Raw genomic sequence first — 288,358 nt, forward strand, 5'->3', positions numbered from 1 at the left:
ACTAGTTAAGAAATTAGGGGCAAAATCTTTTTCGTGTTTCAGGACAATAACTTTTGATTCAGGTGAGGATCCGGGGGGGGGGGGGGGGGGGGGGGTCCAGGGGGTTGGAACACCCCCTTTTTTTGACAATCAATGCATTTGAATAGGGACATGTAGTTGGAACCCACCCCCTTTGTCCTGGGTTAGGAACCTCCTTTCTAAAATGGCTGGATCTGCCCCTGCTATGAGTCTATGGATCTCTATGAAATTGAACCATAAGGTGATTTAAGGGGTTATGGGATTTGCATGTCTATTTTTTAACATATTTCAAAGTATATAAAGTCAAAACTAATTTGCATTTAAAGCATTTATTACACAACAATCTATCATGTTAACTCTCACAACCAGACTGTTAACACATAATTAACAAAACAACTGGTCAGTCTGTTAACATTAACAATAATGGCACCTACAGTATGACAACAATAACTGGTATATATAATTTAAGCCATGGAAACAGTTCACATCCTTATTACAATAATTATAGTTAAGAAGAGTATTTTGAAGGAGATTATTTGTGTGCAAACTCTGCTCACTGATAATTTGAAGTCCAAAGGACTTTATTATGAATTTGTTGGTGAATGTCTTCATAATACTCTATATTTACAATTCCAATAACATGCACTGGAAATTATGTCTAGGTTAAATATTTAACCAACATATTGTGTTAACATTTAAGAGAAATTTATTGTATAAACCTGCAGAATGTCTATTAAACAATTTTTAAATTAAAGAAAATTTCCAAATTCTTCCTCGATATTCATTATTCAAGAGGTAAATGTGAATTTGTTGAATAAGTGGAACCGAATTTCTACTTATTTGACTCTCAGTCATAAACAAACAAAAGAAGAAAATAGTCCCAGTTATTCAAATGTTATGCAACAAATTTTCATGGAAACTTAAATAAAAAATGTTAAAAAAATATCAAAATTCTTATTCTTGTTTACATAGTATTCTGAATAAAATATTCTTTGATATAGATTCTTTCCACCATGCGTAATGAAAGTTCAACATATGGGGCCTTTTTATGACATAAGCAAATGTTTCAGGTCTTTTACAGTATCAGTAAATTCTACAATATTTTTTTTTTAATTTTCATTAATTTAGTTTTTGAGTTGCTTTTTATAATCCTTTCAAAGTTATTTGTAAATGAAGATTTAATTGGTACGGCATTACAAGTTTAACTATTTTTTTTGTGAACAATCATTTCACCTTGAATGCTTTTTTAGAGCTTTTTATAAGTACTGACTTCCATATATAGGAGAAACAGAAAATTCAAGCAATTAAACTAAGATTTTGCAGACTTCTATCAAACAGCTGCTATATATTGAGGTATCTGATGTAAACAAGATAATTTTCAAAACAGCTTTTGATAGGTTTATCATAGTATTGATCACATGGAATTTAATAAGGTAAACACAAGTATGATTTTGGTTGAAACAAGGATGGTATTTGCATTAAATAGTGACTAATATATAAAAAAAGAAGATGTGGTATGATTGTCAATGAGACAACTATCCACAAAAGACCAAAATGAAACAGACATTTTAAAACAACTACAGGTCACCGTACGGCCTTCAACAATAAGCAAAACCCATACCGTATAGTCAGCTATAAAAGGCCCCGATAAGACAATGTAAAACAATTCAAACAAGTTTTGAAAACATGTGTGAAATTAAAAGCAAAATTTTGATCTATACATATCACATTATACAACAAAAATATATCTTGTATTAACATAAATTACACAATGACTCTTAAAAACGTGCAAAGCTTAACAAATGGGTAAACAAATAAAATGATCTATGATTTTGATAACAAAATGTGCAAAGGACTTGAGTTAATTGAAGAGAGTAAAGGTCAATAGATTTAAACATAATTTCAGGATGTAAAAATGCAATTTAAAGGCTTCCATTATGCCTTATAAATGACATTATGTTTCCTTTAGTAATTTTCAGTATACAACATATAATACTAAACCTAACCAATAAAGCAATAAAGGGAAATAAAACTTGCCCCCAACTAAAATTTAATATTGTACCCAAGACATGATAATATTCATGGACAGTTCTGATTCAAACAATAAACATATCCAAGTCAAAAAGTTAAAATTGCAATAATTTTTTTTTTTTTTTTTCAAAGACGGCCATTCTTATACAATTTTGAAATATGAAAATTCTAAACATTTTTATTATAATTTGATTTGAAGGCTTTCTAAATGGACTTCAAAATGAGACAATAACAATAGAAATACACAAAGTATATCATGTTGAAATATACCTCAACAGTTGCTTGTTGAAAATGAAAAAATAATTTAAGTAAATTAAGACACAATACAAGTGTGATATTGAAAAAGCCCTATGACCCCTATCATATAAACTTTATGATATACCTCAAGTAGATGTTTTATACAGTGGATTGATAAAGCCTTTTGGATCATAATTGATATCAATGATATGACTGATTTGTTTCAGTAAATGAAAGTCACTAGGGTCTTTTATATTGAATTTGCATGATAATTTAAAAAAAAATCAAAGTGCATTCTTATATAAAAAAGCACCTAAAATTCAAACATAATCTACCGGTAAAATAAGAACATAGAAGTCTGTAATACTAAAATGAATATAGATCTAGTATACTAAAATGTACATATATAACAAATAAGTGTTCAAAAAAACATATCTTCAATGATAATACTCAGGCAATATCCCAAAACTTTGAAATCTTTGGAAAGATGACACTGCCCTTGGTTTATGTCAATTTTTTCATCCCTGTATACTAACCAATTCAGCTGATAATGTAGTAATAACCTTGAAGGCCGTACAGTGACCTATAGTTGTTAATTTCTGTGTCATTTTGGTCTCTTGTGGAAAGTTGTCTCATTGGCAATCATACCACATCTTCTTTTTTTATATTTACATCATGTTTTTTATTAATCTACTCACCCTCCTTGACATTCTTCAGCAAGGGTTATCTACCTTACTTATGACCTTTGACTTATTGCAGAAAGAACAACAGTATCTGGGGATGGAAAAAAACAGTTATAAAGGAGATTTTAATGCATCTTCCCCCCAAAACTGGACATTTCAATAATGATTTAGCATATTCCTGAAAAGCATTCAAAATTATCTATAATGAACAATAACAAGTGAAATAACTCACTTATAAACTCTAATGAAAACAAGAAATAGCATACTAGATATAAAGCAAGTCTAATTTTAAAGATAAAGGGAAACTAGATAAGTAGGGTTTTAAGGATATTGCCTGAATATTAAAAATTCCAAAAAAAAAAAGTCTACATTAAAACATGTAAAGATTCTAAAAATAACTTACACAAATACAAGTAATGAATACAACCTTAATGTACAATACAACATATATTTTTATATCAGATTTTCATTTTAAACCTGATCATTTACACTTCTCTGTACAAAACTTCCAACTGTGTTCAACAAACTTGAAAATCCTGTTCATACTGGTCATGTACAATTACTTCAACTAAAATACACTTTCTTTTTAGGGTGAATAAAAAATGCCCATAGATCAAAAAGATTTTTTAATTAAAACAGTTAATCAAAAGTCTGAAAACTACAATTGTACGGATGCAAGTCTTTATCAATTACTAAAATTATATTTTTTAATATGAAAATTTAGCATACAAAAGTTATCTTTAAACATGGAATGCACACAACCTTTTTTGTCTGGCAAGCAAACTGTAACTTTATGTTTCTTGATATGTGATAAGGGTGATATCATCTTAATAAATTTTGAATGAAAAGAAAAAAAATATTATAAATTGTTAAAAAAGTAAAAATGACTTATAAATTACGAGTTAACTCGACTGGTTTGATTTTGTTTAACAAAATTAAGAGTACAATTCAGAAAAAAGTCAGTAAAAAAGTATACTCATTTAGTGATAAAAAATTTCAATAAAATAAAAAAAAACATATAAATTTAATTTTATTATTATGACAGAGCATATTTCAGATGGTATATATTCATAAACAGATTTTAAAAAGGTTGATGACTAATGATAGGCATATAAAAATTGTGTTGTTGGTTATTAAACTAAACAGTCAAAGTATCCTTTTTATTACCAGCCAGTACCATTTAAAAAAAAAACTTTTTGAGATTCTTTTAAAAACAAATTAAACTTATATGAATATGATCTGTAAAAATGTAGGCAGCTAAAAGGTACACGACTTAAACATTCAGTAAAATAAAAAAGAAGAAATTTCATTAAAATATATTTGGCATTACCATATGCATAAAAACATCCATCCAATCAACATCAATGTTAACTTATACAATAATATCTTCATGTATAAAAAATCAAAACTAACAAACATTTTATGCATAAGGTTAAATTTGTCAGACATCCTGTTCATTTAAAAAAATATGTGATAATGCCAGGTTTGATTTTCTTGAGTAGATATGTTCATCTTAAGTATTTCACATATTTCATTTTATCCTGTATGTTGAAGGGTTTGTCCAAATCCAAATCCTTTTGGTCCAAAATATTTTGCATAACATGCTGAAAAAAAGAAAAAAAAAGTTCTTGATAATTTTTGATAATGCTCTTTAGAAATTAATGTGATGTTTTTTTTTGCTTTTTTAAAAATCAGACATAATGCACAACTGCAGCCATTATGTGATTGACACTATGTATACAGCAAAACAAAGTGAAAGAAAGATGGAAATGTTCAAAATTGAATATTGAAGATGAATATTTAGCTATCTTGGATGGAGAACTATTGTATTCAACTGGATGTTCATACATGTATTTTAATGTAAGGTTTCTTCTTACATAAATCAATTTTGGATGTAACACGTCTTCTGATTGGCTGAAAGTGTTTTGTCTTTCTGCTCATAGACATAATTTTGTCTTATGACCATGAGGTAACCAACATTTTCTCATGATTTACTCCTTAAAATAGGAGTTTGGATTAAATTTTAAGGACTGACTAATACATGTACTTTTGTTTGTTTTACAAATTAACATAAACAAGAATGTGTCCACAGTACACGGATGCCCCACTCGCACTATCATTTTCTATGTTTAAAGGACTGTGAAATTGGAATAAATTCTCTAATTTGGCATTAAAATTAGAATGATCTTATCAAAGGGAACATGTATACTAAGTTTCAAGTTGATTGGACTTCTACTTTATCAAAAACTACCTTGACCAAAAACTTTAACCTGAAATTTGCACTATCATTTTCTATATTCAGTGAACCGTAAAATTGGGGTCAAAACTCTAATTTGGCATTTAAATTAGAAAGATCATATCATAGGGCACATGTATACTAAGTTTCAAGTTGATTGGACTTCAACTTCATCAAAAACTACCTTGACCAAAAACTTTAACCTGAAGCCAAAAACTTTAACCTGAAATTTGCACTATCATTTTCTATGTTCAGTGAACCGTAAAATTGGGGTCAAAACTCTAATTTGGCATTTAAATTAGAAAGATCATATCATAGGGCACATGTATACTAAGTTTCAAGTTGATTGGACTTCAACTTCATCAAAAACTACCTTGACCAAAAACTTTAACCTGAAGCCAAAAACTTTAACCTGAAATTTGCACTATCATTTTCTATGTTCAGTGGACCGTGAAATTGGGGTAAAATCTCTAATTTGGCATTAAAATTAGAAAGATCATATCATAGGGAACATGTGTACCAAGTTTGAAGTCGATTGGACTTCAACTTCATCAAAAACTACCTCGACCAAAAACTTTAACCTGAAGCGGGACAGACGGACGAACGAACAGACGAACGAACGAACGAACAGACGGACGGACGAACGAACGAACGGACGCACAGACTAGAAAACATAATGCCCCTCTACTATCGTAGGTGGGGCATAAAAATGTAATGAACAATTTTAAATATCCTGCTATACTTAGATAGACATCGACAATCTTCATAGACAATCTTCATAGACAGCACAAATTATTAGTTATTCTAATATGACGTCCTTATTACGCTTTGTGAACAAAGCCGTGTTCTAATGAGCACAAAATATGTTTGACACATGCGCACGAATTTACTGTGTATATTAACGTTATTTCCATCGTTATCCTTTAAAATATATACATTTAAGCAGCTAACATAAACTTTTATTATATATTTTTTATAAAACAACATATATTTACCCTGCTTGTAATTTTTAAACTTATCAAATATGAAATGTAATGCACAGACTCCTCGGGGAGGAAATGGGAAAAGCCAAACATTTTTACGGTATTTTCGTACGCTTCAACCTATAAAAATACTGTATTTGTCCTATTAGAATCGAAATAATTCCTTCATGTCATGCTCTATGCTCATTTTAACATGAGTAGGCATTATATTTGACCACATTTTACACCTCGCTAACGCTCAGTGTAAAATATCGACAAATATAATGCCTACCCATGTTAAAATGAGCATAGAGCATGACATGAAGGAATTATTTCTTAATTTTTTTTTAAATATTTCTTATATTTTGTTACAGCTTACTGCAAATTCAGATATTATTGCAATGTTTTTATTATTGCGAAAAATGGGACGGGGTCATAATCACAACAATTTAAACTCTTAATTTGAAATTGTTTATATGAAAAGAATAGGATTTTTCTCAATATCAAAAACATAACAAGAATGTGTCCAAAGTACACGGATGCCCCACTCGCACTATCATTTTCCATGTTCAATGGACCATGAAATTGGATAAAAAATATAATTAGGCATTAAAATTAGAAAGATAATATCATAGGGAACATGTGTACTAAGTTTCAAGTTGATTGGACTTCAACTTCATCAAAAACTACCTTGACCAAAAACTTTAACCTGAAACATGCACTTTCATTTTCTATGTTCAGTGGACCGTGAAATTGGGGTCAAAAGTTTAATTTGGCTTTAAAATTAGAAAGATCATATCATAAGGAACATGTGTAATAAGTTTCAAGTTGATTGGACTTCAACTTCATCAAAAACTAACTTGACCAAAAACTTTAACCTGAAACATGCACTTTCATTTTCTATGTTCAGTGGACCATGAAATTGTGGTCAAAAGTTTAATTTGGCTTTAAAATTAGAAAGATCATATCATAAGGAACATGTGTACTAAGTTTCAAGTTGATTGGACTTCAACTTCATCAAAAACTATCTTGACCAAAAACTTTAACCTGAAGCAGGACAGACGGACGAACGGACGGACGGACGGACGAACAGACGAACGGACGCACAGACCAGAAAACATAATGCCCCTCTACTATCGTAGGTGGGGCATAAAAGTTACATTTAAGTCTTAAACGACAAAATCACAATAATAAATGCATGCAATAATTTCTGAATTTACAGTAACTACAACCATATATGTAACTTACATCTACAGAAAACTTCATCTTCTTTATGGGTGAGTGTAGTAGAATCAAGTCCTTTCCCACAGGCAGTACATTTAAAACAGCTCTTGTGATATGTCTGTGAAAAAACAAATTAAAAACTGTTACAAGACAATAAGATCCTATGATGACATCATTACACCACTTGTTACGATTTAAAACTTTACAGATTGTTAGAGGACCTGTCTAGAGTGGAAGCCTTGTCTTCTAGATGCTAATTTCTTATTTGTATTTTTTGGTTGGTCACATAGACATATTCAGCATTTTATTATTTCTGGGACTTTATTGGCAAAGTGCTGGCAGGTGCATTTAAAACCAATCTAAATTGACTAGGATTGTCAGTTTTCCTGCCAAAGGTTATCTCTGTGCACTCCTAATTCCTCCACCACAAAAAAAGCCAATAAAGTGGTGTTTAACAACAATCAATCCTTTCATTTCATATCTCATTGTCTGTAATGGCTATGTTACTGGTTCTACGTAATCTCAACAAATGATGATAGCAAACTTCAAATATCCTTAATAAATATAATAAAATCTCTGTTTGCCTTACATTGTATCTACAAGCATTTTAAATCAGTATGTTATAAATGAAAAAAATGAAATATATGACACAATTTTTTATTTCATGTAAGAAGTCCATTTTGTAAATAATTAAAAAATTTTATTCTAATTTTATTTAAACAAAAGCTAAGAATGAAACAACAGTAAAGAGATAACTTTCTCATGAAATTGGTATTCAGTGAGAGGAAAGACTATAGCAAAGTATATAAAGGATTAAATAGACAAAATACATCCAAAGGAATTAAATGCACTTGTTCAAAGCATAGAAAGCTGTCTCTTTGATGCATTTGAAAAGCTTAATTTTGATTTAATTTTGATATATATTATTTATTATCAATTACAATAATTGCACCAGGAATCTTTAATCAATAATGTTAATGAAAACTGCATGCACATAGATATCTCTCTCAAGTAAAAATAGAAATGATACATTTTCTAGGTTAAAATAGAATTGAAACTAATACTGTGGATTCACAAATTTTTGTGGATAACAATTTTCGAATATTGAAGGAAACCATACACCTGGGATATTTTATTTCATGGTTTTACCAATGTCGGCATTTATACCAATAGAAAATGTGTACTTGGTTGGAAATTTGAATTCGTGATTAACCTCCACCCATGAAATCTACAATATCAAACCATAATTAATGAATCCACAGTAAACAGATCTCATTTTCAGAAGAAAAATTTATAATAGAGTCTTTCTAGTACAAATGTATCAGCATTCATATATAAACCTAAAAAGAATGCAAGTTTTATATCTAAGTTTTTAGATTACAACAATAGATTTCAGGAGATACAAATAATTTGCAACAGTGTTAACCTGATGATGATCTGCAGATGGATTTTCATCCTAGCAAAGAAAGAAACTATCTTAATATAGGAAGTGAGGCATAGGATAACATAAAATTACAGAGTTTATCTTATTCAATACAACCAGAGAATATCACTAAAATGCGCTCAACTTTTAACAACTTACAACAAATGTAAAATAAAGATAACGAGGGTTTTTTAAGAACTGAATGCTTCTTTTTGTTATTTTATATCAGTGTACAAGCATTTACTGCAGGTTCTTTTGTAGTTTGAATATAAAAGTAATTTCCTATAAGGGTAAATTCGGTAAATAAATATACTTCATCAGGGATCGCTCATTTATGGGAGAGAGCTCTGTATAAAACTAAGGTCCTGTGCTCTTCTAATTGGTAAATTATGTTTATAATAGATAATATTTTATAAATGGATCAAAACAACAGTTAAAATATTTTTTTTAAAAGTGATGAAATTACATTCTCTTTACAACAGGGTTGAAAAGTAATGAAGGTCGTCGGTAAAGGAATTAAGTTTGAATCTACAGTGTTTGTAAACAAGGCCATGTGAATGCCCAAAAATGTCACATGACCCTATGTCTTTATTGTTGCAAAAGATAGGCCTACAATTGTACTTTCATAAATGATATATCAAAGCTTTCTAATTTTTAAAGGTAAATCAGGTATACATTTAATTCAAGACATAGAATAGCATTAAAGTCAATGGGAGATTTTTTTCTGAATTTACACCTATAAATTTCTGTATTTGTCTCCCCTTTTCCATGTCCCCATTAATTCTTATCATTTACTGTTGATTGAAGACCCAGCTTTGAATTATCTAAGGCTTACCTGTCCTCCTCCAAATACTTTCTCTGCAAAGTAGACAGCTTTGCCACACCTAGGACAAATGTCCCCACCCCCTATTACAGCATTTTGTTTTGTATCAGGAAGCAGTGGTGCAGCCTGGGCAATAGATAGGCTGGATACATTTCTGTAATAAATATAAATGTATTCTTCATAAAATCATGTATTCTATAAATATGAGTTTGAAGTTGCATATGTGGAGCCCTAAACATTACATGTATTTTTAAGTATTTTGATTAATAAAAAAATCATGTTTTGTTGTTCAGTAAGTGTGGTTTGTTGATGTGGTTCATAAGTGTTTCTCATCGCTTGTTTTTTTATATACATTAGACTGTTGGTTTTCCTGTTTGAGTTGTTTTACTCTAGTCATTTTGGGGCCCTTTATAGCTTGCTGTTAGGTGTGAACCAAGACTCTGTGTAGAAGTCTGTTTTATATACATTAGACTGTTGGTTTTCCTGTTTGAGTTGTTTTCCACTAGGATTTTTGGGGCCCTTTATAGCTTGCTGTAAAGTGTGAACCAAGACTCTGTATAGAAGGTCTGTACGTTGACTTACAATTATTTACATTTTACACATTGTGACTTTTAGTTAGTTCTGAAGCCTCTTTTTGATCAATGATTCTTTTTTAAATGTAAAACCAATAAACCATGCATTATGTTTTATGGAAAATATTCCCCATATCAAGCTTACTCTCTAGTAACTTCATCAGGATTTCCTGTATCCATGGACAGTCCAGAAGCTCCTCCTGCGAATCCATATCCTTTAGGTCCAAATAGCTTCCCGTAACAATTCTTACAGTAAACATCATTGCCATGATCTGTACAGGTAGTACTATCTAACATCTTGTTACAGTTACCTGGGAAAGTAGTATTAACATGAGTCAAGTTTATTCTAATATATAACACCCTAAATTTCGAAGCTTATGGTTATATCCAGGAATAAACCTTATAAAATAAATGTTCTTTTTCTTTTCTCTTCTTTTCTTTATTTTTACAATTGTAATCCTTGACACAAGTTTTTATGCTTTAAAACCAAGAAAATGCTGTTCCTTGAATTTTGACATTTATAATTTTTAGTAATTTGCATATTTCCAGTAAAAAACCATGATTAGATCCATCCAAAAAATCTGCTAATGAGTTTTTCTACATATTGTGTATAATTTAAAGTTTGTATTTCCAGCCCATGATATTGTATAATTACCACATCTTAGGCAAAGCTTGTAGCATTTCCTGCCAATTGCATTGAATTCTTACCACATCTTGAACAAAGCTTGTGGTGTTTCCTGTCGTTTGCATTGACTTATTATAATTACCACATCTAAGGCAAAGCTTGAGGTATTTCTTGGCCATGGCATTGCCTACATACCACATCTAAGGCAAAGCTTGAGGTATTTCTTGGCCTTGACATTGCCTACCTACCACATCTAAGGCAAAGCTTGAGGTATTTCTTGGCCATGGCATTGCCTACCTACCACATCTAAGGCAAAGTTTGAGGTATTTCTTGGCCTTGGCATTGCCTATCTACCACATCTAAGGCAAAGCTTGAGGTATTTCTTGGCCATGACATTGCCTACCTACCACATCTAAGGCAAAGCTTGAGGTATTTCTTGGCCTTGACATTGCCTACCTACCACATCTAAGGCAAAGCTTGAGGTATTTCTTGGCCATGGCATCAACTACTTACTACACCTAGGACAAAGCTTGTGGTATTTCTTGGCAATGGCATTGCATACCTACCACATCTAAGGCAAAGCTTGTGGTATTTCCTGTCAATGGCATCAACTACTTACCACACCTAAGGCAAAGCTTGTGGTATTTCTTGCCCATGGCATTGACTTCCTCAGCAAAGTAAACACTTTTTCCACATTTAGGACACATGTTTCCCCCTCCAAACTTTTCACTACCATTGATCAAGGGTGCAGCCTGAGCTTTCTGATAAGTAGATACATCCCTACAAATTAAATGAAATGTCCTTCAATTTTCTTACTCTTTTTTCCCGATCACTATATCTGTATATAAAATATCAGTAAATTTGTTCAAGTCTTTTTCTAAAAATCTATTGATTTATTGGGTACAATATTTGGATTGTAAATTTCAAAACTCAATAGCATATCTTTTTGTTTTAACCATTTTTGTACTTATATGAACTGCACTTATGTTTCAGTTAGTTTTTTATATTTATCAGCATGAAGGTATTTTAGACAACTTACAGAAAAATTAATTCAGAATTTCCTATAAAAATAAAAAAATTCTGTTTTATTTACCATTTCAATTCATGTTTCACATTTCAATTGGATTGTTAGTTTTATTTTGTTTAGTACCTCTAGGTTTTTTTTTGTTATTATGAGTTAATGCACTATATAAAATCTTTTAAATTATTCATGTATATAATTTCATTGATGTTAAGCCGAATAATAATATACCTTGTAGTAATCTCCCCTTTAACGCCAGTATCCATGTTTAATCCAGAGGCTCCACCTGCAAATCCGTAACCCTTAGGTCCAAAACTTTTACCGTAGCAGGCCTTACAATAAATCTCTCCGTCGTGATCGTTACATGTTGTACTGTCTAATAATTTCTTACAACTATCTGTTAATAAACATGAAAATAATCAAATTCATACCATCGATTGAAATTCCTGGAAAAATAATTCACTGAGATTAATCAAAATAGACTATAATTTAGGCACCTTACTTACATAAATAATTAGATATTTCCAAGCCAGCTTTGTCAAAAATCAATTATAACAAAGGTCAAGCAACATTAACATTATTTTTATTAAGTTTCTTTATAATCTAAAAGAAATAAAGCAATAAAACTCGGGAAGAAAGACATCTTGCTTTTGAAGTATTGTCTTTGGAATTTTGAAACATAATATCCTGGTCGGGATCAGGTGACATAAATATAGGATAAAACATGAAAAGAAATGTTATAAACAATTTATTTCCATACTTCTATATACAGACTTGTTTAATCATAACTTTTAATAATCCATTTCCCATTTTCAAATTCATCAAAGATAGCTTCTTTTCTGCGTAAAAAGATGTATCCTCATTATATATAGTCGTAAATATTGTGAACAATAGAATATAATCCTCTATTTATACCATATATGTAGTAGCAACAATTGTCTAATTAGAATTGAAGAGACAAGATTAAAATAAATCAATATATGATAAAACCGCGGAGATAATATGAGAACAATAGGTCTTTTGTGTTCGATACCTCATAACTGATGATTAGTGCTCTAATGTTAGGAAAACTGGTCAGAAACAGCTGATACTTAATTATCTTCATCATATCAATATAGAAAATGTTTCATTCTGCAGTATATCTTTTGAATATTTTCTAATTAGCACAGTTCTTGGATATGGGGAGAACTGCTGGTCAACAAACTTTCAACAGTTTTCAACGCCATGATACATGTAATGGCTAATATTTAAAATAAAGATGAACAAAATGAGCTACCCAACCAGGCAACAAAACCAGTCAAGTAGTCAACATTCAGTTGTCAACAATTTTGATACATGTGTCTATTTGGCCTTTTTAACTTGTTTTAATCAAGCGCTACTGATAAGTCTTTTGTAGAAGAAGCATGCGTCTTGCATACCGGTACATAATTTTATTTTAGGTATCTATCTATTTTCACTGAACTAGTAAACATTTTTTTAAGGGACCAGCTGAAGCCTGCTTCAGGGTGCAGGATTTTTTGGCAATAAGAAAGTTTGATAGCCTTTAGTCATTGGTCAATTGTTGTCTCTTTGACACATTCCCCATCTCCATTCATGTTGATGTATGTACAACAGATACTTACGACAACTTAGACAAATTTTGTGCCACTTTTTTCCTAGTGCTCTTTTTTCCTCAGCAAAGTAGACCTGTTTACCACATCGTGGACAACCATTAGCTGATCCGAACCTAGGCTTCTCTGTTCCGTTGTTTAACTTGGGTGCTATTTGGGCTGTCTGTATGTGTGACACATTACTGAAAATAAAAAAATACAATAACATATCATCTGAACTTTTAAAAAAAAGGTATTTACAAAACTGTATTAGATTATACAGTGACCTTCCGTTGTTAATTTCTGTGTCATTTGGTCTCTAGTGGAGAGTTAATCCCATTGGGCCAAATTATTTGGTAATCATACCACATCTTCTTTTTTATAAAGCTTTAGATGTAAAATAGTAATATATCTTTTATGGCGTTTTTTAACAGAGCCAAAATAGTCATAAACAGCGATAACATTAATTTAAAATATGTACCAGTTGGTAATGCAGAGTTATTTTTATTATTTATTAATATGTGAAACAACTTTTTTGTATTTGTTTCAAATTTATTTCAGTTAAAACATCACCTGTAAACTATTTTACAACTGTTGGCCTTAATATTAGTGTTTTGTACAATTGTGTTTGATAAAATGGCTCTGGACATAGCCGGAAAATATTTTACAATTACAGAGGCAAATTTATGGCAGTATACATTTGAATAAAATAGTTATATGTTTCATGTTTTTGAAACCTTGTATAATGTCTGTACCTGGTAACTCATATAGTGTTTATTTCCATTAATTCAAACCATAAACACATCAATGGAACATTCTAATGCAACAACGTTTGTAACGTTCATTTTGATTGGATAACGTCACTTTCTTACATGGCATCAATTGACAATTGATGCTATGGGACGTACGCGCAAGCGCAGACGGCATATGACAGATTTTAAATACATGTTTTAACGTTGTTTTCTGTCAGTTTCATTAGAATGGAGATAACAATATTGTATTTTAAGCTCCGACCGCATCAATTTGGGATTTGATGGTCGCAAATAATCGTTAACGGTCTCCGCTAACGCATCGCCAGTAAACTTAATTTGCGACCATCAAATCCCCAATTGATGCTGTCGGAGCTTAAAATACAAAACAGTTATCTCCTAAATGGATATCAACAAGATAATTGGTGACAAAAATACACAATAAAGCAAATATTGTACCTACTTACCAAAAACATTATTGCAACAGTGTATTAATCAGAAGAGAAAAATACATAATAAAGCAAAACATATCACTATTCAGTAATACTAAGAAATCAGAACAAACTGGTTTGTCATTTAATAATGGCTATCAAGTTTAACCTAACCATGGATTTTATATATATATCATAAAAAAGCTATATGCATTGATTTTGTATTATAAAGAAAGCTTTTTTTTTTTTTTATTAAATAACATTCTTCTATACTGTGGTTTAATTTTAATTTGTGGATAGTGGAAAAATGTAGTTTCATGCATGGATATATTTCATCAAGGTTTTGCCAACCTATTATAGTAAATTTGAACCTAAAATTGAATTTTAAATCATTACATAGTTACAAGCAAAGTTAAAAGGTCCTATACCAAAGCAATCTTAATTTACCATCATGAAACTGACTTGCTTTTTTGAGACATCATTCAAGAGGCATAACTCTGGAAAAGAAATTGTGGCAAACTTAACCTGTATTTTATGGTAATAAGCTCATAATTTTGGAACAATATGAAATCTTCTCACAATTACAATTTAGTTCTCATCAGGAAGACTTTTTCCATTTTGAAAATTCAAAAGCATAAATTTGGAAAAGCTATTGGGACAACAGTGATAAAATGTCACGTGTATGTAAATTTGTTAACTTATAAGGTTAGAGGTCTTAATCATTTGATATGGTACAAAGGGATAAAATTACTAAACTAAATAACACTTTTTTGAAGTATGAAATGAGGGCAAAGGTTAATGTTGTACCCCTCTTAAAAGAATTGCAGAGGTGATGAACCTTTATACACCGGCCATCATAGGTTTTAGAAATAGACTAAAATAACCATCTTGTACTGCCAGAAGGTGTTGGCTTACTTGACTTACTTATTTAAGCTTAACTTTCTTGATTCAAATTCTTAGATATTTTCTAAATTTCTAAGTTATGAACTTGCTTATCAACAACAAAATTACACCCAAGACACAATGATGATGGCTTAGGCATAAATTTTATATTCCTTAATTATAAGAAAACATTGAACTAGACGTAACCATCTAAAAATATGCCAAAAACAAGAATATTTCTATATGATTATATCTGGCCCTCATGCCCTTATTATCACAATTCTATTAATCTTTAAATCTGAGCGAAAACCCAAAATTGTCACAAATTTTAAAAGTTTAAATAATAATAAAACATGAGTACTATGGTTCTAGCTGTTTTGACCACAACTTCATGATAAACTACCATCTATAAAAATTTAACCTTTTTTTAAATCTGAACTTTTATCTATCTTTACCCACAGTTTAACCTCATAATTCTGATATGGGGACAGGTCAAAGGACATGAACAGTAAATGGACGGATGAAAAGATAGAATAACATAATAGCTTCATTGGAAGCTTCAGACCGTTTTCTGCTCTTTGATCAGCTTAAAATTGTTGTCTCTTTGACAGACTCCCAACTTCCATTCTCAATTCCTTAGAACTACTCTCTTAGGAAGGGCAAACACAATATCCAATCATTTTCAACAATACAATTACTCCCATAAACCTTATTCCAAATTCAACCCTTAAATAAATATAAAAATAAATCGTGGTATCCTCATTTAAAACTTACCTCCCCATTCATGTTTTTACACATGGTCTAAAGACCACTGGTCAAGTTTGTTAAAACAAAACAGTCAGATGACAGTTTAATCCTCAATGTGAATTAAAATTTATAAGTATAATCCAACACTATTTAAATTAGTCAATATTCTACACTTCAGTTAAATTTTCTATTTCTTTTAATATGTTCATCAGCAAATATTCTTCCATTTAAGCACTCTCATATGTATTTTTTTAATCTATGAATTTCTATTAAACTCGCATACAAGTTAACGCAAAAAAAAATGTTTCATTATTTTATAAATTATGTTTTTCTAGCTATTATGGCACTAGAAAATCAATTTTAAATTATATGCATAGATTATTATCCTTCAGAATGGTATAATCCCAAGTAAAAACCATCTGTCGAGTTTAAATAAAGTTAGTAACTGTTTGAAACTGTGGTATTTTTTCTGACGAAATGTACACAAATTATCCAAACCACATTGCTAGCCTATTGTTTACAATGTATTATCCCACTATAAATAAATTTCTGTGAGCAGAATCCAGATTTTTCTGACTTTCTCAACAATACAATAAACAAACGTTAGAACGTAATGACATCTCACAAGATTTATATCCGATTCATAAATATTTATTTTGAAAATGAACCTAGAAGTTTAAAGAATACCAGGGGAAGGCAAGAAATTGATAATATCCATACTTTTAATTATGTTTCTACGACTTGACAATTTCCAGGTGATAATGTAACAATGCTGTCCATGGATTCATTGATTAATTAATTCCACCATGGCACATAACTTTAATGAAATTGAAGTGATTATTTATGCTATGCAGGTCTCATCGTACTGATTTCACTAGAAACAATTCAACTTTGTTTTACAATTACTTGACAGTATATTAAATGCATGTTGAGTTATTGCACTTTGCATGCTCTAGTCTGTCTATTGCTGATTGAGATATGTCATGTACATCCCAAATTAACCTATATTTTAAAAGCCTAAAATAGGCAATAGAAAATCAGATGAAATGACTTTTGGTTACAATGAAACACTGGATTCATGAAATTATGAAAACAAAACTTGAACAATGGGATTAGTTAGAACCGAATATTTGTCAAAAATTTTAAATAAAGAAAGATATTATATTTTCTTAATTACTAAGGTTTTTATTATTGCGAAAAATGCGACAGAGTTGTAAACATGGTAAACGCAATAATTAAAACTCACATTTTGAAATATTTTATATGAATTACTTCCACATTGTGCATGAAGAGTTGAAAGGCTTTTTTTTTAAATGTGATAATCACTAGCTTTCATTTCATTTAAATTTTGAAAAATATTCTTATATTTTCATAGCAAATTTTCAAAATAAAAAAATTATATTCAAATTTTGATTCTGATACTAAAATTTTAATCATTAAAATTTTAAAAATTGTCTATAGAGATAAAAGAGTCTTTTTATATGCATTCAAATAACATGTGGATTCAGTTCAAATTTTGCTTTGATCTGATTTATAACTCAAGAGATGATTACCTCATGTACCTTGTGAAACCAAATAGTGCTGCCCAGACAACATTCATCATACTTTGTGCCAGATTTACGTAAATCAATCTAACATGCCTTAACTTTATACAATGTTTCTAAAATAAAAACCTATAATCTGGAGATACCTATTTTTGGAAAAAACTGATTAATGATCCTTCGTCTCATTTTCATTTCTGGAAGTCTTTACAATTAGTTCACCATGAATTATTATGAATTATTATATCAAGAAATAATTGTTTATTCCATCGTTCTATCATATGCAAGAATTTAGGTAGCATCTTTATCATTATGTCCATATGATTTCACTGATCAATATCACAAAGATTTTCATGTTCTATAATTACTGGTTACAAATGTACATAATCGTCTGTGACCAACTTTAATCATATTTATATATTACTATTTTTCAAGACATGTACTATTCTAAAATAATCTTATAGAAATGATCAGCTGCTGTCATGCAATTTCAATTGATTTTTGAAAAAGACACATTCTTTTAATCATATCAAACTCAATTAATATAACAGTTATAAATAAAAAATACCTGAAAATATGTGTCATTAATTTTAATTAATCTACAGTGTAACACTCATCAATATATATAGTTATCAAAGGTACCAGGATCATAATTTAGTACGCCAGATGCGCGTTTCGTCTACATAAGACTCATCAGTGACGCTCATATCAATATATTATAAAGCCAAACAAGTACAAATTTGAAGAGCATTGAGGATCCAAAATTCCAAAAAGTTGTGCCAAATACGGCTAAGGTTATCTATGCCTGGGATAAGAAAATCCTTAGTTTTTTTGAAAAATTAAAATTTTTGTAAACAGGAAATTTATCAAAATGACCACATTATATAAAAGACAGTGATTGGAATTACAAATGGATATAAATATAAATATATTTACATTGAACTGCACAAAATGGTTCAGTAATTGTGGCCACTTTACTGACAAGTTACAGTTTTACAAGTGCCACAGTGCCACTATCAGGTTGTTTTTTAGACTAATGTATTTGAATGTTCCTTTGTTATCTTTTGCTTCTATAGATGGAAGCAAGAAGAGACTAGAAAACAGAGTGACTGTGTGTGTGTTTTATTTTTTTTTTAGAGATAAATGTTTTACAATCTCTTCTTTTTAGGAAGTTTTAGTTATACATACTGTTATAAATGGGTATTGATAATAATCTCAAAGAAACAACACATTTTATATTTCTAAATTTTATTGGGATCAATATCTGAAAACCTGAAAAATAATGGTCTTAGATGATTTTCATACACTAAGACAACTTTGGCAAACTCAATTTGGGGAGATCAAATTGCATATGTTTATAATAAGTACCAATTTTATCAGATAACATAACATTTAACATAACGTCTATCAACTTATCAAGTTGACATAGCGGTAAAATTCAACTGTCAGTGAACAGGCACTTCGATCACGATTTTCACGGGTCTACATTAAATTCACACTTTCAGGGGATAATGGGTTTATAAAACATGTTTGTCGTTACCTATTCATTCAGTCTCAGTGTTATTTGACACATCTTTTGGGTAGTTTTCCCTTAAATTCCATCATGGCGAGTGCTTGTTTACGTATATTGGAAGTTGCCATTCCAACGAATGGTCACTTCCGGGTAACGGTACTTCTTTATAAAGTTATAATAATACATAAAAGTATTATTAAGATATGATTAAATTACTTGCTGGCCTTCCTTTTACTGTGTAGGATATTTAATAATAGGAAATAATTACGTTAAGTACGTTTTTGTGTAGCGCCGTTAAGGAACTATTTTGTGATTTCAATGACGTCATATAGTAACGTAGGTGATAAGGCTACGAGTATGGAATTTTAAGGTTTATATTTATTATGTCACTTATTTATTGGAATTAAAGGCAAACTTTCGCGATTTTATGGATTTATAACGACATTTTGGGACATGAGCCAGAGTTTTCCTTAGTATTTCAAAGTTATAGTAGATTTTCAGTTCTGTGAGTCGCGGATGTATTTCACCGTCAAGTATAAATACGGCGTCGCACTAGCACTTTGGCATATCGTATCTGGCTATCAAGCAGAGCAGTACAATAAACCAAACAAACCCTTAAAGTCAAGCAAGCTATTTAGGTACAGGATGCATTTCGATATACAGCTATTTCACCTTAAGCTATGCGATAGCATTTCAAGCCTTTATTTATCTTTTTACATCTTTTGGAATATTTAACTAAAAGCTCACATAAGGACGTCTAGGAACCAAATATCGCTTTTATAAATATTCCCGCTTAAGCAGGTCTTCAACAGGAAGTGGCTTCATATTAAAACAAGATGAGGAACCAGTTCAATGTTTACAATTTCTCATAGCAGTTTTTGGCAAATTACACAAATTATTAAAGATGTAAAGATACGATGTCCCACCACGTTCACAACTTTCTTATATCGTAGTTTAATGAAATACGTATATTTCATTCTCTCATTATTGTATTGATAGGATAAAGTCTTGTAAATCTGTATTTATAAGTTATATCTGGGGTTCGGAAGGCCAGCATCTTACTATTACAAATTATGGTTATACTATGTTATTGCTGATATTTGCATGCGTTATTTATTGAGATATACATGCCTACTGGATTTCAAGCCTTTATTTATCTTTTTACATCTTTTGGAATATTTAACTAAAAGCTCACATAAGGACGTCTAGGAACCAAATATCGCTTTTATAAATATTCCCGCTTAAGCAGGTCTTCAACAGGAAGTGGCTTCATATTAAAACAAGATGAGGAACCAGTTCAATGTTTACAATTTCTCATAGCAGTTTTTGGCAAATTACACAAATTATTAAAGATGTAAAGATACGATGTCCCACCACGTTCACAACTTTCTTATATCGTAGTTTAATGAAATACGTATATTTCATTCTCTCATTATTGTATTGATAGGATAAAGTCTTGTAAATCTGTATTTATAAGTTATATCTGGGGTTCGGAAGGCCAGCATCTTACTATTACAAATTATGGTTATACTATGTTATTGCTGATATTTGCATGCGTTATTTATTGAGATATACATGCCTACTGGACAAGAATAAAAGTCACTCTTTTACGCTGGATTCTTCATTTATATATGATTATGCTGGAGTCAACAAACTACACTCAAAACAAGACAAAGTAACGGAACACTATCAATAAGCAATCATACGGAATTAAAAGTACACTCGACCCCTACTCGCCCGCCTGTAACAAACTGGTGTCAGAAGTGGGATGTCACAGTCCAAAGTGGCATCCAGGATGCGAACCTCACATTTATTTTTAAATTCAACTATCTACTAGTATACCAATTTAATATGTCAACGTCTACGATAAAGATGGATCTTAACGTGGTGGAAATTTAATTTTATTACAATAATTATTGTACGTTATATATATATAGGTTAAAATCAGTCTAAGTCTCAACATGGCCGAGTCGCCAGATCTGGAAATCAGATTTAGATCGGAAGAGAGAGAAAAAGAAGTAAGGCATGAGAGAAATACCGAATTTGCGGACGCAAATGAAACTTTAGAAGAACACAGAGCAAATGTATACGCACATGGGGAGGGAGACGTAAATAGAGAATATGGCATGTCTGGACAAAGAGGACAAAGGGGGATAAATACTGACGGATTCCGATACAACAACCCACACACAGTCTCTATTAGACCAGAACCATATGATGGAGGAGAGGATTGGGAGGAATATATTTCACACTTTGAGGTGTGTGCCGAACTTGGGAGATGGCGGGACGCAGACAAAGTATTAGCGCTAGCGGCAGCATTAAGGGGACCAGCAAGGACATTTTACATTAGTTTAGAACAGACGGAAAAACGGGATTACGGTATTTTGACTCAGAGATTAGGATTACGATTTGGGAGTACAAGGCAACAAAACAGATGGCTTTCTCGTCTTGAAATGAGAAAAAGGAACCCAGGAGAAGCAATAGCGGCGTTGGCGGACGATCTACGCCAGATGGCTCAGAGAGCTTATATTGATCTTGATGCAAGGGCTCAGGAAGTATTGGCACTTAACCAGCTGTACAAAAGCGTTACACCTGAAGTAAAATACCAATGCACTAACCAGGGATGTAGAACTGTTGCAGGAGCTGTAGAGGTAATAGAAAGATATGAAGCTATAATAGGAGATGGCTCAGAAAAGAAGAAAGGCAGTGTCAGAATGACAACAGATACACATTTAGGAGAAGCATCTAATTTTCCACAGGAACCTTCGGAAAACCAATTTCACGATAGCATTGATGGACTAACAAGGAGGATTTCACAGCTTGAAGGTACAAAACAGAATTATAGCAACTCTTGGCAAAATAATAATAACAGAAGGCCTCAATGGGGAAATACTAATAACAGGCAAGCTAAATGCTTCATTTGTGAGAGCACAAGTCACTTATGTAGATATTGTCCATTTTATCTTCGATACAAGCAAGAAAATGCAAGACATGACAATACTGGAGGACAGCAAGGCTCCAAGGACCAGGATAACAGAAACTCACAAAGTCTCAACCAGGGAAACTTCAGTTCCCCATTGGCTCGATAGACCGGGAACCAGTGGGAAATTTACGGTCACAGGAATTAAGTCACAATATTAGGATAGGACAAATGGGAAATACATGTGGTATTTGGGATAACGGATTTTATACTAAAGGATACCTACAAAACTTACCTTTGACAATATTAATAGACAATGGATCAACCTCTTCTATATTAAATTATAAAATTTACAGACAGTTAGCTGATGTACTGAAAAACGCAATACTAGAACCAAGCACATATAAACTTTTTGATGTAAATGGCAATCCTTTATGCTCATACGGGACACTTAAACAAAAACTCACTTTAGGGACAGCAGATTTTAACACAGAATTTCTGGTCTGTGATATCAAACAAGATGCGATCTTGGGGCAGGATTTTCTATTGGATCATATAGACAAAATTGATTATAAGAGACAGATATTATCTACAAAGGATACAGATATACGTTGCTGGATAGGAGGAGAAGCAAATGCAATATGTAGAGTCATTGTAAAGGAGACAGTCACTTTGCCGGGAAAATCTAAAATGCTCATTCCAGTAATAATAGAAAATGCAGAACACTTAGGACCACTGGGATACGTTGATAAAACTCAGAAAAAGGAAACAGAACATAACATCACTAGGGGAATTTTAGATCCACACCAGGAAGACATTAGAGTACAATTAATTAACTTTCGGGAAGAACCAATTACTGTACATGCTAAGGAACAGATAGGTGTATGTGAGTCGTACTACGAAATGCCAGCGGTAGGAGTATGCAATTACATTGGAACAGAAGGGACCAGTTCAGACAAGCTACCATCACATATTGAGGACCTATTTAACAGAAGTATTGTACATTTACAGGAAAAAGAAAAGCAATACCTGAAGGAACTTCTTCAGGCATACTCAGACGTTTTTGCAAAATCAGCGGATGATTTAGGGAGGACTAATAGAGTACAACACAGGATAAATACAGGAACTGCACATCCGATAAGACAAGCACCTAGGAGGCTACCATTGGGGAAAAGGGAAATAGAAAAAAAGGAAATAGTCAAAATGTTGGACCGAGGAGTCATTGAACCATCAAACAGCCCTTGGAGTTTTAGGACCGTACTTATAGCCAAGAAGGACGGAAGTACAAGAGTATGTGTGGACTATAGAGCTTTAAATGAAGTGATCATTAACAAAGACGCCTATCCCTTGCCTCGTGTGGACGACTGCTTAGATTCGTTAGCAGGAGCCAAATGGTTCGGATGTCTAGACTTAAATCAAGGTTTTTATCAGGTGGAGCTCTATCCAGATGACAGAGAAAAGACCGCATTTTCGACCAGTCAAGGACTCTTTCAGTTTACAGTCACCCCATTTGGCTTAGCCACTAGCCCAGCAGTTTTCGAAAGATTAATGGAGGACGTACTTAGAGGACTTCAGTGGGAGGAATGTCTCTTGTACATGGATGACATAATCGTTCCAGGGGCAACGTTTGAAGAAGAACTACTTAGGCTAGAGCACGTATTTCAAAGAATGAGGGAAGCAAACTTAAAATTGAAACCATCAAAATGCATTTTGTTTCAGAAAAGCGTCAAATTTCTTGGGCATGTAGTCTCAGAGCAAGGAGTTCAAACCGATCCTGAGAAAATAGAAGCAGTTCAAAAATGGCCAGTTCCACGGAATGCAAAGGAAATAAAGAGCTTTTTAGGACTTTGCTCCTATTATCGGAAATTTGTTAAGGGTTTTGCTGATCTATCCAGACCTTTACATAAAGCATGTGACAAGGGGACGAAATTTATTTGGACAGAAAACTGCCAGCTTGCTTTCAACTCACTAAAAGAAGCACTAACTACACCACCAATATTGGTTTACCCAGTTACAGACAAAACCTTCATTTTGGACACCGACGCCAGTAATTACGCAGTAGGAGCCGTCCTCTCACAGGAACACGATGGTCGTGAGCATGTTATTGCATACATGAGCAAGGCACTCAATAAGCATGAAATTTCATACTGTACGACTAGAAAGGAGCTACTAGCTGTAATCATTGCCTTGAAGAATTTTCATCCATACGTCTATGGTAGACCAGTTTTACTCAGAACTGACAATGCAGCCGTCAGTTGGCTTCAAAGTCTGAAGGATCCTACAGGTCAGGTAGCAAGATGGCTTCAGACATTAGGAACATATAATTTCAAAGTTACTCATAGGGCAGGAAGGAAACATACAAATGCTGACGCAATGTCAAGGAATCCATGTAAGTCATGTAAACATCAAGAGGATTTAAATCAAGCTGAAAACGATAATGATACGGAGAAAAGTGAAAAACCTGTAGAATGCCATTCAAATTTAGAAAAACAAGAAGAAACAGTAAAACACTTTGCTACACCCCTCACGGAAGCAGATGAAACAGCAGGTATCACTGAAATTACAGGGCTAATTCCAGGAAATATCCGAGCTGTAACAAGGAGTGAACTCAAGGAACAACAGAATGAAATGAAAGTCAATGAGGCACTTTTAGGGGGTTGGGAACCATCGGAAATAAGACAACAGCAATTAGAAGATGACAATATTGGGAAAGTATTTGCAGCATTTGAAAGCGGATCTCAGAAACCACCATGGGAAAGTATTTCAAGTGGAACATCAGCATTGAAAACTCTTTGGGGACAATGGAACAGATTAGAATTGCATGGAGGAGTTTTATACAGAAGGTTTGAGACAAACAATGGCCAAACAGCCCGAAAACAAATGATTGTTCCTAAGAGTCGAACACAAGAGCTGTTACACTATTTTCATGACGTACCATCAGCTGCTCATTTAGGTGTGGACAAGACACTGGAAAAGCTCAAGAACGGATTCTATTGGCCTAACATGAAGGAATATGTTCAAGCATATTGCCGTTCATGCGACAGTTGCTTTGCAAGAAAACCAAAGAAAGAATCAACTAAAGCACCTTTGGGTACCTATGTCTCAGGAGAACCAATGGAAAGAGTAGCATTAGACATTTTTGGACCATTGCCATTAACAAAACGAAACAATAAGTACATCTTAGTCATTTCAGATCTTTTTACCAAATGGACAGAGGCTATAGCCCTACCAAATGAGGAAAGTTCAACGATTTGTACCGCATTTATAGACCATTTCGTAACAAAATTTGGAGCCCCTCTACAACTACACTCAGATCAAGGAAGAAACTTTCAAGCCGATATTTTCCAGAGAATGTGCAATCTACTAGGCATTCATAAAACCAGAACTACGAGTTTCAGACCACAATCCAACGGTGGTGTGGAACGTTTTAATAGAACACTTGCTTCTATGTTATCGATGTACTGTAAACAAAAACAAGATCAATGGGACCAGTATCTACAACAGGTGATGATGGCATACAGATCTTCCGTACATGCATCTACTTCCAAGACACCAAATTCTATGCTCTTTGGAAGGGAGGTAACTTTACCGCTGCAGGCTGTGATCCCAAAGCCAGATACTGAAATTCAAGAAAACCGGTCGCCAGATGAGTATGTGGCACACCTACAAAATAAATTAAAAGAAAATCATGCATTTGCAAGGAAAGCACTCAAAAAGGTCTCTATATATCAGAAAAAGAGATATGATCTTAACGCCAAGAAAAGAATCTTTAAAAGGGGGGAAGCTGTCTGGATCTACGACCCAATAAGGAAAAAGGGAGTATGCTCAAAACTCACACCTAAATGGAAAGGACCGTTTATAATTGAAAAGAGAATAGATGATGTTACTTACCGAGTAAAAAGAAGCTTGAGGCAGCCGTCGACTGTATATCATGTGGATCGTTTAGCACTGTATCAAGGGAGGAATGTACCATCGTGGGCAAGCAGATTTCGAAGAATGATGAATTTAGAGGAAGCAAATAACGACCAGCAATTGGATAAGCCAGTTGGCTAAATGTTGGAGGAATATTAAAGGTCCTCAGCATTCTGTACCTGTTCATACTTTTATTTTTGGATATACTGCAGTATATATTTTTATGACAGATCTGTCGGAGAGCGATTTGGGGGTGGTCTGATCAACCACTAGTCAAATCATTGAGATATAGGATAGGGAACCTGACTGACTAAGGAGGAGCCTAGTAGTCGAGTTTATTTTTGGATATGAACAGTTATAGATATTTTTGGAGTTGTTTCGTTGGTGTTATTTGCATGGTTTGAGTTGAGTTTACTTGCCTACGGATGCTGGCCTTCCATGAACACATTTATAGAATGGGACGGGGGGAGGATTTTAACTTATTATATAAACAATACAGGGAATTAATGGCAGTATTCCTTGTATTTCAGAATGAGTTCAGTGGTATCGACAAAATGCTGGTTATGCCCGGAAACCTATGAAAAGAAAAAGGACCTGAAGAGCCATGCCATCTCCGAGCATTCGGTGTGCAGAGTTGTTTGTCCATGGTGTGTAGATAGTGAGAGGACGTTTGGCAGGATGTCGGAGCTCACCAAGCACAGTAAGAGAAAACACAATGATCTAACCATAGACCTCCTGGAGGGTGATTTCTTTACAGAGCCTAATGGATTTTGGTTAGCCAAGCGGCCAGATGATTATGTTAGAATTATAAAGCCTTCAGAATGGACGAGCACCATTGCCATCAGGACCAGGGCAGCACTGTTGGGATGGGTGGAAGCCACCAAGAAGGAGGGATCAGACAAACATAAGAAGTCATGGGAAGAAGGATGGAAGAAAGCACTGGGTCATTCTGTTACAAGTGAGCAGCCCACCAGCTCTAGGAAACGGAAATACAGTCCATCCAGACCTCTAGTGGACCTTCCTGAACTAGCAGTAGCCAGGATTGACCTATCATCTAAGGGGAACATAGGCTTTCTTAGAATGAAGGAGTCGTCAGCAGAAATATGGTTCAAGGTAGAAATGGTGCATTGGGTCATGGAGGACTCCAGGGCAAAGGACAATTTGGTTAGGAGAATGAGCATTGCAAAGACAGACCATGAGCCACCACAAACTTGGGGAACAGAACTTAAGTTGTCTGAGTCAAAGCACACCTTGAATCAGGTAACTAAGGCGTTGGGAATTGGTGAGAGACATGTCAGGAAGCTGTTTAGGGGAAAGGTGACGTTTGAAACCAAGTCCAGGAAGAAGGCAGAGGAAACAACCAGGGAAGAAAGTAGTAAATCCGATATTGGAGAAGAGCCAGAGTACGAGATAATGGACTCTATTGGAGAAGTAGACAACCTAGAAGTTATATTAGAAGAAAAGGAACAACCAGAAACAGCTAAAACCATCTCAACAACACAGGAACCATCAGAAAAAGTTGCAGATGTCCTACCAACAGCAGAAAAGAAAAAACCAAGCAAGCCAGTACCAATTCAAGACAGCCCTCTTAAGAAACTAGACAACAAAGAGAATGATACATATTTACCAATGCTGAGTGAGGACGAGGAGGAAGAGGAGGAGGAAGACAAGGCAACATCAGAGAGGTCAGATAAACGAATCATAATGGTGAGCCATAAGGAAGTGTTTGATATTGACACTGACGAAGAAGAAACTACCAATATATCACTTAGGGAGAGGGCGGAAAAGCTATTAAAAGCAGGAGGGATGCCCCTATTTCCACCAGGGAGGAGACAATGGGCCGGAGAAAGGATGCAGGTGTCGAGTAAACCAACACCAATGTTCTGGCCGCCCAAGGAATGGAGGAAATTGACAGCGGATCAGAAGCTGACAGCCTGGAGGTTCGCTGCCATGACCTTGGCAAGGGAGCATGGAGTCGACACGGTCAAGGAAGAGAGAGACGTACTTGACAAGTATGCCATGCTTGCCTTGCCAGGTACTGCGTTACCTAATCAACCTGGAGAAGACTTGATTATAAAGGCTCGTTTGGCCAATTACCACTTGTTGAAGGATATCTGTCTTGGTAAACTGGAAGGAATTGAAGCTTTGGAATTAATAGATATGCTGGAAGCCGCAACCCGATCAAAACCACAAAATGACTTAGTTAAATTATTATGTAATGTACCTCTGAGATTGTCAGAAGATGTTAAGAAGGATAAATCGCATTAACTGTATACACTTTTTTTACTATCTAAGATGACAACGACCATCACCAAGAAGAACCGATCAAGAAAGACTTAGAACTGTCAAATTTTATTGTTACTGTTCTTTTGTGTTTTAATGCTTTTAGTTCATTGCATATATTTTATCATGTGTACAATACAAAAGAGAATTCGGGAGAATTCTTTTTTTATTGGGTGGGGAAAGTGTTATAAATGGGTATTGATAATAATCTCAAAGAAACAACACATTTTATATTTCTAAATTTTATTGGGATCAATATCTGAAAACCTGAAAAATAATGGTCTTAGATGATTTTCATACACTAAGACAACTTTGGCAAACTCAATTTGGGGAGATCAAATTGCATATGTTTATAATAAGTACCAATTTTATCAGATAACATAACATTTAACATAACGTCTATCAACTTATCAAGTTGACATAGCGGTAAAATTCAACTGTCAGTGAACAGGCACTTCGATCACGATTTTCACGGGTCTACATTAAATTCACACTTTCAGGGGATAATGGGTTTATAAAACATGTTTGTCGTTACCTATTCATTCAGTCTCAGTGTTATTTGACACATCTTTTGGGTAGTTTTCCCTTAAATTCCATCATGGCGAGTGCTTGTTTACGTATATTGGAAGTTGCCATTCCAACGAATGGTCACTTCCGGGTAACGGTACTTCTTTATAAAGTTATAATAATACATAAAAGTATTATTAAGATATGATTAAATTACTTGCTGGCCTTCCTTTTACTGTGTAGGATATTTAATAATAGGAAATAATTACGTTAAGTACGTTTTTGTGTAGCGCCGTTAAGGAACTATTTTGTGATTTCAATGACGTCATATAGTAACGTAGGTGATAAGGCTACGAGTATGGAATTTTAAGGTTTATATTTATTATGTCACTTATTTATTGGAATTAAAGGCAAACTTTCGCGATTTTATGGATTTATAACGACATTTTGGGACATGAGCCAGAGTTTTCCTTAGTATTTCAAAGTTATAGTAGATTTTCAGTTCTGTGAGTCGCGGATGTATTTCACCGTCAAGTATAAATACGGCGTCGCACTAGCACTTTGGCATATCGTATCTGGCTATCAAGCAGAGCAGTACAATAAACCAAACAAACCCTTAAAGTCAAGCAAGCTATTTAGGTACAGGATGCATTTCGATATACAGCTATTTCACCTTAAGCTATGCGATAGCATTTCAAGCCTTTATTTATCTTTTTACATCTTTTGGAATATTTAACTAAAAGCTCACATAAGGACGTCTAGGAACCAAATATCGCTTTTATAAATATTCCCGCTTAAGCAGGTCTTCAACAGGAAGTGGCTTCATATTAAAACAAGATGAGGAACCAGTTCAATGTTTACAATTTCTCATAGCAGTTTTTGGCAAATTACACAAATTATTAAAGATGTAAAGATACGATGTCCCACCACGTTCACAACTTTCTTATATCGTAGTTTAATGAAATACGTATATTTCATTCTCTCATTATTGTATTGATAGGATAAAGTCTTGTAAATCTGTATTTATAAGTTATATCTGGGGTTCGGAAGGCCAGCATCTTACTATTACAAATTATGGTTATACTATGTTATTGCTGATATTTGCATGCGTTATTTATTGAGATATACATGCCTACTGGACAAGAATAAAAGTCACTCTTTTACGCTGGATTCTTCATTTATATATGATTATGCTGGAGTCAACAAACTACACTCAAAACAAGACAAAGTAACGGAACACTATCAATAAGCAATCATACGGAATTAAAAGTACACTCGACCCCTACTCGCCCGCCTGTAACAATACTATAACCATATATAAAAAAGAAGATGTGGTATGACTGCTAATGAGACAACTATCTACAAAAGACCAAAATGGAACAGACGTTTACAACTGTAGGTCACCGTACAGCCTTCAACAATGAGCAAAACCATATGCATGACAGATGGGCTACATAAATACCAAGACAATTGTGAGTGAAATGGTTGATACATCCACTTCGGTTTAATGTTAGAATAGTAGTAATATTCATATGTAAAATGTAGATAACATAACATGGCACACTATTATATAACAAGTCAAAATGATTTTACTTCACATATATTTATGATTGAAGAAAGCTTTAGTTTTTGTGGATATTTGATTTAATTTGTGGTTTGTGAAAGTGTGCAAAAAAAAAGAAAATTTGAACCTGTACCCACAAAAATCCCACAACAATCATAATGAATCCCAGTGGCGGATCCAGAGGGAGGGTTCTGGGGGTTGGAACCCCCCCCCCTTTTTTTGGACGATCAATGCATTTGAAGGGGACATATAGTTGGAACCCCTCCTTTGTCCTGGGTTGGGAACCCTCCCTTTTTCAAATGGTTGGATCCGCCACTGAATCCACAGTATTCACATTAGTTGTTTCTTTAAAACATAATAAATTGCCAAACTTTACATTTTGATTCCAAACATGACTTACTCTCTTGTGACATGGTATGGTCTGCCTGTGTCCATAGATAGTCCACTGGCACCTGAAGCAAATCCATATCCTTTAGGTCCAAACAGCTTTCCATAGCAGGCTTTACAGAAAGCATCCCCATCATGTCCTGTACAAGTAGTACTGTCCAACAGTTTGTTACAATTACCTGTTCAAAATTGTCAATGAACAATACGTTATACAAGATACATAATTAAGTGAATAAGTCTGGAAAAAATTATCATAAAAGGCAGGTCAGACAGAAATCAACCTTAAGTAAATGCATGTATAAATGTACATGTATAAATAAACTCATAATAGATACCAGGACTAAATTTAGTATATACGCCAGACACGCGTTTCGTCTACAAAAGACTCATCAGTGACGCTCGAATCCAAAAAAGTTAAAAAGGCCAAATAAAGTACGAAGTTGAAGAGCATTGAGGACCAAAATTCCTAAAAGTTTTACCAAATACAGCTAATAATATCGGTAATCTATGTCTGAGGTAGAAAAGCCTTAGTATTTAAAAAAAATCTAAATTTGTAAACAGTAAATTTATAAATGTATAAATGTACATGTATAAGACTGTGACTGATTTCAGAACATTTAAATACGAAATAGAAGTTGTATTTTGGTGAGTTTTGTAAGGCTCTTTTTAAAACGCAGTTTTTAAATATTTTAGACTTTTAATATAGATTTGTTGAACCCGAATTATGTTAACAGGTGTATTGATATTCTTTTGCATAAGGTCGGTTTCTATCCGATGCAACTCATATGAGTCTCATATAATAAATACATGTGCTTTACTGTTGATGTTCATGTACAACTGGAAAAACACAGAAGTGTAACTGTACCTTTGCTAACATGGAACAAAATGGCATGTAGAGATCTTTAAGCAAGGCTTAATCGTATGTGTGTTGATTTACGATCAAAATAATGTTTTATTAAGTATTATCATACTATTATGGGAGGGAGAATGCAATAAAAAACAACTTTACAGTGTTGCACTGAGCAACATGACCAAATAGAACAATAATTTATATGAAGAAGCTCAGTTTATTTATGTATTTATTTGGGATTTATTTTACACTAAAGATGGCCAAAATTATTCTTTGAAGTTTGGGTATAAAAGGCATTTGAATTTGAACCTTCAGGATAGTAGCATGACTCCATGAGTTAAATATTTAGTATCAAGTTTGCTTCATGTTTTCCAAAAAATTCAGAAAAACAAGTTCCATGTGATCCATATATATATATTTCCATGTGATCGGATGTGGTCACACTGACATATTAAGACCTAAAGATTAATACTGTCTGCTTAGCTTTAATACATCATATAATGAAATACACAATCTTTAAAAAAAAATCTTATTATCTTAATGGAGAAACTGTGTAATATGCTTGCAATATATTTTGATTAAATCTTCAATATATGCTTTATATAACATGTAAACGGATGTGACTTTTACTCAAATTTAGCATTAACATGTTCTAGATACTAAAATACTTTGGAAATAATTAATATAGTTCAAAATTAAAACTTCACATTACGTAAAAATATGCACTTTAACTCATTCTAGAGCACAGAATTGATTGATCCTACCAATAAATGTGTGATCTATTCTTTTAATTAATAACTGTCCTTATTGAGAACTAGCTGACTGATGGCAGATTGTATCATATCCTTTAATCTTATTGATAGCAAGTAAAATATTGAAATATAATCATTCTAAAACAGATCAAGTTCAATAAATCTGATGACAAAGGCTCATATAATCACACATTCTCTTCGGTGTAGCCAATACAATATGGACTCTCTGCATCAGATTCACTTTCTAACAGTATATACACAACATATAAAAGCAAGTTTTTATCAATGCTGACAAGCACAGTCTGATATGTGAGATATGTCAATGAGAAAACAAACCCACTAAAAACAACAACAAAACACAATAAACATTAAGAGATCATCTTATGATACCAGGTATTAAAAATCATAATGGGTTTATAAAATGAGTTGTGATGGATAGAATGTGACTTGGGACATGTTAAATGGCACTCAAACCACATCTTAGTTAAAGAAAATACTGTCCAGGAAATCAGTCTCTCAAGGATGGCACTGTTACCCCCCCCCCCCTGATAATAGTATATAGGGTATATTGATATCTACCATCATATACTGTGGTTTCATTAATATTCGTTTGATACCAATTTTCGTAGATTTTGTGGTTGTCAGCGAACCACGAATTTAAATGTTCAGCGAGTAACAAATTTCGTAAAGCCAAATAAAAATATATATGTGGTTCCAGTAACCCTACCATCCCTACTTTTTCGTCTTAAAAATAGCCTACCCTAAAGATTTTATTGTCATTTTTCATTAAGCACTGTTAAAGTCAGAATGTTGCTTCCATAGACTCAAAGTAAAAAAAAAATTAAAAAAAATTAAAAAACAAGAATGTGTCCTCAGTACACGAATGCCCCACTCGCACTATCATTTTCCATGTTCAGTGGACCGTGAAATTGGGGTAAAAACTCTAATTTGGCATTAAAATTAGAAAGATCATATCATAGGGAACATGTGTACTAAGTTTGAAGTCGATTGGACTTCAACTTCATCAAAAACTACCTTGACCAAAAACTTTAACCTGGAGCGGGACAGACGGACGAACGGACAGACAGACAGACGGACGGACAAACGGACGCACAGACCAGAAAACATAATGCCCCTCTACTATCGTAGGTGGGGCATAAAAATCCCTACCTATCTACCCTTACTTTTTTTCAGATGTAACTGGAACCACACATACTTTTTTATTTGGCCTAAGGAATATATCAGCAGACTTCGCAAATACAACAGAATCAAATATCAACGAAAGTTTTCCTCATTCCACGAAAATTGGTACCCACGAAAATAAATGAATCCACAGTACATAATATACATGTACTTGTAAAGTACACACAAATGAATATCATCTAAAATCCTTGAAAATAAATTCCTTCATCATTTAGATACTTTTGATTAATTAACATGTTTAAGGGTCTTTTACATACCTCTCTCAATTTTATTTGTTCTCTATATAAAATTGACATACAAGCACAATGTACATACAAATGTACATACAAAGACAAGTTTTAAATACAGTTTTATATAATATAACTTACCACATTTAAAACACAATTTATGCCATTTTTGGCTCAGAGCTAAAATTTCTTCAGCAAAGTAAACAGGTCTATCACATCTTGGGCAGTACTCAGGCATGGTTATCTGTATATATTGTAGCAAGTTCTGAAAATAAAAGTGTACATTTGAAAATGTCAACCAATGAATGAATAGCCATTTTAAAAGAAAAACAGACTACTTTCACATTTGTGCAGTTTCCATTATATTTCCCCTATCACAATCATATTATTACCTCACAGTAAAGGGTTGATTGTTCATTAAGGTCATTTACTCTGATTGATCTAAGGTCAACAACCCTTACTCAATCGTAAAAAAAAGAATTTGAAATTGTTCTATAATCATACAAAATGCTGTTAAAAAGAGTTACAATTCAATTGATGTCATTTACTTGCTTTGTCTAAGCTTTAAGGTGAATCATCCAAACTCAATCATGAAATATAATTTGAAATTGGTCTACCAGTATATACAACGTGATAATTAAAAAGCTGTCAAAAAATGTTCTAAAACATATATAGATAACCTAAATGCTATAGTCAATGCCCACTGAGGCAATCCTCTCTGCTAAATATCTAAGATAAGATCATTGCTTATCTATTTCTTACCCTCAATTATTTTCATTGTTGGAACAAGAAAAAAATACAAATGGATAGGAAACCAGTGTGACCTATGATGTCTATGGTTAATAAAATTGAGAATGGAAATGGGGAATGTGTCAAATAAACTCATCATAGATAACAGGACTAAATTTTATATATACGCCAGACGCGCGTTTCGTCTCTAAAAGACTCATCAGTGACGCTCGAATCCAAAAAAGGTAAAAAAGCCAAATAAAGTAAGAAGTTGAAGAGCATTGAGAACCAAAATTCCTAAAAGTGTTGCCAAATACAGCTAAGGTAATCTATGCCTGAGGTAGAAAAGCCTTAGTATTTCAAAAAATTCAAAATTTTGTAAACAGTTAATTTATAAATATAACAATATCAATGATAATTCATGTCAGCACAAAGAGACAACAACTCAACAAAGGAGCAGACAACAGCAGAAGGCCACCAATGGGTCTGATTACTAAGTTTACTAATAATTGAATTCCAAATCACATGTATCATAGTCAAATACAGTGAAACTTGTCTAATCTGACACACTGGGGACCAGAAAAAATGTCAAATTAAGCAGGGTGTCGGAATACTCAGTTTTTTTTCTGCAAGGATAGGCATATTTTGGGACCATGAAAATGTGTGGGTTAAAGCAGGATGTTGGAATACTCAGGAGTGGGATTAGGCAGGTTTAGTCTGGTTACACTGTACATGTATTTTCTTCTTTGAATTAAGTGCACATTAAAGTGCATGTCAATTCAGAATTAAAAGAAACTGGTACTATTTTACTTTTAATATATGTCAGTCCCAGATAAAATATACAAATATGTACTAAGTTGTTGCATCATAGCATGAAAAGTAATTTTCTTAACTTTTGTGTATTTATGTACTGTACTCAGTACTGCTACTTTTATACTTTATATACATATAGGGATCACCCATTTTAATGAACATTACAAGCACAACAGATGTTCCAGACCTGCTCCAGTCATTACAAACATCTTAACAGGTATAGGTATATGTATTGGAAATACTATATATCATTAAGGTCTTTCCTCTCCGCGAGGAAAGACCTTATTGTTTTTCTAATGTTTTTAAGGTCTTTCCTCTCCGCGAGGAAAGACCTTATTGTTTTTCTCCTGTTTTTTTTTTTTTTTTTTTTTCATCCAGCATTTGTTTGACATGGCCTCCCCTCGTTTCTATTGGAGTTATCAAGACCAAATATGGACCACCGATAGACCTCATCATGAAGTATTACCACATGAGGCTGTGCAGGATTTCATCATCCCCTTTAGAAGTTATCTCCCTTTTATTGTTTTTTTTCGACATGGCCCCCCCTCGTTGTTTTTGAAGATATCATGACCTTATTTGGACAATAGTTAGATCTCATCATGATGTGTTACCATATGAGGCTGCTAAGGATTTCATCATTCCCTATGAGAGTTATGTCCCCTTGAAGCAATTTCTTTCTTTTACATTTTTCTCAAAAAGTATTCAAGATAGAATCGATTTAAAAACGGCAACATGTACAGGACCAGATGGCAATGTTAATTAACATATACAATCATTTTGTTGTTAACCCTTATAAGGAGTTATTTCCCTTGAAAAAATATAAACAATTTTTGAAAAATTGTATCTCAAGAACCGGAAGTCGTAAAGACTTGGGACCTACACCAATAATCTTAAGTTCATGTGACCTTTAATTTGCACCCAAGGTCAAAGGTCACCGAGTGCAAAAAAAAATTACGCTGCAATTTCAAGCTTTCATATTAAGAAAACGATAAGAGTTTCCTGCATACTTACAGCGTATAAAATGTTCCTCTCGACGAGCTCTCTATTTTATACACTGACCTCAAAAGAGTCCGACTGTCTGTTCAAAAGTTACGACGGGATGATTCTTAAAAGTATAGTATTGTGTGTATATCTTTTTAAAGGTAACAGATATCAACCTACTATAAACTGCAAAGATGATCAGTAGTTCAAGACCTTCAATTTGAGGTCAATGTCAGGTCATGATGAAATTTCACCTTGACCTTCACATTTTACTATGACCTTGACATATTTGAAAGGTCAAGTGGTCCTGAGTTGAATGGTGATAGTCCCATGTCTATACGACTTCCGGTTCTCAAGTTTTGTATTGCATCATATATTTGATGATTAATTGTGACCTTGGTGAACTTTGAAATTGTCCCAATTCTTTTTCTATAATGTTGTCCTTCAACTGTAGATCATTTATCATTTAACAGATTTGAGATATCTATTGTCGTTTTAGAGATAATGCAGTTTGAAGTTTTTCGAGCGGAGGCATGTATTTCTGAATCATCAAGAGGTTACCACTTCAAATGTTTTAGAAATTGAAGAAGTTGACATAGTTATATGTTTGACCAAATACCAAAAACATTCCATGAAAAAAAAACACCAAAAAATCAATTTGAAATTTTCAAGTTTTGCATTGACTTTGTAAGTTTCATAACTTCTATTTATATAATTGATATTGCATCATTATTTGCACTTTGTCAAATGGGGTCATCTGATATATCAAATTGAAGGTCTTAATAAACTCTACTTAAAAATGAAAATTTTAAACCCCCTTTACATCCCAGGGGGACGGGTGGGGTCATTTAGTGCAAACATTCAAATTTCTCAGATGGTAAGGTTGTCGCATATCAAATGAAAGAACATAAAGCGTACATTTCAAATTTCAAATTGACGTCTCCCAAAAATGGGTTGGATGGGGTCATTGAGTGCAAAAAATAAATTTTCTTTTACTATAGGGTTGTTGTATATCAAATGAAAGGTCATGATGTGTACATTAGAAATATAAAATTCCCAACCTCCAAAAATTCGTTGGATGGGGTCATTTAGTGCAAAAATCAATCTTTTTAAAACATGGCGTTGTCGCATATCAAATGAAAGCTCATCTACCCTGTGTTACATATATCATACTTCCGATCTCAAAAATGTAGGCGGATGAGGTCATTAAGTGTAAAAAGCGAAAAGTTACAGAAGGTATGCTTGTCGTATATCAAACGAAAGGTCGTACAAAGAACATTACGAAAACATCACTTTTACAGGAAAGACCTTTCAATTGTTTTACAAACAATTGAGATACTAGTTAAGGTCTTTCCTCTACGCGAGGAAAGACCTTATTGTTTTTCTCCTGTTTTTTTTTTTTTTTTTTTTTTTTTCATCCAGCATTTGTTTGACATGGCCTCCCCTCGTTTCTATTGGAGTTATCAAGACCAAATATGGACCATCGGTAGACCTCATCATGAAGTATTACCAGATGAGGCTGTGTAGGATTTCATCATCTTCTTTAGAAGTTATCTCCCTTTTATTGAGTTTTTTCGACATGGCCCCCCCCTCGTTGTTTTTAAAGATATCATGACCTTATTTGGACAATAGTTAGATCTCATCATGATGTGTTACCATATGAGGCTGCTAAGGATTTCATCATTTTCTATGAGAGTTATGTCCCCTTGAAGCAATTTCTTTCTTTTACATTTTTCTCAAAAAGTATTCAAGATAGAATCCATTTGAAAACGGCAACATGTACAAGACCAGATGGCAATGTTAATTAACATATACAATCATTTTGTTGTTAACCCTTATAAGGAGTTATTTCCCTTGAAAAAATATACACAATTTTTGAAAAATTGTATCTCGAGAACCGGAAGTCGTAAAGACTTGGGACCTACACCAATAATCTTAAGTTCATGTGACCTTTAATTTGCACCCAAGTTCAAAGGTCACCGAGTGCCAAAAAAATTTACGCTGCAATTTCAAGTGTTCATATTAAGAAAACGATAAGAGTTTGCTGCATACTTACAGCGTATAAAATGTTCCTCTCGACAAGCTCTACATTTTATACACTGAGCTCAAAAGAGTTCAACTGTCTGTTCAAAAGTTACGACGGGATGATTCTTAAAAGTATAGTATTATGTGTATATCTTTTTAAAGGTAACAGATATCAACCTACTATAAACTGCAAAGATGATCAGTACTTCAAGACCTTCAATTTGAGGTCAATGTCAGGTCATGATGAAATTTCACCTTGACCTTCACATTACACTATGACCTTGACCTTGTGATATTTGAAAGGTCAAGTGGTCCTGAGTTGAATGGTGATAGTGCCATGTCTTTACGACTTCCGGTTCTCAAGTTTTGTATTGCATCATATATTTGATGATTAATTGTGACCTGGGTGAACTTTGAAATTGTCCCAATTCTTTTTCTATAATGTTGTCCTTCAACTGTAGGTCATTTATCATTTAACAGATTTGAGATATCTATTGTCGTTTTAGAGATAATGCAGTTTGAAGTTTTGCGAGGGGAGGCATGCATTTCTGAATCATCAAGAGCTTACCACTTAAAATGTTTTAGAAATTGAAGAGGTTGACATAGTTATATGTTTGACCAAATACCAAACACATTCCATGGAAAAAAACACCAAAAAATCAATTTCAAGTTTTCAAGTTTTGCATTGACTTTGTAAGTTTCATAACTTCTATTTATATAGTTGATATTGCATCATTATTTGCACTTTGTCAAATGGGGTCATCTGATATATCAAATTGAAGGTCTTAATAAACTCTACTTAAAAATGAAAAATTTAAACCTCTTTTTCATCCCAGGGGGACGGGTGGGGTCATTTAGTGCAAACATTCAAATTTCTCAGATGGTAAGGTTGTCGCATATCAAATGAAAGAACATAAAGCGTACATTTCAAATTTCAAATTGACGTCCCCCCAAAATCGGTTGGATGGGGTCATTGAGTGCAAAAATAAATGTTCTTTTACGATAGGGTTGTTGTATATCAAATGAAAGGTTGTGATGTGTACATTTGAAATATCAAATTCCCGACCTCCAAAAATTAGTTGGATGGGGTTATTAAGTGCAAAAATCAAACTTTTTAGAACATGGCGTTGTCGCATATCAAATGAAAGCTCATCTACCCTGTGTTGCATATATCATACTTCCGATCTAAAAAATGTAGGCGGATGAGGTCATTAAGTGTAAAAAAGCAAAAAGTTTCAGAAGGTATGCTTGTCGTATATCAAACGAGAGCTCATACAAAGTACATTACGAAAACATCACTTTTACAGGAAAGACCTTTCAATTGTTTTACAAACAATTGAGATACTAGTTTTTTCTTTTTTTTCTTCCAGCATTTTTTTGCCACGCCCTCCTACCGCCTTTATTTGACTTATCAATACCAAAATTGGACCATAGATAGACCGCAACATGAACTTTTACCAGATGAACTTTTGTAGGATTTCACCATCCCTTTTAGAAGTTATCTCCCTTTTATTGATTTTTTTCAACATGGTCCCCCCCAAAATAAGTTAAAAGATATCATGACTTTATTTGGACAAAAGGTAGATTTCATCATGATGTATTACCATATGAGGCTGCATAAAATTTCATCATCTCCTTTGAGAGTTATATCCCCTTGAAGCAATTTCTTTTATTTGCATTTTTCTCAAAAAGTATTAGAGATAGAATTTAATTGAAAATGACAGCATGTATAAGAACAGATGGCAATGTTTATAAACATAAACAATTAATTTGTTACTAACCATTATAAGGAGTTATTTCCCTTTGAAAATTAAAAATAATTTTTTAAAAATTCTATTTCGAGAACCGGAAGTCATAGAGACTTGAGACCTACACCAATGATCTTAAGTTCATGTGACCTTTAATTTGCACCCAAGGTCAAAGGTCACCGAGTGCAAAGAAAAATTACGCTGCAATTTCAAGCTTGCATATTAAGAAAACGATAAGAGTTTGCTGCATACTTACAGCGTATAAAATGTTCCTCTCGACGAGCTCTACATTTTATACACTGAGCTCAAAAGAGTCCAACTGTCTGTTCAAAAGTTACGACGGGATGATTCTCAAAAGTATAGTATTTTGTGTATATCTTTTTAAAGGTAACAGATATCAACCTACTATAAACTGCAAAGATGATCAGTAGTTCAATACCTTCAATTTGAGGTCAATATCAGGTCATGATGAAATTTCATCTTGACCTTCACATTATACTATGACCTTGACCTTGTGATATTTGAAAGGTCAAGTGGTCCTGAGTTGAATGATGTTAGTCCCATGTCTCTACGACTTCCGGTTCTCAAGTTTGGTATTGCATCATATATTTGATGATTAATTGTGACCTTGGTAAACTTTGAAATTGTCCCAATTCTTTTTCTATAATGTTGTCCTTCAAATGCAGATCATTTATCATTTAACAGATTTGAGATATCTATTGTCGTTTAAGAGATAATGCAGTTTGAAGTTTTGCAAGCGGAGGCATGTATTTCTGAATCAACAAGAGCTTACCATTTAAAATGTTTTAGAAATTGAAGAGGTTGACATAGTTATATGTTTGACCAAATACCAAAAACATTCCATGGAAAAAAACACCAAAAAATCAATTTGAAATTTTCAAGTTTTGCATTGACTTTGTAAGTTTCATAACTTCTATTTATATAGTTGATATTGAATCATTATTTGCACTTTGTCAAATGGGGTCATTTGATATATCAAATTGAAGGTCTTAATAAACTCTACTGAAAAATGAAAATTTTAAACCCCCTTTTCATCCCAGGGGGACGGGTGGGGTCATTTAGTGCAAACATTCAAATTTCTCAGATGGTAAGGTTGTCGCATATCAAATGAAAGAACATAAAGCGTACATTTCAAATTTCAAATTGACGTCCCGCAAAAATTGGTTGGATGGGGTCATTGAGTGCAAAAAATAAATTTTCTTTTACGATAGGATTGTTGTATATCAAATGAAAGGTCATGATGTGTACATTTGAAATATCAAATTCCCAACCTCCAAAAATTGGTTGGATGGGGTTATTAAGTGCAAAAATCAAACTTTTTAGAACATGGCGTTGTCGCATATCAAATGAAAGCTCATTTACCCTGTGTTACATATATCATACTTCCGATCTCAAAAATGTAGGTGGATGAGGTCATTAAGTGTAAAAAGCGAAAAGTTTCAAAAGGTATGCTTGTCGTATATCAAATTAAACGAAAGGTCATACAAAGAACATTACGAAAACATCACTTTTACAGGAAAGACCTTTCAATTGTTTTACAAACAATTGAGATACTAGTTGTATTAATCATTATTAAATTGTATGAAAATAATTTACACAACAACAGATGAGACACAAAATTTAATTATATATTTACCGAGCCACAAATTTATAGAAGCTGTCATTATACATTTACAAATAAATAAATGATAAACAGAAATCTGGCTTAAGATACATGTCTTTACCATAGTATCTCTTACAAAAACAATGATTTAAAGGGTATATACACACATATTGAGTCCAGAGGTAGTTATTTCAATATTTTTATACAACAAACCGATTAAAAATCTAATAATTGACAAATAAAAGAAATGTTGATTGATTGTCGGTTCTTAATGCCACTTTCAGCTCCTTTGACTACCGTACATGTATATATATAGTGTCTGTGGGGTCAGTTTTTTTGGTGGAGGAAGCACCTGCCATGTGCAGGGTTCAAATGCTTGACCTCGTGTTGACAGGCTAGTGATGGCTGATACAATAGATGATCTCTTTTTTTTTCAGCTTTTTCTTCGGGAATGAGGAAAATATTTAATCAACTATTATTCCCTGTTATTTACTGTGATATGACTGTGATATGACCTTTCTCCAGCTCTTTGTTTTAACCAGTGACATTATATGAATTCATGACTTGATGAATACTTCAGTAGCTCTTGAAACTAGTTGTGTCTTTAGCCTTACAATGTACATTATCTCATGTTTTTTTTTATTCTGTATTTTTTCTCAATAACACTTGACAGACTTGGGTCACTGCTTTCTGTCTTCTTGCTTTTATTGTTTTGTAATTAATAAAAGTCATTGTAAGTTGATGTGCCTTTTGACTACATTTTCATTTTGTAAACTGCTTATCATGTGTCAATTAAATTGATGACTACTCGTATATGATGACTTTATCTTGTCAGATATTGTTAAGCTAAATTTTTGGTAGCATGATGCATATGAAAGAAATAAGTTACACAATTAAATGCATGTACATGTACTTATGTAAAAGGTCTATGCATATATTAATGGGGTAAAAAACAACAACACATAACAGTTAAATAAGTGACAAATAACATGAAATGTATCAAGTGCATATACATGTACATGCAGAATACTTCCATTATTTCAGAGTGTATGCAAAATAAAAACAATCTATTCTATTATTTATGAAATAGAAACTAAGAAAGTATTTTGTTGAAGTACATGTCTCTCAGAATGTCCTTACATTAGTACTGTACATGCATACTTAACAACTCAAATATTGCACCACATCTTACCATATATATCCGAAAAGTCGAAAAGAAATTGTGAAATTAGTCAATTTCAACTTGGTCATTAGACAATAACTCTATTTAAGACACTGAAAATCAAAGTTGTTTTAGGTGTTAAAAACATGTACACACCACTCAAGTTTTCAAAAATTTGACATTTTGGTAACATTCTTTTTTATCTGATATATCTGAAAATTCACATGTTCACCAAATTTGATATTTATGACATCAGAAATATTGTGTCAAAAATGTACACTTATCTCATTTTTTTATTCAAAAGCATTTTTTTTCAAATGTTATGTGCAACTGAAATGTTTACTCCCAAAGAAATTAAAGGTGGTGTGTTGCCTTTGTTATTCAGTATAGTTTAATTTCAATTCCTCTTCTTTGTGAACTCATGAAATACTTAACTAACAATTATCAATGATTATGTCATTATGAAAGATTTATGTAAGTTGAAGCAAAGTGAAAAAAAATAAATAATATGAAACATGCCAGCTATAACATTTAAAACTTACTAAAAATAAATTTAATTAGTCCTAAGTCTGAATCACAGATAGTTCTTTATCACTTTATTCCTATTTTCTCCTGTTTAGAGCTGACTCATTGGTAAATTTTAAAGAGTTCTAACAGATGCAATATCTTAAGCACACACTAAATTAATTACAACGCTTCATTGATAAGACATGGATTCTTTAGTTCAGAAATAGTTAAGATATACATTTAAATTATAAGATTATGTTAGTGTTACAATCTTATCATCTGTGTTCTGATTAAAGAAGAATGCCCGTTTGAAAAGGAAAAATCAAAAAGGATTTTGTATCTAACAGCTGATCATTAATTCTAATCAATACAAAGTCAATGGATAAACATTTTAGATTTTTCACATATATCATGTACATGTAAACATTTTGCAACTTTGTAATTCTCAGCATTAAGAACATATTTCTTAACATCTGATAATTCTCACAAATATATATATCAATTACGTAATTTATTTTCTATCTGATTATCAGTTAAAGGGAAATGACATTCCCTAAATTTCAAAATATTAAAGCGAAAAAAGTTTATATTTTTTAACATCTGATAATTCTCATCAATATATCAATTACGTAATTTACTTTTCTATCTGATTGTCTGTAACATTAGGAAATGACTTTCCTCAAATTCAAATATTAAAGTGGAAAAAAAATTATAAACCGAAAACATTCAATACAAATTTATAAAGACGTTACCTTCTAGAACATGTAGAAGTTGATGATCCGATTAATGAACCCTTATCACCTTCACAAATTCAATACACATATCATACTCATTTTCTCAGGCTATTATGAGCTATTATGAACTATTTGTCAACACATTTATACAACTACTAATCAGTAATATAGTAAATATTTATCCATTTTAAGTATGTGATCTCACCTTAAACGAACTACCTATAAAGGTGGAATGCATGGAATTTTAAAAATCTTGATACCTAAGGTAATAGGATTAATAAATGCATTTATCTAATCAATATATATCAGATTAATGGGTGCATATATATTTATTACCTTAAATATCTTGACTCAAAAGGTATCAATACCTGAAATCTAAGTACATGTAAAATAAAATGTACTTATTTGACAAAAACAAGACATATATTATAGGCTTTTTTAATTTCATGTTTGTATATATATATATATATGAACCCCCAAAAAATATAAGAAAAAAACAAATTTAAAAAATCCAAACAAACAAATACATTTTACTGTCAAGTCAATTAACTGGGTCAATATTTATGGTACTTTTTCATTGGAGTCTTTATTGATTGGCCCAATTAATTTATTTTAAAAACAAACTTTTATTTATCAACAAGCACATGTATAGATTTTAAGTTGAAGAATCTTATCTCATGTTACCTTAAGCAATTACATCGACAGATAACATCTGTCAGACATAGCAGATTAAATGCAGATGAGATTTTTAACCTCAAGGGCTATGTTTACATTAAAGTTATATATACACTATAAAATATATGTACAAGAAATATGTCATGAAAAACATGAATGTATACAGTACATGAAGTCTGAAGGCAGTGTAAGCTAAATACAATCTACTTAAAAATTTGTAAATTGTACATGAACTTGTAGTTGTATTATACTGTAAAATGTACAACATTGTACAACAGGTTTTCTTGCTACTCAAAAAGCGGAAGAGCGTGGATTTAGCCAATACAAAAAAAGACTTGTTATTTCAGGAAGATTCCAAGGGAAAAGAGGAAAGACCATCTTTTGTCAGAGTAATTGAATTTGATATACATTACAACTTTGCTTTCTTCAATAGTTGACCATATTATATAGAAAGAAAGAAGTATAACTTTATAACTTTTATTTCTCTCAATTGCTGTGCACATGCATATACAATGCACATGTATGTGGTACTCATTTAGCTCAGTAATTGAAGAAAGATTACTGTCTGTCAGGTGTTTGAAACCTGTCTTCTACTAGATTTTTTTCATGAGATGGTCTGCTGTTACAAATTCATATATTTGAACATCATAAAACCAGAGACAATCACGTATAGAGTGTAAAATATATTACTATTCATATCTTCTCATATATGTCATATATATATCTATTGTGCTCTTTCCAATAATATTGAATTGAATATAAATGTGCATTCTTTTTCAATGGGAATTTTGAGGTCACAATGTTTTCTAAATAACAGAATAACATGAAAACCCATTGTATGAGGATATGTTCCAGCATAAAAAAACAATACTTTATATTTATATCCTCCAAAATTATGATAGAATGTTCAAACAAAATATTTTTTATTTTTTTTATCTTGTCATGTATACTTGCATTTTAATGTGTTTTTGTTTGCATTTTATAAATCATCCATTCACCTTGTGAATAACAACAGAGACATATGATATAATAAGTCTCTGGTGGCAATAGGTCATATCAACATTAATAGTTGGTTTAAAAACAAAAGAGAAGCATTTATATAGTCCATATTTTCCTACATGTACATTTTTTGTATCTTTCATCCGCGAAAGAAACCTCTATGACCACACCCAAATTCTATCAGAGTACTCTATTGATCTTGAAAAATTACGCAATTATAAAATCTGAGATGACAATTATAATTTTATTCAAAACATAATTTATCTTTATTATGCCATGCAATGTCAAACTGAAAGAAGCGCCAAAATATTTGTTTTTATTAATCTTTTTGTTTATTGCAGGCCTTTCTGAACAAACTCTATACAATGCACATTTTCGGAATTATGCCTATTTAAAGGTCCATTTAAACCACAAGGTTATTCACTAATTAATGTGTTTGTTAAAGTACCTATGTCTTACCTGTCAAAATTCACGCCGGTTGTTCTTGTGTTGTTTTCCTAATTTACACCGGAAGTACTCGGTACCTGTTTTAAATACACGCATCAGTAAGTTCGCGTAGCGGGAAATTTAAAAAGTGGCCTGTACAAATCTGAGACTACTATATATGTTTTATATTGAATGATTGACTTATAGGGTCTTTGCATCGGAACTAAACACATTTATTCAAAAACCAGTTGTTGGCATGACAAGGGTTATGTTATGATGGTATGATCACGGTATGATAGATCTAAACCCCTAACGGGAAGGATTGTGCCTGATATTCATATGAAGAAATCATAATCTTTCAATCAGTTTAATTGAAGTCTGGAGCTGGCATGTCAGTTAACTGCTAGTAGTCTGTTGTTATTTATGTATAATTGTCATTTTGTTTATTTTCTTTGGTTTCATCTTCTGACATTAGACTCGGACTTCTCTTGAATTGAATTTTAATTGTACGTATTGTTATACGTTTACTTTTCTACATTGGCTAGAAGTATAGGGGGAGGGTTGAGATCTCATAAACATGTTTAACCCCGCCGCATTTTTTGCGCCTGTCCCAAGTCAGGAACCTCTGTTCTTTGTTAGTCTTGTAGTATTTCAATTTTAGTTTCTTGTGTACAATTTGGAAATTAGTATGGCGTTCATTATCATGCACTGAACTAGTATATATTTGTTAAGGGGCCAGCTGAAGTACGCCTCCGGGTGCGGGAATTTCTCGCTACATTGAAGACCTGTTGGTGACCTTCTGCTGTTGTTTTTTCTATGGTCGGGTTGTTGTCTCTTTGGCACATTCCCCATTTCCATTCACAATTTTATTAATTCGTAAACATATCTAAATATTTGGTTTGTATGCATGTGTACTGTTTATTGGTCGTTAAGGTTACAGTTGAGTAGAATCTTAGTGTAGAAATGCATGGTTTACGCTAGAGAAAGAGTTAGGCAGATTTAGACGTTTGGCGGGAAAATTAGTGGCCGGGTCGAAAGTTATAGGGGTGATTGTAAGGGACTCTGAGTCTCTATGCTCCGTAAGGGTTGACATTTAGAGAACACCCCTGTCAAGTAAATAGTGGTAACGACCACGAGTATATAAGACAGTGAGAAACGGCACTTGAGGCTGTCGGTTGTCTGTCGATGAACTGTCATCCTTCAACCGAGCGTACGTCGAATATGTCAAGTGCTAGAAGAGCTTTGATATTCAGAGGACACTTTGTACTGGGTACAAAGTGAACGTACAGGTTGATTAGATTAATAACAAGGCAGACTGTCCCACTTGGAGGACAGGCTGTACCAGCCCGCACTATCTGGTAGTGACAGACTGTCCCACTCTGAGGACAAGTTGTACCAGTCCGCACTGTCTGTTAGTGACAGACTGTCCCACTCGGAGGACAAGTTGTACCAGGCTGCACTGTCTAGTAGTAACAAACTGTCCCATTCGGAGGACAAGCTGTACCAGCCACCTTGTCTTATAGTGAAATACGCCCCATTAGGAGGACAGGCTGTTATATTGTATAAACTTGTATATATAAGAGTTCATATTTACTTGGTATCGGCAAAGAGCCCGTGCATATATTTTGGTTCATTGTGCATAATTTAGATAGTTGTAGTTTTTAGCATTAACGTATTGTTTGTGGACAACTTGGATCTAAGTATTTACTGGAACGGACGTTTGAGATATAAACGCCTGGTTACACGTTACACATTTTTGGGTGACAGTGTACCGGTATATACCTTTCTACATGCAATCGGGATACCACATTCCAGGGACATTCTATACTAGTATAGACTGTCCCTGCACATTCTAATTGTTGTAGAGTAACCGTGTTGTTGTTAATAGAGTTGGATGGAGTGTTGTCTCATTGACACTCATACCACATCTTCTTATATCTATTGTAAATATAGATACAATCCATTTAACCCATTGTCATTTGATCTTACAATAACACCTATTCTTAAAGAGCCCCCCCCCCCTTCCTTAAAGGTAATCAATTCAACTCTGTCGAAAGATCTTAATTTGGTCATTGTCTTCAGCAGTGCTACCTAATAAAATTGAGAAAGGAAATGGGGAATGTGTAACAGCCGAAGGCCATCAATAGGTCTTCAATGTAGCGAGAATCCCCCGCACCCGTAGGCGTCCTTCAGCTGGTCCCTTAAAAACATGTATACTAGTACAGTGATAATGAAAATCAAACATATCGTGTAACAAAGCACAAACTACTGACCGTATGGGTTTTACTAACCCCCTAAGGATCCGCAGGGGGTCAACGGCAAACCATATAACTTATAAAATGATTCCCCACTTGTGAAGTGGTCTTGGTGTTTTGTTATGTACACACGTTTAAAGTGGTCGACTAGTAAGGTACTTGATCAAAGACGAGATTTATTATATATGTATGATAAGTTTCAAATAATAAAAGTCAACCAAACACGATATCCGTTGAAATCATTTGATTTGACAACCTTTTCTTCTTAATATACTGTACTTTTGCAACCGAAATTGTGTCAATATTGACCTCCTATTCTCGTGTTTTCATTATTGTTAAACGAACATTTTCGTAGAATTTAATTTTCACAGATTTGACTTTAAAAATCATAGTCTCCTATTAGATCCATTACATATTAAAACAGAATACAGTGGCGTAACTAGGTTATTTTCAAGTGTACGCCCAAACCTCAGCGAGTGTTTTGAGGGTCCCAATCGGATCCAGACTAAAGCATCCACTTTGGTTCTGGGTACGAAAAGGGGGGGGGGCAAAGCCCCTCAAGAAAACGAGTTATGGAGAAAGAGATACCATTTATGTCACTAAAAACTCCTTAAAATCAACATACTTTAGAGCCTAATTTGTTTATCTCTTATGTTTAATTTACTAGTAATAATATTGTGTTGATTTGGAATCTAATGGTCATTGGTTTAAGATAAAATGTCCAAACCAGTGACTTTAATGTGTGTATAAAAGGAGCCGCACTCAGACTCAGACTGCTAACACAAAGGTTCCTGGTTCGATTCCAGTTCCAGGATGAAAATTTCAGGAAATAAATTTTCGGCACTCCCTTGACACAATTTGCGACTATGTTCTTAAGGAAACGATGATAGTCGGTCGGAAGTGGACGATAAATGGCTGACCCGTGTTAAGAGAGAGCCATATCTCTTGCACGTAAAAGACACCCTTGTTGATTTCGAAAAAAGAGCAGGCTACATGTAATGCCGTTACAAGCCAGCATTCGCACCTGCAAGTGGGAAGGGATTAATATAAGTTACAATAACTTGTTTCCCCAATCCACTTTAACAAAATATGTTTCAACTAAAACCCCTAGTTTGTGTACATTTCATTAATGAAATGAAGTAAATAATTTTCATAGATGTTCAGGTCAATATGGCAATTCGTCAAGGGTTCCGTTAAAAACCTTGATTTTTGCCTGGGATTACTTACCGCGAAAAGAGAATTTATTTTTCGTTTCATTACAGGTTTTAAAAAAGATCAAACATTTTCTTAGAAAAAAAAGTCTTGATCTGGAATATTAACTTCTACCCAAGTTTTATGAAAATCTCTGAAGGTTTCAAATTGATCATGTAAAACTTGTAATCCCAGAACGACTGTTAATTGCTAAAAGTGCGTTGTCAACTGAAAAATGAAAAAAATAATACTTTCAAAATTTTTCTTAATAAAAAAAACCTTCTGCCATAGATTCATAAAATTCGATGAAGGTTTGACAAAGTTATTGATGTGCAACAAACTTTTACCCCAGACTGTATCTACATGTTTACTTCAAAAAGAAATTCCTTTTTATCAGTAAAATACGGGAACATTTGAAATATTATTTCATCATTATAAACTGGTACTATAAGTTTTTTTATCACAAAAAACTTCTGGTCAACTTTTTGCTTTGAAAATTTCATGAAGGTTTGACAAAGTCAACGATATTAAAACATCTTGAACCACATACTCAATCTATATGGTTACGACGCCAACGAAACCTATGATCTCTGTCACTCTTTCGCGAAATAATGTTGCAGGTTCGATAAAACTGCAAACACATATCGAATATCAGCAGTTAATGAAATAATTCAGTTAAACCAAAGGGAAGTAAGTAGAATTCACAGTAGATTCAGACTTTGACAAAAAAATGAATAAAAAAATAACACGGTACCATTTGATTGAAAAATAAATGTTGTCACTTTTATTCGCAATTAAAAGCTACTGTCTGAAAACAGATTTAGAAGGCTGATGTGCTTTGAACCAGTTCTTTTTAATTTATTTAGATAAAAATAATTTGTTTACTAAAATTCAAGTGTACGCCCGGGCGTTTTGACGTAAACGTAGCTACGCTCCTGGAATATCTAAATTGCAATTAGTCTAAAATAAACATTTTCGTAAATATGTTTTTTAAAGGTGCCCAAACTGAAATTAGAATACGAATCATTATTTACTTGAAACAAAATGATTCGTATTCTAATTTCAGTTTGGGCACCTTTAAAAAACATATTTACGAAAATATGTATAGGAAAAAGTTAACTTGACTTAGCAAAAAAAAAAAAAAAATAAATAAAAAAATCTGCCAAAAGAAAAAATTGTTGTGTCCAAAATTCAGCCAAAAATATAAACAAAAATGAAAAAATTGCAAAAGATAAAGAAAAATTAAAGCAGGTAATTTTTTGACAATGCGCAGAATTAATTGCTGTTTTTTCATGCAGAAGCAATTTCAATTTTACACCCGCTATGAAATCTGGGACTTTATACTGAATTATTTCCAGATAAAACTATTCACTTGTTAAAAATAATTATAATGTGATGCCGTCGTGTTTAATTTCCGGAACTTGTACATGACCACCCCATTTGGTCTTATATTTAGTTATAGATTATTACTTCCTGGTAAACTGTCTTTCGAAATGATGGAACCAGAAGTTGACCCCTCTTGTAATCCAATACAGCCCCTTTACCAACAGGTATAAACCAAATTCTAAAACAAACAGCCACATAAAGTTGTAAAAGTATACGTCAAAGAGGCATAGAAGCTTTACAATTGCACATTCCGTAGCGTAACCATGACGCCCCTTACTCCCCAGAGGCAATTTATATATGCCCTGACGTGATTCAGTATCCCGCTTCTATATTTTTCTCTTCATCTGATTCGTTTGTACCTATCAGACATTTATATATAGGTAAAATAGTCCAGTATACTATCTTCTAATTGAAATCAAATGGCCAGTTAACAATGGTAAGTCTATGTTCCACCTTTATAAATTTAGTAAATATAATTTTAGGGTTATTGATTAATTATGCAAGATCCAGTCATTTTTAAAAGGTTGAGTTCCAACCCCAGGTTAAAGGGGGGTTCCAACCAATTGTCCCCATTCATCCCCTGGAACCAATGATTACAGTGGAGTCCCCGACCGCCAGTGATGTCGCGCTTTAGCTGATTTCGATATATCCTCACAGTAACTAGTGGCGGATCCAGAACTTTGCCTAAGGGGGGGCTCCAGTCATGCTTCAGTGATTCCCTATATAATCAACCAAATTTTTCCCACAAAAGGGGGGGGGGGGGCCTGGGCCCCCCTTGATCTGCCTATGGTAACACAAATAAAATTGTTTAGACTTCTGAAGAGATAGCAAAGAATAAAATTGATAAGTTCAGGGGTTAATTTATAACTGCAATCCTGTGATTTACCATACATTTGTATTTAGCCTATTTCCATTAAAAAAATTACATTTATATATTAAAGAATGAAATAAAACTTGCTCTGCATCCTTGGCAGTGTATTTGGTTCAAATTCAACTAAATTTCGTTGTCAAAAATCTTATCCTTTTTCAAAATAAGATATTTTAGGAAGGCATGCTTGAAATCACCAGGCATTTGAGGAACTCTCAACACAACCACAGGGGTTTCCTTAATATTGGACATGCATTTCATTAAATCTTGAGGGTGAAACCATACAAACAAAAGATTTTAAGAAATAAAACTGTGTTATGAATGTCTTCACACTAAAATATCTAATTATTGGTTTTATCAGTTGATTGAAGTGAAGTCATAAGTCTTTATACATGTAGGTGTGTGGATACACCGAGCTGCACCCTACATGATAATTTTTGCTGTAATCGATTAAATAGCAATTACATGTAATAAAAAATATTGAGGATTACAGGATTACTGCCAATCGTTGTAATAATTGATCTTTCAGGTCTTGCCTAGGGTTAAGAATGTCAGTGGAAATTGTAAAAGTTGACTGAATGGTTTTACACTAGTAATTTTTTGGGGCCCTTTATAGCTTTCTGGTCGGTGTACGCCAAGGCTTCGTGTTGTAGACTGTACCTTGACCTATAATGGTTTACTTTTATAAATTGTAACTTAGATGAAGAGTTGTCTCATAGGCACTCATACCACATCTTCCTATTTATACTATTAAAAGAGAAGACCTCGTTTTGTGTGTCGCTTCTCCTCCTTCCACAATAAATTAATCATCATGCCTCTTTGTTCTATAGGTACAATATATAGTCGCATTTGTCATCCATTCTTATGATAATTCAGATTGAGTTATTTCGGGAGCAAAACGGGAAAAAATGCGGGCGGATATTGATTCCGTCATTGGGCAGAATGTTAAGTCATAGTAGACTTCTGGTTTGCGTTTTTCTCTTCACTTTGAACATACATATATACTATCAAAAAAGTGTATTTGCTATCTGCTATCATTTTCAAGTTTACTATAAACGGCAGTGACAAAGTTTTTTAAATAAAGAGGGTCTATATAATGTATCAATGACCGTCGTGGATCGATTAGTAAACTGAGAATTGATAGTAAAAAGCAAATACACTTCATTTATAGTTAATGAATGGCTATTATCTATTTTGAATTTATTGAACCATAAAACTAACTTTTGACTCTTCACATTGAATAATTCGCGAAGCAGATTATGTAAAATGTGAAGAGTCAAAAATTAGTTTTATGGTTCAAAAAATCAAAATAAATTATTACCATTCATTATAAATAAATTTTTATCAAAAATAAGGCTCAAAGAACTTTTTATATTACAATGTATGTATATTAACAATAACACGTACACACATGTTGGCGTATGAATACACAACGTCAGAGTGGGCGTGTCACCATCAAAATTGACAACATTGAAAATAAAACTAATAATTTTAACCAATCAGAAGGCAGAAAAAACACCAAATTTATTTATTAATAAATGTTTATAATATACAGATAGACGCTAATATTATTGAAATAAACAGAAAAGAAAAAAATGGGAATTTTGGAGAAAAAAAAAGGAGGAGGGGTAGAATACAATTGTCCTGTACCCAAGTACCTATGCCTTTTGATTCCTTTCCTGAAATTCTCCAGTCATTAAATCTTTTAGAAAATTTCTTCCTACAACACTACATACTTTCAACCACACTCTAAAGCCTGCGATTTTGCAGGTGTGTTCTGGTATCTAATTAATTCTGCATTTTTTGTAAAAGTAGCATTTATTCAACTTGTTTGTAAAAGTTAAAAGACTTGTGGTAGCAAAATATATTATCAGTATGTTTATAAGACTAAATGAAAAACGAAAACAGATATAATTTGAATTCTTTTCTTACATTTTTAACCTATTTGCAGTGAAAACTTGAAGTTTGCTTGAAATTAAAATGAATATGAATCCCTTTGCCAAGGTCATAACCTCATAGTAATTTTTTGATGGCCTGTCTAGATAATATATTGGACATTAAGTGTTGCCCTTGATCTTCTTTCCATCCTTTCTTCTTTCTGTCATTCTTTCATTCCCTCCTGTCTTTCTGAATTTCAAAGCTAGAGCAGGTGCATTCATGTCCTCAGGCATTATTAAAGTGTATTTATATATACATGTATTTATCATTCCTTGTAGGAGGGTGACAATGGTTTAAATAGAGTAGACTCTGCAGTGCCACTCCAGCCAGCAACAACAGACCAGCAAGGTCAGGGTCAAGAGGATGCCAGGAATTATGGGATTGTTAAAGCTGTACAGTATGGAGCATTTGGCAGAGTTCAGGAGTTGGTGGAAGGAGGGTATGATGTGAACGAGATGGATAAAGAAAATGTCAGTCTTTTACACTGGGCTTCTATCAATAATAGAATTGATATCATCAGGTATGTATAAATTCTTTTACTACAAACATGACAACTACACTTAATGTGTTACAAGTTATATATAGCACGCCTTTTACTCATTAACATATTTAATTCAGAAAAAGCGTAGCTTTGAGTGAATTAAATATGTTAATGAGTAAGGCGTGTCTATATATGATTTGTAACATTAATGGGCTATGACACATATCAAAAGTTAAACCCTGACCAATAAAGCTTAACTGCACTTTTCAATATGTCAATCAAATAGTGGCGTGATACGATATCTGATTTCCAGAAAATTAACACATGCAGCAGAGGTCAGTTAGATTTGGTTGTCAGATAAAGGTACGTTTAAAATTAAAAGAATTGTTGCCGTAGGATTCATACTTGATAGTCATTTATGTGTTATTGAATATTTTTTCTTCCCAAAAAAATCTTGAAAAGGTGGTGTGGTTGGGAGAGAAAAAAGGGGGGTGAGTGGGGTGGCGGGGTAATGCAAAATTTTATTCTCTGTTTATTTGCCCTCAAATCCAAAAAAAAAACGTGAAGTTTCTAAGGACGTTGTGTTTAAAAGGAAACATATCCCTAATAACAATTATAAAGTAAATCAAAATCTTCTTTAATTCCCTAAAACTGGGGAAAGATCTTTTAATTGATTGCAAAGGTTACATGTTGAATGTGTGCAAGGTTCAGGGACAAATGTTTGAAGCATTTTCAATACACGAAAATAGTTATTTATGAAATTAAGAAAATTACTGAACATCAAGTGCCATGTATTTTTTTAGACTATTCATTTCGACATGATAAAACATGTATCCAAGCAAAACAACTGTAGGAAAATGTATAGTCATTTCTGTTTTATTTTGTTTAAATCTTTCATTGAGGGAATGACGTTTTAACTATATAAAGAGGGAGGGTATGGTTTTTTTTCTAAAGAGATATTTTTATTTCAATTTGATGAGAAAGAAGAAATATTCTGGTCAAGCAGATTACAAAAAAAAATTTGGAATCCAGATTTTCCCCCTATCTTATAGTTTTATATATATTGAAAAAATAATTTGATTGTAAGCATTGGAAAACTAAACAAGATTGATAGCGCTTTGCGCGTAAAAGAAATTTCCGACTCGGACATTTAACCATAGCCTCCCTTGAAGTTAAATGGTTGCTCCCTAATTACTATCCAAAGGAGGCGGAGCTAGATTGTGCATTAACAACTTTTAAGATGGAAGTTAATGCACTGGATTAAGCTCCTCCCATTCTTTGATATTCAAACGAGTATTCTCAACGGCGGGATTGTAGAGTGAAATTACTAAAATATCAATCAGTTAACGCACACCTCTAAAAATAACCGAATTAACTCACTAAAAGATCAACGGAAAATTTATCATTCATGTTACAAATGATGTGATACAAAAGGGAAACTGAATGGACAAGAACTTGTGTAGGATATCTTCTTTGTATTGTTAATAATATGCAGAGAAAAAGTGATATAGACTTCTTTCTGCAGAACAGACTATAGTCTAAACCAGAAATATTGCCATTGGAACCACACACTTGTGATAATATATTATATATGTAATATGAACTTAACAACAAAAGTTTACACTGTTTCTCATATTTCATGGTAAAAACATATCAACACACAGACAAGTACATGACTTGTAATAAAGAGAACTGTGTTCAGGAGACAAGATCCATTGTACAAATTTTACGTTTTGAACTCAAAATAAACTCCACTCATAATTTGCTCATTTACAAATGTAAGGTACTGCATTACTCTAAAATTATTATTCAATATTTGAAGATTAACACATTAACAGCCTTCACCCTCAACAACAGGTTTCACAAGTCTAAGCTTGTAAAATTACTATTGGGCCTGTAAAAATTTCTAGTACTAGCTATAAATAGAATCAGTACAAAATTTTCCAAAAGGTAAGCATTGGGCCTGTTGATGCAAAAGTTTACTGTGAAAACTGTTAAGAACAAATGTTGAACCAAAATGTTTTAATGCCTTTTAGATAACAAAAACAGTTCTAATAGAATTTTTACTACAACATATGAGTAGCTGTTTTAAATATTTTTTGTTATTTCAGATATCTGATAGATAAAGGGGCTATAGTGGATAAGTTTGGTGGAGATCTTAATTCAACAGCACTACACTGGGCAACAAGGTATAGTAAATTTTACCCATAAGATAAAATCTCCAGAATATTTTCTTTTCAGAATCTTATGGATTATAAGATATTTCTTTGATTTATACCAAATGTGAAAACACAGTGCAACCTATAACAAAGGTTATCTGTATCAAATGGAAACCAAGAGAAGACAATTTATTACAACTTAGACACACATATGGTGCTACAAGAGGATAACAATTATACATTAACAATTGCATATATAATTATACATTTACAAGCTAGACACACAGTAAATAAATTAGTGATATCATACAGGAAATATACTTGTCTTGTCATATCAGGAAAACATTTTGTACATACATTTATAACTGCAGAATTGCCTTGGCCATATCATTATCCCAGACTAGTAACTAGTTATCAAGTTTTTGGGATACGATTGCTTTTAAGCAATCTGTAGACTTTTACCATTGACTCAGGGCTCATTCCCTCACGTCAACTGTTTTATTCTAAACATTCAGCAACATCTCAGATTCTTATAATTGTCTTGCTTTAAAAGGTAAAAACAAGCAAAAGGATTGAACATAAACAACTTTCCTGTAATGTTCTTCTCATAATCTTCATGTTTGATTTTTCCCTTGACTTATATGCGTGTTTTTAACAACACGGAAAATCAGAATTAAGCAGTATTTATATTTAGTGTTTTTATAAATTTAGAAACACGTCAGAGGGAATTCCCCAGTTTTGATAAATGCGAGAGTTCTTTGAATTCCGATAATTCTATTTCTGTCATATATAAGAACTGAAGTGGAGTTTTCTATATTTTACCGTTATGTAACTGATACTGTACTCTCATAAAGAAATTGAGACTCATTCATCATATAAATTAAATAAACGTTCTTGTTCCAAATCCCAAGTCGCGGGTTTGTTTATGTATTAATGCGCATATGCGTATAGTTTTCTAGATTTCAAGGGGTATCAGATTGAGTGGTTGTTCTGGATTCCCAGCTTATTAATTAATTTGAAACTCATTGGATTCTTTCTATGTCTGCCTGCTATTGAGGGTTTAATAATGTTGTTGCATAATTTAAAATCATATGCATCATTAGGGCCCCGCCGACGGCGGGTCGCCCTATAGTGATCAGTCTGTCCGTCCGTCCGTCTGTCCGTCCGTCCGTCCGTCCGTCTGTCCGTAACACTTTCGTGTCCGCTCCATATCTAGAGAACCGTTATGATTTCATACTTAATACTTAACATGATTATTAACCAACACCAGAGGGTGTGTCATGTTGTATGTACAACTTCCTAGGTCAAAGGTCAAGGTCAAAAACTTTGGTTTCAGTTGACAACCCCGTGTCCTGTGGTGAAGATCGTGTCCGCTCCATATCTAGATAACCATTATGATTTCAAAGTTTATACTTGACATCCATTTTAACAACCACCAGAGGGTGTGTCATGATGTATGTACAACTTCCTAGGTCAAAGGGCAAGGTCAAAAACTTTGGTTTCGAGTTGACAATCCTGTGTCCTGTGGTGAAGATCGTGTCCGATCCATATCTAGATAATCGTTATGATTTCAAAGTATATACTTGTCATACATTTTAACCACCACCAGAGGGCGTGTCATGATGTATGTACAACTTCCTAGGTCAAAGGTCAACGTCAAAAAAACTTTGGTTTCAGTTGACAACCCTGTGTCCTGTGGTGAAGATTGTGTCCGCTCTATATCTTGAAAACCGTTATGATTTCAAATATTATACTTGACATCTATTTTAACCAACACCAGAGGGTGTGTCATGATATATGTACCACTTCCTAGGTCATAGGTCTGTCTGTCTGTTGGTCTGTCCATCGCTAACAAATTTGATCCACATTATATTTTGAGAGGACAGCTGTTATTATTTCATACTTTATACCTGACAAACATTTTCAACTTAACATATATATTAACCAACACAAGAGAATGTGTCATAATGTATGCATCCTAGGTCTAAGATCAGTCTGTCGGTCTGTCCATCTGTTCGTTGTTCTTAACAAATTGTGTCCGCTCTACCTCTCGAGAACCATTAATATTTCATACTTTATACTTGGTGGGTCATAATATATTGAAGGCATAATTCTAAAAATATGTGACAAATATCAATTGGGCAGCACCTTTAAACATATTGTTCAAACATCAATCCATATATCCAGAAGTCACCTTAGAGTAGTAATCAATGAGTTCACATCATGCAGTCATATCACTATTATACTATGAAAGTAAGATGAGAATATTTATCAGTTTTAACTTAAAATCTTAGATCAAAATCACACATGAGACTATGTAATAACTTCAAATAATGCTTCATATCAGATTATCCATACAACTTATTTACCCCACGTTATTGACAGCGGGGCCCACAGAGATGGCTCCCATCTCAATGATATCTAGTTTAAATTAAAATCAATGAAGTTTTACCTATAACACCCCTTTAGCCGAAATGGAGTCTTCCATATTATCGTTTCGAGCTGTCTCCCTTTCCGAAGTATTTCCCGTCAAAATCGTCAAGAAAAAATTAACTCGTTATCGTATTATATTAAGAACGATCTCAATTTAAACAGAGGAGTGTGTACGGAAGGATTCATGCCCACTGACCCAAAGGAAATTAATAATTAAAGATTTAGAGATGGGGTTCCTCCTAGAATTAACGGTGATAAGATACGAAGTGAATAGTCCGAGATTACTGGGTACAAGTCAAATCGGCACCCATAGAAAAAGTCAAATCGGCACCTGGTTAAATCGGCATCTATATATTTAAAATTCAATTCGGCATCCAATAATACTTGATATAATATATGGGACTGGGACTATTTAAGTTTGTAATTTAAGTATACTAGCATAAAAGTCCCCCACGGGCCCAGCTTGTCTGGCAAATCAGCCGTCGGACATCAGAGTAATCTCTAACTATGAAGTGAAATACCTTCTGTCTCTCTCTCAGTGACTGCTGTGGAAAGTAAACTTGGAATTGATAGCACACAAATAAAACACAATAAGGACATTGCTCGTACACTTGTATCTGGGATTAGCTATTTTTAAAGTTGAGTGACTATTCAGATTTTATATTACCTTTGCAATATGCAGTTGAGTTAGTTTTGAAAATAATACTATCCAGCTGTACCAGGCCTTGCGGTCATAAAACTTTCGAGTCAGTTTTTTTGTACTCATACTCGAAAATCAACCAATGAAATTGCTTGATTTCTTGTTTCGAGCATGATTTTTGTGCTCCAAGCACTGAGCAAAGTTTTATGCCTTCAAGGCCAGGGCTGCCAAAAATGTGTGAGACTCACGCATGTTCATGCTTTTTTGCAGCAGTATTCTTGGATCAATTTTTTCCTCTTTGATCTTTTCTATTTTGTCCAAATCTCACGAATTTGCTTAATAAAAAGTTGGCAGAACTGCTATACATGTGTCAATGAAAACTATATGGCAATCGTATCCCTCAGAGCATTCTGCTCTTTGATTTGGTTTAAATTTCACAGTTACATTTACAATTTTGTATTAAAGGCATAAATATAGAAAACTGGGGTCAAGTAGGATAAACGATACTGTAGTTCCTTCGGAAGAACAGAGTAATGAATCGGTTTAACTTTAGAAGTAAATCGGTGTATATAAAATTGAGAATGGAAATGGGGAATGTGTCAAAGAGACAACAACCCGACCAAATAAAAAACAACAGCAGAGGGTCACCAACAGGTCTTCAATGTAGCGAGAAATTCCCGCACCCGGAGGCGTCCCTCAGCTGGCCCCTAAACAAAAATATACTAGTCCAGTGATAATGAACGCCATACTAATTTCCAAATTGTACACAAGAAACTAAAATTAAAATAATACAAGACTAACAAAGGCCAGAGGCTCCTGACTTGGGACAGGCGCAAAAATGCGGCGGGGTTAAACATGTTTGTGAGATCTCAACCCTCCCCCTATACCTCTAACCAATGTAGTAAAGTAAACGCATAACAATACGCACATTAAAATTCAGTTCAAGAGAAATCCGAGTCTGATGTCAGAAGATGTAACCAAAGAAAATAAACAAAATGACAATAATTCATAAATAACAACAGACTACTAGCAGTTAACTGACATGCCAGCTCCAGACTTCAATTAAACTGACTGAAAGATTATGATTTCATTATATGAACATCAGGCACAATCCTTCCCGTTAGGGGTTTAGTATCATACCATCATAACATATATGAGAAGAACATAACCCGTGTCATGCCAACAACTGTTTTTAGAATAAATATGTTTAGTTCCGATGCAAAGACCTTATCAGTGACTCAATATTAACGCCAAAATATGCAATCTTTAATGACTTGACAACAGTATCATAATTATATCCCTTCTTAATAAGTCTATTCAAAGGTTTTGTAAGTTTCTGAGGTGAATACTGACACCTTTGTGCTTTATAAAGAATATTACCATAAAAAATTGGATGTGAAATACCTGAACGTATTAGAAGTCTGCATGTTGAGCTATATTTACGAATGATGTCTTTATACCGATGATAAAATTTAGTAAATGTTTTGACTAGTTTGTGATATCGAAAACCCTGGTGTAATAATTTTTCAGTAATACATAAATTTCTCTCGTTAAAATCTAAAACATTGTTACATACACGAGCGAATCGTACAAGTTGAGATATATAAACACCGTAAGATGGTGACAAGGGAACGTCACCATCTAAAAACGGATAATTAACGATAGGAAATGAAAAATCATCCCTTTTATCATAAATTTTAGTATTCAGCTTTCCATTAGTGATATAGTGACATAAATTTACAGACTGACAGGTCGACAGGTTGACACTATATAGGTCGACAAGTTTAAAAGTTGACAGGTTGACAAGTGTTAAGGTTGACAGGTTGACAAGTGTTACGGTCGACAGGTTGACAGTTTGATAAGTGTTAAGGTCGACAGGTTGACAGGTTGACAAATGTTAAGGTCGACAAGTTGACAGGTTGACAAATGTTAAGGTTGACAGGTTGACAGGTTGAAGGGTTTAATTTTACAATTAAACAAGTAAATAAAAGTACATCATCCATTAAATAAAATAAAATTAACTTCAGATTTTAACCTTTTTTACAAGTATTGAGTTATAACTTTTATATTTTTTTTTTTAATCAGTCATTTTATCAACTTGTCAACCTGTCGACTTGTCAACCATAACTTAATTGTTATTATATTAAATTATCAACCTGTCAACCTGTCGACTTGTCAACCTGTCAACCACTTATTTCAACCATAACATTTTTAAAATTGTCAACCTGTCGACTTGTCAACTTGTCAACCACTTATTCCAACCATAACATTTTTAAAATTGTCAACCTGTCGACTTGTCAACCTGTAAATCACTCATTTATTTCAGTTTAATGTAAAATTTAAACAGTTTTAACTTTGTTACTCATGAATACATACACGTATGAATTTATTGCAAAAGCTGGAACTATAGTACCGTATATCCTACTTGAGCCGAAAACTGTTGGGTAATAATCATTCCTTTTTAAAGAATTTCATGTATATACATGTATAACTTTAACTTATGTTATTGAAATAAAGAAATTCTGTTTATTTCAGACAGGGTCATTTATCTACAGTGGTACTTCTCATGTCATATGGAGCTGATCCAACCATACTTGATGGAGAAGGTTTGTACATTTGTTTGAAATGAATTGCAATTAAAAATCATTACTATGGAAGCAGCTTTTTAGTGACATTTGTTGGTCAATGTCATTATGATAAAATGTAAATATCAAAATTTATGCTTTGGCTTGATTCAGAAATTATTCTTAAAAAGACACTTATCTACAACCAATATCAGCATAGGTTCTCACTTCAGCAAACCAATCCTATTTCATTGTATAGTTAATTGTTACAGCTGTGTATGCTTAATTTATAGGTTGTAGGTGTATCCACTTAGCGGCACAGTTTGGCCACACAGCCATTGTGGCATACTTAATTGCCAAGGGTAATGATGTGGACATGATAGATAAAAATGGAATGACACCTTTAATGTATGCCTGTCACAGAGTATTTGGGTATGTTATATTAGATTTGAATGGTAATCACAAAAAAACACTACCGCTCAAAAGAATTATTATATTTTGCATCTTGGTTTGATTTCTTATTGTTGAAAATTATTGTGTTGGTCAACCACAGATAATCTTCAAATTATAGCCATTGTGTATTGCAGAACATTTTCTGGCAAGTACAAATGTACAAATACACATGAGTATAAATGCAACAAAAATGAAAATACATATTCAACATTTTGGCAATTTGTCATAGTTATATACAGAAATGGCTCTTTGTTGTATTACATGAACATTTTATTTGATATTATCAAGAAATCCGACAGTATCTTAATTCAACTAACCGATGGTTTGTATTTGTTAGGAAGATAGCTGAACTATTTATCTGATTTCTTTTAAGTCCACTTATGTGATTTGTAATTCATTTTTATACGACCGCAAAAATTAAAAAAAAATTTGGTCGTATATTGGTATCACGTCGTAGTCTGAAGACGGATTGTTTCCGGATAATAACTTTTGAATAAGTAAAAAGAAATCAATAAAATTTTAACATAATGTTTATAACCACATAAGGATGTTTGGGATTGCTTTTGGGGGTTATGGTCTATAAGGTTTAGGAGTTAGGGGCCCAAAGGGGCCAAAAACAGCATTTATCTAGTTTCAGGACGAAAAATTGTGTATTAGTATTTCAATTGTTCTGAAATTGTACCACAATGTTTAATACCATTAGAAGAAGGTTGAATTTATTTTAAGGGGTTATTGGGCAAACAGTCTAGGAATTAAGGGCCAAAAAGGGTCCAAAAACAAACATTTTTCTAGTTTCAAGACAATATCTTGTGTGTCACTGTATGGATCTCTCTGACATTGTACCACAAGTTTCCATATAACATAGGGAAGTCTGGGATTCAGTTTGGGGTTAATTATCGAATATGTAGGAAAAAGGGGCCAAAAAAGGGCCAAAAAGAAGCATTTTTCTAGTTTACAGACATTAACTTGTGTTTAATTGTATGGATTTCTATAAATTTTTACAAGAAGGTTCAATACCACTAAAGGAATGGGATTGATTTTGGGGGTTATGGTCCCTATAGATTAGGAATTAGGGGCCAAAAAAGGGGCCAAAAATAATAATTTTTGTAGTTTTCAAACAATAACTTATACTTAAGTGTATGAATCTCTCTGAAATTAAACCACAATTTTCCATACCATGAAGGAATTGTTAGTATTGACTTTGGCGGGTTATGGCTCAAAATGTTTCGGAATTAGGGTCAAAAAAGGAAAAAAAATAGGTATTTCTGGTCAATGGACAATTAAGACAATTTATAAGCAGTGAAAGGGAGGTAATTCTAAAACATTTAATATACAATGTTGGGTATGTTCGGATTTACCTCCCTTCACTACTTGTATATTATGTATAAAGAAATGTCAGGTTTTGGACTAATTTCAAAAAAAGGGGAGAGGTAGTTGTTTTCAACTTATTTTTCTTCAAATTTCTCAAATTCCAAATTTTTGTAAGTTTAAAGAAGACATCTTTAATTGCACAATATTGCGCAATAGGTTTGTAAGATCTTGACATTTGTTTTGTGTCAGAAACTCATGTAATGCCAAAAATTTGATTGCAATCAAAATTCAGAGCTGTATCAAGCTTGAATATTGTGTCCATACTTGCCCCAACTGTTCAGGGTTCAACTTCTGCGGTCGTATAAAGAAAGTATAATCCAAAAAAATGCAATTATAATTTGTATAAAAACTACTTGGTGGCTGAGTGGTCAAGAAGTCAAACAACTGTGTCACTAGCCAGTCACCACAGGGGCTGTGTGTTCTGGTGCTGATGCACTTGAATCTAATCTTTAATTTAGTATGATTGTCTGTTTTGTTACCAAAGGTCTGTGGTTCTTTCTGATAAAAACTGACACAATAGTGCTAAAAGTGGTGTTTAACACCAATCAATCAAACAATATATAAAAACTGCCTTATATTTCAGGTATGACCCAACACGTATGCTGTTAACCTTTGGAGCAACTGTCAACAAGGCAGATAATGCCCTTGGTAACACACCATTACACTTCGCTTGTGTGACAGGAAACACATGTGCTGCCAAGCTGTTATTAGATGCCAAAGCTGAAATAAATGTATCAAATCACAAGGTTAGTCCATCAGCAAAAAATATTTATTTACTCTTAGACTATTTTTGAGTCTAATCATGTCATTTTCTTGGCTTTTACAAATAACGTCTGTTGAGAAATTTGAGGTCATAAGGGAGCAATTTGAATAGATCTCATAAAACTTTTCAAACATATTTGAAGAATCTTCTTTGATAAGAACAGAAAATCAAGAGGTCCATTGCAATGGAACGAAAATTAACAAAGCATGTTTTATCTGCATATTTTTTAACAAACGGAAATCAAATGGATTATTTTCAATAGAAAATGCATTCTTTAATTAGTTATTATTTTACAACAATGCTATTCTTGGGGTCTGTGTATAAATATTTGTTAAGAATGTCTACTTACAATATGAAATTTTGCTCCACATACCTGATGGAAAATGTTACCCTTTTTTTTACATGTATACAAATTGCTCATAGATATAGTTTTTTTTATACAGGGAGAAACTCCAATAGATATGGCAGTAGCAGCTAAATTACCAAATCTAGTGAAAAGATTAAGACAGATTAGTGAAATGAGAGGTTCAGGCAAATCTAACTGCCTTACAAGATATACTTCAGACAAGGTATGTAATGAACATGTCCAAACTTAACATAAATCAATTTAAGTCATGTAAACTTTATTGAAAATTGGCCAAATTTACAACTGAACTGTGTGTGTTAAACATTGAAGGGATGCCTACCCCTTAAAAAAAACCTGTTTTATCCGATTTCAATTTTCAAAGTTCGTAATTTAAACTCAAAATGAAAATTATACATGTGAAACATGACTATGAATTGCGTAAGTTGAGGTTAAATGCACACACCTAGAAATTAATGTTACAAAGTTGACCTCTAAAAGTATGGAGAGCCATTAGAGCAAAATAACGGTATTTTGGGTATGACTAATATTACAGGTCCTGCATGATAAGGGTTAATTATAATTAAAAACAGTTTAAGAAAGTCATTATATTTCCAACAACATTTATTACTAACTTGGTTAAAATTCATTTTGAAATCTGATTTTTTTTCAATAATGATAAGAATTTTGTTCATCTTTTACTTTTAGGCCTTTAGAAAGCGAGTGATGTGGACCTTCCCATTTGTAGCCTTGTTTGTGGTTGGTTACATTCCAGAAATGACAGCACCTATCTATATGAAGATACTTTTAGCTCTACTAGCCTTTGGTGGATTCCAGATCTGCAGACAGTTAGTCCCTTTCTACCTTTGTAATCAACTATTTTTTTCTAAATGTTTTGAATGCCTCAGAAGATTTATATGCTGTTTAAAACAATCAAGTGTTTCAAGTGTTTGACTATAACTATATTTATATAAGACATATTATAAAAAAAGGCATCAGCATGTGATTATTTATTGACTATTAATTACATTGTTCTGAACTTACTCTTGAAAACATTTGACAAATTTATAACTATTTAACAAAGACTTTTCTTCAACAAAATATCAACTGTTATCCACCTCTTTACACTAAGTGCAAACAATAATGTTAATTGTAGTGTCATGTTTGGTAGGAATGGTACTTTTTATGTGAAATCAACTCCAACATTGCATATCCCTTTTAGGATACAAACATGTTGAAGTTGGATTAAAGGTTAATTCACTAAAGTATAATCTATCTCTTTTGGCCTGCAGATATTAGAAATATATTAATGTTAGGTCAATAAAACCTTTTTCTTCCACATTGCTAAAATTGTATTGGATTCAACTAATTTCCTTTTAACTTGTCAACTACAATTTCATTTAATGAAAAACGAATTCAACATTTTTTTTTCAAAATCATTCACTTTAATTCTGGTTAATCTAAGGTACAGTAGCTTGAAGCACACTATTTAATATAGCAATGTTATTTTCAATATCAAACAGATACCATCTTTGAACTACTATAAATCATTGATATTTAACCAACTAGTTGCAAGAAAATTTATCAAACTTGTATAAATTTGTGTATAATGGTGATGTAGTAATTTGTTAAAGATATTTCAGAAATTCAAAGCATTGAGAAAATTTATTTGTTTTTTTCAGGTTTTTCTTTGATGAGAATATAATGAATGTGATACCTTTACCTCTGTATCTTGCCACAAAAGTTTGGATGTACTACACATGGATTGCCTATTGTTTGCCTTGTATCCTTATTTAAGGTCATTTAAAGGTCACACTGCTATAAATAGACTGATAAAACATTGGCAGTTTGTTTTTGAATTTATATGGTTTAATAATCAATGAGATTCAAAATTTTAAATGTACTGTATGCTTTGTCACAAAATTTTAATGTTTTTACTTGTCCATTGCAGTATGTTTGATAGTATTTAGATAAAATCACAAAAAGTATCCTCGTCACATTAAAGATAAGGTTCATGAAGGGCTGAAATTGAAATGATCATTCATAATTTTTTTATTTCATAATTCATATTCATAATAATGGGCCAGCAAAGGTTCTGCAATTATCCAAATTCCTTCAGTTTTCATTTGACATAAAAAAAAATATACCAAAATAGTCCTCATATTTTCAAAGTTTTGCTTTTGCTTAGGAATTATTTTACTTGACATATATACTATGTTCTGGTAATTTAATACTGTAATAAACTAATTACTTACTTACTTACTTTATTTCTGTCAAGGCCTGAAATAAGTTGACCTAAACCTTTTCATATATACATTTTTGAATTGAATGCTTCTTAAAAGCAATCAGTTTTGAAAAAACTTTGTTTATTTATGAAATGTATTAATAACAAAGTTAGTCCCTCCATGTAAATGAAAACGCATATAAGCATCATACTGATTTCTTTCTATTTAGTTAAATCTTTTATTATACATGTCACTAAAGGTGTACACCATCATAATTTTGTACATCATTTTTACTATATACTACTGCATTTGTTTACCTCAACTATTGTATTTGAATTCATATTGTATGTATCTCTGTAAACTTATATTTGGTTTTAAGGCGGTACCCAACACATTAACTAAAATTAATTTGGCTTGTTTAATTTTCTTAAAATTTTGACAAATTATTTACTTTGACCCTTCGACAAATATATAAAAATTTCGAAAAATTTGTACCAACCGTTTAATCATAAAAATTACACTGGTTATATAGCAGTTTGACAAACACTTATTTTGATCATTGAGAATCTTAATATTCCCTTAATAACACAAGGTAATTAAAACGTTTAGATGATTTTAAAGAGTTATCTCCCTGTAGTGTTAGGTACCACCTTATGAGAATAAAGTATCTATCTAACTTTCTATTAGTGAACCAAATGATCCATTGTTTCCTTAACTTGTATACAGATGTAGATAGCATGAAACTAAACATTTTATTTACCATAAATACAATTTTACTGACGTATAACTTTGTAAAAGCTTGGAAGTCAGACCCAGGATTTATTGACACAAACAGAGAACAGAAAATGAAGGTAACATTAGCATTGAATGAGGGACAATCTGTAACAATCTGATAATATTCTGAGACGTTTACAAAAAAAAACTACAATCACTGTGTTAATCCTCAGTCAAAATGTTAATTTATTTAGAATAAAATTTAAATAGTAGAAAGTTTTACTGTTTGCGCAAGTTTTTTTTTATACCTTCCAGTTTCCTTTGTACAACATTTATCATATTGAATCTTCAAGAAGAAAAAGTGAAAATTGTGATCAAGGGGGGATAACATCTGGATATTAAATAATAAATGCACATATAATAAATTTCTGTAGCAGTGTCCACATATATATGTTACACATTACTGAAGTTCCTTTGAGTACTGTTCCCATTTATGTAGCAGGAAAAATTTGAATTCATTTTGGAACGATTTTTTTTTAAATTAAGAGGTTTTTTTTGTATATGACAACCATGTACATTCACAGCATTGGGGTATTTATAAAACTGTTTTCTTTTATCATAAGTTTAAATTTTAATATTTTTCCTAGAAGAGTTAGAGCTTCTATATACTATATCTGATATATTTTGTAGACTGTATTAGATTTAGCAGAAACACAGACTCTAACATTACAAGAATTCTGTAGTACCTGTTTAGTACATAGACCATTAAGATCCAAACATTGTGGTATATGTAATAAATGTGTGGCTAAAATGGATCATCACTGTCCCTGGATAGATAATTGTGTTGGTAAGGTCATATATTTTTTTTTAAATGAAAGAAAATTATAAGATGTTGACATTAATGTGAACCACTGGTAAAATAAAGCTGATAACTAACTCGCAAACAGAGTAACTAGGACCAGGCACCAGTTGAGCTGGATTACAATTTCAAAAAAATTGAGTTTCGACTCCCTAGCCGGCAACAGGGCAGAGCAGGAGATTCAGGAAATTTAAGAAAACTATGGGGAGGCACATGACAAGATTATTGAGTTGCTAATACCAATTGAATCTGGACACACAGTGAACATTATTTAGTAATTCAACCTGTGTAAACAGAAAAAAAACCTCACAAGAATCAATTTTGATTGTTTTGTCACATATAAGAATTCAAAGAAGCATGTAACAATTTTAGAAGACTAATTTGGTTACATACATTTTGTTTGTTAATTCTAACTACGTATTTACTAATGTTTAAAGTAAGACAGGTATTTACATGATGAAACTGTATATTGAATGATTAAAACTACTGTTTTCAGGTGCAAATAACCATAAATACTTCATTGGATACTTATTTTTCCTGTTTGGTATGATATGTTGGTGTATGTATGGCTGTAAATTGTGTAAGTATGAAACTTAAACAATAACATATAACAAATTACAATGTCTCTTCGTATCTATTTTAGTTATTCATATAAATCTGGGGAAGCAGATAAATATGAATGAGACTTGTTCTGTGGCAAATTAAAATAAATATACACATGTATATAAATAAACTCATCATAGATACCAGGACTATTTTTTTATATAAGCCAGACGTGCGTTTCGTCTACAAAAGACTCATCAGTGACGCTCGAATCCAATAAAGTTAAAAAGGCCAAATAAAGTATGAAGTTGAAGAGCATTGAGGAACAAAATTCCTAAAAGTTTTGCCAAATCTAGCTAAGGTAATCTATGCCTGAGGTAGAAAACCCTTAGTATTTCAAAAATTCAAAAATTTGTAAACTGTTAATTTATAAATATAACCATATCAATGATAATTCATGTCAACACAAAAAGTGCTGACTACTGGGCTGGTATCCATATTTGCCACATGGAACATAATATAGTTTTGATGCTCTGAGCTTAATGTCTATTTTGAAGAAAAAGGAAAAGAATATAGGTATTTAAATGATAAGAAAGGCAACTGTATGGAATTATTGCATAATGTCACAGATAAAAAAGCAAGAGCCGAAAGGAAAAGAAGTGCAGTGTCTTAATCCATGTATATTTATTGTGTTTAAATACTATCTAGCCTTGTCTGTAAGGCTGATATATGGCCAGTTGTTGGATAAAGGTAATGATTAAATACGTCAAGATTATTTTTGTACAAAGAGACAGTATGAACTATACACCTAGCATAATGTTTTATATCTGCTGATATATATACTGTAAATAAAAACAAACTTTTCTGAAAATGACAGGGTGAATTGAAATCAATCTTGGTCTCAATTTAAACCAATAATAAAAAAACGTGTAGAACTATAATGCTGAGGATACTGGACAAGCAACTTTTATATTCAAATTTCTTTACAAGCATATTATGTATTGAAATTACAAATAAAAAATGTATTTTTGTTTTTCAGATTGGAATAACGTTGTGCCTTTTGATTTCTACGAAGAAGGAATTACAGGAGTATCTTACAAATTAGTGAAAAATTCTCCCTGGGTAACATGGATAGCTTTGAATGCAGCTTTCCATTTCTGTTGGGTTGGAATCTTACTAGTTTGTCAGCTTTACCAGGTATGTATAAGTAGACCCTAAGTCCCTGGGTAACATGGATAGCTTTGAATGCAGCTTTCCATTTCTGTTGGGTTGGAATCTTACTAGTTTGTCAGCTTTACCAGGTATGTATAAGTAGACCCTAGGTCCCTGGGTAACATGGATAGCTTTGAATACTGCTTTCCATTTCTGTTGGGTTAGAATCTTATTAGTTTGTCAGCCTTACCAGGTATGTATAAGTAGACCCTAGGTCCCTGGGTAACATGGATAGCTTTGAATACTGCTTTCCATTTCTGTTGGGTTGGAATCTTACTAGTTTGTCAGCTTTACCAGGTATGTATAAGTAGACCCTAAGTCCCTGGGTAACATGGATAGCTTTGAATGCTGCTTTCCATTTCTGTTGGGTTGGAATCTTATTAGTTTGTCAGCTTTACCAGGTAGTTATAGAATGTCCTAGGTCAAACTGTTTCCAGTAATTGCATCAGTTGTGTGACCTTGTGTCAGTTATCAATTCACTTAGGCAAGACTTTATCTGTAAACAGTTTTCATCATTATATGAATTTATGATATCACAGTACAGGAATCTCTAAATGCTGATGTGCAAATTATGACAATGTACATATATTGTATTTATCCTACAACTTACATCTGACACTTGAAGCTTTAGTTGTTTAATCTAAAAAGTTGTCTCAGATTTTTCAAAGAAATCAATATAGTTTATAAACACTGACTGTGAAGAGGACCCAAAAATTAACTGTTACGCAAAAAGAAAGATTCACACGACCGCTTGCTAAACACTTAAGCGAGGAACAGGAGACTTTTATGTACCTGCTATTTGTTCAATAGTAAGCTTTATATTGCATGATAAAATAATTTATAATTACCAAGTGAGATGACGTTAATGGCCAATATATTTTTCCCCAATTATATATTTCCCAAAGCTTACATGTATCCTATTTGATCATCACAAAAATTAAAAATTTAATGACAGGATTTTTTTTTTACAAATCTTCAAAACTAGCATGGTAACTAACCTTTGTTATATTTTGTAATCTTTATTTTCATAGGTTATGTGGTTGGCCATGACAACCAATGAAAGATTAAATGCTCACAGATATAAATATTTCCATTCTGAAGACCAGGACAAAGAGGTTGGCCACAGCCATGATGATGGAGAGAAATGTAAACACCAACCTAAAAGTCCTTTTAAGTGAGTATTTTGACTATTTAACCCTGATATGAGTATTTTGACTGTGTTTAACCTTAATTGGAGTATTCTGTCTGTGTTTAACTATGATGGAGTATAGTATTCTGACTAAGATTATCCCTAATGGGAGCATTTTGTCTGTGTATAACCCTAATGTGAGTGTTCTGACTGTGTTTAACCCTGATGGAGGATTCTGACTGTGTATAACCTTACTGGAATATTCTGTCTGTGTTTAACTTCTAAAATACTATTTTCAAAAATTACAAATGTAGATCACTTAGGATTATAATGTTCTGCATATTGAGCAGTTTTTAAATCAAAATTTGATATGTATATTTTCTTTTTCAGCCGAGGTCCCTTATCTAATCTGATAGATATACTTGGTATAAGTTTTTGTGGGTTGTTGCGACCTAACAAAGTAGACTGGAAGAATCTTTATGATGTACCAGGGAAACCAGAAAACTTGCTCAGAAGAATGAGACTCAATGTAGCTAGAGAAAACTATCAATTTGTTTAAAATTTTCATTAATTATTGATTTTAGCACTATTTAAATCATTTTCATTTTATTAATTAATTTCATTTATTGTGTATTTTTTTTATAGTGTTTTTGTTATTAATTATATTGACATAAAAGGAAATAAAATTATGTGAAAGCTTAATTTTGAGTAAATATGTACATACATTGAATTTTCCAAAATATATTTCAATGCAAGTTTGAGTAGACCTCCATAGACTTACTGTTAATAAGGGATAATTTTGTTATTTCAAAGCATAAACTTTTCACCTATTTATTTGAATTCAAAACTAAGTTTTCCTTTAGATGTTTGTATTGAATAAGATTTTTTCAGTAGTTTACCAACATTTATAGCTATGGCTTTAGCTGCCATATTTTCTAGTCAAATATCGGTTTTAAAGAAAAAAATTAAATCAAATTAGTAATTATTCCTCCGTATCTTATGTTTTCAAAGTTACTACTGTTTAAATTTTGCTTTAAAATTGTTTATACCTTTTCACACTTTTAGATTTTACTTATTCTTCTTAAACTGGAAATTCTGTTTTTATGAGATTTGTTTATCAAGAGCTGTTAACAAAATATCAGAATTCTCAGGTATATCTCAGGTATTTTTTTTAAATCAACTTAATCAAGCTGTTTCACTAAAACAATATTAATTTTCAAGACTTTAATTTTTTAGATTGCTCCATGCATATTATCTGAAATTGTATTGATTTGAAAGATTTAGCTAAAATTTGTATAAGTCTTGGTGTATTGACTCGTGAACCGAGTGCATCAAAAAGATGTGATGAATTAAAATGAAGTAAAATGAAGTACAACACTGTTTTTTTTAAATATTAACACATGCTTGAAAACTTTTTTGTTTTTGTTAGATACTAATTTTACAAATTAGTTAATTCAAGGAACTTAAAATAATTTATCCCATGAACAAAGATTTTTCTTTTTCACTGTACACATAGAACAAAAACATACAGTGGTCAATTGAAGGCGGATGAACAATTTTCACTTTTTCATATTTTGTTTTAAAACTTTTACTGAGACATTCATAACTCTTACAGTCCACTAATTTTTGTAATGGAACATGAATTTTTTTTTATGTATCATTTTCCCATGAATTTGTATCCTTAAATGCTTCATATAGATCCATAAATTTACATTCAAATAAAAGCTTTTAAATTTAGATCTACTTCATGGTCACAGTCTCTGTATTAGTTTGCCAATTTTGACATAATTCGAAATATTGAAACAAAATATATGAACAGGGAAAAGCACCTACTCAGGATATTTTGCTGTGAACACTATATATGATCTGTTGTTATTTCTTAGTCTATCTTAAACTACAACATGTATTTGAATTTAAAAATGAGCTTACAGTTTTATATTAAAATTTTTATAATCAGTTTGTTTTTTAATTTTCCTATTATACAGTCATGTATACCCAACTGTAATTATGTAGACTAAATATAGTAAAGCTATATCTCATAGCTAGTAAGTATAGTCATCAAGTCTGAATTTTGTTGGTTTCAAGATAAAACCTCTGCTAACAAATTTGTTAAATAGTGGAAAATATGTATTGTGACCTTGACTTTCTAACCCCAAAATCTAAAAGGGTCTTGTCCATTACAATGCTATTCTGTAGTTAAGTTTGGTGAATGGTTGATACAAAAAAAAGTAACATGGTTATAAAGATATTGGGTCGTGTCCTTTCCAATGACATTCTAAGGGTAAGTTTGGTTCTAACTATATAACCTGGAAACCAATATTTTGACCAAATTTATAGTCTTTCAACTGCTGTTGTGACCTTGAACTGGTGACCTCAAAATCAATAGAGATTTCCTTCATCCAATAGGGCAGTATCACATCATGTTTGAAAAATTGGACAATGGTCATAGAATAACATTAAGAACCAAAAATTTTCCAACATATCTGTCTATTAATATCTTGTTGTTACCTTGACCTTTGACACCAAAATTAATAGGTTTCTTTCTAATGCAATGGGGATTTCAAAAAGAGTTTGTTAAAATTTGGACATATTGTACACTACATAACATGTAAAAACAAAAGTTTTGTTCATATATCTGTCTTTCTATCACTGCTGTGACATAGACCTTTGACATATAGAGTAGACCCCAACATAAAACGGGTTATGTTCTTCTCATATATGTTATGATGGTATGATACTAAACCCCTAACGGGAGGGATTGTGCCTGATGTTCATATGATGAAATCATAATCTTTCAGTCAGTTTAATTGAAGTCTGGAGCTGGCATGTCAGTTAACTGCTAGTAGTCTGTTGTTATTTATGTATTATTGTCATTCTGTTTATTTTCTTTGGTTACATCTTCTGACATCAGACTCGGACTTCTCTTGAACTGAATTTTAATGTGCGTATTGTTATGCGTTTACTTTTCTACATTGGTTAGAGGTATAGGGGGAGGGTTGAGATCTCACAAACATGTTTAACCCCGCCGCATTTTTGCGCCTGTCCCAAGTCAGGAGCCTCTGGCCTTTGTTAGTCTTGTATTAATTTAATTTTAGTTTCTTGTGTACAATTTGGAAATTTGACACATTCCCCATTTCCATTCTCAATTTTATTTCCTCACTCCATTGAGCATTACTTGGTATTCAAATCAAGTTTGTTTAACAAATTGTTTATAGCTCAAAAGATTGTAACCAAAATTTTGATACAAGACTAGTACTGCATAACAAGATGTGTCAACATCTGGACAGCATTCATCTTATTATAACATGAGTATGATTCAGTCACAAGAACAATAGATTTTTGTGTTGAGTAAAATAGAGAATGTAGCCTACAGACAATGTAAGTTCTTGGACTACTGCAGCTAGTATGTTTACATTAAAACAAAAAAAAAATGCATGAATTTTTAATTCTTTTAGTTTATTTATAAAATTACTATAAACATAATAAATACATAAATTTTGTAAACTTATAAACAATATAGTATAATAATAAATCAGGATCCATATTAAGTAAAATGTGGGTGATAATGATATAAATATAACACTTGTATTCACACAACCTTTGGAACTGAGGTCTCTCAGCTCTATATTCTAAAATATCAATCATTTTGTCGAATAAGATTGAAAACAACCACACCAATCATCTTCCTTGACCAAATATCAAAATAAAGTTTATAATATAAAATTAAGAAGATGTGGTATGATTGTGAATGAGACAACTCACCACCAGAGAGCTTACCGCTTTATGGCACTGTAAGAACTTCAACAATGAGCAAAACCCATACTACATGGTAACCTATAAATAGCCTTGAAATTACTTGGTTATGTAAAACGATTCAAAAGAGAAAACTAATGTAGAGATTTCTGTACAAAACAATAAACAAAACAAAAAACAAATATAATATTCAGCAACAAATTACCACTGAATTAAAGGCTCCAAACGGGATAGGAATATACAGAATGTAGAGGGCTAAATATGTTTGCTGTTTCCATTTACAAATTCATAATATAAAACTTGTTATTATGAGACAATAGAAGGAATTGACTTCCATAGTTTAAACTAATTGAGAATTTAAATAGTTATCAAAGGTACCCGGATAATAATTTTGTACGCCAGACGCGCGTTTCGTCTACATAAGACTCATCAGTGACGCTCATATCAAAATATTTATAAAGCCAAACAAGTACAAAGTTGAAGAGCATTGAGGATCCAAAATTCTAAAAAGTTGTGCCAAATACGGCTAAGGTAATCTATGCCTTGGATAAAACAAGTCTTTTAGGACAAACAAACTGGCAGAATTTTGTATAAGCATACACTTTAGTGAGTCAAGTAGTTCCTAGACTTTCTTTCGCCATTGGCAACAAAATTAAACCAGTAATTGCACTTTTGTCCCATACAGAGTTCTCTATAGTCAGCGAAGCAGGTTGATAATCTTCTCACAGTTATCTCCCCTGCAGTCTTCCATAAATTTTAGAACATGTTGACATTTTTTACAATTCTTCATATCTTTTATCATCTCCCTATTTTTTTCATAGCCTGGTTTGTCAATATAATCTATAATATTGTTTAATTCATTTTCATCCTTTACCAAATCATACAGTTCTACAAAAGTCTGAAAAAAATAAAATAAATACAGTATGTAAGTTAAGAAATTATTGTGAGCATTTATTGTATTTTTTTAAATCAAAACTTAGAAATGCCACATTAATTTTGGTGATTTCAGGAAAAGCTTAATTGGTTGGTACATATCTTAATTTAGCAAACATCTTTATACAATACATTTTTATTTGAATAAACATTAAAAGAAAAGAAATTGCATCAAGCACTCTATTTTAATTGGTCTTTTTTTTGGAAAATTTTGACACATGTATACTAAATATCTTCACTTGTCATTACAGAAAATATGTGATGAGATATTTGTTCTCATTCTATTTACATTATAATATCATTCTATTAGCGCGTTCAATCCAGACCCTTGCAGCAAGGTGTAAAATAACATTTTTCTCATTATCCAACTAGCATTCATCAGTTTAATAAATCTCATTTCAAAGTAAAATTCTCTAACTAACTTACTGCATTGTCCTCCATCACATAACATAGTTTCTGTTTATCCACATTTGGTTCACCCCACGTCACCCAGCATCTAAATGTGTTGTTATGACTGTCTTCACATACACAGTGGTCATCACAATTCTGAAAAACAAATATTTACTAGTAAATCAAATGAAAAAGAAGAATGTTTGGTAAATTTCTTCTCATTTTAAAGTAATATCATCTTTATGCATATATCTGATAGCCTGAATTTTTCTGAAAAGTTTGATGCAAATTTGACTTAGAAAACCCAACACATTTTAGTTTAATTTCATGATAATATTGCCTCTCTAATTATCCATTAATAATGGGCTTCCAGATAAGATCACATTATAGTTCATCCTGTATGAAAATTGTTTGGTGAGGTTTTGTGTTGCTCAGTCTTTTGTTTTCTATATTGTGAACAGTTGTTTTTCTGTCTTTTACTTTTTTAGCCATAGCGTTGTTGGCTTATTTTTAAATTATGAGCTAGAATGTCCCTTCAGTTTTTGGCCTTTCTTTTTCAATAAATGTTGTTTGATTATACTATAACATCACAAAGATGAGGAACAGTATTACAAACGTATCAAAAAAAATTCTGATGAAAACCACATATTCAAATATTTTTTTCAAACTGAGAATGCCACCAATCTCATTATTACATCTACATTCATGTACATGTAACTACTTTTAGAACTCATTTCCAAATCTAAAATTCAACAATTAAATATTTGTTTCAAAGATGATGATCAACATGTTCCAATTGTACCAGAATCCCATCATTCTCAAATGTGACCTACCGAATGAAACCAACCACAGGATTTTTACTTATATGAGCAATACCACAGAAGTCATGTTTGTAGCACAATTTGCCTACCAATTCAAAGCACCTGTGATCACCCCTGGATATTGGTGTGGTTGCTGTTGCTCAGTTATTAGTTTTTATGTTGTACTTGGAATACTATTGTTTGTCCTGTTTGACTCTCTTTTGCAAAGAAAAGTATAATTTTTCTTATTCTAATAACTTACTGCCATGCCTTGATTTTTGTACTGAGGACAACCTTGGATTTCATCTTTATGTTCTCCATAATGTTCTAATAGTATAGGTGACGATCTGTTATAGTTCTGCGTGGTCAGTAACTTTAGTAATGATTCTCCCTGCATTGTTGTAGGTATGGTTGATTCTGCTATCTCCAGAAATGTTGGGGCTAAGTCAATAGATGATACTGGAGACTAAAATCAAATATTTTGTATAATAAACTCAAGTTGTGATATTTCTTTTATTCTAAACCTATTGATACTTTCCAGAGCAGTTGATCATATTTTTTTTAATAATCAATTTGAAGTTTGCTTGATCTATCTGGCTATGGACAATGCCACCATACCTAATGACATCACATATAGAGATAAAAAGGATTGTTTTACAGAGATGAAATGGTAAATTTGCATACACATTGATAAAAATTGTTAGAAAAACAGATTCCACTACAGCTATGATTGTGATATACCAGTATTTTTCTCTCAGACAGTTTGAAACTAAATTCAAATTGTGAGTCATTCAGTGGTTATCACTGCCTGTTAGAATATCTGAAACTGTATAGTCATTATAATACTTACATTATAGGTTGAACCAGGTTTTATGCCAGGTCCACGAACCATGAATGGGACTCTGTTATCAAATTCATACAACTGTCGCTTATCATTAGGCAATGAAAACTGACCTACAAGAACAAAAGTTGTTATACCTTAATAGTATTTAAAGTTACGCTATGATTTTTATACAAATTGATGTACATTTTTATTTCATCTTTGTTAGATTTGGCATGTCATTTGTTTCAAAGCTAGCTGGGCTACTCACAACTGTTCCGCTTTTGACTGGCTTCATCTACAAATTTCACAGAATTTAATGCTTTACCTCTTTTTGATATTTCTACCAATTTTACTTTGTCAAAACACAAAACATTCAGATGTTATTTGTAAAATCAATTTGGAGTACAGTATGTAATGTGATGCAATGCAAAAACCGATCTCTGTGAAGCAGCCTCTACATACTAGTTTTTGGTAAATTTGTATTGGATATAAAAAAGATGTGGTATGATTGCCAATGAGACAACTATCCACAAAAGACCAAATGACACAGACATTAACAACTATAGGTCACCGTACGGCCTTCAACAATGAACAAAGCCCATACCGCATAGTCAGCTATAATAGGCCCCGATAAGACAATGTAAAACAATTCAAACGAGAAAACTAACGGCCTTATTTATGTAAAAAAATGAACGAAAAACAAATATGTAACACATAAACAAACGACAACCACTGAATTACAGGCTCCTGGAGTTTTGTTGTTTCAATGATGCTGATCACACAGTTTTATACATAGTGTAACAAAGGCTTAAAATTCTAATGACACTTAATTCAAAACTAAAAATAATGAGGAATGTGTCCATGGAACACAGATGATGCCCCTGCTTGCATATAAGATTATAAAGGGACATAACTCAAGAACTGTAAAAGTGACACTACCCAAAATCATTCTTGAACTATGTTTTGAGGTAAAAGGCATTGAGTATAAGTTTCATAACATTTGGTTGAGGTATTTCAAGTAAGAGAACAAAAACTTACTTTTGGAATATACGGACAGACAAGGGTAAAACTTAATGCCCCCTCCACCGTGGTGGGGGCATTAAAATATGTTAACATTATGATGTTACCTAAATGATATCCATTATCCGATGTGAAGAATATAAATGTGTTGTTAATCAGATCTTTTTCTGTTAGAATATTGACTACATTTTCTACCATATCATCTACAGACAATAATGTTCTCCATCTGAAACAAAAATGGAAAACTTACCATCTGAAAACATTATTCTTTCACTTATGTCTTGTCTTGAAATGAAGACACATTTATTAAAAGTACAAATCAGGTAAACAATACACTGTTATCATATTATCTCTTTTCACGATTATCATGATTATCATTCTATGGAAAAAATGTTTAAATTGATACAAATGGAAAACTGACCAAAGTATGAGTTTCATAAAAGTTGAATGATGAAAACTCAATTCAGAGTGTGAAAATGAAAATAAAACAGACCAAAGGACAGTCAGATGGAAGAACTTCAAGGGTAAAACTTTATGCTCCCTTCACCTAGCCAAGGGCATGAAAGAAAACACATCAACTTGTATACATTTACCTGTTTCTGAAAATATCATCAATAGTTGTTACTGTATCATTGGGCATAGGGTTAAGTGCTTGTTCAATCAACCAGTGTTTGTCCTGAAATTATATTTTTAAAACTAGTTACATTGTGTGGTTTTTGTGTGAAAGTTGGAACTGAGAAGTCTCAAATTAAAGATTTAAAAGTTATATAGTCTATTTTCATCAGTAATGAATTTATAATGAAGAATATCTTAAACTGTTTTACTTACAATTTCATAAATCAAAGTGAGTTTCATTTTTTTTGGGTCTTAATTGTGGTTTTATCAGATTTGAATTCTATAATTGCTTATGTCCACTTTATTGAACTGTGGTGGATAGTTGTCTCATTGGCAATCATAACGGGTGACATTTCCCATTTCAGTTAAGATATTTAAGAATGATTTTTTTTTAAATTACTGGTTGTCAACAGACCTCGAAAAGTTACAAGGCAAAGTTTTTTGATCTTCTTGGTGAAAGTCTTACTACCATTTACACATACATAATAATTCATTTGAATGTAAAAGTAACATAACTAAAGGTTACACTGTAGAATCAATATTAAACCTTTCCATGAATGTTGTAACTAGGAGTTCTAGGAGCCTTTTTATCAGCAAAGTTATCTTTATACTTCGGTGCTGGTGTAAAGGGTGCATGTGATGCTGGAGTAGATAACATCATAAAAAATGGTCCAGATTCTGTAGACTGCTGGTCCAAAAACCCTGTAGCTCTTCTGTTCTAAAGAAGAAAGTTTTTCATTTATTTAACAATTCAAATGTTTATATACCTTTTCTCATTTGTTGCTGGTTCAAAAATGCTACAGATCTTCGGTTTTGAGAATATCTATGTTTTGTAAAGGAAAGCAATCCTCTCCCTAAGTGTCCTCATTGACAGTAAGTAACAATAGAACAATATTTCATATCTTGTGTACATAATTTCATCCAAATCCCAAATATTCCAAATTATGTATACTGAATGTTGCAAATTATGAAAAAAAAAAGAAATCTGTTGAAACGCTTTTACTTTTTAGACTCTAAAGTTTTGAACATTAAAAATTAATTATATGTCAAATAAACATCCAAATATCAATTTGGGTCTGCCGCCAGAACACAGAACAAAGATTAACAAACATCGATTAAGTAGAAATTGTAATTCAAATTGAAGTTTGCCAATTTTTCTATGGCCGGTTTCATCAAATTGTTTCAGAATATTTGGTCTGCTGACATTCTTATTGCAATGAACTTGGAGCATAGCAAGACGGCATAATATCTCGCCACTCATGCAACTCTTTCCTAAGTTGTCAGTCGTCTCAGGGCAGAAAAAGAACATACACAGCAGACGCTCATCACTGGGAGAGTTAATAAAAGCACAAGAACACGTCTGTAAAATCCTGATATATATATATATAAAGCTTCCTGAAGGGAATTGGGAACAGATTCCTTATTTGTGAACTTTGTTTTCCATCCGTCTAGATGTCCTGCAGTCAGTTTTAAAAATCCGATTGTATACGCTTCTTTTTAACTTTTATTTCATCTATGCATTCGTCTGTCATGTAGTCCCAAATATAATGACACGAAATTCCCTAGTCCCGAATTAGAAAAGACGAAATCCTGTTTTAAAGGTCCTACTGTTCCTCAATATTGTCAAATTGGACTACAGTATGTTATTTCAATTTTTAAGGTTAAAGAAACATGGATAAAAACTTGCAGGTTTCATATATTATTTATATTTTGTTTATCTGTATAGAAAGTGAATAAAGTTGGTGAAACGGGTTTCATATTATATATATTTTGTTTATCTGTAAAGAAAGTGAATAAAGTTGGTGAAACGGAGAAATGAATACACAGACAGGACTGCTCCTGTGCGATGCCCCCGTACTTGATTTTTCAGTCTATTTATATTTTTATGCCCCACCTACGATAGTAGAGGGGCATTATGTTTTCTGGTCTGTGGCTCCGTTCGTGCATCCGTCCGTTCGTCTGTGCGTCCATCAGTTCAGGTTAAAGTGAAGGTAGTTTTTGATGAAGCTGAAGTCCAATCAACTTGAAACTTAGTACACTTGTTGCTTATGATATGATCTTTCTAATTTTGAAGCCAAATAAGACTTTTGACCCCAATTTCATGAAAATGAAAGTTGGAGTTTCAGGTTAAAGTTTTTGGTCAAGGTAGTTTTTGATGAAATTGAAGTCCAATCAACTTGAAACTTAGTACATATGTTCCCTATAGTATAATCTTTCTAATCTTAATACCAAATTAGATTATTACCCAATTTTTACAGTCCATGGAACATGGAAAAGGATAGTGCAAGTGGGGCATCCGTGTACTTTGGACACATTCTTGTTTGGATTAGTTCCAATGAAGTTAGTTTCTTAGAATTATTCCTTCTTCACTTTCAGTATCTTTTTCCTTTTTGTGGAAGAGCCTGCTTTTAACCAGAGATCCATGATGGTTACCATTACTAGGTTAATGTAATTGAGAAACAACACCCGTTTAGATGCTGAGTTATATTCGGGAAAAATAATTTAAAAGGAATGATGAAAAGTTATAGAAATTAAGGTTGAGACAGAACAACATATGACTGTATGCCGTATTTAATTACCATAAATAAATTCACCATAAAAAAAAAATCATTGTCGAAATTTTAGTGAGGCAATTGCCTTACTTGCCTCAATGGTAGTTACGGCCGTGCAGAAGGGTAATCAGATACTGCTCCACATTTGGCTGCTGTCTTGTTGCTCATGTTATTATGAATCAAGTAAATACCGGTAGTCTAATTCTGTAGGTCACATTTTTGAAAAGGGAACATGATTTGTAGTTACGACATAAGGAACATATCCTATATCATCTATGAAACGAATATATCAAAACGGTCAACAGACTTTTTTTTGTGAGGGTGTCCATAAAATACAAAGGAATAACTTCAACTTCTGACCATTCAGAACTCTAGGTTTAACAATGTTTAATAGCTTGCTTGTGAGCAGCAACCCTCTATCCAGGAAATCACTACAGATGAAACACTGATTTACTGTTATTTGACACTTTGATTTCTTACATTGGTTCGAGAGGGAAATTTTTTCTTGTGTGTGCATTTTTTACTTGAAGAAAAATCTCAAAATATCAGATACTTCATTAAAAATTAGCAAGAGTGCACACGCTGATATGTCTCGCCTTCTTTACTAATCATTGATATTATGTTGATAGACTTAATATAAAGCTTTATTACAACGGTCACATATATAAGCTTAAGCAAGAAAACTAAACATTGACCAATGAACCATGAAAATGAGGTCAAGGTCAGATGAACCATGCCAGGCAGGCATGTAGAGCTAACAATTCTTCCATACAACAAATATAGTTGACCTATTGCATATAGTTTAAGAAAAGCAGACCAAAACACAAAATCTTAACACTGAGTAATGAACCATGAAAATGAGGTCAAGGTGAAATAAAACCGGCTCAACTGACAAATAGATCATAAAATATTTCCATACACCAAATATAGTTGACCTATTGCAATTAGTATCAGAAAAAAAGACCCCCTCAAAAACTTAACTTTGACCACTGAACCATGAAAATGAGGTCAAGGTCAGATGACACCTGCCAGCTAGACATGTACACCTTTCAATCATTCCATACAGTAAATATAGTAGACCTATTGCATACAGTTTAAGAAAAACAGATCAAAACACATAAACTTAACTATATATATATACCCACTGAACCATGAAAATGAGGTCAAGGTCAGATGACACCTGCCAGTTGGATATGTACACTCTATAGTCCTTCCATACACCGAATATACTAGGCCTATTGCTTTTAGTATCTGAGATATGGACTTGACCACCAAAACCTAACCTTGTTCACTGATCCATGAAATGAGGTAGAGGTCAAGTGAAAACTGTCTGACAGGCATGAGGACCTTGCAAGGTACGCACATACCAAATATAGTTATTCTATTACTTATAATAAGAGAGAATGTAGCATTACAAAAAATTTCTTAATTTTTTTTTCAAGTAGTCACTGAACCATGAAAATGAGGTCAAGGACATGTGACTGACGGAAACTTCGTAACATGAGGCATCCATATACAAAGTATGAAGCATCCAGGTCTTCAACCTTCTTAAATATAAAGCTTTTAAGAAGTTATCTAATACCGCCGTGGGATCACTATCCCATGTCAACTTTTCTGCAACAAAAGTTGCAGACTCGACAAAAATTCCTCCCAAAAAATATGTGCACCTTCAAAAGGTCAACCAATTTTTGCTTTAGTTTTAAATATGTCTCATCTAACCCTTTTTTGGACCATAATTATAGTATGTGTGAAATGTATAAATTCTGCTCCTTTTCTTTTTTAAAGATAAATATAATCAACAAAGAAGTTGGAATGATATGGCTACATTATTAAGCTTTTGCAAAGACAAGATGAACGTATAATTTTAAGTTACTGCCAAACCATTATTTTTTGCAAGCCTGTGCTTTACTGGTAGGCTATGAAAGCTACAATCCTCTAAAGTTGAATAGAGAGATCGTATGAAAAAAGAGCTTTGATATGTAGCAAATATTCTCCCCATGAACTCTTTGGTTACCATTGCAACTTATTCATTATAAAATGCAAAGAGAATACCCTAAGTGTCAAACTGTTGTTTGCTGTCTCATTTTACAATCATACTATAAAGTACATGCATAGTAATAGTTAACAGTTTAAACTTTTATATTGATTTTATATATGATATACTTTTATTTTGTATCATACCTTGGGCAGATTTTCTAAAGTACTTTAAAACAGTATTTATATTGGCTATTGCGCACGAAGACTGCATAACCAAGTGTTTTGTGCAAATATTACAACAACAATAAATTAAATCTTATCTTTCTAAAAAATCTTTAAATAATCCATTGTATTACATACTAAGGTTTTTCTTAAGAATTCCTGCATGTAATTGATATATTCATCCTTGATAAACATGATTTTTTAATGAAAGATTTCCTTGTATCACAAAACAGTCTCAAATTGCATATTTTGTATGCAACGAAGTGTTCAAGTTGAATAATTTCATTATATATGTAAACTTTTATATCACTGTATTGGATGATAAATGAGGAAAATTATAAAGTAGTTTTATTTTTCGTATAAAATGGCTGCCTCAAATTCAGTAAGACGTTCCCAAATTATAAAACAATGTGGAGTGTGTGAAACAGATGCAAAAGTAAAAGTGAAATGTATCGATTGTGACAAATTTATGTGTGAAACATGTAAAAGGAATCATTCAAAATATAAAGATGCAGAAATTCATAAAATTGTTAACATAAAGGATATCACCATAGATGATGAAGACACAAATGAGCAAGGAAAATTCAAGGCAGTCAGATGTAGCAGACACATAGACCAAATGTGTTATATGCACTGCAGCTCATGTAGTAAACTTGTGTGCCCAACATGCATTGAGTCTGATCACCAGACACATCAGTTAAAAACCATAGAAAGTGGCTGCACTGATTGGATGAACAAATTATTTGATTTTCACGATGAAATTTCTAATGAAACCAGTTTATATCTCAGGAAACTCGACACACTGGAAAAAGTTGATAATTTGCAGTATGATGAGATAATTCGTCAAATCGAACTGGATAAAAAAGAAACAATGGAAAAAGTAGAACAAAAGTACAATGCTGAAAAAGAAAACTTGGGAAGACAAAAGAAATTAATTTCTAGTCTTTTTTATACCTCTAGGAAAGACAAAATTAGCAAGCAGCAAGATAATATTGACAAAGAAAGGAAGATTCTTAAAGATATTGCGGCAAGTAAGGAAACAGCTAAATTTGTTGAAAAGGCAGATGAATTTAAAAGTAAACATTTGAAAGAGGCAACAGATTCCATTCATTCAAATCGATATAATTCGAAAATACTGCGTTATACACCAGGAATCGTGTTTGGAATGGAACCAAATACAAAAATCAATGAAATTATTGTTACAATTCTACAAGCATTTAACATGGACTTGAGCATTAAGGACTTGAAAATTGATAAAAGCAAGACAATATGGACATCTAGTATTGATAGTATCAACCAAGCTGACGTTAAGGAGGGTGTTGAAAATGTAAACATAACTAAAAGTACACAAAATTCCGCAGAAATAGGAGAATTTATTTAAATAGAAATAACAAACACAGATGATCTAGTGTTCATTACTTTAAAAGGTGTTTACATTTTGAATAAAAAAGATGAACCAAACAAGAAAATTGTTGATTTAACCGAAAATAAGCCAAGGTCAATACACGTTTCCAAGGAAAATCAAATATTCATTGGAATGAGCTTTGATAATGTTACAAAAAGCACTGACAATGCCATCATTAAAGTCTTCACCTTGGAAGGGAAGAAGATACCAGCAAAAACCATTTTCAATACAGAAAATAAATTTCTTATCAATGGTTCAGTTACCAGCTGTGCAACTTTTAACAATGAAAGTGAAACCTTTACAAGTAAAGATAACTCAAACAGAGGAACTATATGTTACATTGATTATAATGATGAATCTCACTGTGGAAGACTTATAAAGCTTAACTTGAATCGTGACATTCAATGGGAATACATAGGAAATGGAATTATGAATCGTGAAAAGAATTCATTCAATCCCTGTGCAATGGTGGTAACAGAGCAAGACAATATTGTTGTTGCAGACTATAAACAAAGTTCCCTACACATTATTCAACCTAATGGACTCTTACTGGCCTTAGTGGATTTGACCTTAGTGGGGTTACAGGGACCAGAGCTGCTGACCCTAGATGGAGATGGACACTTGTGGATTAAAACTCTTACAGACACAAAGTACGGAAAGTTATCTGAACTGACATTTTCTGGCTTTTAAATTTAACTGATTAGATATAAAGGACTTGAAAATAATCAAATGAAACTTCATGGTATGTTTAAGTACTTTTTAGAATTTTTGAAAAGAATAACATGTACCAGGTATGCTTTGCATGACAAATCAAAATTTGGAATATCCTAAAAAACACACAGTTGAGAGGGTGATAGAGCAGATTGTTACCCTGAGAAAACATTGTAAACTACAGCAACCTGCTCTATTACCCTTCCAGCTATGTGCTATTTATTTAATTGTACTGAATGTTCTTTTGTTGCTGTCTGCTCAATTTCAAATGCACTTAAGTAATAAAATATAACGTCTTGTACATAGCAATCATCCCTTTTTAGTAAAGCGCACAAATGATTAAGTGTCTTTGTGAAGGGTAATAGGGTCTTTGCCATGGGATAGTGTAAATTGTCTTCCTCATATTAATCCAGTGACGGATCCAGAACTTTTCATAAGGGGGTCCACTGACTGACCTAAGGGGGGCAAGCTCCAGTCATGTTTCAGTGCTTCTCTATATAATCAACAAAATTTTCCCCTGGATCTACCTATGTTAAGCAATCAGGATCCCCTATTTTAAAATCTTTTTATTTCTGAAAATGTATGCATTAGAAATACATGCTGTGTATTTTAAATTTGATACAAAACCATGCTTCATGCGAAATTGGTTGGTCACTTGCTTTCAATTCTTATGTATAAAGATATATAAAAAATAACATTCAATTTTTTAATTAAGCACCTCACTCAGCCTAGATCAAAACTTTAAACAGATATCAAATAATATTCCTTACTCTATGAGAGGTGCTACGCAAAGTAATTTGATAAGAAAGTTCCTAAGATAAATAGTTCTTTATGGAATAGTCTTAATCAACACCATACATTGAGTACAATGAGCAAAAGACTTTTACTTAATAAAAGTTTTTTTTCCAGCATGTATTATTTAGATTTGTATACAATTATATGAATATATTAATTATTTACGTACTATTTTAAGTTACTAATGTTATCAGTTTAATGAAGGTTTTTTATATTGAATTGTTTATCATTTTTTTTTCTTTTTCTCAGAGCTTTTTATAACTTACTATATACTGTATGGATTTTGTTTATTGTTGAAGCCTTTACAGTGACCTATAATTGTTAACATCCTGGTCCTTTGTTCTTAGTACATATTTTCCTTATTGACAATCACACCACATCTTATAATTGTATTTACATATTGTTTTAAGGAGGCTTGCAGGTACAAAAATTTCAGCAAAAATTTAAACATTTGTACAAATTTTATTTATTACATTATTAATATTGCTTTATGATATGGTACAAAAATCAACCAAAATAATCGATTTGGTTTGGCCCAGCATGACTTATTTAAATTTGAGTATATGTTTAAAACTATCATTTCGATAACCTTCAGAAGCACAAAGATACCATTTAAATAACGTTTTCTCTGTTTGTGTTCAGTATTCTTGGTCCTCGTATCTTTCTGTTTACATGCACCAAAACCCCGTGGAAATCTCACATGCGTAGGTGCGTTCTAAAAGTCATGTACGTTGGTACAACAAAGTTTACATTAAAAATTATATAATTGTCCCGAATAAACAGCTGTCACTGATGCAAAGAGCTATTGGACAATTATTTTAATAAAAATATAAATCTTTGTAAGATCTAGTTCAAAAATTTATAGTTTTTCACTTGCTTTCCATCACGATATAATTAACGAAACGCTTTTTCAAACACAACCAAATCACCCACCATGACAGCATTTTTTCCAATCACAGAAAGGATTTCCGAGCATGGGTATTCTGTTGCCATAGTTAAGCGTCCTTAAGGCCTCAGAACACAATTATTCTTCCCCTTGGCTACAATGCATTTTTTAGTTAAAGTCAAAGTGAATTAAAAAATTTGCACGGCCACAAACATGAAATAAATTTAACTGCTTATAGACCATTATTATTCTAATAAAATATGCTTGTCCCAGGACAATCCATCAGTGCTTTTTCTTTTGAGGGCCCTCTTAGCATACCAATGGTAGGATTTGAATCTTGAATAAATGACGAAGGCTAATTTCTACCCTACTTTCATTTTGGCCAAATCACTACTTTCACTTTCAATAATAATTTTTTTCCACATGTTTTACTTATTTCAATATATATGCAACTGATAGGACCACTTAAATAGTAAACATTTCAATGAAAATAGTAGACAGATTACTTGGGAAGAAATAACCTATATAATAATTGGGAACTATATTCCTAGACCACGAACAAAGGGGATTAATTGTGATCTGAGGCCTTAAGTTCAAAGAGCACAAACCGAAACTAATACCGACTACGTCGGAAAAAAGCTCCAAATTATCTCCCTTTGATGCAAAAATTCCATTTTTTGGCATTAAAATTGAAATATCGTTTTTAACTCATCAGTGACCTACATTTTTTATTGTTGTTTTAAAAAAAAACTGTACATAAACTAAATAATTGTAAAAATTAATCACTTTCTGTAATTTAATTCATTTTTTATTTCGATATTACCAATATTTCTCCAACAGAAAAAAAGGACATTAACAAAAATGTATGCTTCTTTCGGAGGCAGATTGTGAGCTTAAATGAACAGTGACCCCATTTTTTTATTTCATTTTTCTATTAAGTATATGATAAAGTTCATTTATAGAAAAATATACTGAAATCCTAACTTTAAAAAAAAATGATTTACACCTGAGAGCCTTAACCAGTTTTCTTGCATGTTGAAAATATTATCAAAATTTTATTTATGAGCTATAATATTAGGAGTTGTACCAAATATTGCAGAGGTGGAATTCAGTTATATTTATGTTTTAGTCATCTGAATGAAGCTTAGATCAATTCAAGTTTTAGAAAAAAATACTTGTGTATATATTTTGAACAAAAAGTTAGACCTTTCTCAAAACAGATAGAAATGTAGAAAAAAAACCCATGAAATATGGAGTAAATATCTCAAAAGAGTGGTCTAAGTAGTCTAACTACTCTAGTCTAGCTGTCAACACTGATGACTATCCTTGTCAGTTTCCCTATTTAAGGTCTGTTGTTCTCCCCAGCTTCATTGACCAATTAAATCTGACCCCATGCAATAGCACAATAATAATGAAAGTGGTGTTAAACATCAATCAAACAATCATTCAATCAATTAAATTGATCATGAAAAATATCTTGCATGCGGATTTTTTTAATTAAACCACTGTGGGTTAAAAACTGTATCATATGCCCTTATTTATAGAAACATTAAAGGAAAGCCCCATACAAGCAAGGCTATAGTAACTTAAAATATTAGTTTCCATTTTTGCTAAGTTAACCCTAAGGCTATCACATTTTTTCCATTATCATTATTATTGATATTTACCCAATATGGATTTTTTTTTTAATACAAATACATATATTATATAAACTTTAATATAAATGTTTATTGATATATATGTTGTGTACAAGTTATCATTTTGTACAAATTATAATTTGTACAAAAAAATTGTACAAATTATAATTTGTATTTTGACTTTGTACAAATTGTAATTTGTACAAAAAGTGCTTGTCCAAATTATAATTTGTACAAAATTTGACTTAAATTCACTTATAACTTGTACAATAATTTATGGTATGGACTTTGTTATATAAAAGCATTGATACACACCAAAGAAGTTGTATTCCATGACCACACAATCAACCTTATTAACAGAAATTCTGTACAGTATTATTTGTTTGAGTATGTGAGTGAATTATGGCAATGGGAATAACACAGAATCATTTGCTTTTCACATTCGTATATGCCCCCAAAATAAAAATAAATCCTTTCCTGCTTTTATAGCGAATATGGAAGTGCACAATAAAATTAACGTTACCAATTTTCTTGCACCAGATGCGCATTTCGACAATACATGTCTCTTCAGTATGGTCGTGGCCAAAATATTTGCAATCCAAAGCTCATATAAAAGATGAAGAGCTATAATCCAAAAGGTTCAAAAAGTATAGCCAAATCCGTGAAAGGAATCAGAGCTTTGCATGAGGGAGATACATTCCTTAATTTATAATAATTTCTAATATTTTGTAACAGCAAATTTTAATAACACAATAAATCCGTATTTTCATGCCACAAATGTTGCTGTGAAAAAAATACCTACAGCAGTTCAAATACTGTACCAAAATTCTCCAGATGCAATTATTAGACAAATATATCGAGGATTAGTTGTGGTACGATCATACTGACATTACACCCAATAGCAAGTTCTTATAATTTCTGTTTCGTTTTCATGATGATTCGTCTTGGATCTGTTAGTTAGACAGCGCACGGTTCCTGGCACATATGATTTGTTTTTCAACGTTGGTGTTATCCTAATTGCTTCAGTTCCTATGATACTATCAAAATTGTCACTGGGGCAAATATCAGAATTTTCACAGAGGCCAATTTCTATTATACTATTAGAATTTTCACTGGGGCCAATTTCTATTATACTATCAGAATTTTCTCTGTCAGAGGCCAATTTCAGAATTCTGAGTGGGGCCAATTTTTATTATACTATCTGAATTTTCAATGTGGCCAATTTCTATTATACCATCAGAGTTCTTAGCGAGGCCAATTTCTATTATATTATCAGAATTTTCTCTGAGGCCAATTTCAAAAATACTATCAGAATTCTGAGTGGGGACAATTTCTATTATACTATCAGAATTTTCAATGAGGCCATTTTCTATTATTCTATCAGAATTGTCACAGGGGCCAATTTCTATTCGGCTATAATAATTAACTGGCATGCATGTACCAATTACATTTGCTGTCTCTGGGTGTGTTTGCATTTTGTAAATAAGGTTTATAAGGTTCTATAGTGTGTATCAATTATTTTTTTATAACACAATCCATACTATAAATTATTGTACAAGTTATAAGTGAATTTTAGTCGATTTTTGTACAAATTGTAATTTGTACAGGCACTTTTTGTACAAATTACAATTTGTACAAAGTCAAAATACAAATTATAATTTGTACATTTGTTTTGTACAAATTATAATTTGTACAAAATGATAACTTGTACACAACATATATATATGTCTGTCATTATCTATTTTTAATAAATTTGATTGTTATAAATTAGGCTGTTAGTTTTCTTATTTGCATTGTTTCACATTTTGTCATGCTAAAACCTTTTTTTTTTGCATTATTGAAGACCATACAGTTGCTTATGATTGCTTACATCATAGGCATTTTAACACGGCAGATATTTGTCTCATTACCAATCATACCCTATCTCCTTATTTCATATCACCATGAACTTTTATGTGGATTTAGAAATAAATTGATATAAATACAGATATGTTTTTAACGTTCAATCATCAGGAATGGCACAAAATGACAACTCTTTTCTGATTTTGTATCATTGATGTCTCAACTGCTACAGTACACACAGAGAGGACCTAATCTCATACTCCAAACACTGTGTAAAAACGTGGTGTCACACCAGGAAACTCCAGTAACTCTCTCCAAATCTTGTACAACCTCAAAAACTAAGGTCCATTTACTGATCAAGAAAATTCTGTCTGGTTCACAGTTCATCATGTATATGTAATGAATTCAGTTGAAATATGATTAACCTTGATTCAATGATGTCTTATGTAAAAAAATAAAATTAACCAACATACCAAACTCTGAGGAAAATATAAAATGGAGAGTCCATTATAAATTGGCAAAATCAAAAACTCTAACACATCAAACAAATGGAAAACAACATATTCCTGAGTTGGTACAACAGACATTTCCTTATGTAGAAAACGGTGGGTTTGATAGCTAGCTAAACCTCTCACTTTTATGACAGTCACTTTAAATATATCTTTCATGAACTCAATCTACACACCAAATTGTTGTTTTATCAATATAAAGCTACTTTACAGACTTCACCAAGAAAACATGTACCAGACCACCAAAGCTTGAAATGTAGGACAACATGAATAGGATATAATCAAAGTAACATCATTTGACTTCACAAAACAAAGCTATAAAAAATATCACTAGTTGTATACACAATCTTCAACAGTAGACAAGTGTACATACAAAACATCCACCTCTAAACTGCCATAACAAAGAAGTGAACAAATATAGGAACCTGATGTTCAGTGGTTGTTGTTTGTTGATGTGGTTCATAAGTGATTCTCTTACCTCTATTTCTATATAGATTAGACTGTTGGTTTTCCTGTTTGAATGGTTTTACACTAGTCATTTTTGGGGCCCTTTGTAGCTTGCTGTTTGTTGTGAGGCATGGCTCCGTGGTGAAGACCGTACTTTGACCTATAATGGTTTACTTATAAAAATTGTGATTTGGATTGAGGGTTGTCTCATTGGCACTCATACCACATCTTCTTATATCTAAATAAAACAGAGATCATTATATCAAATTCCATAAAGGGATATAACCCATTAAAATTTGGATGAAGAGAACCAGTGACTATAGATATATGTATAATGACTGAATAAATAGTCAACGATCAATCTTACAGGGCGATGGATCATGTAGTATGATTCTGTACACTACAAAATATAATATATAACAAGACTTGTTATATATACTAGAACACACCCGTGATATCGCGGGTCCGTGACTGAATTAAAGTATATAGCTATGCGTAAACCTTATTTTAGTATTGGTATTGTCATCTGATAAAGTCGTGCCGATTATAAGATACACAGTTTTCTCTGCTTTCAAATCTTTATGTTTGAACCCGTCGACCTGGAACTTTTCAATTATTGGTAATATTCAGGTCCTGGAATTGAGTATTTTTTAATCAACAGCATTGTCCAATAAAGTTCAAATCTTTGATTCGCTGTTTTGCGTCATGCCCGCTAACAAATTGAAAACTGTACCTATACGCCTTAGTCCAAATTTTTAGTATTCGTATTGTTATCTTAGAAACTTTACTAATCAAAAAACTACAATAGGGAACAATTTGACAATGATTAAATTTAGTTGTGTCCACTTTGTGATTATGACCCGTGTATATAGTAAAAATCAAATACACCATTTGGTGGTGCGCCTGTTAGATGCGGAACGTACAGATAAGGTAATGGGTAACAGGTGAATATACTTTTGGTGTCGGTACCGGATTCGACCCGGAACTTGTTAATTATTGGCAATATTAATTATGTGGAAAACAAAAGGGTCTGGAGTGGTGTAATTTTTAATCTACACAATTGTCCTATATGAGCTATATATAAAGTTGAATTCTTTGATATGCCGTTTTTACCTGATGCCGGCTGATAAATTGGACCTCGTAATTTTAGTATTATAGCTATATCAAATTATGTCAACCTATCATACAATGTTTGTAAGGAAGGTCTTAATCCTGAAATTTAACCTGACCATTAAATTGAAAATGAGGTTGTGGTCATATGACATATAAGACGCACATTTACTACCATAACATCAAAATACCAAATATTGTGACCCAATATGCATAGTTACTGAGGTAAAACTTGGTCTTGCTGTCATAAAATCATCATCCTCATCCTCAGAGTTCAACCCTATCAAAATGCTGATTTTATTGGTTCAAGCAGAAATTTGGTCTTTGAGTACTGAGTAAAGTTTTAAAACAGAAGGCCCTTATCTAAAAAGTTGACTTACGCAGACTGGAGTATATCATTTCAATGGAAAACCTTCAGTATTTTTTATATATCAATCACTCAATTAAACAGTAGTTTAATTACTTTCCAGTTAAAGTACAATTATTAAAACTCTAAGAGACCTAAGATGATGTGGCATCTTTACTGATAATGATTCAATGTATGTTAAAAGTATTTGAGATTAAGGTCTGATGAACTCTGCCAGATAGATATGTGTACCATTATATAGTTCCATACACAAAATATAATTGACTTATTGCTTAAAGTATCTGAGGAACAAGGGCAACCACAAATCCTTGTTATGATCAATTAACCATGAAATTCACTCAAGGACAAACTTTCTTCCAATTGCAACATGAATAAAAAAAATCTGTAAGAAAAAGGCTTTGCTTGAATGTTTATCAATAGGGCACCTACACTTCACTACCAAATTAATCATGATATTTTTTAACAGATTAACTGTCATTTTAATTTTCTACATTTTATGCAACATATGAAAACCTCATTCTTTTGTCAGATTTTTCAGAGTAATTCAATATTGATACTTATTGACAGAAATTTAGTAAGTATGAAACTTAAATAATATTTTGATAGTGTAAACATCAATAGCCTCTCAATATTACATTGCATATCATACAAATGATTGTTTTCCTTTATAGGTTTATTCTGGTTGAAATAGGATATAAAACCCAATAAAAATACAGTGACAGGTTTCATATTGTGAAAATAATTATCATGTGACATCTGTGTGATCAAAACTACATCAAGTTACACACTTACTACTTTCAGCATATTGTTTAAATTGAATAATTTACCGGTAGCCATTTCTGAAACATTTGAATGTTTTAGAAGACGATTGACAAAATATGTAAAGTGTTTTATTTATCATTTTGTATGGCTTCCTCAAGTACAGTTAGACGTTCTCAAAGTATAAAACAATGTGAAGTATGCGAAACAAATGCTAAAATAAAAGTGAAATGTATCGATTGTGACAGATTTATGTGTGAAACATGTAAAAGGAATCATTCAAAATATAAAGATGCAGAAGTTCATAAGCTTGTAGATATAAAAGATATCACTGTAAAAGATGAAGAAACAAATGAACAAGGAAAATTCAAGGCGGTCAGATGTACCAGACACAGAGATGGACTATGTAATATGTACTGCAGCTCATGTAATAAAATTGTGTGTCCAGAATGCATCGAGTCTGACCACCAGAAACATGAATTAAAAACCTTAGAAAGTGGCTGCACTGAATGGTTGGATAAATTATCTAAAGTTCATGATGAAGTTTCTACGGTAACCAATTTGTATCTTCGGAAACTTGACAACCTGGAAAAGGTTGACCTTTTACAGTATGAAGAGATATTACAACAAATTAAACAGGACCAAATACAAGCTATGGAAAAAATCGAACAAACATACGATGACAAAAGAGACAAGTTGGTAAGGGAAAGGTTATTAATTTCTAATAGTATTACTTCTAGGAAGGACACAGTTGAAAAGAAGCAGGAAAATATTGAGAAACAAAAGAAACATCTTCATGACATTGCTCAAAGTAGGGACACTGCATCTTTTTTTGAAAAAGCAGAAGAATTTGAGAGACAGCTTGAAGAAGTAACAGACTCCATTAATTCAAACCACTATAATTCAAAAATATTGCAGTATACAAAAGGATCAGTGTTTGGACTAGAACCAAAAGCAACTACCAATGAAATTGATGTTACAATTCAACATGATTATAATGTAGATTTTAACATAAATGACTTGAAAATAGATAAAAGCAAAACAATATGGACATCAAACTTTGATAGTATCAACCAAGTTGAGGTTAAGAAATGTGATGAAAATTTGACCCTCACAAAAAAAACATCATGTCCAGATGACATAGGACAAATTGGGCAAATAGGATTAACAAACCTGAATAATCTGGTTTTTATAAGTTCTTCAGGAATTCATATTTTGAAAAAAGTAGATGAAAAGATCATGAAAATAGCTGGTTTCACTCAATATAAACCACAGTCAATACACATTTCCAAAGAAAATCAATTATTTATTGGAATGAGTTTTAATAATGTTAAAAACAGCACAGACAAAGCAATCATAAAAGTCTTCAGCTTGGAAGGGAAAAGGATATCAGCAAAAACCATTTTCAATACAGGAAATAAATTTCTCATCAATGGTTCTGTTACTGGTTGTGCAACTTTTAACACTGAAACCATTGAAGGCAAGGAAACTTCAAACAAAGGAACAATTTGTTACATTGATAATGACTGTATTGAGAATGAATCTCATTGTGGCCGACTTATCAAGCTTAACTTAAATCGAGACATTCAATGGGTATATAGAGGAAGTATTATTATTAATAGTGAAAAGAGTCCATTCAATCCATGTTCAATGGTGGTAACAGAGCAGGACAATATTGTCCTGCTGGACTTTAATCAAAGTTCACTGCATATTATTCAACCAAATGGACTTTTACTGACCTTAGTGGATTTGACCTTGGTAGGCATACAAGGCCCAAGACTGATGACCCTAGATGGAGATGGGCACCTGTGGATTAATACTCTAAGTCACACAAAGAAAGGAAAATTATATAAACTGAAAATTTCTGGCTTTTGATTTTTAATATTGGGTTATAAGATTTTGAAGCTAAAAATCAGCAGATGTTATTTCATGGTATGCTTTACTACTATCAAAATTTTAAATAGAACTTTGTATCTTTGATATTACAACTTATAAAGTAACAGTCCAGTAGTCTAAATATCTTTCAAAAACTGGTTCAAATGTGTATAGTTTATACGGCCAATACTCTAAAAAAAATAACCAACAACAACAACAAAAAACAACAAAGCAAATCACATTATAAAATAAAAGAATGAACTGTAACATCATTATCTATAAAACCCTCCTTGTATTTTTTAGGATAAAAATAAGTGTTTTTAAATTTATTTTATAAGAATAACATATCTATCCAACTTTTAAATCATATTTTCAGACCAATTTTATCACTGTGCTTAAACGGCTGTGGGTAACTTAAGTTACCCACAGCCCAAGATGGCGGACTCTAAACTGGTTGATATTTAATTCATACAAAATGTACCTTTTGCGACGTTTTTCATGCAGAATGTAAATATTTATAGGATTATTGAATAAAGAAATGACTAACAATTACCATAAATTTGTTAATATAGAGTTCACTAAAGCGCAATGTCAACTTTAAAAAATGCATAAGATGTCCGTAACTTTTTGATCAAAACTAAGAAGACTGTCCGTAACTTTATTTTTAGATGTGGGTAACTTTTGATTTAAAATTTTAAGAATTATAATTTCAACAATTAGAAGACAATTAACATCATATTTGTAACCTTCGCGGCCGTGTATACTACTCATTCACCACCAAATGTGATTTTATTAACGCATCATACTTACACCACAGACGTTTTATGTGGGGTTTGTGGTACTCCATCCTGGTTATTGTTTTGAACTTTTATTTACTGATGTGCGTCTTATCGACGTTTTTCGCTTGTCAGACCAAGGCTTTTCCATACTCTTTAATGTTTTGAGTTTAATTATATGTTTGCGGTTTACCTTCACCTCTGTTTCTTTCTATGTGTATTTTGATGAATACTCTTTGACGCGGCTCGGTATTTATACATCCCACCAGTTAGTTATAGTGTTATGATTTTTTGAATATGTTTCCTAGTATGTTTTTTTTGCATGAACCCCCTGAGGGGTTCATGCTTATATATTGGCGAGTTTTGGATGTGTCTATGGGCCACTCGATATCTCTCAGCCGGAAGTCAGAATAAAATTCTCGGAACGTCTCTAAAGTTTTCGGTCATTTATACAGGTCTTAACAGGTTGTTATCTACGTCTTTGATATGGTCCCTTGATTGCCCTTGACGACGCAATTATATTTGTTTTAAAACGACCACTGTGCACTGTGTATATCTGGGTCAATTATAACGTGGTATTGTCTGTTGTCTCGATAACATGTAAACTAATTATGTTTGAAGATTTAACCACGGGATACTGTGTATTTCATCATACTAGACTTGCGGGAGATAACATTCTGGTTAAAATATTTATATTAGATCGGAAAACAGAAAGATAATATTAGATCGGAAAACAGAAAGATAATATTAGATCAGAAAACAGAAAGATAATATTCTTATCAAAAGTATTTAATTCAATCGGAATCAAACAAATATATACAAAATAAATACCGTATTTATGTTTCTGGAGAAACTAACAATGATTGAAATCAGAATATTTTCAGAGTTGCAATTAAAGTATTTTATATGACAAGATACTCTGCTTTGGTATTTTTAAATATTCATTTGTAAAGGAAACATAAAAATAAAATCTAAATAAATTCTTGCATCCTACAAAAAAAAATATCTGTATAAACAATTATAATCATTATATTTCTACATTAATTATTTCATACCATTTTAGTTTTTATGTTTTATGAGTAATTATTATTTATTTTTTTGCATTGTAATATATCCATAAAACAGAAAGTAAGATCAATTTATTAAATGTTTAAATTTTAAACGGTCGTGAATAAAAACACTTGTGTGTTTTCAATTCATAAAGCGTGATTTTAAATCCTTGCAGCTCACAACAACCGTACATATAATTTACAATAAATACCACAGAATTTAATTACAACTATCAGTTTGCGTTTTCAAATATTCCGGATAAAATGTCAATGAATCCGGAGTCAAAATATTTAATGTAGGCCGTTTGACATTCGATTTCAACTATTAGATTAAGAAATGCGTCCTGAGTATCAGTGAGATGCTTACTATTTCGTGCGCTAAAATACTACTTACATGCAATACTATTGAATTCACTCGTGGAAGCTTATTTTCGTTCTTGTTATCTAAATTCAGGACACGGCAGAAAGAGCTTTACATGTGACTTTCAAGCACGGTCATCATTACTAACGGTATTCTGACCTCGAGTTGTTTCTTTTTTGTTTCTTGTTTGAGTCACTGTCCTATTATAAACTTTGACATTTTCAAAAAGCTGAGGACTGCTACCCAAGGAATAGATTCCTTAACTTTGTAATGTATTTAGCCTTTTAAATGTTTTCATTCGAGCGTCACTGATGCTTTTTTTGTAGACTTAACTCGTGTCTGGCGTTTTTTTTATATTTACATACCTTTTTATATAAATTGGTTATTTTGAAAGTGTGTACATGTATTCATAAACTTCTGAATTAAGAAATTCTTTGGCAAAACTAAGTTTCTCTGTATAATGTTTGAATTGATTTAAGTAAAATCAGGAAATCCTTAAAATTTGAGATGTTTTATGAGACCAAAATAAGTCTCTTCATAAGAGGTCCCAATCAATTGCATGCCACAGGTTTAACCGCATACAACATCTACCATGAGTAAAGACAGCTTCAAATACGAGTTGAGAATATAAAGGCATTCATTTAGGAAACAAAATATAAAGATATGATAGCTAAAATAAATGCATCCAGAATTCCAGATTATAAAGCAAATTGAGTGCATAAATTTATATTGCGATAGGTTTGTGCAATTTGCATAAGTAGAAATTAAGATTTGCCAAAGGGTTATAATCGGAAAAAATATGTACATTCACAAGTAATATATAAAATAGTCGAGCTTTAGAATAACTATTCAAACAGAAGCTGTTAATATATACGTTCAACTGGCTTCTTCTATTCACAATCAATTATTCCAATTCAAAAGTAAACACAAATTCAGCAATAATCTTTTGGTGACCCGGCATTTAGCGGTCTTAGGTTCATGTATTGCTTTTCTTTTTTTAAAGAAAGCAACTTGTTTCTCTCTTTGTATGTTAGCAGGGGTTGTTAGACTATTAAATTACCCTGTTGTCCTACGTAGTTATTTATATTTTTATATACTATGTCGAATTGTTACACTATGTTGACTGGTCTTTTCCTTTTATTGTCACTGACCTATTGTGTCTTTTAGTTTTATTCAGTTTAATGAGATTTAATGCAACTTGCATACAAATGAAATATGCAGCTAGCTGTGAAACTAGGTTTATTCATTTATACAAAATGTCCTTTTTTTAGTTTTCCCATTTTCTGTAAATCTTGGCCAGGGTGCCGCAATATCACCGTGCGCAGCGTCCCAGTGTGTCCAGATTGACACCCCTTTTATTTTACTGTCAATGCTGATGGGATTTGTTTTTGTGGGGATGAGAGAAAAGTGTTTTTGGCTTTTTCAAAAAGACGGAAAAAGTTTGTGCACTTAAGTCTCGTATAGTCTATCCACTGCATGCCTGGGCAATTTGGGTTCCCCTCCAAAATCCTGGATTCACGCTACCCTTGTCGTTGCTGGCAGAAAATCAGTAAGTGTATACATGCTACATATGTATGTGTAAAAAATACTTGTGTAGTCTACTTGTTCAAAAATAAAAACGAACAATGATGTTTCAACAGTTTATCTGCTATGATCGGAAACAACCTTCCGAACTAGGCGATCCGGGTACCCCGACGTTATACAAAATGATACCCGAGTTTTTGCGGATTTATCGTGATTTTTTTCATATTTTTCCCAATTTTGTCTTCCATCGATACAATGAATTATATCATACTAGACATCTACTTCGTTTTGTGAATATGCATTCGATACTATCTTCATCATCAGTTTAAACATTACATCCGCGTATGTCGATTCTTTGAAAGTTACGGACATCTCTATTGGTATGATGAAAAAAGTTACGGACAGCCTAAGTGTTTTTTAAAATCGTGCTTTGATCGTTTATTTTGTAGAATTTAATCACCTTTCCAGTTTAGGGGGTTTCCCTAAACGATTAATACAACTTTTAAATTCAGTTGTTTAAGGTGGCTCATGGGTACAACAATTTAAGCAAAAAATTAAACCTTTATTTTTTCATTACAAATTTTATTTATTACACTATTAGTTGTTACTTTATGATATGGTACAAAAAACAACCCAAAAAAATTATTTGGTTTGGCCCCAGATGACTTTAAAAATTGAAAAAGCTCCAAATTATCTCCCTTTGGTGCAAAAATGCCATTTTTTGGCCTTAAATTTGAAATATCTTTTTTAACTCATCGGTGACCTATATTTTTTATTATTGTTTTCAAATAAGCTGTACATAAACTAAATAATTGTAAAATTTAAGCGATTTCTTATATTAGGTTATTTTTTTATTTCGATATTTCCTCTTTTTCTCCTATTAGTTCAACAGAAAAAAAGGACATTAACAAAAATGTATGCTTCTTCTAGAGGCAGATTTTAGCTTAAATGAACGGTGACCCCATTTTTTTATTTCATTTTTCTTTTAAGTATATGATAAAGTTCATTTATGAAAAAATATAGCGAAATCCTATATTAGAAAAAAAAATTCATTTATACCCAGGAGCCCCCTTAATTGATGCATTCGTGGTATTGTTATTCTATAGAAGAAAAGTATCTAACCGACGCAAGGCGGCTCCATCTTGGGCTGTGGGTAACTTAAGTTACCCACAGCCGTTTAAGCATAGTGTTTATACAGAATAGTTACTTTGTTTATACTTGTTAAAAATGGATTTATAAAATGGAGTTAAAAATAAAATAAATGCATCACTGTGTCAGTTTGAGATGAAAAACAACAATTAAAACACTGTTCCTTTGCTTTTGTTTCAATCTTATCAAACTGCAGAGAAGATCATGTGTCCATGCTTTGCCTATAATACGCCATCCTACTTTCTGATCTGATAAATTTTAATGAAATTTCTGCTTCCAAATTTTTGAAGATATGTATAATTACAAAGAAACATGCATAAGGATCCTGAAAGGTCTTTAAAACAGAAATTGAAATAGAGCATTTTCACATCCTTGTAAGCAAAGCTTTCGTTTTTTTCATGAGTGTATATAGCAATTTTGTGTAATTAATCGTTTGTTTCTATAATATCATATATTTGTCTGGCACAGTGAAGTAAATCTTTTTTCTGTTTCTTTTTCAAGAAGGCTTATACATTGTGATTAAAATGTCTTCTTTTTTTTTTTTAAATAAGTCAACCTCTCTGTGATGTATGCAATCCACAATTTTGCCTATTTTACCTTAAAATATCCCCTCCCTGAAAAATCTTAATATTATGGATTGCCCTATAAAATAAAAAGATGTGCTCTGGTTGACAATGAGAGAACTCTCCTCTACAAATAAATAATGTAGATTTTTAAAACTACAGGTAACTTACAGCTTTCAGCAATGAGCAACACCCATACAGAAGAGCAAACTATAAAAGGCCCCAAAAAAGACAAATGTAAAACATTTCAATTAGAAAACTAACCTACAAACTAATGTAGAAAAAAACCCAACCCCAAAACAAACAAATACAATATACAGCAGCAAATAACAACCAATGAATTACAGGCTCCTGGTATGGGACAGACACACACAGAATATAGCCGCAGTTAAACCTGTTATAAGATGTGCAACCATCTCCCTAACCTGGTATATTGTTTTAGTTTGTTTAAATCTTTTAATTATATAAATTACTATCTGTTTTTAATATAATATCTTACTATCAAGTCTGTGAGATAGTCTTTATCTGGGTCACTACCATGAGCCTCTTTAGTACCGTTCACTGATAAATGGTAATTATAGTATCTGGAATTTCCAACCTAAAAAAAGAAATGACTATTTTTACAGTATGAATACATATAGCAGATCAATACCTTCTCCTGTGATGTTTGTAAGCAGTTGGATCATACGCCTATTCAGAGTCTCAATGTGAGGAACACAATTATGAATGTAAACAAAAATAAAGGGCTGCGCTTTAGCGCATGATACGCCCGTTGTTTGAAAGACGACGGGCGTATAAAAATGGCAAAAAAGACTACAATGACAATGAGGAGCAGCAAGAAGATAACAGGGAAAGTGAAGATGGTGAAAGTGACTCTACTGAAAGTTATGATCTAAATGAGGAAGTAGGTGATGAAAGTAAGGATTTCATTGACGACGGGCGTATAAAAATGGCAAAAAAGACTACAATGACAATGAGGAGCAGCAAGAAGATAACAGGGAAAGTGAAGATGGTGAAAGTGACTCTACTGAAAGTTATGATCTAAATGAGGAAGTAGGTGATGAAAGTAAGGGTTTCATTGATGATGAAGATAAAGATTTCATTGATGATGAGGAGGCCTCTTCTGAGAATGAAAATGAGGATTTTTCTGATGATGAGGACAGTGATTACAGTGAAGAAGACACTGATGATTAAACCTAGTTCAGCTTTTCAATATTTAGCATAAAAAACAAATATCATTAACATTGGCATATAACATAGAAGTCTTCAATGCAATATAAGGAAAGTGATATATGATTATGGGTTTTAGTAATTCTATGGCTGATTTCCAAATTTTATAGTAGTTTGAAAGAAGGTAATTTTCTTGGGGTATATTGCTCATAGTTAGATTCTGTTGAACACAGTAAGGAATCCATACTAAATTATACAAAGATGTATGCAAAAGTTGTTCAAATGGTGCTTAATATGGTGGATAATGATTATTACCTTTTTATTGTTTAGAATATTCACAAGATGATCATATTGATAAATGTTTAGGAGACTTGATTTCCTTATTTTTTTCATAAAATGACACCCTTTAACATTTAAGGAATATTTAGTCACATGTTAGGATTTTCATGTTGTCACTTGTTCACTTATTATGTGCTATTGTAGACTAGTTATGTTTTATAACATTTTTTATTGCGCTCAACCCTTCCACCGAAACCGAACTCTATAAAAAAGCTGCAATGCTAAGGTATCATTTGTGATTTCAATTGCAACCAATTTTAACAAGAGTAAAACATACTATATGCAAAAACAGTATTTGATTTTTATCCATAGCTTAGATAGTAAAAATGTTATCATAAAATGATATATGCCTCAGGGAACAGTTAGTATCTCAGGGACTGCTAATGTGCTTTCATCCTTGCAACCATTCAATAATAGTACAAACGTATGACATTCATGGAACCTATTTTTTACAAGAAATTTAATGTTTTAAATTAAACTAAAGATTTTACAAATTTTATGTTTTCATCAGATTTTATTAAGTATTATTTGTTACATCAATAGATATAAACAATTCACCAAAGTTTCATGGACATTGGTGAAAGCCTTTTTGAGTTATTGTCCGAAGTGTTAAAAATCCCCCTTTTTTTTATGAATAAAGCCCCATAAATACAAAACTTAAAATCTGAAATTTATAAAAATTGAAAGGGAGCTTACATCAATAGATATAAACAATTCACCAAAGTTTCATGGACATTGGTGAAAGCCTTTTTGAGTTATTGTCCGAAGTGTTGAAAATCCCCCCTTTTTTATGAACTATTTGCTCTATTTTCCAGTGCAGGGGAACATAGAACAAAGATGTTAAAACTAAAGGAATTGTTAAATATCTACAAAGAATTGAATTTTCAGAGATAAGCTCATTCAATTAAGGCTCTGCAGGATTCATTACATTGTGGGAAGATTTACTTCATAATAGTAAACTGCAAATTGAACCACATAATTTTTGAGAAAATCTCAACCTTAGAATTTAATTTCAACATCACTGTCTAGTAAAAGGGATACATGCATGTATGGGGTAATATAACTGCTATGCCATAGTGAAATATCTCCCACCTTTGTATACTGTGGACACCAGTCACACAATGTGAGTATGCTGCAACAGGACAAAAATAGTCAAAGTCACATAACTCCAGCAGAAAATGTTAATAAAAATCCAATAAAGAATTGTCAACTACACATGATATGATGATAACAAACAAGTCTATGCTATTTTAAAGATTCCTTTTTAAAAATAGTCTCAGGAGTCATTGTGATACAATATTTGCAGTCGTATAAAAATAATGAATCATGCCAAATATACTATCAGACATTTTTGTACAAACATTTTCTAGTTGTCAGTTATAGTTTGGATGAAATTAAGATAACTTTTAAAGGCATTGTGGAAGGAACCAATAAGCAGGATGGAATGACCACTTCTCAATATAGCTAATGTATGCCAAACAGCCAGTTATGATCAGTTATAATCCCCTAAAGGAAGTATATCAAACCAAAATATAAGTTATGACATTTCAGCATTGAGGAACTTTATTGAACATGATGATGCACAAGCAATATTTATAATTATGATAATTGTCTTCAAATAGTGGAAAGATTGACATACTGACAGTCAGGATAAAACATTTTGATGCAGCAATATTAAAAGGCTTTTGGTTCTATCCTAGAGATCCTTATTTATTTAATTTTTCATAAAAAAATGAAACCCTCAAGTATCCATAAAATAATCAATTACAACATGCCATAATAATATATTATTCATGCAGTCAATGTACAATTTATGTATGAAATTGTTTTGTTTAAAATGAAACTATGACTATCTGCAACATTACACAAGTACATGTTTGCCTCCATTACTTACAAGTCCATTCCACCAGTCCCATCCAGGAGGTATATGTTGAACTCCACCCGTTGCTGGAAAACCATACTGTATAAGAAAAAACAAATCCAAATAGTATCTTCATTCCATAATATCTGGCATAAATGAAATTTAGCATATATTAAGGAATGATCTAGAATTTTACAAATAACTAATAAATTCCATGTTGATTCTGAACTTTAATGTTCTGTGCTGCACACAACACAGTCTATTACAAAGTCGATAGTACAATTTCAATAGAATGTACTGTGCCGCGCACAACACTATCTATACAAAATACATTGTATGGAAAGTGTTATGAACCGCTCAAAACAAAATAAACATGGAACTTATTAAAAATTTCAAGCACAAGAAATTTTGCAAATTCCATAATTAATAATAATTCCAAGTTCAAATAATAGCCTGTTAAATATAAAGCCATGTGATTTGAAGAAATAAATGACAAGTAGTCATTTGTAAACATGTTCAATCATTTATATCTATATCTATATCATTTCTAAAACATTGCCTTTTCTTTATTGTTAAAAAAAAATTGTGCTTGTGTAGAAAGTGCATATTTTAGACCAAATTTCAACTATTAAAGAAGGATAGCACACAAGTATGAATTAAGCAATATGCAAGCTTTAACATTTTGCCCTGTTGATCCGAAAAATTCTAACACTTAAAAGTACATGTGATATGTATATCTAGTTTATACATTTATTTAGAAATACCTGGTTTAAATATTTTCCAGCAAAGAATGTGGTGTAGGACTGGTTTTTCATGTACACTGGAAAGGCATCAATTTCCTGTGTTTTCTGCCATTCAGGACTACTACATCCTCCAACAATTGAGTTGTTGTAAGCCTTGTGGCTACTAACATATTTTCCTGTCAGAATACTCGATCGGCTTGGGCAACATAGCGGTGAGGCTACATACTGAAGTATAAATAAACTAAGTATTAATGTTCATTGAAAGGCTTCAAATGATGCTTGTCGTGCTGAGCTTGGTAGAATTCCACTCAAAAATAAAATTGTTTTTTCAAGCATAAATTTTCTAGAGCATATACTTTCATCAGAAAATACACTTGTAAATCAAATTTTCTGTGCAACAAGATTTTCAAACCCCTGGATCCTAAAAACTCAGTGCATTTTACAAAAATTAGGATATTCATATCTTGTTGAAAAAAGTTGTCTAACAAAGCAGCACTTGGGGCAAGTAAAACAGAGAATTTATGATCAGTGCTTGCAAAATCAAAATGCAAACATACAGGAGTCTTCTAAGCTCAGTTTCTTTCGTCAAGTCTACAAAATGGGTCAAAGACCATCATATGTTGATTCACTAAAAAATTTAAATGATAGAGCAGCAATATGCAAAATACGCATAAGTGCATATCCTTTAATGATTGAAAGGGGAAGACATCTTAATATTCCTAGAGAGGAAAGATACTGTCCTGTCTGTAAAAATGGGGAAATTGAGGATGAACAACATTTCTTATTAAAATGTAATAGATATACCTCAAAGCGAGAAATATTAGAAAATAAAATAAATGTTATATTTCATTTACAGCGTAACATTACCCTTGATGAAAAAATATCTCTATTGGTCAATAATAGCTCAGCATTATTACTTATACTGTCTTCCTCTTTCATATCAGAGTGTCTAAATATAAGAAATAGTGAACTTATATGATACATCATTTTGTAACTTTTCATAATTTAGCATGATATGTTATCATGGAACCTTTCATTCTACCATGTCAATTATTATAGTTGTATGTAATGCCATAGGTCTTAACCATTTATTGTTAATGAGTTTGTGCCAATAAAAATATTTGTATTTGTATGTGTATCAAACAGGCTATTATTTATACTTGGAATTATTTTTAATTATGGAATTTTCATAATTTCTTGTGCTTGAAATTTTAATAAATACCATGTTTATTCTGTATTATAATGTTTTGATTGGTGAATAACACTTTCCATACAATGTATTTTGTATAGACAGTGTTGTGCACCACACAGTTCATTCTATTGAAAATATGCTATCTTCTTTGTAATAGAAAGTGTTGTGCACCGCAAAGTTATTAAAATACAGAATAAACATGGATTTTATTAAAAATTTCAAGCAAAACAAAAAATGTAAATTCCATAATTAAAAATAATTCCATGTTGAAATACTAACCTGTTATCAGAACAATGGCATTGAATGTCAATTTTCACACACCCCTTTGTTCTCCAAAATTACTAAACCTCACTCACAAGGAAATGCATGCTGCACATGTTGCAGTTTGAGGAATCCTTGATAACATACACATTATGCAAGATGATATTTTGCATCCATGATCTATGTTGTTAAAAAGATCCAATTAAATTAATGAGGAACTCTTGCACACATTTTTTAACCAGAATTATCTCCCATTATAACATTTAAATTTCAATATTTTTTTTTTTGAAGATGTTAAAATACAGTGAAACCTGAGTAAACCGAACCCTGATAAAACCGAATTTCACTTTAAACCGAACAATTTTCAATGTCCCACAAAATTTCCCTATCAATTAACGTTAATCTGACCTGAAAAAACCGAACCCTGTCAACACCGAATTCAGAACGCTTTTTGGAGGCTCATTAGTACATGTGTATTTAAAAATTACCTGTCAAAATCGATCGATAGCAATCAAAACAAAAGAGTATTTTTAATTATTTGCATGATTTAATTAAACAAACACAGGATGACAGAGTATCCCCTAGGATAATTGCGATTTAATGAACTAATTAGCATCTTTGTGTCTATGTTTGATATTTTTTTGTAAAGAAACGTTAAACTGGTCCGCTGCCCCTTTCCCCGAAGGACAAGAATTGAACTTTCCCTTAGATCAATTAAATGCTTGTTACTCAAATATTTACGGCCACAAATTCGTAACTGCCATTCAGTAGCTAAACTCTTTAATTAAATAATAGTTTTAAAGCGTTTCACTGGATTAAGAAGTCGTGCAACACAACAAGGTCAATGACTTTCAAATTATATTTACGGTTTGTCGGATTCCCTTTAGAGGCCCTATATATATAATTCAGATGCTCCTGCAGACTTCCATTAGCTATTTATCAACGATAAAGTTAACCCGAATAATTCAGTCGTTATATCCCGCTGATCTACGAAGACTACATCGTGTGGGAGAAAATCGGACACGGAAAGGGCTTGAATTATTCAAGTTATGACAAAGTTCTAGAATAAACTGGACCCCTGCTGTTGTTTCGCTCTTATCTTGTGGCAAAGTATCAATCTGCGGGTGACCAGTTTAGTCCGAGAACTCTGTATACAGATAATTTAAAATGACGATATCTCGATCAAACTACGGAATCTTCATTTGACGGTGACTGAAGATCTGAATTGGTCAGTGAATTAACGGTTGAGAAAATAATCATAAAAAGCAAAATTGCTCCACGTCTGACATCATTGAACGATTAATCCCTTTACACAACGAGGATCGTGTTTGACGGAGTGGCGTTTGATTCATATATGAAAAAAAATATGTCTATCTTCGTCTACCTAAATTTTTATATTTACATCTAAATCATCATGAAAATAAATTATCTTCTGTTGTGTCGTCTATCGTCCCTTGTCAGTAAGTGCAAACATTATTTTGGTGTCGACTTCCGTTTACCTCTTCAATCCGAACACCTGTGAAAACCGAACAAAACGCAAAGTCCCGTGGGTGTTCGGTTTGGACAGGTTTCACTGTATATGCAAATGACACAATAAAACCTAAACATATCTACTGGTCTAGAACTTAGAAGTCAACATATAGTCCTCAACAATGGACAAATTACAAGCTCTTAATTTCTTGAAGTATAAAAAAACTTTACCACCTGGTACATCAGAGCTCATCATTCTCAACTTAAGGACAACTGTATACCTAATCTATTACTCTTTTCTAGTAAAAAAATATTCATAGGAGAAATGTTACTCGCTCTATAAATATTAAATTATAAATATATAAATTGTCAGAGTGTCTATGTGTTCGACAAACAAATTGTATTTATTTATACTTACTAGTAAACTATGTCAGCATCCTATTTGCTACAAAAAGTGGACGGAAGTTTTTGAGATTGAAGAGAATGATCTAATTTTTATTGGAAACTATCTATATTAATGGATCTAGATTTCAAAATAGCACATTATTGTATTTTCACTAATTCTAAACTTATGACTATGAAACTTATAAATTACAATGTATGTGATGTATGTGAAAAGAAAAAAAAATGTTTATCAGTTTTTTGGTATTAGGTTGCTTTATCTGATATTTCCCACAAATATTCTTTTATACAGACTTACCATGGAATTAAATAGCATCCCATGATCTCCAATTAACTTGTTTGTCTTCACAATTGGAATCTATAAAAAAAAAAAATGTTTGAATTAGCCTATTTTTAACAATTTAAATTTTTATAGAAACCAGAAATTATAGGAAAAGATGTTATCAACTTTTTAATGTACAACTTGACCACATAAAAACTTTGAGTTTGGTAATTCCAAAAGCATGTGTCATATTGGCAGTGAAATTGTTATCATGTTTTCATTGACATTAAGTCTTCGCATAACATTTTAAATGTATGTACAAAAATGTATTATTTCAAACATTAGTTTTAGTTTCATAACAAATCTTTTGTCTATAGCCTCACTGGACACAATTAAGAATGATTTTTGAACTTCAATTATTTTTTTTCTTTAGGGAATACTTTTCTTGAATTGTGTGTACCATAGAATTAAAGATGTATGAAGGCTTTTCATTTTGAATCATAACACACATAATTTTCTATTTACGTTGGGATACTTAAGTAAGATTTTCATAACCTGGTTTTATGGGTCTAGCAAGCCCAATATGGACGCAATTACGAACGGCATTATATTTATATATCTGGCAGAAGAAATCAATGACAACGATCTAAATTTATGAAACATTATTCTTATCTTAAACCCATTTCCTAAGAAAATAAGAAGCGTAATATGGTATTTTACTTCAAATTCTTCAGCAGTAGTTGCAGACGAAATTAGTGACAAAAATTTTCTTTGAAAAGGAAATATTTCCGATTTTTTTTGTTTTTATGCAAGTTCTTTCGTCTAAGAAGCACTGAATTCTCCTTTTAGTTAGTGAACCTATGATTTTAATATATATTTAACCTTTACTTTCAGAGTTCTTGGGACTTTTCAATAAATATACTATTTTCTTCTGACAATGCTCAGGGTCACCAGAGTCTGAGAAAACGTTTATTTTTGAATTATTTTGGCAAGATAAAGGGCATCACGCATATGAACATATTCAGGAGATATTTTTCTATCTATATAATGACAAAAGAAGGCAATTTGCACTAGCTTGTGTGCTTTATTCATGTAATTTCCAAGAGAGGGAGTCATTATTTTGACATTTACGAAATTGAATTTTTCATCGTCTGCAACATTAACCATGTTAACCAACTGCGCATGAACTTTTTTTTCATGAAAACACAAGTAATGTAGTGGGTTTTTAAGTAATAGAAACATTTATTAATTATCATGCATAAATATTATATCAGAGGGCAAACATTAAAAATCGTTCGTAATTGCGTCCAGTCGTAATTGCGTCCGGTAAGGCTAGGGTTTAACTAAATACTATTTTCTTTAATATCAACTGAATTAATAAACAGGCTATCAACCAGTTAGCATGGAGAGACATTTTTCCTGCTTGCCCTGACATCATCTTAAAAAAAGTCATTGTTATCTCTCTATCTGTACATGTATGCATAACATTTGACAGGATGGAACTACATTTACTAGTCTTTTTCCCATGCCATACATGTACATGTATATAGTTGCCCATTCTGGTTAGAAAAAAAGTCTGCTCAACTTTTACGTATAAAACTAGGAATTTTAATGCATGATCAACATGTAGTCAGGGACATAACAGTAACACAGTGCACTGTGGAACAAGTATAAGTAATGTAACTAGCATTGTGTAAGAGGAACAGTTAATGTCAATGAGTTATAACTTTTTGTTTTAACATCCTGTTAAAATAGTACCTGTCCTCCGAGGATTAAATCTTGATCATCTGTTAGAACAAACACAATGTTTGACTTCCCTGACATCGTTTCTCGAATTGAAAAACCAGTCATTAACGCAAATATTAGTATTAGTACAAGCATCCTATCCGCCTCACAACTTCTGCAATCTGAAAATATGTCACATGACAGTCACGTGATTGAAAGGAGTTGTTCCCCCTTCATTGGGTTCAATCAAAAAACTGAATCATGTGACTGCAATGTTGGGTTAATTTCCTGTAAAAAGACGATTGAAAGAACTAAACGTGGGCGTAAATACGTAGTAAGTTAAACAAAGAATTGACACAGCACATCATTTAATTTCATATTTCTGTCCAAATTACCAAGAAAATATATATGCCCACCTACTTGCATTTTATCTGTTAGAGACAAACTGAAAGTAAAAAAGTGAACATGAGAATACACACATGGAGACTCATGTATCTTTTATCTATATTCTGATGTCTTTTGCATTCATTTTGACGTTTTTTTTTAAACATAACTCCCTTGAAAATTCCTTTTCAAACGGTATTCATGAAGGTAGCTGTTGAAAGAAAAGGTTTATCATAACAGAGGGTTTGGATGGGGTTAAATGATTAAAGAATAATGAAAATAAAAAGAAAATGAAGATTAGAGAATAACGGGCAAAAAAAATGAAGATTAGAGAAATGCGTGGTCTAATTTTTTGATGATTAGAGAAAAAAGGGGTTATTTTTTTTGAAGATTAGAGAAAAAAGGGTGAAAATTAAATGTTTACAGAATAACAGACCCCCCTCCAGACCCTCATAACAAAATGTCTTTTACCAAAATTATCTAAAATTATTGTATTTACACCATACAATTTATTCAGTGTACAGGCAATGAAAGACAAACCAGTACATTTTTTTTATCATTGTTTATTGTTGCAATTAATAGGATGTTAAGATTAACACATATATATATACATAAAGTCTATAGTACTTCAGTTGACAATCAGTCTCTCAAGACTCTCATTAGACTCTCAATGTCAGACTTGAATTTTATTTTTTCTTGAAACAATAACTGGACAGAAAATCCAACAGAGTTACCTTACATGCATGCAAATAGTGTAAAAAATCATAAAAAACTAAAAAAAATGGATAGAAGACTACAAGATTGAACATTGAATTTCATCATGTTGCAGATCTCATATAAAACTAGCTATATATTTTATATATATAGCTATATGTCTTATAGAATTTGAATGTTGTTTAAATTCCAATATTGTATGTTTGTAATGATTGTCATGTTTGTCTTGATAACAATCCAATATTTGGATTTTAAACCAATAAAATGATTTGATTTGACACCAACAACTATTGATATATTAAATGACAACAATTTAACACAGACCTGTCATAAACAAGAACACCAGAAACGACACAACCCTAGACCTTTTGTGTATGACCAATCCATCATTTGTTAATAGAGTCGAAACATTACCACCAATCAGAGCAAGTGATCATGACATAATTTGTCTACAGTGAAATAAATGTAACTCTGCCGCACAATAAACAACTGGCTCATAAAGTACTTCACTACAAAAAGGCAAATTGGGAGCAAATAGAAAAAGATCTCACTGAAACATACCAACAACTAAAACAAGATCAAGATAAATTAAATCTCAATGAACTTTGGAACACGTTCAAAACCAACATCCAAAAATCTATTACCAAGAATATTCCAACAAAAAGCATTGGTAACAAATCGAAACTACTGTGGGTAAATAACCAACTGAAAAAGCTCATCAACAAGAAAAACAAACTATATAAAAAAAAAGAAGAATCCCAAGTATAAAAAACAATACCAAGAAATTAAAACCAAGCTCCTGAAAAAAATGAGAAACTCGTATTGGCAATACATAGAAAATATGATTTTCGATATTGAAATAAAGGAGCCAGACCAACCATGCTTCAAAAATGCTCCTAAAAAACTGCACACCTACATGTACATTAAAAGCCAGAAAAACGAAAACACTGGCATAGCTCCTCTGCGAAGTGAAGGTACACTGCACTTGAGTCCATCTGAGAAAGCATATATACTAAATAAACAATTTTAAGTCTGCTTTTACATCTGAAGTAAACACTAACATTCCAGACAAAGGTCCTAGTAAATAACCTATAATGGAACCCATCAGAATATCTAGGGATGGTGTTTACAAACTAATCAAAAACATAAACCCGAATAAAGCTGCTGGTCCTGACACCATCGCAGGCAAAGTATCAAAACAAAACATAGAAATATGTACAGATATCCTCACTTTAATATTTAAAAGATCACTACAAACAGGCAAAGTACCATCTGACTAGAACCACGCAAACTTCACACAGGTCTGTATTCCAAAAAGGGGATAAACACAACCCAGGCAACTATAGGCCTATATCCTTAACATGCATAGCTTCAAATTACTTGAACATATCTTTGCAAGCAGCATGATGAATCACCTAGAAACAAACAACACTCTATGAATTACAACATGGATTTAGGGCAAAACTACATGTATCATGTGAAGTCATCTCACTGATACACGAATTATTCCAAAACAACAACAAGGACATACAAACAGATCTTATAACCATGAATTTTGCTAAAGCTTTTGACAAGGTACCTCACAAAAGATTACTATACAAATGAAATACTTTGGCATATCAGATCAAATCATGAACTGGGTAGAATCCTTTCTTTCAAACAGAACTCAAACAGTACTTTTAGAAAACATGTCATCTTCAAAAATACCAGTCTCATCAGGTGTCCCAAAGGGTACAGTGCTAGGACCAATACTATTCTTAATCTACATAAATGACCTCCCAGATTACATCCAACATAGCAAAATCAGACTCTTTGCAGATGACAGTTTAATCTACTGACAAATTAAAACTCAAAACGACTGCCTCAATCTTCAATAAGACCTAGAAGCTGCCATAAAATGGGAAAAAGATTAGCTTATGTCTTTCCATCCAGACAAGTAACATCATGAATATAACAACAAAAAGAAATCCCATCCACTTTTATTATAACATGCATGGACACATCTTAGAATCTGTAAAACATGCAAAATACTTAGGTATCACCATCTCAGCAGACCTAAAATGGAACACCCACATCCAACAAACCGCTGCAAAAGCAAATAAATCCTTAGGTTTCATCAGACGAAACCTTAAAGTCCAATCACAATCAATTAAAGAAAGATCGTACCAAACACTTGTAAGACCAAAGTTGGAATACTGTTGTACTGTATGGGATCCATTTACAAACGAAAATAAAAAATCGTTAGAAAAAGTACAGAGAAGAGCGGCAAGGTACATGTGCAATAGACATCACAACACCAGCAGTGTGTCTGAGATGCTAGACACCATGCCATTCCATCGCATAATGTATTACAACAGAGTCAGTCTACTACGAGATCCACCAATAAAGAATTCTACAGACAAATTCAATGCAATAAAGACAGCTATAAATTATTTTTTTCTGTCAAACCATCAAAGACTGGAAAAAACTATCCTCTGAAATTACTAAAAACACTACTACAGAAAACTTCAAGGGTGCACTCAGGCACGATGTGCTCCTTGATACTTACCCTCATCTGAAATAAACAGATACTCTTGTTTTTATCTTATACCAAAAAATAAAAATAAAAAATGTAAAATTTAAAACCAAATAAAAATTGTATAAATTAGAAACAATTTTTTTTTATAAAAATTGAAAATATGAAAATATATGACCAAAAACAACTTTGAACAAGAAATATTTTGTTAATCTATGTTTTGACAAAAAAATTATCCACATAAATTTATTTTGAAACATTTTCCAGGCATGCGCCAGAAAGTAAACATCAGTACGTTGATGGTTTTCTGTAACAAAAGAAGAAGAAGATTTGATTGTAAAACTGCCACTAGTCTTCACAATCAATGATAGCTATTCACTAGATAAATACAGTTGTAAACTTTCTAAATGTGGACATTTAACTGGTTCATATTAAATTTTACAAGCAACTGGAATATACAGGTGTTTGCGTAAGATTAGATGAGTTTTTTTTGTTGATTTTACAATGTAATCTTTTTTTCAGATGGACCTACAAGCATGACAAGACAATTTTAAATGAAATGACAGTGTCATCCTTATGATGCATATACATGATATAAAGATATAATAATAAAAATTCCATGGCTGAGTCCACATCAACAGAACCAGACTGGACTCACATCTTGGTAGAAACATCTAGTCTGGATGATGTAAAGGGTGCACTCAGAGGTTCATCAAGACTAAAGTTTACATGTATTGATGTGTCATCTAAGTTTCTGGCCTTTGGTAGCAATACAGGCAGTGTGTATGTGTTTGGAAGATCTAATCACAAACATCCACAGATTATTTTCCCTGAAATTGTAAGTGTTTCTTACCTAAAATTACCCAAGAGGATGGCCTTTCTGAAGTTAATGAGGCTATTGCTTCTTTAAGAAATACAGGTTGATTAAAAAGAAATACTTATTACCATGATTACCTTTATTGTCAAAAGTATTAAAAATGAACTCAACAATATAATAGATAATTTCAAAATTAAGTAACTGAAAACATGTTGCAAGTAAAATGAAAATGATTATGATTTTTAATTTACATTAATTTTAAAAATATACATGATTTTCAAACATGCTAATGTCTTATTAACTATTTGTTTAATCAAATTTAAAATATAATCTTTTTCATTTCTGCTTTCCAGGAACCAGCACAAGTTAACTGTGTATCAATTAGTCCTATAGATAAATCGGTTGCTTTTTCAACAGTGTAAGTAACTTTGCACTAAACTATTATTTATATGACAGACTTACATTTATCATCAAAAAGAAAGGGAGCATATTGTTCATTAAACATGTTAAATTGAAATTGAAACAATGTTCTGTTAAAATTGGTTAAACATTGAAACCAATCTAAAAAATAAATCATATAAAAGTCACAACAAAAAAAACAAGAGGGTGTGATACAAAATGAATATGCAACAGTAGAGCAAACAGCTAGTTTTAGTTTTAGAAAACAGTAAATATTTAGGTATTTTACCAGGAACAAGAATGTGCCCTAAGTAAACGGATGCCCCATCCACACTATCATTTTCTATGTTCAGTAGACTGTGAAAATGGGGTAAAATCTCTAATTAGGCATTAAAATTAAAAAGATCATATCATAAGGAGCATGTGTACTAAGTTTCAAGTTGATTGGACTTCATCTTCATCAAAAACTACCTCGACCAAAAACTTTAACCTACCTCGACCAAAAACTGAAACCTGAAGCGGGACGAACGGACAGACAGACGGATAAACGAAAAAAACATAATGCCCATAAATGGGGCATAAAAATTGAACTCACCAGGTAACTGGTTCAAGTATCTTTAATGTATTTATTTCTTTTTGTCAGAGGAATCATAATTGATAATCCTATTTACATTGTAACCTTGATGATTTAGTTGAGAGTTGAGATGTAATTGATATTCATTTTATAACTTCCAAACTTGTGTTCAATTACTGTATCAATTTTGGACATTTTTCTTGTGTATTTTTCATGTTTTGACAGTTTGAACTTTTAGAGTTTTGAGGCTTAAGGATTGAAAGTTACAATTTTACATATATATATATTTATTTTCATCCCATGAGCTTTCCTACTGGATTTTTTTCTCTCATAAAGCTCCTTATAATAAGAGTTTTCTATATAAATATCAACATTCGATTATATAGGTTCATATACTATTTGCATTTATATGCATGTACATGTACTACATTACTCTTTCCATTTATATGGCATTATGCATGTACATGTACTACATGTACTATTTGCATTTATATACATGTACCTGTTCTATTAAAGTTACATACAGACAAGACATATCTCTGTGTCAACAGTTTAGTTATCAACTAAATATTTTTTTCTTTTTACAGGAAAGGACATGTTGTAGTTGTGGAACTGAGCACAGAAAAAGGTTCACGACAAAAACCTGAAAGGTTGCGATTGATTACTGACCATGTTCAGTCAACTGTGACCAGTATTACATGGGATACCACAGGAAGTAAACTATATACAGGGGACAACCTTGGGAGAATTTATGCTACATCTATACCTAGTACAAAAGTAAGACAATTACATTTAGATTTACAATTATCAGGGTCGACATGGTATAATACCATACTCCATATCTATCTGTACAGGATTTGTTTGTTTGTTTAAAATAATTTTGAAGTCATTTAAGTATTTTCATTAATACATGTAGCTGTTCATAGGTTGCACTTTGTAAATACAGCTGTTTCTCAAACCACCCCTCTTTTGGGAAGATTTAGAATATTCATAGAAAATTAATTTTGTTTACAAACTGTTTCCCAGTTATGCTCTCTGTGTTTCATCTCATAGAGACATAACTTGGGAATGTTACCAGTAAATATACATATGCATATTTGTTTACATTGAAATCTGTGATAACCCTTCATTCGAGGTAGGGGTAGTTAAGAAAATTAGTGTTAGTTTAAACTCTGAAAAGATCAGGGCATGTAAATGTTGAAAATATGTCGACAGCCCTATATTTTGACCTTTGAAAAAAATTGTAGTGCATATGAACTTTCAATTCTAGAGGGGCCTGATGGGTTATTTTTTCGTTCTACGTGATCAGCGCATTTTCGCTATCGTGATTTTCTGTGAATCGTTATTGACAAAAAAATCAAATCATGAATCGTGATGAGACACCCACATCAGGCCCCTCATTCTAGGATAAGATTTTTTTCAAAACTTCATAGTAAAAGTGGTACAGTTTTAGCCGTAAAAGGAGTTCCTATGGGAAATTGCATTGTCAATATTTACAGAAATGCAACCTATAAGCTGTAAAATTAAGCCATCTTTTTTTCTGAATTGGTGCTATCACATCACTATTGAGAGCGCTATTTCTTTGCATATTTACCACAGGTTTTTAGAGAATCTAATTTTGAAGTGTAAAATGTGTCAGAATGTCCAAATTACTCTGATAAAAACATAGGATCTTAAGGCATTCATATCGAAATATTGAATAAATCAGTCAAGTCTGGAACTGAAGAAGGTAGAAGATAGAATTGAGAGATGAAACAGGGAATGTGTCATAGAGACAACAACCCAACCAAGGAGCAGAAAACAGCTGAAGGCCACCAATGGGTCTTTAATTCAGTAAGAAAATTCTGCACCCAGACACATGATTCAATAATGTATACCGAGTTCATCCAAACCAACACCATACTAAACTCCAAAAAATATAAATGAACCAAGTTTAGAAAAAAATAGTTTTATAAACATTTACACACCCCTTGCAATGTTAAAAGCAATTTTATTCACTTCAATTCATGTTCCTAAAATGTAACTTTCTTTTAGGATTTATCACCAGAAAATGATTATAAATCTATGTTTCAGGTACAGAATTTTGTATCACTACCACCTGAGATCATTCTCAGATTAGATTCTCCTATCTGTCAAGTGGAATTCTCAGAAGATAAACTACTGGTGTCTACGTTACACAAGTGCTACCTGTGTTATACAACAAGGTAAATTTTAACTTACATATATTACAAATTATTCTAATGGGTAACACGTAATCACGTGACATGTAATAATTCAGTTTATTTTCATTTAACTGCAAGAAAGGAACGAATAACCCTAAAAATTTACACCAGTGGTGAATTATCATATTATTCACCGGCCAATAACCTTTTGAGTTTCTTGATTTGTAAATCAGTTTTCTCCCATGAAAATGACATCACAGGCGTAAATAAATAAAATGGCATTATCACCGTGTATCATCAGTACACCGGATATAGGTACTAAGCAAGCGGGCATGATCGATTTTGATCTTACACGGTAACGAAAATCTTTGTTTTGCTTGATCAATATTTAATTTACATTTCTCAACATTTGAGTTTCATGCTCCCAAATAATTTTTGCATCGATTTTTTCCTATTCATAAAACAAATTCGATATTCTAATAAGAACAATTAACTTGTACAAGCGCAAATAGTTGTGAATGTCAACACCAACTTTCAATTTCGTTACAGTGTTTGAGACATTTACATGTTTTATCTGAAAGAAACCTAATACAGGGCAAAAGTAATAGTCACCAATCATAAACCTACCTGTGATTACTCATTCCTTGAAACATTTTTGGTAATAAACGAGTATAAAAATAATGTTTTTGTGTACGGTGTACAACAACATAACTATGCACCGTACATAAGGATTTATGTGGTCAGCTAAACACCGTACACAACACTTTTTTAGGGATAAAATATCGAAAAATAACATATGTATGAAAGATTTCAATGCCAATTATTGAAACAGCTATACTTATTACACACACACATTGACCTTCTATCAGAAAAAGAGTTGCAATGAATATAGAATTATATCGGATGAGACGAGGGCCAACTTCTTTGACAAGTGTTTGCACATGCTTTTACAATGTTTTAGTAATCCCTCTTGTTTTGGGAAAATAATGAGACATCTCTAACCATCAACTTACGACCAAATCATTTCTTAAAATAGCAATTATGTTTAGATTGAAGTACACATTGATATTATGTGAACAAAACAAAGATTTTCGTTACCGTGTAAGATCAAAATCGCTCACGCCCGCTTGGTTAGTACCTATATCCGCTGTACGATGATACACGGTGATTATTCACGTTAAAGGAAGCCCATCATGAGACTTGAAAATAAGGCTTTGGACGTGCATCTAGTGCCGATGATATCTCTTATAAACGGTCCTTTACAGCGCCATCAAAATTTTACAAAAAGATTCTACCTTTGTAGTACATGTTCAAACGAGAAGTTCTAAGACACAAATGTATTTTCAAACGTCAATTTGTGTTTGATAAAGTAAGGTAAGCGTTTTTTCAATGATCCAAAAGGCCCTTCAACTGTTAGTTAGGTATATAATAAAACAATTGTGGTCCCTAAGAAGCGATGCATATCCGAAGTTGTCAACCCTTAACAATTATTTACCTGGGGCTGTGCCCTCAATGAAATAACCTTCTTGGGTTGACAATTTTGGATATTCACCTTTTCTTCGGGCCATAATTATATAATGTCAAATGTTAGGCTTGCTTCAAGTTCTTAGCTGCTTTTGAGGATAATTGACATTTTGGGGTTTGTTTGACCTGTATATTCACCAATATATAAACTTCACAGATGTAAGACCAATATTGATTGGACAGTGTTATATTCTAGATATACCATAGGCTATAAGAAAATATTAAATATCAATTTATACTGCAATTGTACTGTGACATCACATAAGTTATTATGCATGATATTGCTACATTTTAAGGAATAAAGGCAATTTTCCAGTCAATCCTTGGCAAAATAAAACATAGAGCACACATGTTGCAAAAAATAATTTGCCAATAAGTAGTAAATTATATAATACTTTCCCTATGTTGATATCTTAATGATGAGAACTTTTTTGTCTATTATTTCTCAGGATATATTAATAAAGCAACTAACGTAATGCTATTAATTTAAATGTACGTTTCTGTAATTTATGGCTAAACAGCCTTTCTTAAGAAATTATTTGAAGTGAAAAAACATGTATTTGTGAGTACATTTATTCCAAGATCTAACCTTCAAAATATTATTTTGGATAATTTAACCCCAAGTTGGAGACCATGTTTGTTCTCTATCCACAACCAAAGCATACATCTGTTATTATGAAACATTAAGAGAATTTATAACTGGATTTTAAGTGACTCTTCTTGTGATATTTCTGTAGTAATGGATATATTAAATGAACAAACATAAACATTTACAAGTTTAGAAACTATTACAAGTCAAAAGAGAAAATGTCATATAAGATGAAGCATATTTTGATATTTATTTTCCTTTTTCAGGCAAAAATTTACCCACATTGGAACTAAATCAAGGTAATCTTTGTAAGAAGGTTTCCCTGTAATATTGTGTATTCTTTTACCTTTGCTGGTTCTAATTTGTGGATTGAAGAAACATTCTGATTTTTGTTGTTTTTTTTGGCCATAGTCTGCATGTTTGTCAATAGAAGAGGGGGAGGACAGGGGATACCCTTCTCCCTTCTCCCACCCCTCTTCTCCTTTCTCCTACCCCATTCTCCTTTCTCCCATTAGAATAAAACATCTCCTTTTGAGATATTTTTTCTTGAAAAAATTTTTAAAAGGAGAGATATTTTATTTTTTCTCCTTTCTCCAACTTTTTCTCCTTTCTCCCAGCCTTCCTCTCCTTTCTCCTACCCCCTTTCTCCTTTCTCCCACCCCCTTTCTCCTTTCTCCTACCCCTTTTCTCCCTGTCTCCCTTACCCCTGTCCTCCCCCTCATAGAACATTTGTACTTCATCCAACATTGAAATTTGTGGTTCGCAGATGCAAACAAAATTTTTGAAAAATGGGTATCCGGTGAAAAATAAATACACAGTCTTGCATATGTATGGTATTTCCTTTGATGTAGATAGAACTAGATAATTCCATAAAAACAAATTTATCAACCAACCATCTATCTTGAAAGAAAAAAGAAAGATTAGTTACAATGAAACATTAGATTGAATTCTATTGTAAGATATAACTGTTTAACTGACATGAATAAATAGCTGAGAAAATATTTTACAAAAGGTTCAGACAAGAACTTTGGTATGTTTTGTTTTTACAGTACCAACACAAATAAACTTTAACATTGTAGCTTTAAACCAGTTTGTGTTATGTGAAAATATATCAACTTACTTGAATATTAATTTATGATAGTTATACCAGACTGCTATGCCTTTTCATTCCTACAAAGTTAATTTTGCATTTTCTTAAAGGTGTAGTTTACAATTATATGTAGCATTAATATTTTCAGAGATGGGGAGTATGGAGCATGTTTTTACAGACAGCCTAGTACAGGGTTATACAGAATATATTGTGCCAGACCTGGATCTAGAATATGGGAGGTAAGGTGTTCATACCTGTCTGGCAGGGTTCATCTGACCTTGACATCATGATCCTGGATCATTAATAAAGTTTAAGTTTTCATTTGACATGCTTTTAAAATAAATTCAGTCAGGTTAAGTAAATCAGGCAAGACATTTTATTGTGTGCATGCTTGTGCTTATTTTTAAATAGAGAATGCATGTTAAAAAAGTGCAAGTTTAAAATATCTATTTAAATTCAATTTAAAAGATGACCTTTATTCTGAATATTCTAAAGTTCATGATATATGTTATTAAGCATTATTTGGTAAAAAGATTTAGAATTTTTTAATATTCATGTAAAGCATTATTTGTTATATTTCTAGGTTGACATAGAATGTAATGTGTTATGTACACACATGTTTAAACAGCTGTTAGCAATACCTGCTCTGTCTATGGTCAGTAGTGTGTAAGTATTGTTGTGATTTTTATTAAAATGTGTTTTGTACACATATTAAAACAATTTGTAAAAAGTAAACCATTAAAGGCAAAAGTACAGCCTTCAACATGGAGCCTTGACTCACATTGAACAGTAAGATATAAAGGGCCCCAAAAAATAAAACCATTCAAATGGGAAAAACAGCGGTCTAATCTATATAAACATGATAAAAGACAAGAAATGAGAAACACTTTATGAACCACATCAACAAACGAAAGCCACTGAACAACAGGTTCCTAGTGTGTTAAGGTGGTACCCAACACTTTCACTAAAATTAATTTGGCCCGTTTAATTTTCACAAAATTTTGACAGAGTATTTACTTTGACCCTTTGACAAAAATATAAAAATTTCAAAAAAATTGAACCAACCATTTCATCAGAAAAATTACACTGGTTACATAGCAGTTTGACTGACAGTAATTTTGATCATTGAGAAGCTTCATATTCCATTAACAACACAACGTAATTAAAATGTTTAGCAGATTTTACAGAGTTATCTCCCTGTAGTGTTAGGTACCACCTTAATGTTCTAGGTTTGTTGTTTTCAGCAGTACAAGCTTTTCAAACCGTAGGCTGTGTTTAAGATGTATTTTGAATGTGTTGTGTGTTCTCCTTCATTAAGGTAGTGATGAGTTGGTACTGGTACTCTAATGTTGTTGTCAAGTCTGCATTGCATCAACAGTTCTAACAGATACAAGAAAAAAAATATTTAAAAGAAAAATGTCCAGTATTTTTAGATTTTTAAAATCCTAAATTCAGGTGTTTCCTGTCTTATTTCATCACGGACCAATAAAAATGGAGTAGTAAAGATATGGCTAAAGAAAACCAGCATTTACTATACTTGGTCTTAAAAAGGATTAAAAATTTGAATTGTTAAGTTATTCTTTGGTGGCATTGTAATTTTCAGTTTTATTTACATTCTAGGGACTACTCCTGGAAGGCACCATTGAAAGAAAACAATGGCCCTAAAAGTGTGGCCTTTCCTAAACTGAAGACTACAAGGTAAATTTATTTTCTGTTGTTTTTTTCAATATAATGATATAAGGACCAATGTTGATAAGATGTCAGTCTAACCAAGGAGGTTATATTAGAAGGAGAGAGGACGAAAGACGATAATTACACATAAAATGTTACCGACTTTTCTGTAAGTGGGTGTTAATTAGTTGAGATCGACTCTGTCACAGAGGGAGATTTTGTCCTAATAACATACCCGAGTAAGAACGGAAACACCCGAGGTGTCATAAACTGACCGGATATACAATTATTGAAATGTTAATCAGATTTTTTGTGATTTTTTGTGATATTTTTTATTAAGTAATTAAAAATTAAAAATTTTATGTTAAAAGTAAACTTATTACCAATAGAAATAAAACGAATATCCGTCTCATTGCTGTCAATGTTAATATCAACAGTCATAACAGAAAGTCACTTTTACGATGTTCCCGATAAATTTCTCTATGTTTCAATTGCAAATATTCCTTCCGGTCGTTACCGGTCACCGTAACTAAAGTACTTTGCATATTCGTATATTTTCTATGATTATTACCTGCCAATTCTCATAAGCAGGAATTGACAGGTGAAGCGAAAATCTTTGTTTAAAGCAATGTAGTGTTGAATAAAAATCGCTCACTAACTTTCCTTTAAACCCTCATAACTTTGTCATTTCTTTATCTTTTTTCACCGTAGACAGACGGTTGATTTTGAAATTGCACGTCAAATCATTTTCCAAATCAAAACACCTATGCACTGCACTGTAACTAAAAATACACCTGAACTTTAATGACCCAGTCACTGATAACAATCACGTGACATATGCAATTTATCTAATAGCCCGAACTACTCGCGGTAACAGCCCGGTACATCAGAGGGACATGTCAAGTGGGTGATAAACATGTCGGTTTCTTTATATTTTTTTCATTTTTCTCTGATGGAACTGCTATCCTGGGGATGCTAATTTTGTATCAAGCAGAGTGTTCACTCTCCTTCTAATATAACCTCCTTGGTCTAACTTTATTTTTAGATATATTTTTATATAACTGTCCCATTTATAAATAAAAAAAACAGGTAGACATTTTATGACCTTCAATTTCTGTAATTTTTATAAACAGTTTTGTCTATAGAGTGGCCATACTTGTTGATGAGCAAAATTGTTATTGTTTACTATGTAAGACTTTCTTCTTGTTTTATATTTCAGAGAAAACTTCCTGTTTACCTGGTGCAAGACTAATCTATATGTCCTTGACCCTGTCAACATCAAGGTCATACTCTGGACAGACATGGGAGCAGGTAAATTAATGTTTTATAGTCTTGAATTTAAAGAATCTGTTAACAGTTTCTTAATTATTAAATAAAAGATGTGGTTTGATTGCCAATGACACATATCAAATGAAACAGAAATTAATAGCTATAGGTCAACATAGAGCCATCCACAATGAGCAAAGCCCATACCACATAATCAGCTATAAAATGCCCAGGAATGACAAATTTAAAACAATCCAAACTTTACTTAAATGTATAGTTCATTCATTCTTACATAGAAGAAATAAAGATAGTGATTTAGCATTAAAAAAAAGGACACTGGCAAATACGGATTCAACACAATTCTGTACTCGGACACATTTTTAATGACACTTAAAAAATGTGAGTAAGAACTCCATAGGACATGAATTTTGTGCTTTACATCACTTATGAAAATATAATGATTAACAGGATACATTTATTTTTTTGTGGATTAAGGAGTAATTGTATTTCCCTGGATATTGTATTTCCTGCTTTTGTTCAAGTCTGCATAGTACAAGCATATACAAATTAGCTGTTTACCTTTACTCACCAAATACATGAAAATTGGTATCCTATGAATAATAATAAATCCACAGTATCTTTACAGTGTCAAAAATTAGTTTCAGCATACAGCTAGCAAACAAATCATAAGGTTTTGAATTACATGGTAGCAAAACATGATTCAATACCTAACAGCACACTTGCAAATTACAGATTTAATTTTCATTCAACTTATTTATTACAACATTTGCACTTGTGCATATGTACCCTGTTGACAAGGTTGCCATGTTGTAAAGAATACTATTTCATGCAAATTTGTATTTTTGATAACCAAAAAGTATAAATAAATATAAGGACTTCATCCTCTCTCTCAGGTATAAATATCTGCCTCATGATATTCTGCTTCTTTAAAAATTATTCCTTGTTTTTTTTTTTTTTTCAGATATTCAAAATGTAGTTAGCAGTGAAAATTACCTCTTTATATTTTATTTCAATGGAAACATTCAAAAAACCAAGATTTATCCTATTCCTCAATGTATTTCATTTCTTATTTCTAAAAAATCTTGGATTCTTGCTGAAGAAATTTATAGTTATTTTTATACATGGATTGGAAAAATGAGATGGAAAAAATATGTCTCTATCGAAGACTTAGAAAAATTAAAAGAACATTGTAAAAATTCAGGAAATGAAACCATAGGAAGTACAATAGACAATATGGTGTCTTCGTATTCTGTCCAGCATGATAGCGAATCATCAGGACTAGAAGATTCCTTTTCAGATAGAAGTCGATCGAGTAGTAATGCCTCTATACAAAAACTGGAAACTGGGATATATAGAATAAATAGTCAGCCTTCATTATTATCTCCCGAGATAAGGAGTATTCCTGAAGATTTTCATTCAAGTTTCACTGGCGGTAAAAATCCAGTCTTAACAAACTTAAAATCAGAAATTTTTGGATTGATGGATAGTACTACTAAAGAATGTAAAATTGAAAAAGAAAATTTGAGTTTCAAAAGTGATGATTTGACCTTCGAAAAAGAAACAATGGATACAATGAGTGATAATTTGTCTGAAATTTCATGTAATGTCACTCAGCTTCCAGATTTGACTGTGAATGGTGCTTATAACCAACAAAGAGAGTTTGATATTTTATATACACGAAATGACGAGTTTGATAGTAAAAATAGTGCTATACTTTCTGCCAAAATAGGAAATGATAATTTTGAAAATGAAACAAAATTAAAAACTGCACCTTATGATCAGTCTATTGTTAGAGAAGAAAACACTGAACCTATGATCAATGGCACTGAAGCTACCTCTGGCATTGATACTGGTAGTGTTATTGATTTACAAAGAACAAATAAAACATACATAAATGAGGAAAAGGAAACTGAGAGTAGAACTTTTGTAAATGACCATACAAAGCAGCAAAGTGAAAGTAGAATAAATGTAAATTGCATTCAAGAAACTGAGGAAGATATATTTGCAGAAGAAGGTAAATATCTGGCAAAATGGAATTTAAGAATTATAGAAAATTGAGAAAAAAATTATTGTGTCAAAAAAGCTGTAGTATGACATGTTCAAAGTTCAGTTTAAACATTAGGACAATGTAGTTTAACAAGTTCATACAAAAAGTTCAATTACATTTGGCATATATAAATATAGAGCTACAATGTATCTCTCCTTAATCATAAGAAACATCTGAAATCTCTCATTTCATCTAAAGTCAGTAAATAAGGGTATGCCCAATATATTTTGGTATATACTAATAATTACTGGTAAGTCAGTATTTTCGATTCTTATGCCCCATTTATGGGCATTATGTTTTCTGGTCTGTGCTTCTGTTCGTTCGTTTGTCCATTTGTTCGTCTGTCTGTTCGTCTTTCTGTTGCTCTCAGGTTAAAGTTTTTGGTCGAGGTAGTTTTTGATGAAGTTGAAGTCAAATCAACTTAAAACTTAGTACACATGTCATTTATGATATGATCTTTCTAATTTAAATGCCAAATTAGAGATTTTACCCCATTTTCACGGTCCACTGAACATAGAAAATGGGACATCGTGTACTGGGGACACATTCTTGTTTGTTTTTAATTTAGTATCAGTCCATAATTTTACAAAAGTTAAAGTACAAACATTTGACTATAGATTAGTTCCTGTAGGCCAGTGCAAAAAGCATAAATATTTGATAAATTAAAAATATATTGAATATTTCAGGGTACTTTGTCTTTTTGTTTTGTAGTTTTCTGACAAATACTTTGTGAAAAATCGTCATACTTACATGATAACTTTGAGGCAATGTTCATTAATGAAACTATAAACAAATAGTTGATCACAGGGCATCATCTAGACCTTATTGTTAAAAAAATTATATATACTGTACCTATTTCTTCAGATTCAAAATCAGTCCTAGCCATTGATGTGAATGACACCACTCCACTTGTAGTATCTAGACAACCATCTAGACAGAGGAAGAAAAAACCAAGAAAGGGATCGGTTAATACACTGGAAGAAGAGGCACAAACTATCCCTCAGAAAGGAAGTAAGATAAACATTTAACTCAAACTATTTTTCAAAGCATGGTTAGCATGATTAGCATGATCATAATAATATTAGATTAGCATAAATAATATTGGATTAGCATAAATAATATTGGATTAGCATGGATTATATTGCATACACTGTTCAGTGGAGCTTTGCCCTTATTAGAACAATCCAGTTTCTTTTCAGTGTTATGCTTCATGACATCTTAAATTAATAAGCTCATTTTAGACTCAATTTGAATGAACATTCATATTTTTATGCCCCACCTACGATAGTAGAGGGGCATTATGTTTTCTGGTCTGTGGCTCCATTCGTCCGTCCGTCTGTGGTTCCGTTCGTCCGTCCAGGTTAAAGTTTTTGGTCAAGGTAGTTTTTGATGAAGCTGAAGTCCAATCAACTTGAAACTTAGTACACTTGTTGCTTATGAGATGATCTTTCCAATTTTTAAGCCAAATTAGACTTTTGACCCCAATTTCACGGTCCACTGAACATAGAAAATGAAAGTGGGAGTTTCAGGTTAAAGTTTTTGGTCAAGGTAGTTTTTGATGAAGCTGAAGTCCAATCAACTTGAAACTTAGTACACTTGTTGCTTATGATATGATCTTTCTAATTTTAATGCCAGATTAGATAATTATCCAATTTCACGGTCCATGGAACATGGAAAAGGATAGTGCGAGTGGGGCATCCGTGTTCTTTGGACACATTCTTGTTTATACTGAAAGTCGGCTGCTTGATATCTTTTTATGATACCAGGCCTTTTTATTGTATAATTGCTTTGAAATGGAAATGCTGTAGAAACAATGCATATTATATGTACACCCCTCCATTGTTGTCTTTTGGTAGCGTGCTTGCCTGGAGTGCTTGAGGTGGTTGGCTCCTTAATCAGCTGTCTCAAACCATACACTACTATGAACTAAAAAAAAATACTTTACATATATTTCTGATATGATTTTCACATCATATGATTACTAATTTTATATATATATATGCGCAACCAAAGTTTTTTGTAAACCAGCATGAACGCTTGTCAATATACTTCTGATTATAACTAGACTATTAGATTTTACTCCACAAGAGTAATATATATATGTATAACCTGCTTTCCTGGTTTTAGCTTTGCAAATATTTAATTATATTCCAGTGAGAAGAAGTAAAAGTATGGGATCAATTTCAAGAAGTGTAGAAAAAAGTAAGGTGATTTACAATAACATGATGAAGATAGCAAGTGATCACAATGCAATTAGTTACTGAAAAGCATTATTTAGATTATGAAATGATTTTATTTACCTTTTCATACTTACTGTTTTAAGAAAACAGCAAAATATGATTAACAAGATAGATGTGTGAATGAAATCATCAGTTCAAAAAAATTGTTCCAACTACAAATTGTTGACATAAATAAATTGTTTAAACTATTGCCTGAATGAGTTCTATTGCTCAATACACTTCAATGTTCAAATTTAAGTTCATATTGCAAAATGAAAGCAAACTTTTCCTTTCTGCATTCAAAATCTTTTTGATTATATCTTCCTCTGAGGACCAGACTCATGAGAAATTGAGTGTTAATTTAAAGTCCTGGTTTTTTCTTCTTTATTTTAAATAATTCCTAAAAGATAATCCCTCACTTTCAAGGTTTGAAAAGTTTACACCATCTTTTCATAAACTAAGATGTTAATTTTGTCATTACTTAGAATGATTGAATGTAATTATATTATACATTTCATATTTTTTTATTAATTAAGTTGTCAAAATGATGATTTATGAAACCTTATGATAACATATGTCCTTCTCACCATAAACCTATGATAACGTATGTCCTTCTCACCTTAAACCTATGATAACATATGTCCTTCTCACCATAAACCTATGATAACATATGTCCTTCTCACCATAAACCTATGATAACGTATGTCCTTCTCACCATAAACCTATGATAACGTATGTCCTTCTCACCATAAACATTCTACTCAGCATGCAGACACAGATATTCAAACCGGCAATGATTGATTATCATTTTTTACCATTTACTTCCAGAGCTACAGCATAGACAGTCCATAGAAGAGCCTCTTACTGAAGAATGTTTATCTCACCCTGTAGAGGTCAATCGTGGTGACCTTGACAATAAAAGTCTTGGAGAAGGAAGTAGTAACTCTTCTCCATCAAGTTCTCTGCCTCAATCTTGGGAAAGCTCTAACAGTGAAATGTTTATTGGACCCAGGAAAAAGTCATTAACTAACAAACTAGACAGGTAAAAACTTGAAAAAAACTTATAATGAAGTAGTCAATAGGGATATTTTATAAAGAGGAATAAAGGTGAATAAAATGAACTGGGTATATATAACAATGAAACATCAACCAATAAACACAAACAGCTAAATGGCATTTCAACGTCAATTATCAATGGAATAGAATACTTTTGACAAGATTAAATAATTTCACCTTAAAACTTTTTGCAATATCAGATCAATAAATAATAAGCATTCATAATTTATTTTAGTATTTAGAGTATGGATAAATATAAGAAGATCTGGTATGAGTGCCAATGAGACAACTCTCCATCCAAGTCACAATGTGTAAAAGTAAACCATTATAGGTCAAAGCAGGGCTTCCAAAAAATATTTGAGCCAGCCGGACATTTTTTATCTGATCCCGATTTTAATCCCTTAAAACTAAGTTACAAAAGGCAATAATGTTAATCAGATGGCCATCCCAGTGATTGACATTAGATAACAAAAAAACGATATTAAACTTTACTTCAATATGAATTTGATGTTCTTAAGTTAACTGTTAAATTGGCAGTGCATCATTCGAAGTGTGCATATCAGCGTGCTCATATCTGAATTAGACTCTTTATTTGTGCAAAACATTGTCAAAAACTTTACTTTCGTTTTCAAAATCACATTCTTAAACCGGATGTTTACTTGACAATGGTAAACCATGGACCAGAAACGGATACGTAATTCCGTGTATGTTTACAAAGCACGACTGAGTGAAGAAGCTCTTTCCCCGTTATTTCTTCAACAAAATACTTGAAATGAACGTTAGATACAGGTATCAATGATAATTTTGGCATTTTTGAAGAAATGTAGGATGCAAAATTACATTTCCCACCTGTGCACATGCGCACACGTGTTCTCGGTCATACAACGTAGTTCTGACGATTTTTCATTTTAAACTTTTAAAAAAATTCATCAAATGATATTTATAAACGTATTTCTTTTAATTTGAATCTGTTGAACTAAATCAATTAGATACAAACCGCTGAAATGTAAGAAAATAACTTTGAATAGACCGATTAATTTATACAATGTCCATACTGAAAATAGTTTACCTGTCATCTGAACAGGTAGATTTCAGCTTTCCAACAACTAATTAGCCTTGATCAAAATTAGAAAGTATTGAAATAGGGTTTGTTTTGATAGTAATTAATGATCATGTCACTTTAATGAACGGAAATGTGTGGCTGTTGAAAAACAAAATGTTTGATCAAAAAGATCGCCAATTATGTTAAAATGACCGTCTCTTAAGAAAGCCTTGAAAACAAAAAAGTATATGACCGTTTCATGCTTAGCCCAGCCGGACTTTTATCGGACATTACACAAATGACCGGAATATATGACCGTTTTGGAAGCCTTGGGTCAAAGTACAGCTTCAACAGGGAGCCTTGGGTCACACTGAACCATAAGGTGTTTCTATATACATATTTTTTTTTATCATCATATGCATTTTATGTATGTTTTTTTTCAATAGTGTGCAATCAATGCTAACTGCAAAGAAGAACAAGATTCTGCAGGCAATCAAACCAAAAAAGATTCCAAGATCACCAGGAAGAGAAGGAAGAGGTACACCAGATACTGTGGTAAATATTCTGATGTTATCTTCTGTGTGAAAGTTTCTTAGGTTATCTTCTGCGTGAAAGTTTCTTAGGTTATTTTCTGTGTGAAAGTTTTTTAGGTTATCTTCTGCATGAAAGTTTATTATGTTATCTTCTGTGTAAAAGTTTCTTATGTTGCCTTCTGTGTCAAAGTTTCTTCTGTTATCTTCTGTGTGAAAGTTTATTATGTTATCTTCTGCGTGAAAGTTTATTATGTTATCTTCTGTGTAAAAGTTTCTTATGTTGTCTTCTGTGTCAAAGTTTCTTTTGTTATCTTCTGTGTGAAAGTTTATTATGTTATCTTCTGCGTGAAAGTTTATTATGTTATCTTCTGTGTGAAAGTTTATTATGCTATCTTCTGTGTGAAAGTATGAATGTTTGCAGACAAATTGATTTACTATGTTTACATTCCTATGTCATTTTTGTTGCTCTTATTATCAAATCAGTATCAAGTTGAAAAATACTGTCAAAGCGAAGGAAAATATATTAAAGGGACATTCAAACTCGTTAGTAAAAAAAATGTCAATGCCATGTCAAAACTAAAAAACTATCAATAGACAAACAACAGTTTACAAAAGCATCAAATAAAACCAAAGAATGGGCAACATGAACCCTTACAAAAAATGTGTGTGTGTAAGGGGGGGGGGGGAGGGATCTCAGGTGTTCTGGATTACATTACCTATATACAATTTTAAAAAATAGCTGTGATAAAGAAAACTACACCACAGATATTAATCTTTAGATGTGTTAAATGTTTTTTTTATCAACCAAGTTACCTTTAGTGTACATGTATATTTTTAAAGTTGTAAAAGTATTTATTTGATTTAGTGAAAGAAAACACATCTCATTTTTGACAAATTAAAATTCATATACTGTTTCTTATAGTCTTTGGATAGTATGGATGGAATCATAATCTCAGCTGACAAAGTACAGAAAGATTTGGTGGAGCTAGCCCCAGTTGTTAAAGGTCCCATAGATCTATCTAATTTACAGAAAAGTACAGAGGAAACCAGAAAACTTTTGCAAGATGTCAACATTCTACTTAATCCTATTGAGTTACAAAAAACTCTGTCTGATTGGATAAAACAACTCAACCAATCACTTTATCAGTTGCATACATTCATTTATGTTGAAAGAATGAGAAAATATCACACATGTTCCAAAGAAAAAAATGAAAGTAATCAAAAAGCTGACCAACCACATATTTTAGAACAAAGTGCAGAAGAAAATATCAATAATTCTGGAATTGGAAATTCTAAACTCAATGAAGTTCATTTGAAGGTCAAAAGTGCTGATGCAATTTCTACAGGATCAAGCCAATCAATCAAAAGTAAAACTTTCCATCATTTAGACCATTTGATTGAGGAAGATAATTTAGACTTTGGTCATATCTGTTATGTCAATGACCCATTTCTAATGGAAAGAGATTTTCAACAGAACGTGGCAGAGTTAACAGAGATGTGTTTTGGTTGTGGTTGCCATGGTGACGTATCAAATTTTACCATCCCTAATTTGAAAGATTTGAATGAAATTGAAATCTGTGATAAGTGTAATGAAATGCTCAATGTAGAAAAATCTAGCATTTATATTCTCCACCAGAGAGATTCTGGGTTTAGTGACAGTGGTGAAATGAAGCAGGATTCCAAACACTCTAAAACTGAAACAGCACCAGGTTTTGGTTATCTTGAAAAAGAAGAAATTGGTTCTATAAAATGTATCAGTAATGAACCACTAGGTGATATTAATGAGATGGAGGGTTCAAAAAAGTTAAATGACTCTTCCTCAAAAACATGTCCTGAAGGGACTAATGAAAAAACTAACACACACTTGAATGAACAGAGTAAACTAGAATGTAGTAGTTTGTCAGATAAGGATAGTATTGATGCTCATGAAAAGTCAGAAGCAGTATCAAAAGAGGACGATTCGTTTGAAGACATGGATAGTCTTTCTGGTCCAGTATCTAACAGCTCTGATAAAAGTATCTTAAGCCTTTCTGACAGTATACCAGATTCTCATTCTTTAGAATCTGATAAAAATGATGAAACAACTTTAGTTGTTGAAAATGGGATAAAAAAATGTCACCACAGTAAAACGTTATCGATAGATGAAGCTGTAGTCAAGGACAACAGTAGCAGTAAACCAATCAAAGACACAAAACATCATCCGTGTAATTATTGTCATCAGTGTCACACAATTTGTTTCCATGGTAAACATTTAAAGAAAGAATGTTTAGATTTACAGACATTTGTTCAAAGCTTCTTCTTTTTACTGGATATTGATAATATAAAGAACAAAGCTTACTGCTGTGATGAACAGTCATACCAAATTTGGTGTGGACTAGTCAATGCTTTAAGAGGTAAGTAAAAATCACAATTATCTTAATGAGTGGTCTGAATTATTTCTACTACTTGAATTCAAATTTGGAAAAAAAAATTAGATCTTTGTTCTTGACTCAGACACATTAGCATGATTAGTGTTTTAAACAGACCAAGTCTTGGTGAGAAAATCATGCCTTTGCATTTTCTTTAGAAATGAAATTGTTAAGAAGAGTGTTATGCAGAAGTTTATAAGAGGTTAGAAGAAAATAAAAATAATGTTTAAACACATGCTTAATATGTACATGTATATGATGTGTTTGTTAAAGAATGAGAAGAAAACATGGGATTGCAGGACAACAGTCTAATGTACATATATATGATGTGTTTGTTAAAGAATGAGAAGAAAACATGGGATTGCAGGACCAACACAGTCTAATGCATTGATAAGAAAATAGGAAAATACCTTCTGGCTTACACAATATGATTGAAAGTTTCAGAATGGGATATATTTAATATTATTAGGTTACCAACAATGACAACATTATCATTATGTTGAGATTGTACATTATTATAAATGTTTTATTGGTAAAAATGTTCAATGTATAAATTTATGTCTGTTTAATAGAATGTTGCAGAGAAGATGTACCATATAATAGAATGGAACAAGAATTGTCAACGATGACAGATTTATTGAGGTTGGGAGAATTTCAACAAAGTAAAACATTAGGATATATCTCTAGGTATGAACAATTTACAACTAAGAGAATGTACAAATTTAGTTACTTAGATATATATCATTGACAGGATGTGTGACTTGAAAATAACGTCATGTTACAATGCTGCAATCCATCCACATCAATTATCAATGAAATGCATGTGACTTCATTCATACAACCCAACAACCATTGCATAGTGTTTTACTTGTAGAAATATTTTGAATTAATAATTCATGATAGTACTGACTTAATACGCTTGAATGCCAGCTTGACATATATAATATCTGGCACACTTGATAATCTTGCTGTTAAAGTATGTCTTTATCCTATACATATTCATTTAAGAAAAAAGTCATTATACCCCATGATAGCCAAGTTGAAAATTTTCATCACATTTTTCTCAGGAAATACGCATACCGGTACTATATAAGGATTTCTGAAATTTGTTCAGGGTTCATATAAGTCAGCTATACCGTGTGATGCGTTTTCAGATTCATCACTCAACGACTTCTTGTTTACTAAACATTTGTATCATTTTACACATGATAGCCAATTCATCACTCAACAACTTACTGTTTACTGAAATATTTCGGCGTGGTTACATCAGTGAGCAGTAGCTCAAAGTTTTACTTGTTGATATTGTTTTTTTTCCAGGTTATTTGAGCTGAATCCAACAAAAGCTATAGACTTGTGTGTAGATGTTGCTACAGTTTGTCCACAGGATATCATCTTCTTCTGTGACCTTTATTTGCTGCCAGTGGAAACCTATTTCTATAAATTTATGAAACCAAGGGTCACAGACAGCCCTGGGTAAGTTGTTCTATTTTTAACTGTTAAGATTTTCTCAAGTACTGCATTTACCAAAGCAGTTTATACTACCAGATATATTTCCTCTTATACCATTAGGCCAGACTTTTTATTTTATCTGTTTAACGAGAAAATTTGTAAAAAATTAGGGTCGAGGGGGCGAAATAAAAAAAAAAATAAAAGTGCAAAATTGGTCCAGTCGACATTAAAAATAAAAATAAAACCATTTTTAGTGACTTTTTTTTTTTTTTTTTTCAGAATTTATCAAAATACAAGAACAATGAAATGAGAACAGACCAGTATATTAACCTAGAGATATAAATACATATAGTTTATATATGTCTCTGGTTAACCCTTCTATTAATATAAACATAAAAACTATGTTTTGATTCTGTATTTCCACTAATATAGATCCATGGCACCACTCAAATATATCAACCTCGCTGCATATACACTATATATGTATATACCAGTCACCCAGTCAGGAACTCTTAGTGTATGCAGAGACATATATATACACATGTGTATATATGTCTCTGGTGTAATAGTCCCAGAGTTAAGCAACCTTAACCTATAAATTGAAACAATGCTTATACATGGAAATATATACATTAATCAAGAAGATCTAACCAAAAGTATGTTAATGCGTGTGGAATGCGTAATTTTCCCTTTTGGGATCAATTTTTGTCTGTCAGCAGTGCCATTCATGCGTCTGTAGTCATTATCGCAAGAATCCGGATTTCGGTCATAGCGGGTCCGTTTCCGCTGAAATCCCGATTCCGGTCCGTAGTTCTACAAATTTAAATGTCGGACGAAGAAAAATTTACAAAAATAAACGATGTTTGATACGCTATTTGGAAAGGAATATGACGTTTCTAATGCAATACATGGACGACAAGTTTACTTTAGGCTAATTTCATCAAGTTCTGATGAAGTAATAACTGATTTTGCCGAAAGTTAGAATGATTTGATGTACGCTCTCGTGTAACAAGTATGAAAAGCATGCCACCAGCTTAAAAATCTTTTAGAAGAAAATATATCGTTTATGCCTTGAATTTCTTTCCTTTTAAATGAAAATTGCTGTTTCATTGACTTGGTAAAAATTAAATATTACCGATAACGAAATTGACTGAAAGCGAGTATCGTGAACAACACATTTTATTTTTTTCTGAGGATTTCGTAACAGTCGGCGGGAAAAATAATAATAAAAGTAAGAAGCACTACTTTTATTTTTATTCTAAAATCGGGAAAGGTGGAGTCGGCGGATCTCGTTAAACAGATAATAAAAAAAGTCTGGCCTTAAATGAATATATTTCTTTTAATGACGTGTCTTTTGTTTAACATCATGTTTAGCATTGACAGGTCTTTTTTGTTTGAATGTTCCTTTGGTTTCTTCGCCTAACATATGTTATGCAATCAATCATATTATTTCGTTAACAGATAAGATATATTTATGTTATAACATTTTGTTTTCCCCAGAACCATCTGGGGGACATAGGAATACTGAAGGTTTGTTAATTTGAGTAATTTTTTTTCTCTTGAAGATTTAAAAGAACGTTATATAAATGTGTATAGAATATAAATGTTTTTCATTTTATTGCTTGAACAGGCACAGTTTTTATGAAAATGAAATGATTGTTAAGAAATGGCTAGAAATATTACTCCAGACTGCAAACCATAAAGAGAAAGTTATGGATGAGAGCTGTAATCCAAGGTAATTAATTATCCATATAATTCTATTCCAAGTTATTTCAACAATGATAATTGTAATTTTTTTTAGGCATATAATTGTAATACATGTACAAGATAATGTATAAGATCAATTTTTTGGTTTTATGTTTTTTAGCTGTGCATTTTGCCATTTACTAATTTGTGTCATGGATGGGTACACTTTTAACAATGACAATGGTTATGGAATGAAATTTTTATAATCTAACAGAGGCAGATTTTTTTTTTGGGGGGGGGGGGGGGTGTGGCAAGGGGCCAAGCCCCCCCCCTATTTTGTTGGAAATTTTTGATTATTTAGGGAATCACTGAAGCTTGACTGGAGCAGGCCCACTCTTTGGCAGTCAGTGCCCCTTATGATTTGTTTTCATTAATTTAAACTTTATCTCTTCATTTTGACAGACCATGGAGCCACTGTTTGAAATGGAATGACCAAGACATAATTGATCATGTGATATCAGTAACCAATGAAAATGTGATACAGCACCATTTGAACCTATGCAAGAAAGAGGGGTAAGAGAGCAGTTGTTTTAAAAGTCATAAGCTTGTTAAGGTTTGATTATTGTATAACAGAATAGGAATTTTATTGATGTGATGTAAAATATTATCAATTATCATCTAAGTACATGTACTACCATGAAGATTTTATATTTGTCATGGAGGAAAATCCCCATTTCGAATTAAAGTTAGGATTGATTATTATGTTTGTTTTTTATGCGAATAAAATTTATTTAGACTAGAACACACCCGTATATCGCGGGTCCGTGACTGAATTAAAGTATATAACTATGCGCAAGCCTTATTTTAGTATTAGTATTGTCATCTGATAAAGTCATGCTGATTATAAGATACACAGTTTTCTCTGCTTTCAAATCTTTCTGTTTGAACTCGTCGAACTGGAACTTATCAATTATTGATAATATTAATTATTTGGAAAACAAAAGGTCCTGGAATGGAGTATTTTTTAATCAACAGCATTGTCCTATATTAGTTATAAATATTGAATTCTTTGATTCGCTGTTTTACGTCATGCCCGCTAACAAATTGAAAACTGTACCTATACGCCTTATTTTAGTCCAGATTTTTAGTATTTGTATTGTTATCTTAGAAAGTCTAACTGATTAAAATACTACAATAGGTAACAATTTGACAATTAAGTAGTGTCAACCCTGTGATTATGACCAGTGTAATACTATATAGCATATTAATCCTGATTACATCGTTTGCTGGTGCGCCTGTCAGATGCGGAACGTACAGATGAGGTAATCGGTAACAGGTGAATATACTATTGGTATCGGTATCGGACTCGACCCGGAACTTCTTAATTATTGGCAATATTAATTACGTGGAAAACAAAAGGGCATGGAGTGGTGTAATTTTTAATCTACACCTTTGTACCATATTAGTTATATATAAAGTTGAATTCTTTGATTCGTCGTTTTTACGTGATGACGGCTGACAAATTGGACCTCGTAATTTTAGTATTATAGATACTCAATGTATTCTCTTGCAAAATCTGTGAAAAATCATATGTCTAAAGAATAAATTTGCTATCTACCATTTATGATTTATGGTTTACCTTTAAGTTACATCAGAATTTATTTAGACTCCTAAAATGGATTCATATAAGGATAAATCTGCAACATTATTTTTATGCCTCAGTTATAATGCCCCATTTATGTTGAAGTCCAATCTACTTGAAACTTAGTACACATGTTCTATGATATGACCTTTATACTTTTAATGTCAAATTAGACTTTTTACTCTAATTTCACGGTCCACTAATCATAAAAAATGATAGTGCTGATGGGGAATCCGTGTACTATGAGCACATACTTGTTATTGCAGTATTTACCAATTTCATATCAAAGCTTAAATTAATCATCACTCTTTTCTGGTAAAATGACATATTTTGTAAGAATTTGTCAGTTCGTATTATTCAATTTCAGATATTGGAATGGTTTGCTAGTTTTGTTGAAACCTAAGGAAAGATTTGAGGAGATGCTAATACTTATACTGTATCTTAACGATGTGACACTTCTGGATAATAATCAACCTAATGGTTTGTTCAATTTTATACATATTTATCTTTGTAACATAGATGTCCAAATTTATTTTCATTGGGACTGAAGATGCATCATGATTAAGAAATGATCTAGAAGTTTTGATTGTAATCTTGGTAAATAAAAACACTGGTACAGTAATTCTATAACATCAATTCCTTAGGATACTGAGGATTCAGCATAATTTTTCAAATACCAATTTGATGGATTTTGTAGGTATAGGTAAACCACAAATTCCTTAATTCAATAAAATCATTTTTTCCACAGGCTAAATGTATTCAGACTTTGGCAAATCCATAAAAATACAACTTATCCTAAAGCCAAAAAGATTGATATTAAAAAAAATAAATAAATTCAAAGTATTTTGTATTCATAAGAATGATTACTTTTTAGAAAGAATATTTTGGGAAAATTGATATCATGCTTAAGATAATTTGAATTGGACTCTTCACATCTCAAAATGTAACACTGGGAAGAGAGGTTTTAAGCCAAATCAAGAGATAATGTAACTGTTTGGTATTTCATTGATAAGTTCAGCTTATGAAAACATCTTAACATGCTTTACGCCTATTCACTTTTTTCCACCATGATTACTGGACATCACAAAGTTTCCCATAGAATTTTGATGCCAAAAAGGACAAATTATTATTGTATAGGGTCAATAGTTTTAAAAAAGTGTCAATCATTCCCAAATTAGCTTATAAGGTTTATTATGTCATATCCTCTTTGCAGGGATACTTCCAAGTTCAGTGGAAGATTGGAAATGGTTTCTGGGTCAGTTTTCCTCATTTAATCACCAAAATACTGCAGCAACGAACTCTGAGCAATCAAATGACCAGTTAGTGTCATGGTCAGAAGGCGGAGATGACCATTCCATTTCTACTTGCACACCTATTACATGGAATGCTATAGGACAGTTGATGTTACAGAACTTAGGACCAGTAACTACAGTCCAGGTTATAAAAGACTGTAACATGACAGATGAGATGTTTTCTCTCCCTTTCTTCCAATCATGTGTTCTTAGTTCATTCATTCATAGACAACAAAGGTATGCTTATTATTTAATATAAAGGAATCAGTACAATTATATGACCATATACATCATGTTTTCTAATTACCGATACCTATGAATGCATTTAGGATAATAGTAAAAACCTATAACATACACCATCAATAAAGTGGCCTACCAATGACTTCCACCCCAACCTGATTTTTGCATATTTTTACTCTTAACTCACTTTTACCTTTGAGAAGGGCATTAAGGTTGTCATATATTACTATGAATACATTTAGAAAGGGTTTATGGACCACATATTGCAAGATTGAACTCCCTGATTTCAACACAGTTAAGCTGGTGCAGTTTTTGAGAAGTTGAGGGACAATATGGGCTATTAAGTACAAATGGGGTCAATAGTAATGAAGATGCACAAATAGCATCATATCAATTGATTTGTATTGTAAATCTAGCTCTATATATGTATATGTATTTACAGAAATGTTACACATAGTTTACTAGAGAAGTTAGATTCTTACCTATGGACAAAGAAACCAAATACACTTATGCCAGAGGTAATATATTAGTTCTTTGCTTAAATTAAGTGACCTTCTCAGTTTGAAATTTAGAACTCTATAATTAATAAGATACTTAAGTAGCATAGGAGTATAAAATAAGCAAAAGTGTTGATTTTCCCCCCATTTTTGGTAAAATACGACTCATATGTCTTGATGGTGATTGATATTATAATTCAGTATGCTTTTAAAAGATTTCATGTGTCTGAATTAAAAAAGATAAAAACAACAACATGGTTTTCATATTTATATTACTGAATTTGTAGTTACAGTTCTTAGTGAACAATCAGAAAGAAGGTATAACAGAAGATGTAAGAGTAGAAGAGCAAGACAGTATGGTAATACATATTTTAATATTTGTTTAAATGTTGTCTGTAAATGATAATCAAATTTTTAAAAGAGGGGACAATCCTAAAATGGAATGTTAACTATTTTCAATGACCTCAATGGATGTATTTTTTAATTGCAAATCTTCCATCTCTTTAAAATATGTTTTAGTTAAGAACCATTACTAATTGTCAAGTTAAGCTGAAGAACTAAGGCCGTGTTCACACCAAACGCCATGTACAGTAAACTTGTTTACCATTAGTTTAATGTACTGGACATTGGTTTCACATTAAATTTGTTCACATCTATACACCTTGTTTAATTACCTGTACATAAGATTTGTTCACACTTGTAAACTCTATGTCAATTAAATGTTCATTACGTAGAACCGAATGCAAAGTTTTCGGACAACTTTTCTAGCAGTAAGGGAACGACCATTTGACTTCAAATCGGGGGTGAGTATCGATGGAAATATTCCGAACCCCAATTGGATAAAAAAAAAGTTCTTCAGATGATACAAAAATATTCTAAATCAAGAGTTTCCCCATACATTATAGTGTTAAATGTTGAAAAAAAAATTGATTACCAGCATCGAAAAAAAAACCGGAATAAAACGTTTGCGCGGAAAATTTCTGGCTCAGATAAATTAACCAAATACCCCCCCTTTTTTTTAAGTTAAGTGGTTGCTTTTATGAAAGCCATTTTGATGATTTGCAGTAGTTTAAAAATAATAAAGATGTCTCGATTAAGCATTAGAAAACGTAGGCTGCAGCAGCGTGCTTACAGGCAAAGAATATATATTTTTATTCTCATAAAGCCAATGCATTACATGTACATCGGTACAGAGATTGAAGGAGAAGAAGGAATGATATATTAGGGATCACTATATTCCTATCTTTTCTGTTTGTTTCAAATGGTATTTCTTCTCCAAGGAGTATTTGGCAAAGGGAGGGGTAATGTTTTTTTATAGTTTTAAGGGTAATTTAACGGATTCGAGATACATGTACTAGACAAACAATACATTTACCTCACACTTTTTAAGTAATGCATTTATGAGTGAATCGTTGTTTGAGAAAAGACCAGTAGCAAACATTTCTGTGCAAGTCAAGTCGATTCGGAAAGACTTTAATTTTCAAATGAATTATGTGTTCGGTAATGATGCTGCTTTGAGTCTTGAAAAGGGCTTAATAAAGCTACGTTAAATTAAAAAAAAAAACCAAATAAATATATCAAGTTTAGACAAATATTTCTGTAAAGAACTTTATTAACAATTGTTATAAATATCAATTTTATTCAAAAATTGTTTCTTCCTTAAATATACACGATGAAACTAATGTTTTAAATGCCTAGTTTTGTGTACACTTAATCTACACAAAGCCTACATCGAGTATCGACTGCATGTAGACAAAACATGTTTTACACTACATGTAATCATTGAATTTTATCAATGGGAACGTAATTTTGTTTAGTTTACGTGTCAGTTACACTTACACAACACTGAGTTTAGGTCATTGTGAACACGGCCTAAGTATATCATTGTCATTACATATGGTAATGGTCACATGTTGTCACAGAACTTTTTATAATCTTTTCTAAGAGACTTGGTTAAAAAGATTATCCAATATTGCTTGCTTATCTGATATCCATTTATCTACAACCCAAACAGACTTCTAGTGCTAATAATGAATATATGATGGTGCTTCTTAATTTATATTTTTCTCTCTACTTCAGCTCTACATGACTACAGATCACAGTTTGACCAGCAGACGTTACAGAGAGGATATGGAGAGTCATTGGGGTACCAGTACCAAAATTAACAGGTTTATCAATTGTTTTTTTAAAATAACAATTTTATATATTTTGAGATTTTGAAAGAACCCTTAAATATGCCATTTTAATTAGTTTTTGCTGGAAAAAAATCCAGTTTATTTCAATATGCATAACTTGTATGAACTTAAATCTGATTCAGCTGTATGTAGAAAGATTAAGACTAATATCGATGAGTGCGTAAATGTTTTAACCTTAAGGCATTTTTTAGCCCTGTCATCCATTGGCAGAGTTTATGTTTTCTTTTGGATGACTATTGTTTCTTTTGAATTTGTGACTGCATCTAAATTAGACACATCTTTTTGAAATGTGTCTATGACTAAATCTTATAAAAAATGTATTTTCCCCCCCAAAAAAATCTAACTTGTCTCTGATATTTTAAGCTGTTAATGCTCATATGATACACAATTTACTGTTTTATAGTGATACATGTATTTACTTTAAAACAGGTAATTATTTTATTAGTTGCAGTATGGTACAAAAAATAAAAATTTAGAGCATTTACTATACAAATGTTGTCTTCATAAATTTTTTAAGTACAGTAATCTCAATTTCTTAAATAATAAATGACAAAATAAAAAAACCCAAACAAAAACAAACAAACAAAAATGAATATTTTATTATTAAAATATTCATCAATTTTAGAACATTAATTTTGTCGCATCTTAATTTGAAAATTAACTAGTCTTTTACTTGCAGGAGTTGCAGAAACTGTAATATTCAATTAACTGAGACTGTATCTCATGTGGAACCTGGAGTACTCATATTTCCTTGTGGTGAGTTGTCACTGTTACCTACATTCTATTTATCTATTAAGTCATTGTCTATAAATTTAATCCATATAGTTCCATGTGTTTTATAAGGGTGGTATGAAGAATAATATGGCTATGAATCTTAAAGCCAGGTCAACACCACCCTTGTTTTATGCTATATAATATTTTATGAAGGTTGAGAAAGTGACATTCATTGTCTGACAATATTTTTCGATACAGTAATATATATGAAAATTAAGAATTACTTTAGAAGCAGACCTTTAAGACCTGCTTGAAAGCAGTCATTTTGATTTGAATCTGTAAATTCAGTAGTTATTGTGATGTTTTTATTATTGCGAAAAATGCAACACGGTTGTTATCACAATAATTTAAACTCACAGTTTGGATTTTGTTTATATTAATGAAACGGAATTATCCTCCATATTGCTAAAATAATAATTGCGTTTTGTTCCAGAATGACAAAATTGCAATAAGAAATGCAGTCAATAATATCTGAATTTCCTGTAAAGCAAGAAAACACACTGTTCCATTATTAAAAACTATGCAAATAGAGCTTATTCTTGACTTGGTACAGGCACTTTGAATGGCTTATGGTGTTTTTTTTAAGTTGAAAATAGATCATCGTGAAATGTATCAGTTTATAGGATTGAGTTAGTAAGATGGTATAGCAGCATCACAATTTAATGCTGAAATCAGATTGCTCATTGCCTACTAAGGGAAAATTTAACATAAAGTGCTTTTATTGTAAAGGCAGTTTGTTATAGTTATCAAGATCATTTAAACACAGTTAATTGCAATTTTTTTTCTACATTATTATAAGTTCATTGTAATTTATTTCAGGACATGGATTTCACAAGTTTTGCTGTCCTCTAAGAGAATGTATCATTTGTTTGTAATTGGACTAACAAAAGAAGATATTCCATAAATCAAGAAGCTTAAACAAGTTTCTGTACTCACATTAAAATACTCTTATTTATACTGAAATTATAAACAGAAAGCTGTCAGGGTATGACTAAAGTTCATTTTATATACATGCACTGAGATAATGTAGTTTAAAAAAAAATTGTAAGGTATTGCTCATTCTAGATATATATTTTATTCAGAATGCAATTCATAGTATAATAATTTAATAATATGTATCTTAGATATTTATTGCAAGAAAAAATTCTGAAATATTGTTATATCTTTATATTGGAAGCCATTTTGATTGTTTATAGATGGCTTGTCTTTAAATACCTCATAACTTAATGTGAAGCAAAGAATTTAATATAAATGGCAATTTGAACACATTTTTGCATTTATGTTGTTTACACTGTAGACTCCTATAGGAACAGGGGCTTAACAACCAAATATGTGCATGATAAAATTTAACATGGCTTTTGTTTTTCTAAACTTGTTAAAAACTAGGTATGTTTGTTATTAATTGCTGCCAAATGATGGGTATTTAGTTTTACCCTTGATCCCTATCAGTCCAAAAATTGGTTTTAGTTCTCTTTAGTTTGCCTCAACCAAATGTTATTAAATTTAACCACAGGGCTTATTTCACTTAACACAGATCAAGTAGGAATTTGGGTATGATCACTTCTACGGTTCTCAAGTCATGTCTCTTTATAAATAGAAAAACTGCTGAATTTGCCTTATATTTACAGGCAGTAGCATTTTCATGGACATTTTTTTAATTTGTTAATTTTTGTTATGTATAAAGCTTTGTATATTTTATAACTGTATTAATATATTGCTAGAAAATGTTAGATAATGTAATTATTGATAGACACAGATAAGGTGCTTAATTTATAACGGTGCTCAGGTTTTGTTAACTGTATTGATCATGTACAGTATGGGTTTGCTAATTGTTGAAGGTACTTTGATGATCTGTGATTATTCACATATTTGTCCTTGGCCTTTATGGACTTGTCTCATTGTTAGTCATGTCACATCTACTTATTTTTATTGTGGTTGTCATTTATTGCAATATACAATTATAATTCAATTATAAATGTAAATACATGTTTTATCTTTTAAAAATAATAGAATTGACAAAATTTTATTTTTTCAAAAGTTAATTGTTTAGCTAACAATGTTCCCTCTTCAAACCTTTTTTTATTTAATGCAAATATTAGGTGAAAGCTTCAGATAAAATTGAATTTCATTGAGAAAAAAAACCCGTGAGTTATACATCAAATACATAGATTTCAATTTTTAATCATATTTGTCTAGCAAATACAATTTATTAGTCAGAAGGGTGTTTCTAGAAAGGTTGTGTTTCATTTTGTGCCATATAAATCTAGTTCTAAGAAATAGGACATCCTAATGTTAAAACAAAAATAGGATATTTATAATGTTTTAAAAGTCTCAAGAATAGATTTTGGTGTGTTTAAATAAGTAGGGGACAGGATACATGAATCATTAATTAAGAAATGTGTGTCTGGTATATAGATAAGAAGTCATTTTATTCAAAATAATACCATTGTGGATTGTTTATATCATTATTTATTATTATTGTCAATATCATTTAAGTGCCTACTTTAGTTAATTAACATCCCTACAATGTTGCTAGATGTGTAAATATATTTTGTTTCTTCACTTATTACATAATTTTTTTTTTTAGATTATGTCACTGATTTCTAATTAAATTTGTTTATAATTTTAAGTATTTTTATTATTTTATTTGTATATTCCAGTTATACATATTTTTTTGTGTTCACAAAATAACAGGGTGATATATTTTGTTCATGCATGATATTTAAGTCTTAAGTCTGATTAACCAATTAAATATTAAAAATTTGAAACCCTTTAACTGCAGTATACTGCATGACAATAATTACATATGAAATAATCTGTTAACAGAATTAAACTACTATGAAAGATTCTAGACTTATAATTGTGTATTTTCAGATGTAGTTTGGTTCTCAAACGATTGATCAATGACTCTTGGAACAAAAATTTTAAAAGTCCTAATAAAGTAATAAAGCCCTATTCATTCGTTGGGCTCATCAAAACGATTTATGAAGAGTAAATTGTTTTAAATTTTCTGAAATTATGTCTATTAGATGCTGAGACACAAAAAAAAACTCCAACCAATCGATTTTTTTTTTAATTTTCATTGCTGTATAAATTGGTTCTGTCTGGTATGCTTGTTCAGTACAGGTTCTGTCTGAATAAGTATGCTGGTTCAGCACAGGTTCAGTCTGGTGAAGTATGCTTGTTCAACACAGGTTTTGTCTGGTGAAGCATGCTTGTTCAGTACAGGTTCTGGCTGGAGACGTATGCTTGTTCAGCTCAGGTTCTGTCTGGAGAAGTATGCTGGTTTAGCACAGGTTCTGTCTGGTGAAGTATGCTTGTTCAGCATAGGTTCTGTCTGGAGAAGTATGTTTGTTCAGCACAGGTTCTGTCTGGTGAAGTATGCTTGTTCAGCACAGGTTCTGTCAACTTTATAGTTGATGTTTGCTCTGACATTTCAGTAGAAAATTATTTCAAGTCAGCCAATGTACAAAGCAGTTATAATAAATTATTATTTTTTTTATTTTCATAAGTTTTGTATTTAATATTTTTTTGAAATTTATTTGTGATTTCATTCCTGATTTCTTGCAGCAGAGATATTTAAAGTTAAATGTTTCATTTGCATGTCTTTAGAACTATGTTATTGTCATAAAACTATGGACTTAAACTTATGTTAAAATAGCTTGTTATGTAAAGATAACTGAGGGCTTTAAAAGTGCAATTTGTTAATGGTATATACAATGATTGTTAATTTTACTTGTTACTTATTGCAAGGTGTTTTTATGAGTTAATATGTAAAAAATGTTAATGACTTTATCATTGATAGAATTTAAAATAAAACTATTCAAGTTAGATATTGATTTACTTTGTTTAAGCACTTTAAAAAGACTATGAATAAAAAAGTTGCCAGTAGTTAACCATGGTTCAAAGTCTTGAAAAACTATCGATTAAAAGCCATTTAAACATTCTCTGATTATAAAATTTGGGAAACCATGACACTTGTTATTATTGAAGTCAGCCATCCATTACTCACATCTCATTTCCATGGACAAAATTTAACCTGCCTCCTCAGTCATGGTCTATTAACTTTGAAACATTTGCTTAGTTTATATGTATTAGTTTGTGATTAGATCAGATTAAGATGAACTGTTAATATTTAGTCAATGATATTTAGTATGCAAATTTATTGGCATTTGCAAGTCTTATTTCCAATGATATCATAAAGCCCCAACCCCTCATCATAGTTAATTAATTGACTTTGAAACTTTTACCTTGTTTACAAGTTATTTGTTTAAAGGGAACTACTTGTGATAAGTCAATGATATTTGGTAATCAGTAGTATTAGCATTGGCACATCTTATTTCCATGGAGATTGTTCAGCCATATACCTTCATTCATGGTTCATAGACTTTGAATATTTGCATAACTTACATGTTAAAGTAATGCTCCTTTAATTTCAATATTTCCATTATCAAAATTACAAAAAGGCGAGACATACCTCTGTGATAACAGTTTATAATATATTAGGCAGAAACGCTAAAAATGGTAAAAATCCATATCAAAAGGGCAACACAGCAAGAAAGGGTCGTCAGACTATTACATGAGAGTACAAGTTTATTTGTAGATCTTGTCTTGCTGATCATTTTTGCTGCCTTTAAGTTTCTATCTGTCTAGTATAGTTTATCAGATATAAGCAGAAATACAACAATTATATTTATATTATTGGTATAACAAATCATTACAGGGCGCCTGAAGATTTTGAACTTGGGGGGGGGGGACTTTTTTTGTTGTCTTGTCTTGTTGATTGAAAAAAGAGTTTCTCTTAGTTACTATGTAATAATAATAAAATCGGTGAAATTAGTCATTTAAGGTCAATAATTTATGTAAGTAGTCGTCTGACAGTTTTAAAATAAAATAGACAATAAGTAGATCATATCATTTTTCTATTTTTAGCAGTTTGCAAGATAATGTACTATACTTGTATTTTACCCGTTTGTTCCATTTTTAGCCATGTCGGCCATGCTAGTTGGCAGGCAGGTTCATAGAACATATTTTTGGATTTGATATCAGCTATAGTTCTAAGTCTGTTGCACTTCAGTGTTTCTTTTGTTTCGTTGTTTTCCTCTTATAGTTGATGTGTTGCCTTTGGTTTTAGTTTGTAACACGGATTTGTTTTCTGTCAATCGATTTATGACTTATGAACAGTGTTATACTACTGTTGCCATTATTACCTTAGACACCGGCCTCCCAAACACGAAGAAGCCCAGGTTATTATATAAAATCAACATAATGTACTCACACTCAAGTAAAGTTCCCTATAATTCTCATGCCAATATACATATACACAATATGAACTATGAAAAATTTCGGATTTATCTTTGGAGTAGGTTATTTAAATATGGTTGTCTTTAGTTATGTTAATTTACAGCCTATTTCTGTCTTTTTAATTAATTAAGAGTAATAATTTTTTTTTTAAATTTTGAGTAAAATGGAAAACCGAAGGAGGAGGACAGAAGACAGTAACGAGAAAAGCTCACTTGACCTTTTAGGCCAAGTGAACATATACTATTAATGATGATAATAATAATGATTATAACAAATGAATCTTTATTTAAAGAAGGCAACTCAGTTCATAAAATATGCTTATTATCCCTGAAACATTCAAAAATGATAAATACAGGAAAAAAATGTATATAAATTACATAAACACATTAACCAATAGATGTATACAAATACATACAGGAAGCTTTAATAATAATTAAATGATTAAGCAACTTGGGCAATTCACAGAAAAAAGAACAACACACCATACCTAGGGGTCTTCATTTTGAGGAGTAAAAAAATAGTTTGAACATTTGATATTGAAAGTATCTTAATTATGCATTCCTTTAACATCATTCGGCATACTGTACCATTTATAAATTTAATTGTTTTTTTTTTCAATCAAATTTGATCTACTGACATGAAGATGTCCTAATATTGTCGGTCTGAATGAATAATTATAAAGATTGCAACCAAGTATATTCCAAAAATGTTACCAAAGTCTCTATCTGAACAACAACACTACTTATTACAGAGAATGACATGCAATACATGTATGGTATAGCTCTAAATAAAATTCTTTACTTGCCTTTCTGATTTATGCATTTCAATAAAAAACAAATGCTCTGGGCATTTTTCTGTATCTTTTGTAATGCAAAGTTTTGCAGTTTCTCTCAGGAAGTCATTCTATTGACATTTGTGCTAAATTTTGATCACGAATTATGACATTGGCTGTTTGGTGGAATTATTTCTCGAGACGGAAATTTTCTTCATAAGTATAATAATGATGGTGTATGTATATAGTATCATGGACATCTTCTTCATAAGTATAATAATGATGGTGTATGTATATAGTCTCATGATCATCTATGTTCATTTATTTAGGTTCACTTTGTTTTAGTTTTGTTGAATTAACTGTGAATACATCTGCGGCGTCATTGTATGGCATCCAACCTCATTCTTAGTTTTCTGCAAGAGAGGCGGACGATGTATGACCACAGTTTTAGACATTCACTCACATATATTAAATGCCGTACACTTCTCTTTCTACATTTCTTATTCTATCTCGCCCTGACTTTCTTCGCTTATAACGTCGACAAAGTGCTATAGTTGCGACAATAGCAACAATAAAGAGAGTACCAAAGATTGCTGCAAGAAGTGGGACAGGTCCATGTTCTAGCACTGCAAATAAATAATTTGCTTTTCTATTAAGAGAATGAAATCAAAAATGTGTGCAAAGAAATGATGATAATTTGTGATTTTTTTTTTTATAGAAACGCTACCTTCTGCCTCTGTCGCTATGGACGCATTTATGTATACATGGAAAAAAAAAAAATAGTCTGTTTAAAATGAAAATATCTATAGATTCTATAACAAGAGTGCACACGCCGAAATGTCTCGCCTTCTTTACTAATTATTGATATTATGTTGATAGTCCTAAGTATAAAACTTTATTAAAAACTGTCACATAAACTTAGCATTAACCAAGATAACTAAACAAAGACCAATGAACCATGAAAATGAGGTCAAGGTCAGATGAACCATGCCAGGCAGACATGTACAGCTAACAATGCTTCCATACAACAAATATAGTTGACCTATTACTTATAGTTTAAGAAAAATAGACCAAAACACAAAAACTTAACACTGAGCAATGAACCGTGAAAATGAGGTCGAGGTCAAATAAAACCTGCGGGACTGACATATAGATCATAAAATATTTCCATACACCAAATATAGTTGACCTATGGCATATAGTATTAGATAAAAAGACCAAAACTCAAAAACTTAACTTTGACCACTCAACCATGAAAATGAGCTCAAGGTCAGATGACATCTGCCCGCTAGACATGTACATCTTACAATCATTCCATACAACAAATATAGTAGATCTATTGCATAAAGTATGAGAAAAACAGACCAACACACAAAAACTTAACTATAACCACTGAACCATGAAAATGAGGTCAAGGTCAGATGACACCTGCCAGTTGGACATGTACACCTTACAGTCCTTCCATACACCGAATATACTAGACCTATTGCTTATAGTATCTGAGATATGGACTTGACCACCAAAACTTAACCTTGTTCACTGATCCATGAAATGAGGTCGAGGTCAAGTGAAAACTGTCTGAAGGGCATGAGGACCTTGCAAGGTACGCATATACCAAATATAATTATCCTATTACTTATGATAAGAGAGAATTCAACATTACAAAAAATCTGAACTTTTTTTTCAAGTGGTCACTGAACCATGAAAATGAGGTCAAGGACATTTGACATGTGACTGACGGAAACTTCGTAACATGAGGCATCTATATACAAAGTATGAAGCATCCAGGTCTTCCACCCTCTAAAATATAAAGCTTTTAAAAAGTTAGCTAACGCCGCCGCCGCCGCCGGATCACTATCCCTATGTCGAGCTTTCTGCAACAAAAGTTGCAGGCTCGACAAAAATGATCATGGTGACACAAGAGAATCTTTTGAAACAGATTTTAAATTTGGAGAATATGTATATTACAATTTATCAATATGTAAACAATTTCAGTTAAATATACTATTGATGGACGTCGGCTATTTATGCTGTTTGGGCGCGTTCTTGTCTCTTAAATTTGACACATTCCCCATTTCCATTCTTAATTTTATTCTGAGATGGAAATAATAATGCTTCAGAACATACATGCGTATTTCATGCTGGAAAAAGAAATCTGACATTTGTGCCCGAGATATATAATTAACGCATCAAAGAATTATGCTTAGCATTAAACAGTTTTGCTTAACATCAAACAATTAAGCGTAGCATTAAACAATAGTTGAATACATTTTGTAAACATTTATCAAATATGATATATTATACTTGCCATCAGTGTCATGGATTTTCCCCTTATCTTCTGAGGTGTCTGAAAGAATGAAGAATACACTGATACAAGTTTATTTCACAAATAAAATTTAACAGCATTAAATTATAGTAATAAACGGGGAAATAGTATTTAAAGCTGTTTCTACAAAAACGGGAACCGTAGACACAATTGACATGTTTTATTTTATGAACAATCTTAGTTGGTAAAGAACCGTACCAATTTTCATGATATATAGACCTGTAGGGCGATATTCTCGAAATCGACCTCATATTTAACGATTTGAGTGGGTTCAATGAGTAATAATTGTGACCCCTTCTGATCGACTTGTTTTTGTATTTATATCACTCAGAATTCAAGAAGTAACATTGTATAGCTCCCTTACATTATATGCCCCTTATATAGTGTTAAAAACATGTGCGTCATGGTTGAGTAAATTAGCCTGGTATCTTTGAGACTTGTTACGACTACTTATTCGATTCGACTGTATTGCATAATTTGTCCCCGAGCGTAACACCAACAAAGCAGTCATCATTTTTGTGTTAACATGCAATGTCATAGTACTGATTGTTTAGTTTCCATTAACTTGCAGTTTAAAAGAATAGTTAGATTATTTGAAGCAATGACATTTTTCTTCCCCACAGATATAGACTACTTTAGCATTATTTGGCACAACGATTTGGCATTTTACTCCCTTCAACTTCGTATTTCATTAGACAATAATTATTTGGATTTGTTCGCCACTGATTGGTCTTTTATAGACGAGACGCGCGTCGTGCGTATCATGGCAATTATAAGCCTGATATCATTGATGAGATTACGTAAATTACAATAAATGTTCGATCTATAAATTTACCGCTTGTGTTCTGTTCCCCTTCTTTACATTTGGACACATGACGGATGGTTGGTGTGTAGTGTAAGTGACGCTATCCCATTCGAATCCCAGCAATTTTGTCAGTTTTCAATTGATTTGTAAACAAGTAATCAAAAGATATTCAAAGGTAAAGGAGTCCTTAACTAATCCTACCAAATCATGTAATTGTAAATGCAAATTGAATAAGGCAGAAGAATTATAGCTAAGACGGCGTATCTATCGTATCATTTCATCGAGGTTGTTATTTGTTGCTATATATCACATTTATTTTTTGTTCATTGTTTTGCATGTAAATCTGGTCGTTCTTTTTCTCGTTTGAATTATTTTACATTTGTCATTTCGGGGCCTATTATAACTGACTATGCGGTATTTGGTTAAGCTTATTTGTTGAAAACCATACGGTGACGTGAAGTTGTTAACTTCTATGTTGGTGTCTGGTGGAGAGTAGTCTCATTAGCTATCATACCACATCTTCTATTTATACATATACTAATAAAACTGAAGACCACAGTGAATATATAAGAAGTGGGCAGAGTGCAATCAAAATATGACGAAAATATGTAAACAAAGAATATTAAGAATTTCTTGTCATTTGTGTCCCTATATTCTTTAATAGTGTATTTCTTGGAAGATTAATATTTTTATTACATACACAATCTGTGCTCACTACAAAAAAATATTCGCACGTGTCATCTGCTAAATGTTGTCTCTTTGTAATAACTTTCAATCTTGAGAGCTACAGATGTAACATAATAACATTTGTCTCGATGGTAAAAAACAAACAACTAAAATTAACAAGTGTCCATCTGCTTAAGGGAAAAAATTGAAAAATCAAAAGCCACAACAACATCCTTAAGAAACATTTATAGTACATTGTACCTCGCTATGGTAGAACTTATCATTCCACTTACCCACAAATGTATTCTTACTCTCTAACTTATATTTATCTCCACTTCTGACAATCAAGACGATTATTGATGCACTGTACCCGTCTGCAACTATATTAACGTACACACTTTCTTTATCGTTAGAATTAGTGGTACAAAATTTCGGGATGTTAATCTATGCTTGGTCATTGCATGAATACGTATGTTTTAGACGTGTATCCTGCAGAGAAAAGAACTGCATGTATTACAATGTGAAAACTAAGCATTTTATGTAAAACAAAACAAAGTATTATCAGACTGAGTTCATGTCACTGTATGTGGTCTCTTATTACAGGCGAGTATCATCATCCCTGGCCTAAAGCTTGTGCGCTTCTTTGTGGAATATTTTGGAGTAAATGATGTCCGATGTTTGTTATTTTCAACTTTGAAGTTCAAAGTTTATTTTGGAATATCCATGCCGGGAAAAAATCTGGAAAACTGCATTTTTGAGAAATATTTGTCTATGAGTGTGCCTGATGAAGTTAAAATCCAGAAAAAGGCTTGCAATCTATAACGTGTTGTTTTAATTTATTTAAAGACTCTTCTTCAGTGGAGGTGGAATTAAAACAAATTGGAAAGCCAAATAAAATATGAAGTCGAAGTTTTATTTATGAATAGAGATTTGTAAATTGATATTTTTATCCTATTGAACTTAGACTATTTGTATTATTTTAAAGATGTATTGCCCGTTCTTTCATCTAACTGCGTTCCACTCGTCTACACTCGACCGATTCCGTTTATCTATTTAACGTACGCAACTACATAGAATGCAACCCCGTTAACTGCTCATAAAAGACATTAAGCTTATATCTGGTAGTGACCAGTCTTTATACTTAGATATATGATTTGATTTAGTAGTTCTTTTTGGTTTCGAACTAAATGTCAGTAGCTGCGAGTACTCTCAAGATATTTACTTATGTCTTTTTGTGGTTAGAGATAAAGAATGGAGATAACCCATATCTGTGTCTTTGTTTGATGTTTTTGTTTGTATAAGATCTAATCAGTTTAGCCTTTTAAAACTCTTTTTTATAGTTTGTTCTTATGATGTTTGGAACATCGCTGTCTATGGTTAAAGGGGGATGGGGTGTGGGTGTGCTTGGTGCAGTGATCTGGTTGTGGGATGGGATGTTGTTTGGCATTCAAAATCATATGTTACCCCACAAAAATCTTTATTTTCCTGTACCAAGCCATGAGCCAGTAGTTCAGTGGATGTCGTAGATTCATATCAGTTATTTTTTGTTTTCATAAATTGTTTTGTTACATTAGGGCTGTAATTTTTCTCGATTGAATTGTTTGATATTTTTCATGTCGGGACGTTTCATCGCCGACTGTACGGCATGGGTTTTGCTTCATTATTAAAAACCGTACGGTTGCAAATATACTTGTAATTTGCTAACATCTACTCTAGTTGAACTTTGGTGGACATTTGTCTCAGCGGCTATCATAGCACATTCCCTTGTTTTTACTGTCACTCTACCACCAGAGTGTGTTGATCGTTTTGTCTGCCAGCACGAGCACAAAACGTTAAAACGTGTACGAGGATTAAATATGTAAATAGAAGATGAAGTTTGTTTCAATCTTATATTCAGACATTTAATCAAATAGAGATACAGTGTGTTTTTTGTCGTTTACAAATCTTTTTTATAATACGATGCTTAAACATTCAAATTAGCTGACGACACAGTTTTCATTTTTTTTAAGGTTACATGGGCATAATGTTTCTATCTTATTTTTGACGTATCAGTCTCATATTAAAGAGACATTACTTTTTCTATACTAACAGGTGATGCAACTTACAAGGAACAAAAGTAAAGTACTGTGGTTTTTTTATACGTGAAAGAAACTATTGTTGGTTCTATCCATTATCCATTATGAAACTAGGGACATACAAATTTTTGAACGGTAGAGTCTTTATGAATACTAGGTAAATGGTATTTGCACCTCAGTTATTGTATTTTATTCTTATTCTTGGTGTGTATAAAAAATAATGGAAAGACAAATGACTGTAAATGCACGGTTTAAGCATATTCATAATTCATTTTTTTCTATTGTCTTTTTACTTCAAATATTTTATTTTATTACTAGTTGTGAACAATGCCCCATGGCGCCAGCCTAAATAATATTAGCAAAATTTGACATTTTGTTAAAGTGAAAAAGATCAAGGCTAAGTACATGAATTATATTTAATGCGTTTTCTTCAGTTTTAATGTGTTTCTCCGATTTTGTTTTTTTTTTTGTCCATGGATTTATGAGTTTTGAACAGCGGTATACTACTGTTGCCTTTGTTTATACATGCATATAAATATATTCAATGATATTTGTCTTAATTAATGTTAACCATCGTCTCGTTGATGTCATACTATGTACACATATATAGTTTATATTACAATTTCAATTGGTATATTAAATAAACTTATTTTTTCTAGTTTACACACTGATCATGCTGATCATGCTGATGTAGTTTAACACCAACGAGCTGTCGTAGCTAAAGACTTCAGAGTTCATGCAGAGTTCAAACTACATCAAGATAATTGAAAGAAAATCACTAATAATGAAAACAAATTAAGACTTACTAACTTGTTATTTAATTTCGTTTGCATTTATAATATTGGACTCAAGCAAATAGAATACAAAGAAACAAAAACAAAATTGGTGCATTGTATTGAAAGGGTAATAATAGGTCACGGTAAAGTATTAAGAAATATGTGACGATCAGTACATATGTTGTTATTTATATACCAACCTACGGAACGCCGTTTTCCTCCTATTATTGTAACGGAGAGTTAGCAATATATGGTTTAACGCGGAAGATCGTGGAAAAAATGTACATTGTATATATATATTACAATACTATAAAAAAAAATTATATATATGAGAGAATCAAGTCAATCATCAATAAAATAACGACTGAAAGTCTGATTAAAACAATAATACAACGTACGCTAGAATATATAATTTCGGGATATTAATAGTTTTGATTGATGTTTTCCTGATAAAAGTATTTTCCCCAAAACATACCAACTACTTTCTAAACATTAAAGAAAATTAATGCCCGTAGCAATTCAGTAATATGACAGTTGCTTTCCATTCGATTGTTGTTTTAGCGATTTTGTTTTTGCCATGCATTTGATAAAGGACTTTTCGGTTTGAATTTTCCACAGAGTTCCGAAGTTTTGTTATTTGACTTTTCACTTAAAACATAGTCACATTATGCCCATCCTAAATTTACTGAACTAAATCATTAAAACTATTTATTTGACAATAGGTGATTTCATGTTTGACCTTGATGGTAGAATCATCCTGCAGAATTTGTAGAATTGTTTTAATTTGATATAAAATATTAGCATCAGTAATGGTGCAGTGATGTACAAAGGTTAATTCCATATCGAATATGTTGAATGTTTTTACCGTAACTTTAAGATGAAGAACAGCAGTTAAAGTGTTGATTTATTTTAAATTTTTCCATACATTCATAGTGATTTTGTGTTATGCCTTGATAAACTGTCCTTTGTTATGCATTTCGTTGATCTTTATGCAAATAACAATGAAACTAATGAAATAATTTCTTGTACGACCATGAGCTAGGAAATGGTAAAAAAAAATTTTAACATTTTAACATTGCATTTTTTTGAACTGTCAATGATTTTTATAGGTGACTACTTCAAGTATTGCGATTTTTTCACTGACAAAATACTTGGTAATAAGCATGATTATTGAGTTTACTATTGCTTTATACTCCGATGGCAAGCACACCACATTTCCTTATTTTTGACAATTTCTATAATACCTAAACATGTGTTTTTAAGAGATCAAATAAAAAAAAAACAAGCTAAATTCATTGAACAAAGACATAGAAAAAAGCGATACGATTGTAAATTTCAATTTTTTATTTCCTTTGTTTATTATATCAATCACCACAATATACTGGATAATGCACAGGCTGAAATAATTTATTTATATATAATTAACGATAATCTAGGAACATAATTTATATGATCGATTACTTAATTAATACCAGGAAAAATGCACTGCTTACAGTTTTATGTACTTTTTGCAGTTTTGACAATTGTAAATCTTGATACCATTTGTAACGAAAAGTATAAATTTGACTGTAAGTTTTATAGCAATAATAATAATACAAAATATAATAATAATAAGTATAGTAAAAATATTGTATAATGAAAATTTATTTAATAAAGGCAACATATTAATATGCTTACCATCCCTGAGAGCAGCATTCGAAAATGAGTACAACAGTACGAAAACTACAAACAAAATGCATAAACACAACTATAGATGTATACTTAAAAAGTATGTGTGGTTCCAGTTACATCTGAAAAAAAGTTAGGGTAGGTAGGTAGGGATGTTTTTTTATTTTATGTTTTTATTTTTTTACATTGAGTCTATGGGAGCAACATTCTGACTTTAACAGTGCTTAATGAAAAAGACAATAAAATCTTTAGGGTAGGCTATTTTTGAGGCGAAAAAGTAGGGAAGGTAGGGTTACTGGAACCACACATATATTTTTATTTGGCCATAGGCGTTTGACAGAAAAGAAAGCATAACACCATTTAAACAACATGGCCTTAGGTATCTTCACTTTGTCGAGTTTGAACATTTGATCTCAAAGGTATCTTCATTATTGTTTCACTTAACATCATTTGACTTTTTTTTTCGTTGACAAATTTCAGTATACTAGTATATCAGGGTTCTTTTTGGAGATTTAGCTACACGAAGATGTGCTGATATTGTCGATTTGAGTGAATATTTATAAAGATAAATACATGCAGTATATCTAAAACGTTTTCGAAATCTTCATATAAAAAAAAAACAATACTTGGTATAAAGAATGACATGCAATATGCAATACACGTATCTCATAAATGAAGTTAGGTATAAAAACAAATGCATTTGCATATAACCGTACAATAAACAAAAAAGTAAAAAAAAAATACCGAAGTACGGAAAGTCCGTAATCAAGTGGCAAAATCAAAAGCCCAAACACATCAAACGAATGGATAACAACTGTCATATTCTTGACTTGGTACAGGCATTTTCTTATGTCAAAAATGGTAGATTAAACCTGGTTTTATAGCTAGCCAAATCCCTCACACTTATATGACAGTCGCATAAAAAAAAATCAATATATTGAGTCAAATCCCAATCTGTTGTTTAGGACAGATGGATTTCAGAATCGGTCATGTCTGGCATATATGACCGTTTCCGGACCCTTGATATTGACAATGATGTGTGAACAAAACAAATAGACATAATAGGTAAAAATGTGAAAAATAAGGCTACAACAGTCCATACTGTGTTATAATCTTAATCACTATAACAAAAATCAAATATGTCACAAAGAAACACAAAAAGGCAAAGAGACAAAACACATGAACAAAAACGAAAGACAAAAAAAAATACCACAGCACAATAACACACGACGGGTTGAATATAAGTACAGAGCCACGTCATATGTAACAAAGAAACACAAAAAGTCATAAAGACAACGCACATTAGCAAAAATGAAAGACAAGAATATCAAAATTTACTGTAGCACAATAACACAATGACGAAATGTATAAGTAAAAAATTAAGTATAGAGCCACTTCAAATGGTTATTACTGAAACTGATAAAACAGTAAAAGTAATATTCATAAAGACAAATAAAAGAATACTATAACACGTTATTAAGTTGACAAAAAAGTAGGTACCCAAAATGATTACTACAAGACCATCGTGTATCATTTTTGAAGTTGATAGTTATATTTATCAACAAGGTCTTGGTACCTTCCGATAAATTGTTCTTTTACAAAAATGACGATACATACTTTGAGATACTTTTGGTTCATCAACTTTCTATTCAGACACTGATGATGTTATACAAAGTTACAAAAAAATTGAAATGATCTTTTGACATAAAGTTTCGTTTTTAATTGACAACTCGATTTCGTTTCCTTCGTGTCCGTGTCTAATAAATGCATTTCCAATTAAAACAAATGTTTTTTGCTTTTTTCTGTATATTTTCTTATGTTTAGTATAAGTAGCTTCTCTCAGCTTACACTTGATGACGAATCAGGACATTGGTTGTTTGGAATTTATTTAGAGACGGACATCTTTTTCAAAAGTATGGTAATGTTGTGTGTATATAGTCCAAAATTCATTCAGGTTCATTTATCTCTTTCATTTTCACTTTATGTTGGTGGTGTGCAATCATATGTTATTACTTCTTCTTCTTCGTTTTCGACCCCTACCTTATTCTAACATTACCAAAAGAAAAGCGGAAGAAAATAAGGGCATAAGTGTCTTGTGCGTCTTCCTCGGTCAATTGTATCAATTTTATCGTCTGTTGTATCATCTGTAACAGTCAATTTTTTTTATCTAATCGTTTGCAAAGTTGTTTGCCGCTAAAACTCAAGAAGGTGAATGTACTGAAATTGTGTAAATTGCTGTCAATTCGAGTTATATATCAAAATATCATGATAATATTGTCCTTTCATCAGATTAAACTCCTGATCATATCAAAAAAATAATCGTATCCGATCTTGGTCTCCAAATAAATGTTTTGAGAAATTTAGTTGTTAGAAAACCCCAAATCTATTAGACATTCTAGTTTGTTCTAAAATCATTATCCTTCAGTGCAGTCGTCTTAGTTTTAGGCACGTGAATAAATAAGATATACATATATGACGACAGTTGATTTGACCTCTCAGAGTGAGACGTTCACTAACATACATTACATGCCGGACACCTCTTTTTCTACTTTTCGTATTCTTTCTCGTCTTTCTTTTCTTCGCCTATAACGTCGACACAGTACTACAACTGTTGGAATTGCAAGAACAAGAAGTACGCCAGCAATTGCTCCAATATATGGAAGTGCTTCAAGGTTTGGTGCTGCAAATAATTTAAAAGAACATACAAAAATATTATGTACGTATTGTAACGATGAAACTTTATAAAAACGTTTTATAGGCGATTCTAACTGCCACTTTCTTCATGTGATACCATATATTCAGTTATGAACAGGAAAAAGATCATTGTGTTAAATGTAAAAATATGTTGAGAGTCCAAAGCAGAAACAATGGTGAGTTTCAATCTTTTGAAACATATTTGGTCCCGTTTGAATAAAAAAATATTTTGCATTGATAAAATATATCAATATATATATTTGCATGAGCATACAAAGGAAACTACGATCCATTGTTAAAATGTATTAATAATGGGATAGGGGAGGGTGACATCCGGAACAAATAAAAAATACTGGTATTCATTATTTTATGTAAAGACTTTTCAATTGCAGCTCATGTTAAACAAAATCATATATGATTTCTTATGTATATATGGAAAAATAAGTACATAAATTAAATACCATTATATCTACATATATCAATATGAATACACAAGTTTGATATGGTTCAGTTCAAGATGTTATTCCACGCCTATTTACATGAATGCGAAATTTGTAGTGGATAAGAAAAATAATATTTTTGTCTTAAATATACTGTTAAAGCATTCAGTAATTATGCTAAGCATTAAAACCACAAAAATTTCTTTACATAGTCGAAATATGAGCGTTACATTATTTACGTGTTCCATCTTCCGAAGTCATTCCACTTTTAATCAGTAGGTGACTTGTAGAAACATCTTTTTTTCTTTGAGCAATGATACTTTTACTGTCTTATTTGTAGGTTACTAATATAATTGGACCTCGGAATAAGGTCTATACATGTATTGGTATTTACAGATTGTAAACAAACGATATTTGCTGATATCTAATTATTAAACATTTACGTTTATTTTATCAGCTATAACGTTTGTTATGTCTGTTTATTTTGTTCATACATCGATTCGTTTATGGAATTAGATGAGAAAATGCCTATATGAAGTCAGGAATATGACAGTTGTTATCCATTCGTTTGATGCGTTTGAGTTGTGAGATTGCCATTTGATTAAGGACTTTCCTTTTTGAATTTTCCTCGGAGTTCAGTATTTTTTGTGATTTTACTTCTGTTTGTAAACGATTAATACACATGATACATTACTTACAATCATTATCTGAAGAATCATGTTTTTGGTTCTTATTTTCTCCCTGATCTTTGCAGCTTTCTGAAAACAATGGTATAAAGCGATAAAAGTATGCTATAACAGATATGGTTGTAAAACTACTGAATTTAATTGAATCAGGATAAAAGCATTTAAAGACACTCTGTAATACAAGCATGGGAATTGTAGGCACTAATGTCTTGTTTACGGTCAAGAAAAATCTTTTGAAGATTTTCAAAACATTAAGATCGAGAATGAATTTATACAGACGATGGGGTCTTGTTCGACAACATAATTGATGAGTTATTTTCGGGGTATGGGGAGGGGTGTTGATATTTCAACAGACAGTTGGTTTTGCAATGAGTACTAATTGTAAGCTCCTACTGACTGACTTGTTGCACTAGACTATAGTAATCATATGACTTTGGCAAAACCACGAATTTAAATCTCGACGAAAATTTGTACACAGGAATATAAATGAATCCATAGTTAATCATCTTGAAAGTTTAAGACCAATTACATCTTTGTATTGGTATAGTACCTTTTTCTTTGTATGTCCTCCTCGTTGTAATATAGCTTTTTGAAATGGTACGGCGTAAAGCAATAAATCAATCAATCAATCAATCAATCAACCAGTCAAATTTGTAATTTAGGTAATGAAACATTTTATTTTGTGAAGAACCCCATTAATCCAATTATAGTTAATTTTATATGAACATTGAGAGACTGGGCTGAAAATAAGGTGCTATTTTCATTGACAAATATAATTTATTTACTAATTGGTATTTGACCAAGTTGACATACTAATTGATAACTATCATTGTTTTTGGATATAGATAGGATATCGTCAAATGTATAATATATTGGATGTTGAATTTGTTGATTTCGATTGAACGTTTGGCATTATACCTATTAACACGCTGTCTTGTATCAACAATATTCGTGGTATTAATAAAGGAAGTTCCCTTCTCCCAGTTAATTATCATTTCGACCAAAGGGACATACTATATGCAGTCGTTTACTCAAAGAGAATTTGATGATTTTACCTTCAAATTGTTTATGCGATTGTCCTTGTTGTGTCTCGAACGTTTCGAGTGGTTTTAATTTTATAAATTTGATATTGCGGTTGTGTATAATTAAATGTTGACACCATTTGAATCAAGAAAAAAAAAAATTTAAAATTGAAAGTCTCGACAAAAACCTTTTGCATAACTTAAAAAAAACGTGTGCAATAAATATAGATGAACCTACAATGATGTGATGTATATGTCAATAAGACAACATATCCTATGGTAGTACATGTATAGACACAAATATTGATTGTTCGTTTGTACTTACCAAAGACTGTATTATTACAATCTAGTTTATATTTGTCTCCATTTCTGACATTAAACACGATTCTTGATGCAGTGTTCTCGTTTGCAACAAAATTTATTAACAGATCTTGATGATAACTGGAATTAGTGGTACAAAATTCTGGTATGTCTGATAATTGGTCATTACATGAATATGTATGTTGTAGAAATGTATCCTGAAGATATACAAACTATAGTACAGTGTGAAAAATAAACAAATCGTTAGTCTGTTAATGAGGACCTTTATATTGAAATAATAGTGATTTTTTTTCGTGCTGCTGATCATTTATGCAAGTTACATATTTATCAACCAATCTCCCACATGTAAGTTAATAGCCATCAACGAAACAACAAAAAAAGAGTTTAAAAACTACGTTTTTTGGTTAAACAAGTCAAAATCAGGTTTCAAAATTGCTTAAATTTTCAGAAAAATAGACCTTGCCATTAAGTTCATTTTTATATTTTTGACTTTAATGTCTTATCGTTTGTAGAACAAATATTCAGAAAATGCCCTTTCCTTACCATTATTTTTCATAAAAATTGTTTGGACGAATATTGTTAAATAATTGTATAAGGTCCGAGACTGCATGTTAAGCGCATCACTGCTTTTGATATTCTAAGTCGTTGATGGAATATGTTCGTTGTCGTTCTGCTGTTGGCATGTTTTGACGACTATTATGTAATTTTGTCTGTGCGTTTCTCTGTTATGAATGTGTTTGCGTGTGTTTGTACAGTATTTCTGTCACGTATTGTTTAAGCGATATTTTTTTATATTGCCATAAAGCCGGAGGTTTGGTATACCATTAAACCAGGTTAAACCGAACATTTTTTTTTAAATGTCTTGAACCAAGTAAAAAATATGGCAGTTGATATCAAATAACCCGTTTCAATGTGTGTTTGCGTTTGTTTTTGTTGCCCTTCGGTGTTCCTGTTGTTCCGTTTGTTTCTTCTTGTACATGATGTATTTCCCTCGGTTTTGGTTTGTAACCTGGATTTGATTTTCTCTCAATCGATTTTTTAATTTTGAACACCGGTTTACTACTGTTACATTTACTTAACCTAGCTCCAATAGTTTTCAAGACATTTCTGAAAACATCTAATATTGAAAACAACTCAGGCATATTTGAATAAATAAGCTTTGTAGTATTATATTAAAATAGTAATTATGCGTAGAATAATTGACATTGTCCCTTTTAATCAATATAGACATAATTTAAGGCGAAGTGTACGTAATTAAACTACACAATGGATTTTTTTAAAATTTTACATGTAGATTCTGCTTGTAAAAATAAATCGGAAAATAAAATAAAAAAAGGGGGTAACCGTTTTCGTTTTTGAGATACGAGCTGTTGAAGTAAACAGCATCATACACCAAAATTACAAAGGTTATATAGGGAAAATCGTGAAATTCGACAGGAATTGTTACATTTTTAAGATTTTCTATTATATTAGACAATCGATTTTTTTTAAATTTTATGAGACGATTCTAAAATGTCTGAGGAATCGATTGGTGCAAAGAAAGTCCTTAGCAACCGTGCTATTTTTCAAGCTATACCCTGTTAAAGTTGAATCTTGAGTGTAAAAAAACAAAAAACAACGACAACGTTATTGACGTCGCCGCAACAAGGTGCGACGCTTCATATCTAGTTGTGCTATACTTGTATGAAATATATACCGTTTTGTTTGAGTTCGTGTTGCTCGGTCTTTAGTTCTTTATGTTACGTTTTGTGTACTATTGTATTGTATTTGTCTATTATATTCGGGTGCGTGCGGAGATCGCCAAGCTAGAAAACGGTTGACATTTTCTTCAATATGAACTAGAACTATTTTCGACCTTGGTGCCTTATTTTTTTGTTAAAATCTAAATACTGCGACGTGTTTTCAAAATCTTTGTTCCCATAAAACTTTATTTCATCAAGGTCTCTTCTCAGAATGTCAGCCATCTGTCTGGCACAGGATAACAAATCAATATTTAAGTAAATATAAGTTGTGTGGTAATTCTTAGTACATTTGGGTAAATTAATCTTATCTTTGTGCCGCATAAGCATCTCTATAATTCAACACATCCCTGAGCCACGACATTATATATTTTATGCATTGCATGCGCTTCTTTTTATCACAATCCAGACCGGCTAGTAACCGTTGTATAACTTTACACGTCTGAAGACGAATATTTGCGTGAAACATTTTTGTATGAATTTTATTTCTGGAAATCAATCTGAAATCTACAACAGTCCATTTCCGAAAGTCGGGCTGGACCTTTACTTTTATGTGCATTCGGGATTTACACAAATTGGAACCCGAATAATTCAGTCGTATTATTCAGCTGATGTACGAATGCTACATTTCTCGTGTGGGAGAAAATCGGACATGGAAAGGGCTTTAATTATTCGAGTAACTCAAATTGAAACTCGGGAATATATTTCTAGCTGTTCGGAATTTGCTAAAACAAATGATCGACATTACGGTATTGAATCAATACTATAGAGATACCAATTATTTCTTTTAGCAAATTCGAATACCAGTCAGTTTATAGGACTTCAGTTTGAAATAGGGGCGGCAATCCATTCATTTTATCCAATCAATTGGAAAGGGGAGGGGGGGGGGTCAACATTGATAGTCAAAAAGCCTTGAAATATTCGATAAAAAACGTTGAATGTAAATTATATGAACTCCAAAGTCTCATATTATAAGACTAGTAAACCACAGGCTTCTCAATTCTTGTATGATCATGAACTAGGTGAAAACCTAGAGCTGACCGAGTGCGAGATCCTCATGGATAATCATCGAGGTCGTTAAACAGCCCTTGCAGTAAACTTTGGTTAAATTTAAAAAAAAAAATAGAAATGTAATAGTCTGAACACATTTCACCTCTCATTCCATCAAATATTAAATTGCAGTTACAATTATCACAAAACTTCCCTCACCTCTTTTCTTTAACCATAATAGAGGGAGGAGGGTAGGAGGGATCCTAATCCCTAAATCCCGGGCTAAAAAAACACGAAATCCGGCGAGGTCCCGAATTAAAAAAAATCCCGACTACCCGAAATTCGGAAATAGAATTCCCGGATCCCGAAAGGGTCAATCCCGAAATCCCGAGCTTAAAGACGCCCGATCCCGGAGTTCCGATAAAGATCCTACCCCCCCCCCCCCCCCCGTAATTCTATATTCTATTTATTCATAATCTTGAATTGAGACTTGATACTTCAAAAGTACATTGATTCTCTAATTTTGAATGATGCACACAGGCACATTAAAAGAAACAGATTTCGCTATATATCTCTTCGAAATTGGAATTTGTAAAAGAAGAAATGACATGTTATATTTTATCTTACATGTGTACTTTCAATTTCAATATGGTTCTAAATTTAGATTTAGTTTTCCCATAAATTGCGGACGGAATAGAAGACACCTGTTTATTTTCTGCACATGTAGAAAAAGTTGAAAACTTGGAGTTGAATGAAATAATTTTTACTTATTTTAAGATAAATGTTAGAGTGGGACAATTTTTAAGTTACTGAGTAATTTTTGGGGCATAATTTGTTTATTTTTTGTTTGTTTTCCGTCTTTGTTCTTCCAACTGGTAAGTTTTGCACTAGTGGTCAAATTATTCTCTTGGTATCGTCTGATTTCTCATATGAATATAAATCATGTCCTTAAATTTTCAATTGCACAAAATACGAACATTTCAACGTCTTTTTTATTAAACAATTAAATTCACACGTCTTTCATTAATTATTTGTCACCTATTATAAAAGTTTACGTTGAGTACTGTGTTTTTCGTTCAAGACTACGGCTTTTTAAAACGATATTGTTGGGTCAATTCAGGTTTCATTTTAATTAATTTGATATCAATAGAAGAAAAATTGTTACATGTTTATTTGTTTATTTGTTTATAATTTTGTTGTGAGGCGTTTTTTTCTTTCTGTTGATATAAACACGAAATGCCTTCTCCTACGCGTCTAAAACAAAAAAAAAACAAAAAACAGTGTTTTTAAGGCAGGCTGCACACAGAACAACGTACAGAATGCTGTGATTTCTAATTGGAGTTATTTAGATAATTTCTATGAGGTTTAAGACAGCACAGACGTGCTTGTTGGATTCATTATAGACCGCAGAAAGTAGTTTTTCTTTCGTGTGTCCTTTCTTGGAGTAAGGGAGATAACTTGTGTAACTAACGACGAACGTTTTTAATCCCGTATTCCGCTAGAGGCGTGCAATTACGTACACTTCGCCTTAAGATATAACATTTACTATCCATCAATACAATTAAGACATCGAAACTTTGCGTAGGAACAGTAGACAGTACCTTCTTTTTTTTTAAAATACTAGTGTATAAGTTATAATGGTATAAGATTACTTTTATGCGCTAAAAGTGTGTTATAAAATATTTTAAAGAAATAATCTACGCTTAATTCCACGAATTTTTGCTGTGAATAATATATAAAAAGTGAAATCACATAAATACTTAAGGAAAATTTAAAACGGAAAGTCTCTTATCACATGGCAAAATCAAAACTCAAACACATCAAACTAATGGACAACAACTGTCATAATCCTGACTTGATACAGACATCGCGCTCATAGTAATTTAGTATATGCGTACCTTATTCAGTGACCTGATTGAGGATATTCCAGTTTTTTTAGTTCTGTATTCCAAGGTGACGTTAGAAGACCCACAGTCGATATTAAATTCTTCTATGCTGATACATTTTTGATAGGTATATTCATTGTAGTCTTTGTCATCAGAAAAGCCATAAAACCGCAATAAAGCACACAACCTTTTTATTTTCCCGCCATTGTAGACGACTTTATAACTATGTTCTGGATTAACTTTGTAATCTTCAAAACCATAACTGCATATTAGAGGTGGTAAAGATACTGCAATTATCACAATGATTATCAATATAGTACATATATCAAAGATTTAAAAACCGCAAAATGTTGGTAATAAGGATTCATTTAGTTCAAAGATACATTGTGTGTTTCGATAACTCAATATGAGTAGTGCATGTCATAATCCTAAGCATATGTAAAAAATCTTCGACAATATCAGGCTTATAACTTGGTACGCCAGACAATCGATTCTTCTACAAAAGACTCGTTAGTGGCGCTCGATTAAAACGACATTAAGCCCAAATAGAAAAAGACATTGGAATTTGTAACCTTACGCAGGTTGTAAAATTCTGTGTAATTTGATCTCTATTGGCAATCATACCAAATGCTGGTCTCCGGCGAAGAGTTGTTTCGTAAGCAGTCATACGCATATCTTGGTTTCTGATGGAGAGTTGTGTCATTGGCAATTATATACCACATTACATTTTTAAATCAGTATTCTTGGTACATGTTGACAATCGTATCCTTCCTAACCGAATATGCTTGATTACATTTACAATTGATAAATGGGAAAAACTAAAATAAAGATTTCACTTGAAAATTCTCTATTCTATGTTTGTATCAGTAAGCAGCAAAAGAATAGCATTTTTTAATTTCAGTTTACCAAGCTTTTAATTAAATTATCTCCAAAAAAATAATAAAGCAAGATAATATTCATGTAATACAAGCATTAGCATGAATATGTTAAACTGAAATAAACATAGTTTAGCAGAATTTTATATCTACGATAAGATTTAAATTAACTTTTAATCAGTACAGTTACGGGCTATAGATTTTGTCACCTCAAATAGCGTTACTTTTATCGTGGTCTCGTAACTACCTGTTTACACACTGCTATAATTATAACACTAACGAGCTGCCGTAAATACGGGTTTGCCATCAGACACAACATTAAGTTCATTTAAAATCATTTATAATTATAATGAAAATTGTTAATCATTCCACACTTACTCGTTTCGATGGCAGCATATATGATACTAAAGTCCAAAAAATAAAACATAAACAAGAAGACACAAAACTGATGCATTTTAAAACCTTAATATAATAAGTCAAGGTAAAGTAAGTAATCTGTGACGATCAAATGTTGTTATTTATAAACCACATATAAACTAACTTATGGAACGCCGTTTCCTCCTATTATTGTAACTGAGAGTTGCGAAATATAGATTACCTGGGAATAGCGTTATATGTATAATAAAAAAAAATTATACAGAGCATCAGTCACCAATAAAATATGAACTCTTCGTCAGCGATATATATATATATATATATATATATATATATAATTGTCAGTAGAAAATCTAACTCTAACACTGTTTGGAGTAATTTTCAGACTTATATATTCGTTGAACGAAGATGTCTTGTGAGAGGACAGTTTTTGTTGGTTTTGTACGATGAACGCCGAAGTTAGTTATATATATATATATATATATAGATTGCCTAACAATGTAATTTTAACACACTATTTAGTATGTAAATATAAGAATGTTTAAAATATTTACAAAATGATGAAAATAAACGCAATATTTCGCTAGACCAACTAGCTTTATCAAGCGTGCATCTATCCAGGTGAAATCGGATGTAGATGATAAGAAACTTTTGCAGCTCAACGTCTGTGTTGCACTGAACTGCCTTCAAAATAAGAAAATTTTGCAGCTCAATGTATATGACCTCTTGCATTTAGCTGCTTTGAAAATAAGAAAATTTTGCAGCTCAATGTACATGTTGCACTTGGATTTAGCTACCTTAAAAATACATAATTGGTAGTTGAAGTTAGCAACGTCCATTGGCCAATATTACGGGATAAAAAGGACAATGCTTTGTTTTAAATTATTCTTTATCTTTCCTGTATCTTTTTTCGTCTTTTTCGTTAAGACCATCAGGTTCTAAAGTGTGGAGTTGGTGGATCCAAAAGTTTTCTCTTCTCCTTCTCGCCGTGGTGTCCCATTCGGTGTTGACTTCTATAATTTGGAAAGTGACATTATCAAAAGGATGTTTCGTTGAACGAAGATGTCTTGTGAGAGGACAGTTTTTGTTGGTTTTGTACGATGAACGATGGTTATTGAGCCGAATATTAAATTTGTCCATTGTTTCTCCCACATACTGAATGCCACAAGTGTCACATGTTAATATATAAATTGAGTTCTCCGTTTTACAGTTGGAATTAGAGTAGATGGTATAATTTTGTTTAGTAACGGAGCTGATGAAAGAACTGCTTGTATTGGCAGCTTTACAACACAAACAATTCCTTCGACCACATTGTTTGTAGCAACCGGGCGATGGATTAGGCTGCTTGGTTAATACAGATGTCACTAATTTGTCACGGATGTTTTTAGGTCTTCTGAAGGCCATGACTGGTGGTGAAGAAAATACTTTTTTTAGATTTAAATCATTTTCTATAATTTTCCAATGCTTCTGAACAATGGATGACACATTTTTAAAATCAGGATGGTAAGTGAGTACAAGGGGTGTTCTGTTAGCTGCTTTATTCTTATCTAAACAAAATTATACCATCTACTCTAATTCCAACTGTAAAACGGAGAACTCAATTTATATATTAACATGTGACACTTGTGGCATTCAGTATGTGGGAGAAACAATGGACAAATTTAATATTCGGCTCAATAACCATCGTTCATCGTACAAAACCAACAAAAACTGTCCTCTCACAAGACATCTTCGTTCAACGAAACATCCTTTTGATAATGTCACTTTCCAAATTATAGAAGTCAACACCGAATGGGACACCACGGCGAGAAGGAGAAGAGAAAACTTTTGGATCCACCAACTCCACACTTTAGAACCTGATGGTCTTAACGAAAAAGACGAAAAAAGATACAGGAAAGATAAAGAATAATTTAAAACAAAGCATCGTCCTTTTTATCCCGTAATATTGGCCAATGGACGTTGCTAACTTCAACTACCAATTATGTATTTTTAAGGTAGCTAAATCCAAGTGCAACATGTACATTGAGCTGCAAAATTTTCTTATTTTCAAAGCAGCTAAATGCAAGAGGTCATATACATTGAGCTGCAAAATTTTCTTATTTTGAAGGCAGTTCAGTGCAACACAGACGTTGAGCTGCAAAAGTTTCTTATCATCTACATCCGATTTCACCTGGATAGATGCACGCTTGATAAAGCTAGTTGGTCTAGCGAAATATTGCGTTTATTTTCATCATTTTGTAAATATTTTAAACATTCTTATATTTACATACTAAATAGTGTGTTAAAATTACATTGTTAGGCAATCTATAATTTTATTTGTGTAATTGAATTAATCTCTGTACTGATTAATCCACACTCCCATAGATTTGTATGTCATGTGCTGCTATTTATAGGCACTTATATATATATATATATACTTATGAATATAATTATTTTCTGTGACTGTATCTTACATTAATTTGTAGGATCCTTTACTATAGATAATTTAGCTGATCTGTAACAATAACATCTTCATGCCTTATATATCATGTACTGTAGTACGCCGCTAGATTAAAACTGACGTGGAAAGGTAACACATGCCCACCGAAAGCTCTTTTTTTGAGAGCCCAGGTGGTCGTGTGGTCTAGCGGGACGGCTGCAGTGCAGGCGATTTGGTGTCACGATATCACAGTAGCATGGGTTCGAATCCCGGCGAGGGAAGAACCAAAAATTTGCGAAAGCAAATTTACAGATCTAACATTGTTGGGTTGATGTTTAGACGAGTTATATATATATATATATATACAACGTCTAAACATCAACCCAACAATGTTAGATCTGTAAATTTGCTTTCGCAAATTTTTGGTTCTTCCCAAAGTCACTGACTCAGACGTACTTATATATATATATGATTTTATTGGATGATATGATAAAAACTTTTAGTATTGACATGATAGATGTATTACTGGTTTTATTTTCTCTCATAATATATAGCACGTATTGTGCCCATCATTTGCGATAAGTTATTAAAGGTACCAGGATTAAAATTTAATACGCAATTACATCATTCTATTCTACAGTACGATGAGTGTTGTCTGTGTCTATACCTGGTTTTTTTGTGTTTTTTGTGTTGTTTTTTTCTTTATCAATATTGTCTTTAATTGTCTTTCTTTATATTCTAGCACCCCATTGTCTCTTTTCTTTATATTTTTTTTCTCTACTCAATGTGGAATATTTATATTTTTGAACGATAAAAATAGATATATAAATCGCACTAAAGAGTCCGGACGGGACCTAGGATTACAAAATGGACGAATCTTCTTTTGATATAAACAGGAAGATGTGTTATGGGTGCCAACAAGACCATCCTCCATTCAAAGTCACAATGTATAAAAACATTAACAACTATAGGTCAAAGTACGGCCTGTAAAACGGAGCCTTGTCTCACTTCAACAGTAAGCTATACATGGTATAAAGGGCCCCCATAATAATAGTGTAAAATAATTCAAACAGGAAAACAAACAGTCTAATCTACATATAATACAATAAAGGGAAAACACTTAATTTAAATACCTCAACACCAAATGACAACCACTGTACAACAGGCTTCTGACAGGTGAATAAAAATGTTTTTACTTTTTAATGGTGATTATTACATACCAGGTTTAGTGCTTCTATTTCTAAAGTCAAAGATAACTAATTTTCCATTTATTGCATGGATAGCGTGAGGACCTTGTCTTAAACCGCATTCATAGTGCGATTTTTTTTCAGTCATATTTTTATATCTCATGCTTGTAGGTATCAAATAGCTCTGATTAACCAGAATGTTGTTTTGACGACAATTAGAAAAAATTTGAAACTTCCGTCAAAGACAAACTACAGTAGTCTTGATTTTACATTGATTTCATGCTCATATCTGCTCTATTTATTTTTAGCTTCAAAGGATCATTCCCAATACTTTATTAATGGTCGAATGAAAGTACTGATACCAATCAGTCAAGTTTGTAAATATAATATGACTAGTGATCATTTAAGGTAACACAATACAAATGCAACTAAATTTTATCAAAATTTCATTTTCAGCTGTTTTTGTTTCTTCTTAATATTCCAAAACCACAGAAGAAAAATTTATTTACATATCTTCTACTGTTAATGAGTTTTGATGATAATTAGTTTTATAAACAAATGCACGTGTCTGTTGATACAATATAAAAACATGTTTTACTTTTTGGAATTTTTGATTCTCAATGCTCTTCAACTTTGTAATTGTTTGGCTTTATAAATATTTTGATATGAGCGTCACTGATGAGTCTTATGTAGACGAAACGCGCGTCTGGCGTACTAAATTATAATCCTGGTACCTTTGATAACTATTGGCAGTACTTTGTGGTTAATCAATAAAATCATTTGATAGCTTTATGACCACTGACCAGTATTAAAATAACAGTTATGAAAAAGAGGGGGATTTGGGATTTATGGAAAAATGAAGTTAATGAATTCCCAATAAAAATACATTTCTTTATTGGAGCTGCCAGGAGAAAAAAAAACCCAACCATTTGGAGATATAGAGGAAATCAAACTATAAATGTACAGATATTAAACAAATATAATTGTACAATTAATGTTTCTGATGTTTATACTAGAATTTCTTAAAGAGAATGTTGAAATATGAATTCTTTTTAAAAGAAAATACAAATTGAATATTTCATTATCAAACTGCAAAAAATTAAAAAAATGTACTTTGTGTAAAACACCATATTGTCATTGTATACAATTACAATTTTAGAAATCCCCCATATGACTCTAGACTGACCAACTGATAATCTTGTGTACAAAGCATAAATCCATATTGAACATATATGTTGAAACTTCCAGCAAGGTCACTAATGATATAACATCTCCCGTCAGATCTGATTTTTGTTGCATAGGGTGTGCATTTTCTTTATATATTCAGAATTGCTGAAATGGAATGCTTTTTTACTGGTCAAAACCTAATTGATTTATGATTAAAGGCCAATCCTGAAGGCTATCCCCATGGTACATGTGTGAATTATTTTGAAGTTAATGGGATACAAGTAGGAAAAGTCTTATTTATTCAATTGTGACACATTCATTTTTGTCATGAAAATGTAGTTTTAAATGAAATTAGCTCCTAGATGGGTGCCCCGATATGCCTGATTTTCACACACGTTGTTCCTTGACCAGTTATCTTCCAAAAACATTAATAGAACAAATTTTATACCCAATTAAATTTAGTGATCTCTTATGAATTGAGGTTGCAAACTTCATTGGAGGTTTATGAGAGAATGAAATACAATAGGAAAAATCTGAGACTAAATTTTGGAGGACAAAATGTGCTGTACAAGAATCTATAGAATACTTTGGGATGCTATACATAACAAAGAATTTAATTTCATTCAAGTGTGACCATCACAGTGTAGCAACTAGTAACATAATAAGTAATTATGTAATAATCATTTCATAATGAAATTATCACCATTTGAAAGATTAATCTTTCTTCTTTCTATTGGTACATTTGAAAGATTAATCTTTCTTCTTTCTATTGGTACATCATTTATAAAATTCAAAGTTGGAATGAAGAAATTACCTCAGTTTATAGTTGTCTGATTGGCGGGTGAAAAAATCTTTGTATTGTGCTACCTTAATAATTTAAAAAAAAATATTGATATTGACCTTAATACTTTTGTACCTGAAACTGAAATATGTAGATAAGTTGTATTGAAATGTTTCCTTTTCTATCGATCAGACTTGATGATTAACAGTCAATCATGTGAGAATTCACGAAAACTAAACACATGCCATGTGTATTTTAAAAAACATCGTTTTATCATATACCTGTGTTAACAGCTGTTGTCAATTTAAGATAACCTAAACTTGCAAAAGTGGAGCACACACTTGGACAATCTACTTCAAATACTAAGCTTTTTTTTTATATAAATTAAATTGAGAAATGGAAACGGAGAGGGTGTCAAAGAGACAACAAAATCCACACACAAAGTTCAAATCTGTATATATAAAAGATAAAAGTTAAACCCACGTACTTTTTATGTGTATAAACATTATCGATTTGAGTCACATGTATATGCATGTATTACATATTTCGTTTTCGTGTAAACTCATAATAGGATGTATACGTTTCAATAAGGTAAGAAATTTATTACACTATAAATGTTAAAAAATAGATATTTGATAATTATATAATATTAATTTCATGTTGACGTTGCGATTCTGATTCCCTTTTTTATAGCGAGACGGTGTAACGTATATAATAATTTTATCCATGTCCTATATATATATTTTATACAACACGTCTAAACATCAACCCAGCAATGTTAGATCTGTAAATTTGCTTTCACAAATTTTTTGTTCTTCCCTCGCCGGGATTCGAACCCATGCTACCGTGATATCGTGACACCAAATCACCTGCACTGCAGCCGTCCCGCTAGACCACACTACCACCTGGGCTCTACCATAATAAAGTTTTCAGTGGCCGTGTGTTACCTTTCCTCGTCAGTTTTAATCTAGCGGCGTACTACAGTACATGATATACAAGGCTGGGAGATGTTATTGTAACAGATCAGCTCAATTATCTATAGTAAAGGATCCTACAAATTAATATAAGATACAGTCACAGAAAATAATTATATTTATAAGTACGTCTGAGTCAGTGACAACTCTACAACAGATTTATCCATCGGATCGCCATCAATGATGGTGATACATGGCTGTGTACATTATGTATATACAACTCGTCTAAACATCAACCCAACAATGTTAGATCTGTAAATTTGCTTTCGTAAATATTTTGTTTTTCCCTCGCCGGGATTCGAACCCCATGCTACTGTGATAATGATATATAAGTCATGGAGATGTTATTGTAACAGATCAGCTCAATTATCTATAGTAAAGGATCCTAATATATATTTTATCCTATTTAAAGATACAGGAATTGCTTACATTTATGCCATTTTTAACTTAGGCATACCAAACTCTTATTTATATTTTACCAATTTGTTTACTATACATCTTCCTTAATAACTGCTTCTTTGCATATCAAGATCATCTATCATCGTCCATTAAACACTGTTAAATATAAATAAAACTATTGCGTGGTTACCTTTTGTCATAATATTTACACACTTACTTCACACATATTTAGATGTATGTCTATAGCTTCATGTTATTATCTACGTTTCTTTAGTTCCTTCCATCTACCGAATTCTTCACACGAATACCTCTACTTTATCCTACTCTTACTACCATAATCATATATCTGCCTTCCTAACTATTTACGTTTCCTGCGTGTCTGCTCGTTGGTGCTGCTCCATATCTTTATGAACCTATATGCATGCCCACCAGTGTATTTGTCCATCTATTTTCTTGTACTCTCAACTGCCGAGCTTCTTACTTTTTTCGCTCCTAAATGCGTATTTACCTGTCGTTATGCATGTTATGCACACTTACCTTCCGTATCTACATATATGCTTTTTCAATCAGTCTTATGCAGATATCTTTTAACCTATATTAGACCCAATGGAAGTTTATGGAATAGCATTAGAATGTGTTCAATATTACACACATACATACGGTCTAAAAGTAAAGTGAAGTTTGTGCACAAGGCATCGCTATTAAGGAATTTCGATACAAATTGGAAATATAATTTTATAAAAAAAAATCAATTATTATCACCATCGACAAAATTGTACTAAATTGCATCCAAGAATCAATGCTATGATTTAGTACTAGTTCTGTTAGAATTCGAAGTCCAGCTTCTTTTTTGTATTTTAGCCAAATTGTATTTTTAAACTAACTTGCATAAAGCATAAAATGTGATTTCATCACATTACAAATGAGAAATAAAAAAACCTTATATCTTTACGAAACAACAAACAAATATGATATAATGCAACAAGCAACAAGCACTGAATTACAGGTTCCTGACTTGGGATAGGCACATGTTGAGGGTTTTAACATTTTCGGAACATCCAATTGTACCTCACTTATAACAACAGTGGTTCAAAACTATACATGAACTATCTGTTCAAATAGTAACAATAATAATCCAGACAATATGACTAACGAGGTACGGTTTTGTAACAGCACAACAGAGGAACAAGTTAAAATATAAAATCAGTTGGAAGTAGATTGACTCATCAAATCAATACAAAGCGAAAATCCATTAGACATTTTCCGAAAATCGTATTACAAGCTACATGTATTTTATCATGTAGATATGATTCAAGATATCCCTGCTTGTAGATAACGTCCGCTTTATCGATTTACGTATCACAAGGTTCTAGTTAAACCCTTATATTTCTAGAAAATCAACATAGGCACAAATGTGCATATGACTATATCAGTAAGTTGAAGAACGTACTGAAAACGTCTATTAATATTTTAGGTTAAGATTACAAACGAATGGAGCGTTTGTATTCATAGTTGCTCTGAAACGGAAAGTAGAATTACAAGCTTTCTGCAAGGAAAGAAATTAAATCACTACAACGTTTAAGGTAACCTACATTTGTTTTTTTATCTCTTCTATTTCCTATTTGTTATATTTATTTATCTTATTTCATTATATATAAAACGATGTGACAATTAGCATGATTAGACAACTCTTCATAATGGATAGATCATGTAGATAACTCAGATATTTTCTTGATGCATGCGCAATATTTTATATTTCATATGTAAGATTTGTTTTTCGATTAACATAATGATCAGCATATGGCTTATTTTAATTTTGTAAATGACTGAAGATTTATATACTAGTACACTTGTGTATTATTGATACCATTTATGAATAACGATGTGTGATTTTATGTAATTTGACAAACAATCACCACAGAATTGCATATATATTTCATGATCAATCAAACATCATCTCTTAGACTTGGCACAATTATTGGATATATGATGTTTTGTTTTTAAAATTCACTGTCCCTGCGTTTGGGATGCATTCGTTTTTTAGTCCTCCAGTAGATAACCATTCACACGTTTCTTTGTAGGTATCTCCTATATCTCAAGTTATCTACAAATTATTTTGTCATCTAATCTATCCGTGTACTTGTTTATTTGATTACATACATACTTTTCTGTAGGGTTAACCTTTTTGTTGTCATCTAAACAAAGTGGATTTTTTTATATTGTTATACGTCATTTACACCACCTCTACTTAACTACCTCCTTGAAAATTATTTAATGTCCATCTTTTATTATGTATGAATAAAAGATATCATTACATGTCTACCTGTTAGCCTATTTTAAATATTATCACACATTCCTTACACATATATTGGTTGAATCATATGATACGATTTTATGTCATATGGTCTCTCCAGCAGCATGTAAAGTAATTCTGGAATACTTTTTGTCTTCTCTTATATTTGATGTGTTTCCCTCAGTTTTAGTTTGTAACCCGGATTTGTTTTTTCTCAATCGATTTATGAATTTCTAACAGCGGTATACCACTGTTGCCTTTATTTAATACTTTTGAAAGCATAGAGGACAGAAAATGACTTAAACATAACTCCTTCTTGGAAAGAAATGATTTACTTGTTTCAAGGATGAAGAAATGAAATCTTCCATAGTACAATTGTAATGTATGTGTAATTCTTAAATTACCTTACATCTATGAAAGGTAAACAAAATCTAATTGATTTAATTAGTAAAATTAAAATAAACTACATGCACATAAAAAAGCAAAAGCAAAGGAACACTTTTAAATGCCGTTCTTCATCTCAAAGTCACGTTTACTTGGATGGTGATTGATGTACATAATTTGTAAACTGAAATCAAATTAAAAGATGCCAATAAAGGAGACAACATTTCTCTATGACATCGTGATTGTATCAATCCTTTTCAGATTCAGCTGACAACATGTCTGACAGTCTCTGTACCAAAGCACACAAGCTTGAAAAAAACTTAAATGAATGGATAAAGTGTAAAGATGAGGCTGTGAAGGAATTAAAAGAATTGGCAGTAAATCTAGACGATCATTTCCAAAAGATATGCAAAGCAAAAATTGCTGGATCAACTACTTCTCTTGGTGGCGGAATATTGGCTGTTGTAGGATTTGGATTGTCATTTGTGACATTTGGAGCTTCATTAGGTCTCACTATAGCAGGTAAGTACTAAAAAAATATTTTTGCATATGATATTGTTACATTTTAAAATCCATAAGAAATTGTATTTTAGTCAGTTTACTACAGAAATCAGTGCCCTTTAACTTCGTACTTTATTTGGCTTTTTAATTTTTTTTTTTATCGTTTTCTAATTCGAGCGTCACCGATGAGTCTTTTGTAGACGAAACGCGCGTCTGGCGCAAATACAAAAAAATCAATACTGATATATGTGATGAGTTTATTAGGAAAATATGTAGCAGAAGATGTTTATGTTCTAAACAGTTTACATAGCAACTTACTGTCAAATTGATTGCAATAAACTAAGTTGTCGAAATGAAAATAAAAAAAACATTATGTTTACACTTGAAATCAAGAATGGAGACTGGAATGTGTCAAAGAGACAACAACCCGACCAAAGGACAGAAAGCAGTCGAATGCCATTAATAAGTCTTCAACACAGCTAGAAGATCCAGCACCCGGAGGGGGTCTTCTAAGTAATTAGGGTTATATTGTTGTTTGAATTTTACAATTTAATACATTGCATATCACTTGTAATACATAATAAAAACGTTATCAATTTCTTATCATTACTATAGGTAGTGTAATAGCAGGAGCTGGGGGAATAACGGTTGGAGGATCCATGATTACAGACGCCATGCTTTCAAAGCAAAGAAGAGAGTCAGCACAAGCTATTTTAGATAAGTACAATGAGCTTGTTGAAATTATTAAAGAGGAATGCATTGAGATAGGTGAAATGCTTAAAGAAAAAGATGGGAATATGGAACAGTATCCACATTGGATGGATTTTTGGAGCAAGCTAGCTTTCGGAGCTGGTACGACAACCAAGTGTATAACATGGGATATATTAGCAAAGACAATATTAGCTTCGTTACGTATAACCGCGTCATACGCCGATGATGCTTTGGCCGTTGGTGCAAGAGCAGGCGCTTCTGCTTTTCGAACAATTGGATCCACTGCTGGACAAGGTCTGCATATTGCCGGTGGTGTTGTAGGTATACTTGTTATGCCTCTAGACATTTACACTCTTGTTGATTCCGCTATTGATATCCATAAGAATAATCCACATAAGGTGTCTAGTAAAATAAGAGAATGGGCTGACCATATCGACAAATCATGTCCAACTAAATGGGACATTGAAGTTATGATGGACCAAACATTCCAGCAACAGTTATGTTTTCAAGTAATGTAATTGACTGATAGCTATTAAGATACTAGTATCTGGAATTGATGGTTGAATGACCTATGGGTTTTTGAATCGTTTGAAATATATTAAAAATAAGAGTTATATAATTTATTAAATGCATTAAACAATTTTACAGCAACTAGTTACAAAAGCTATCTAGTGTATATGTACTTCCTTTGGTAATATTTCACCCGTTTGATGTGTTTGAGCTTTTGATTTTCCCATTTGAAAGGGACATTCACGTTATGAATTTATCGCGGACTTCGATATTTACGTTATTACATTTTTGTATGATACAACAGTGCATATCTGATATGTTCCTTATGTAGTAACTACAATGCCCTTTCCCTTTTCACGAATGTGACCTATCGAATTAGACTTTTTACCGGATAACATATACAACACGACGGGTGCCACATGTGGAGAAGGATCTGCTTACCATTCCGGTGGACCTGAGATCACCCCCAGTTTTTGGTGGGTTTCGTGTTGCTTAGTCTTTAGTTTTCTATATTGTGTCTTCTGTACTATTTTCTGTCTGTTTGTCTGTTTTATTTTAGCCATGGCGATGTCAGTTGTCTTTTATCTAGTAGTTATGAGTTTGACTATCCCTCTGGTATCTTTCGTCCCTATTCCTGAACGTACAAGGAGCAAAGATATTCCTCAAAACAGACATCATTTTTTTTTTATGCTAATCACTCTCTCCCCTCGCCTTCCCCCTAAAAAACAACATGCGGTCGGCAAAGTGCAAATTTATTTTAAATTTGAATGATAAAAATGTTAATACTTTAGATCCTAGATAAGAAATTACAATAATGCATTGCACTCTAAAAAAAGTTAACCTTTCATGGACAGTTACTTTTCAAAACGTATATTTTTAAATTCATAAGGAACGAGTGAAAAATAACAATCATTAACTGTAAAGGTAATCTGTGATATTCGGGGATGGGGTGCAGGAGGATTCATGAGAAAAACAACATGTAAGTGTCTAATTATCTTATTTCCATGGTCGGTTAACCGTATAATCGGCAGTGGCGGATCCAGCCATTTTAAAAAGGGGGGGGGGTTCCCAACCCAGAGTAAAGGGTTCCAACTATATTCTCCCATTCAAATGCATTGATCGGCCAAAAAAAAAGGGGGGGTTCCAACACCCGGACAACCCCCCCCCCCCCCACCTCACCCCCCCCCCTGGATCCGCCACTGATCGGGGTAAAAAGACCAAACAACAATACATAAAACTCATTATAAAAACTGATAATACAATAAGAAAATTAACGTTATAGTAAAACAATTACCCTCAATTTCATGTTGATGTAACCACACCTTCATGATTAACGTCTTGAAATCTAGGCCTTACCTTGATAGGAGCCGGGACTTCCTAACAGACCTTAAATCTTAGATGCATGTTTATTTTATTAGTTTTTAGTGGCTTTGAACTAATTTTCAGTACTCTCAGATCATTACTTACTAAGTAATACTTAGTGTATTTTTTGTTGTTGGGATAAACAAGTACCCGGCTACGTTTACTCTGTGATTTTGTTAGGTGTATTTCTATTTGTATTCGTCTGATAAGTTTAGCCTCTCAACTGATTTTTATAGTTCGTTCTTATGTTGTACTGTTACAACACTGTCCCAGTTTAGGAGGAGGGTTTGGACCCCGCTAACATGTTTAACCCCGCCGCATTCTGTATGTATGTGCCTGTCCCAAGTCAGGCGCCTGTAATTCAGTGGTTGTTTATTGATGTGTTACATATTTTTTTTTCGTTCATTTTTAAATTTTACGTACGCCGTCACGATTTGGTTGACCGTTATGGAAATACTGTTTCACATATGATATCGGGTATGTTCCTTATATTGTATCTACAAATTCCTATCCCTTTCACGAATGTGACCTACCGAATTAGACTATTTACCGGATTTGTAACATATGCAACACGACGGGTGCCACATGTGGAGTAGGATCTTTTTACTCTTCCGCAGCATCTGATATCAACTTCAGTTTTTGGTGGGTTTCGTGTTGCTTAGTCTTTAGTTTTGTATTTTGTTTCTTCTGTACTATTATTTGTCTGTTTGTCTGTTTTATTTTAGCCATGGCGTTGTCAGTTTATTTTCTATCTATGAGTTTTACTGTCTCTTTTGGATCTGCCGCCCTTCATCTAAGCCGTTAGTTTTTCCGTTTAAATTGTTTTACAATTGTCAGTTCGGAGCCTTTTATAGCTGACTATACGGTATGGGCTTTGCTCATTGTTCATGTTGTTGAAAGCCGCACGGTGACCTATAGTTGTTAATTTCTGTGTTTTATTTTTAATCATAACACATCTTATTTTCTTATATATACCTAACGGACGCAAACAAACTACCATATCGGATTTTATCTATACTGTCCAATAAATTTCAATGACTGTTTACACTCGATATGGAAAGTTGTTTGGTCAAAAAATTCATTTACGCTTCATCTTTCATTCCTGTTAACAAACCATTTTTGCGTGTTTCAACGTCTGTTTGTACGGTTCCGTTTTGGCTTAATTCTATTTATATTGTTTAAAAAAACAAGCTTTTTGTGTTTTGCTAGCGGCGTTTTTCGGTAACAATTCTAAAAAGAATTTGACTCTTAGCGGAACAGCATTGATTGTGTTACAATTCATTTATGTATTGCAAAAGTAAAATAAAAAGGACCAACCCAGAATAAAAAGCTCAGTCTGTTATGCAATAGAACACATATAGATAAAGTCGAAAGCTAACTCATCAAAAGAATCATAATATTTCAAGGTTCAATGAACCAATCAATGTAAAATAACGTATTGTTTTAACTCGCGAAAAGAACACACTACCTGTATTGTGCTTAAAATTGTTTTAGCCATTTATGCCCTACCTTCCCCAATTATTCTTAAACTGAGAATATGGAATCTTATTGGTACCAGAAAAATAAGTATTTCTTAATACTAGTATATACCATTTTATTGTTGGTATTTCTTTTTATCATAATATGCATTTCTGTTATGTATGGATTTCAAAAAAACAAAGATCTTTGACATTTGCATTCAATAGTTTTCAAAAGCAAGGACGCATTTATGTCTAGTTGTCTTACATCAACTTTTCCTTGTTATCAAGTAAAATATATGTTGACGGAAGAAGAGCGTAATTAGGTTTGTGAGTTTTATGTTTGATGATTATTTACCATTTAGAAATCAGATGGTTGTCAGGTTGAAAGAACTAGATATAAACTTAATGTTGGTAAAACGTTATTGACTGTAAGCTGTTATAATATGTGTCACTTGAATGAATTTTTTTCATATTCAAGATCAGCTAGTTTTTTCAATTTATGAATCCGAGATGGTTTGATATGTAAGCTACATTTTATGTAGTAACATTTTGAAGACAAAAGTTTAACTGTAAAAAACAAATAAATGATATATTCTTATATATTTATTTGACTTTAAATATTATACTTTTCTTTAAAGGCTACAATTTTTAAAGTAAAATTTTGATTAGGACCATTCAGAAAACAAGTGTTATAATATAGCGAAAATTTTAATGTTTTTATTCAAATTTTAATTGAATTAAACGCTTCAATAAATATTTTTAAGTATAAGTTGATAACTATTACTCAACATTTTACAAACGTGAGGCAGATGTAGTCATGCAAACCTCCCTCGTCAACAAGTGTTCTTGTAGATTCTATTATCCGAAATAAAGGTTATAACAAAAATAACTGTACTGCACCAGATCTTCAAACTATTAAGTTAGAATTAATTTTTCCGATTGAACATAGATATAAAATTAAGCCACTTATAATTTTTGTAAGGTTGCTTGTTGTTCCACATTGAGTCTCGATAAAAAAAAATATTAATAATATGGACAAACACTTTTAATCTTTCACATTCTGTTTGTCTCTGTCCCAATTCAGGAGTCTGTAATTCCATGAATTCAGCGATTATTCCTGGTTACTATCAACTAAATCTGCGTTTGTTTATTGTTTTGTTATATATAAGGCTATCGATTCCCAAGGTTTAATTGATACAAATCGGTCCTTTAAAAGCCTACCATATATATATTGTATACGTTTGATAGTTGCTAAATACCACACGGTGGCCTTTAGTTTTCATCATTCGTGTTAAAAGGGAGATAGTAGTTTCAATGGCAATTATACTTCCGTTTCTTAGTTTTGAACGTATGTTAGTTTTGAAGTTCAGTGATATTGTCTGGGAAGATTATTTCAGGAAAAAACTTGTGGTATATTTGAGTTGAGTTCTAACTCTACTGCAGAGATGAACTGTTTCGCGACAAGGCAATATTATGGGGAAATCAGCGCTTACCGTTAATTTTATTTAGTTCGATTTCTTTGAAAATAAATACAAATACAATACCGTTTAACTCGAGTTCCATTCGTTTGAAGTGTTTGATTTTTTTCCCATTTTTAAGTTAGAGACTTTCCGTTATATTCTTCGGAGTTCAGTATTTTGCTATTTTCACCCACTCTGGTGAAGTCGGATAGAGAATTATCCTTCTGAGGCGTATTTAACTTTGAAAAAAACCCCCGTTTTTTATCAATATTGTGTATACTGTTGTTTCTCTTTTTGTCTTTTTAATCTTTACTCATGGCTTTATCAGTCAGAGCTTTGAATGCTAATGTCCCTTTTAAGCTTTCGGTTGTCCTGAAGACTTTAATAATATTACAGACGTCATCATCCTTTTATTCACCATATGTTGATATCTGAGCATTATACTTATTTGTTTCATATGTTCACGGATAAGTTCCTGTTATTGAATATCTGAGAATTATAATTATTTGTTTCATATGTTCACGGGTGAGTTCCTGTTATTGAAATAAGAATTTCATTCTTTGTTCCTGGATTGTGCCTTACACTCTTTTTACTGTAAATATTTGTTATATGTCGGGTGCTTTTAGTGGAACAGAAAACTACTTACAATACAGAAGCTCTTGAGTTCATACGTTGTTTTCGTGATTTTTGTTTTACTCCATTTTTTATTTCATGTGTAATATTTTTTTAAATTGTTGCTTTTCTTTTTATCTAATTGTGAAATATTTATATCCACAATTTTCTCTGTCTTTGTGTGTGGTCGAATTCTTTGTTTACGTAATTAAGTCACATTCATGCAATTCTGTATAAGTACCACAGTGTAGATTCTATTCTGTACGCTATCCGGAAGTCGCGATTTTCGAAGCGAGAACTTTTTGGATCACATTTTAAATTTGATGGATATACTGAATTAAACGTTAAGTTGATCATCTGTACATTGGTTAATGATTAATTCAGCTTTCATCGATATTCTCAGATGGTATAGAATTAAATTCAGCCCATTCATAATTCGTATCTTTACCTTAATCAAGAGATTTTCAAGTGTATCACTAAGGAAAATCAGTCGGTGAACCTAAAAACAATCTTTTTACCTTCTTAGTGTACAAATTAACGTAAAAAACAGTCTTAAGGAACTAAATTAAGTAAATTTCAAGTAGTGGTAAAAGTTTCAACCAGATCTTTGAAGCCAGAAATAAGAAAATTACACTTGTTTGAATTTCTCACTGTACGACCAGTCTCGCTTGTATATTTTGAAACTGTATGATCAGTCTTTATTTCACTGTATTCTAGTGCTGATTTCAAAGGTATGTACGATACATTAGAAGGTGGAATTTTTCTAAATAACACAAATATTTCAATAAATTCACATCCTGAAAACTTTTGAAACATGTTTTAGCTTGATAGAGTGTACTCGACTTACTACATTAAGTATAAGGATGTTTAAATGTTGCTTAAATAAGAGGAAGGTTTGTTGTATATATAAGTTTCAGAAATGTCCTCCGTTATACTTCAAATTGTACAAACACACAGATTTAATTGTTATATAAAAATGCATGTCTTTCCACACATTCGAGGCCGTACTGTAGCCTATAATATATCACAGTTCCTTCACTTTGTTTTGGATGTAGAGCTGTCTCTTTGACAATCAATTGTACACCACTTTGTAAAGCGGGGGTTAATAGTGATAATGAAGTCCGTCTTTCCGTTCGCCCGTCGGACCGGTATAATATGTTTCGCCGGCTTTGTAAGCGTATCTCCTCATAAACCACTTAATATACATTAGGGGTTCCAGCCATTTTTAAATGGAGAGGGGGGCTAATTTAGGAGAAAAGGAGATTCCAAATACATGTTCCCATACAAATGCATTGATAGTTAAAAAAGGGTTGCAAGGATCCCCTTTTTTTGGATCCGTCACTGATATAACTATTATTAATCTTTCTCTGATTCCTTATCATAAATGATAATGACTGTATTGTGCACCGTCTATTTCGAATTTTAGTAAAAATCTTTAATGGGATTTCTTTATATAAGATACGCGGACTTTAACATTGCATTATATGGGGGCACCCATCAGGTATTTCCAACACCTCCTAAACCAATTATTAAAGTGTCTGAAATTGCTCCAATTTTAATCAATAAATGCATTATGGACCGTCTATTTCGAATTTTTGGTAAACATATTTTTGATGTTTATATATCTAAAGTACGGACTTTGCCGTAGCCTTATATAGGGCGTACCTATTTTATATTCACAACTTCCTTCAAAGGTTGAAAGTACATAAGCAAATTATTATCATTTTCACAAGTTGCCATGCAATTAACAAATGCAATCAGTACAATGACGTATATATTGATTAACCCAGAAATCGCTTTAAGTAAACTGATAAAATCCTTTTCGTTTTAAATTCATTCGTTTTTGATACAGGCAATGATTTCTGTAAACTTACCCAAATTATATCACAAGAATTATTATACACTATTACAAAGTCCACAAGCGAATCATGTATTGCTTTTTATGCATCATTTTTAATTATAAATAAGACTGACGGAACAAAAATACTATTAATTTTCCGTCTACAAAAATCATCAGAAATATATTTGTATTGTCTGATTAAAGAAATTACACGTTATTGGTACCTGGACAGTTCATAATATAGACATGTATATACCTTCAAATTGCCGTTGTTTTTTTTTCAAAATCACGACTTGTCATACAGTCAAAAAAATCTGAAATCGCTTCTAGAATACAGTCAATTCTAGACTGATCGTACAGTAATTTATTTTGGGATCCTCAAGGAAAACATATTTTTTTCTTCGTGAAATACGAATATTCTACTTAAATACAAAAAGAATATTGAAACAGTATGTATTTAACTGTAAACTAATGCAAATATTTGCAATAAAAGATTATTTGCTTTGTACTACGAGAGCAAAATTGTCCATCGATTTCACTTTTGTCTATCAAGTTGGTGTGATGCACACGTATATTTTATATTCTAATGCATGTTTTTGTTACAGTTACTCATATTTATGATGCTATACATACCTTGAATATGTTCAAAGCACTTTATAGATATAGGAGTAAACAAATGATGAGAAAAGTCACCGTAGGCAAAACCGTCCTGTTAGCCAGTTGGAAATCATCGCTTCGAAAATCGCGGCATCCGGATAGCGTACAGAATAGTATCTACACTGTGAATACTATACTCATCAAGCCACATTTTAATCAAAAATCGAAATTTATGATCGATATAAAAAAAATAATAATTACATGCCATCGACACTTATCGTTTTCGTTAACAACCTGACATATACCCTAGCCTACATCCTCATTTGGCTAAACATATATTTTATGTTCTTAATTGCACTTAAATGTGGAAAAGTAAGGAATAGGTTTCAAGGATCGATCTTTTTTAAACGATAACGTTTTCTCTATTCTTTATGTTATATTTATTGCTGTCACCAACATACAAACTCATAACCCATACACTTACACACTCACACCCCACACATTCACACCAGTAACTAGACGTAACTCCAACGGTAGCTGGTATTGGAAAGTAAAGACTTGTAACAACCTTTTCAGTGCAACCTTTATTACCTTTATATACATTTGTAGAACATTTTTTGAACTACTAATCATAGCAATGATAGCTGTCTTTAAGGAAATGATTAATGTGTGAGAACAACTTAGATGAAAATGCATGTCTTTCAGTTGGAGTAATTTTTACGCTTATTTTCCAAACTGTTTGAGGTATCTGTAATCTGTCGACGAATGGCATTTTTTAAAGGTGTTTCATTGACTGGATTAATGTTTCTATAAAATTCATCAATAGATGAAATCTCTATATCTTTTAAAGACATTTTTCTCTCCTGTTCATTTTGTCTCCTGTGTTGCGTTATCATCCATTTTCGTTTTATGTTTTCATAGATTAGCATTAAAACAGCAAATATAACTCCTAGTCCACATAAACAGAACGCAAAATGAAAATCCAAGACATTGATAGTTTTTGCGTCTGTAACTGACTCTTCTTGACAGTTTGCTCGCTTAGGCCATGTTTTCTGCTGCCACATGAGAATCAATCCAGTTTCGATGATAGTGACGATTCTTAAAAACAAAACAAATCAAGTTAATGTAGAATGCATACTATAATATTAAAACTGTATTGAAATATGCATGTATGCGAGAGTGTATTAAAAGTGTAAATCCACAAAAATAAATATGTCAATAAAGAATAACAAATTATAAAAATAAATTCAAACATTTTGGAAATAGATATCCTTATATGTATGACTAAATGTATTTGTGAATATGTGTATAGATATAGGAAGATGTGGTGTGAGTGCCAATGAGACAATTCTCTATCCAAATAACAATTTAAAAAAAGTAAACAATTATAGGTCAATGTACGGCCTTCAACACGGAGCCTTGGCTCACACCGAACAACAAGCTATAAAGAGCCCCAAAATTACTAGTGTAAAACCAACGGTCTAATCTATATAAAATAAAAAAAAAAACGAGAAATGAGAAACACGTATAAATTACACAAACAAACGACAACTACTGTACATCAGATTCCTTTTTTTTTTTACTTTTGATAAAACAAAAAGAAGATTTGAAGTACATTTGATGTGCATATAGTACACAAACCCCATGTAGTTCCCACAAAAGGATGACAACCTGTATGATGATGACAATTTTCTTGGAGGCTCAACTCCTTCTGACAAGTTGATCCAAGATTAGAAACAATAACCGACTGTTCATATTTATAAACAGAAAAACTCAATTTTATTCTGACTATCTCAAGAACATTTTGAATTAAAATATTCTCTCCAGGGTTCAGGGAAGTTGCTGAGATTAGAAAAATATGAACGTCAAGTGAATAGACCATTAATGTGTCCACTAAATCATTCATATTATAATGAACAAAGTTAAGTTATGGTATGAGTGCCAATGAGACGACACTCCATTCAAAGTCACAATTTGTAAAAATAAACCATTATAGGTCAAACTTACTCATCAGAAAAGACATTCAGAAAGGGAGAATTATTCGGCAAAGCTGGAGCTATTAGCAGAGGATGGAAATCGGAAGATGAGATCACTGACATGTCACAACTTTTTCCTATTGCCATATCTAGGTATACCCTTTCTCCAATATAAGCATAATAACCACCTCTAACTTTGCGTATCTGTTCAGCTGGATCACTACTTAAAACTGATGGATCACTCTTGTTGAATTCTAGTATGCCATTCCATAACTTTTGACGTTCTGGTAATTCTGAACTCTATACAAAATATGCAAAACAAATGTTGAAAACATTACACATTTAATTTCTACCATTGATCGGTATGGATTAATCTGATCAATGCTTATTAAGAAAGAGGAATTCGAAAAAAATATTATTCGATGTTATTAAAAAGTAAAATCGCAAAAATACTGAACTCCGAAGAAAATTCAATCGAATGTCCCTAATCACATGGCAAAATCAAATGACAAAACACATCAAACGAATGGAGAACAACTGTCATATTCCTGACTTGGTGCAGGCATTTTCAAATGTAGAAAATGGTGGATCGGACTTGGTTTTATAGCGCTAAACCTCTCACTTTTCAACAGTTTCATCAAATTCCGTTATATTTACAACGATGTGTGAACAGACCAGACATAACAAATAAATAGTTAAAATATGGGTACAGCAGTCTTCACTGTGTTACAATCTTAAAACAAAAATTATATGAACTGGTTACATGATATATAACATGCTTACATTTCGTAAGCTCTTTACGTCACCCCTCGTTCGAGGAGTTGTTTGCATAAATTTCAGTGTTTTTTTTTATTTTACCTTCAATTTGTCGGCTAAATTACATATGATCAGGTTACATAACGAGTTCATTCCTATTGTGTATGATTATACCTTGAAACTTTATCATATGGTAAACTGGTTAGTTCAAGAGCATTAACTTTGAAGAAGCTTATATTTGGTTTTATTTTTGGAAAATCAGGATGAAGAAAAGCGAACAAAACCATTCAACATCAAATTTATAGCGGTGATATATGTCTTGGTAACTACAAGCTTAATTTGTTCCCTCTTAATGCAAAGAAAAGGTATATTTAAATAGACCTTTGGTTTAGTGTTGTGGTAGTATGCGAAACATCGAATCCCACCCTAAAAAGTAACAGTGTTTCAAGGAGACAATGCAAATTGAATGAGGAGCAGTTTATGGCTGAACCAAAACAAAAATGAGAAGACAAACAAGGGTTGATCTCGATTTTTCTGTGAAATGTTTTTTTTAGTGTTTTTTACTTTATAGAAAAATAGAGATTGGGTTAATTTACTAAACAACCAAACAGAAGAAGAATGCATATTCAGGTTTTGTTATCATTTAAATAAAATATTTTTATCAAATGAAGTACATTTTCCTTTATTAAATCATACTTTAGAAAATATGGCTTATCATTTATCAATTATAATTTGTACACACATTTCTTATTGGTTGTATTGCTGGTGAGCAATGTCAAGTAATGGTCAAATGTAATAGTGACTAGTTGAATGTTTATGGAATTGAATCTCCAAAACAAAACGAAATCGAAAAAGATGTATTTTCATGAAAATGGGTCATATACCACTATAGGCAACAACAATTAATCGATGATCAAATATTAAAAATCGATTAAAACACATCAAAGAAACAAACAAACAAGGAGGAAATCATGGACTTAAACAGTTTAGGGGTATCATTACTTCCTTTGTCAAGCGAGCGGTTTAAAAAGACATATGATGCTGTAATGCACAAAATATTCCAATACACACGGAGTCAAATGTCACAATCGGAAAGACGAGTCGACAATCGATAATATGCCTCAATCGGAAATTTTGCACAATAGGAAAAATGACAAGATCAGTGCAATTTTAGGTAAGACGACCATTCTGTTATCTTATTATCTTAGACAGCAAAATTACGTCACTAGTTATTTTGGACACAGACAAATATTGGTCAACCTTCACCGATTCGTATTTACACAACAGATTACACAATTTGTGTTTTTAAAAACTCATTGTGACTTGTTGGTCTGTTTAGTGAACAGGACGCATTGAATTGTCATTATCTTTTATTACTTTTTAGTAAAAAAAAAGGTAAAAAACACATTCTAAGACAGAAAAGGTATTGTTATGACACATACGAACACATATATGATTAATGTGAATAAATATAAAGTAATCTTCAAAAACATTTAACAATTAATGATTTCGATAAGAAAGGCAAACCCCTTTTCAATAGACATAATCTACAGTGAACTTGAAAAGTATAGATTACATATAGTTTACGAAAGAAAACTGAACAGGTTTTTTTTATAGTGCAAACCGTCAACAATACAATAAACAAGGCATAGCTCTGATCCCTGAAAATAAATCTATCTGTACAGAAAGGTCTTGATTTAATTGAAGAATAGATGTATGTTTAAAGGTGGAGATATTTAATATTTTAAGTTATTTAACCACAAGTTACTGATATTCCGGGATGAGAAATGTGCTCCTGATGTTCTTATCAGGTATCAACTTCTGACCAACTACTTCTAAAATAAATAATATTAAAACTTCTAAGCTTTTGCCAAAAATTAATAATTGATCATAAACTACAAAAATAATTTGTCACCTTTAAAATTGTTTCAAAAATTGTTGAACCAGCTGTGCCCCATTTATAAGTATTTTGTGCAACTAATCCTTCTGCGTCTTCAAAAGGTAGCGTTTCCTTTGTCACTGTCAAGATTGCAACAAAATTACCACTATATGTGGCCGCCATCAGGGTGCAAAATAGCCACCAGCAACTCAGTAGTGTTTTTCCTGCTGACGAAGCGGCTACATGCTGTCCACCTGAAATAAGTGTATTTTCATACTTTCATGAATTATACTAGTATTGTACAGTTATTTTTGAAGCAGTCATGTGCCATAGAAATACGTTATAAGTGTAAAGATTATTTTCAATCTTTTCTTACAATTAGTGTCTAGATATTTAACTTATGCAAATAGTTGAAATACTGGTACTTTGCCAGGTTTTCTTACAAAATAGCAACTTAATTATCTTTAGGAATTCGAAATCATATTGTTATTTTAACAAGTACAATAAAAAAAAGTACGTTGAATACGTTTTTGATTTTTTCTGAAAATTCTATGTGTCAAGTTTTTACTTCAAGTTATCCGTAAAGCTGCGTTCAAATTCAAATCATAATCATGTTTACAATGGGAAATTCCCTTTTTAAATGCGGAATCGCACAATAACGTTGCGTGCATGAATATATATCATTAAAAATCAAGGTTAATTATGTAAATCACTGTCAATACGTTCGTGAATATTGAATTATATAGAAACCAAGCTCAATTTCATACGTCTCGACACCGAATTATCAATATAAAACATGTAGAAGTAACTAAAGATAGGTAGGATAAAAATTAGCTAGAAATCAAAGATATTAACCGAATGACATATGTTGGCTAAATTTTTGTAACGTAAAAATCGTGAACGGTCAAATTTGTCGGGAGCAATGTTCCGTCCCCACAAAGGTATTATACGTTCTCAACAATAATTAATGACTATGCTGAGGGAGATTGGCACCAAGAAAGTCGACCCAATTATAATTCTTTTAATTAACGTTAAGGGTATGAACAAACAAAACTTACCATGGCAAAGTATTGCTCCAACCACGTACCAGAACGAGTCAGATAAATGATGCAATCCTCTGATCTTCATTCTACCGGCAACGTTTTTGTTATGCGGATTAAAGTGTTCAAAAAGAAACAGACAACATGTAATAACTATCAAAGAAACTCCTATACAGAGAAACACAATTGAATTAACTGGAACGTGTACTTTCTTTGAATACAATGTAACGGGTTTCTTTATGATTATCCCTGATTTTTCATGAAAATATGGCTGTGTGAAATCTACTACAGTTTCTCTGAGAACATCTATAACTAGTGGTGCAGCCACCAAATCTACTTCCTGAAACAAAGCTTATATATAATTTGTTGGTATTAACTTAATAGGGTACGTTGGACTTTTCGTTTTAAAATTTTCTTGGAGTACGGTTAAACGGTATTTTTGTTATTTTACCTTTGTTATGCAATAATATGCATTCCATTCGTGATAATTGTTTTGTACATTGCAAGAAATCCATTTTGATGTGTATTTCATTCTTAAACCTGTAATCATTTTAAATTTCTGTGTTTTCAATTTTTGCATTGACTATAGTAAACTGGACTCTTGCTTTACTTATTGAATGTTTGGGATGATGTAAAGAGTAAGTTAATGATTTTCATTTTTTCGAAGTAAGGATTAAAATAAGCTTATGTTGTGTTCTATACATTTTATATAAACGTCAAACTTTTAACAAGGATTTAACCTTTCAAAAGGACAGCGCGTTTGTCAGTTTTCAATAGTAGGTGTGCAATGTGTAGTATTACTAGTATATGAAAGTCTGGATAATTGCGTTAACCGATGTTCAAAAATATTAACCAGTGTAAATGCGTGAGTTATTTCATCTTATGTATGTTCATAATACGTTTTAATGCATAGTTTTCAAGTAAAAATATATACAAGCAGTTCATACTCACTCTACGTTGCAACTGTCCAATCAAACCATTCCAAAGATTATTGCCCGATACTACACCCCATTTTCCATCAGGTGGCGATTTTAGTTCATAACTACAAAATATAAATATTTAAGTGGTATATAAGTCCTATTGGAAAGAACGCCAGATTCGAACAAAGTGTATGCCTTTATGGCAAATGTTCATGTTATTTAAATGCTTTGAAACGTTAAATATGGTAAATTTAAGAAAATATAATTTTAATTGTTGTGTGATTGAAAATCATGTTTTATTTAAGAAGCCTAAAGATTAGTTCAATTAAGTTAAAGGTATTGTCATAGAAATGCAATCTTTAATGCCATTGTGATTTTTTTTAATTGAAGAATAGTTATGAAATAAAAAGAAATTCACTGTTGCCTATATTTGCTAACAACTACGTCATTTGATCTCTGGTTAAGATTTGTCTCATTGACAATCTACTCACATATTTTTTATATATTGTTACGCCCCGGTGATCTGAAAGCTGATATTTTTACTGTGGTCTCCGTTTCACACTTGTTACACGCATATGTCCGTTGTTGTGTTCTGATTCGTATTTTATAGAAGAAATTGCTTACCTGGACCCAATATTATATACTGACTTCTTTAAATCTATATATCGACTTTATTTATATGTGTAATAGTTCATTTTGTATTTTTTTTATAGGTTCAATATAACGCGCCAAATGTAACGTGCGTGTTCTTGTTTATGAATAACTTGTGTACTTCGTCACACGTAACGACGATTATGTATAAAATACGAAACACATGTTCCTACTGGGAGCTTCTCTCTAAGAACCTCCATGAAGTTAGCAGTCTCTCCAAAACTAGAATTTGCTGCACCAAGTAAAATTGCTTTGTGAAAATATTTAATGCTGATATACTATTTTCTCGGGTAAATAGCTAACCATGCACCGAGTATGCTGAGTAATTAAATGCAGTGCACCAAGTAGATTTTCCTTAACCAAGTAATGCAGTGCACCAAGTAGGAGTACTTGGTGATACCATTTAATGCACCGAGTGTGCTGAGTATTTGAATGCAATGCACCAAGTAGATTTTCCTGCGACAAGTATGCAGAGTTCTTGAAATTAGTGCACCAAACAAGGATGCAGAATATTAGACTGCCGTGTTCCAAGTATATTTTATTTCACCGAGCACTACAAGAATTGATTTATTAAACTTGGTGCAAGTAATGCACCTTACCGTATCGCTTGTTATATAATTAATGTATTTGATTTCATGCCATATATTCTATGAAGCACTCTATTGGTTGTATTTCTCAAATAAAAATAATACAATTTATAAACGTCCATTGTAATTTTTATTTTTACTTCCTTCAGCGGAGGCCCGCAAAAGTAATAACGGTTGTATATCCTGACAAGAAAACCCCCGACCGCTACAATATTTGTTACATTTTAATACATACGAATAATTTAGTCTCCGTGATAATTCGTTTAGTAGTTCAATGGTCATTCCTTTATACTCTTTTGTTTTGTCATCTATCTCCACATATGGCTTCCACTTGAAAAAAAAAGATAAACGTTTCTTGCTATATCCTAGCAATATTTTAACATAATCGAGTTTTATTTAGTAAATGTTTACCTGGACAAATATTGTCAATAAAAATATTCAAAACTAACTCTTTAGTAATGTCCCATATGTCCCAGTTGATACATTATTCCAGAGCTTGCATTTCCCCTTATGACTTCCATGACATTTAGTAGTGCTGCTTATAAGGAAGCGTCAAAGCAAGGAGTTACAAGTGATAAATTTGAAAATCTAACGGACCTCAAGTTAATTAACCGTTATGAACGTATCACAGTTGACGATAGATATAACCCAATTGTCGTAACAATAAACCCGTCCATTTCTTATTGTGTAACCTACCGAAAAAAGAATCGTTCTTGCATGGTCCGAAATGACACATGTGGAGCAGGGTTTGCTTTACCCTCCCAGTGTACCTGATTTCATGACCTATTTTTGTAGGTTTTGTGTTGCTCTGTTTTAAGTTTTCTATGTATTCTTTTGTCATGTTTCATTTTTTGTTATGCCATTGTTGCCATACTCATTGTTTTCTACTTTGCCATACTCATTGTTTTATACATTGAGTATGATTATCCATTCACCTCTCTTACTTCATCTTCTCCTTTTAGTACCTAACTAAATCATAAGTTAAGTACAATATCAGGTTACGAGTTGAATATTTTCCCATTAATCCTGAGAATTATTCAAACACAAATGTCTAAGAATAAAGATTTGTTAACATGAATACTTCTTCAAAACGCTTTACAGCTTACACACACCAATGCGTTTGCTTGATAACTATTAAATTAACATATACGTTATGAATAACATTGGCCAATTTTAAAGCTATTGAAAAAAATATTGACAAGGAACTTTACATTTGAATCTTCTTTCCTGCTTTCCCTCCTTTAGCAAAATTTATATTTAAAACAAATATTTTGATAATATATCTGAAGCCATTTTCTATATTCTTGGACTAGCGTTATTAACATTGAGTATTGTCAATATGTCTTGCGTTGCATGTTCCTGAATAATTATATTGTCAAGACACATTGTTAGAGTGGATAGTAAACGGAAAATGTGTCCTCAGAAAAAAAAGGTCCCGTGGTTTGCTTTATTTTGTTGGTACTTGTGTTCTTGGGGAGAAAAATTAACATTTTCGAGGATATTTGATTTTGTGATTTTGCCAAAGTCTGTATACTGTGGGATCACTCTTATTCGTTTGATACCAATTTTTCGTAGATTTGGTAGGTACAGGTGAATGCTCAACGAATAACAAATTTTTGATAGGCTCTCATACAGAATATATAAGAATATTTAAGTTTTCCTTCATCCTCGGAAAATGGTACTCACAAACATAAATGAATCCACATATAACGATATAGAAAATTTGTAATTTGTTGAACACTTAATTACATGGTTCCCCTGCAACCACGATATCCATGAAAATTAGTATCCAACAAAAATAATTTATCTACAGTATTAATATGTTAAATCTTATAAATGTGTTATCAATAAAATGAAAAAAAATGGTAGAAAATTCTCTGGATAATGTCCTACTTAGTTGAGTTTCTGTTATCCCCTAATTCTTTATACGTAATGCAAAGTTACGTAGTTTATCAACAAAATGATTTTGTTTTAATTTTTTGATAAGGTTAACAATCCCTTTCTAACCTAATTTTGGCTCAGTGTATTCCGCTTTGTGATTGCTCGATAGATCAAATTTAATTCATATCTACCTTCTTTGCTTTGATTATTTCATTAGATATTTAGATTCGGTAGCACTTGCAAATATTTTCTACTAGAAGATATACGTCAGTTAATGCATTAAAAAAAAGATTATTCTAGTAAAGTATAGTTCTTCTTATGGACTATGCAGGCATATAACAAGGGATGGTTATGTAAAAATTACAAAATTTCATCATTTTTTGGTAAATGACTTCCAGTATAATTTTAAGAATACGCCCAAAATTTTCTTTTTAAAATAAGGATTGTGTAATTTTTTGGTCTAAACTTCCAATCACTGTACATTTCAGATCGAGTGGTATAAATGCACAGTACACACTTTCTTCATTCCCACTGTTTAAGGTAAGCATAAGTCATATTGGCTATGTACATGATGACATTGATATTGTCATGTTTAAATGGAATTATTATTTCATTTTAAAGAAATACAAGACGGAATGTAGAAATATTTGTAATGAGTTTTTTAATTTGAGTTTTTTCTTTCGGAATTCTCGATAAGTAATTGAAACCCATGAAAGATACAGTTAGCTTCGAACACATCTTTGCTTGGTAGTCTATGTATTAAAAGTCTATTTATAATAAAGCATTAGAAAAATTCAAGCACCATTAAAGAACTCTTTTTTTTTATAAAACGACAATTTATAATTTTTATAGGAAAAGTGAATCTTAGAAAATTAATTCAAATACTTAGCAGAATAGATTGTTGATAATTTTTAATTTTAAACAAAGAAAAACATTAAGTTAAAACTTAACGCTGCATAGATTTTTATATCCAAAATGTTAAAAAAGTGAGAAACAGACTTCTGTCTAGCCTGCAAATTGTTTGGTGCTTTATCCAGGTATAACATAGTCTCAAAGATGTTATTGTGACCCACATTAATAAAACTGCAATTATTAATTTATATCTCAAAAATATAAATCAAGGAACTTGATTGGATGATTAAAAATATATTGTTAAAAAAAACTCAAAAATATTCATAGTGGTAAGACATGGAACTGCATAAGTTAAATTACCGTAGCAGAAAAGAAGTTTAATATGGCACCATAAAAACAATAAATACGCACTGATTTTAATTGTATGCAACGTTGTGACCTATTTGTAAGTATTTTTTTCATTTTAGTTCATTAATTTTTGAGTTTGGTGTGACGTCCATTTTCATTGAACTAGTACACATTTTGTTTATGGCCAGCTGAGCCCGAGTGTGTGTTTTTCTCGTTGTGCTGAAGACCCATCAGTGCCATTCAGCTGTATTCAGATTTTTTGTCGAGTTGTTTTTTCTTTGACACATTCCCTTATTTCCATTCTCAATTTTATTATTTAACAACCTCTGAAATTGATTTTCCTGTTAATATCTTCCATCAAATTGTAAAAGGTCTTCTAGATATATGTTCTATGGTTTAATCTAAAGTTTGTCTTATAAAACTTACCGGTAATATGCTTACAAGGAATTTTCTCTGGTTAAAACCAAACTTTACATTTGGAAATACAAATTTTTCTAGATGGTCACTTCCATTTACATCCCAGATTGTTGTATCTTTAAGAAGAATTATACTTCCGTTCAAGTAAACATATCCAACTTTAGATAATTGTCGTCGTCTTGCTTCCTTCCACAATAATGTCTGAATTGGCAACCATTCATATTTGGGGTTTAAACTATGCTAAAATTTAAAAATAATACGTCGACTTAGTAAATCACAGTTGGTTTTAGACCTAGTTAAATTAAATTTAAATAGATAGGTCGTCTTAAAGGTTAACATTGTAAAATTAATCGTCGATAACAGAAAAGTGTTTAATTTTGACAGTGTTCATTTTAGAAGAGAGGGACGAAAGATACCAGAGGGACAGTCAAACTCATAAATCGAAAATAAACGGACAAAGCCTGGCTTGAAATGAAAATGACAAACAGACAAACAATAGAACACATAAGGATATTCCCATGGGGAAATTACACACGCACGTAAGACTACAAAGCAACAATTAGGTCGTAACTATGAATAGCAGGAGACGCCTAGCCTGTCAACTATGAAGGGCTTTTGTGATCATAATTAATTTTGTTAAACGTACACTAGAGGTACGCGAAACAGGTCGTTTACGGACCCGAAAGGTACACGCAACTATTTGTTCACATAACCTTGTGTTGAAGTAGCACTTTTGTACAAGTAACGGTTTGTCCATGTTGGCCAGATACGCATAACGTTAAATGTAAATGGTGTACTACATTTATAGTGCAGATATATCGTCTAATGTATAAAAATTAATTAAAATGTGTTAATTCTAACACTCAATATTCTATTTTATGTATTATGAGAAACCTGATTACAATCTTTTTATTGTTCAAATGGTCTGCGTCAATTTTGATTTTGTGGTCTATTAAAACTCGCATTCACTTGAACAAAAGTATACATTGTATAGTATCATTATGTTGTAGACTTTAACAAATATGACACCGATAATAACACAGACAACAACGACAATGATGATATTGACGATGATAACAACGACGATGAAAATAATGAAGATGGATTATTAAAGGCGATGACATTGTTACCTTATGGTTTTGTTTTTTATTTCCAGACACACTGAAAAAACGTATAACTGCAACATTGTCGAAAGTTATATTGGGATTTCCGTCAAATTGGTGATGTTCGTCTTCGTGAAAAATAATCACTATCCATCTCGAAAAGTGTAGAAGAGAGTTTCGTCTTACATGTTTTCGTCCAAAATCAAAAGGCTACAACAGATCAAAGTACATAGTTATAGTAATTTATTATCAGTCTTTGGCAAATTGTAATAAAATTGAGAATGGAAATGGGGAATGTATCAAAGAGACAACAACCCGACCAAATAAAAAACAACAGCAGAGGGTCACCAACAGGTCTTAAATGTAGCGAGATATTCCCGCACCCGGAGGCGTCCTTCAGCTGGCCCCTAAACAAATATATACTAGTCCAGTGATAATGAACGCCATACTAATTTCCAAATTGTACACAAGAAACTAAAATTAAAATAATACAAGACTAACAAAGGCCAGAGGCTCCTGTCTTGGGACAGGCGCAAAAATGCGGCGGGGTTAAACATATTTGTGAGATCTCAACCCTCCCCCTATACCTCTAACCAATGTAGAAAAGTAAACGCATAACAATACGCACATTAAAATTCAGTTCAAGAGAAGTCCGAGTCTGATGTCAGAAGATGTAACCAAAGAAAATAAACAAAATGACAATAATACATAAATAACAACAGACTACTAGGAGTTAACTGACATGCCAGCTCCAGACTTCAATTAAACTGACTGAAAGATTATGATTTCATCATATGAACATCAGGCACAATCCTTCCCGTTAGGGTTTAGTATCATACAATCATAACATATATGAGAAAAACATAACCCGTGTCATGCCAACAACTGTTTTTAGAATAAATGTGTTTAGTTCCGATGCAAAGACCTTATTAGTGACTCAATATTAACGCCAAAATATGCAATCTTTAATGACTTGACAACAGTATCGTAATTATATCCCTTATTAATAAGTCTTTTCAAAGGTTTTGTAAGTTTTTGAGGTGAATACTGACACCTTTGTGCTTTATAAAGAATATTTCCATTAAAAATTGGATGTGAAATACCTGAACGTATTAGAAGTCTGCATGTTGAGCTATATTTACGAATGATGTCTTTATACCGATGATAAAATTTAGTAAATGTTTTGACTAGTTTGTGATATCGAAAACCCTGGTGTAATAATTTTTCAGTAATACATAAATTTCTCTCGTTAAAATCTGAAACATTGTTACATACACGAGCGAATCGTACAAGTTGAGATATATAAACACCGTAAGATGGTGACAAGGGAACGTCACCATCTAAAAACGGATAATTAACGATAGGAAATGAAAAATCATCCCTTTTTATCATAAATTTTAGTATTCAGCTTTCCATTAGTGATATAGATATCAAGATCGAGAAAAGGGCAGTGGTCATTGTTAGTATTAGCTTTATTCAAAGTACGTTCAACAGGATAAATTTCATTAATATACATACTGAAGTCGTTATTATTGAGAGCCAAAATATCATCCAAATATCTAAAAGTATTATTAAATTTGTTTATCAGATGTTGTTTCGATGGATCTTTGCTTATTTTTGTCATAAATTGTAACTCATAACAATACAAAAACAGGTCCGCAATAAGTGTTGCACAGTTAGTCCCCATTGGAATTCCGATAATCTGACGATATACGGAATCCCCAAAGCGAACAAAAATGTTATCTAGTAAAAATTCAAGGGCATATATAGTATCAAAGCATGTCCAATTAACATAGGTTTTTTGTTTATTGCTACTAAAAAATGACCTAAAAGAGTTTGAACATATATATTCACATTCTGATTTTTTGAATGCCCATTTAATTAGGTGTGTGAATTTTTTCTTAATGAGAATGTGAGGCAATGTGGTATACAGGGTAGAAAAATCAAAACTTTGAATAGATTCAAAATCACCAATATAAGCATGCAATTAATCAAGTACCTCCAAGGACATACTTAATGCGCTGAAATGAATTTTTACTCATCCAAGAAAGGATTGTCCATGGACTGATTGTCCCGTTAATATTCACATAAATTCGTTATTATGATAAACTGCTCATAACATCACGTAACTATCCACTACGTAATGCAGACAAGAATTAGTAAATGACTCGTCACACTTTGATTCACGATTTGATACGATTATTGTTGACAATTTATTCACGGATTTACTTGTTATATCGAATCCTTAAGTGTTGCTTATGATTTCATTGGAGTTGTGTTACGATGACGTAACAGATATAATAAGTTACTATCATTAGCATAATGGTAGCTCGTTTCGTGCGTATTGTTTACGATTTGGAGAAAAGGTATAAAAGCTTTAAAATCTGAAAGACTGGTAAATACTCGTAACTAACTGGTAACTATTAGTAACAACACGTAACAGGTTATAATTAACATTTAAAAGCTTCGCTGAAACAGTAACATTTGTTATATACTCGTATCATTCCTTAAAACGATCGCAACATGCCCATTATTTGCTCGTAGATATCCTTGAGATTTCGTAAGAAATCGTGGAATTTTGCCACATAGTAATAACTTTTAATAACTTTTAACAATTCTTGATAAACTGTAAATAGCTCATAATGACTTGTAACAATTCCAAAATCGATTAAAAAGAGATTAAATCGTAAGGATCCGAAAGTGAATTTGTGCATTTCGTAAGGACTTGTAAGAAAAATGTATGTGAAGAGTCCAATACCTTGTCTAGTAATCAATTATAGATCATTTTTCCAATCTAAAAGTGGAGGTGAAAAAGGCGGCCATTGATTACCTGTGATAAAAACTTTTCACATAATTGCGAATGGCAATACACTATGAATTTAAGAATTCTCTGTGAATTGGTTGACTCTGCATCTAATAAATCATCTATGTCAGAAGATGTAAGCTCCTTCATATCGTAGGTTACAGCAAAAATGTCGTAATGTGAAAGACGTTCATGAAAACGCAAAGCTTCTTTTTCTGAAATTGAAAAATGTAAAAGGAAACATAAAGAGGATAGTATTTTTTGATTGGATAATTCATAAGGTTTGATTAGAATACCATCAGATATGTTGCATACCTCAATATTGTAACAGTTATTTCAAAATTAGTGAATTGAAGAAGAAAAAAACCGAAATAATAGACCAAAAGTTTTAACGTGTTATAATCGACGGAAAGAATGAATTGATAATCCGCTTGTATTAATTAATAGACAATTTTTGTGTATTTACTGTCTGCTGATTGGTATTACTTTTATTTTCAATGTTATGGCGACACGCCCACTCTGATGTTATGTATTCATACGTCAACATGTGTGTACGTTGTAATTGTTAATATTAATAATATAAAATGTTCTTTGAGACTTTTTTTGATAGAAATTTATTTATAATGTTTGGCAATCATTTATTTTTAATTTATTGAACCATAAAATTTTTGACTCGCGGATTATTCAATATGAAGAGTCAAAAATAATTTTTTTTGGTTCAATAAAATCAAAATGAATTATTGCCATTCATTAAATGCTTTATTTTTTTTGGGGGGGGGGGACAAATCTTCCGTATTCATGCCTTTTAACCATGCGGTCGCTTAACATATCTTTCATTTTATTCCTAATAGATCAGTTTTATACATAATAAAAGAAAACACATGTTTTGGTTATAAATGAGAAAATGTACATCGTCTGACCTTTGGAAGTTATCTAATAACCAACGAAGAGTGAACCGAAATATTGTAATATCGTTTCATCATGATAACCCAAATAACGCATTTTTCGTTTTTAATTTGGTTTTAATATCTTCTCATGTGAGAAATAGATAACAGACAACAGCCTTAAACGAATTTGTTTTACTATTTTATACAAAAAATATGCTGATGTGGTAATAATGCAAATGGAACAACTATCCACCTTAGTTCAAATGACTTATATATAAGCAGTCATACTTCAACATACTAATGTCAACAATGAAAAAACTCATACCAATTAGTATGCTATAAAAAAGCTCCGCCATTAAAAGTACCAAACAAATCAAATTAGAAAACTAACGACCGGATTTGTGACAAAACAATTTACCAAAAACAAAAATGAAAAACATGAATCAACGACAATAGCTGAACTACAGGCTTATGACTTATAAAGCATGGGGTGGAGTTAAACATGGTTGTTAATGTCTGTGTCATATTGGTCTCTTGTGGACAGTTGTCTCATTGGCAATCATACCACATCTTTTTTTTTATATTTTGAGTACTGAACCCTCTCCGAATCTTTTGCAATATGTCCGGCTGAACATAAGGACTAACTGTAAAGATTAGTTGCAATTGACTTATCCCAATAGGTCGGTACGAAGCACACACACACAGAACTTACTTAAAAATAATAGTCATAAAGCACCGATATTAGAGCTATCGTAATAAAAGCTAGTTCAAAGTCAAATTACAACTATCAAATAAATTCAATTCTCGTATGTAAATAATTTAATACGCCACACGCGTGTTTCGTCTACATAAAACTCATCCGTGACGCTCAGATCAAAATAGTTATAAAGCCAAACAGTACAAAGTAGAAGAGCATTGGAGACCCGAAATTCCAAAAAGTTGTGCCAAATACGGCTAAGATAATCTATTCCTGGGATAAGCAAATCCTTAGTTTTTCGAAAAATTAAAAGTTTTGTCAACAGGAAATTTATTAAAGTGACCATATAATTGATATTCATTTCGTTGTTGACTACTGGGCTGGTAATACCCTCGGGGACGAAACGTCCACCAGCAGTGGCATCGACCCAATGGTGTAAATAGTTATCAAAGGTACCAGTATTATAATTTAATACGCCAGACGCGCGTTTCTTTTAATATAAGGATGATTATCTTTGTATATAAATTACGCTCACGATGAGTGGAAATGCAACAAAAGCATAAGAATGGAAACGACCATATTGTAGTTATTAATTGATACAAGTGTACTTGACAAGATAAACGAATGACAAAAACAATATGTCATTAAAAGAAAATGTTGAGAATATAAGCCACTAATGAAAATTAATGTATTCTATTAAACAAATGGCATATTTAGATAATGAAATGAAGCAAATCGAGAAAAGTCGTTTGATGTTCTTTTAACAAACAAAGAGAAACATTTTGAATAAATGATAAATTTGCTTTGGTTGTCAACGTGCCTTTTTGATTCTGTAATTAGAGGATGGTTGCACAAAAACTTAAGAAAATACATTCTAATTGAGAAACTGCTAGAAATAAATCAGTCATACACACGGTGTTTATTACATTTAAACAGTTTTCATCCAAATTATGATATGACTGATTTCTTTTTATTTATATATCCGACTCCTAGCAAGACACTTTCTAAAGCTAGAGCCTATACAAAAAAAAACCAAATATACAACAAAGAGTGAAGCTTAAAATTCTAACAAATTAAAATCTAAATCATCAAATTTTAACAGTGACAGGTCTACTAAGTTAAGAAAATTTCACATTACTGATCACGTTACATCCTGAGTGACTGTTATTTTCAAATAATTGATACTGCCATTGATCTCGGGTCGATCTTATCGAACAGCAGCTATTGTCTTGTTGAAGTGTGTTCGTCTCGATAGCAAAACGTTTAGGTTTGGTCCCTGGCCTAGTCAAACCAAAGTGAAATATTGCTGGTTCTCGGTTAAACACGAGGCACTTTATAGTAAACGAAAAGAATTGCTGCCATGGAATCTGCACAATGATTACTGCAGAGCTCTGATTCCTGAACCGGCTTCGGCTACATTTTTTGTACTTTTGTTTTTATCCGCTCTTCAATGGACAACTATGAAGTTTAGAATAAGTATGAGTTTATTTATAAATTTCACCCGAATTCACATGTTTAATAAATAAAGGCAACAGTAGTATACCGCTGTTCAAAACTCATAAATCCATGGACAAAAAACAAAATCGGGGTAACAAACTAAAACCGAGGGAAACGCATTAAATATAAGAGGAGAACAACGACATAACACCGAAACGTAACACACACAGAAACGGACCAAGCATCAGACAAAACACCACGAGAATAACAAATATAACATGAAAACCAAATACATGAATTTGGGATAGACAAGTACCGTGCCACGTCTTATCTCAATATCTCAAAAATAAGAGAAAACACAAACGACTCAACGTTAAAATGCAACACACACAGAAACGAACAATAATATAACAATGGCCATCTTCCTGACTTGGTACAGGACACTTTTAAAGGGGAATAAAAATGGTGGGTTGAACCTGGTTTTGTGGCATGCCAAACCTCGAACTTTAATGGCAAAGTTAAATATAACATTGAAATGACAACATAATATTACAGGACTACAATACAAATAAATAGGAGAACATATTAGACAAAGAAAAACATGATTAATAGATAACAAAAGGCATCAGGTTTAAAATACAATACGCCAAAAACGCGCCTTGTCCACACAGGACTTACAAGTGACGCCCAGATATAAAAGATCGAAAGTGAAAATAGTACAAAGTTGTACAGCACTGGAGATCAAAAGTTGAAAAGGTTTCGCCAAATACGGCATTGTTTTTATGCCCGGGATAAGAACATTCTTATTATATAGAACAATTCATGCTATTGCAAACAGTAAATTTTATCAAATGAATATGAAAGAGATATACATAAAGAAACTGAAGTATTAACTAATTACAGAAAACTAAACCCGAATACATAACGCCCAGATATAAAAGATCGAAAGTGAAAAAGGTACAAAGTTGTACAGTACTGAAGATCAAAAGTTGAAAAGGTTTTGCCAATTACGGCATTGTTTTTTATGCCCGGGATAAGAACATCCTTATTATATAGAACAATTCATGCTATTGCAAACAGTAAATTTTAACAAATGAATATGAAAGAGATATACATAATGAAACTGAAGTATTAACTAATTACAGAAAACTAAACCCGAATGCATAATGCTATTAAAGTTTAACACAGAAAAGACACACCCGAATCAGTCCAGACGTCAACGTAATTACAAAAATGTGACGTCACATACGATGGCGAAAAGGTACAAACGTTATGCCACATTTGAATTTATGAAATTTAGAAACAGCATGACGTCACATATGAAAAACTATCAAAGTGAGATAGAATTAGGATTGATTTAAGATTATATCAGAACTAAATACTGATAGTTAATTTAAACAAAATGCAATTCAATTAAAAGATAATCTGTTGTCTTGGTTTCTTTCAATATTTTTTTCTATAACACTTTTGTATTAATCAGAGATGCTAAAAGTTCAGAAAATACTATACACAATTCATTTACAGGTGAGCATAATGTCATAATAAGAACAATACTTTATTTTTCTAGATGAAATATGCTTGACTTTTTTAAATGAAATAGACGATACCACAATGAGACACATGAAATCTGATCTAATATTGCTGCATGATAATATTCATTTATAAAGATAACCCTAATACAATTGTCGCCAAAATAATTATGGCTCAAAACTAATTGATTTGTGAACAGTACGGTAGTTTGGGTCCTCTATGCTCTTCAACTTCGTAGTGTATTTGGCTTTTTAACGTTTTGATTCTAGCGTCACTTACGAATCTTTTCTAGACAAAACGGCCGTTTGGCTTAACAAAATTAAGCTTTTGGTAATCCTGGTATCTATGATGAGTTTATTAATGTATTGCCAATTGTTATATAAACAGTGTTGGTTGTTAATGCCACTTGTACGAATGTAAGTACTTTTAACTACTTTATTATATCTACAGAACTCTTTTAAATATGTATAATTGATTTGAGATGATAAATTCTAGTGCTATGTTCCCTATAGCAGATAATTAAGATTTACTGACATGTACTTTTCCGGACTAACACAACTCATCTCCAACTAGGAATGGATTCTTAAGAAGATGGGGTGCAGATAAGCGCAAAAATTTTAACAGGCTATTTAATTAAAACTTCAGGTGATCCAAGTTTGTTTGGATGAATTAAGAAACAATCGAAATTTTACTCTGAATTGACATAGCGGAAAGTTGAGTTAAAAGATAATAACTTCACTTTATTTTCCACCAATGAAATCAAGTTTTTAATGTTAAATTATTATATTGACCTAAAATAAAGAAGCATTAGAATTAGTAAGGTGTTGTAAATACATTTATTTTTCTGATACTGACATACCTGTCTCCTTATCAAAAATAATGCAAACAGAAGTCCACTTTAAATTGATAATCACAGAGATCAACATGAAGACTGATATATCTGTCTCATAAGAGATTGGTTCTCTGCTACTAATTGTCTCTCCTTCTGTGAAACAAGCGGTCATAAATGTTGTTTGATTTAAAGCCGCCATGAAATCTCGAATCACGTAAATTTCCTGAATAAGTATAAAGTAGTTCCTTGCAGGACTTAGAATAGTACTATGTAGTCCATTTATAGCTTTCTAATATATTCTACAAGAACGCAACCAAGAAATTATAAGCTCCGCCCACCTAATTTGAAAATCTTATTTTACACATTGTGCGTCTACTTCACACACATGATCAGTTTGGAAAAAAGTAGGAAAAGAAATTGATATTATATATTGTAAAAAGAAAAGATATAAATGATATGTTAAACAAAATAAGTATCATACGATATAATTTAATAATTTTGATTTACGATCGATTTATCTTCCAATTTGTAAATTAAAGCCATAAGATTACTACTTGATTTCACGTGGAACATTTTCTTCTTTTAAAGTTTTACTTTTATAATCAAACTGTTTATAGCATATAAACATATATTATTTAAAAAAAAAAAATTATTGAATGAATATTTATTCCAAAACCATACAAATGAAAGAAAGTGCAGATCACAAGTTTGAAAAAAAAATTAACATAAATACCAAACTCCGAGGACAATTCATAACACAATTTCTGAATTAAATGGCAACAATCAAAACCTTAAACACATTAAACCAATGGATAACAACTGTCATATTCCTCACTTGGTACAGGAATATTTTTATGTAGAAAATGGTGGATAACATCTTGTTTTATAGCATGCTAAATCTCTCACTTGTATGTCAGTTGCATACAATTCCACTATATGCAACAACAATGTGTTACATTATTGTAAAAAACGCTTCAATACAAATATGAAAATAAAAATAATAAGATTCCAACTTTGTTTTATAAACAGGAAAGACCACTAGCAATAACAGTACAAATTTAACCGCAGATAATAGTATTTTGACAGTTTTGATCGAGTCCAAAATATTTGAAAACCAAAACTGATACAAACGTTGTGGAGGCATAGCATTAAAGGACTCAAATAAAGACAACTTTGGTTTACCGCTGTTCAGTAGTAATAATTCGATTAAGCAAAACAATCCGGGTAATAAGCTTCTGTCGAGGAAAACGCATCAACAATTGGAAAAAAACAATGGCATAACAAAAACACTGAACAAAAACAAAAGCAAACGTCAACATAGAAACAGACTGCAGATAATAAATGCGGTATTCATGACTTCGTACAGGATATTTTAAGAACCAAGAATGGTGGAGTTGAACCTGGTTTTAATGCTAGCCAAACCTCCCACTTACTTTTAACTGTTAGAAATAGTGCTAAAACGACAACACTACCTGACAGGTAATGAAATAGACAATTAAATAATAGAAAATTACAACATGTAAACCGCAAAAAAACCAACCAATAAACACATCGAATCAATTTACGACAGCACACCAGAACATCACAAACGTAATCACAGTTAAATGTCTATAAATAAAATAGTCCAAAAAAAAATTAATTCTTTGCATATTGTTTAGCAAATATTTATCTTATCTTTGACATGCATATGGGAAAAGAGTAAACTAAACAAGTCAAGATCATGTAAGACCAAACAGTCAAGACTGACAAATCAGACTTATTTGAAATGACAAAATTAAAACCACCAACGAAATAAGCAACTACTAAGACAAAATGACCTAACGGACCATCGCGTATAAACACCTAACAACAAAATGCCTGAACCACGTCGTCTCAAACAGCGAACAAAAGACAAAACAAAATATCCAATCGGACGAACAACTAAATATATCATGACTAAATTCATTAATGTTGGATATATAAATACCGAGACAAGTCGTAAAGCAATGCGATTTCAGACTCGGCAAAAGTACATTCAAATCCAGAGAAAGAATTACAGCTTTATATCAGAGACATATTTTTAGATCTATTGTCTTAATAAAGGCAAAATTTTAATCAAACCTTATTCGTATTCCATACCAGTACCAAAGTATTTGCTACTCGACAGATGATACCCACGGGAACTTACCTTCCATCAGCAGAAGTATCGACCAAGTGGCATTTATTACCTTAAATGTACCAAATTAAGTGAATAAGATGTGCCTTTCAACAAGAAATGTCAAACATACATACAAATGTATTGTTTTAATGATCTTGTCTAAAAAAAAATAATACTGGATTCAAATAGAAAGTTCTTTGAAACTAATATCAAGATATTAAAGTTTCGGGTATTAAATGATATTCATTTATAATTATTGCGTTTGGACGATGTCATATATAGCAGATAATCAGCATGTCTTTGAGAACCGACTGAAATATCTGTTTGACAAATTGCTAATATATTTTTACTGGAGTTTCTCAGGTTTTTTTTCTTTCGTGTTTCTCTTTCTTTCGTTGTATGTGAGATGTAAAATTAATTAAATGGAAATACATATATGATACTATAGCTAATTATGATAGTTACAGAAACTATGAAACATAAGCCTAAACTTATTCCTCAAAGCATGTTTTTTATTTACTAAAACTAAAAGGGATCTTGTTGCATGTTTTTTTATTTAGTTACTTCATATTGTGTTTCAAATTTCTTTAAAAAATCTTTATAAAATAAACAAACATGTGTTTCCTTTTAAATAATGTAAATAAATAATTTGCTTTCATTTACTTGTTTTTTGCATTTGTATATCTTTGCGATGTTCTCTATCGCTACGAAAAAACATGAATGTTTGATGTGACATCCAGATTCTAAAGAGGTCAGCAGCACTTATAAAAACATATACTTTTAATAATGATGGAAACTCAAACACGCAAAAGTTACCAAATGAGGTTTAATTTTTTTAAGAACTTTAAACTCTAGAGCTCCCATGTTTTCTACCTTTCGGCACATTTTCCTGTGAAATGCTTTACAGGCGTTTACAAAAATTGAAATATGAAATGTTTTACTTAATAATTTCTTTATTTATGCATGGCTAAAGTCGAGATACATATGTTTTATTTGTAAAACATTTATTACGCCCTATAATTATTATAGCTTGGCCTGTCTAAACTTGACTCCTACAGTTCCAGATGATGGTCAATCAGCAGTAAGGACTAATATCTTTATTCTGATAAAATTAATACAGAATATTATGTCAGATATTCCTATATAAATTATAAATATTCTTTGCTTAATGACATTGTAACAATAAAGTAAGAAATCAGGTATTGTTGTCTACTTTATTCTTTGCACTCTGGAGAGTATATGAATTCATTTTGTGAATGACCAAAAAAATAAAACTGGCATTCTAACAGTAGAATAAACATTAAAAAGTCCTTAGATTAGATTTCTGTAAATACTGTTATTTCCTTCTGCTCGTTTTGTCTTCTGGTAACTACCCAATGGTAACATCTGCGTTCTATGTATTCATAAATTAACGATAAAACAGCTAACATCACTCCAATACCGGTTAAATAGAACGCAAATTGAAAATCCGAAACACTAATGGATTTTGCGTCTGTAATTGATGTATCACAATTTTCTGGCTTTGGCCATGTTTTCAACATCCAAGTCTGAATCAATCCAGTTTCAATGATTGCAACGATCCTTGAAATAAACACATAAATCATAGTAAGAACGTAGCCAATGAAAAACAAAATGTATGTACAAATCATAGTATCTTACGAAATAAAAAAAGAAATATGAAAATAGGATTTCAATTCGTTATTATGCAGTTTATTTTATTTAGTTCGGATATAATTAACATAAAATTTAACATTTTCAGTAAAGGCAATGCCTTTTGATTCATAAAAAGATACATAACATTATTTTTGTTTATACAACTATGACATCAATGTATTTAACTTTTTTTATGACAATGTTGCATATATCTGTGCTCTAATACGGATTATATCTACATGCATGTTTTATCATAGTAATACACCATTTCAATTGTATGTAGGCTCATGCTATTCATTCATATTATTACTCTAAACTGTGAATATATACCAAGATCAAAGTTCACATGTTTGCCGAATAGTACATGTATTGTAAAGTTTAAGTCTAATTTTTGGCTTTAAGGCAGATCAGCCATGGGTAATATTGTTCGAATCAGACGAAAATAAAGAGACTAGTTAAACAGATAAATATTACAATTTGTTCTTTTGTTTATCAGCCATGGGTAATATTGTTTAAATCGGACGAAAATATAGAGACTAGTTAAACAGATAAATATTAGAATTTGTTCTATTGTTGATCACCCATGGGTAATATTGTTTAAATCAGACGAAAATATAGAGACTAGTTAAACAGATAAATATTACAATCTGTTCTATTGTTGATCAGCCATGGGTAATATTGTTTGAATCAGACGAAAATATAAAGACTAGTTAAATAGATAGATATTACAATTTGTTCTACTGTTGATCAGCCATGGGGAATATTGTTTAAATCAGATGAAAATATAGAGACTAGTTAAACAGATAAATATTACAATCTGTTTTATTGTTGATCAGCCATGGTAATATTGTTTAAATCAGACGAAAATATAGAGACTAGTTAAATAGATAAATATCACAATTTGTTCTTTTGTTTATCAGCAATTGGTAATATTGTTTAAATCAGACGAAAATATAGAGACTAGTTAAATAGATAAATATTACAATTTGTTCTACTGTCTATCAGCAATGTAAATCAGATGAAAATATAGAGAAAAATTTATTGTTGATGAAAAAATTATTGATACCACATTACGAATTTAATTTTCCATTTGATCATCATCCTCACTGAATACTATCAATCCATATTTTTCAAAAGATATCTCACAAAAAGTTAATGTATATTTTGTTGACATTTGTTTTTGTTTGGGTTTGTTTAATTGCAACTGTAAAGTTTACTCACTCATTGGAAAATACTTTCAAAAATGGAGAATTGTTCGGCAAGGGAAGAGCTATTAAAAGTGGATGGAAATCATCAGTTGATATTACCGACATGTCACGACTTTGTCCTATTGCCATATCTAGGTATGTCCGTTCTCCAATAAATGCATAATTTCCACCTCTAACTTTACGTATCTGTTCAGCAGGATCACTACTTAATACTGATGGGTCACTCTTATTAAATTTATATATACCATCCCATAATTTTCTTCGTTCTGGCAGCTCTGAATTCTGCAAATAAAACACCAGGGGAAAACAAGATGCTATGTATATTGCATGGCTGTGGTTTCCAGATGATCTGTAAGTCTTAACTTGACAAATGCTTAGCAAAAGATAAATCATTAGCCGACAATTTATTTTATGTAATCGTGTGCATGAAATTTCAAACTTTATAAATATTAATACGAAATAACAATTAACCTTAACTCCTGACAAATATAATTAATACAAACTAGTTTTTTCATAAGTTCTTTTGACAAAACATGGTTTTAGTTGTCAATTCTTCATTTCTTTGTGTTTGTTTTTATTACCTTTTAAATATTAAGATGTGCTATGTTGAATGTAAAACATGTGTTGTCTTTACCAGAATAAAGCTAGTGTGTCTATCAAAATGTATTACCACATCCGACACAATTGCCTACATCATTTTGAAAACTAAAATACTATTGCGTTTGTTTTCACCTGTAACTGTACATGCTCTTAAAAAGTTATCAAAGGTACCAGGATTATAATTTTGTACGCCAGACGCGCGTTTCGTCTGTGTAAGACTCATCAGTGACGCTCATATCAAAATATTATAAAGCCAAACAAGTACAAAGTTGAAGAGCATTAACCCCTTTCGTAAAAAAGTACGCTTTAAAATATTTCTATAAAATATCAATACCCTCATGCTAAAATCGTAATTTGCGTAACAAATTTTAGTTTGCTTCAATATTCTTCCTTTCTTTGCCCGAAATTCAGATAAGTATATTGAATAAAATTAAGTTAACTCTTATTTTTGTGAAAGGTACTATCTCTGTATGAAGAAGTTTAAAAATAATTTACATGTTACATCAGAAAGAAACAGTTACAATCCATTAAAAACAACAGACGTATGTCCTTACCGTCCTCAACTGTTTTAATCCAAAAGCAAACTTTGGTTAACTACCGTTTTGAATTTATGCAAACATTTGAACATTTTTGAACCGTCTTAATAAATAAACGTAAGCTGAAGGACCTTTCCGGGTGCGGGAGTTGCTCGCTGCATTGAAAACCTATTGGTGACATTCTGTTGTTGTCTCCATTTCCATTTTCAATTTTACTAAAATAAACGTCACCTTCAAAATTGTTTCAAATACTGTTGCACCAGCTGTACCCCATTTATAAGTATTTTGAGCAACTAATCCTTCTACGTCATTGAAAGGCAATCTTTCCTTTGTGACGGGCAGGAAAGCCACAAAAATACCACTGTAAGTGGTCACTATAACAATGCAGAATATCCACCAACAACTAAGAAGTGTATTTCCTGCTGACGAAGCTGCCACATGCTCTCCTCCTGAAATTATTTTGAACATCAACATGCATTTTATTGCTTTATTTTGTTAATTGACTATGATTGTCAGTTTTCCTATCGAAGGTCGGTTTTATCCGGGCATTTCGGCTTCCTCCACCAATAAATATTGGCCGCCACGAAATAGCTCAAATGTGTTGCTTAAAAGTAGCATTAGAACACAGAAAATCAAATGAAATAAAACAAATAGCTATATCTTAAAGATATGTATTGTCATGAAAAATATTTATTTATAAAAAAGAAGATGTGGTATGATTGCCAATAACACAAGTCTCCACAAGAGACCAAATGACACTAAAATTAACAACTATAGGTAACCTCACGGCTTTCAACAATGAGCAAGCCAGTACCGAAAAGTCAGCTATAAAATGCTCTGAAATCACGAATGCAAAACAATTCAAATGAGAAAACTAACGACTAAATTTATGTACAAAAATTGAACGAAAAACAAATATGTAACACATAAACAAACAACAACCACTGAATTACAGGCTTCTGACTTGGGGCAGGCACATATATACAGAATGTGGTAGGGTTAAACATGTAAGCGGGATCCCACCCTCCGCTAACCTGGGACAGTGGTGTAACAGTACAACATAAGAACGAACTATAAAAATCAGTTGACACAAATACAAATACTATACAGAGTGGACGTGGCCGTGTTCTTGTGAATTCCAACAACAAAACGACACTAAGTACAGATCTGAGAGTACTCGCAGTTACTGACAGCTAGTTCAAAGCCACTAACAACTAGTAAAAACCATGCATCTTAGACTAAATATGTTTAAAAAGATAGTATGCATAAAAAGGGAAGATGTAAACAATCATCTAAAGAAACCTTTTTTTGATAATTAACAAATATTTCTTGTGAAGCTGTGAAAAAGAAACCTACCTTGGCAAAGTAATGCTCCATAGAGGTATCAGAACGAATCAGAGAAATAGTGCAGTCCCCTGATCTTCATTCTACCTGGTACTTGTATGTAAAACGGATTATACTTTTCAAACAGGAACAGAAGCAATGTTATTACTGGCAGAGAAATTCCAACCCAGAGATAAACCATTGGATTCAATGGGTCAACTAATTTTGTAGAATGTGATTGAACTGGTTTCTTTATGATGATTCCTGATTTTTCGTGAAAATATGGCTGTGTAAAATCTGCTACAGTTTCTCTGTGTGCATCTATGATAAGTGGCGCTGCAATAAAATCTACTTCCTGAAACAAACATGGATGCTGTTTAAACTGGTATCGACTTTACTTACTGAACAACTTAACTAAAAGTAAAATAACTTGAAAAGTTAGTAGCAACATTCCAGCAGCACCTGCATACGGGGTATATATCTCCCAATTGATACGATATTCCCGTGCTTGCATTTCCTATCATGATTTTCTTTATAGAGGGTTACTGCTCACAAGGAAGCTATTAAACCAAGAGTTCCAAATGGTGAAGTTGAAATCATCCCTTCGTAAATTTTACGGACGCCATCACGAGTTGGTTGACCGTTATGGAATAACCGTTTCACAAATGATATCGGATATGTTCCGTACGTCGTAACTACAATCCCCTTCCCTTTCATGAATATGACCTACCGAATTAGACTATTTACCGGATTTGTAATCACTTAAGCAACACGACGGGTGCCACATGTGGAGCAGGATCTGCTTACCCTTCCGGAGCACCTGAGATCACCCCTAGTTTTTGGTGGGGTTCGTGTTGTTTATTCTTTAGTTTTCTATGTTGTGTCGTGTGTACTATTGTTTTTCTGTTTGTCTTTTTTATTTTTAGCCATGGCGTTGTCAGTTTGTTTTAGATTTATGAGTTTGACTGTCCCTTTGGTATCTTTCGTCCCTCTTTTGATACCGAACTCCGAGTAAAATTTTATACTGAAAAACTAATGACAAAATCCAAAAGGTCAAACACAACAAACGAAACGATATCAATTCCTTTACAGTCGAGTTTCATAACATTTTGAATTGTATTGTTTGTGTCCTTTCAATTCAAGCAATCGTTAAGCTATGTCTGTTCTTTTTTGTTTCATCTGTGCAAGCTTACTGGATCCTGGTGCACTTATTTTATAACTTTAGGAGGCCAGTTCTAATTTGAAAGAATCGTTACTTTACATTTGTAAAGATTAATAACTGCCTCATTGATCGCTGCAGAATATGTTGATCATAAATGAACCAACAAAGTGATTACAAAGTTTGATTGTGGTTTTGTTTTGATTTCAATTCTGTTGCTTGTATAATATGATATTTATAAGATTAACTCCACTTAACTTTTACGTACATAATATGTGACAAGTGATATGTGATAATAATAAAGATAAGGATATTGGCTAGTGCATCTTTTATTCCGCGCAATGATCGAGATACGATATATTCCTGTTAATGTTTTGGTAATTGGATGTCACATAATAAATGTGTGTTGCTACTTGATAAAGATGTATGCACCTTTGTATGATAGTAGACTACAAATTAAATTAACCCTTCTTGTCCCTGAAAATTAACCAACATAAAATACCAAGATAAAAAAAAACCAAAAAAACACCAACTTCTACTATCTTGAAATTGTAAAGCGGTATAACAACCTGCGATCTAGAAACATAATGTCATAAGCAAATTATTGAACATTATTGCTATTCATTTGTAGGACATAAATTACAATAATGAAAAGTGTGTGACTTTATTCATTTATACAACTGCTTTAAAAAAAATGAATGTTTGGTTTCTTTCCATCTTACCCATATAAAGAGATATAAACCTGATATTCTATAAAAGAATCAATAGAAAAATTTACTTATTTTAGTTTTGTATCAAGAGTGCCGTGCCCAATATTTTAAAATTTAATGAAAGCACATGGCAGAGCTATGTCTCGTATTTCACTGTTTAACTATAACATTATGTTTCATTTCGAATCCTTTAAACTTGGGTAAATACCGCAGTCCCAGTAGGCCATGATCGCACTACGATAAATGAAAAAAAATGAAAATTTTGACGATCGTAGTGCGATCGTGCAGATCGCTGTAAGGTCGTATCACGGTCGTGGTGAGTTCTTCATGATCGTGATGAGCGTGACCAACTTTGAACATGTTCAAAACAATCGGCCTGGGTCGTGGCGAAATCAGGTCGTAGTAGAAGCGTAGTGAGAGCACAGAAAGGTTGTGGTAAAATCGCAAAGGTCGCTGTACAATCGTAACGACAGCGTAGCGAAAACGCGATTCTAGTCGGGGAGACTGCGCTATGATATTACAGCGACTTTATTACGACCTCAGTACGACCATCACGTTCTTACCGCGACCAAAACACGCTTCCACTACGACTATACCACGTTCATACCACGCTGTTCAAGACCATAGTATAATTTAAGCACATCCATGCTATCCCCATCACGCTGTTCTTACGACCCGACTACGTCCATACTACGATCATCATGCTCATTGTCATTGTCATAAAGCATTTATAAAAGCTTCTGTTTGTCTGTATGTAATTTGGACCTCTTGTCTTTTATCTCCAACGGCTCAATCATTCTTGACACATATGTGTCATCACTTCTATCGTTCACTAAAGCATCGTCATTTGATCTTGATGAAACAGCAATATGTTGTTATTCAGGTTGTATTAGTCAGTTCGACATATATATTCTAGATCATGATTCGTTACTATCAGATCTGCCTCTGCTTCTACCTCTACCTTTATCCTTACGTATATTTAGATTGCATGACTGCGTTGTTTCCTAGAAACTCTACGTATTAATGAAAAATAGAAGGAATGATATAGTATTTATATTGAACACGATGTTGACGTTATTGAAGGGAGCGTAGTAAGATCGCAGTATGAACGTGGTATGGTAGTAGTAAGAGAGTGCTATAATCGCAGTAGAGGCGTGTTAAGATCATGTTGCAATCGGATAATTCGTGGTATTGTCGTAGTGAGGACGTGATGAGCGTAGAAAGATCGTGGTATTCGTAGTGAGGTGGCAGAATAAGCGTGGTGAGAACGTGATGCTTTTGTCAATTTGTTTTTAAAAATATCACTATTATTAATATATGAAGCTTTCCTTGCTATTCACAAGGACGTACATCTAGCATCGTCTATGCTGTTCCAATCTGTGTTCTTATTCATACAATACCAATACATAGTCTCAGCCTGGTGCTGTTCCAAGGATTGTTTTCTTTTTCTGTTTCTTGAAAAGTATTTGTTTTACCTGTTCAGTCACTATAAAGTGATACAATTCATTTTTAGACGCAACACATAAATAGTGACCAAAAAGGTACCGCTGTCGCATGAGAGAAGCTAAAATACAATTAAATGTACGCATTTTCGACATTTTTGTGCGATCATCATATACAATTTTAAAAGATGTGGTTTCATTGTCAATATTTAGACATATATTCATAGAACAAAGAACTAAAACTAGACAACGTTTTGTGTGGAACAGACATGTCACAAAAAGTCTGCAATGACCATAATTGTAGCCTTTATAAGGATTGACTGACCCGGGTCGTCATCCCCTAAATTCGCTTCTGAAATTAAAGGCAATCACAGGGCCTTTAAACTCTCAAGTTTCATATGTCTGGTCCGTGTTAAAAATAAATGAACATAGCTGAGCTTACAAAACTGAAGAAAACTATTCCAAAACAGTGGACCAATATCATAAAAAAAACTCACCTTCTAAACATACTGAGGTTAATATAAATATAAAAGAAAATCTGAACATCATAAACAAAAAACCTATTCAAACCCTAAGTAACCAAGTCATTTATAAATTCTTACTTGAAACAAAGGAAATGCAAACACCTATAGCTTTTTAAAATGGAAATCAAATTGCACACTAGAAAATACTAATCTAGCATATGAAACATTAAAATTTATGATAATAGATATAAGATATTTAGATGGAAACTACTTCATCATGAACTTCCATGTAATCAATTGTTAAAACAATGGCATATACATGTAGTAGAAACGGATACCTGCTTACACTGTAAACAAATAGAAAATTATGAACACTTCTTCCTCAAATGTTCATATTTTGAATTGCTCTGGGAAAAAGTACAACAAATTCTTAAGACATTAAATATTGAAAGACATTTTATTAATCTGAAAAGCATAGCTTTGTGATATAAAATACATGATAAAGAGTACTATGAACTAAATTTACTTTTAACTATTATCAGTTACACAATATATAAAGTATACTATATGTCTGACAAAAAAATAAAAGTTATACAACCACTCAAAATATTAAGACAAGAGATCAGAACTTTTCAGGATATAAAATTATATAAAATAAAAAAGAAACTTTTTAGGATATAAAATTGACAGACTATTAAATTTAATGAACTGAATGTCTGACTAGGACATTATGAATGATGACTGAAAGAGTAATACCTCATCCAAATACAGAGATTATACTGTAATTTTCCTCAAACATTGCACAGGTATAACTATCTGTTTATGTATATACATGTAAATATTTGAAATATTGAGATTATACTGTAATTTTCTTCAAACACTGCACAGGTATAACTACATGTTTATGTATACATGTAAATTATAGTGTTTATCAATTTGAGTTGAGATTTGACTGTATTTTTATACAACATTCAACAGTTGTTTTATATTTGTTATGTTTTCATGGTTATAACTTGTACTTTATGTTATTCGTCTATTTTTGTTGTTGTCCACTAATATTTTTTTTACTAGTTTAATGTTATCCAAGATATAAGAATCTAGTATGACATTAGGACACTCAGAAAATGAAAATTACCTTCAACTGTTAAAAAGCATCCGATTTTACTGTAGTTTTTTATTTTGTAAAATGCATTTGCATTTCAAACGAATATCTACAACAGAAAAAGATAACAGCATATCAATAATCCTTTCAAAACAAATATTTTGGAAAAAAATTCCTTGAATAATGCACTAATGTAATAATCCATATAAGCACTACACGTGTTATCTACCTTCTTTGTAAACAAAGAAACTAGTATAGAAAATCATTCAGATGAAGACATGAACTATATCCGGATTAATGAAAATTTGTGTACTAACATAATTAACCATTATAGATGTTCTATACTAATGTTAACGAGGCCGGGATAAGGTACCGGTATTTGATGTATCTATTAACAAATGTAAATATAAACTTAGTTTTAATGAAGAAAAAAAATTAAGAAAAATAAATGAACGTGACTTTTAAAAAGCAAGAGTTTTAACCTTAAAATTGAGTAACGTCTATTAAAATAATTATGAAGTCGACAAGAAATGAGCTCGTTCAGATAATTTACAGTCAGCCTACATTGCCTCCTGAAATATCTGCTTACAGTGCTTTCTTAAAATTATTTGTAATCCATGTGATCGTTTTCATGATGAGCACTGAGCGAATAATGACAAGATACATGTAATTTTATTCACTAAGTAAAATATAATTTTAACTTGTCGTTGAACCTAACAATTATGATAAATCTGCTGATTCATATCGAATCATTCTAATTTATGACTATGCTGATGATTTGTGAAAAACAAAAGAAACTTGACTTACCGGTATGCTACCATTATATTTGGCGTTGTTAGAGTCATGTCCAAAGCAGAATATTAATGAAACGCATGCAATAATTTCCTTTGGGCTCACCTGATATTTTACTGTGATAAAGTAAGTATCAAAAACAAAAAGTCCTTTATTGTATATATATCTGTCATATTAGTTGCCACATGAGTACGAAAACCTTAAATTAAGTCGTTTTAAAAAAAAAGGTACTGATGTCCAATTTCATGTCAGCCATGTGACACTAATATGACACAAATTATCAAATATGTGTCGAGTATAAAAATTACGTCTCTTATAATCAAAGATATGGCTGTTTGTATATTAACGTTTGATATGTGTGTGCTCTTGATTTAGCCATTTTAAAAGGGCTTCCCGTTTTAAATTTCCCTTGAGCTTATATATTTTTGTAATTTTACTTTTTATAAGATCAACAAGGATTAACATTGCTTAAATCAAATCTGAAGAGATGTCTAAGTCCTGTTCTTATTAGAGGTTCTTTTTATTTCAATATTGTAAATGTGTATCATATTTCTTTAATATGAAATTGGCAATTGACAAAAGTATTATGTGTTTATTTATTGTTACTTGAAATGTTCTTGTTTTTCCATTTTTACAATCGAAAGGCCTCATTTTTGAAATGACAATTATACTTAACTAAATTGCACTGTTAAATACATATGTCTGACATAAATAACAATAAAAAAAATCTTCGGCGTTGTCTTCATCTCCGCTTATACTATTATATACATATTCTAAATATGATGAGATTTTTTCGTAAGTTCGTATTGCTGATATAGTACAATCTATCACTATACAATTATTTTGCCCACACACGGCAACCATCCCATGCCATGTGTTCGCAAATTTTTTCCACAAGTATACAATTGCTTAGTGTTGTGAATAAAGGCAACAGTAGTTTACCGGTGTTCAAAAGTCATAATTGATTGAGAGAAAAAAAATCGGGTTACAAACTAAAACCAAGGGAAGCACATCAACTATGAGGTACCTAATTTTTTTTTAGGATGAATGATTTTTTTGCCTGTCCCCTTCTAAGTTTGTAAATAATGTAATATATTTCATGATCGGTTAACTCAAAAACAAATATATTGGTCGATTACAGAAATGAACAATTTTAAGATTTAGAAGCGATATAGAAAAAAAAGAAACTTGAACAAAGTTCACTTTACTTTTCTATTCACATATTTCTTTAAAGAAAACTATTCCGCGAAAAGCTTATCTATGTTCTAAATGTCGATGTCATAAATTTTTAACGATTCGTTAAATTTAAGTAATAAACGTTTTTTGAAAATGGGTATTACAGTGATCGCTTGCTGTCGAATAATTATAACACCCATCAATGAGCATTATCAAAAATTCATAAATCATATTTATTCTTCATGCAAGCTGCATTTGCTTTATTCAGGTAAAGCTGTATTTTGTGAACTAACTACTGTCGTCAAAAACGTTTAGTCTGTTACGTTGAATGATCTTAATTTGTATAATATATCCTTCCAAAAATGTTTATTTCTTTATTGTTGATAATAGTTTATTTTAAGTGCACAGACTTAAACTTAAAGAGTGTTGAGTCATGGGAAATGAAAAAAATAAAATTAAAAAAATTACTTTGTTAGAACTAAAACTATTTGTGTTTACATGTTACTCATATTCATCTCGTGTTATCATTTACAATCACATGATCCCTCTTAAATCATTTTGTGTAAATAAAAAGGTAAGTTTATATAAAAATAGAAGACATGCTTTCAATAGCCTTTCTTTTAATATCTTTGTTTAATATGTTTAGTGTATGCACACGGGAAGATAGTGTTCATGGGATACTTTAAAAACTCTAACGGATACATGTATATCCTCTGTCAACGAAAAGCACGTCTTAATTACAATGATCTTAATAAAATTCGTATATAACTGTAGATGACAAAAGCGCAAATACACAGCCATAACAACCAATACAGTTTAAAACAAGGTATATGTTACTAAAAGCAAAGTGTTATTGTGTTGTGCCTGCAAATAATAATCATATCCCTTTACACTTAATGTGATAAGTTTTCATGAGATGCACATGCACAATCAAATAATATGTTTTGTATTTCACCTATGAATAGTCTTTGTCGATCCTTCCTGTTTATTAAGGGAGTTATTTAAGAGTTGAATGATTCTGAATTTTATTGAGGTCTTCCATCATTGGCCGGGACTCATAATGTGTAATGTGCTTTTACAATCGTATAACTACTAAAAGAAGCTTTCAATTATTTTACTGAAAATACAAGTTATATAAAATTTTCAGTCTTAATTTGCTTCAAAATTAATTATTGGTCGATTATGTGAAAGAATTGATTTTATGATTTTGAATCGACATAGAACAGGTAAACTTGATAGACAATTATTCTGCGAAGAGCTTATTTATGTACCCCATGACGATGACATCATACTTTCAATGACATTTAAATTCAGGTAAAATGATTTTTTCTAAAGTGATGGGTGCAATGGATTGCCTGTTATTAATTATTTAGCACACCATCAATAAGAATAATTAAACATTTAGCATTCAAGACGTCATTCAAGATGCGTTTATTCACCTAAAGCTGCATTTGGTGAAGTTACTTCTGACTTTTGAAAAAAAGTTGACTTTGAATGAACTGGCTTTGTATGAAGTATATCTATATAGAAATTGTTACTACCTGCTTGTTGATGTAAATTTATATGGTACTAATAGCACAATTTAATATCATAGTCATTTACGTAAAAAGCAATAAAATTAAGAATGGAAATTGGGAATGTGTCAAAGAGACAACATCCCGACCATAGAACAGACAACAGCAGAAGGTCACCAACAGGTCTTCAAAGCAGCGAGAAATTCCCGCACCCGGAGGCGTCCTTCAGCTGGCCCCTAAACAAATATATATACTAGTTCAGTGATAATGAACGCCATACTAAACTCCAAATTGTACACAAGAAACTAGAATAAAAATAATACAAGACTAACAAAGGAAGAGGCTCCTGACTTGGGACAGGCGCAAAAATGCGGCGGGGTTAAACATGTTAATGAGATCTCAACCCTCCCCCTAATCCTCTAGCCAATGTAGAAAAGTAAACGCATAAGAATACGCACATTAAAATTCAGTTGACGAGAAGTCCGAGTCTGATGTCAGAAGATGTAACCAAAGAAAATAAACAAAATGACAATAGTACATAGATAACAACAGACTACTAGCAGTAAACTGACATGTCAGCTCCAGACTTCAAATTAACTGATTGAAAGATTATGTCTTCATCATATGAATATCAGGCACAATCCTTCCCGTTAGGGTTTAGTATCATAACATCATAACATATAATATATGAGAAGAACATAACCCGTGTCATGCCAACCACTTGTTTTCAAATAAATGTGTTTAGTTCTGATGAAAAGACCCTAATAAGTGAATCAATATTAACGCCAAAATATGCAATCTTTAATGACCAGACAACAGTATCGTAACTATATCCCCTCTTAATAAGTATATTTAAAGGTTTTGTTAGCTTCTGAGGTGAATACTGACATTTGTGTGCTTTATAAAGAATATTTCCATAAAAATTGGATGTGAAATACCTGAACGTATAAGAAGTCTGCAAGTTGAGCTATATTTACGAATGATGTCCTTATACCGATGATAAAATTTAGTAAATGTTTTGACTAGTTTGTGATATCAAAAACCCTGGTGTAATACTTAAATTTCTCTCGTTAAAATCTAAAACATTGTTACATACATGAACGAATCGTACACGTTGAGATATAAACACCGTAAGATGGTGACAAGGGAACATCACCATCTAAAAATGGATAATTAGCGATAGGAAATGAAAAATCATCTTTTTTATAATAAATTTTAGTATTAAGCTTTCCTTTAGTGATATTGATATTTAGATCAAGGAAAGGGCCGTGGTTATTGTTAGTATGATTGTTAGTATTCAGATTTAGAAAAGTAATGAAAAGGAAGTAATGTGAACATTTTACTCAATGACATAAAAATCTTTATTACTAGATATTTCAGTTTTTATGATTCCTGTATTTTTTTTTAATAAAAAGATAAGATGGAAGACATGCTTTGCGTAGTTTTTGTTTAATATGATATGTACCCGAGATGACGTTTTCATGGAGTGATGATAAGAACTCTAGATGATTAAAAACAGGGTATTGAATAAACATATTGAAAAAAAAGCCAGCAATGAACGAGCCCCCAACGGGTATTTCTTATGTCGACGAAAAACACGTCTTTATAGAATAACTTAATCAACATCTTGGTAAAACTCGTTAATAACTGTAATACTAACATAATAGATGACATAAACATAGATACCAGCAACGATATTCATAAACAATACAGTTTAGATAATGGTCCAAGCTAGTGAAAGCAAAGAAGATTTATTTATCATGCACATAATTATCATACCTCTTTATATTATTTTTAGTTTGTGTGAGATGTTTCAGCCACTTAAACAATATGTTTCTCGTCTCAGATATGAATATTCTTTATTAGTCCTTTCTATATTCAGTGAATCGTTTAAAAATTAAATGATTTTTTGTTTTTTGTTGGGGTTTTATTGCATTGACCGAAACAAGCTTTGTGTAATGCACTTTTACAAATATTTAAAAACTACAAATATAAGCCTTCAATTCCTATAATTACATGTCTATGCATCAAACTTTAAAGTGGGAATTACATAAAAAATATTTATTGCTTGATTATCTGAAAGAAATGATATTTACATTTGGACTCGATATAAAAAGGAGTAAACTTTGACAAATTTCTTAAAAGACAACTTTTCCACGAACACCTATCTATCTATATATATACCCCATGACGATGACATCATGATCAGGTATATTCAAGTTAAATCCTTTTTATGAAAATGTAAATCAAATAGCTTACCTGATTTTGATCCTTAAGTACACGCATCAAACAGAATAATTAAATATTGATTTAGCAATAAATTATTTCTGCTTTGGATAACCTTGCCTTGTATGGAATGTATCCTTCCAGAAAATTGTATCTTCCTTGTTGTTGATGCAAATTAGGACGTTACCACTAGAAAGTAAAATCACAAAAATACTGAACTCAGAGGAAAATTAAATCGGAAAGTCCCTAATCACATGGCAAAATCAAATGACAAAACACATCAAAAACGAATGGATAACAACTGTCATATTCCTGACTTGGTACAGACATTTACAAATGTCGAAAATGGTGAATTAAACCTGGTTTTATAGCGCTAAACCTCTGACTTTGTACGACAGTCTCATCAAAATTTTCGACCAGAAATGTTCGGAATGTTAAAAATCAAATTGACAAATGCCAAACATTTATCTCGTAGAAGCACCATGTCTAACTCCTTTGTGAATTATTTTCCGTTTTTGTACTTTTCGTTACCTTCTTTCGTGTGAAAATTTGAGATTTGAAGATCAGCTATATACTGTTGCTTCTTATCAATATAATGTACTAGTATATTCCGATGTGGGTCTGTGTGACACCATGTTCATGAATGTGTTCTCTACTCTGTATACAATATCAACTCCCTGAATTCACCCTCGGCATTGGCCATAGTTTGTCCTCTTCAATCCTTTATACCTTAACGTTCATGTTCTTTAGACATTTGGTGTTGATAGCAGATTGCTTAATAGATAATTTTTTCAACGTTTAAGACTTTCGTATATTGAGAGTTTGACCTACTGAATAGATACCTTTATTTAAAGATCGTTTATTGACAACCTAGATGTCTTTCAAAATTTTTATGGCGATGAGAAAGAGTCTCATTTACGAACGCAACACCTCTCATTTTATATACTAGTATGAGTAGTACATGGAACTGTTTTACCACGAGTTTTTATTAAGACTTAAAGACTTTCCGAAATCGACCCTGATATTGCTCCGGCAATCAACGGAACTCCATAATTTCTGAAAATGTAAAGTAAGCTTACCTGTCAATTCGTAAAACACTTAAAATATCAGTATGTCGGTACAGGTAAACTAGTATTTAAACATCCCGTTGCTAAAACATTTTCAACTTCTACAGATATCAGGCTGACAGGTAAATAATTTTTAATTTAGCTGTTCAATAATGCATGTTAATTACTTTTATAATATACTATTTTGTTTTGACTATCTTCCAATTTATATTAAGAATAAATTACACTAATGGACCAATGAACATTTTCTTTTCACTCTTATTCTTTTAAATTTTCAGAACATTTGCAGACCTAATGAGGTTGTGCTATGTCAACTAAGAAATTGTTTGAGGACAATTTTCCTAATCTTTTTTTTCATTGGCAAAGTTACAAAAGAAGATATATATTTGATGTAGTCAGCTTCACATACAGTTTTTAACCATGTTCATTAAACCGTACACCGTCATTTCAGATATTGTTGCAGATGAACTTTAAACCAAAGATTTTGTTTGATTTTTCCCCCCATTTTTTTTAAGGTTTTAATCCATGATCTTTTGATAGTATCGGAACATTTACAGACCTAATGAGGTTGTTCATCATAAATTAAAAAGCGGACGAAATGGGGGGGGGGGGGGGGGGGGGATTCGGTTGCTTTTTATGGATCTTTGTTCGAAAGTGTAGGCGGTGTTGAGATCTCTTATTATGCAACACCTTTGTACATCTGTCCGATAGCCACATACTATAAGACAAACAAATACGTATAGTATTTTTGTTTATTTTATCACTGTTTTAAAAATAAACGTAATATTCATATAGGTACAAGTAATAGAGCAGTATTGATATAAAAAAGACATGATTTAGACCTGAGTTATTAAATAAATTTGAAAATATCTTGTTTCTACTTTCGTCTTAAATGAAATATGAATTTTAAATGTATTTCATATTGAAAATTAATTTGATTATATATTTGACAGAAACACATTATAACAGTACCAACTTATTATCCTTGCATCTATGATGAGTTAGAATATAAAATATGGCAGGCTGTTTATCTAGAGCTCGGTTAAACAGATTTAAACATTCTCTCAATGCATGGACTGAGTTATGCCAACTGACTGTCAAGGAAATAAATGACATTGCAGATAATTTGGATGGACATTTTGACAGGATTTCGAAGGCGAAAATTGGTGGATCTGCAGCTGGGATTGCTGGCGGTATCCTGGCGGCAGTTGGGTTTGGTCTATCTTTTGTAACCTTTGGAGCCTCATTGGGACTTACTATTGCAGGTAAATTGTACGCTATAACTTTGCAAATGATATGATTCAATGTTTGGTACTGTTTTGTCTGCCCAATACATCTTAAGAAAAGAAAACAGACTTAAGATCTATGCTTAAAACCACCTCTGTGTGCGAGATTATTATCAGCGTTCTTTTGAAGTATTTTTCCATCAGTATTATAAAAATCTATTTTTACAAGGAATTTCAAGCTTTAAACATACAATTGTGTCATACAAGTACACCATATGGTTTTGTAAATATAAAGGTAGACTTTCAGTGTAGTACACCGATCTTTTATTTTAAACCAACACTCAAAAAGGGCAATAGTTTAACTATTATATATGTCTCACTAAAATATACGATATCATTAGGTCTTTCCACTTTTCCGTGGAAAGACCTATTGAATTTCTTCTGATTATTATTTTTTTTTTCTTCCGCCTAATTTTCTTCCTTCGCTGTTTTTTTGTTTCGCAAGATGTCGCTTTGATATTTGGAATATGATATCGAACAGGTAATACGCTTTTTGAAACCAACTCTGCTTAACTAAATACTTTCCCATATAAGAGTTATCTCCCCAAACACTGTTTTTCTTGTGGCCACTTCTCCTTCGCAATATTCTAAATTTTTGATTTTGGCTTATTTTCACTAATTTTCATTAACCTTATAAGATATCAACAAATTATTTTTACTAAATTGTTAGTTGCGACATGTCGTTACTTAATAATTTTGGTTGAAAGGGTGCGTAGTCAATAAACAGGAGTTTTAGCCCCTATCATATCTAAAATTATGCGTAAAGTGATATAACTTATTTACCATACATATTAGAGACCTAGGGTCTTTTGATTTGAGATCCTCAGTTTGTGACCTTGAAATTGAGGTCAAGGTCAGAGGTAAATTTGACGTTCTAGATTATGACCTTTGCTTAAAATTCATATCTATACATCATAAAGCCATAGGAACTTACATTTTAGACTGATTTTTAATATTTTAATATCAAAATAGATATTTACTGGTGGAAAGACCTTCAATTGTTCTCTGAACAATTGGTTTTTAATTTTGTTTATATTTCTTGCCATTTCTATGTTAATCTTAGTCTTATACAAGTATATGTTATGTACAGGTTGCGATTTTGTACATGTTATGACATTTACAAACATATTGTACATGTTATAATTTGTATAATGCATGTATGTACAAATTATGGCTTAAAAATGGTATAAACTTGTACAAATGTTGTAAATAAAGATAACATGTAAAAATATAAAAAATGATAAAAATATTATTGAGGTGGATTACATTTATTTTGCAATAATAGAAACATATCTTTTTTTACAAAATTTGTACAAGTTAACACAACTTTTAAGCAATATTTTGTACATGTTTAACATGTATGGGGTACTTTGTACATGTTCAAACTTGCATTTTTGCATTGTAAAATTTACAACATGTACAATAATTTTGTACATGTAATAACACGTACAAAATCGCAATCTGTACACGTCATATATATGATAAACTTAGTCTCCTGTGGACGAATTTATCATTTTTTACGCATCCATATCGTATAATCGTCAAAAACTATTTCTCTCGGTCTGTTATGATGTGAGAATATGGCAGCATATTGATTGTCGGGTTTTGAAGCTGTAGTTTACTGATTGTCACTTTTATAGTAAACAATCAACAAGGAAGCATGGACATAGAACACATGTTCAACATCTACAATAAGATAATATCCATGCTTATTGCGATCACCAGATTTTTTACGAGACAGGTCATGCTGAGTTCACTGCATACGGATTTCTTCTAAATTTAAACTAACAATAGAATTTTCTTGAGAAAAAAGTATATCTACATAAGTTTTATCATAAAATCTAGTCATTTAGTTATAAAAAGCATATACATCATGTTGTTTTCAATTTTAAAGTTTCATAGGACTTTAACATGTGCCTTAAGGATATACATAGGTGAGGTTTTGGCATTCGTGTCAAATGTTCGGACTCCTTGTTTTTTTTCCATACAATGTAAGGTAAAATATTTTGCCCCATAACACTCATTTATTTTTTCATAATAAGTCTTAATAGCTCATGTAAGGTCATTTACTAAAATTTTAAAAGATTCTCAATTTTCTTTCTTTTGTTTTGAGACCCAAATAATATCAAAGCAAATATAAGGTAAAAGTCCGAGTCCGCCTTTTCCAGCCATATTTTAAATCTTTAAATCTCTCGAAAAGGAGGTCCATGACCTATCAATATGTTTAGCTTATTTTTATCATTAACGAATGCTCTACCAGCTTATAGTATCAATTTCAAATTCTTAATTTACTAATTTTCACCTATCCTCACCTAAGTATACCTTAAGATGGTCTGTCTTATAAAGAGGATTGAGTAAACATATTTTATAATAGATGAAATCTCATGTAACAGATGACGAGAATAAGGTTAAGCCTTATTAAATTAATTAGAGTTCTACAGTGACGTGAACACTTTTCATTGATACCTATAGAATTATCGCTTTTTCTTAGATTCTCAATTTAATGACGATTAAGGATACTGTCTCTGTTTTCTCTAGTGTTGTGTCATTATTTTTTATATGTGCACCACCGTAATTTGATTGCGATATGTATAATGTTTGATTGTTTGTTGTTAAGAAAGAGGGACAAAAGATACCAAAGGGACAGTCAAACTCATAAATCTAAAACAAACTGACAACGCCATGGCCAAAACTGAAAAAGACAAACAAACAACAGCACACACGACACAACATAGAAAACTAAAGAATAAACAACACGAACGTTACCTACGAATCGTATATATATGTTTTAAAATGACTAGATTTCATTTGTCCTGTTTTATAGTTCAAACAATTTTACTTGAACATGTCTATGATTTTAGTTCACTCTTTTATTTTGTATATGATATAGGTGGTGTTATTGCCGGAGCAGGAGGGGTGACAGTAGGTACTTCCGCTGCAACGGATGCCATACTCTCACGAAACAGAAAAGCAGCAGCTGAAGAGATTTTAAAGAAATATAATAATGAGATGATAGCTTGGAAAAAAGAATGCCTGGATATTGGTGCTATTTTACAACAGAAAGCTATACAATCCAATCCTCAATCCGGAATGGAAGAAGCTTTTCCCCATTGGTTAAAATTTTGGGCAAAGGTTGTCCTAGGAACCGGTCAAGCAATCAAAAGCACAGGCTGGGATATCATCGCCAAAACTATCCTCACGTCACTTCGGATAGTTACCTCCTTTGATGACCTAGCACTAAATGGAGTAAGAATTGGAGGCGGTTTATTTAAGGTTCTTTCACCTGCTGCTCGAGGTCTTCATATCGCCGGTGGGATAGTGGGCGTTTTGTTAATACCACTAGATGTTTATACCATGGTAGATTCAGCTATTGATGTTCACAAGAAAAATCCTCACAAAATATCATCTGCGATAAGAGGGTTTGCGAAAAAGATAGAGGAAGAGTGTCCAAGTCAAACGGAAATAGAAAAAATGATAGAAGACACTTCGAATCGACTTTGAAAATATAATAATTAAGATAACTTTCGTAAAATAATTATTTTGCTTTATGTGTATTGAATGTACATGTGTAATTCTTTTATTTCGTGATATTGTGTTGCAGGCAGATGCTTTTTTACGTTCTTTATTTGTCATCTTGAATGTTTCATCAAGCAAAAATGTATGGCATAGGTGCATTGATAGTTAATTTGTAATTCATCCAACCTGACGAAACAATCAACCTGAGTATTGTAATAAATTTTTTGGCGACTCAAAATTGATAATTTATCCGTTATCCATAACCATCATTCTGTAAAATATAACATATGAATGAATAATGAGAAGCCATAGTATGCTTAAATTCTGATAATTCAGGTAGAAAAATGCAAGAGCATTGCACTTTGTTTTCCATTCTACAAAAATAAAGATATGAATAACAGTTCTATAAGTAATAAAGTTTTAAGGTCGTTTTTATTCTGTGCTTATTAGATGTTTGATGTGTATTTTATTCTGAATGTCTTTAATGATTGTGTAACACTATACTTATGTATTCTATGATCCGAAACCATCGTACTGACTTATTCGAAGTTGCATTTTTTAAATCGATACATCCAAAAATTTAACCCACTTATAATTTTTGTAAGGTTACTTGTTGTTCCACATTGAGTCTCTTCCTTGTTAAAGATAAAAAAGTTATATTAATAATATGGACAATGTCAGCTCTATAAATACAGACTACGTATTTTTGACAAATTATTTTACCCTTCAAATTTTTATTATGGGCTTTGTTCATATCTGATGTTTACACTTATTTTTGCATTGTGCTCTATAATCGTTATCCTAGTCAAAGGGGGAATTGAGCGCTCACAAACACTTTTTAATCTTTCACATTCTGTTTGTGTCTGTCCCAATTCAGGAGTCTGTAATTCAGCGATTATTCCTGATTACTATCAGTTATATCTGTGTTTGTTTATTGTTTTGTCATAGATAAGGCCATTGGTTTCTCTAGGTTTAATTGATACATTTGGGCCTTTAAAAGACTACCATATATATATTGTATACGTTTGATCGTTGCTAAATTCCACACGGTGGCCTTTGGTTTTCATCATTCGTGTTAACGGAAGATAGTAGTCTCAATGTCAATCATTCCTCCATGTCTTATTTTTGTACTTATGTTAGTTTTGAAGCTAAGTGATATTGTCTGGGAAGATTATTTCAGAAAAAAAAACTTCAAACGCAGAGAATGTGGTATGTTTGAAACGAGTTCTTCCGCAGAGGTGAACTGTTAGGCGACAAGGCAATCATGAAAAAGGGAAATCAGCACTTACCGTTAATTTTATTTCATTCGACTTCTTTGAAAATACATACAAATACATAACCGTTTAACTCGAGTTACATTCGTTTGAAGTGTTTGAGCTTTTTTTCCATTTTAGTCAGAAATTTTCAGTTTATTTTACTTTTTTTCACTCACTCTGGTGAAGTCGTGTAGAGGATCATCCTTTTGAGGCGTATTTAACTTTGAAAAAAATGTTTCTTTTATCAAAATTGTGTATACTGTTGTTTCTCTTTTGGTATTGTTAGTCGTTAACAATAAGAATAAAACATAATTAATCTACTATTACACACATGTAAACAATAGACGTATATAAAGTTATATAACAACAACAACAAAAACACCTATGGTATACATTGTGGCTTAACTTATAAATTTAACACTTTTAAAAATAAAATGACTTGTAAGAGTTTTTGAATGCAGATATACTTTTTTATTTTTTTATTTCACTGGACAGTAAATTCCACACTTTTGGACCACTAAAAGAAAAACTTGATTTGTATTATTCTGTATTTGATTTAGGGACAATACAATTATCCGATGATGAAAGTCGAGTATTGTACGATTGTTTACTACTTGTAGGAACAATAAGATTGCATAAATATTTTGGTGCCAGTTGGTGTTTTGATTTATACATTAATAATGATTTGTGGTAAAGTATTCTCTTAGTAACAGGAGTAATTCCAGATTCCTTAAACAGTTCAATAGATAGTTAACGTTTTCTCTATTTTTTATGTTATACAAATTGCTGTCACCAACATACAAACCCACAACCCACACACTTACATACTCACACCCCGCACGTACACACCAGTAAATAGACGTTTCTCCATCGGCAGCTGGCAATGGTAAGTAAAGACTCGTAACAACCTTTTTAGTGCAACCTTTATTACATTTATATACATGTGTGCGTTTATTGATTTGGCTAACGCGGCTGTGAATTTTTATATGCTGGTTTAAGTTATTCATCTATCCGTTTTTATTTTGTAGTTAGTCACCGGTTTTATCATTTATATCTATTATGTATTTATTTTATAAGAATTTACTGTTTGCAAAAGTATGAGTTATTCTAAATGATAAGGATGTTCTTATCCAAGCAGTAAACCCTAACCGTATTTTAAACACCTTTTTGGAACTTTTGGTCCTCAATGCTCCTCAACATCGTACTTTTTTTGGCTTTTGAACTTTTTTCATCAGAGCGTCACTTGTTAGTCTTGTGTGGACGAAACGCGCGTCTGGCGTATTAAATTTTAAACCGAGCACCTTTTGTTAACTATAATTCGTGTGTTTCTCTGTCCTATATGTCCTCCCATTTATGTGTGTTGTAGTCCTTTAATGTAATGTTGTCATTTTAATGTTGTATTTCACATTGCAGTAAAAGCGAGAGGTTTGGCATGCCACAAAACCAGGTTCAACCCACCATTTTTGTTATTAAAATGTCCTGTACCAAGTCAGGAAAATGGCCATTGTTATATTATAGTTCGTTTCTGTGAGTGTTACATTTTAATGTTGTGTTTCTGTTGTGTCGTAGTTCTCCTTTTATATTTGATGTGTTTCCCTCAGTTTTAGTTTGTAACCCGGATTTCTTTTTTACTCAATCGATTTATGAATTTCGAACAGTGGTATACTGCTGTTGGCTTTATGTAGAACCTTGTTTAAACTACTAATCATAGCAATGATAACTGTATGTTATGAAATGATTAATGTGTGAACACGTTGAATGAAAATGCATGTCTTTCAGTCGGAGTAATTTTTACGCTTTTTTTCTAAACTTCGTGAGGTATCTGTAATCTGTCGACGAATTGCAATTTTTAAAGGTGTTTCATTGACATCATTAATGTTTCTATAAAATTCATCAATAGGTGAAATCTCTAGATCTTTTAAAGACATTTTTCTCTCCTCTTCATTGTGTCTCCTACGTTGCGTTATTATCCATTTTCGTTTTATGTTTTCATAGATAAGCGATAAAACAGCAAATATAACTCCTAGTCCACATAAACAGAACGCAAAATGAAAATCCAAGACATTAATAGTTTTTGCGTCTGTAACTGACACTTCTTGACAGTTTGCTGGCTTAGGCCATGTTTTCTGCTGCCACATGTGAATCAATCCAGTTTCAATGATAGTGACGATTCTAAAAAAAAAGTTAATATTTAAAAAAATAAAAATCACAAAAATACCGCACTCCATGGTAAATTCAAAACGGAAAGTTCCTAACCAAATGGCAACCTCAAAAGCTCAAACACATCACAGGAGTGAATAACAATTGCCATAGTCCTGACTTGGTACAGACATTTTCTTATATAGAAAAATGGTGGATTAAACCTGGCTTTATAACTAGCTAAAGACATAGTATAATATCAAAACTGTATTGAAATATATATATGTGTGTGTGTGTATCTTAAGTGTATATCCACAAAAAATTATATGTCAATAGAGAATATGATCTAATAATCATAAAATTCAAATATTTTGGGAAATAAATATCCTTATATGTATAAATAAATGTATGTGTGAATATGCTTGTTTACTATTAATAATACAACAAGAAGTTTCGAAGTACTGTTTATGTACTAACAGTACACAACCCCAATGTTGTTCCTACAAGAGGTTAATAATCTGTATGAGGATGGCGATTTTCTTTGAGGCTCAGCTGTTTCTGACAAGGAGATTCAGGTAGCTTTTCAAGATCAGAAACAATACCTTACTGTTCATGTTTATAAAAGAATCTAAAGAACATTCCGAAAACAATATTCCTTTCAGGTTTCTGAGAAGTTGCTTACTGTGGACTCGTTTATTTTCGTGGGTATCAATTTTCGTGGACTGCTGAAAACTTGCATATTAGTGGATATTTGAATTCGTGGTTTTGCCAATCTCTGTATGCAAAGACTATTAAAAATATGATATTCGTTGAATATTTGAATTCATGGTTCACCTGTAACCACGAAATCCACGCAAATTGGTATCCAAAGAATAATAATGAATCCACAGTAGGTTGAATAAAGATGGATGTCAAGTGAATAAACCACTAATTTGTGAACTAAATCATATATATTGTAAACCGTTGTTTTTAACTTACTTACTCATCAGAAAAGATGTTCAGGAAGGGAGAATGGTTCGGCAACGCTGGAGATATAAGCACAGGATGAAAATCGGAAGATGAGATCACTGTCATATCACAACTTTCTCCTATTGCCATATCTAGGTATATCCTTTCTCCAATATAAGCATAATAACCACCTCTAACTGTGCCTATCTGTTCAGTCGGATCCCTACTTAAAACTGATGGATCACTGTTGTTGAATTATAATATGCCATTCCATAACTTTTGGCGTTCTGGTAATTCTGAACTCTGTACAAAATATGCCAACAAAAAAAAAAAAATGTTGAAAACATTACACAATTGATTTCTACCATTGATCGTTATTGATTTATCTGATCAATGCTTATCAAGAAAGAGGATTTCAAAAAAGGTTTATTCAGTGTTATTTAACCACAGTATATGTTCTGGATACGTGATATATAATATGCTTACATTTCGCAAGTTCTTGGCGTTACTACTCGTTCAAGGAGTTGTTAGCATGAATTTCAGTTTTTTTTACTTAACCTTCATTTGTTCAGCTTAAAAAAAACCAACAGATAATCAGGTTACATAACCAGTTCATTTCCATTGTTTATGATTACCTTTAAATTTTATTGTATAGTAAACTGGTTTGGTCAAAAGCATTTACTTTGAAGTAGCTTATATTTGGTTTTGTTTTTTGAATATCAGGATGAGAAAAGCAAACAAAACCATTCAAAAATCAAATTTATAGCGTTGATAAATGTCTTGATAAATACAAACTTAATTTGTTCCCTCTAAATGCAAAGAAAATGTATATTCAAATAGACTTTTGGTTAAGTGTTGTGGAAGTATGTCAAACATTGAATTCCATCCTGAAAAGAAAGAATGTTCCAAGGAGACAACGCAAATTGAATGAGGAGCGATTCATGCCAAAATCAAAAGAATGAAAAATGAGAAGACAAACCAGGATTGATTTCGATTTTTCTGTGAAGTGCTTTTACTACTATGTATAATAGTAAAAAAGCCAAATCAAGCACAAAAATGAAGAGCATGGAGGACCCAAATTATAAGTCCTATTGTAAAGCACGATAGCTTCGAACAATTTGTATGCCTTCTTGCCAAATGTTCATGTTTTTTTAAATGCTTGAAAATTTTAATATGATGAATTTAAGGAAATAGGAGCTTATGAAATGTAGTGTTAATCGTTGTGTAATTAAAAAAGTCTTTGATATAAAAAGCTTTAAGAGTATTCAATTAAGTTAAAGGTATTGTCATCCTAATTTTTGTTCAACCTTTGATGCCAGTGCGAATTTTTTTTTATGGAAGAATAACGATAAAAAAAAAAGAAATTCATGGTTACTGTTAACCAACTAATTTTCGCGAACGATTTATTACGCAAGTAGAAAAATAACGTGAATATAAATAGTCGCCAAAATGTAAAACTTGGATCCTTCCTCATAGAACTACATCAAGCAATTTTGAAAATCGCAAAAAATAAATCGTTGCAAAATGGGATAGTAAGGACTAAATGCGAAATAAAGTATCGGCATGAATACATTGGTTTACAGTACCTATATTTGCTAACATCTACGTCATTTGGTCTCAGGTTGACAATTCTTTCACATTTTTTTTTTAATGTTTTGTTACATTTGAATACATACGAATAATTAAGTCTCCGTGATAATTCTTTCAGAAGTTCAATGGTCATTCCTTTATATTCTTTTGTTTCGTCATCTATATCCACATATGGTTTCCACTTGCAATAGAAATAAGATAGACGTTTCATGTTATGTCTAAGCAATATGTTAACATAACCGAGTCTATATTTAGTAAATGTTTACTTGTACAAATATTGCCAATAAGAATATTCAGAACTAACTCTGTAGTAATGTCCCCATATGTCCCAGTTGATACATTATTCCACAGCTTGCATTTCCCCTTATGACTTAATTAACCGTTATGGACGTATGTAGGGGACTTCAAAGAAAAGATTGGCAGCCAACGTAGATACAAGTATCTTGGCCTAGGGAGGGATAAATCCTACTTTGTAAAGGATCACTTTGATTCAAACAAAAACTTATCTGAATGTGACATTATCAAGATTCTTGTTTTCTAGATCTTGATTGACAACATATTTGTTACGTTAGGAGGACGTGTTTTTATGGAGACTATCGGCATTCCAATCGGAACCAATTGTGCCCCTTTTTTTGCCGACTTGTTTCTTTATTATTATGAGACTGACTTCATATAATGATATCCTCGAAAATGAAACAAGTGAGAGGTTTAGCGCTATAAAACTAGGTTTAATCCACCATTTTCAACATTTGAAAATGCCTGTACCAAGTCAGGAATATGACAGTTCTTGTCCATTTGTTTTTGATGTGTTTTGTCATTTGATTTTGCCATATGATTATGGACTTTCCCATTGGATTTAAACAACATTCCAGCAGCACCTGCATATGGGATATATATCTCCCAATTGGTACGATATTCCCATGCTTCGCTTGGTAGTCGATGTATAAAAATCATTTTATCATAAAGCATTAAATTACCATAATTTTTTTTTTTATAGAACGACAGTTTGTAATCTTTATAAGAAAACAGAATTTCAAAATTGTAAGAGGTCTTCTAGATATCTTTTCTATGGTTCAATCTAAAGTTTGTCTTATAAAACTTACCGGCAATATGCTGACAAGGAATTTTCTCTGGTTAAAACCAAACTTTATATTGGGAAATACACATTTTTCTAGATGGTCACTTCCATTTACATCCCAGATTGTGGTATCTTTAAGAAGAATTATACTTCCGTTCAAGTAAACATATCCAACTTTAGATAATTGTCGTCGTCTTGCTTCCTTCCACAATAATGTCTGAATCGGCAACCATTCATATTTGGGGTTTAAACTATGCTAAAATTTAACAACAATACGTTGACTTAGCCAATCACAGTTGGTTTTAGACCTAATTAAATTGAATTTAAATAGATAGGTCGTCTTAAAGGTTAATATTGTAAAATTAATCGTCGATAACAGAAAAGTGTTTAATTTTGACAGTGTCCATTTTAGAAGAGAGGGACGAAAGATACCAGAGGGACAGTCAAACTCATAAATCGAAAATAAACGGACAAAGCCTGGCTTGAAATGAAAATGACAAACAGACAAACAATAGAACACATAAGGATATTCCCATGGGGAAATTACACACGCACGTAAGACTGCAAAGCAACAATTAGGTCGTAACTATGAATAGCAGGAGACGCCTAGCCTGTCAACTATGAAGGGCTTTTCTGATCATTATTAATTTTGTTAAACTTACACTAGAGGTACGCGAAACTGGTCGTTTACGGACCCGAAAGGTTCACGCAACTATTTGTTCACATAACCTTGTGTTGAAGTAGCACTGTTGTACAAGTAACGGTTTGTCCATGTTGGCCAAATACGCATAACGTTAAATGGGAATGGTGTATTACATTTATAGTGCAGATATATCGTCTCATATATAAAAGTTCATTAAAATGTGTTAATTCTAACACTCAATATTCAATTTTATGTATTATGAGAAACCTGATTACAATCTTTTTATTGTTCAAATGGTCTCTGTCAATTTGTATTTTGTGGTCTATTAAAACTCGCATTCACTTGAACAAAAGTATACATTGTATAGTATCATTATGTTGTAGACTTTAACTAATATGACACCGATAATAACACAGACAGCAACGACAATGACGATATTGACGATGATAACAACGACGATGAAAATGATGAATATGGATTATTAAAGGCGATGACATTGTTACCTTATGGTTTTGTTTTTTATTTCCAGACACACTGAAAAAATGTATTACTGCAACATTGTCGAAAGTTATATTGGGATGTCCGTCAAATTGGTGATGTTCGTCTTCGTGAAAAATAATCACTATCCATCTCGAAAAGTGTAGAAGAGAGTTTCGCCTTACATGTTTTCGTCCAAAATCAAAAGGCTACAACAGATCAAAATACATAGTTATAGTAATTTATTATCAGTCTTTGGCAAATTGTAAGTACACTTTAAATCAATTGCATGTTTATTGTGTTAAGTAATATAATTTGGACATACTTAATGCGGTGAAATGAATTTTTACCCATCCAAGAAAGGATTGTCCATGGACTGATTTTCCTGTTAATATCCACATAAATTCGTTATTATGATAAACTGCTCATAACATCACGTAACTATCCACTACGTAATGCAGACAAGAATTAGTAAATGACTCGTCACACTTTGATTCACGATTTGATACGATTATTGTTGACAATTTATTCACGGATTTACTTGTTATATCGAATCCTTAAGTGTTGCTTATGATTTCATTGGAGTTGTGTTACGATGACGTAACAGATATAATAAGTTACTATCATTAACATAATGGTAGCTCGTTTCGTACGTATTGTTTACGATTTGGAGAAAAGGTATAAAAGCTTTAAAATCTGAAAGACTGGTAAATACTCGTAACTAACTGGTAACTATTAGTAACAACACGTAAAGGTTATAATTAACACTTAAAAGCTTCGCTGAAACAGTAGCATTTGTTATATACTCTTATCATTCCTTAAAAAGATCGCAACATGCCCATTATTTGCTCGTAGATATCCTTGAGATTTCGTAAGAAATCGTGGAATTTTGCCATATATACATACTAATAACTTTTAACAATTCTTGATAAACTGTAAATAGCTAATAAGAATTTGTAACAATTACAAAATCGATTAAAAAGTGACCAAATCGTAAGGATCCGAATGTGAATTTGTGCATTCCGTAAGGACTTGTAAGAAAAAATGTATGTGACGAGTTCAATACCTTGTTTAGCAATCTATTATAGATCATTTTTCCAATCTAAAAGTGGAGGTGAAAAAAGACGGGCATTGATTACCTGTGATAAAAACTTTTCACATAATTGTGAATGGCAATACACTATGAATTTAAGAATTCTCTGTGAATTGGTTGAATCTGCATCTAATAAATCATCTATGTCAGAAGATGTGAGCTCCTCCATATCGTAGGTTACAGCAAAAATGTCGTAATGTGAAAGACGTTCATGAAAACGCAAAGCTTCTTTTTCTGAAATTGAAAAATGTAAAAGGAAACATAAAGAGGAGAGTATTTTTTGATTGGATAATTCATAAGGTTTGATTAGAATACCATCAGATATGTTGCATACCTCAATATTGTAACAGTTATTTCAAAATCAGTGAATTGAAGAAGAAAAAAACCGAATTAATAAACCACAAGTTTTAACGTGTTATAATCGACGGAAAGAATGAATTGATAATCCGCTTGTATTGATTAATAGATAAATTTTGTGTATTTACTGTCTGCTGATTGGTTAAAAGTATTACTTTTATTTTCAATGTTGGCAATTGTTATGACGACACGCCCACTCTGATATGTTATGTATTCATACGTCAACATGTGTGTACGTTGTTATTGTTTATATTAATAATATAAAATGTTCTTTGAGACTTTTTTTTTTATAGAAATTTATTTATAATGTTTGGCAATAATTTATTTTTAATTTATTGAACCATAAAATTAATTTTTGACTCGCGGATTATTCAATATGAAGAGTCAAAAATAATTTTTTTGGTTCATCATGAAAACCCAAATAACGCATTTTTCGTTTTTAATTTGGTTTTAATATCTTCTCATGTGAGAAATAGATAGCAGACAACAGCCTTAAACGAATTTGTTTTACTATTTCATATAAAAAATAAGGTGATTTGTAAATAATGCAAATGGAACAACTATCCACCTTAGTTCAAATGACTTATATATAAGCAGTCATACTTCAACATACTAATGTCAACAATGAAAAAAACTCATACCAATTAGTATGCTATGAAAAAGCTCCGCCATTAAAAGTACCAAACAATTCAAATTAGAAAACTAACGACCGGATTTGTAACAAAACAATTTACGAAAAACAAAAATGAAAAACATGAATCAACGACAATAGCTGAACTACAGGCTTATGACTTAGGACAGACTTATAAAGCATGGGGTGGAGTTAAACATGGTTGTTAATGTCTGTGTCATTTTGGTCTCTTGTGGACAGTTGTCTCATTGGCAATCATGCCACATCTTCTTTTTTATATTATGAGTACTAAACCCTCTCCGAATCTTTTGCAATATGTCCGGCTGAACATAAGGACTAACTGTAAAGATCAGTTGCAATTGACTTATCCCAATAGGTCGGTACGAAGTACACACACATAACTTACTTATAAATAATAGTCATAAAGCACCGATATTAGAGCTATCGTAATAAAAGCTAGTTCAAAGTCAAATTACAACTATTAAGTAAATTCAATTCTCGTATGTAAATAATTTAATACGCCACACGCGTGTTTCGTCTACATAAAACTCATCCGTGACGCTCAGATCAAAATAGTTATAAAGCCAAACAGTACAAAGTTGAAGAGCATTGGAGACCCGAAATTCCAAAAAGTTGTGCCAAATACGGCTAAGGTAATCTATTCCTGGGATAAGCAAATCCTTAGTTTTTCGAAAAATTATAAGTTTTGTCAACAGGAAATTTATTAAAGTGACCATATAATTGATATTCATTTCGTTGTTGACTACTGGGCTGGTAATACCCTCGGGGACGAAACGTTCACCAGCAGTGGCATCGACCCAATGGTGTAAATAGTTATCAAAGGTACCAGGATTATAATTTAATACGCCAGACGCGCGTTTCTTTTAATATAAGGATGATTATCTTTGTATATGAATTACGCTCACGATGAGTGGAAATGCAACAAAAGCATAATAATGGAAACGACTATATTGTAGTTATTAATTGATACAAGTGTACTTGACAAGATAAACTAATGACAAAAACAGTATGTCATTAAAAAAAAATGTTGAGAATATAAGCCACTAATGAAAATTAATGTATTCTATTAAACAAATGGCATATTTAGATAATAAAATGAAGCAAATCGAGAAAAGTCGTTTGATGTTCTTTTAACAAACAAAAAGAAACATTTTGAATAAATGATAAATTTGCTTTGGTTGTCAACGTGCCTTTTTGATTCTGTAATTAGAGGATGGTTGCACAAAAACTTAAGAAAATACATTCTAATTGAGAAACTGCTAGAAATAAATCAGTCATACACACGGTGTTTATTACATTTAAACAGTTTTCATCTAAATTATGATATGACTGATTTCTTTTTATTTATATATCCGACTCCTAGCAAGACACTTTCTAAAGCTAGAGCCTATACAAAAAAAAAAATATACAAGAAAGAGTGAAGCTTAAAATTCTAACAAATTAAAATTTAAATCATCAAATTTTTACAGTGACAGGTCTACTAAATTAAGAAAATTTCACATTACTGATCAAGTTATATCCTCAGTGACTGTTATTTTCAAATAATTGATACTGCTATTGATCCCTAGTCGATCTTTTCGAACCGCATCTATGGTCTCGTCGAAGTGTGTTCGTCTTGATAGCAAAACTTGTAGATTTTGTCCCTGGCACAGTCAAACCAAAGTGAAACATTTGCTAGTTCTTGGTTAAACAAGCAGCACTTTATAGTAAACGCAAATACTTGCTGGCATGGAGTCTGCACAATAAAAACGGCAAAGCACTGATTCGTGGATCGGCTTTGACTACATTTTTTTGTAATTTTGGAAAATCAAGCATTTGGCATTCCTGGTATCTATGATTAGTTTATTTATGTATTGACAATTGTTGATTATAAACAGTGTTGGTTGTTACTGCCACCTGTACGAAAGTAAGTATTTTTTACTACTCTTTTATATCTGCAGCACTTTTTTAAAATATGTATAATTGATTTGAAATGATAGATTCAACTTCTATGTTTTCTAGAGCAGATAACTTCATTTTCCCCGAATGAAGTCAAGTTTTTAACATGAAATTATTACATTGACCTAAAACAAAGGAATTGGTAAGATGTAAATACATTTATTTTACTAAAACTGACATACCTGTCTCCTTATCAAAAATAATGCAAACAGAAGTCCACTTTAAATTGATAATCACAGAGATCAACATGAAGACTGATATATCTGTCTCATAAGAGATTGGTTCTCTTCTACGTATTTTCTCTCCTTCTGTTAAACAATCGGTCATAAATGTTGTTTGATTTGAAGCCGCCATGAAATCTCGTATCACGTAAATTTCTCGTATTAGTATAAAGAAGTTCCTAGCAGGACTTGTAATAGTAATATGCAGTCCGTTTATATTTTTCTAATCTATTCTTCACGAAAGCAACTAAGGAATTATAAGCTCCGCCCACCTAATTTGAAAACCTTATTTTACATTTCATGCGTCTACTTCACACACATGATCAGTTTTGAAAAAAGTAGGAAAAGAAATTGACATTATATATTGTAAAAAGAAAAGATATAAATGATATATGTAAAACAAAATAAGTATCATACGATATAATTTAATAATTTTGTTTTACGATCGATTTATCTTCCAATTTGTAAGTTAAAGCCATAAGTAATTGATTTCACGTGGAACATTTTCTTCTTTTAAAGTTTTACTTTTATAATCAAACTGTTTATAACATATAAACATATATTATTTAAAAAATCTTTAAATTTATTGAATGAATATTTATTCCAAAATCATACAAATGAAAGAAAGTGCAGATCACAAGTTTGAATTTTTTAACATATATACCGAACTCCGTGGACAATTCATAACACAATTTCTGAATTAAATGGCAACAATCAAAACCTTACACACATTAAACGAACGGATAACAACTGTCATATTCCTGACTTGGTACAGGAATGTTTTTATGTAGAAATTGGTGGATTACATCTTGTTTTAATCTCTCACTTGTATGTCAGTTGCATAAAATTCCATTATATGCAACAACGATGTGTTACATTATTGTAATAAACGCTTCAATACAAATGTGAAAATAAGAATAATAAGATTCCAACTTTGTTTTATAAACAGGGAAGACCGCTAGCAATAACAGTACAAATTTAACCGCACATGATGCGTATTTTGACAATGAACGTCTCGACATTTTTGATCGAGTCCAAAATATTTGAAAACCAAAACTGATACAAACGTTGTGGAGGCATAGCATTAAAGGACTCAAATAAAGACAACTTTGGTTTACCGCTGTTCAGTAGTAATAATTCGATTAAGCAAAACAATCCAAGCTTCACCCGAGGAAAACACATCAACAATTGGAAAAAAACACCAATGGCATAACAAAAAAACTGAACAAAATCAAAAGCAAACGTCAACATAAAAACAGACTGCAGATAATAAATGCGATAAAAATACTGGATGCAAATAGAAAGTTCTTTGAAACTAATATCAAGATATTAAAGTTTCGGGTTTTAAATGATATTCATTTATAATTATTGCGTTTGGACGATGTCATATCTAGCAGATAATCAGCATTTAGTTCTGTATGAAATAATATATCGTAAATAAGACGAGTATTCTCCCCTATAAATCTACCCGGAATAAAACCGGTCTGATCACTGTTAATAATTTGAGGTAGAACTAATTTTATACGCTCAGCTATGCAGCTTGATGCTAATTTATATGTGGTATTTATTAAACTTATTGGTTGCCAATTTTTCATAAACTGTCTAGGTTTATCACCCTTTGGTATACAGGTTATAATACCTTGTCTTTGAGTAATTGATAATTCCTCCTTTTCGTAACCATTAATTATAGACCGAAATACAAATTTTCCTATATCTATCCCAAAAAACTTGAAAAATTCATTTGTGAAACCATCTGACCCAGGGCTTTTTTCATTTTTCATTTTTCGCAATGCAATTATTAATTCACCATAAGTAATTTCACCCTACAAAGATTCTCTAATGGTATTATTTATTTTTTTAATATCAGTATTAGGTATTTCATTATTTAGGTTAACATTATTCAAACTTTCTGTTTTAGTATATAGCCTTTTGTAATAATTGTTTGCTTCTTTTAATATTTTATCTTGCTCACTGATAGTGTCCCCTTTATCATTGACTAATTTTGGAAGAGTTTTATTTATAAAATGTTTAGTTTCTAAATTTAGAAAAAGGTTTGAAGGTTTTTCTCCTTCTTCTATCCATTGCATTTTGGATCTAAATAGGACCCCCTCATCTTTTCTTGTCTTAATACTTTTATATCAGTTTTCTTTTTTTTCAGTTTCAATAAATATTTCTTCTGACAATATTTGTTCTTCTAGTTTTTTAATATCTTCTGATAGTATTCTTTCTTTTTTATCTTTTTGTTTCTTCCTAAAAGAAGCATATGCAATTGATTTTCCTCTAATTTCTGTTAATAAAGTTTCTAGAAAGAGTTGATCATTTATAGTAAATTGAATTTCTAAGTCATTTATCTTTTAAAATGTTTCTCTGTTGTATACTAGTGATGCATATTGATCTTTAACTTTGTTTATAGTCGTCTCTTTAACAGCAGCTGAATATTCAATGTCATGTAAAAGTGAATTGTTAAATTTCCATAGACCTTTACCAATTTTAAAGTTATTCATCTTTAAATGTAACATTATTGGGGAGTGATCGGATCTATAACTGTTGAGAATGTGTATAGCATGTACATGTTGATTAAGTCCTTGCGATATTAAAAAGAAATCCAATCTTGCTTGTTTAATGGGATTATTTTTTCTCCATGTAATTTTTTTTAGTTCAGGGTACAATTCCCTATAGAGATCTGTTAAATCATAATTTTCTGTTATATTTAAAACTTTCTCATGGCTTTTGGGTTATTTACATTTTGGTAATTATAAGTATCAAGATTTTGGTTTTGGACTAAATTATAATCTCCAGTTATTAAAACTGATTGGTTGTTCAAGTCTTCTATTGTATCACTTACTCTAGAATAAAATTCAGGTGAATCTTTATTTGGACCTTATAAGCTAATTAAAGTTATTCTTTTTCCTCCAATTTCAATATCAATTCCTAACAGATTTCCTTGATCATCTTTTTTTATCCTATGTATCTTGTATACAAAGTTTTTGATAAAATATATTGCTACCCCTCTTTTGTTTGTTTCAAAAGAATTGCAAATAGTCTCCTCCCCATAGATTTTTTTTATTGATATTTCGTCTTTTTCTGAAAAATGTGTATCTTGTAAACAATATATGTGGCAATTTTTTGCTTTAAGATACTCAAAAACATCTCTCCTCTTCTCCTTTGAATTTAAACCTTGACAGTTGTATGAAACAATTTTTATACCATTATCACTCATTTATTCAATTTTATTTTTATAGCTGAATAATAAATATTTGAAATTTGATGTGTATTGCGACCGTATTCTCCCATAGTGTTTTATATAAGTAAGTGATAATGGAACTCTGAAATGTCTGCATTAATTTCCTGCTGTATCCTAAATACATCATAGTTTCCATACAATAAGTAATATTGTGTCAAAATAAAAAAACAAACATATAAAATAAAAAAAACAAAAACAAAAAGAAAGAAAATTTGAGATCATACTGTAAATATCAAACACCTAATAATAATTAAAAACAAATTACTATTGTAGTGAAGAGTAACCTATCCACTTGTGTTCAAATATTTTTAATAAAGAAATACTGTGTACAAAGGGAGATAAATCTATCTAATTTTAATTATGATAAAAAAAATTATCTCCATTATATAATGTGTTTTCATATCAAAATCTAAATGCATTAAATATACACTGTTTTGGTTGATTAAAGTAAGTTTTTATTTCATTTCAATTCAAATGAGTCAGACCGAAAGAAATAATGGGTTAATGAAGACAATAAATATGTGTATATTTAGGTTTTGCTTTCAACATGTACAAACAGACAAAAAAATGTTTGATTTTCAATGAAATCAATAGATTTGTTTTGTTCATGTACATAGTGTTAACATTTTCAGGATTTTGCAAGTGTTTATTTTTTTCTTAATACACTTCATGATATTTACACCATGAGCACAGGAAATCATTGATATGTAACTGAGAATTAATAGCAGCTAATCTAAAAGCTCTTGACATGTACAGATTAAGCTCCAGTCATGCACAAATTAAGCTTCAGGCAAATCAACACAAATAAAAATCATATAAATATAATCTAAGCAGTAAACAGTAAGCACTAGTAGAAAACATAAATCATGTTTGATAGGGCTACACGATTGATTCTCTTTTAAAAGAAATAAAATTTAAAATTTCGCAATACATTTTCAATTAATGGTACTCTTTGTTAAGCCAGCTTCACTTATTCATTCAAGTCAATTGTAATAATCTCACCTTCTATCATGGTATTATTTGAGACAAGATAACAGTAAAAAAAAATTCTGTCGCATGAAGTTTCATTAGAACAAGGCTTCTAATGATAAATTTTGTGTAAATATAACTGTTTTACAGTTTCTATTATCGGGTGAGTACTGACCTTAGTACAACCAGTCATTTGAGCGTGAGGAAAAAATAGTCATTAAGCTTTAAAATATAATATGTATATATGACATACATAGTTTAACCTAGTATCCTATCTTGGCTATTTTAGTGGGGTAGGAAAACATTCCTGTTTTACCGACTTTACATGCTGGAAAGCAATAAAATAAAAATATAAAGCTGTAGTTAAGCAAACAAAAAACGCATCACAAAAAAAAACCAAAAAAAAAAAACAGAACATTAACACATCTATACTTACTGCTATGTCACACCCTAAAAATATTAAAGTATCAAATATACATTTTTTATATTTGTTTATGAATATACATATTTTTACCGGACAAGTAAATATACCAAAAAAAAACCAGAGATACATATATATAATGCGTGTACTGTTTGTTCTACATGTACATGTACAAGTGTTGATCAGACACAACTAATGTCTTTACGGACGTTCCAGACATCTCGTGCATTTAGTTCTAAAACCAAGTGTACACCTCTTGATCTTATCCTTGTTTGTAGTTTTTCTTTAGTCCTGATGTTATAAGCTATTTTCGCAAGATCGTTACGTGCCTCTTTCATAATAACGGGGAGATCATCAACAATTCTTATTCTTTTTTTTGCAAGTTTGTTAGGCTGAGCCATAATACATTGCTTGTCGTCATAATGCATGAACCTAACAATAATTGCATCAGGGCGTTTTGTACCGTCAACTGGAGCTTTAGCGGGAATCTTATGTGCATTTGCAATAGGGAAACTGTCGGCTTTAATTTTGTCTATACCAAGATCTTTAACAAATAAGTCATCAATCATTTCCTAATTATCTCATTTGGTTTTTGTTCGACTCCATAGATGAGGACGTTGTATTTCCTATCATGTTTCTCAAGTAGTACTTGACATTCTTTGAGTGAAACAAGTTTTTTTTCTATGTCTAATTTGAGCAATTATAATTTCTCGGTTTCTAAACAATTTAACTGAGATTCCAAATGTCCCACACCTCTCTCAAGCTCATTGTGGTCTAGCCTTAGTTGTTTTACCTCAGTGTTTGTGATACTAAGGTAAGATTTTACTAGCCCTACTTCAGATTTCACATCACTAATAAGTTCAGTCAAGTTTTTCTCAACGGAGTCAAGCCTAGATGAAAAGTTTGTGACCTTACTGTCTATACTCATCATTATGTGTTTAAGGTCAGCGACGTCTTCTTTTGTCGCCATGTTTATTTCATTCAAATTTCAATCAATCAATGTACGGATATTTTTTTCGATATATTGTTTTTGTAGTGTTTATTTGTTACCACAATATTCTGACAGTTATATGACTATTAATTTCATATTAATTTCATATTTTCAACAACATAAACACATAATAAAGCACATAATAAATGAATAAGTTACTCTTTTTTCTTCAGCTTGAAATTTTAATGGGCGCCGCCACGACAGGGGCGATTTGTCTAGATATTCATACCAATTTCCTGTATATTTCTAGTAGGTTAAAATGTACTTGTCCTTTATTTTACCAGAAAAATTATTTGTATGCAAAGATTTGTTTCACATGTTAACAATCAAATGTTTCATTGCTATGTTTCAACATTTTTTGACAGTTATACATTATAGTTTTTGTATTATGGCACTAGATTTTTATCACCATGGAAATTATAATAAAGACTTTTAAAGTTGACGTCACAAAGTAAATGTATATAGGTATTTAGACAATCTAACATATCCCTTTTGCTAACCAAAGTCCGTTACTATTTTTTTCTTAATTCCATTATTTTCGGGTTGATGTATACTATGAACAGACATATACTATAATTAAAGTGTATTTGCTATCAACTATCATTTTCAAGTTTCTTCTCCAAGGCAATCACTGATATATTATATAGAGAGTCTATATCAACGCAACTGATGACAATTATTGTCCGGTCCCTGAGTACTCTTATGAAAGGACAAGGTACAAAAAGACCTGTTTTTCGGCCCCAAATTTCTCATTTTTCAAATTCTGTTTTTGAAAGCTTCTTATTATGTCAAAATAATCCCGAATGTTTGAAGTTTGTTAGGATGAACTTCAAAACCACTAACTTTAGCAACTGGGTGAGGTAAGAGGGGGGGGGGAGGGGGTAAACTTTCTGTTATTATTCAAATATTGTGATTATTATTCACTTTTCAGGTATTTTGTGACCCAGGATTTTTTTTACTGAATGTCATAAGCACTGTTTTGCTGTCTAAATTGAGGTAATTGTCGCGGGGTCACGCTGGCTCACCCTATCAAATTTTTAAAAACAATGACAAAAAAATCGTAATTTTTGGTGCCCTTAACCCGTTTTCTGAAATTAATGGTTTTGAAGTCCAGCCTATCAAATTGACACAACATTCAAGCTCTGAATTTGTATTCTGATTAAATAGTTGACACAGCAAAGGTTTCTGACACAGAATGAATGTGGTCTGATGAACATAAAAAAATGTTTTTGGCTTTTGAGTAATACACTATGCTGTTGAATATAAATCCCCTCAAACAAATTATTTGAAGAAAAATTCTTTTTAATTTCTGAAATCTGAAATGAGAAAAATGCTAACCCATCCCCCCAACCCTTCCAATTTTTTTTTCACCTCCCCAATCCCTTATTCCAAAAATAATCTCAATTTAAATTTCTAATTTAGTTGGCAACAATAACTCCTCATTTAAATGCATCATAAAGTATTAAAATATAAAATAACTTAGTCATGGTTAAAATTAATATGAATTAACAATAACTTCTAAAAATAAATGTACAGCTCCACATATCAAGAAAATTATTACTTCCTTTAACATAATTTTCAAGCAGTGTAAGGAAGGTAATCAAGTAATCAAACATATATATAACAGTATTCTTTAAATTTTAATTGGAATTGGATTACCTCCCTTACACTGCTTTTAAATTGGCTAACTTGTGGTATAATTTCAGAGAGATTTATAAACTTAAACACAAGTTATTGACTGAAAACTACAAAAAAGCTTTTTTGGGCCCCTCTTATTCAAACCCACCTTGGAGCTAGAACCCAAAAACTCAATTCCAGCCTTTCCTTTGTAGTAAGAAACCTTGTAGTATAATTTCGGAGAGACCCATGCGCTTAAATACAAGTTATTGTCTGTAAACTAGAAAAATGCTTCTTTTTAGCCCCTTATTTCTGAATGTTCAGGGAATTAACCCCAAACTGACACCAAGCTTTCCCTTCATTATATGGAACCTTGCGGTACAATGGCAGAGAGATCCATACAGTTATACATAAGTTATTGTCCCGAAACTTCAAAAATGCTTGTTTTTGGCCCCTTTTTGGCCCTTAATTCCTAGACTGTTTGCCCCATAACCCTTAAAATAAATCTCAACCTTCTACTTATTGGTATGAACACTTTGGTACAATTTCAGAGTAATTGAAATACTTATACACAACTTATTGTCCTGAAACTAGATACATGTATGTTTTGGGCCCCTTTGGGTCCCTAATTCTTAAACCGATGGGACCATGACCCCCAAAACCAATCCCAGCCTTCCCTTTTGTGGTTATAAACATTGTGTTAAAATTATAACAAACATTTTGATGTATAAATTTTTTATTTAAATATCTTTACAGACTAGAGAAAACCTTATCAGCATTTGAAAAAAGAACAAGACCTTTAGAATGCATCAAAATTATGAAAACTACAACAAGGATCTAAAGATTGTGAAGGAAAAAAAAATTATAACTTGTAACTCTGAAAAAACATGTTTCAGAGAGGCACTATTTACTACGCTTATTGCGCAAATATTCAAGTAAGCAAACTTTTATTACCCATAGAACGAAGGGAATTGAATCTAAAACTTCCTTTATGTGAGCATGCTCAACCCTGTGATGCTTTTTTCATTCTTCTCTAACAACTTCATGTTTACTGAACTACTATGCCTAATTTTACCAATAATGGCAATGAAATTTAAGTAACATTTTTCTGTAAATCTGCAGATCAGATCTTCCAGAAATTTTTATTATGCAGACTTTTCGTGCAATGCACTTTTTCATTCCATACTTGCCTTCTTTGAGCTTACATGATATTTTTTGCAAAACGACAATTGATGAAAATTGATATAACATTTTTCTCAATTCAAAGAATTAAAACACAGCATAACGCCCTTAAATTTAGAATCACCAATAATTTTACCAGGTATTTATTATGTGATTGATTTTGTCTTCAACTTCCATATACCTGCCAACTTTTGAAAGTTCCCATGGGGGTTTTAGTGCGGGCCAACAATTTCAAAGTTACATTTCATAGCGATGTATTTTGCGCGTGCTGTTTTGTGTTCTAGAAAAGTGTCATATGTGTATGATGAGCTAACATGCCTTTTTTTTCTTAAGTTTATTTGCATGATTCTAGTTATTATATCAGTAGAAAAGATGAACATGTACCAAGCAGACCAGGATTTATTTTCTTGTGTAAGCATATTAAATGATTGTTGAATTTTCTAATTTTAAATTATGCACAAAGATGGACCTTTATCAGGTTGGGAACAACACTCCAAATGAGGGGTAACCCCTCAATGTAGGGACATTAAACCCTCTTTTAAGCACAAATGTGCACATATTAATGATATTTGAAGAAACTTTTCCTAAAGAACTATGCATCCATATTAGTATCAAATGGTCAAAACATGTCCAAGAATTTTGTAATGTTCCTGAACTTATATCATCTTTATTTTATAAAAATAATTGGACCCCTCATTTAGTTGTTCCAAATATATTGAATTTTCACACTTTTCAGTTTTGAGTTAAAAATCTATTTTTATTTATTTTTTTACAACAGTAAAATGACCCCTTGTCTTAGGGACAGCCCCTCAGTTAAGGGACACTCCTCATATGGGGGTTGTTCCCAACTTGTTTGTTTTTGGCCTTGGTGAAAAATAAAGAATAGTACATGGAAGTTCCATCGAAAATTAATGCATATACTGACAATGACATTATAAAACATTTAAACATTATTTCTATTTGAAATCAAATTCCTCTATGAAAGATGTGTTAGCACTATATACTTATCTCATATAGAAAAATTATATATCGTCATACTGTCGCCCAATTGGTAATTTCTAAAGAAATTTTGCCGTTTTTGGTTATTATCTTAAATACTATTATAACTAGAGATAAACTGTAAAACAGTAATAATATTCAGAAAAGAAAGATCTACAAATAAGTCATTATGACCAAAATGGTGAGTTGACTCCTTAAGGAGTTATTGTCCTTTATAGTCAATTTTTAACAAATTTTTGTAAATTTTTACAAAATAATTTCCTCTGTTACTAATGGGCAAAGTTCATTATAGATAGAGATAATTGTAAGTAGCAAGAACGTTTAGTAAAGTAAGAACTTCAAACACATCACCATCACCAAAACACAATTTTGTTATGAATCCATCTGTGTCCTTTGTTTAATATGCACATAGACCAAGGTGAGCGACACATGCTCTTATGAGCCTCTAGTTTGAACCATCAATGGAACTCAGGACAATTGAATCTTGATTACCTTATTGTTAAAAGATTTGTTGTTTGTTGTATATTATATGATTTATATTTTGTTTGTACAACAGCAATAAAGAAGCTGACTTTTTTTTATACTGTACAACAATAAAGATTAACTTATAATGTTCAAGAATATTGAACATTTCCAAGCAAGATAACCCAACTTGATTAACAATTTTTATAAAATATCTGATATTTTTAAATTGCTAACCGAGATATAATTTTTTTATGACACATGATATCTCGTATGTGTATATATATATCTTCATAATTTTGGTAAATTGACATATCCTCAGTTTTGAATGTATCTGTGTAATTATATTGTTCATTTTTTTTATCGAAATATACCACGATATATCAAATTCATAAACAAAATATGTCATTTTGATTCATTTTTCCGTATCATCAAATCTCTAATATTGGATAGAACTTTCAATAACAGTTACTAATTTTTATTTCTAAATAATGAATGTGGGCAACACAGAAACTATTATAAAGTCTACCTTTATATTATGTCTATCCATTTGTATACTGTACATACGACATCTATCGAACAGAGGTTTGAATGTTGCTTTTCAAAATGCAGTTGACAACAAAAAACAGTGATTTAAAATATTTTTTTCATAATAATTAAATTGTTTAATCATTTTTCAATCTTATCTGCCATGAAAAAATTAACTGTGGCGAAAAATGGAATTTCTATGATTTTTTTTAAAGCATGAACCCATAGTCAAAAGGTGCATATATATTGACTATAGTTAGAATATACAGCTCATGATTGTTTCTTGATGATATACAAACCAATCACGTCGAAAGACAACACACTGATTGGGTGTATTGAAATATAATAATGAAACCTAAATATTGAGTCAGTTAGTGAAACTCAAGAAAGGTAACAGAGAAACATTATGGAGCAGAGGTATCAAATATAATTTATGCTCCAACAATTAAAATGCGACCATTTTGAAAAAAATCAGTTAATGAAAAAAACTATGTCCAAATGAAAATAATACCATCATGGTAACATAATGTATAGTTTCTTTATATAAGTGGTGTTTAAACCTTGCAATTTAACATATAGTATATAACTTGTAAATACATGATAGATTTTTTATCATCACTTTAGGTAGTGTAATAGCAGGATCAGATGGAATCATGGTGGGAGGTTCTAGGATGGCATGTGTCTTGATTTTAAAACAGGGAAGATAGTCAGCACAAGCTATAGTATATAATTACAACAAGCTTGACAAAACTATAAAAGAAGAATGGAATGGGTGATATACTTAAACAAGCATAAGAAAATGAAACAGATTGTGTTTGACTCAGTATGATTATGAGTTGTTATGTCGTTAATAATTTTAAAAGGTTACAAATATGAACTTTGATGAAAACAGAAATGATATTGTCGACAATAGATGATAAGATGAGTTGAATAGCAATATTTTAGTGGTAATCATAAGCTACAAAATTGTTAATAAACATGATTAAGAATTTTATAGTGAAACAAATGTATTTTAGTCAAATGAATTCTGAAGTTGTATACAGAAAATAAATTGTCAGCATTAAACGTGAAAATTGATTTAAACCGAATTTTATATTTTAAGATGTTAATATGAAAAAGACAATCTCAAATGTGGGATAAAAAGGTTTAAATAGGAATATATTAATGAGATAAACGTATCGCAATTTATTTTAATCGTCATCACGATTTTTCTTTTCAAATTACTGTTTACAAAATAATAAAATTAATATTTGTTACAAAATTTCAAAAGTGAGTAATGAACTAGTTACTAGTTTTAAACTAAAATAACTATGGATTTAATGCATCAGATGACTATATAACAATCCTGTATATCTATATCTATTTAAGCTAAAAATAACTATGGATTTAATGTATCAGATGACCATATAACAATCCTGTTAAGTGATAATATGATCTGACCTCTTTTGTTTGATTCAGACGTTTAACTATGACAATACAGAAATCAAGATTTAATTAATGCGGCAAAATCAAAATCGGTGTAATTCTATTAAATTGTGCCTGTGGTAAATTACTTTCCATTTTGAATTTTCCTCTCGGAGTTCAGTATTTTTGTGATTTTACTTTTTACGAGTAATTTTGCATATAAAACCTGCTTCCAATCTTTATCATATTATTGTAGATAAGTCATATTCGAATTGCTTGTATTATTTAACAATACGGAAGGACGAATGTTTCAAATTAATTTAGAAAATTAAATAACTTTAAATTTCTGTCTGATGTTCTGTATTATATGATGTAAAATGTAACTGTAGCAAAACAAAAACAACGACTAGATGTTGGTCTATTGAAGCTTATAGTTTCTACTAATAAAACGTTGATTGTAAACTGTAAACTACATTTCATAAAGTATTTACTTAAAATAAATCCTTAAAAAGATATAATATATATTTTATAAACACTATAAGATACATGTACCTAATTGAAATGAAAATATATCTATTTAAATTAGAAGAAAAAAAACCCTTCTAACGTATGTACATATCTTATTAATTTCAAATTAAGATATCTCACTAGAATCAAAAGATATGTTATTTACTTTATAAGGTTTCTTATTACCGTGATACGATATCATGAAATTGAATTGATATTGAAATTGCCGGATAAACCTTATGGAACATTACAAACTTGAATTAAAGATCCATTCTTTATTTCTTAAGGACCAAGACATAGCATCTGGGAAAAAAAAATTTTTTCCATATTAACTTGCAAACATACACACTTTTGGTGGTAAACATTTCACTTTAAAAATTGCTTTTAGAGTTGTAAGAATTATTACAAGCCAATATTAAATATTAGGTAAAATGTTCGTTAAATTGAATTTTGGAGGTAGATTCAAATAAAAAAGCAAATGTTTTGTAAATGCCAACGAGCCAACACTCTACAATAGACATAATTTATATGTATTCAAAACACACGTCTTGCATACCAAATTAATAAGCCTGGTATCTTTTTTTATTACTGAAGATATGATAATTTTTTGTTTAAAACATAGAGGACTCTGACCCGCTATGGTACTCCGAACAATGAAGGTCCCGATTAAGTGTGACTGTTGACAATGAAGTATTTTGTGTAATGTTGATTGTTTGTCTTCTTTTTTAAGTCATTTTCGATTTATGAGTTTGAATGTCCCTCCAGTATCTTTTGCCCCACGTGTTCATTTAATGCAGAAATTGTGAACTTTCATTTGACAAACAGGCATGCAGTAGGGTGTGGACTGGAGACAGAGGCATGATTGGATACAAATATATTTTTGAATGTTGGAACTATTAACTGCTAAACACTACATCTATGGTATTCTGAAACGCTTTCCAATTTGAAAAGGCCTTATCATATACACTTTATTATATACATGTACCTCAACTTAGATATCAATTCTTTTATATTTTTCTCGAGAAATGACGTGATACCTACATGTGTTGGGGCTTGAAAAAGGTTTACTGGTAGCAGTCACCTTTACAAATGAATAACAGTTCATAGCCAAGGCTCCGTGTTGAAGACAGAACCTTGACCTATAATGGTCTACTTTTATAAATTGTGACTTGAATGGAGAGATGTCTCATTGGCATTCATACCACATCTTCCTATATCTATAGACAGCAAATTCGAGTCGCCAGTACTAGAAAAATCCGATTTAGCGAACAAATTTATATAGGCGCAGGATTAAATCATAAAAATTTCTCTAATTCTTCCATTTTATCAGTGTTCAAATAATACAACGGAACCAATGAGAATTAATCAAGAAAAATTTGTCATTAAGAAATATCGTCCTAAATTGAATAGATGAAATTAGAATCTGGGAGACATTTCTTTTCTATTTAATTATGTACTTGCACTTTCGCTTCTACGTTGTATATACAAAAACAAATGTACTATATTATTACGTTCAGGATTAAAAAATCATTTCACTAATAGACGTAACCTTGGAAAACGTCGTTAGTAACTAAATTCACAAATATCTGTGAAACAGTAAACCCGGTAGGAGACTATGAAGAAAATTTTTGATGTCTTAATAAACAAAATGTGAATATTCATATTGAATAAAAATATTTAGCGCATTTTCAGCCGTCTTTTTGTAAGCACAGCGTGGACATAATTTACAAATCGTCAATATATATTTAAATAGTCGACGAAAAGCGTATCTTGTGGACAAAATAAGAAGACAAATTATATTATACCTTTTTCAAGATTGATGATTTTTGGCTGTCCCCTTCTCAGTTTGTAAATCCTGGTTTAATATATTCCATGATCGGTTTACTTGATATCAAAACGTAAAATCACAAAAGTACGGAACTCCGAGAAAAATTCAAAACGGAAAGTTCCTAATAAAATGGCAAAATCAAATGATAACAACAAACGAATGGACAACAACTGTCATATTCCTGACTTGGTACAGGCATTTTCAACTGTAGAAAATGGTGGATTACACATGGTTTTATAGCGCTAAACCTTTCACTTGTATGACAGTCTCATTAAATTCCATTATATTTACAACGATGCGTGAAAACAAAAGACTTAATAGGTAATATTGTCAAAATATGGGTACAGCAGTCATCACTGTGTTCCAATCTCAAACAAACAAATATTAAACAACTATCTAACATAGAAGCACAAAAAACATCTTTTACATTTAACAACCATATTCATTGCTTCGCGTGTTGATGTCAGAAAATGTAAACGTCACACAGAAAGATATATAAAGTATTTTTGTCGTTTAAAGTGTTTCAAAAAAATTATAATTTCACATTGGGAATGGTGGTATACAGGGTTAAAAAATCAAAAGTTTTGTTATAACTAATTTCAGAAAATGAATGATTTCAATGTTTGGATTCGATATAGAAAAAGTTATCTTTAAAACAGAAGTGTTAGGATTGACAATGAAACAACTCTCTACAAGAGACCAAAAGACAAAAACATTTACAATTATAGGTCACCGGGCCTACACCAACATGAACAATGAGCTAAGCACATACCGCATAGTTAGCTATAAAATGCACCGAAATGACATATGTAAAAAAAATCAAATGAGAAAACAAACGGCCAAATTTACGAAAAGCAAATATACAACACATCAACAAACGACAATCACTGAATTACAGGCTACTGACCTTGGACAGTCACATATATACAGAATGTGTCGGGGTTAAACATGTTCGCGTGATCGCACTACCCCTTAATCTGGAACAGTGGTGTTACAATACAACATAAGAATGAAAAAGGCCTAACTAATCAGATGGATACATAGAGAAAATCATCTCTAACAAAAACACAGAGTAGACGTAGGCGATTACCTGTATATCCCAACAACAAAAAGACACTAATCTGAGAGTACTCGCCATTACTGACAACTAGTATAAAGCCAATAACAACTAATAAAACATGTGCAGCTGAGACTAAATTATATATCAGTACACATCCATCATCCGATGCATTTACTGTAAAGACGTCATAAAGAATTGAAGGCTTCTTTTTGTAATTTCATTGGGGGTGTAAAAGCGTTGACCGAAGTACATTTTGCATGAATCGTGGAATCGCTTCATTCTAAAATTGTGCGCACGGTCAACGCTTTTACAACCCTATGCAGTTACACGAAGAAGCATACAATACTTATAATTACATTTTTAGCTAGAATCATGAAAACACGATGTTTATCAAGTTTTTAATAAATTTGCCTGTGCACTTTTTTGTCGGACTTCGTGTCATCATGAATGATAAATTCCATCACGAATTTTAGTAAAACTTTCCGAAATCGACCCTGTTGTTGCTCCGGTAATCAACGGAACTCTTTAATTTCTGAAAATATAAACTAAACTTATCTATCAATTCTTGAAACACTTGAAATATAAGTATGTCGGTACAAGTAAACTAGTATATATACTCCCTTTACTAAAACTTTTCAATTTCTGCAGATATCAAGCTGACAGGTAAGTTATTTTAAATGTAACTGTTCAATAATGCATGTTTATTATTTTTATTTCAGACTTTTTTCTGTTTACTATTTTGAATCTCTATTTATATACCGTAAAGTACAATAATGGACCAAAGAATATTTTCTTTTCACCCTCATTCTTTTGCGGTTGTGCTCCGTCAATTAAGAAATTGTTTGAGGAATATTTTCCTGATCTTTTAATATTATTAACGTTGATATTTTTCAGCGAACGTTACAAAAGACGGTATATATTTGGTATACCCAGCTTCAATTACAGTTTTTAACCATTTTTATAAAACCTTACACCATCATTTAATACACTGTTACAACTGAATTTTACCAAGAAATTTTTTGAGGTTTTTATCCCCCGACAGATTTAAACATTCTCTCAATGAATGGACTGAGTCATGCCAACTGACTGTCACAGAAATAAATGGTATTGCGGATAATTTGGACGGACATTTTGACAGGATTTCGAAGGCGAAAATTGGTGGATCTGCAGCTGGGATTGCTGGAGGTATCATGGCGGCAGTGGGATTTGGGTTATCTTTTGTAACCTTCGGAGCCTCATTAGGACTTATTATTGCAGGTAAAATGTACGCTATAACTTGTCAATGAAAAATTTTATGATAAACAAATGTATGAAATGTTAAATGATAATACACTTGAATGATTTTCGATAAATCTCTATTTTCTATACGTTTTGAAATATATCTTGTTCCATTATCTATTCTTGACACTTCAAACGAGCTATTTCAATTTTAAATAATAACTAACCTTGTGCTGTTGCAAATTATAAGAGTTCAACGTTTGGTACTGTTTTCTCTGCTCAATACATCTTAAGAAAAGAAAACTAAAGATCCATGCGTAAAACTACCTCTGTGTGCGAGAATATTATCAGCCATCTTTTGAAAGACTTTTCCATCAGTATAATTAAATTCTATTTTTACATGGAATTTCAAGCTTTTAAACACACAATTATGTCATACAAGTACACCATAGGATTTTGTAAATATAAAGGAAGACTTTCAATGTAGTACACTGATCTTTCATTTAAAACGAACACTGAAACAGGGCAATGGTAAAACCAATATATATATATGTCTCTACAATAAACCGGTACTATATCATTAAGTTTATATTTCTGGTCTTTTAATTGCTGGATTAAATGCAGTCGTATACTAGTATACACGGGCTTCATCGATGTTCCACCGTGCGTTTGCTTTTGTTGCACTTCAGTGTTTCTCTTGTTCCGTTGTTTTCTTTATAGTTGATGTGTTTCCCTTTATTTTTGTTTGTATACCAGATTTGTTTTCTCTCAATCGATTTATGACTTCTGAACAGCTATATACTACTGTTGCGTTAATTTGTTAATATCAATTCAAAAACAAATAAAGTTAAAAGGCAGTATCTACGGTTTTCATGATATGTTCAAATCAAATTAAATAATAATAAACAATAATCAAAAACCCAGAACTGTTTATCTTTAGCAGACAGTGATCACAAAGTTTCAGAAATGTTTTTATTGCTTTACGGCATATTTTGGCATAATGCGTTTTCATGTTATTGTATGTTTTATACAGTTCACTCTGGCCTACAGCAGCGTGACGCTGTTTAAAGTTGAATTTCCATACATTTCCTCAATGACAACAAAGTAGATAACTGGTTCATCTGAAATTTTTCAGAACAAAACCTTAAAATGTTTGGTAATATCCCCCCCCCCTTTTTGTAGCTTGCCAAACTAAAGCAATGTCTCATATACATACTATATAAAAGCCTCTAAAGTGGACACTCAAAATTATAATTCATGAACATCCGATTATAATACTGAATAGTATTTTTTGACTGCATGTGTGTTTTAAATATATACAGAAATTATAAAAAATGTTAATCTGGTCATTCACTGTATCAAAAAATGCAAACCACACTATAACACGAATCAAAAATAAAATAAAAGAATGAAAATATTATTGAAGTTGATTACATTATTTTGCAATAACAGAAACAAATTTTTATTAACAAAATTCGTACAAGTTAACACCATTTTTAAGCAATATTTTGTACATGTTATATGGTCATTAATCATTAGCTAATGTGAATTGAGTAAACATACTTATTACATTGGTTGCAATAAATTACATTGATTTCCCAGTGAAATAAAAATCGATAATTTCACATGTGAAATAAACGTGGTTATTTCACTCCTCTGATGTCATACAACAATAGGCGTTGTTAAGACATCGATAACGTCGGATCAAATCAAATTGTGAATGCGTAGAAAAAGATATAGTTCCTTACATTTTTTACTTTAATTTCATAAAAAAAAAACATTTGCCAATGTAATAAAAAGAATAACTAATCAAAAATTCAAATATCGAAAAATATTCAACTCGTGACCGAACAACACTTATAATTAACTCATGCGCTGCGCGCATTCGTGAATTAATGTGTTGTTCGGTCACTCGTTGAATATTTTTCTCTATTTGAATTCTTCGATTAGTTATTCTATAATTATGTAATTGATGAAATCTGATCTAACAGATAACGAGAAATAGGGTTAATAGTTATCAAAGGTACCAGGATTATAATTTAGTACGCCAGACGCGCGTTTCGTCTACATAAGACTCATCAGTGACGCTCATATAAAAATATTCATAAAGCCAAACGCTTTTTCATATAGTCTCAATTTAATGACGATTAAAGATACTGTCTCTGTTTTCTCTAGTGTAATGTCATTATTATCTTTTATACGTGCAGCACCGTTATTTGATTGCGAAATGTATAATGTTTGTTTGTTTGTACGAATCGTATATATGTTTTAAAGTGACTTGAATTAATTTGTCCTGTTTTATAGTTTAAACAGTTTTACTTGAACATGTCTTCATTCTATGTTTTTAGTACACTCTTTTGTTTTGTGAACATGTTTCTTAAAAGTACTGTATTATAACTTTATATGATACAGGTGGTGTTATTGCCGGAGCGGGAGGGGTGACCGTAGGTACTTCCGCTGCAACGGATGCTATACTCTCACGAAAGAGAAAAGCAGCAGCTGAAGAGATTCTAAAGAAATATAATAATGAGATGATAGCTTGGAAAAAAGAATGCCTGGATATTGGTGCTATATACAACAGAAGGCTAAACAATCAAATCCTGATTCCGGAATGGAAGAAGCGTTTCCCCATTGGTTAAAATTTTGGGTAAAGCTTGTTCTAGGAACCGGTCAAGCAGTTAAGAGCACAGGCTGGGATATCATCGCTAAAACTATCCTCATGTCACTTCGTATAGTAACCTCCTTCGATGATCTAGCACTGAATGGAGTAAGAATTGGAGGCGGCTTATTTAAGGTACTGTCACCTGCTGCACGAGGTCTGCATATAGCCGGTGGGATAGTTGGCATTTTATTGATATCATTAGATTTGTTCACCATGGTAGATTCAGCTATTGATGTTCACAAGAAAAATCCTCACAAAATATCATCTGCGATAAGAGGGTTTGCGAAAAAGATAGAAGAAGAGTGCCCAAGTAAAACGGAAATAGAAAAAATGATAGAAGACACTTCGAATCGACTGTGAAAATATAACAATTATTCTAACATAACGTCCTTCAAACGCTTTGAGTACACACCCGTGGTAAAATCTGAATATATTGCCAGGGCTGTTCCGATCGTACTCTCACGTCATATGCTTTTTTATGAATGAGGTGCCCGACGTCATAGAACGATGACGTAAGAATATAAGCATTTTACGGGAAAATACACGCTTGTGAAACCGAAATTCATCACAAGGAAACGTAAACAAACGATGTTAAAATGTGGTATAAGCCATTTTATTTTTAAACATATAAGACATATAAGTAAATTATCATTTAAGTTCATCCAAAACGATCTAAATACGCTATTGTAAATAGTTTAAGCATGTCAATAATTCAGTTAGCTCCGTTCTTTTACGCCAATTGAATAGTGCGTTTATTTATGGGAACGGCAAATATTTGCCTCCACCTAGAGCGCTTCGCTCCAAAAGAATTGCGGTATTTGTCCTATTAGAATCGAAATAATTCATGGGGGCTTGAATATATCTAGATTTTACCACGGGTTGTCCCTTTATGCCGATATGTTACCCCTCACTATCACTCAGGGTAAAATATTTGTCATAAAGGGCCAACCCGTGGTAAAATCACGATATATTCAAGCCCCCATGAATTATTTCTTAAATATAACTTTCGTAAACTAATGGTTTTGCCTTTTGTGTATTAAATTATATATAAATAATTCTTTTATTTCGTGATATTGAGTTGCAGGCAAACGCTTTTTTACGTTCTTTATTTGTCATCTTGAATGTTTCATTATGCAAAAATGTATTTCATAGGTGTATTAATAGTAAATATAGAATTCATCCAAACTGATGAAACAATCAAACTGAATATTGTAATAAATTGTCTGGCGAGTCAAAATGGATAATCTATTCTTGATCCATAACCATAATTCTGTAAAATGTAACATATGAGTGAATCATGAGAAGACATAGTATGCTTAAATTCTGATAGTTTAGCTAGAAAATGCAATCGCATAGCATTTTGTTTTACATCCTACAAAAGAAATATATGAATACTAGTTATATAAGTTATAAAGTTTTAAGGTCGTATTGGTTTTGTATTAATTAGATGCTTTGGTATGTAGTTTTTTCTTAATTTCTTTAATGATTGTGTAACAATATCCTTGTGTATCCTATGATCTGAAACCATCGTACTGACTTATTTAAAGTTGCATTTTTCAAATGGATACATTCGAAAACTTAAGCCACACATGATTTTAGTAAGGTTGCTTGTTGCTCCACTGGGTTTCTTCCTAGATAAAAACCGAAGTTAAAATAATATAGACAATGTCAGCTCTACAGATACGGACTACGTATTTTTTTGACATATTATTTTCCATTTACGTTTTTATTATGGGCTTTGTTCATATCTGATGAGTCCAGCTATTTCCAACTGATAATATACTTATTCTTACGTCGTGCTTTAACATATTTTTTCGAGTCAAAGGGAGAATTGAGCGCTCACAAACACCGTTTAAATCTGTCGCATTCTGTATGTGTCTGTCCCAATTCAGTAGCTTGTAATTCAGTGATTATTCCTGATTACTATCAGTTATATCTGTGTTTGTTTTTTGTTTTGTCATAGATAAGGCCTTTAGTTTCTTAAGGTTTGATTGATTCAGATTTTTTGTCAAATCGGGCCTTTTAATGCCTACTACATATATATACTGTATACATTTGCTCGTTGTTAAATTTCACACGGTGGCCTTTAGTTTTCATCATTCGTGTTAATAGAAGCTAGGAGTCTCAATGTCAATCATTCCTCCATGTCTTAGTTTTGTACTTATGTTAGTTTTGAAGCTAAGTGATATTGTCTGGGAAGATTATTTCAGAAAAAAACTTCAAACGCAGAGAATGTGGTATGTTTGAGACGAGTTCTAATTCTTCCGCAGAGGTGAACTGTTAGGCGACAAGGCAATCAGGAAAAAGGGAAATCAGCACTTACCGTTGATTTTATTTCATTCGACTTCTTTGAAAATACATACAAATACAATACCGTTTAACTCGAGTTCCATTCGTTTGAAGTGTTTGAGTTTTTTTCCATTTTAGTCAGAGATTTTCCGTTTATTTTTCGGAGTTTGTTTTACCTTTTTTCACTCACTCTGGTGAAGTCGTGTAGAGGATCATCCTTTTGAGGCGTATTTAACTTTGAAACAAATGTTTTTTTTTTATCAAAATTGTGTATACTGTTGTTTCTCTTTTGGTCTTGTTAGTCGTTAACAATATGAATAAAACATAATTAATCTACTTTTACACACATGTAAACAATAGACGTATATAAAGTAATAAAACAACAACAACAAAAACACCTATGGTATACATTGTGGCTTAACTTATAAATTTAACACTTTTAAAAATAAAATGACTTGTAAGAGTTTTTGAATGCAGATATTCTTTTTGATTTTTTAATTTCACTGGACAGTGAATTCCACACTTTTGGACCACTAAAAGAAAAACTTGATTTGTATAATTCTGTATTTGATTTAGGGACAATAAAATTATCCGATGATGAAAGTCGAGTATTGTACGATTGTTTACTACTTGTAGGCACAATAAGATTGGATAAATATTTTGGTGCCAGTTGGTGTTTTGATTTATACATTTATAATGATTTGTGGTAAAGTATTCTCTTAGTAACAGGAATAATTCCAGATTCCTTAAACAGTTCAATAGATAGTTAACGTTTTCTCTATTTTTTATGTTATACAAATTGCTGTCACCAACATACAAACCAACAACCCACACACTTACATACTCACACCCCGCACGTACACACCAGTAAATATACGTTTCTCCAACGGCAGCTGGTATTGGTAAGTAAAGACTCGTAACAACCTTTTTAGTGCAACCTTTATTACATTTATATACATTTGTGCGTTTATTGATTTGGCTAACGCGGCTGTGAATTTTTATATGCTGGTTTAGGTTATTCATCTATCCGTTTTTATTTTGTAGTTAGTCACCGGTTTTATAATTTATATCTATTATATATAGTCGTCATTTTATAAAAATTTACTGTTTTCAAAAGTATGAGTTATTCTAAATGATAAGGATGTTCTTATCCCAAGCAGTAAACCCTAGCCGTATTTGAAACAACTTTTTGAAACTTTTGGTCCTCAATGCTATTCAACTTCGTACTTTTTTTGGCTTTCGAACTTTTTTTATCAGAGCGTCACTTGTTAGTCTTGTGTGGACGAAACGCCGGCCTGGCGTATTAAATTTTAAATTGAGCACCTTTTGTTAACTATTATTCGTGTGTTTCTCTGTCCTATAAATTCTCCCATTTATTTGTGTTGTAGTCCTTTAATGTAATGTTGTCATTGTGATGTTGTATTTAACATTGCAGTAAAAGCGAGAGGTTTGGCATGCCACAAAACCAGGTTCAACCACCATGTTTGTTATTAAAATGTCCTGTACCAAGTCAGGAAAAATGGCCATTGTTATATCATGTATATTATAGTTCGTTTCTGTTTGTGTTACATTTTAATGTTGTGTTTCTGTTGTGTCGTAGTTCTCCTTTTATATTTGATGTGTTTCCCTCAGTGTTAGTTTGTAACCCGGATTTGTTTTTTACTCAATCGATTTATGAATTTCGAACAGCGGTATACCGCTGTTGACTTTATGTAGAACCTTGTTTAAACTACTAATCATAGCAATGATAACTGTATGTTATGAAATGATTAATGTGTGATCACGTTGAATGAAAATGCATGTCTTTCAGTCGGAGTAATTTTTACGCTTATTTTCTAAACTTCGTGAGGTATCTGTAATCTGTCGACGAATAGCAATGTTTAAAGGTGTTTCATTGACATCATTAATGTTTCTATAAAATTCATCAATAGGTGAAATCTCTAGATCTTTTAAAGACATTTTTCTCTCCTGTTCATTGTGTCTCCTACGTTGCGTTATTATCCATTTTCGTTTTATGTTTTCATAGATAAGCGATAAAACAGCAAATATAACTCCTAGTCCACATAAACAGAACGCAAAATGAAAATCCAAGACATTAATAGTTTTTGCGTCTGTAACTGACACTTCTTGACAGTTTGCTGGCTTAGGCCATGTTTTCTGCTGCCACATGAGAATCAAGCCAGTTTCGATGATAGTGACAATTCTAAAAAAAAAGTTAATATTTAAAAAAATAAAAATCACAAAAATACCGCACTCCATGGTAAATTCAAAACGGAAAGTCCCTAACCAAATGGAAACCTCAAAAGCTCAAACACATCACAGGAGTGAATAACAATTGCCATAGTCCTGACTTGGTACAGACATTTTCTTATATAGAAAAATGGTGGATTAAACCTGGCTTCATATCTAGCTAAAGACATAGTATAATATCAAAACTGTATTGAAATATATATATATATGTGTGTGTGTATCTTTAAAGTGTATATCCACAAAAAATTATATGTCAATAAAGAATATGAACTAATAATCATAAAATTCAAATATTTTGGGAAATAAATATCCTTATATGTATAAATAACTATATGTGTGAATATGATTGTTTACTTTTAATAATACAACAAGAAGTTTCGAAGTACTGTTTATGTACTTACAGTACACAACCCCAATGTAGTTCCTACAAGAGGATAATAATCTGCATGAGGATGGCGATTTTCTTTGAGGCTCAGCTGTTTCTGACAAGGATATTCAGGTAGCTTTTCAAGATCAGAAACAATACCTTACTGTTTATGTTTATAAAACAATCTAAAGAACATTCCGAAAACAATATTCCTTTCAGGTTTCTGAGAAGTTGCTTACTGTGGACTCGTTTATTTTCGTGGGTATCAATTTTCGTGGACTGCTGAAAACTTGCATATTAGTGGATATTTGAATTCGTGGTTTTGCCAATCTCTGTATGGAAAGACTATTAAAAATATGATATTCGTTGAATACATGTATTTGAATTCATGGTTCACATGTAACCACGAAATCCACGCAAATTGGTATCCAAAGAATAATAATGAATCCACAGTAGGTTGAATAAAGATGGACGTCAAGTGAATAAACCACTAATTTGTGAACTAAATCATATATATTGTAATCTGTTGTTTTTAACTTACTTACTCATCAGAAAATATTTTCAGGAAGGGAGAATTGTTCGGCAACGCTGGAGCTATAAGCAGAGGATGAAAATCGGAAGATGAGATCACTGTCATATCACAACTTTTCCCTATTGCCATATCTAGGTATATCCTTTCTCCAATATAAGCATAATTACCACCTCTAACTTTGTCTATTTGTTCAGCCGGATCACTACTTAAAACTGATGGATCACTCTTGTTGAATTCTAATATGCCATTCCATAACTTTTGGCGTTCTGGTAGTTCTGAACTCTGTACAAAATATGCCAAAAAGAAAAAATGTTGAAAACATTACACAATTGATTTCTACCATTGATCGTTATTGATTTATCTGATCAATGCTTATCAAGAAAGAGGAATTCGAAAAAAAAGGTTTATTCAGTATTATTTAACCACAGTATATGCTCTAGATACATGATATATAGCATGCTTACATTTCGTAGGTTCTTGGCGTTACTACTCGTTCAAGGAGTTGTTAGCATGAAGTTCAATTATTTTTACCTAACCTTCATTTGTTCAGCTTAAAAAAAACCCAACAGATAATCAGGTTACATAACCAGATCATTCTTATTGTTTATGATTACCTTTAAACTTTATTCTATAGTAAACTGGTTTGGTCAAAAGTATTTACTTTGAAGTAGCTTATATTTGGTTTCGTTTTTTTAATATCAGGATGAGAAAAGCAAACAAAACCATTCAAAAATCAAATTTATAGCGTTGATATATATGTCTTGATAACTACAAGCTTAATTTGTTCCCTCTAAATGCAAAGAAAATGTATTTTCAAATAGACATTTGGTTAAGCGTTGTGGAAGTATGTCAAACATCGAATTCCATCCTGAAAAGAAAGAATGTCCCAAGGAGACAACGCAAATTGAATGAGGAGCGATTTATGGCTAAACCAAAAGAATGAAAAATGAGGAGACAAACCAGGGTTGATTTCGATTTTTCTGTGAAGTGTTTTTACTACTATGTATAATAGTAAAAAGGCCAAATCATGCACAAAAATGAAGAGCAATGAGGACCCAAATTATAAGTCCTATTGTAAAGCACGCTAGCTTCGAACAATTTGTATGCCTTCTTGCCAAATGTTCATGTTTTTTTAAATGCTTGAAAATTTTAATATGATGAATTTAAGGACACAGGAGCTTATGAAATGTAGTGTTAATCGTTGTGTTATTAAAAAAGTCTTTGAGAGTATTCAATTAAGTTAAAGGTATTGTCATCCTAAGTTTTGTTCAACCTTTGATGCCAGTGCCAGTTTTTTTTATGGAAGAATAACGATAAAAAAACGAAATTCATGGTTACTGTTAACCAACTCATTTTCGCGAGCGATTTATTTCGCGTCTTTCGCAAGTAGAAAAATAACGTGAATATAAATAGTCACGAAAATGTAAAACTTGGATCATTCCTCATAGAACTACATCAAAAATTTTGAAAATCGCAAAAAATAAATCGTTGCGAAATGGGATAGTAAGGACTAAACGTGAAATAAAGTATCGGCATGAATACATTCGTTTACAGTACCTATATTTGCTAACATCTACGTCATTTGGTCTGAGGTTGACAATCCTTTCACATTTTCTTTTTTTTTTAATATTTTGTTACATTTGGATACATACGAATAATTAAGTCTCCTCTATAATTCGTGGCTTATCATTTATCAATTATAATTTGTACACACATTTCTTATTGTTTGTCTTGCTGGTGGTAAAGGTCAAGTAATGGTCAAATGTAATAATGACTAATTGTTTCTACCCTTCGGATTTGGCTCATTTTGATAATACTACTCATCTCAAAAATGTGTTACAAATAAACATGAAGGGAATTGGATTTCCAAAACAAAACGAAATCGAAAAAGATGTTATATTTTTATGGAAATGGGTCATATACTAATTGTTAAAACAACTATAGAGAACAACAATTAAAAACACATCAAAGAAACAAACAAACAAGGAGAAAATCATGGACTTAAATCCCACAGTTTAGGGGTATCATCACTTCCTTTGTCAAGTGAGTGGTTTAAAATGATATGATGCTGTAATGCACAAAATATTCCAATACACACTGAGTCAAATGTCACAATCGGAAAAACGAAACAATCGATAACATGACTCAATCGGAAATATGTATGGCACATTCGGAAAAATGACAAGATTAGTACAATTACAGGTAAGACGACACGTGTGTTAATTATTATTTTAGACGACGAAATAATGTCGCTAGTAAGTTTGGACACTGGCAAATATCGGTCAACCTACTATGTATTCGTAATAACACGACAGATTACACAATTTGTGTCTTTAAAAACTCATTGTGACTTGTTGATCTGTTTAGTGAACTGTGCCCAGTTGTTCAAAAGTGTCGTTAAGCTAACGACTAGTTAAGCCTAACAACTCGTTAAATTTTAACATTGTTGTTAGTTAATTTCTGTGTTAAATTATGTTGTTCAAAAATATTTAACGACTGCGTTAACTAACAACTTGTTAAAAATTTAACAACTGATTAATTAAACATTTTCCCATAAATCCCCAAAATTCGTCCACTTCCTGTTTAACAATGGCTGAACAACAAACCCCCAACAAGAAACTACCAAGAATTAGAGGGACTAATTTCACAAGTATGGAAGTGAATTTGATCAGTAGAAGAGTGGTGGAGGAGCTAGGGTTATTGAGAGGAAATTTGGCCCTGACATAACTGCAGATGCAAAAAACAAGATGTGGGCCAAGATTACAGATGAGGTGAATGCTCTGGGGGTCAGTTACAGGAAACTTTCAACTGTCAAAACCAAACTCAGGAATCTAACCCGAGATGCCAAGGAAAAGTTTACATACGAGAGAAAGGAGAGAAATAAAACAGGGAGAGGACCAGCACCAAAACCCATAAGTATGGCAGAGGAAAACATTATCAATGCCATGAAAGATACATCCTCCTTCAAGGGAATAGACGGTGGCATGGAGACCTCTGTAGGTTGGTATTTGAGAAATAGTAATATTACGGAAGTTTCATTCCTTTGTTTCGCCTAAATTTGTCTGTTTTCATTGTTTTCTTTATTAAAGTTACAAAGAAAACCCCAAAACTAAAGCAGTCGTCTGCTATGACAGTAGGATATCCCTTTTAAAGAAATTCCCTGCAGACGTCGCCAATGTTCTAAAAATAGATTCATGTGTTTTGCGATTACTTAGTATGACATTCATGTTACCTTTTATTTATATAATTCCTTTATTTCATATTGTTGAAAGAACCACCATCTACAAAACAAGTTCACGATGGATAAGATGGTAATTAAATGCTGAAGTTTTCTTGCCATGACTTTATTATGGTCAATTATGCAATGCCCCTTATGTCAAAATTTGCCCCATTGAAAAAAATAAATAAAAAAAAGTGCGGTAAAAATTCCATACAAAATTTATTTACTTCCTGATATAATAATTATAAAATTAATATTAATTTGTTGATACCATCTTAAAGGCACTTGCAATGATTAAATTTCCACGGATATTTGACATGTCTATAGTTCTTTTCAAAATAGCATGCAGTATAAAAACATAATTGAGTTATCTTTCTTTGTGCCTTATCATCTTAAAAGTTATGGATTTTTTTCAGGGATTTCTCACCAAGGCACCCGTAACAGCAGACACTCACAAGGTGTGTATATATATTACATGATTTATACATAATACTATAAATTACTTAAGAAATTGTGTTTCATAGATATTTAATAAGAAGATTTGGTCTGAATGCCTATGAGACTTTATTATTATGCATGAAATTCAAGTTTCTACAAATCTAAGAAGTGCAATCAATTTGTCAACTGATTTAATATATTAAGCCTTGAAATAGTAACTTATAAACAGTTCCATATGCATGGTTTTTATAATTGTATAGCAAACATGCCAAATTATGTCTGATCAGTTCATAATGAAGGTTTATAGAAAGCAAGGATTGTTTAGCAAATTTCAGTCACTATGTTATTTTACAAGTATTCCAGATCTGTAAACTGTACTGTCAAATAAATGTTTTATATATTGATATGCAAATTTGGGAAGAGAGAAACAATTGTAATAATTGTATAATTTGTTCTATTATGAAGAGTATAAAGTATCAATTCACTTCTTTAAATAAAACAAGTCTTTTTACATTATTTTCAGACAGCATAACATCTGACCAAATGTTTACAGTTGAACCCATCTCACCAGTTCCAGCTCTGAATGGTTCTCCAACATGCCAGACTGATGATGGTATTTATTACTTAGATAATTTCATTAATGGTTTAGTAATTTTCTTTATTTTGCATTTTATATAAAGTTGCAATAATAAAGCAAAAGTTTTGATAGAAATAAGTTGACAATAATATATTATGACGTTGCATGTGAAAAAAAATCTTCTATTTATTTTATTTTTATGTAACAGTATGTTTCAAGTTTAATCAAAATCTTTATGTAAAACAATTGTCAACTTGTAGATTTATCATCTTCTGTGGAGAGTATCTGGATAAGGAGACTGGAGCAGGTTCACCAGAGAAATGAGGAGTTAGCACTTTCTAGTGTTACTGTTCATGCCAGCCTACATGTACCTGTACCTGTACCTGCACAAAAACAGACTTGCACTCAGCAACCACCAAAACCCAGGTATGTGTTTCATATGTTAAAATACAGCACTGTCTATGATGTATTTACACAAGTTGTTTAGCGAGTCTGATGAGAATAACTTTTTCCTACAGATTCCAAGTTTGTTTTAAGATAAATTATTTTGTAGGGAATCACTGAAGCATGACTGGATTGGGCACCCCTTAGGTCAGACAGTAAGCCCCCCCCCCCCTGAAGTTCTGGATCTGACACTGAGTGACCATGATTAGAATGGAACAATTGAGTTCTCACAAGCACATTCACTATTTTCAGATTTTGTTAGTCCCTGTCCCAATTAGGGAGACTGTAAAACAGTATATGACTTGGATTGCTGTCTGTTTAATTTTTGTTTTTAGTTTATGTGTCATTATTCATTTTTTTTAATTGTTCCACATTTGTCGTGTCATGTCAGTTATTTTATAACAGCTAAACAATATTGGGTTTCCTCATTGTTAAAGGATGGGAATAGTAATATTATTATAACAAAATCTGTGTCATTTTGGCTCTTTGAATAATTGTGTCATTGGCAATGATATAATATTAACACGTCTACTAAATATTAAGTTAGATTTTAAAAAATAAAAATACCAAATAGTAAAATTTCTATATTTCAGTGAAAGTTTGCAGATGATGTGTATGAGCTGCAGTGTCTTTTTTTAGAAAGTGACCTCAAAAGAAATGAAATGCAAATGGAACTTTTCCAAAGACAAATGCAATTTTACAACATGATGATCCAGAAGAAAAGTATTGAAAGTGAAAACGTGATTTTAGATGCTCTTTTAAATACAGAAGCTTAGTCATAATTAATTTTTATTTATTTATTTTTCTGTGTTGATGATTCTTGTTCTATTCCATTGTTATTGATAAAAAAGTATTAAAAGATGTTGTCATGATTTATTTTTGATTGTCAATGATTAAAAAATGTTGTGGAAATATGATCTCTAACAGCTCTTCCATCTTGATGACCATTGAAATGTTCCCCAAGATCACCATCATTGCCTACAATTACTCCATCATCTTCAATGTCTGGTTCATTCAACAAAATGCATATATTGTGGAGTATAGCACAAGCAATTACTATTTTGCATGCCTTGCCCGGTTTCATTCTTATCTGAAATTAAAAAAAAAATCATAACTTAATTTATTAAACTTAATAATTGTCTTCTTATCAGCATTTTGCTAAAGTAGTATTTTATAATATTTCAAAAGTTGGTATTGCATGTATGTATATATAAAAACAGGAATCTGTGATATCACAGGTATGAGTGGCAATGAGACCCTTTTCTGTTGTGAAAGTAATGAAATATAAAAGTTTACAGTATGATATTCAACATTGGAGCCTATAGTAAGCTATAAATAGAACTACATAAAATGTGTCTATAGTGGTTTACCATGCATCACATTGTGGTAAGCATTTCAAAAGATGTTGTACTTTTATATATTAGTTAACTGTTTCAAATTAATGTTGTCCAAGTGTTGTGTTAGTAGCACTTTAAATACCATTCATCTCTTGATTGTGGTAAGTTTTTTATACATCAATTGCTGGATTATTTAGTTTTCCAACTATATATACTATATACATTTCCCCCCTTTAATCAAACTTCCATTTGTGATATGGAACCTTGTGGTACAATTTCAGAGAGATGCATACAATATAAATAAACAAGTAATTGTCTGAAAAACTAGAAAAATGCTTGTTTGGCCTCTATTTGCATGATTTGGCCCCTAAGTCATAAATAGTTAGGACCAAAACACCTCAAAACAAACCTTATGTACCTTTCTTTTGGAGTATTAAACCTTTTGGTAAAACATATGAATGCAAATATAATAACGAAGATGTGGTATGATTGCCAATGAAACAAACAAACCTTATGTACCTTTCTTTTGGAGTATTAAACCTTTTGGTAAAACATATGAATGCAAATATAATAACGAAGATGTGGTATGATTGCCAATGAGACAACTCTCCACAAGAGACCAAAATGACACAGAAATTAACAAATATAGGTCTCTGTATGGCCTTCAACAATGAGAAAATAATTTGCTTCTACTGAATACAACAACATTAATTGTCCCAAATATATCCCTTTGCCTCAACCCCTGAAAAGATTTTTTGATCACTGATCATTTACATAAAAAATATTCTATTATACTTTACCTCTGAGTGTAATATATGGAACCGTCTCTTCAGCCTCCCAAATGTTCTCTCTATCACACTACTGGTTGAACAGTGGCATTTGTTGTACTTTTTTTGATGATCTAGTACAGGATTCAGATATGGGGTCATCAGAAATGGTCGACAAGGATAACCACTATCCCCAAGCAATACACCATTTGCCCATCCACCATTTTCTTCCATGTAGGTACACACCTATAAATAAAGGTTTATATTTCTTTTTACAACAAATATTTTGTTAAAACTACCATTTATATAATTAAATTGATATATTCAGCTTTAAAGAGGAGTCACATTTAGAAAACCTTAAATCATGTTGAGCAAGACTATTTTTCAATATTCCTTTTTCAGTTTTTATACATCAATAATTTTAAACATAGACACCCCTTAACAGTAATTTATTGCTTCTTTATATATATATAGAATTATTGATTTGAGTGGTTGAAAGGGAATATGACTAATAAAAGATGACAAACATCATGAACATTGTAATAAAATACATACCTGTGAAGTCCTGAATATGTGGGAATCATGACTGCTACCTGGCCAGTTTGCATTGATGTTTGTGAATTTACCTGCAAAATGTAAAAGATTATATATAATCTTTAGGAAAAAAAAATGTTTTAATAGCATAAACAGATTTATTGTACAATATTAATGCATAAATAAGCTAGGCCATTAGTTTTCTAGTTTCTAATTGTTTTACCTTGTCATTCCAGGGCCTTTTATAGTTGATAGGCTGTAGGGGCTTTGTTCATTGTTGAAGGCAGTATGGTGACCTATAATTGTTATTTTCTGTGTCCTTTGGTCTCTTGTGGAGAAATGTCTCATTAGCAATGTTACCACATCTTCTTTTTTATATGTATAGACTTACAAATTTTGACTCAACTATATTGTATCAAACTAGGAACCATGATATCAAATTAAAAGTTGTAATTCATGTTGCATAATGCATAAATGTGCTGGTCCAGTCGTCAGAGCAACATCAAATTATAAATTGTACAAAAGCTAGGGTACTCTAGGTTAATGTTTCTTTCTTTTGGATTGAAAGGGGGAAATTTAAGAAATACAAGTACACACCCGTGATATCGCGTGTCCGTGACTGAATAAAAGTATGTAACTATGCCTAAGCCTTATTTTAGTAATTGGTATTGTCATCTGATAAAGTCATGTCGATTTTAAGATACACAGTTTTCTCTGCTTTCAAATCTTTCTGTTTGAACCCGTCGACCTGGAACTTATCAATTATTGGAAATATTAATTATTTGGAAAACAAAAGGTCCAGGCTATCCAGGAATGGGGTATTTTTTAATCAACAGCATTGTCCTATATTAGTTATCTTAGAAAGTCTTGGTGATTGCTGAATAAAGCTACAATAGGGAACAATTTGACAATGATTGAATTTAGTAGTGTCAGCCCTTTGATTATGACCCGTGTATATAGCAAAATCCTAAATACACCGTTTGGTGGTGCGCCTGTCAAATGCGGAACGTACAGATAAGGTAATAGCTAACAGGTGAATATACTATTGGTATCGGTATCGGATTAGACTCGGAACTTGTTAATTATTGGCAATATTAATTATGTGGAAAACAAAAGGGTCTGGAGTGGTGTAATTTTTAATCTACACCATTGTCCTATATTAGGTTATATTTTAAGGTTTTTCTTGTCGAAGAACACACCGAGGGGTGTCAGGATTGATCAAACGAAAGACCGACCGGAGGGAGGTCTTTCTTTGAACAATCCTGACACCCCGAGGTGTGTTCTACGACAAGAAAACCCTTAAAATATGCATTACCTGACTTATATAGCGTCAAAAAATATTAATTTTATAAAGTTTTGTAAAATTTAGTATCCTATTTTACCGACAACACTAAAGTGGGATATTCCTTTCTAATGCGTTCAGGTTTTAAATACGCCCTGCGGCTCATTTAGAATGTCAAATAAAACTCAATTAATAATTTAGATATAAACCTTTTAAAACTTATTATCCATACACAATAAAAATATTACTGTAACTGCATGAAGTATTGATTGATTGATTGTTGGTTGGCAAATATTTCATGCATATCTAGGACGAGAACAAGTTCACAATAAATACAATAGGTAGGTTGTTGTAATAGAGTCCATCTAGGATGATGGTCGGGGAAATTTGGACTGCCACTGGAAAATGAGGGTATATTGGATAGGGACAGAAATTTTGCCTTGCAACAGGCCACCTACGGACCCCTCAAAGAGTTGTTGCAAGGGTTCTTAACGTGCAAAGAGCGTGGCACTCTCCTTACACGAGGCATCGGATGTAACGTCCCCTTCTGACGGACGTGACTGCGAACTTGATACATCCCGCACAGTCAAACGGACGCCCCACTTCGGCAAGCGTTTTACTGCCGGTCGGGAGAAGACCAAGTGACCATATTTCTATACCCCAGTCACCCTTGGGGTCTGCATGAAGTAAGACACAAATGTATTGTTACCATCCGATAACGGTGTATGACAAATACAAGACACATTGTAATTGTAAGTAATTTATTGTACCACATACAAATGTAGCTTATGGAAAAGGGGGAGGGGTATGGTTTTTTTCTTCTATTTGTTATATATGTTATTTCTATCGCGGAAAAGTGGTTATTTTTTTAACAATTTTATTTGAATCGAATAAGATTGTCTTTTGAATAGCAATACATTTTATTAAAAGATAATCTGGATATAATTATATACCCTCCGCAAATGACCCTTTCGTGAGTTACGTTAATATTATTCAATAGAATATAAGATTATCTTATTAGTTGATCATTTGATAGAGTAAAAGGTATACGTAAATTGTAAAAAGTTAAGAACTGACACGAAGACGAATATAAATACATGTAGGTCACAGTATGATTTCCTATTCAGTGTGTATCGTTCTGAACATGCATGCAATATTTGCCACTGGACGTTAAGCAAGCAACCAAAAATCAACCAACCTTTTCAGTTTGACTCGATAAGATTTTCAAAATCTTACACACGAATATGTTAAATCTGGATTTATTTTATGAAAGTCTACATTCAAATTCATCTGACATATATGATAATGTTTCTTTATTGTAGCGATAAATTAACAAAACTTCACGTTTTTTGTTTCTAAAATTAAAATACGGGACTACAATGACGGTTTCTTTTACACCTTTCATCGATTGAACTTTGAAAAATAAATTTCCAAATCGGCAACAAAAAACTATTAGACGAATAAAGTTTTGAAGTAAATCATAGATTGCATGTTTATCAAGGAAAATAATGACCTCACACAGGTCATTATTTTATGCCTTGGAGCATATATCATTGAAACATGGTATCGTCCGGGTTGATTCTGAAAAAGAATGACCTGTCGTTCTGAAAGAACATAACTCCATATAGGTATATAATTATATATAGAGTTGAATTCTTTGATTTGTCGTTTTTACCCGATGACGGCTGACAAATTGGACCTCGTAATTTTAGTATTATAGATATCAGAAACAGCAGTGGTGGATACAGGATAGGGAAACCTCCCTTTTTAAGATTATCAGTGTATTTAAAAGGGGACATATGGTTGGAGCTCCCCTTCAGGCTTTATCTTATGTTGGGAACCCCCTTTTTGGAAATGGCTGGCCCCTGAACAGAATCTTTTTCTCATTAAAGAAAACTAATATCTTCTTTTAATATTTGACTTACCAATATTTTAAGTTATCTTTAGTAGGTAAACCATATAAAACCCTAATCATGTCCTAGATGATCCTAGATGAACTGAGTGAAAGTGAAAGTGAAAGTGAAAGTAAAATGTTCTTTTCTGAGAAACAGACTATAGGGGTTCCAGTCACACTGAAAAGTTGATACCAGTTTATTATTTACGAAGGTCAATGTCATATTAGATGAGAAATGTTTTACCTTTGGCATCACACACAGCCTGCACATTGACAGAGTGTACCCCTTTCCTATTAACAAATGATGCTTCATCTTCTGATGGAGCCTGGATACGAACGTGTGTCCCATCTATTGCCCCTAGCACATTCGGGAAACCACTTAGCCGGTAAAAATCTCCTCTTGTTTCGTCCACATTCCTTGACCACTTGATGAATTGATCCCGTTTGTTACAAAGTGATGTCAACACATCAGACACAATACGCGAGACAGTTCCCTTGTGCAAACCTGTAAACAGACCAAAAACATACAATTAGGGAGATCGTTTAAGAACAAAAAATAAAATGTGTATTTACTGGCGTTTGTTTACATATTATTCAAAAATTAACAAATTGAAATTATCATTCAAGCATCAGTCAAAGATCATTATAGCAATTGATTAACACAATCTTACTAATGTTTACTTAATTTTAAATCATATATGATAAATATATAAATGAAATCTTACCTATTGTGTCTCCAACTACTTGCAAAAAACTGCCTGTAGCTAGAAATCTCAGGGTCACCATGACCATCTGTGGTACAGTGAGAGCATGGTTTCTCTTTGTTTTTCTTGTAATATCATCAATGACAAGATTAGAAATGAAATTAATTCCCTCTCTACCAAATCGATACCGTTCACGTAACTCCTCATTTGACAAATTCAAAGAAAAGTCATCTTTCAGGCGAAAATGCCTTTCTTTTCTGTGAGGTGGAACAGGTACTTGTCTAAAGGCGGCCATATTTAACAATAACTTAAATATTTAATCGACCTCCCAGAAGTTGTTAAAGTTAACGACTCGTTATCATTATTTTTGTTGTTAAATTTTTTGAACAACAGTTAACGAATTTGTTAAATTTAACGACACTCTAACGACACTTTAACGACTGCGTTAGCTTAACGACACTCTAACGACACTTTAACGACTGCGTTAGCTTAACGAAACTTTTGAACAACTGGGCCCAGGAAGCATTAACTGATCTCTATCTCTTATTACTTCTCAGAAAAAAGAGGTAAAAACACATTCTAAGACTGAAAATGTATTGTTATTACAAATACGAACACATATATGATTAATGTGAATAAATATAAAGTGCTCTTTAAAAACATTTAACAATTAATGATTTGGATAAGAAGGGCAGACACCTTTCCACCAGACATAATCTACAGTGAACATAAAACGTATAGATTACATATTACGAAAGAAAACTGAACAGTTTTTTTTTTATATTGCAAACCATCAACAATACAATAAGCAAGGCATAGCTCTGACCCCTGAAAATAAGTTTATCTGTACTAAAAGGTCTTGATTTAAATGAAGAAAAGATGTATATTTAAGGGTGGGATATGCACAATTTGAAGTTATTTAAATACAAATTACTGATATGCCGGGATGAGAAATGTGCTCCTGATGTTCCTACCAGGTATCAACTTCTGACCAACTACTATTAAAATGATATGAAATCTTCTAAGCTTTTGTGAAAATTTTAATAATTGAACATAAACTACAAAAATAATTTGTCACCTTTAAAATTGTTTCGAAAATTGTTGAACCAGCTGTGCCCCATTTATAAGTATTTTGTGCAACTAATCCTTCTGTGTCTTTAAATGGTAGCGTTTCCTTTGTCACTGTCAAGATCGCCACAAAATTACTACTATATGTGGCCGATATTAAGATGCAAAATAGCCACCAGCAACTCAGTAGAGTTTTTCCTGCTGACGAAGCGGCTACATGCTGTCCACCTGAAATAATTGTATGTTCATACTATCATGAATAATACTAGTATTGTTAAGCTATATTTTGAAGCAGTCATGTGCCATAAAATACTTTATAATTGTAAAGATTGATATCAATTATTTTTACAATAAGGGTTTATATATTTAATTTATGCAAATAGTTGAAATACTTTGCCTGGTTTTCTTACAAAATAGCAACTTAATTATCTTTAGGAATTCGAAATTGTATTTTTGTGAAATAAGTACATTAAAAGGAGTGCGTTGAATATGCTTTTAATCTTTTCTTTAAATTCTATGTGTCAAGTTTTTACCTAAAGTTATCCGTTAAGCTGCGTTCAAATTCAAATCAAATTCATGTTTACATTGGAAATTCCTTTTTAAAACGAGGAATCACACAATAACGTCGCATGCATGAACAAATATCATTAAAGTTCAAGGTTAACAATGTAAATCACTGTCATAATACCTTCTGTAATACTAGATTATACAGAAAGCAAGCTCGAATTCATAAGTCCCGACACCGATTTATAAATATAAAACATGTAAAGGTAGGACAATAAAGATGTTAATTGAATGCAATATGTAACGCAAAATCAGCAACAGTCAAATATGCCGACAACGTCGTAACGTTCACACGAAGGTTTTGCCACGTTATTTAACGTTCATAACTATAATTAAGTACTATGCTGAGAGTAAATGCCATCATGAAAGGCGACCCTTTTATAATTCTAAATAAGGGGTATTGTTTACGTTAAGGGTATGAATAAACAAAACTTACCATGGCAAAGAATTGCTCCAACCACGTACCAGAACGAGTCAGATAAATGATGCAGTCCTCTGATCTTCACTCTACCGGCAACGTTTTTGTTATACGGATTAAACTGTTCGAAAAGAAACAGACAAAATGTAAAAACTATTAAAGAAAGTCCTATACAGAGAAATACCGTCAAATTAACTGGTACGTGTAATTTCTTTGAATACAATGTAACTGGTTTCTTTATGATAATCCCTGATTTTTCATGAAAATATGGTTGTGTGAAATCTACTACAGTTTCTCTGAGAACATCTATAACTAGTGGTGCAGCAACCAGATCTACTTCCTGAAACAAAGGTAATATATAATTTTTAGATATAAGATATAAGAAGATGTGGTATGAGTGCAAAATGGACAACTATCCATCTAAGTCACAATTTGTAAAAGTAAACCATTATAGGTTAAAGTACTGTCTTCAAAACGGAGCCTTGGTTCACATCGAACAGCAAGTTATAAAGGGCTTATTTTGTGTTCCCTCCATTTGATATAAATGTCACACTTTTAACAAGGATTTAACTTTTCATAAGAACAGTGCTTACATCAGTTTTCAAAAGTAGGTGTGCAGTGTGTTAAATAAATTACATGGAAGACTTGATATATGGGGAAACCAATGGTTATTCGAGAAACAACCGTGTTGTGCTCAATAAAATCAGTACATAACGTGTATTTCACAAAATGTGTTTGCGATTCGATATATTTATTCATCTATCGTTGTTCATTATACGTTTTTATGCATAGTATCCAAATAAATATCCATACAAGCATTTCATACTCACTCGTCGTTGTAACTGTCCTATCAAACCATTCCAAGTGTTATTGTCAGATGCCACGCCCCATTTACAATCAGGTGGTGATTGTAGTTCATATCTACGAAAATAAATAATGCAGTGGTTTATAGTTATAAAAAGTTCCAGACGCGCGTTTCGTCGCTCAAACAAAATAGTAAAAAAGACAAACCAAGCACAGAAATGAAGAGCATTGAGGACCCAAATTATAAGTCCTATTGTAAAGCACGCTAGCTTCGAACAATTTGTATGCCTTCTTGCCAAATGTTCATGTTTTTTTAAATGCTTAAAAATTTAAATATGATGAATTTAAGGAAATAGGAGCTTATGAAATGTAGTGTTAATCGTTGTGTAATTAAAAAAGTCTTTGATATAAAAAGCTTTAAGAGTATTCAATTAAGTTAAAGGTATTGTCATCCTAATTTTTGTTCAACCTTTGATGCCAGTGCGAGTTTTTTTATGGAAGAATAACGATAAAAAAAAAAGAAATTCATGATTACTGTTAACCAACTAATTTTCGCGAGCGATTTATTACGCAAGTAGAAAAATAACGTGAACATAAATAGTCGCCAAAATGTAAAACTTGGATCCTTCCTCATAGAACTACATCAAGCAATTTTGAAAATCGCAAAAAATAAATCGTTGCGAAATGGGATAGTAAGGACTAAATGCGAAATAAAGTATCGGCATGAATACATTGGTTTACAGTACCTATATTTGCTAACATCTACGTCATTTGGTCTCAGGTTGACAATTCTTTCACATTTTCTTTTTTTTTTTAATGTTTTGTTACATTTGAATACATACGAATAATTAAGTCTCCGTGATAATTCTTTCAGAAGTTCAATGGTCATTCCTTTATATTCTTTTGTTTCGTCATCTATATCCACATATGGTTTCCACTTGAAATAGAAATGAGATAGACGTTTCATTTTATGTCTAAGCAATATTTTAACATAACCAAGTCTATATTTAGTAAATGTTTACTTGTACAAATATTGTCAATAAGAATATTCAGAACTAACTCTGTAGTAATGTCCCCATATGTCCCAGTTGATACATTATTCCACAGCTTGCATTTCCCCTTATGACTTTCTAGACTTATAGAATTTTATAGTCAAAGCTGAGAGTTCAAAGTGATGAAGTTGAAAATCTAACGGACCTCAAGTTAATTAACCGTTATGGACGTATGTAGGGGACTTCAAAGAAAAGATTGGCAGCCAACGTAGATACAAGTATCTTGGCCTAGGGAGGGATAAATCCTACTTTGTAAAGGATCACTCTGATTCAAACAAAAACTTATCTGAATGTGACATTATCAAGATTCTTGTTTTCTTGATTGACAACATATTTGTTACGTTCGGAGGACGTGTTTTTATGGAGACTATCGGCATTCCAATCGGAACCAATTGTGCCCCTCTAATTGCCGACTTGTTTCTTTATTATTATGAGACTGACTTCATATAATGATATCCTCGAAAATGAAACAAGTGAGAGGTTTAGCGCTATAAAACTAGGTTTAATCCACCATTTTCTACATTTGAAAATGCCTGTACCAAGTCAGGAATATGACAGTTCTTGTCCATTTGTTTTTGATGTGTTTTGTCATTTGATTTTGCCATGTGATTATGGACTTTCCCATTGGATTTTAGCAACATTCAAGCAGCACCTGCATACGGGATATATATCTCCCAATTGGTACGATATTCCCGTGCTTCGCTTGGTAGTCGATGTATAAAAATCGTTTTATCATAAAGCATTAAAGGAATTTAAATTACCATAAAAAATTTTTTTTTTATAGAACGACAGTTTGTAATCTTTATAAGAAAACAGAATTTCAAAATTGTAAGAGGTCTTCTAGATATCTTTTCTATGGTTCAATCTAAAGTTTGTCTTATAAAACTTACCGGTAATATGCTTACAAGGAATTTTCTCTTGTTAAAACCAAACTTTACATTTGGAAATACATATTTTTCTAGATGGTCACTTCCATTTACATCCCAGATTGTGGTATCTTTAAGAAGAAGTAAACTTCCGTTTAAGTGAACGTATCCAACTTTAGATAATTGTCGTCGTCTTGATTCCTTCCACAATAATGTCTGAATTGGCAACCATTCATATTTGGGGTTTAAACAATGCTAAAATTTAAAAAACAATACGTCTACTTAGCCAATAACAGGTGGTGCTAGACGTAATTAAATTAAATTTAAATAGATAGGTCGTCTTAAAGGTTAACATAATAAAATTAATCATCGATATAACAGAAAAGTGTTTAATTTTAACAGTGTCCATTTCAGGAGAGCTCACATGGGAAAATTACACACGCACTTAAGACTGCAAAGCAACAATTAAGTCGTATCCCTGGTTATGCATAGCAGGAGACGCCTAGCCTGTCAACTATGAAGGGCTTTTCGGATCATAATTAATTTTGTTAAACGTACGCTAGAGGTACGCGAAACAGGTCGTTTACGGTCCCGAAAGGCACACGTAACTATTTCTTCACATAACCTGTGTTGACGTGCCACAGTTGTACAAGTAACAGTTTGTCCATGTTGGCCAGGTACGCATAACGTTAAATGAAAATGGCGTATTACATTTATAATGCAGATATATCACCCATACATAAATGTTCTTTAAAATGTGTTAATTCTAACACACAATATTCAATTTCATGTGTTAAGAGAAACCTGATTACAATCTTTTTATCATTCAAATGGTATCTGGCAATTTTGATTTTGTGGTCTATTAAAACTCGCATTCATTTATAGAAAAGTATAAATTGTATAGTATCATTATGTTGTAGACTTTAACTTAAATGACACCTATAATAACACTGACAACAACGACAATAACGATGTTGACGATGATAACAACGACGATGAAAACGTTGAAGATGGATTATTAAAGGCGATGAAATTGTTACCTTATGGTTTTGTTTTTGATTTCCAGACACACTGAAAAAACGTATTACTGCAACATTGTCGAAAGTTATATTGGGATTGCCGTCAAATTGGTGATGTTCGTCTTCGTGCAAAATAATCACTATCCATCTCGAAAAGTGAAGAAGAGAGTTTCGCCTTACATGTTTTCGTCCAAAATCAAAAGGCTATAACAGATCAAAATATATAGTTATAGTAATTTATTATCAGTCTTTAACAAATTGAACGTACACTTTAAATCATGTCTATTGTATAACAGTAATATAGTTTGAACATACTTCATGTGGTGAAATAAATTCTTAGACATCCAAGAAAGTATTGTCAATGGACTGATTCTTTCGTAAAAACTCACATCAATTCGTTATGTTAAAAACAACACGTTTGATAATTTCATGCGTCCGAGGCGTTTTTCTGGATTTACCTTCATTGAGAACGCTCAAAGACAAACATTTGAAATCCGAGGATGTACAAGTATCGAAACCTTTGAAGAGCTATATGACAAAAAATACCTACAATGAATAGCCAAATTCATCTAAAGTCAACTTTGCCTGAGGGAGTTAAATTTTAGTTTCTTAATGATTTCAAAATTTATAAACGGACAAATTTAGAAAGTCATGTCAGTATTGAAGTACTGAATACTGAGCTGATGATACCATCGGGGACTGATAGTCCACCAGTAGAGGTATCGACCAAGTGATTTTAAAAACAAAACGTTTAATAATTTCACGCGTCCGAAGCGGTTTTCTGGATTTACCTTCATCAGAGCGCTCAAAGCCAAACATTTGAAATCCGAGGATGTATAAGTACCGAAACCTTTGAAGAGCTACTCGTAACATCATGTAACTATCCTCTACGTAATGCTAGCAAGAATTAGTAAATGACTC

General features: G+C 31.9%; 6 protein-coding genes and 1 long non-coding RNA gene across 18 annotated transcripts; 3 read left to right on the forward strand and 4 right to left on the reverse strand.

Moving 5' to 3' along the window:
• Window positions 1-4,139: 4,139 nt before the first annotated feature.
• LOC143083078 (cysteine and glycine-rich protein 1-like) lies at window positions 4,140-46,442 on the reverse strand. Of its 3 annotated transcripts, none has more exons than XM_076259271.1 (10): window positions 46,369-46,442; window positions 34,054-34,177; window positions 30,894-31,059; window positions 13,478-13,647; window positions 12,087-12,252; window positions 11,454-11,614; window positions 10,355-10,520; window positions 9,650-9,791; window positions 7,416-7,509; window positions 4,140-4,573 (listed from the first exon to the last, which is right to left on the reverse strand). In XM_076259271.1, exons 2-10 carry the CDS (start codon window positions 34,148-34,150, stop codon window positions 4,506-4,508), a joined length of 1,230 nt encoding a protein of 409 aa, XP_076115386.1. In that variant the 5' UTR covers window positions 34,151-34,177; window positions 46,369-46,442; the 3' UTR covers window positions 4,140-4,505. The 3 variants fall into 3 exon arrangements, with proteins under 3 accessions (XP_076115386.1, XP_076115387.1, XP_076115388.1); XM_076259272.1 differs by lacking the exon at window positions 46,369-46,442 and adding an exon at window positions 44,254-44,383; XM_076259273.1 differs by lacking the exons at window positions 30,894-31,059; window positions 34,054-34,177; window positions 46,369-46,442 and adding an exon at window positions 16,281-16,408.
• Window positions 46,443-51,249: 4,807 nt separating this feature from the next.
• LOC143083079 (palmitoyltransferase ZDHHC17-like) lies at window positions 51,250-73,183 on the forward strand. Of its 2 annotated transcripts, none has more exons than XM_076259274.1 (15): window positions 51,250-51,331; window positions 54,252-54,493; window positions 56,566-56,643; window positions 62,222-62,292; window positions 62,544-62,682; window positions 64,658-64,820; window positions 65,281-65,406; window positions 65,889-66,028; window positions 66,863-66,963; window positions 68,132-68,256; window positions 68,810-68,966; window positions 69,475-69,558; window positions 70,561-70,718; window positions 71,765-71,907; window positions 72,253-73,183. In XM_076259274.1, the coding sequence occupies exons 1-15, from the start codon at window positions 51,275-51,277 to the stop codon at window positions 72,419-72,421; spliced, it is 1,953 nt and encodes a 650-aa protein (XP_076115389.1). In that variant the 5' UTR covers window positions 51,250-51,274; the 3' UTR covers window positions 72,422-73,183. The 2 variants fall into 2 exon arrangements, with proteins under 2 accessions (XP_076115389.1, XP_076115390.1); XM_076259275.1 differs by lacking the exon at window positions 51,250-51,331 and adding an exon at window positions 51,469-51,603.
• A 2,144-nt stretch (window positions 73,184-75,327) lies between these two features.
• Window positions 75,328-112,345, reverse strand: LOC143083081 (N-acetylglucosamine-6-sulfatase-like). 3 transcript variants are annotated; one of them, XM_076259281.1, is made up of 13 exons: window positions 112,171-112,345; window positions 110,449-110,508; window positions 110,167-110,193; window positions 106,847-107,050; window positions 106,116-106,181; window positions 103,212-103,310; window positions 80,744-80,914; window positions 80,175-80,257; window positions 79,689-79,807; window positions 78,589-78,692; window positions 78,001-78,204; window positions 76,975-77,094; window positions 75,330-76,513 (listed from the first exon to the last, which is right to left on the reverse strand). In XM_076259281.1, the coding sequence occupies exons 4-13, from the start codon at window positions 106,895-106,897 to the stop codon at window positions 76,313-76,315; spliced, it is 1,218 nt and encodes a 405-aa protein (XP_076115396.1). In that variant the 5' UTR covers window positions 106,898-107,050; window positions 110,167-110,193; window positions 110,449-110,508; window positions 112,171-112,345; the 3' UTR covers window positions 75,330-76,312. The 3 variants fall into 3 exon arrangements, with proteins under 3 accessions (XP_076115395.1, XP_076115396.1, XP_076115393.1); XM_076259278.1 differs by lacking the exon at window positions 110,167-110,193 and having other exon boundaries at window positions 75,334-76,513; XM_076259280.1 differs by lacking the exons at window positions 80,744-80,914; window positions 110,167-110,193 and having other exon boundaries at window positions 75,328-76,513.
• Window positions 112,346-112,366: 21 nt separating this feature from the next.
• Window positions 112,367-148,776, forward strand: LOC143083080 (uncharacterized). Of its 2 annotated transcripts, XM_076259276.1 has the most exons (27): window positions 112,367-112,471; window positions 116,273-116,588; window positions 116,921-116,985; window positions 118,128-118,317; window positions 119,614-119,744; window positions 122,082-122,114; window positions 123,054-123,144; window positions 123,489-123,571; window positions 124,526-124,603; window positions 125,796-125,887; window positions 126,825-127,877; window positions 128,775-128,921; window positions 130,065-130,112; window positions 130,958-131,171; window positions 132,674-132,782; window positions 133,683-135,153; window positions 135,741-135,855; window positions 136,486-136,641; window positions 138,248-138,352; window positions 138,766-138,876; window positions 140,313-140,425; window positions 141,159-141,474; window positions 141,920-141,995; window positions 142,262-142,333; window positions 144,054-144,142; window positions 144,849-144,925; window positions 145,763-148,776. In XM_076259276.1, the coding sequence occupies exons 2-27, from the start codon at window positions 116,370-116,372 to the stop codon at window positions 145,816-145,818; spliced, it is 5,310 nt and encodes a 1,769-aa protein (XP_076115391.1). In that variant the 5' UTR covers window positions 112,367-112,471; window positions 116,273-116,369; the 3' UTR covers window positions 145,819-148,776. The 2 variants fall into 2 exon arrangements, with proteins under 2 accessions (XP_076115391.1, XP_076115392.1); XM_076259277.1 differs by lacking the exon at window positions 130,065-130,112.
• Window positions 148,777-150,506: 1,730 nt separating this feature from the next.
• LOC143083083 (uncharacterized) lies at window positions 150,507-170,522 on the reverse strand. Of its 2 annotated transcripts, none has more exons than XM_076259287.1 (7): window positions 170,367-170,522; window positions 169,126-169,400; window positions 164,503-164,710; window positions 163,168-163,227; window positions 155,110-162,015; window positions 153,328-153,366; window positions 150,507-151,645 (listed from the first exon to the last, which is right to left on the reverse strand). In XM_076259287.1, exons 1-5 carry the CDS (start codon window positions 170,440-170,442, stop codon window positions 161,858-161,860), a joined length of 777 nt encoding a protein of 258 aa, XP_076115402.1. In that variant the 5' UTR covers window positions 170,443-170,522; the 3' UTR covers window positions 150,507-151,645; window positions 153,328-153,366; window positions 155,110-161,857. The 2 variants fall into 2 exon arrangements, with proteins under 2 accessions (XP_076115402.1, XP_076115403.1); XM_076259288.1 differs by having other exon boundaries at window positions 164,503-164,695; window positions 170,367-170,518.
• A 5,852-nt stretch (window positions 170,523-176,374) lies between these two features.
• LOC143083082 (uncharacterized) lies at window positions 176,375-181,830 on the forward strand. Of its 5 annotated transcripts, none has more exons than XM_076259284.1 (4): window positions 176,375-176,508; window positions 178,765-178,873; window positions 180,235-180,489; window positions 181,084-181,830. In XM_076259284.1, the coding sequence occupies exons 3-4, from the start codon at window positions 180,243-180,245 to the stop codon at window positions 181,695-181,697; spliced, it is 861 nt and encodes a 286-aa protein (XP_076115399.1). In that variant the 5' UTR covers window positions 176,375-176,508; window positions 178,765-178,873; window positions 180,235-180,242; the 3' UTR covers window positions 181,698-181,830. The 5 variants fall into 5 exon arrangements, with proteins under 5 accessions (XP_076115399.1, XP_076115398.1, XP_076115400.1 ...); XM_076259283.1 differs by having other exon boundaries at window positions 176,376-176,508; window positions 180,229-180,489; XM_076259285.1 differs by lacking the exon at window positions 178,765-178,873 and having other exon boundaries at window positions 176,402-176,508; window positions 180,229-180,489.
• Window positions 181,831-189,595: 7,765 nt separating this feature from the next.
• Window positions 189,596-200,560, reverse strand: LOC143081708 (uncharacterized). Its single transcript, XR_012980044.1, has 7 exons — window positions 200,337-200,560; window positions 197,065-197,159; window positions 195,623-195,713; window positions 194,690-195,011; window positions 193,668-193,885; window positions 191,028-191,296; window positions 189,596-190,118 (listed from the first exon to the last, which is right to left on the reverse strand). It is a non-coding gene; the product is annotated as an uncharacterized LOC143081708 (long non-coding RNA).
• Window positions 200,561-288,358: the final 87,798 nt, after the last annotated feature.

This window comes from Mytilus galloprovincialis, chromosome 7 (assembly GCF_965363235.1).
Source record: "Mytilus galloprovincialis chromosome 7, xbMytGall1.hap1.1, whole genome shotgun sequence".
NCBI lineage: Eukaryota > Metazoa > Mollusca > Bivalvia > Mytilida > Mytilidae > Mytilus > Mytilus galloprovincialis.

What these genes read in the sequence shown, in the direction of transcription:
- LOC143083081 (XM_076259278.1), bottom strand. Translation starts at nt 112,293, where the DNA reads ATGCTTGTACTAATACTAATATTTGCGTTAATGACTGGTTTTTCAATT. An exon ending in GTTACAACATTCATGGAAAG is followed by an intron (nt 80,258 to 80,743) that starts GTTTAATATTGA and finishes ATATAATTTCAG; the next exon opens with GACAAACACTGGTTGATTGA. An exon ending in ATGTGATGGAGGACAATGCA is followed by an intron (nt 76,514 to 76,974) that starts GTAAGTTAGTTA and finishes TATTTTTTTCAG; the next exon opens with ACTTTTGTAGAACTGTATGA.
- LOC143083083 (XM_076259287.1), bottom strand. Translation starts at nt 170,442, where the DNA reads ATGCATCAGTTTTGTGTCTTCTTGTTTATGTTTTATTTTTTGGACTTT. An exon ending in CAATCAGGTCACTGAATAAG is followed by an intron (nt 164,711 to 169,125) that starts GTACGCATATAC and finishes ACTGTACTATAG; the next exon opens with TTTGTATATCTTCAGGATAC. An exon ending in TGATTCTTCAGATAATGATT is followed by an intron (nt 162,016 to 163,167) that starts GTAAGTAATGTA and finishes AATTATTTGCAG; the next exon opens with CACCAAACCTTGAAGCACTT.
- LOC143083078 (XM_076259271.1), bottom strand. Translation starts at nt 34,150, where the DNA reads ATGCCTGAGTACTGCCCAAGATGTGATAGACCTGTTTACTTTGCTGAA. An exon ending in CAAGCTTTGCCTTAGGTGTG is followed by an intron (nt 10,521 to 11,453) that starts GTAAGTAGTTGA and finishes CTACTTTCCCAG; the next exon opens with GTAACTGTAACAAGATGTTA. An exon ending in AAGTATTTGGAGGAGGACAG is followed by an intron (nt 7,510 to 9,649) that starts GTAAGCCTTAGA and finishes GTTTTTTCACAG; the next exon opens with ACATATCACAAGAGCTGTTT.
- LOC143083079 (XM_076259274.1), top strand. Translation starts at nt 51,275, where the DNA reads ATGATGGAACCAGAAGTTGACCCCTCTTGTAATCCAATACAGCCCCTT. An exon ending in AACCATACTTGATGGAGAAG is followed by an intron (nt 62,293 to 62,543) that starts GTTTGTACATTT and finishes CTTAATTTATAG; the next exon opens with GTTGTAGGTGTATCCACTTA. An exon ending in CAAGATATACTTCAGACAAG is followed by an intron (nt 65,407 to 65,888) that starts GTATGTAATGAA and finishes TTTTACTTTTAG; the next exon opens with GCCTTTAGAAAGCGAGTGAT.
- LOC143083080 (XM_076259276.1), top strand. Translation starts at nt 116,370, where the DNA reads ATGGCTGAGTCCACATCAACAGAACCAGACTGGACTCACATCTTGGTA. An exon ending in AACTATCCCTCAGAAAGGAA is followed by an intron (nt 128,922 to 130,064) that starts GTAAGATAAACA and finishes ATTATATTCCAG; the next exon opens with TGAGAAGAAGTAAAAGTATG. An exon ending in TAGAAGAGCAAGACAGTATG is followed by an intron (nt 142,334 to 144,053) that starts GTAATACATATT and finishes TCTCTACTTCAG; the next exon opens with CTCTACATGACTACAGATCA.
- LOC143083082 (XM_076259284.1), top strand. Translation starts at nt 180,243, where the DNA reads ATGTCTGACAGTCTCTGTACCAAAGCACACAAGCTTGAAAAAAACTTA. An exon ending in ATTAGGTCTCACTATAGCAG is followed by an intron (nt 180,490 to 181,083) that starts GTAAGTACTAAA and finishes TCATTACTATAG; the next exon opens with GTAGTGTAATAGCAGGAGCT.